General features: G+C 48.2%; 2 protein-coding genes and 1 long non-coding RNA gene across 3 annotated transcripts; all 3 read right to left on the bottom strand.

The window, feature by feature from the left end:
* Window positions 1-28,547: 28,547 nt before the first annotated feature.
* On the bottom strand, window positions 28,548-210,117 carry LOC140389154 (uncharacterized). Its single transcript, XM_072473313.1, has 25 exons — window positions 209,929-210,117; window positions 190,629-190,735; window positions 188,012-188,359; window positions 182,965-183,249; window positions 181,729-181,848; window positions 176,889-176,915; window positions 174,321-174,347; window positions 170,808-171,336; window positions 162,470-162,548; window positions 152,356-152,456; window positions 151,855-151,930; window positions 150,268-150,290; window positions 150,089-150,170; window positions 149,101-149,276; window positions 98,547-98,610; window positions 95,485-95,543; window positions 91,418-91,533; window positions 68,486-68,527; window positions 67,905-67,994; window positions 49,749-50,096; window positions 47,921-48,205; window positions 41,458-41,577; window positions 35,979-36,005; window positions 29,554-29,580; window positions 28,548-29,311 (listed from the first exon to the last, which is right to left on the bottom strand). Exons 2-25 carry the CDS (start codon window positions 190,717-190,719, stop codon window positions 28,779-28,781), a joined length of 3,675 nt encoding a protein of 1,224 aa, XP_072329414.1. The 5' UTR covers window positions 190,720-190,735; window positions 209,929-210,117; the 3' UTR covers window positions 28,548-28,778.
* Window positions 70,029-74,678, bottom strand: LOC140390496 (uncharacterized). The gene is made up of 2 exons (XR_011934656.1): window positions 74,224-74,678; window positions 70,029-70,191 (listed from the first exon to the last, which is right to left on the bottom strand). It is a non-coding gene; the product is annotated as an uncharacterized lncRNA (long non-coding RNA).
* LOC140390488 (zinc-binding protein A33-like) lies at window positions 115,178-144,060 on the bottom strand. Its single transcript, XM_072475655.1, has 5 exons — window positions 143,975-144,060; window positions 143,648-143,881; window positions 127,512-127,534; window positions 127,299-127,414; window positions 115,178-116,006 (listed from the first exon to the last, which is right to left on the bottom strand). The coding sequence occupies exons 1-5, from the start codon at window positions 144,011-144,013 to the stop codon at window positions 115,453-115,455; spliced, it is 966 nt and encodes a 321-aa protein (XP_072331756.1). The 5' UTR covers window positions 144,014-144,060; the 3' UTR covers window positions 115,178-115,452.
* Window positions 210,118-214,619: the final 4,502 nt, after the last annotated feature.

Below are 214,619 nucleotides of genomic sequence, written 5' to 3'. Positions count from 1 at the left end.
GCAGGGCACTCATCCCAAGGGTGGAGGGGACGGAGTATTCGACCATAGCCGTTTCGGACCATGCCCCGCACTGGGTGGAACTGGAGCTGGGAGAGGAGAGGGACCAACGCCCGCTGTGGCGGCTGGACGTGGGACTGCTGGCAGATGAGGTGGTGTGTGGGAAGGTGAGGGGGTGTATCGAAAAGTACTTGGAGGCCAACGACAACGGGGAGGTGCGAGTGGGGGTGGTATGGGAGGCATTGAAGGCGGTGATCAGGGGAGAGCTAATCTCCATAAGGGCTCATAGGGAGAAGACAGAGGGCATGGAAAGGGAGAGGTTAGTGGGGGAGATTTTGTGAGTGGACAGGAGATACGCAGAGGCCCCGGAGGAAAGATTACTTGGGGAAAGGCGACGGCTCCAGACGGAGTTTGACCTGTTGACCACGGGGAAGGCGGAGGTACAGTGGAGGAAGGCGCAGGGGGCGACCTACGAGTACGGGGAAAAGGCTAGTCGGATACTGGCACACCAGTTCCGAAAGAGGACGGCAGCGAGGGAAATAGGGGGAATCAATGATGGAAGGGGAGCCACGGTTCTGAGTGCAACGAAAATAAACAAGGTATTCAAGGCCTTCTATGAAGAGCTGTACAGATCCCAGCCCCCAGGGGGGGAAGAGGGGATGAGCCGATTTCTAGACCAACTGAGGTTCCCGAGGGTGGACGAGCAAGAGGTGGCTGGTTTGGGGCCACCAATTGGGTTGGAGGAGCTGAGTAAGGGTTTGGGGAGTATGCAGGCGGGGAAGGCCCCGGAGCCGAACGGGTTCCCGGTGGAGTTCCATAGAAAGTATATGGACCTGTTGGCCCCGCTACTAGTGAGAACCTTTAACGAGGCAAGAGAGGAGGGGACCCTGCCCCTGACAATGTCGGAGGCGACAATTTCCTTAATTCTAAAGCGAGACAAGGATCCACTTCAATGTGGATCGTACAGGCCGATTTCGCTCCTCAATGTGGACGCTAAGTTATTGGCAAAAGTGCTGGCCACGAGGATTGAGGACTGTGTCCCGGGAGTGATTCATGAGGACCAGACGGGATTCGGAAATGGCAGGCAATTAAATACTAATGTGCGGCGGCTCTTAAACGTGATAATGATGCCATCGGAGGAGGGAGAGGCAGAGATAGTGGCAGCTATGGACGCGGAGAAGGCCTTTGACCGAGTAGAGTGGGAGTACCTCTGGGAGGTGTTGCGTAGGTTTGGGTTTGGGGGAGGGTTAAGCTCCTTGACAGCGCCCCGGTGGCGAGTGTGGTGACGAGCCGGCGGAGGTCGGAGTACTTTCGGCTGTACCAAGGAACGAGGCAGGGGTGCCCCCTGTCCCCCCTGTTGTTCGCATTGGCGATCGAACCCTTGGCCATATCACTGAGGGAGTCTAATAAATGAAGGGGGGTGGTCCGAGGGGGAGAAGAGCATCGGGTGTCGCTATATGCGGATGACCTGCTGCTGTACGTGGCGGACCCAATGGAGTGGATGGTGGAGGTTATGCAGACTCTGAAGGAATTTGGGGAGTTCTCGGGCTATAGGCTCAATGTAGGGAAGAGTGAGCTCTTTGTATTACAGGCAGGGGACCAAGAAAGAGGGATAGGGGACCTACCGCTGAGGAGGGCGGCGGGGAGTTTTCGGTATCTGGGGATCCAGATAGCCAGGAGTTGGGGGGCCCTACACAAATTGAATCTGACGAGGTTGGCCAAATGGAGGTGGACTTCAAAAGATGGGACATGTTACCGCTCTCGCTGGCGGGTAGAGTGCAGTCGGTCAAAATGGTGGTCCCTCCGAGGTTTTTGTTTGTGTTTCAGTGCCTTCCCATCGTGATCACCAAGGGCTTTTTCAAGAGAGTAGGTATGAGTATTATGGGGTTTGTGTGGGCGAATAAGACCCCCAGGGTAAGGAGAGGGTTCCTGGAACGCAATCAGGACCAAGGAGGGTTGGCTTTGCCAAACCTAGGGAGCTACTACTGGGCAGCAAATGTGGCGATGATCCGCAAGTGGGTTATGGAGGGAGAGGGGGCGGCATGGAAGAGGATGGAGATGGCGTCCTGAAAAGGAAAGAGCCTGGGGGCATTGGTGACGGCACCGCTGCCGCTCTCGCCGACAAAGTATACCATGAGCCCGGTGGTGGCGGCAACGTTAAGGATCTAGGACCAGTGGAGACGGCACAGGGGTGCAGTGGGAGCCTCGGTGTGGTCCCCGATCAGGGGCAACCACCGGTTTGTCCCGGGGAAGATGGACGGGGGGTTCCAGGGCTGGCCTCGGGCGGGGATTAGAAAAATGGGGGACCTGTTCATTGACGGGACATTTGCGAGCCTAGGGGCACTGGAGGAGAAGTTTGAGTTACCCCCGGGATATGCATTTAGATATATGCAGGTGAGGGCTTTTGTGAGGCGACAGGTGAGGGAAATCCCGTTACTCCCGGCACAAGAAATTCAAGACAGGGTGATCTCCGGTGTATGGGCCGGGGAGGGCAAGGTTTCGGCAATACACCAAGAGTTGAAAGAAGAGGGGGAAGCGCTAGTGGAAGAGTTAAAGAGTAAATGGTAGGAGGAGCTGGGGGAGGAGATCGAGGAAGGTCTGTGGGCTGATGCCCTAGGTAGGGTTAATTCCTCCTCCTCGTGTGCCAGGCTCAGCCTGATACAATTTAAGGTGGTCCACAGAGCGCACTTGACGGGGCGAGGTTGAGTAGGTTCTTTGGGGTAGAGGACAGATGTGGAAGGTGTTCAGGGAGTCCGGCGAACCATGTCCATATGTTTTGGTCATGCCCGGCACTGGAGGGGTTCTGGAGAGGAGTGGCGGGAGCAATATCCCAGCTGGTGAAAGTCCGGGTCAAGCCAAGCTGGGGGCTAGCAATATTTGGAGTAGTGGATGAGCCGGGAGTGCAGGAGGCGATCGGCCGGCATTCTGGCCTTTGCGTCCCTGGTAGCCCGGCAAAGGATCTTGCTATCGTGGAAGGAGGCGAAGCCCCCCAGCGTGGAGGCCTGGATAAATGATATGGCAGGGTTTATCAAGTTAGAGAGGATAAAGTTTGCCTTGAGAGGGTCTGCGCAGGGGTTCTACAGGCGGTGGCAACCGTTCCTAGACTATCTCGTGGAGCGTTAGAGGAAGGTCGGTCAGCAGCAGCAACCCTGGGGGGGGGGGGGGGTGCGCGCGCGGGGGGGGGGGGAACGAGAGATTGTTTGAGAGGATGGATGAGCAGGAGATAACATGGAGGGTGGGGGAAACTGGCACGTGTGGGCGAGAGCCAGTGTATAAAGCTATGTAAATATACCATTTTGCCATGTATGTATATTGCTCGGTGCGATTTTGTGGTTTTTTTTGTTATGGCGGGTGGGGGGGGGGGGCGGTTATTGTTTGTAAGGGGAATAAATTGTGTTGTTAAAATACTTTAATAAATATATATTTTTTTAAAAAAGATAATGGTGGGGGGACTTTAATATGGTTCTGGATCCAAGGTTGGATCGGTCAAGTCTGAGGTCAGGGAGAGTGTCAGTGTAGCGAAAGAGCTGAAGAGGTTTATGGAGAACATGGGGACGGGGGCGGGTGGAGGGGCCGTTGGATCCGTGGAGGTTTGATAGGCCGAGGGTGAAGGAATTTTCGTTTTTCTCCCATGTGCTCAGGGTGTACTCCCAAATCGACTTTTTCGCGCTGGCTAGGATGTTGTTGGCAGGGGTGGTCGGTTTGGAGTACTCGGCAATTTTGTTGGACCATGCACCGCACTGAATGGACTTGTGGGTAAACAGGGGAGGTAAACTGCCCGCAGTAGAGGTTGGATGTGGGGCTCCTGTCGAATGAAGAGGACAGCTCCACATATCAGCGAAATGTGGAGCTGAATGACACGGGGGAGGTTTCAGCGACCATGTTGTGGGAGGCACTGAAGGCAGTGGTGAGGGGAGAGTTTATCGCAATACAGGCACACAGGGAGAAGGTGGAGATAGAGAGGCTATTGGAGGAGATATGGGAGGTATTCGGAAGCCCCGGAGGCGGGGCCACATATGACTGTGGCCTGGATGAGCAGGTTTTTTGAAGGGGTAGAGGATAGATATGAGCGGTGCGCGGGTAGGCCCGTGAATCATGTCCATATGTTCTGGACGTGTCCAAAGCTTGGGTGTTCTGGCAGGGGCTTGCCGACGTTATGTCAGAGGTTCTGAAAGTAATGGTGGTCCCGAGTCCCGAGGTGGCGATTTTTGGTGTGTCAGAAGACGCGGGAGTCCAGGGGGGTCGAGAGAGACCGATGTCTGGTAGCCCGGAGACGGATCTTGTTGAATGGAGGGACTGGAGGGGGGTGGGGGCAAAGTCGGGGGGGTGGGAGAGTGGCCTGGCAGGGTTTCTCAGGCTAGAGAAAATAAAGTTTGCCTTGAGGGGCTCAATGGAAGGTTTTGCCCGGAGGTGGTAGCCGTTTATCGACGTCTTTGGAAATAATTAAGTTGTCAGCAGTGGGGTGAGGGGGGTTAAAAGGGGGAGGCAGGGACAGCTGGGTAAGGTGGGGGCAGATCGGTGGGGTATTTTCTGTTGTGCTGGTTATGTACAGCCATGTTTGCTGATTTGGGTTTGTGCTTCTGTCCATTGTGTTAAAATTTAAAATATAAATGCCTCAATAAAATATTTTGCAACAAAACCCCAAAGTAAATGAAAAGATCTGAAGAACCATGTGTAATGTAAAACATGTATGATTCACTATAAGCCTAATATATACTCCTGTCTTGGTAATTTCACCCCATCCAGCCTGCTCACAGTAATCTTTCATTATCAGCAAAATGAACAAAACTGCAACGCGGATTTTGTCCCATGTTCACAAGATAATTATGGATGATAAACGCTATGCAGCTCAGCTCAGCTCATCCATCCAGAATGACATCTTCACGTATATATTACGAGTCAGCCATTTGGCCCCACGAGCCTACTCCTCCATTTGATAACATTGCCGGCACTACACCAGTGATGACAACTGTCATGGGAATGTCACGTTAAGAAATGTTTGTCTTCTCAAGTGGCTGCAGTGATGTCATTGTGTGGGTGGAGCTGGGCTCTGGCTCTGCTTTTTACTTTCGTTTTGAGCTGGGAGCTGTTTGTGGTTTCGGTTTTCAGTTGGGGAGCTGCAATCAAACCAAGAAGGTGTATTTTGGTCTCTCTCCCTCTGCATGCGAAAGAATGTCTCCAGATCACTTGATAATTTCAAAGTTATACCTGTTTCTGTAAGGAATGCAAACCTACTGTTTTTGTCGGGAGAAAGGGTGATTGGCTTCTGGATGTTGTTAGGAAAGTTACTAAGGGTTACCTATAGACTGCTGTATCTTTGGGAGATGTATTTGTGTTGGTAGTAGATCAGATGTTTACTGTGTGTTTATAAAATGTGAACTGGATTCATAGAATAAACATTGTTTTGTTTAAAAATACTTGAAGATCTCTGTTGCATAACACCTGGAAGTGGGCCCTTGTGCTCCTCATAACTAAAATCTATTAAAAGTTGTAGGTCACGTGAACTCCATGATACACTTTGATGTTCTCTAAACCCTGGCACATTATAAATTGGGGGCTCGTGGGGTAAAAGTCTATATTTCGTGATTGGGTTGGCTTAGTGAACTTAAAGACAGTAAGGGTTGAGCATATTTGTGTTTGCTTTTCAGGTGTGGTATTCCAGTTTAAGTAGGGAAGGTGTTGTGGACAATTACTCTTTCAGTGGCTCAGATGTTTTTGGAGGTGGAGAAGGTCACACGCAGGACCTTACGAATAGAGACTACAAAAAGGCTTTTAGATTTGGCAGAAACATTGCAGTTCACATTACCTGACAACATATGAAAAGAAGAGGTACTTACGGAGGTAGCTGAGCATTTAAAATTGCCTGAGATACAGTCCGACTCATTAGAAATGGTAAAAATTCAGTCACAGATTAAGCAACTTGAGCATGAAAAAGAATTAAAGCAGCTTGAATACAAAATGAGGGAAAAAGAAACGGAGAGAGAAGAAAGAAAAAAAAAAAAGAACAGCCTGGGCAGAACAACAAGAAAGAGAAAAGGAGGTACAGATCAGGGAAAAAGAGAGTTAGGACTTCAGAAAATGGCCATGAAACATGACAATCAGTTAAAATTGTCAGATGTAAAGGGAAACATACAGTTTGAGGATAGTAATGAGAAAGAGCGTCATAGTCAAAGGCTTGGTGGGGATCTATTTAAATATGTACAAGCATTGCCAAGGTTGGATGAGAAGGACGTATAAGCCTTTTTAAATTTCATTTGCAAATGGAGCTAAACAAATGAAATGGCCACAGGACATGTGGGTATTACTGATTCAAACAAAGCTGGTAGGTAGGGCTAATGAAGTGTTTGCATCAGTATCAGAGGAGGTATCTGGGATGTATGAGGAGGTGAAAAAGTCCATCTTAGGTGCTTATGAACTTGTGCCTGAAGCCCACAGACAAAGGTGTAGAAATTTAAGGATAGTACATGGTCAAACATCTATGGAGTTTGAAAGGATCAAACAGAGTAATTTTGCTAGGTGGGTAAGGGCATTGAAAATAGACCAAAAGTATGAAAAATAGACCAAAAGTATGAAGCTCTGAGAGAAATTATACTTTTGGAGGAGTTTAAAAATTCAATTCCTGATGTAGTGAGAACTCATGTGGAAGAGCAGAGGGTTAAAACTGTGAGGTTAGCAGCAGAAATGGCAGATGATTATGAATTAGTTCATAAATCTAAGTTTGGTTTCCAACAACAGTTTCAGCCTGTGAGGGATAGAAACTGGGGGAAAGAGAAATACTCAAGTGGTCGAGGTAAAGGAGATCTGATGGGAGATAATAAGGAGAGTATACCTCAGATTAAAAAGGAAATCCAGGACTTCCGGGTGCGGCGATGACCAGCTGAGTCGCACGTTTCGGCAGCTCCCTGTGAAACGGACTTTTGGGCTCTTGATAGGAGCCCCAACAGCAATTTTGACGGCTAAAAACACTGTGCGGTAAACCAGAAGGGAATCCCCCCTGGATACGGATGGAAAAAGGAGGAGAGAGTGGCTAGATTGCAGTGGATCCTTTAGAACAGCGGCAAGGAAGGCAAGCAAAAACCAAGATGGCGTCGGAAGGTGGCAGTTTAACATGGGGCCCTGAACAACAAGAGTTCTTGAAATGCTGTGTGGAAGAGATCAAAAAGGAAATGAAGAAAGAGCTGTTGGCCCCGATACTACAGGCGATCGAAGGGCTAAAGGAGGAACAAAAGACCCAGGAGCGGGAGCTTCGGGTCGTGAAGGCAAAGGCAGCCGAGAATGAGGACGATAGACAGGGCCTGGTGGTGAAGACGGAGACGCAGGAGGCACATCAGAAACGATGTGTGGAAAGGTTGGAGGCACTGGAAAACAACGCAAGGAGGAACAACCTGAGGATTCTTGGTCTTCCTGAAGGTGTGGAGGGAGCGGACGTCGGGGCATATGTGAGCACGATGCTGCACTCGTTAATGGGAGCGGAGGCCCCGGCGGGTCCGTTGGAGGTGGAGGGAGCATACCGAGTGATGGCGCGAGGACCGAGAGCAGGAGAAATTCCCAGAGCCATAGTGGTGAGATTCCTCCGTTTTAAGGATAGAGAAATGGTCCTTAGATGGGCGAAGAAAACTCGGAGCAGTAAATGGGAGAACGCGGTGATCCGCGTTTATCAAGACTGGAGTGCAGAGGTGGCGAGAAGGAGGGCGAGCTTTAATTGGGCCAAGGCGGTGCTTCATAAAAAGAAGATAAAATTTGGAATGCTGCAACCGGCAAGACTGTGGGTCACATATCGAGGGAGGCACCACTACTTTGAGACGGCGGATGAAGCGTGGACTTTTATTGTGGAAGAAAAACTGGAATGAGCGGGTTATTAAAAAGAACGTTCGAACAAAGTGGTGGGGCGAATGTGGGGGGCAAAGAGGGGTTTTATGTACTAATCCTGCGATGTGGTAACTTTTCTCTCTCCCACAGGTGGTGATGGGGGGAGGAGGGGAGGTGGAGGAGATGGGGCGTTGGCCATTGGGGGCGGGGCCAAGGGAGAAGCGCGGGCTTGGTTCCCGCGCTATGATAAGCATGGCGGGAATAGAGAAGCAGGAAGGAGGGGGCGTCGCACGGTGCGAGCCGAGGTCACGGGGGGAAGCCGAGGTCAGCCAGAGTTTGCTGACTTCTGGGAGCAACATGGGGGGAGTAATTACGCTAGCGGGGGATCTAGCGGGGGGGTGGGAGGGGGGAATTACTGGGTTGCTGCTGCTGGGGAGAGGGGGGAGCTGGTATGGGAGAGGATGGGCGGGGGGGCACCGCCTGGGGGAGATACAGCTGCGTGGGAACCGGGTGAGGAGCTGGAAAAAGGTGATGGCTAATCGACAAGGGGGGGTAGGAAGCCCCCCAACTCGGCTGATCACGTGGAACGTGAGAGGGCAGAACGGGCCGATAAAGAGGGCACGGGTACTCGCACACCTTAAGAAACTTAAGGCAGATGTGGTTATGTTACAGGAAACGCACCTGAAACTGATAGACCAGGTTAGGCTACGCAAAGGATGGGTGGGGCAGGTGTTCCATTCGGGGCTAGATGCGAAAAACAGGGGGGCGGCTATATTAGTGGGGAAGCGGGTAATGTTCGAGGCAAAGACTATAGTGGCGGATAACGGGGGCAGATACGTGATGGTGAGTGGCAAACTACAGGGGGAGACGGTGGTTTTGGTAAACGTATATGCCCCGAACTGGGATGATGCCAATTTTATGAGGCGGATGCTAGGACGCATTCCGGACCTAGAGATGGGAAAGCTGATAATGGGGGGAGATTTTAATACGGTGTTGGAACCAGGGCTGGACAGGTCGAAGTCCAGGACTGGAAGGAGGCCGGCAGCAGCCAAGGTACTTAAAGATTTTATGGAGCAGATGGGAGGTGTAGACCCGTGGAGATTTAGCAGACCTAGGAGTAAGGAGTTCTCGTTTTTCTCCTATGCCCATAAAGTCTACTCGCGAATAGACTTTTTTGTGCTGGGTAGGGCATTGATCCCGAAGGTGAGGGGAACGGAGTATACGGCTATAGCCATTTCGGATCACGCTCCACACTGGGTGGACTTGGAGATAGGGGAGGAAACAGGAGGGCGCCCACCCTGGAGAATGGACATGGGACTAATGGCAGATGAGGGGGTGTGTCTAATGGTGAGGGGGTGCATTGAAAAGTACTTGGAACTCAATGATAATGGGGAGGTCCAGGTGGGAGTGGTCTGGGAGGCGTTGAAGGCGGTGGTTAGAGGGGAGCTGATATCAATAAGGGCACATAAAGGGAAGCAGGAGAGTAAGGAACGGGAGCGGTTGCTGCAAGAACTTTTGAGGGTGGACAGACAATATGCGGAAGCACCAGAGGAGGGACTGTACAGGGAAAGGCAAAGGCTACATGTAGAATTTGACTTGCTGACTACAGGCACTGCAGAGGCACAATGGAGGAAGGCACAGGGTGTACAGTACGAATATGGGGAGAAGGCGAGCAGGTTGCTGGCACACCAATTGAGGAAAAGGGGAGCAGCGAGGGAAATAGGAGGAGTGAGGGATGAGGAAGGAGCGATGGAGCGGGGAGCGGAGAGAGTGAATGGAGTGTTCAAGACATTTTATAAAAAATTATATGAAGCTCAACCCCCGGATGGGAGGGAGAGAATGATGGGCTTCTTGGATCGGCTGGAATTTCCCAAGGTGGAAGAGCAGGAAAGGGTGGGACTGGGAGCACAGATCGAGGTAGAAGAAGTGGTGAAAGGAATTAGGAGCATGCAGGCGGGAAAGGCCCCGGGACCGGATGGATTCCCAGTCGAATTCTATAGAAAATATGTGGACTTGCTCGCCCCGGTACTGACGAGGACCTTTAATGAGGTAAAGGAAAGGGGACAACTGCCCCTGACTCTGTCTGAAGCAACGATATCGCTTCTCTTGAAGAAGGAAAAGGACCCGCTACAATGCGGGTCCTATAGACCTATTTCCCTCCTAAATGTAGATGCCAAGGTCCTGGCCAAGGTAATGGCAATGAGAATAGAGGAATGTGTCCCGGGGGTGGTCCACGAGGACCAAACTGGGTTTGTGAAGGGGAGACAACTGAACACAAATATACGGAGGTTGTTAGGGGTAATGATGATGGCCCCACCAGAGGGAGAAACGGAGATAGTAGTGGCGGTGGATGCCGAGAAAGCATTTGATAGAGTGGAGTGGGATTATTTGTGGGAGGTGTTGAGGAGATTTGGTTTTGGAGAGGGGTATGTTAGATGGGTGCAGCTATTGTATAGGGCCCCAGTGGCGAGTGTGGTCACGAATGGACGGGGATCTGCATATTTTCGGCTCCATAGAGGGACAAGGCAGGGATGCCCTCTGTCCCCATTATTGTTTGCACTGGCGATTGAGCCCCTGGCGATAGCGTTGAGGGGTTCCAAGAAGTGGAGGGGAGTACTTAGGGGAGGAGAAGAGCACCGGGTATCTTTGTATGCGGACGATTTGCTACTATACGTGGCGGACCCGGCGGAGGGGATGCCAGAAATAATGCGGATACTTGGGGAGTTTGGGGATTTTTCAGGGTATAAATTGAACATGGGGAAAAGTGAGTTGTTTGTGGTGCATCCAGGGGAGCAGAGTAGAGAAATAGAGGACCTACCGTTGAGGAAGGTAACAAGGGACTTTCGTTACCTGGGGATCCAGATAGCTAAGAATTGGGGCACATTGCATAGGTTAAATTTAACGCGGTTGGTGGAACTGATGGAGGAGGATTTCAAGAGATGGGATATGGTACCTGTCAATGGCAGGGAGGGTGCAGGCGGTTAAGATGGTGGTCCTCCCGAGATTCCTCTTTGTGTTTCAGTGCCTCCCGGTGGTGATCATGAAGGCTTTTTTTAAAAGGATTGAAAAGAGCATCATGGGTTTTGTATGGGCCGGGAAGACCCCGAGAGTGAGGAAGGGATTCTTACAGCGTAGCAGGGATAGGGGGGGGCTGGCACTACCGAGCCTAAGTGAGTATTATTGGGCCGCTAATATTTCAATGGTGAGTAAGTGGATGGGAGAGGAGGAGGGAGCGGCGTGGAAGAGATTAGAGAGGGCGTCCTGTAGGGGGACTAGCCTACAGGCTATGGTGACAGCCCCATTGCCGTTCTCACCGAGGAACTACACCACAAGCCCGGTGGTGGTGGCTACACTGAAGATTTGGGGACAGTGGAGACGGCATAGGGGAAAGACTGGAGCCTTGGGGGGGTCCCCGATAAGAAACAACCATAGGTTTGCCCCGGGGGGAATGGATGGGGGATATGGAATGTGGCAAAGAGCAGGAATAACGCAACTGAAAGATCTGTTTGTGGATGGGAAGTTCGCGAGTCTGGGAGCGCTGACCGAGAAATATGGGTTGCCCCAAGGGAATGCATTCAGGTATATGCAACTGAGGGCTTTTGCGAGGCAACAGGTGAGGGAATTCCCGCATCTCCCGACACAAGAGGTGCAGGACAGAGTGATCTCAAAGACATGGGTGGGGGATGGTAAGGTGTCAGATATATATAGGGAAATGAGGGACGAAGGGGAGACTATGGTAGATGAACTAAAAGGGAAATGGGAAGAAGAGCTGGGGGAGGAGATCGAGGAGGGGCTGTGGGCAGATACCCTAAGCAGGGTAAACTCGTCGTCCTCGTGTGCCAGGCTAAGCCTGATTCAGTTTAAGGTATTACACAGGGCACATATGACTGGAGCACGGCTCAGTAAATTTTTTGGGGTGGAGGATAGGTGTCGAGGTGCTCGAGAAGCCCAGCGAATCATACCCATATGTTTTGGTCATGCCCGGCACTACAGGGGTTTTGGATGGGGGTGACAAAGGTGCTTTCAAAAGTAGTAGGAGTCTGGGTCGAACCAAGCTGGGGGTTGGCTATATTTGGGGTTGCACAAGAGCCGGGAGTGCAGGAGGCGAGAGAGGCCGATGTTTTGGCCTTTGCGTCCCTAGTAGCCCGGCGCAGGATATTGCTAATGTGGAAAGAAGCCAAGCCCCCGGGGGTGGAGACCTGGATAAATGACATGGCGGGGTTTATAAAGCTAGAGCAATCCGCTCTAAGTTCGTCCTAAGGGGGTCGGCTCAAGGGTTCACCAGGCGGTGGCAACCGTTCGTCGAATACCTCGCAGAAAGATAGACGGAATGGGAAAAAGAAGGCAGCAGCAGCAGCAGCCCAGGATCGGGGGGGGGGGGGGGGGGGGGGGGGGCGGTGGGGGGGGGGAGGAACCAGAAGGACTCTCAGGGTTGTTAATATATACTGTATAGTATGTATAGGTCATTGCTACAGATAATTATATATTGGACTGTTAAATTATATTTTTGGAGAGTGTTACTTGTGACAAGGCAGTTGCCAATTAGGGCTAGTTTTCATTTTTGTTATTTATTATTTATTCATTTTTTGTTTATAAAATAGGTCATTGTTATTTGTGTTGTTATAATATTGTGTAAAGGATGCACAATGTACTGTGTTGGTTGACCAAAAATTTTCAATAAAATATTTAATTAAAAAAAAGGAAATCCAGGAGGGTGGAAGAGAAATTAAAAGTTTCAAATGTTCTCACTGTAATAAACTAGGCCATGTAAAGTCACAATGAAAATTAAAATGAAATGAAAATTGTTTATTGTCACAAGTAGGCTTCAATGAAGTTACTGTGAAAAGCTCTAGTCGCCATATTCTGGCGCCTGTTCGGGAGGCTGGTACGGGAATTGAACCGTGCTGCTGGCCTGCCTTAGTCGCACTACAGATATTTAGATTCACACCCATTTATAAACACCCATTTCTTAAAGGTACTCTCACTACAGATATTTATATACACCCCCATTGATAAACACCCATTTCTTAAAGGTACTCTCACGTGACAACAGTCATGTTCATATAAATGAACAGAAAGTTAATTATCATTGCTCATCAAATAAAAAACGAATTTCTTCTCACTGCTGACGAGCAAATATTGGTCAAAACCTTTTTTATATTCACTCATGGCATGCAGGTGTCACTGGCCAGGCCAGCATTATTACCCATCCCTAATTGAATATATAAACATAAGAACAAGGAGCAGGATTGGGCAATTTAACCCCTCGTGCCTGCTCCGTTATTCAATACGATCATGGCTGATCTCATCTCAGCCTCATCTCCAACTTCCTGCCCGCTCCCCATAACCCTTCATCCCTCGAACTAATTATCTCCTCCTTCAGTTTGTTTTGTGTTCTGGCGTCCTCTGCACTCTGGGATTGAGAATTGTATAGATTCCCAACCCTTTGGAAGGGATTCTGAGCCACGTGTTTTCTCGGTGGCGGGAGGCGGTACGCTGTTTGCTGGCCATGGGATTCTCTGTTCCCGGAGCTTGTCAATAGGAATTCCCATTGGAGCCACCCCATACTGCTGAAGGGACCAGAGGATCCGGCCTTTGAATTAAGTTATTCCTCCTCATTTCTGTTTTAAATATGCCACCTCTTAGCCTAAAATGATGGCTTCTCGTCCTAGAATGTCCAACAAGGAGAAACATCCACTCTATAGCTATCCTGTTTGTGGTGTTGGGTGCTCTGGTGCACAGATGAGCCAACACAGTTGTATGTGGTACAACTCTATTTTATTATAACTCTTATAATACAGTTCGTTCTGGATACTCTGCACGTGCTGTCTCCCTGAGTGTGTTTGGCAATAGATGTGTCCTGGTTCTCCTCTGCAGCTAATACTGACCACCAGGGGTCGTGTCTGTGCTTTTATATCTTTCTGTCATTGGTTGTGGTGTTGTGTGTTCTGATTTGTCTGTTGGTGTGTCTATCATGATGTGTGTGTTTGAATATCATGACATCCCCCCTTTTTACAAAGACAAGTGCCTACGTGGTTATAAATATAATTGTGTCGTGAGTGCATCTAAGAGTGTGCGTTTGTGTTGTGTACAGCGTGTGTTTGTGACGTAACTATTTACATGGGGCGATGTCGGGTGCGTCACACTAACAAGGTTGTACCATAACAAAACTTGGATGCGAGAGAAAAAAAAAAACTTGAACATTGGTCCGGTCAGACGATATCTGGAACAATAAACAACAACAGGTTATAATACAGAAGTGTTTGACTTTTTGAACGTATTAACAGCGTTATAAGTCCAGTCTAATGGGTGACCGCCTCAAGAATGGGCTGGTCCTCAAGCCGGTTCAGCTGTGGAGATTTGGGGTCACACTGGTTCACCTTGGACTGTTGGAGGTGATGCTGTTGCCGAAGTCTCTACTTTACCATTTGTTGTACTTCGTGCAGTGCTTGGTTTTTTCATTCGTGCAAATATAACATTCAACATCTTTGTTAGTGGTGCCCTGGCTGTGGTTTGGTTCTGGTGGCGATGGAAGGGGCATGATCCGTGGCATCTCCACGAAGTCATCCTTGGGAACCAGTGGAGGATCCGGCGTGTGCGTACGGTGCAGTTGCGAGCGTGGAAGGCGGCACAAAGCCCGCTAATTTCGCCTACGCACCAATCCATCCGCCCTGCATGCCAGGCACAAGGTGGAGTCTGTTTTCTTTTTATGTTTGTGGTGGACGGCATCTTGTAGCCGATGGGTCGTTGCCATCGAAGTAGCACCATCACTAATATCATGCAAGGCGATGACTGTGCCAGATGTGGAAGTTGGCCAAGACCGTGTACGCTGGTTCCGGCCACCTGCTGTGCCGGAAGGGCGACTCCGCAGAGAAACGTCGAAGCATGTCGCCTTGGAGAGAGAATTGTTGCTCGCATCAACGTCTGGCGATGGCGCGAGTTGGTGTGTCCATCTTGGACCGCCGGTGCTGGTTGCCACTGCCGACCCAGTGGGACTGCCACGCGATCCATTCCCTGTCGCCGTGGCATCTGCCGTCACCCTGAGCGTGCCATCACCGAGGCCGCGACACCGCCCGTCCGGAGCAAGGTCTGGCGTGCGCAAATCAGAGTCGGCGCTTGGCTGCTCCCCATCTGGAGTCCGGTCTGCCTTCCGTCGATGCCCCCTGTCCGGAGTCCCAACAGGTTCACTGGAGGCAGCCGAGATTCCCTGAAGCTGCACTTCTGGAGTCGGAACATGCAGGAATGCACCAACCAGTGGAGAGGCTCGAGCCATCGAGGGTGGAAGCGGTGCGCCGCCACCGCAGTCGTCAGTGGTCCCACCGTGATCGTTGAGTGCCTCGGTACGCACTAGGCGAGGTCTGTCACCTTGCACCTTTTGCATGGGAAGTGGGATGCTGTCGTCACTCGTCTCACATCCCGTGGATAGATCGTCATTAGCAGCTTGCTGTTCACTAGGGTTGGGTAAATTGTCAGAGTTTTCATCTGGTGGTGCACACCATGTCGGTGGACTGTCATTGTCTTGCCATTGTCCTTCATTTGGGCTTTTCTTCTTTGGAACTTTAAATCTTCCCCCAGACATTGCAGAACCTTGTTTATTACCCCCAAATTCTCCCATATGTATGGTCTCGAATATAGGATCCACTGTTTCTATCGACATTGTACCATTTTCCAAAGAACATTCCGTTTCACTTTTCTTCTCAGGTACCTCATATGTAACTTTGTTTAATGTACATGCCTTCATGGTCTCTGGGTCTGATTTTGCTGGGACTGGCATGGTCACAGTCTCTCTTTTACTGTTCTCAATTGCCCACATTATACTCCCCATACATAACTGCTTAATCACTGGGGTTAGTGTGGTACAATGGATAATCGGGTCGACCTTATCTGCATCTTCACCATTAGTGGAAAGCACACTTGGTTCACTTGAAACTGCTGTGGGTTTTAAATTCGTTATCTGGCTACTCGATGTCGGTGTCCTCAGGATTCTTGCTCCAATGTTCTGCTCAATAATCAGTGGAGTGTGTATAGGTTCAATGCAATTAATGTTCCCCTCCAGGTTTGAAGAGTCATTACTGACTAACTGCTGGTCTCCGAAGTTGGGATTTTGCGGCATTGTGTTGAAGGGAGACATTTGTCCCTGCTGTAGATATGATTCAGGTTGTGTTATTTCCATTACCTGAGGATCAATGTCTTGTCCATTTTTTCGATCCGTACTAAAACACTGGCAATTCTCAGTCTGCTCCTTGCAAGTTAAACAGTCAATTAATTTCGTTAGCAAATCCTCAGCATCCTTCTGTGGCCGTGCAGCATTATTAATCTCTGTTCGGCTACAATGATCCTGAAGGTCAGCGCATAAACCTTTTTTCTTCGGGCTTGGACGAGGCGATTCCTTTGGCTTGTCTTCAGTTGGGCTTGAACAGTCTTCAGCGCTGTGCCCTTTATTGTAGCATGAGAGACCGTCATGGTCATGCTGCTGTGTAGTGGAGCATGGTAGGCTGTTATAGCCTTCTTGCTGTTCACGGGAGCATGGCAGACTTGCATCGTCTGCCGCTGGTTGGTCAGGAGAGGTTGCTAGACCCTCATGGTCTTGTTCCTGCAAGGACTGCGCTCTGGAGTCTTGCGTTCCTTCCATCGTGGAGTCCGTCCACGAGCTCTCTGTGGAGGCTTGTGACACTGGAGTCACTTCTTGTTCGTGCAAGGACTGCGCTCTGGAGTCTTGCGTTGCTTCTATCGTGGAGGCTGTCCACGAGCTCTCTGTGGAGGCTTGTGACACTGGAGTCACTTCTTGTTCGTGCAAGGACTGCGCTCTGGAGTCTTGCGTTGCTTCTATCGTGGAGGCTGTCCACGAGCTCTCTGTGGAGGCTTGTGACACTGGAGTCACTTCTTGTCCGTGCAAGGACTGCGCTCTGGAGTCTTGCATTTCTGCAATTGTGGAGTCTGTCCACGAGCTTGCTGTGGAAGCTTGTGACACTGGAGTCACTTCTGGTTCATGCGAGGACTGCACTCTGGAGTCTTGCATGTCTTCTTTCATAGAGTCGGGAACGTTGAGCGGGACGTGGACCACGCTCTGTGTGGCAGCAGGGCACTCTCCGTGTGCTTGCACCGCTCCCTGTCTGTTAATGTCAGGCTGCAGCATCATCCGGTACTGATAAGTTGGAACGTCATATCTGCTGGATTGAAGATCCTCAAATCCGAAAAATGAATCCGCATCTGCGTCGGATTCAATGTGGGGGCCGCCAATGTGCAACACGAAAGGTTCGTCCGAGTCATAGTCATATAGGACCACGGAGCTATCATTGGGCTCGCGAGGTCCGGAAACACTGTAAAAATCGTCATCGAAGTATTCAAGGTCGGAATCATCGGCTTGTGCGTAGGTAACTGCTTGTCGGAGGGTTCTTCGGAGGTTAAATTCATCTCCTGGGTCAATTTGCGGCACTGTGCTGTCATTCCAGGTGAAGGAAGGTTGTTTTACAGCTTTAACAGATTTTTGTTTTTTTGATTTGGGACGTTTCCCTTTTAAATTGGATTTGGGACATTTCCCTTTTAAATTGGTGCAGTCTGGGGCCTCTGACATCCTGACGCTCGGTATGTAGCACGTAGGAAGCGACTGCGCATGCTCAGATCGCTGTTCCTTTACCGATGGCCGTTTTCTTGACTGCGCATGCGCAGCATCTCGCGCATGCGCAAACGAAACTTCCGGTTCTGCGCACTTCTCGCGCAACTGTGCTAGCGTTATACCTTTAGCAAGATGGCCGCCGACCTCGACCCAGCCTTTTCTCAGGCCCGGGATTTCGGGCTCCGGGATCCCAGCCACGAGGTGAGTACTGCAGCTTTTCTTACCTTTAAGTCCCCATTGGATTGCGTATTCTTCACAGTACTTGGAGAATTTGCCCAGGACTGCCTGGTAATCGTGCCTTTGCTGCCTCCTGAAGAACCTGAACCTTCTGAACATTGCTCTTGCCCTTGCACCGGCGACGGTGAGGAGAAATTCAATTTTTTCCTTATCATCCAGGTCCTTGAGTTCAGCTGCCGCCAGGAACAATTCGAAATTTTGCCGGAATCGCCGCCAGTTTTCGTGGAGGTCGCCGTCGCACTGGAGCGCCTGCGGAACCGGGAGCTCGTACATCATGCCTGGGCACTGCTGGTTGTCTCTGTACACTGAGGTATGCCGGCAGGTATCGATCCACTCCTGTACCATGTGGTGTTGGGTGCTCTGGTGCACAGATGAGCCAACACAGTTGTATGTGGTACAACTCTATTTTATTATAACTCTTATAATACAGTTCGTTCTGGATACTCTGCACGTGCTGTCTCCCTGAGTGTGTTTGGCAATAGATGTGTCCTGGTTCTCCTCTGCAGCTAATACTGACCACCAGGGGTCGTGTCTGTGCTTTTATATCTTTCTGTCATTGGTTGTGGTGTTGTGTGTTCTGATTTGTCTGTTGGTGTGTCTATCATGATGTGTGTGTTTGAATATCATGACACTGTTAATATCTTTTATCATCTTATGGAGACCACGAAGGATCCCACATTTAGTAGTTAAAGGAAATAAAGTTTTATTACAATAACTATAATTTACATAGCACAAAAGATTCCAGCCGGGTCTCTCCCGTCGGTACCAAAACTGGCCGACTTTATACAGAAGATAACTACACATCGTTTAGGATTCCCCACCTCTTTTTAACAGGGGAGCTCGTATTCAACAAGGCTCCCGGGGAGTTTAATCATTGCCACCTCGTAAATCCCGTGCGGGTTATTATCCCAAAGTCCTCCCCCTCGCAAAGTCAGAAGAATCCTCCGACGACCACAGAGATGGAGAAAGTAACTGAAGAATTAAAAAAGCATTGAAATGGACAGTGCAGATCAACAATTCAGACAGGACTTCCGGGTGCGGCGATGACCAGCTAAGTCGCACGTTTCGGCAGCTCCCGGTGGAACGGACTTTTGGGCTCTTAATAAGAGCCCCAACGGCAATTTTAACGGCTAGAAGCACTGTGCGGTAAACCAGAAGGGAATCCCCCCTGGAAACGGATGGAAAAAGGAGAGGGAAGTGGCCAGATTGCAGTGGATCCTTTGGAGCAGCGGCAAGGAAGAACCAAGATGGCGACGGAAGATGGCAGTTTAACATGGGGCCCTGAACAACAAGAGTTTTTGAAATGTTGCGTGGAAGAACTTAAAAAGGAAATGAAGAAAGAGCTGTTGGCCCCGATATTACAGGCGATCGAAGGGCTAAAGGATGAGCAAAAGACCCAGGAGCGGGAGCTTCGGGTCGTGAAGGCAAAGGCTGCTGAGAACGAGGACGATATACAGGGCCTGGTGGTGAAGACGGAGATGCACGAGGCACACCATAAACGATGTGTGGAAAGACTGGAGGTGCTGGAGAATAACGCGAGGAGGAATAATTTAAGGATTCTTGGTCTTCCTGAAGGTGCAGAAGGAGCGGACGTCGGGGCATATGTGAGCACGATGCTGCACTCGTTAATGGGAGCGGAGGCCCCGGCGGGTCCGCTGGAGGTGGAGGGAGCATACCGAGTGATGGCGCGAGGACCAAGAGCAGGAGAAATTCCTAGAGCCATAGTGGTGAGATTCCTCCGTTTTAAGGACAAAGAGATGGTCCTTAGATGGGCAAAGAAAACTCGGAGCAGTAGGTGGGAGAACGCGGTGATCTGCATATATCAAGACTGGAGTGCGGAGGTGGCGAGAAGGAGGGCGAGCTTTAATCGGGCCAAGGTGGTGCTTCACAAAAAGAAGATAAAATTTGGAATGCTGCAACCGGCAAGACTGTGGGTCACATATCAAGGGAGGCACCACTACTTTGAGACGGCGGATGAGGCGTGGACTTTTATTGTGGAAGAAAAACTGGAATAAGCGGGTTATTAAAAAAGAACGTTTGAAACAAAGTGGTGGGGCGAGTATGGGGGGGCGAAGAGGGGGGAAAAAGGGGGGGAAAGATGAGTTTTATGTTATTAATCCTGCGATGCGGTAACTTTTCTTTCTTCCACAGGTGGTGGTGGAGGGAGGAAGGGAGGTGGAGGAGATGGGGCGTTAGCCATGGGGGGCGGGGCCAAAAGGGAAGCGCGGGCTTTGTTCCCGCGCTATGATAATCATGGCGGGAATAGGGAAGCAGGAAGGAGGGGGCGTCGCACGGTGCGAGCCGATGTCACGGGGGAAGCCGAGGTCGGCGAGAGTTTGCTGACTTCTGGGAGCAACATGGGGGGTGTAACTACGCTAGTGGGGGATCGAGCGGGGGGGGGGGGGAGGGGAGGGGGGAGTTACTGGGTTGCTGCTGCTGGGGAGAGGGGGGAGCCGGAATGGGGTGGGGTGGGCGGGGGGGCACCGCCTGGGGGGGACACAGCTGCGTGGGAACCGGGTGAGGAGCTGGAAAAAGGGGATGGCTAATCGACAAGGGGGGGGGGTAAAAAGCCCCCCAACCCGGTTGATCACGTGGAATGTGAGAGGGCTGAACGGGCCGATAAAGAGGGCACGAGTACTCGCACACCTTATGAAACTTAAGGCAGACGTGGTTATGTTACAAGAGACGCACTTGAAACTTATAGACCAGGTTAGACTACGCAAAGGATGGGTGGGGCAGGTGTTTCATTCGGGGCTAGATGCGAAAAACAGGGGGGTGGCTATACTAGTGGGGAAGCGGGTTATGTTTGAGGCAAAGACCATAGTGGCGGATAGCGGGGGCAGATACGTGATGGTGAGTGGCAAATTACAGGGGGAGGCGGTGGTCTTGGTGAATGTATATGCCCCGAACTGGGATGATGCCAATTTTATGAGGCGCATGCTAGGACGCATCCCGGACCTAGAGGTGGGAAAGTTGGTATTGGGGGGAGATTTTAATACGGTGCTGGAGCCAGGGCCGGACAGGTCGAAGTCCAGGACTGGTAGGAGGCCGGCTGCAGCCAAGGTGCTTAAAGATTTTATGGAGCAGATGGGAGGAGTAGACCCCTGGAGATTTAGCAGACCTAGGAGTAAGGAGTTTTCGTTTTTCTCCTATGTCCACAAAGTTTATTCGCGAATAGACTTTTTTGTTTTGGGAAGGGCGTTGATCCCGAAGGTGAGGGGGACGGAGTATACGGCTATAGCCATTTCGGATCACGCTCCACATTGGGTAGACTTGGAGATAGGGGAGGAAACAGAAGGGCGTCCACCCTGGAGAATGGACATGGGTCTAATGGCAGACGATGGGGTGTGTCTAAGGGTGAGGGGGTGCATTGAAAAATACTTGGAACTCTATGATAACGGGGAGGTCCAGGTGGGAGTGGTCTGGGAGGCGCTGAAGGCAGTGGTTAGAGGGGAGCTGATATCAATAAGGGCACATAAAGGAAAGCAGGAGAGTAGGGAACGGGAGCGGTTGCTGCAAGAACTTCTGAGGGTGGACAGGCAATATGCGGAGGCACCGGAGGAGGGGCTGTACAGGGAAAGGCAAAGGTTACACGTAGAATTTGACTTGCTGACAACGGGTACTGCAGAAGCACAGTGGAGGAAGGCACAGGGTGTACAGTATGAGTATGGGGAGAAGGCGAGCAGGTTGCTGGCCCATCAATTGAGGAAAAGGGGAGCAGTGAGGGAAATAGGGGGAGTGAGGGATGAGGAAGGAGAGATAGAGCGGGGAGCGGAGAGAGTGAATGGAGTGTTCAAGGCATTCTATAAATGATTATACGAAGCTCGGCCCCCAGATGGGAAGGAGAGAATGATGTGCTTCCTGGACCGGCTGGAATTTCCTAAGGTGGAGGAGCAGGAGAGGGTGGGACTGGGAGCACAGATCGAGATAGAGGAAGTAGTGAAAGGAATTAGGAGTATGCAGGCGGGGAAGGCTCCGGGACCGGATGGATTTCCAGTCGAATTTTATAGGAAATATGTGGACTTGCTTGCCCCGATACTGATGAGAACCTTTAATGAGGCGAAGGAAAGGGGACAGCTGCCCCCGACTATGTCGGAGGCAACGATATCGCTTCTCCTAAAGAAGGAAAAAGACCCGCTGCAATACGGGTCCTATAGACCTATTTCCCTCCTAAATGTAGACGCTAAGATTCTGGCCAAGGTAATGGCAATGAGGATAGAGGATTGTGTCCCGGGGGTGGTCCATGAGGACCAAACTGGGTTTGTGAAGGGGAGACAGCTGAATACGAATATACGGAGGCTGCTAGGGCTAATGATGATGCCCCCACCAGAGGGGGAAGCGGAGATAGTGGTGGCGATGGATGCCGAGAAAGCATTTGATAGAGTGGAGTGGGATTATTTGTGGGAGGTGTTGAGGAGATTTGGCTTTGGAGATGAGTATATTAGATGGGTACAGCTGCTGTATAGGACCCCGATGGCGAGCGTGGTCACGAATGGACGGGGGTCTGCGTATTTTCAGCTCCATAGAGGGACGAGGCAGGGATGTCCTCTGTCCCCATTATTGTTTGCACTGGCGATTGAGCCCCTGGCAATAGCATTGAGGGGTTCCAGGAAGTGGAGGGGAGTACTCAGGGGAGGAGAGGAACACCGGGTATCTCTGTATGCGGATGATTTGTTGTTATATGTAGCGGACCCGGCGGAGGAGATGCCAGAGATAATGCGGACACTTCGGGAGTTTGGAGAATTCTCAGGATATAAACTGAACAGGGGAAAAGTGAGTTGTTTGTGGTGCATCCAGGGGAGCAGAGCAGAGAAATAGAGGACTTACCGCTGAGGAAGGTAACAAGGGACTTTCGCTACTTGGGGATCCAGATAGCCAAGAATAGGGGTACATTGCATAGGTTAAACTTAACGCGGTTGGTGGAACAGATGGAGGAGGACTTCAAGAGATGGGACATGGTATCCCTGTCACTGGCAGGGAGGGTACAAGCGGTTAAAATGGTGGTCCTCCCGAGATTCCTCTTTGTGTTTCAGTGCCTCCCGGTGGTGATCACGAAGGCTTTTTTCAAAAGGATTGAGAAGAGTATCATGAGTTTTGTGTGGGCCGGGAAGACCCCGAGAGTGAGGAAGGGATTTTTGCAGCGTAGTAGGGATAGGGGGGGGGCTGGCGCTACCGAGCCTGAGTGAGTACTACTGGGCCGCCAACATCTCAATGGTATGTAAGTGGATGGGAGAAGAGGAGGGAGCGGCGTGGAAGAGATTGGAGAAGGCGTCCTGTAGGGGGACTTGCCTACAAGCCATGGTTACGGCGCCGTTGCCGTTCTCACCGAAGAAATACACCACAAGCCCGGTGGTGGTGGCTACTCTGAAAATTTGGGGGCAATGGAGACGGCATAGGGGAAAGACGGGAGCCTCGGTGTGGTCCCCGATAAGAAATAATCATAGGTTTGCTCCGGGGAGAATGGATGGGGGATTTGGAACATGGCAAAGAGCAGGAGTAACACAATTGAGAGATCTGTTTGTAGATGGGACGTTTGCAAGTCTGGGAGCGCTGACCGAAAAATATGGGTTGCCCCAAGGGAATGCATTCCAGTATATGCAACTGAGGGCTTTTGCGAGGCAACAGGTGAGGGAATTCCCGCAGCTCCCGACGCAGGAGGTGCAGGACAGAGTGATCTCAAAGACATGGGTGGGGGACGGTAAGGTGTCAGACATATATAGGGAGATGAGAGAGGAGGGGGAGATTATGGTAGACGAGCTGAAAGGGAAATGGGAAGAAGAGCTGGGGGAGGAGATTGAGGAGGGGCTGAGGGCTGATGCCCTAAGTAGGGTAAACTCATCGTCCTCGTGTGCCAGGCTAAGCCTGATACAATTTAAGGTGTTACACAGGGCGCATATGACTGGAACACGGCTTAGCAAATTTTTTGGAGTAGAGGATATGTGTGCGAGATGCTCGAAAAGCCCAGTGAATCACACCCACATGTTCTGGTCATGTCCGGTACTACAGGGGTTTTGGGTGGGGGTGACAAAGGTGCTTTCGAAGGTAGTGGGGGTCCAGGTCGAACCAAGCTGGGGGTTGGCTATATTTGGGGTTGCAGAAGAGCCGGGAGTGCAGGAGGCGAGAGAGGCTGATGTTTTGGCCTTTGCGTCCCTAGTAGCCCGGCGCAGGATACTGTTGATGTGGAAGGAAGCCAAGCCCCCGGGGGTGGAGACCTGGATAAATGACATGGCAGGGTTTATAAAGCTGGAACGGATTAAGTTCATCCTAAGGGGATCGGCTCAAGGGTTCACCAGGCGGTGGCAACCGTTCGTCGAATACCTCACAGAAAGATAGAGGGAATGGAAAAGAAGAAGACAGCAGCAGCAACCCGGGGGGTGGGGGGTGGGGGGGGGGGGGGCGGGGCGGGGGGGGGGGGGAGAGGAACCAGAGGGATTCTCAGGGATGTTAATATATAAGTATAATATGTATAGGTTGTTGTTATAGATAATTGTATATTGGACTGTTAAAACATATTTTTGGAGAATATTTATCTGGGACAAGGCAGTTGCCATTTAGTTTTGTTTTTGTTTATATATTATTTATTTCTTGTTTATAAAACTGGCCATTGTTATTTATATTGTTATATTACTGTGTAAAGGATACACAATGTACTGTGATGGTTGGCCAAAAAGTTTCAATAAAATATTTTTTTTAAAAAACAATTCAGACAGAGGAAGAAGCTGAGATTATGTGCCGGAACAAGATTACTGAAATGGTCACGCAAATGGAAAAACAGGAAGTCTGTACAGAAAAGTTCCATGCAAGACTATATTTGGAACTGTACACAGTTAAAACCTTACAATAAAAGTGTTTGTTTAATAAACACAAGTCTCATGTTCTCATCAATGAGCAATCACCACTGCAACAATAAAAATCCCATATTAAGTATATATTATGACGGTGTCATAATATGAAACCTTTGTAGTAGATCCCTGAAATTATTGTCTCTGAGACTGGACTCCAGTCGAACCCAATAGACATGGAGAGACGGATCACTTATAAACGTGGATCACTTGAGTAGAGAGACCCTCCAGTGGTCATTGTTGCCATCCAGAACTGTTTTCAAACGTGCAAACACGTTATTGACAAATTCAAAGGTGCAAGACAATGCTTAGAATGCGAGTATTTGCAGGTAATTAAGTCTTTACAGATCCAGAGATAGGGGTAACCCCAGGTCAAAGAGGTGTGAATTGTGTCAAGCCAGGACAGTTGGCAGGATTTCGCAGGCCAGGTGGTGGGGGATGAATGTAATGCGACATAAATCCCAGGTCCCGGTTGAGGCCACACTCATGTGTGCGGAACTTGCATCTTTGAATTTGTCTAAATATATGTTTCTGGAACCTACCTCTTCATTCACCTGAGGAAGGAGCAGCGCTCCGAAAGCTAGTGTTTGAAACAAACCTGTTGGACTTTAGCCTGGTGTTGTAAGACTTCTTACTGTATATTTTCTGTAAAGTGTAGATAGATATACTCATTGCTATTTCAAAATTCAAAACTGCACCTGGACATGGCCGAACCAAACACTTCACATGATTAATCACATGTCTGTCTGTGAGCCCTGGACAAAAGAAACCACATTGCAGTTGTAGGGAAACTAACACCTCGTTATCCTTGAGGAGCCACTAATATTAAATAAAGTTGCCATAATCCCAGATTACCACAGGCTGCTTTCCCCTTTGAGACAAAGAGCTTTAACCTGAGGATCACCACACCTCAAGCGTGAGGCAAGGTTGAGAAAATGGGGCATTCATGATTACCCCCAGCCGGTACTGGAATTGAACCCACGCTGCTGGCCTCACTCTGCATCACAAACTTGCAGTCCAGCCAACTGAGCTAAATCGCTCAGTCTGCTATTTACTACCTGGCGAGCAGCCTCACAGAACAAGAGCTCAATCTTCATTTATACTTTTTGCTGGAAATTCTTTACCAAAACTTGTTCATTTCTGTGTGTCAATCTCATTGTGTGAAGTCAATACTACTGGAAAAGCAAATTATGCAGCATTGGTTTTCAACCTGCCAACTTCCATGAAGGAATACCTCATTGGACTTTGATTCAGGACTCTGGAACACACATGAATCAATATTTGTCTGTGGTCTCTTTGTATAAAATGTTCTTTTCCTTATTACTCTTGCACTGAATGAATGTGAGGAAGTAACCCTCCTTCCCACGTTTTGAGTGTGTGCAAATAAACTAACCTTTTGACTTCATCCTATATTGAATTTGTTGTGGTGCTATTAAGTAAAAATTGGATCGTCACAAAAACCAATGGATTGGGAAATGGACCATCGCTTATAAAGAGGGAAGCAAACAAAGTGCCTTTCTGTTGACGGATGGTGGTGAGGAGAAATTAGTGCTCTCAGCAACAAGTGCGATGTTAGACGGTCAACATATCACTTCTTTAGATTGTGGAAGAGGCAATCACAGGGCCCTCAAAGCCATTTGGATGAACGTGGCGAAGATTGTGTTTAAAACTACGCTGCAGCAGTTTTATATTGCCATAATATCCTAATCTATACAACTAAATCATTACCCGCAGGAGTTAATGTACCAGAGAAGATGTCGGTCACCAATCATATTATGAAAGAGGTCAATCGTATTATGAAAGGGAGCCCATCAGAATTAATAAATGCAGACACTATATACGCCCCAATAAATGAATGACGGAGCAGACTCGAAGGGCCGAATGGCCTCCTCCTGCTCCTATTTTCTATGTGTCCAAGTCAACCTCTTCTATCCGCACAAACACACCTCTTTGTGACATTTGACTCTAATCGCAAGACACTGACAAATTTTTTTCCTACATAGACGACAATTTGGGTTTCATCCGACACATTTTGAGGACAGGGGTATTAAACCTTGACCTTTTGAATACAGGAAATTAAAGCAGATTGTTGGTTTTTAACAACTTCCAGTGCCTTGCAGGTGGGAATTGTGATGGGCACTGACTCATGCTTCAGTTGTTGGGAACATCTGGATCAAACAGTTGTCCAAACAATTTGGTTCCGTTTTCAAGGTGACTTCGACCAATCAATGCTCGTTAGAGCTGGAAGCGGCATTGGACCCATTGCAGGAGTCGGCAGGAGCGCATTCCAGCAACTCCACCAGATGGCGCCGAGCAGCCATCATCCTGAAAAGTCCAGCCTATGTATTTCTCATCAGTAATGTATGTTATTAAATACCTGAGGACGATTCTCATTTTTGGAGCACAACTTGTAACCTATTTATATTTTTAATACGAATGAATGGGGGAATGAGGAGATCAGGCTAAGATGGAGTTGTGTCAACTGGTCAAATCTCCTGAGGAATATTACCAGAATATCAAACAACACGAGAATACTATTGTACAAAAGGCAATCAATCTGAAATTAAAAAACACTTTCTCTCTCCAGAGATAACGCCAGACTTGCTGAACCGTCGTGACTGGAAGAGACCATAGAACAAAAGACGAGAAAATGTAAGAGCAGCCCATCGAGTCTGTTCTGTCATTCAAAGAGACCATGGTTGATCTGATATAATCCTCAACTCCACTTTCCCACCTTATCGCCATGACCCTTGATTTCCTTACTGATTAAAATTCTGTCTATCTCAGCCTTGAACATACTTGACACAGGCTCTACAGCTCTCTGCGGTAAAAAATTCCATAGATTCACGACCCTCTGAGAGAAGAAATTTCTCATCTCTGTCTTAAATGGGTGACCTCCTTACTCTGAGATGATGTCCTCTGGTCCGAGACTCTCCCACAAGGGAAACATCCTCTCAGCATCTACCCTGTCAAACCCCCTGAGAATCTTATATGTCTCAATAAGGTCGCCTCTCATTCTTCTAACCTCCAATGAGTACAGGCCCAATCTACTCAATTTCTCCTCATGATAAAATCCCTCTATACCTGAGATCAACCCAGTCTACGTTCTCTGGACCGCCTCCAATGCCTGTATATCTTTGCTTCGATCAGGAGTGGGGATTGGGGCAAGATGTGCAGAAACATGAATCTAGTTCAGATTTCCAGCATTCCTAGTATGTTGTTTTTTGACCATTTTCACTTTTCCTGCAACTGCTGAACTCTCATTGATATTTGCTACAAATATGGGCTTCATTTCCACTGCAGCCGGTCTTGGCCCACTTGTACAGCTGGCATTATGGAGCAGCAGTTTTACTGGAGATAATGTGGTTTTCTGATGGGCGATTTCCACCCCCCACACCTACACCTTCCGGTCACAATGGTTCAGACTGTGAGCGTGTCCCCTGCCCCACTTCAAAATATCCAGCAGAGCCATGTCTCGTGTAAAATGCCGGCCCTCCTGTGATGAAAGGGTGCAGAATTGGATGCAAGGCCATTTCAGTGTAAAAGGATGAGGTGGTGTGTGTGTGTGGGGGGGGGGGGGGGAGCTGGATTATATACACTGTCATTGAAAGGATGGACATTCAGTTAGATGGATTGCAGCATTGCACAACCGGGTCTGGAGGGAATGGCATTTGTCGGGTTACAAGTTGGGTATGGAACAATGTCAGGCGTTACCTTTGCAGGAATCAATGATGCTGTCGCATGTTGAAACTCTGTTACTTGCATTTTCCTCGTTCAGATCATCTATGTAGTTGAAATAGAACTGCTTACGATCAAAGTAAAAACTTTCAAATATGAAAATTCAATTATGCTAAGACTCCATGGAAATGCAGACATTGTTCCCTTTCTATATCTAGATTTCCCTCTCAGGCTTTCATGTTGTGGGAGCAGAGTGAGACATGGAAACACAGAAGAATTCCCAGCTCCAGACTGCGAAATAGGTGAAGAGATGGAGGATGGGGTTTGATTGCCTGAAGCAGGGAATAAATGAAGGATGGAGAGACGCAAGATTTTAATTACTTTTTATTTTTAATCCTCTGACATTTCTATTTGCCATGTTTTTATTTACAGTCTGTCTGTGATTTTACAATTTGGAAATTAAATGACACATTTCGTGACAAGTTGTCAATGGTGGTTTCTAACCTGCAACCTCTGACCTCTGCTCCTGACCTGAGCTAATCATGGGTCAAGTCATTGTGCTGTCTGGGATGATGTGACCATCTGAGGCCCCGCCTCTTTTATAGATCTGGCTCAGAACTGGAGCAGATTCTCAGCAACCTATTTTCACCCCAAGTTTCAAAAAAAGGATAAAGTTTCTCGGTGAACTTATTCCCAGTGAAGGTGTAGAGACGGGACTTGGTATCCACACTGAAAAATGAAATTGTTCCAGACTCATAATTCAGGTAAACTCCCACCTTCCCGGGAATCTGACTGATATAGATAGTGGATCGAGGAAAGTAGTTTACATAAATCAGTTTCTCAATCCGCCCGATGGTCCAGAATCCGGTGTCCAGATTCAGTCTGACCCATCCCTTCCTCTCCACAGACTCTGCAGCTACTCCCAGGTTCCAGAACTGATTCCCCGTCACCTCCACCTCCCAGTAATGTCTCCCCGATGTGAATCCCTCTGATCCCAGCGCACAGGACCAATAGGTGAACTTCTTCCCGGTGTCAGGGAGACCCCTCCCAGTCTGTGTCCGTCTCAAACTCTTCAGATCTTCAGACACCTCGAGCCAGGGATTCGCTGTTTCCACATCCAGGGTCACAGAGACTGGGGGAAAGAGCGGAGAATTAGAGCGATCCACGCCAGTTGGGGTATCTGCTACAATCATTGACAATATCCATAAAATCTCTTCAGAGCGTGGGGGGGTGTGGGGGTGTGGGGGGGGGGGAATCATCTAAATCAGGTGAACATTTTTGGCATTAACACTGAATTATTCAGGAACTGTACTTCTATTTCTGTCATAAATTAGGACACGGTTTTATTGAATTGTATCATGGTTCCGTACTTACCATAATCTATCTTCACTTCATCATAACCTGCAAGGAACAAAGAATATTTCACATTTCAACATTTCTTGCTGACTCAGTTAAACTACAAACTGCATCCTCACAGATTAGTGCAAAGAAAATCCCCAACACGGTGGCACAGCGGTTAGCACCCGGGCAGGGTTCAATTCCCGGCTTGGGGGTCACGGTCTGTGCGGAGTCTGCATGTTCTCCCCGTATCTGTGTGCGTTTCCTCCGGGCGCTCCGGTTTCCTCCCACAAGTCCCGAAAGACGTGCTTGTTAGGTGAATTGGACATTCTGATTCTCCCTCTGTGTACCCGAACAGGCGCCGGAGTGTGGCGACTAGGGGATTGTCACAGTATCTTCATTGCAGTGTTAATGGAAGCCTACTTGGGACACTAGTGAAGATTATTATTGCATGCGTGCTGGTTATAATCCAGTGAGTAATAACATGGATCAAATGCTTTTCCCCACTCTCCAAGCTTCCAGAGTCAACACGGAGTTGAAAAATTTCAACCTCCACCCCCATTTTTTGAATAATTGCTCTGTTATTTGACTTAAGCCTCCTTAGAAACATCTTTTATTTCTTTACTTGCCCTATTACTATCTTCTTTTTGTAATCTCTTGAGCTGTCCACACCCTACACCCCCACTTCTGTAATTACCCCACCTCTCCCCCCCCCCCCTCCCTGTGACTGAAAATGCTGAAAACCTGTTAGATCTCAAAGACCTTTTCTCCTCAGTTTCACTCGTTAAGATTTTCCAGCCAAAAGAGTTTTCCACGAAAATGGCAAAAGTGTCATGTTCTGACTAAAAATAATGTGGTTTTCTCCAGAATCACAGCGGGGTTTTCTCAACAGATCTTCTAACAAAAATGAGGAGGCGTGGTTTGTGCTGTCACTAGGCCAGGAAGGGGCCTGAGAGAGCGGGCAAGCCCAGCTCCAGAGATTGGGATGCTATCTTTAAAGGGCACTCTAATCTCAAGGCTAAATTAAAGGCCCTCCACCCAGACATCCGGGGACCACTCCAGGCATCGCACCCACCCCCCCCCCCCCCCGCCCCCACAGACATCCGAGCCTCTGCCAAATGGATATCCGGCCCCGGGGGTCACCCTAACCCTCGCAGGTAGAGGAAAACTATTCCCCCCCCCCCCACACCACACCCCCCCCACACACACACCAAGCATTAGGGGGACTCCACCCCCCCACGTCCGCCAGCATCTGGGCACCACCCCATCACACTCTCCGTGCCAATTCCAAGTGTCTCCCACAGATCCCCCCAAGGGTCCGACCCAGCACAGCCAACTTGGCACTGCCCAGCCATGTCCCTGATCTCCCGGGGTCTAGACTCACCTACGCGCCCCTTGCATGGTCATCACGACTTGTTTTTAGTTTTGAAAACCGGTCGTGATCGCGCTGCATGATGTCACACCGGCGGGGGGGGCAGCATTCAATGGAACCGTATGATATGGTGTTGAGCCTTTTAATCATATTTAAATAGATTTAAACCCAGGGAAATCAGGTTCATGCCCCGATCACCAGCAGGGGGTGGAGAAGATCTCAATCCACGATCTCGCCGGCATAAATTCCGTTATGGCCCTCTCGTGTGATTTAACGGCCATGAAGGGATTTTCCCCCGAGGCAAACAGACCGGCTAGATCTCACCCTTTAACTTTGAGTTTGGGCGGCACATAGCACAGTGATTAGCACTGCAGCCTACAGCGTTCGAATCCCAGCCCTGGGTCAGTGTCCGTGTGGAGTTTGCACATTCTCCCCGTGTCTGCGTGGGTTTCACCCCGACAACCCAAAGATGTGCAAGTTAAGTGGATTGGCCACACTAAATTGCCCCTTAATTGGAGAAAAAAATAATTGGGTACGCTAAATTTAAAAAACCTTTGCTTCTCTCGGATACTGCCGGAACAGCTCAAAATGTTTTCTCTTTTGAATCATTAAATATTGCGTTTGAATTTATCGGGTTGATTATTTTGAGACCGTGAAAGACTGAGCTGCAGATTGAGAACTAAACTAAGCTACTTTACGCAATCACCCCACGATTACTACATTGTAACTCCAAAAACTAGGAGTTGAAAACCAGACAGCTCAAACCAACCATAATGCTGCGGCCATTTCCAGCTGGAATTGAACTGCAACCTTCTTATTCAGCCGATGTAAATCAGAGACCCAATATGGTTCCTAAATCTCTTATTCAGCCGATGTAAATTAGAGACCCAATATGGTTCCTATATCTCTTATTCAGCCGATGTAAATCAGAGACCCAATATGGTTCCTAAATCTCTTATTCAGCCGATGTAAATCAGAGACCCAATATGGTTCCTAAATCTCTTATTCAGCCGATGTAAATCAGAGACCCAATATGGTTCCTAAATCTCTTATTCAGCCGATGTAAATGAGAGACCCAATATGGTTCCTATATCTCTTATTCAGCCGATGTAAATCAGAGACCCAATATGATTCCTATATCTCTTATTCAGCCGATGTAAATCAGAGACCCAATATGGTTCCTATATCTCTTATTCAGCCGATGTAAATCAGAGACTCAATATGGTTCCTATATCTCTTATTCAGCCGATGTAAATCAGAGACCCAATATGGTTCCTATATCTCTTATTCAGCCGATGTAAATCAGAGACACAATATGGTTCCTAAATCTCTTATTCAGCCGATGTAAATCAGAGACCCAATATGGTTCCTATATCTCTTATTCAGCCGATGTAAATCAGAGACCCAATATGGTTCCTAAATCTCTTATTCAGCCGATGTAAATGAGAGACCCAATATGGTTCCTAAATCTCTTATACAGCCAATGTAAATCAGAGACCCAATATGGTTCCTATATCTCTTATTCAGCCGATGTAAATGAGAGACCCAATATGATTCCTATATCTCTTATTCAGCCGATGTAAATCAGAGACCCAATATGATTCCTAAATCTCTTATTCAGCCGATGTAAATGAGAGACCCAATATGGTTCCTAAATCTCTTATTCAGCCGATGTAAATGAGAGACCCAATATGGTTCCTAAATCTCTTATTCAGCCGATGTAAATCAGAGACCCAATATGGTTCCTATATCTCTTATTCAGCCGATGTAAATGAGAGACCCAATATGGTTCCTAAATCTCTTATTCAGCCGATGTAAATCAGAGACCCAATATGGTTCCTATATCTCTTATTCAGCCGATGTAAATGAGAGACCCAATATGATTCCTATATCTCTTATTCAGCCGATGTAAATCAGAGACCCAATATGGTTCCTAAATCTCTTATTCAGCCGATGTAAATCAGAGACCCAATATGGTTCCTATATCTCTTATTCAGCCGATGTAAATCAGAGACCCAATATGGTTCCTAAATCTCTTATTCAGCCGATGTAAATCAGAGACCCAATATGGTTCCTATATCTCTTATTCAGCCGATGTAAATCAGAGACCCAATATGGTTCCGAAATCTCTTATTCAGCCGATGTAAATCAGAGACCCAATATGGTTCCTATATCTCTTATTCAGCCGATGTAAATGAGAGACCCAATATGGTTCCTAAATCTCTAATTCAGCCGATGTAAATCAGAGACCCAATATGGTTCCTAAATCTCTTATTCAGCCGATGTAAATCAGAGACCCAATATGGTTCCTATATCTCTTATTCAGCCGATGTAAATCAGAGACCCAATATGGTTCCTATATCTCTTATTCAGCCGATGTAAATCAGAGACCCAATATGGTTCCTATATCTCTTATTCAGCCGATGTAAATGAGAGACCCAATATGGTTCCTAAATCTCTTATTCAGCCGATGTAAATCAGAGACCCAATATGGTTCCTAAATCTCTTATTCAGCCGATGTAAATCAGAGACCCAATATGGTTCCTAATCTCTTATTCAGCCGATGTAAATCAGAGACCCAATATGGTTCCTATATCTCTTATTCAGCCGATGTAAATCAGAGACCCAATATGGCTCCTATATCTCTTATTCAGCCGATGTAAATCAGAGACCCAATATGGTTCCTATATCTCTTATTCAGCCAATGTAAATGAGAGACCCAATATGGTTCCTAAATCTCTTATTCAGCCGATGTGTAGAGGGTGCCATCTCCGCTACTCCACTACTGGGCCGATATCTGGGGTTTGAATATCTGTGTGTGTCTCTCTCCAGCTGGCACTGAAACTTCAGAGGCCAGGGGATGTCGCACTGGGACACTTCCACTGAAGAGAGCACTGATTCAAGCCTGCCGTTTATTCCTAACCGACAGCCTGAGACTTATATCACACAGATCTCCAGACCCCTACCAATACCCAGGTGATTCTCTCTCTTGCCGGTGGTGCAACAGCCACCCGGTTCCTACTCCACTAGAGTAGCTTTCCCAAGAGAGAGAATAGGACACTGCTGTTTATTCCCTAACCAGCAGTCTGTCCTGAGTGAATCGCTCAAGATGACCCTCGATTCCTGAACCCGGAATTAAGGTGAGGAGTATTTTAACAATGACTTGGTCAGAGGTCGCTGGTGAAAGATTGAAGAATTTAAACGACTCCAATTGTCATCAAATCAAGGTTTATTGTAAAACCCAGGTCAAAATCATCAACAGAAGAAACACAATACAATCTTATACTCTAATATACACTATGTCTATTCAAAGGTAATATAGCGGACACAACGAAAATTCTTATGCTTACACAGGTTTTAGCAATATCACAGGCACAAAACAAGTTCCCTTCCCCAAAGCCTCAACCACTATTAAAATCAAGGGAGTTTCGTAAGCTGCTGCGGAGTACTTACGGTCACAGGCTGCAGAGGTCAAGTCAGGGGTGCAGAGGTCGAGCCACGAACGAACAGGCCCTACTCGAAAACACAGCCCCTTTTATATAGTTATACCTGGCTTTGTTCTGTGATCGGCCAGCCCCTTTTGCATTGAAAAGGTAGGTTTTTAAAGTTCCCGCTGGCCCCGCCCCCTTTGGGCCGGTCAGAGCTGTATGTTTCCGGGGTATTCCTTGCAGGTCCGCTTCTTCCAGCTAGGCAGACCTGCGCGATTTGAATTTGGCGCTGGCTCCGCCCCCTTCTTTCAGTGAGTTTCTGCCGGCAGCTTCTGTCAAGCTTGGAGTACCTCCCCCAGGTCCGCCTCCAACTTGGTTTTCCTGCCGGTAGCTTCTGTCAAGCTTGGAGTACCTCCCCTAGGTCCGCCTCCAACTTGGTTTTTTCAGACCTGCGCGATTTGAATTTGGCGCTGGCTCCGCCCCCCTTCTCCCAGTGAGTTTCTGCCGGTAGCTCCTGTCAAGATTGGAGTACCTCCCCCAGGTCCGCCTCCAGCTTGGCTTTTCTCTACCGCTGATTTTCTAGGGGCTTTTCCAGCGCAATATGCTGGACTCAGACAGTCTGATTTCTAGTTTTAATGAGGTTAGGCTCTTCTGTGGAGAATTTCAGTGTCTTCCAGCTGCTCCGGAGATGGCTGCTATTCTCACCTCGCTATGTTGATGGGGTGCTAATTGGATTCTGCTCTGGTGGAGGCCAGGTCATTTACATTTGCATGGGGCTATGACCATCCCATTGTCCTGCTTGCATGCAAGCCTCCTGTGTATTCCCGTGCCCCTTTGTCTGTGTCTTGATGTTATCTTGTTGTCTGGCTCCTTCTTCCTTGTAGCTCCTAGGGGGGTGTTTGTAAATGTTTATGTATTTATGCCCTTACTCAGCTCAGCGGGCCAAGCCTGCTGGGAAAACTGGTTCTGTTCCCTTGGCTGGAAAGTCGGTTTACAGTCTCTGAGTTTTTATTCTTGGGCAGTTCCAAAAAGGCCGAATTGCCCGAAAACCTTACAGATGTAAATCAGAGACCCAATATGGTTCCTATATCTCTTATTCAGCCGATGTAAATCAGAGACCCAATATGGTTCCTATATCTCTTATTCAGCCGATGTAAATCAGAGACCCAATATGGTTCCTATATCTCTTATTCAGCCGATGTAAATCAGAGACCCAATATGATTCCTATATCTCTTATTCAGCCGATGTAAATCAGAGACCCAATATGGTTCCTATATCTCTTATTCAGCCGATGTAAATGAGAGACCCAATATGGTTCCTATATCTCTTATTCAGCCGATGTAAATCAGAGACCCAATATGGTTCCTAAATCTCTTATAGAGCCGATGTAAATCAGAGACCCAATATGGTTCCTAAATCTCTGATTCAGCCGATGTAAATCAGAGACCCAATATGGTTCCTATATCTCTTATTCAGCCGATGTAAATCAGAGACCCAATATGGTTCCTATATCTCTTATTCAGCCGATGTAAATCAGAGACCCAATATGGTTCCTATATCTCTTATTCAGCCGATGTAAATCAGAGACCCAATATGGTTCCTATATCTCTTATTCAGCCGATGTAAATCAGAGACCCAATATGGTTCCTATATCTCTTACCTTCCAAAGTGCAAAACCGTTGTAGTTCTGAAAGTCAAGGACACAGGAATATATTAGTGACAGATTATACAGTTACTGTTCCACACTGCACCGCAATACTGGATACACAAACTGAGCACAATTCCTATCTAAATACAAAATTAAACTCATTACAGATTAACAATGAAAGTGTGATAATATTAAGAAATCGTTTTAATATTCTAACACTCTGGAGACTTGATAGAATTTACAAATGTTTTTTCACCTTTCACTTAATTCTCTAGTGATGACATAATGAGCTGAATCCCAGTAACGCTCACGGCCTGTTCAGCTATTGACATTACCTAATGCACCATTCAAATTAGGCTGTATATTCATTGGATGGGAGTTCCCACGTCCCCATGTCGTGTTATTCGGCGCCTGAGGCAGCTTGCCTTTGGCTGCCTGCGGGATCATCCAGTCCCGGCAGTATCTGTGGTCTTTTCAGAGTCTCGGCAGTTCCACCACCGAGGAACCTACAACAGGGTAGGGGGAGGGTCACCATCGGCAGGAATTCAAGATCCCATTGGTGGCAAGTGTCATAAGAACATAAGAACGAGGAACAGGAGTAGGCCACCTGGCCCCTCAAGCCTGCTCTGCCATTTAATGAGATCATGGCTGATCTTTGTGGACTCAGCTCCACTCTCCGGCCCGGACACCATATCCCCGAATCCCTTAATCCCTTAATCATGATATGCAGACATGCACATAATGAGGTACAGACAGGCAGCTAATGAACACAGAGAACAGGACATAACCAATCAGCAGGCAGAACACTTGGGGGTGGTTTCCCACTATAAAAGGCACAAAGCACTCACACTATGCCTCTTTCCACTGGGGACATCTACAGAGTAGTCAGGTGTATATATCACATAACACTTACAGCTCCTGGCTAAGAGCTAGTCTGGTTCAGTCAGACAGAGTAATCACACTTAGGTTAGCAGAGAGTCGAACTCACAGAGAACTGAGCTAACTGTGTGATAGTAAAATAAATCAAATTGAACTAACTTCAAGGTCTGGAGTATATTTCAGTTATAGCTGCATCCCGTTGCAGTCCGTGTTATCTCAGTGTGCTTAACACGACATGGTACCAGAAGTCTGCTATCCCTAGGTGGTTTACCTCAATCTGTTCTGTGACGACCAACAAACGACCAGCAAATGTATCCCGGCACCATGGAGAAAATCCCACCCACAGTTTTGAGCTTTTTAACACTCCCTTCCATTCAACATTTATTACCAAGACATAACTATTTTAATCTTATCAATTCACGGGTCCTCGGTACATCCAGTATCAATCACTGGTCAGGCCACCTCTAACTGATTCCTTGCATCCCTCTCCACTCAAATCCCCTTCTTACTCCATTTCCTCCTTGTGTCCAGCCCTCTCCTCATGGCACCTCCAAATTCTAGATCTCCAGGCTTTTCCCTCCCATTCACCGTGACTTTGTTCAACTACCAAGCGGCTCAGTCATATCCCTATCTCAACTTCTGATGCCCATGTCCTCAGCAAGTTAAGGAATCCTGAAATAGCCTCTCTCGCCATCAAACTGTCTCCTGAAACCTTTCTGCTCTTCCGCTTGCACGGTCAACAAATGAACAATGTGGGGGTGGGGAGGGGGGGGGGGGCAGCAAATAAGCCATTTGAGGAATTCCCGCTGGAGATACTCTGGATAGAAACTAAAACTATTCCCGTAAGGAGGAAAGATTGAGGCTGGGATTTTCCTGCCCCTCCCCCACGTCCTGTTTTTCAGTGGCAGAGGAAGCGCACCATTGGCCGCTGGTGGGATCTCCCAGCCCTGCTGAGTTCTATGGCATTTTGTATGGCTCACCCACCCCGCCCAGGAACCCAAGTGGGAGGACGCCTTTGGCAAAGCCGGAATATCCTGCCAGAGGGAAGAACTGCAAAATCCCACCCTGGGTGTCCAATTGTTGAGCTCCCTAAGGGCAAGGGAAGTTGCGGTTGCAGTAAAATGGGAAAAGAGGTTTATGATAAATGTAATGAAAATGAAAATGGCTTATTGTCACAAGTAGGCTTCAAATGAAGTTACTGTCAAAAGCCCCTAGTCGCCACATTCCGGCACCTGTTCGGGGAGGCTGGTACGGGAATTGAACCGTGCTGCTGGCCTGCCTTGGTCTGCTTTCAAAGCCAGCAATTTAGCCCTGTGCTAAACCAGCCCCTGATTATGTAGAACATAATCAAACACCAGGGGGCATACAGGGAATTCAGGGATAGATTGAAGAAAACATATGAGATGGACAAATGGAGTGTGTGTGAGAAAACAGTGAGTAACATAACTCAAAAATCTTGATGAAACATAAAAAGTAAAATGATAGTTCACTGTACGATCTCTTATTTATCTTTGAAATAAGAGTCACAGGTCTGGTTGATTGAAGGTGTTCAAAAAATACAACTTAATTTGCTGTTCATTCACCTTGATTGCCTTACTTTTGTAAGGGCCACGAAGAATCCAGCACGAGTTTTAAGGATACAAAGTAATAACATTTATTTACTATAACATATATACATAACAGTAGCAGTAACTTCCCTTGCTACATACTCCTTCCTGCTGGTTCCTGAACTGGCCAGCTTTATTTATACTAGGAGTTTCTCTGCCCCCCTCATTGGGGAAGCTCATACTCCCACAGGATTGTGGGATTGTCATTAGTCCCCAGCTAATGGTACGTAGGCAGGTTATAACACTTACATCAAAACATAATAAAGAGAGTTAAACGGAAACATAAGAAAATATTAGAAAACCAATGGATGGTTCAGAATTTCTTAAGAGCATAGATTCAGAACAAAAACTTTAATCATGAAGCCTTATTTCTAAAGAAATTCTTATCAATGGTTTAATCCCCCTTTCACTCTCATCGGTTTCTAATTCTCAGCTGAGATTTCCTGATTTATTCAAACAACTGTCTATCACTTAGAACAAGATTTGTTATCCAGGCATTGGTCATAACTTAAAATTCATTAATGTCCATCAAATTAATTAAATGTCTACGTGCACCCACCACATATGCCATTCCTGCAAAGATACGGTCGGCATGGTAGCACAGTGGTTAGCACTGTTGCTTCACAGCTCCAGGGACGCAGGTTCGATTCCCGGCTCGGGTCACTGTCTGTACAGAGTCTGCACGTTCTCCCAGTGTCTGCGTGGGTTTCCTCCGGGTGCTCTGGTTTCCTCCCAGGTGAGGTGGATTGGCCATGCTAAATTGTCCCGGTAAAGGGCCTCGGTAACTGAAGGCACAGCCGCCAATGCCACAGTGACTAAAATCAGGAATGTTCATGAGATCTCAGAGGGTTGTGGGACTGGAGAAGATTTGAGATGAGGAAGGGGTGAGGCCAGATAGGGATCTGACAACAAAAATAAGCCTATCAAGTTTATTGGGTTGCTTAACCAGGAACCGTTATAGGCGAGGACACGGGTGAAGCATAATGATATTTCCTGCGAGTTAAGACACAGGCAGCAGAGTTTTCGATGACCTCAAGTTTAGAGGGTAGAATGTGGGAGACCAGTGAGGAAGTGCTTTGGGATTGCCAATTCTAGTAGTAACTGTGGTGAATGTATTGTACCAATAATTCACCAGTGTATTTGTATCTGTGCTGTTGCCCTTGTGGGCTTCTCCTATGGGCCATTGCATGGCATTATCCATAGGGGAACATTTTGGGGCATGTATGGGCTCCGCCCATGGCTCCTTCCCTTGAACAGAGGTATAATGAGCAGTCAACCTGTAGGCGGTTCTCAGTATTGGTTCAGTCGCAGGCAGGCACTGTTCTAAGTTGATTAAAGTCACGGTTTACTTCTACTCATGTCTCGAGTGAATTGATGGTCGCATCAATAACCAAGGGCATCGCTGAAACATGGTTGCTAATGGTGAACCAAATAAAGTCAGCGACGCTCAAGTGGCCGTAAATGCACGAGCACAGGTGTCCGAGGATTATGGGGCCGGAGATGAGAGGTCATGTGGTGATAACATTAATGATTCCTTCTCTTCACCGGTGGTGTCGGGGCATTGTCACTGGACTAGTAATCCAGTGACCCAGAGTAATGCTCTGGACATCCAGGTTCGAATCTCACCACAGCAGATGGTGGAATTAGAATTCAATAAAAATCTGGAATTAAAAGTCTAATGATGACCATGACATCATTGTTGTAAAAGTCTATCTGGTGCATGGATATCCTTTAGAGAAGGAAATCTGCCATCTTCCAGGAAAGGTGCCCAACTCCCCCCACCCCCTCCACCCCTCACCCAAGTAAATAGGTACCCAGCTCCTTCGGTGCCCGAATCTTCCTCAGTAAACAGCGCCCGAATCTACCCCACTGTGGTCTCAGCATCTGTCCTTCCTCTGATTTGTCGTGTCGTTTGTCTGACATCCAGCTCTGGATTAGCAGAAATTTTCACCAAATATATATTGATAGTGAAACCACTGTCCTTCTTTATCTTTTTACCTGGAGGTGCATTTTCATACCAGGGAATGGTAAATATTGAACTGGGCTCCTTCTCTTGATCACTGTACAGTTACTCGAGCAGAATTGTGTGTTTGAATGACAGATGGAAGCCAGGTCAGGTTTGGCTGTAAAAGGGCCACCAAGCCCAACAGATCGATTCCTCCATTCAATCCCAGGCTTTAATAGACTCCCGTTCCCTTTCATTGAGAATTTACTTGATTCCACAATGTTGACCAACAGTTCAAGTTAATGATAAGGTCTCTTTAAATTATGCCATGATTGCATTTGTCAGTTAAGCTTCCCTGTATTCCAACATTTCCTTGTCTATTTCTATGTGCTCATTGTTTTGTTCCTCTACACGAAGATCTTCTCCCTTCCCTAGGTAACCTAGAATTAAGCCAAGAAATGTCATTATTTGAGTATCATAGAATTTACAGTGCAGAAGGAGGCCATTTGGCCCATCGAGTCTGCACCGGCTCTTGGAAAGAGCACCCTACCCAAGCCCACCCCCCAGTAACCCCACCCAGCACTAAGGGCAATTTTGGACACTAAAGACTATTTAGCATGGCCAATCCACCTAACCCACACATCTTTGGACTGTGGGAGGAAGCCGGAGCATCCGGAGGAAACCCACGCACACACGGGGCGAACGTGCAGATCCACACAGACAGTGACCCAAGCCGGGAATCGAACCTGGGACCCTGGAGCTGTGAAGCAATTGTGCTAACCACAATGCTACCGTGCTGCCCTGTAGCAGCATACAAAGTAGCAGCATAATGATTAAATTCTCCTTGTGCATACTAAAATAAAGTTCCACTTTCTCACCATCTTTTTCTAATCCAGCCTAAGGTTTAGATGATGAAATTCATCCTATAATTCCAATTCAAATGTTACTTTGTGACTACGGTTGCAATCTGCAGTCACTTTGCTATTCACATTCACTGATGTCATGTTTTATAGATCTATTTATCGTAACAATGTATTTGCACTATTATTTGCACTCTTACCTTCAATTTTTTTATCTTCTTTTCTGTGCATCATTACATCGACAGCAACACTTGTAATCACGAGGCCTGCAACCACCCAGAAAATGATCAGCCAGATGTTGACTTTAGGGAAGAACTCATCTAAGGCAAGAGAAAAGAATTAGTACCTGGCTGGCATTGTTTGACATGGTACATGGCGGCACGGTAGCACAATGGTTAGTACTGTTGCTTCACAGCTACAGGGTCCCAGGTTCGATTCCCGGCTTGGGACACTGTCTATGCGGAGTTTGCACGTTCTCCCCGTGTGTGCGTGGGTTTCCTCCGGGTGCTCCGGTTTCCTCCCACAGTTCAATGATCTGCAGGTTAGGTGGATTGGCCATGGTAAATTGCCCTTGATGTCCAAAAAGTTTAGGTGGCGTAAGGGCATAGGGTGGAGGTGTGGGTTTAAGTGGGGTGCTCTTTCCAAGGGCTGGTGCAGACTCGATGGGCTGAATGGCCTCCTTCAGCACTGTAAATTCTATGATTCAATCACTGAGCTCTTTCTCCTCATTTTAAGACTAAGACTAATCTCAGGTAGTGACCCCGATCCAAATTATATTAGTAACTTTCTTTTGAAAAATAAAGAGATCCCAGTTGCTCACTAAAAGAATGAAGTTGCAAGATTACACAGTTAAAACAGAAGGAAGTTTACTAGACAAGAGTTAATCAAAGCAAACATTAAATGCTGTCTTAGTTAATCATTGATGTTCTTAAATCCAGAGTCAATATTATTTAAAGGTGATAACAGGCAAATTGCATTCAATTATAAATTACTAATTACACATTAAATGCAGATTTAACTTATATCGTACAATTTGGCCCACAGTCTACTCATCACAGTGGTCAATCTCAGTCACGAGCTCTGTCTTCCTTATGTCAGTTCCTCTTCTACCAGGAGCTAACTTGATTCCTGGTCGATGGCGCAGCACAACCGAATAGAGTTCCATGGCGATCTTCTTCAAAAGAATAACACGTCTTGCAGAACCTGTTTAACGAGGTCTGGATGGCATGGATCCACCAATGCTATCTTCAAGTCACAGAAACAGCTGTAGCAATGGTTTTGTTTATTCTTAGATTCTGGATCGAGGCTCTGCCTTCCTCAGCTTGCCGGAGTTGCCCCACTGGACTTGTCAACTTCTACACTCTCTCTCTGCTCAGGTTCCTCAGATGTCTTCATTGGTGGAAGTCAAAAGTTCAAAGGTTAAAGGGGACACTTGGAGATAATGCTGTTCCTCTGTGCCTGTCGCCTTTGCTGATGGAGGTCACGGTTTGGTCAGGATGCAACAATGGTGGACGGAGGAGGTGCTGAATCTGGAAAGTAGGGCGGTGATCTAATAGGCTTCTTTGCCCTGAATGTTACTGAGCTTTGCGCGTTAGGGCAACTGCACCCAACCAGGCTTGGAGCCAGCATTACATCATCATAGGAGCAGAAGTAGGCCATTCAGCCCATCGAGTCTGCTTCACCATTCAATGAGATCATTACTGATCTGACAATCCTCAACGTCACTTTCCTGCCGTATCCCCATAAGCCTTGATTTCCTTACTGATTAAAAATCTATCTCAGCCTTGAACATGCCTAATGACCCAGCCTCCTCAGCTCTCTGCTGTAAAGAATTCCACAGATTCACTACCTTGTGAGAGAAGAAATTCATAGAATCCCCTTGGTGCCGAAGGAGGCAATTTGGCCCATCGAGTCTGCACCGATCCTCTGAAAGAGCATCCTGCCGAACCTCACTTCCCCGTAACCCACCTAACATTTGAACTAAGGGACAACTTAGGGGGACCAATCCACCTAACCTGCACATTTTGGTCTGTGGGAGGAAACTGGAGGAAACCCACACAGACAGTGTGCAAACCTCCACACAGTCACCCAAGGAAGGAATCAAACCCGGGTCCTTGGCACTGTGAGGCAGCAGTGCTAACCACCGTGCCATCGTGCCTCCTCATCTCTGTCTTAAATGGCGACCCCTTACTCTGACATTATGCCCTCTGGTCCTAGACTCTCCCACAAGGGAAATAACCTCCTGTCTTGTGCCTTGTAGTTGATAGAAAGACGAGGGAATCAGGAGCTTTGCCACTTGCTACACTCATAGAATTTACAGCGCAAAAGGAGGCCATTCGGCCCATCGACTCTACACCGGCTCTTGGAAAGAGCACTCCCACTCTGTTCCCGTAACCCAATCCAACCTTTTTGGACACTAAGAGCAATTTATCATGGCCAAATCCACCTAACCTGCACATCTTTGGACTGTGGGAGGAAACCTGAGCACCCGGAGGAAACCCACGCAGTCACGGGGAGAAAGTGCATACTCCACACAGACAGTGACCCAAGCCGGGAATCGAACCTGGGACCCTGGAGCTGTGAAGCAACTGTGCTAACCACTGTACTACCGTGCCGCCCCCCCCCCCCCCCCCCCCCCCCTCCCGTGCTGCAGAATACCCAGCCTCTGAGCTGCTGTCATCGCCACTACAGTTGTGTGGCTGGTCTTGGTGCATTTCTGATTTAATGGTGACTCAATCGAAGCACTGATACTGGAGCATTGGTGATGTCAAGTGAAGTGTACAGTTCATTCTTGTTGGAGTTTGTCATTATTTGGCAGTTAAGTAGCAAAGCAAGAATCGCACTACATCAAGCTTAGAGCACTAGCTGCAAGCAGCATGGACTGCCTCATTATCAAAAGAAATGCAAATTGGAGAAGAGAACGACAATTAGCAAATAGCCCTTCTTCAGCTTCATGACGATGGGAAGATCACTAATGAAGCAGGTAAAAAAATTTAAACCCAAGACCTTGCCGTGAGGAACTCCAGCAGTGATGTTCTGGGGTTGAGATATTGATCTCTCACAACCACAATGATCCTCCTTTCGTCAGCGATGACTCCAGCCCAATAGAGATTCTCTCTGATCTCCATTGATCTAAGTTTTACTCGGGTCGCTTGGAGCCAGTCAGATAAATGCAACCCTTTACATCATGGACAGTCATTCCCATTTCATCTCTGGAATTCAGGATGTGGATCCATGCTTAAGCTCTGGAGAAACAAATACTGAGCACCAATAAGCCGGCTATTGGTGATTGAGTGAACCTTGATGACAATAGTTGGGGAGGGGGGGGGGGGGATGTAAATCAGTGAGCAGTTTCCTTGCTCACATTTGACCTGTAACCATGAGGCTTTCATTGGGACCCGCGTCAATTTTGTGAGTTCTCAATGCCATTCCCACCTGACTATCTATCACTGCGGCCGTATCTCTGATAATCTGGGGCAGGATATACCCAGGGTACAGTAATGGAGGAGTCACGCTGACTGAAACATGTGTAGTATGATTGCATCAGGCTGTTGCTTAACTGGTCTTTGGGACAGCACTCCCCGCCATGGCCAAATCCCAGATGTTAGTGAGGAGGATCTTGCAGAGTCAACGGCTGATGTGAAATTTATTGCTCTCAGTCCCGCTTGCAAATGAGAAATCCATGCAGCTTGTTTCTCCTTTTCTTTTCCAACAGATTTGTGTGATTGAGCAGCATTTTAGGACACTTTAGAGGACAATTAAATGTCAGCTTCATTGGTGTAGCTATCCGTACCCTAGTCTGTGATAGGTGTCCTAGGAGTCAATCACAGACTGGGGAGGGTACAGATAGTAGGCCAATCACAGGCTATACAGGGCACGGATGGCAGGCCAATCACAGGCTGAACTGGGTACTCAGATGGCACACCCAGCCCAAAGGGTATGCAGTTGGGGCCTCCGATCCTCCTGGAGACCCCCACAATTGCCGTTCCATCTCAGACACAGAATTTACAAAGAAGGAGGCCATTCGGCCCATCGAGTCTGCACCGGCCCTTGAAAGGAGCACCCTAGCTAAGACCACACCTTCAGCCTATCCCCACACTTCCACCCTATCCCTGCAACCCCACCATTACCTTTTTTTTTTGGACACTAAGGGCAATTTAGCATGGCCAATTCACCTATCCCTGCACGTCTTTGGACTGTGGGAGGAAACCGGAACACCCGTAGGAAACCCACACAGACGCAGGGAGAACACGCAGACTCCGCACAGACAGTGACCCAGGCCTGGAATGGAACCCGAGACCCTGGCTCTGTGAAGCCACTATGCTACCTTGCTGCCCTGTACAAACAGCACTCACCCGAGGTCTCTGAGGTGAAGGGATAGAATCCCAAAGCTTCAGGTATCTCAGGAATCTTCACATTAGAGTAAGGCTTACTGCCTCGCTCGAATATGAAGATTTGCGAAAAACGGATCCTGCCCACTGTGGATAATGTCTCGCGAGATTGCGTTGACTCTCGGGAGGTGTTGTGAACCGGGTGGATCCCGGGAGCGGGGTCTCCTGGCTTTCACCGGCCACACTGCGCCGAGGTGAGATGCTTTTCTGGCGCAGCGCAGCCGGAAGTTTGCGTCCAAAGTGTTATGTGGTAAAATGTACAGTGGTCATTTTAAATTAAACATTAGCCATTTTAAATCAATCCGCAGCTAGCTCCAGCAAAGAGCCTTTTAGAATTCAAACGCGGCCATGTTTGAATACGCCCATCAGGGGACAAAAGCAAATTACTGCAGATGCTGGAATCTGAAACAAAAAAAAAGGACAATTTCAGCAGGTCTGACAGCATTTGCGGAGAGAAAAGGGAGCTAACGATTCGAGTCTGGGTGACGTTTTGTCAAAGCTTGGACAGAGTCATCAAGCGTCAAAATGTTAGTTCTCTTTTCTCCCCACAGATGCGGTCAGACCTGCTGAGATTGTCCAGCATTTTCTGTTTTTGACCTATCAAGAGACAATTGGCTCTATTCATATGGCTGAATAAATCAATCACCCATCAACAGATAATCCTCTATTCATGGATCGATTGTTTGAAATAGGCAAGGTTAAATACAAACAAGGCACCAGAAAATGAACCCCTGGGGTCCTGCTGGGTGGCCATTAGGAACGCCAATGGGTGGTGCTACTCCCACCCTGTGACCTCTTCGTTTTGGGGCCGGAGAACAATCTGGAAAGGCGCGGGAGGGGTATAAGAATCGAACCCCCGGACCTCCCAGCAGCGAAGACGCCATGCAGAGGTAATTGAGGTGACTGACCAGGGGCAGAAGGAAGCCAAGTGCCAGACCCACCTTCGCTTAAGAAGACGTCAAGGAAATCGAGACTCAGAGAATCAGACCCCCAACACGACGGAGCTCATTGGCACGGGTAGTAATATGAATCCTGGGTCTGTTATTAGTGGGATAATTTAAGGGTTAATTTAACTGGTGTACTGTTTGTTGAATAAAGTTCTTTCATTTATACACTTACATTGTTCTTTATTTGTCTTGTCTATAAAGATACCTGGGTAAAACGTTTGATTAATAAACTGTTCAAAGTGTCTGACGTTTTACAGACAACAGGGCCGAAATTCTCCGGAAATGGCGCGATGTCCGCCGACTGGCGCCCAAAACGGCGCCAATCAGACGGGCATCGCGCCGCCCCAAAGGTGCGGAATGCTCCGCATCTTTGGGGGCCGAGCCCCAACATTGAGGGGCTAGGCCGGCGCCGGAGGAATTTCCGCCCCGCCAGCTGGCGGAAACGGCCTTTGTTGCCCCGCCAGCTGGCGCGGAAATGACATCCCCGGGCGGCGCATGCGCGGGAGCGTCAGCGGCCGCTGACAGTTTCCCACGCATGCGCAGTGCAGGGAGTCTCTTCTGCCTCCACCATGGTGGAGACCGTGGCGGAGGCAGAAGGGAAAGAGTGCCCCCACGGCACAGGCCCGTCCGCAGATCGGTGGGCCCCGATCGCGGGCCAGGCCACCGTGGGGGCACCCCCCGGGGCCAGATCGCCCCGCGCCCCCCCCCCCCCCCAGGACCCCGGAGTCCGCCCACGCCGCCTTGTCCCGCCGTTCAAAAGGTGGTTTAATCCATGCCGGCGGGACAGGCAATTTATCGGCGGGACTTCGGCCCATCCGGGCCGGAGAATCGAGCGGGGGTGCCCGCCAACCGGCGCGGCCCGATTCCCGCTCCCGCCGAATATCCGGTACCGGAGACTTCGGCAACCGGCGGGGGCGGGATTCATGTCAGCTCCCGGCGATTCTCCAACCCGGCAGAGGTCGGAGAATGACGCCCCAGTTCTATTCTCCCCTTCCCACACTGTTGCTTCAGCAGTTTCCGGCCAACAGTGACATTCACCTGTATCCCAGGTAAACAATAATACTCAGCCATGTAAAACGTGAATGATCTTGCTCTGAATCTCTATCCAGCGATCACTGTTGCAATATGAACATGTGGACATTGGGTGAGGACACAATAGGCTCACCTGCAGCATCACAGATAGCACTAGCAAGCCAACCCTTTTGATTTAAATAGAAAAACCACCCCTTGGGTATGCTCCATATGGGAAACAGTGCCCGTGGATCCACATCCAGTCCGAGTTAATTCCCTCAGGAGAGGAGACCGGTTTCTAATTTTGCACCTACCTGATATCTGGACATGGGCCTCTCGTCTTTTCTTCGATAGCGGGTTTTCCATGAAACATGAAAACCTGTTTACCGAGTCACTTGTGACGTCAACATGACTCTGGACAGTAATAAGGCCTCTGGAGTCCTTTAGGAATTCACATTCAGACTGTGCGGTCACATCCTGTCCATTCCCATCCTCCCACCGTATCACTGGATCAGGATACCATCCATCTGATTTACACACAATACGAAGTCCGCCTTTATTGTTTTCCTCCAGCTGCATCCAAGGCCGGTGTCCAAAACCTGCAATTAGGATTTGATGGGATTCAAACTTTTATTTGTGCAAAACTCTTCTGCCACCACCGCCACTTGTGAACCTTGTTTCCCAGACAGGAGTCTGTCTGTGAATCGGATAATGTTTCCTGTTTCCAGCATTCACAATCACAATCATTCCTTCATCTTCATTCAATGCCTTCATCAATAACTGCCAAATTAATATCACCAGTTTCTGTTTATTTAACCGATCTGGTTCACTAATGTCCTTTCGGGAAGGAAATCTGCCTTCCTTACCTGGTCTGGCCTACATGTGACTCCAGATCCACAGCAAGGTGGCTGACTTTTAACTGCCCCCTGAAATGGCCTGGGGAGACACTCAATTCAAGGGCAATTAGAGGTGAGCAGCAAATACTGGTCAAGCCAGCAAAGCCCACATCCCATGAACAATTTTAAAGAAACGTCTCTCTCTTCCCTGCTTTGTCTGTACACCAGGTGATACAATCTTATTTCATAATAATAATATAATAATCGCTTATTGTCACAAGTAGGCTTCAATGAAGTTACTGTGAAAAGCCCCTAGTCACCACATTCCGGCGCCTGTTCGGGGAAGCCAGTACAGGAATTGAACCCGCGCTGCTGCCTGGTTCTGCATTACAAGCCAGCTATTTAGCCCAGTGTGCTAAACCAGACCCTGAACCTGAACCAGCATCTGAAGAATGGCATAAATTTTGAGCTTGAGTTATAGAAAGCAGTTGAAATTTTGAACAAAAATCTGGAACCTTCCTGTAAATTCTTCATGATTTTCATTTTCCAGTAATATGAAACTTGAAAATTGTCATTCACGATTTCAAAATGTTGCAACTTGACTATTGTGCCTCATATTCACCAAAATGATGAATTCTTAGTTTACAAAGCCATAAGTGGAGATGTCGGCGTTGGACTGGAGTGAGCACAGTAAGAACATCTTACAGCACCAGGTTAAAGTTGGACTATGTCATAGAATTTACAGTCAGAAGGAGGCCATTCGGCCCATCAAGTCTGCACCGGCTCTTGGAAAGAGCACCCTACCCAAGGTCAACACCTCCACCCTATGCCCATAACCCAGTAACCCCACCCAACACTAAGGGCAATTTTGGACACTAAGGGCAATTTAGCATGGCCAATCCACCTAACCTGCACATCTTTGGACTGTGGGAGGAAACCAGAGCACCCGGAGGAAACCCACGCACACACGGGGAGGATGTGCAGACTCCGCAAAGACAGTGACCCAAGCCGGAATCGAACCTGGGACCCTGGAGCTGTGAAGCAATTGTGCTATCCACAATGCTACCGTGCTGCCCTGGGGCTGGTTTAGCACAGTGGGCTAAATAGCTGGCTTGTAAAGCAGACCAGGGCCAGCAGCGCGTGTTCAATCCCTGTACCATCCTCCCCAAACAGGCTCCGGAATGTGGCGACTGGGGGCTTTTAACAGTAACTTCATTTGAAGCCTACTTGTGACAATAAGCGATTTTCATTTTCCATTCTTACTTAGTTTACAAAGACTTCTTAGTTTGCAATGAGATGGACAAACCTTCAACTTTCAGGTTTAATACTGCTTCAGCTTGGTATGTTTGCAAGTTAATGAAACAGGTGTAGTTTCCTTCATCTGATGTTTTTATTTTCTTCAGTTTGAGAGAGGCATTTCCATGGGGAAACTTATCTTTAAAAAGTTCCGTCCTCCCTTTGTAAGCTTTGCCCTGTGCGTCAGGTCGATCCTGTCCATTGCTGTTTAAATGTACTGGTGAAGCTGAGTCTGATTTAAACCATCGAATCTCCAGGTTATCCAGATGTTTAACTGGTACCAGTTGGCATTCTAAAACAACATCTTCACCCACAGTGACTATGATGGGCTCGTCAGGCACCTGAACATAGAATTTCTCTGTAAAATAGACAAACAACTTCACATTTAATCTTCAGGGAGATCATTTGAAAAGAACAGAAATAAAATTCTATTTTCAGTGTAAATAATTCCGTTAAAAGTCATTAAACTGGAAAATATGTTTACAGTTATGAAATAAAGTGCCGAAACATTAGAACAAACTCTAACTCTAACTATTCCCTCTTGCGTTCTTTAGAGAAATACTGGATCACTTAATCAATTTATATGGATGGAATTTTCTCATTTTTTTTCCTGAGTGACAACTCGGGTGGGAAAAGTGACGCGTAGCCTGCCGGCTGCACTACCAGCTTTCCCTGCTGAATTTTTTAACACTTCGGGAAAAAGGAATCCTGGAGGCAAGTCCCACGATGTCATGTTGGCAGGGTGGCCTCTGAATGTGCCTGCCCCACCTGCAACCTCGGCTCCATGCACCCATTGTAAAGGGAATAAAGATTTCATAAAGGAACAGCCCCACAGACACAGAAGCCAACCCATCCACCAGAGAACCCCCCCTCCCAAACCTCTGCGACAGAAACCCCCACTGTGCCCCCTGGCCAATCATCGGGCATTTTCCGTCAAGACAACCTGCTAATCATATTTAAATGAATTTAGTGGGGTTCCCACCACCGTCACATCACTGGTGGTGTGTGTGTGGGGAGGGGGGGGTCGGGCACAATCGAACAGGGAAATCCCACCAGCGGAAAAGTCATTTTGGGTCTTCCCCCCCCCCCCCAATTCATGCCCACAACAACGGAGACGGGGGAAGGAAATCCTGCCCCCTCACCCCCCATGAATATGTTGGGTGATAAAGGGTATTCTGATTGTTAATCTCAGAATTACACTTGGAAGAGTAGTGCAGTAGTGAAATGTTAGTTAAACATCCGTTAGGTTATTTTGATATTGTTATGGGCCAGGGTTTAGAGAATCCCAAGTGTATCATGGAGTTCACCTGACCCACAACTTTTACTAGATTGTGGTTATGGGGAGCACATGGGCCCACTTTACAGGTGTGATGCCACAGAGATCTACAATACTTTTAAATTAAAACAATGTTTATTTATGAAACCAGTTAACACTTTATAAACACATAGTAAACATCTTAACAACTATCAACACTAACCCCCCCACAGATACAAGATTCTATAAGTATACCTTAATCTTTCCTTATTAATATCCATAAGGCTAGCACGGTAGCCTTATGGATAGCACAATTGCTTCACAGCTCCAGGGTCCCAGGTTCGATTCCAGTTTGGGTCACTGTCTGTGCGGAGTCTGCACATCCTCCCCGTGTGTGCGTGGGTTTCCTCCGGGTGCTCCGGTTTCCTCCCACAGTCCAAAGATGTGCAGGTTAGGTGGATTGGCCATGATAAATTGCCCTTAGTGTCCAAAATTGCCCTTAGTGTTGGATGGGGTTACTGGGTTATGGGGATAGGGCGGCGGTGTTGACCTTGGGTAGGGTGCTCTTTCCAAAAGCCGGTGCAGACTCGATGGGCCGAATGGCCTCCTTCTGCACTGTAAATTCTATGATAATCTATGAAAGGCAAAAGACCCTTTTTAACACAGAGATCAGGTTTAAATTCACTGCTGAGAGCAGTCAGCACTTTGAAATCAGCCAATTGATCTGGAGACAGTCTTTAGTTTGCAGAGAGAGATCCTTATACAGCTCCTTGCTTTGCAGCTATCCAGCTCTCAAAACAAAACTAAACACACCCTGCAGCAAAGAGCCTAAAACAAAAGTAAAGCAGACAGCCCAGCTCCACCCACACTCTGACATCACTGATAAACACCCCGTTCTTAAAGATACATCCACTACAGGTATTTTTATGAACACCCATTTCTTAAACGCCCATTTCTTAAAGGTACTCTCACATGACAATATTAGAAGGAAGTGAAGGATCATTTAAACCTTAATTTTAGTAGGCCTTCCATGAGAAGCAACAGGAACCAGAGGGTCTGGGAGATTTCAGGGCACATGCCGCTGCTGAAAGATTTGTAGAGAGGGGGTGGAAAGGAACAAGCCACAATTTTCTCGCTGTCAACCCAACTCCAGCGATTTCAGGATAATTCAGCTCAGGAGGAAGAGTAGGCCATTCAGCCCCTCAAGCCTGCTCTACCATTCAATAAGATCATCATTGATCCGTTTGTTTTGAGTTCCATATCTCCAACTACCTCCAATCACCCTGCCCTCTGCTGTCTTCTGAGGCAGAGTTCCAAAGTTGCACAACCCGCACAGAAAACATTTTTTCCTCATCTCTGTCCCAAAAGGGCAACCACTAATTTTACAACACTGCCTCTGAGGACTCTGGTCTCACCCATAAGAGGAAACACCCTTTCAACATAACATTGAAATAATTGTGGCTGATGACACCGGCTGTGAAGCATTTCCCAGGGACAAGAAGCATACATTCAGCTCTATTCCTGGTATTCTGTAATGCAGCAGTTTTACCACAGGGTGGTGTTGTGCATCATAGAACATAGAACATAGAACATTACAGCGCAGTACAGGCCCTTCGGCCCTCGATGTTGCGCCGACCTGTGAAACCAATCGAAAGCCCATCTACACTATTCCCTTATCGTCCATATGTCTATCTAATGACCATTTGAATGTCCTTAGTGTTGGCGAGTCCACTACTGTTGCAGGCAGGGCATTCCACGCCCTGACTACTCTCTGAGTAAAGAACCTACCTCTGACATCTGTCTTATATCTATCTCCCCTCAATTTAAAGCTATGCCCCCTCGTGCTCGACATCACCATCCGAGGAAAAAGGCTCTCACTGTCCACCCTATCCAATCCTCTGATCATCTTGTATGCCTCAATTAAGTCACCTCTTAACCTTCTTCTCTCTAACGAAAACAGCCTCAAGTCCCTCAGCCTTTCCTCATAAGATCTTCCCTCCATACCAGGCAACATTCTGGTAAATCTCCTCTGCACCCTTTCCAATGCTTCCACATCCTTCCTATAATGCGGTGACCAGAATTGCACGCAATACTCCAAATACGGCCGCACCAGAGTTTTGTACAGCTGCAACATGACCTCATGGCTCCTAAACTCAATCCCTCTACCAATAAAAGCTAACGCACCATACGCCTTCTTAACAACCCTCTCAACCTGGGTGGCAACTTTCAGGGATCTATGTACATGGACACCGAGATGTCTCTGCTCATCCACACTGCCAAGAATCTTACCATTAGCCCAGTACTCAGTCTTCCTGTTATTCCTTCCAAAATGAATCACCTCACACTTTTCTGCATTAAACTCCATTTGCCACCTCTCAGCCCAGCGCTGCAGCTTATCTATGTCCCTCTGTAACTTGTAAAATCCTTCCGCACTGTCCACAACTCCACCGACTTTAGTGTCATCTGCAAATTTACTCACCCATCCTTCTACGCCCTCCTCCAGGTCATTTATAAAAATGACAAACAGCAGTGGCCCCAAAACAGATCCTTGTGGTACACCACTAGTAACTGGACTCCAGTCTGAACATTTCCCATCAACCACCACCCTTTGTCTTCTGCCAGCTAGCCAATTTCTGATCCAAACTGCTAAATCTCCCTGAATCCCATGCCTCCGTATTTTCTGCAGTAGCCTTCCATGGGGAACTTTATCAAACGCTTTACTGAAATCCATATACACCACATCAACTGCTTTACCCTCATCCACCTGTTTGGTCATCTTCGCAAAGAACTCAATAAGGTTTGTGAGACACGACCTACCCTTCACAAAACCGTGTGGACTATCTCTAATCAAATTATTCCTTTCCAGATGATTATACATCCTATCGCTTATAAACCTTTCCAAGATTTTTCCCACAACAGAAGTAAGGCTCACTGGTCTATAGTTACCGGGGTTATCTCTACTCCCCTTCTTGAACAAGGGGACAACATTTGCTGTCCTCCAGTCTTCTGGCACTATTCCTGTAGACAAAGATGACTTAAAGATCAAGCCAAAGGCTCAGCAATCTCCTCCCTAGCTTCCCAGAGAATCCTAGGATAAATCCCATCCGGCCCAGGTAACTTATCTATTTTCACACTTTCCAGAATTGCTAACACCTCCTCCTTATGAACCTCAAGCCCTTCTAGTCTAGTAGCCTGAATCTCAGTATTCTCCTCGACAACATTGTCTTTTTCCTGTGTGAATACTGATGAAAAATATTCATTTAGCACCTCTCCTATCTCCTCGGACTCCAAGCACAACTTCCCACTACTGTCCTTGACTGGCCCTACTCTTACCCTAATCATTCTTTTATTCCTGACATATCAATAGAAAGCTTTAGGGTTATCCTTGATCCTACCTGCCAAAGACTTCTCATGTCCCCTCCTGGCTCTTCTTAGCTCTCTCTTTAGATCCTTCCTAGCTAACTTGTAACTCTTGAGCGCCCTAACTGAACCTTCATGTCTCATCTTTACATAAGTCTCCTTTTTCCTCTTGACAAGTGTTTCGACTGCTTTAGTAAACCACGGTTCCCTCACTCGACCACTTCCTCCCTGCCTGACAGGTACATACTTATCAAGGACACGCAGTAGCTGTTCCTTGAACAAGCTCCACATTTCCATTGTGCCCATCCCCTGCAGTTTTCCTCTCCATCCGAGGTATCCTAAGTCTTGCCTCATCGCATCATAATTGCCTTTCCCCCAGATATAACTCTTGCCCTGCGGTATATACCTATCCCTTTCCATCACTAAAGTAAACATAATCGAATTGCGGTCACTATCACCAAAGTGCTCACCTACCTCCAAATCTAACACCTGTCCTGGTTCATTACCTAGTACCAAATCCAATATGGCCTCGCCTCTCGTTGGCCTATCTACATACTGTGTCAGGAAACCCTCCTGCACACATTGGACAAAACGGACCCATCTAATGTACTCGAACTATAGAGTTTCCAGTCAATATTTGGAAAGTTAAAGTCCCCCATAACAACTACCCAGTTGCTTTCGCTCCTATCCAGAATCATCTTTGCAATCCTCTCCTCTACATCTCTGGAACTTTTCAGAGGCCTATAGAAAACCCCTAACAGGGTGACCTCTCCATTCCTGTTTCTAACCTCAGCCCATATTACCTCAGTAGATGAGTCCTCATCAAACGTCCTTTCTGCCACCGTAATACTGTCCTTGACTAACAATGCTACCCCTCCCCCTCTTTTACCACCTTCCCTGAGCTTATTGAAATATCTAAATCCCGGCACCTGCATCAACCATTCCTGTCCCTGCTCTATCCATGTCTCCGAAATGGCCACAACATCGAAGTTCCAGGTACCAACCCATGCTGCAAGTTCACCCACCTTATTCCGGATGCTCCTGGCATTGAAGAAGACACACTTTAAACCACCTTCCTGCCTGCCGGTACACTCCTGCAACTTTGAAACCCTACTCGTGACCTCACTACTCTCAACCTCCTGTATACTGGAGCTACAATTCAGGTTCCCAAGCCCCTGCTGAACTAGTTTGAACCCTCCCGAAGAGCATTAGCAAATTTCCCCCCCCCAGAATATTGGTACCCCTCTGGTCCAGGTGCAGACCATCCCGTTTGTAGAGGTCCCACCGACCCCAGAATGAGCCACAATTATCCATAAATCTGAAACCCTCCCTCCTGCACCATCCCTGTAGCCACGTGTTCAACTCCTCTCTCTCCCTATTCCTCGTCTCGCTATCACGTGGCACGGGTAACAACCCAGAGATAATAACTCTGTTTGTCCTAGATCTAAGTTTCCACCCTAGCTCCCTGAATTCCTGCCTTACATCACCATCCCTTTTCCTACCTATGTTGTTGGTACCTATGTGGACCACGACTTGGGGCTGCTCCCCCTCCCCCTTAAGGATCCCGAAAACACGATCCGAGACATCACGCACCCTGGCACCTGGGAGGCAACACACCAACCGTGAGTCTCTCTCGTTCCCACAGAACCTCCTATCTATCCCCCTAACTATGGAGTCTCCAATGACTAATGCTCTACTCCTCTCCCCCCTTCCCTTCTGAGCAACTCTGTGCCAGAGACCTGAACCCCATGGCCTAACCCTGGTAGGTCCCCCCCCCAACAGTATCCAAAGTGGTATACTTGTTACTAAGGGGAACGGCCACAGGGGATCCCTGTACTGACTGCTTCCCCCCAGCCCTCTCACCGTCACCCATCTATCTTTATTCTTCGGAGTAACTACATCCCTGAAGCTTCTATCTATGACCAACTCTGCCTCCCGAATGATCCGAAGTTTATCCAGCTGCTGCTCCAGTTCCCTAACGTGGTTTCTGAGGAGCTGGAGATGGGTGCACTTCCCACAGATGAAATCAGCAGGGACACTGACGGCGTCCCTCACCTCAAACATTCTGCAGGAGGAACATTGCACGACCTGCCCTGTCATCCCCTCTAGATTAAAAAAAAAGTAAGAAAGAGCTTACCTGTTGTTCACTCCCCTTCTCAGCAAGCACTCACTCAGCAACCTCTGCGCCCCGCACGATAACACCAGAGGGAAAATAAATAAAAACTACTTACCAGTCACCAGCCAATCCCTTACCTGCAGGCTGTGACTTCACGGTTCAACTTTCCACTTCTACCTGCCCTCGAGCCTTCCTCTTGATCCTTACCAGCGGTTGGTTTTTTTTTTGGTTAGAGGAGGGGGTAGGGAGAGAAACACTGAAGAAGTGTTTCGGGTTTAAGTGTCACTTGACAAGAGCTCCTCCACAAACCACCTCCAAGTTAGGGTGAGCACACGGACGTATGCAAATTTCCCCTGCAACGGCCAATCAACAGCTCCGCTCTACTGCCCTCTGCTGGATGCTTGTCTTCACTTGAACAGCTAGGGTCTCTTGTTCAGGTACGCCTCCAAGTTAGGGTGAGCACGCGGACGTATGCAAATTTCCCCTGCAACGGCCAATCAACAGCTCCGCTCTACTGCCCTCAGCTGGATCCACTGCAGCTTGCTAGTTCACTGTGAAGAGGGACCCCAGTGTGCAAGTCTCTGCTGCACCACTTCATTGCCTCCTCATGGTGACTCATGACAACGAGTCTCGAAGCTGAATTGAGCGGATCTTTGAGGAACCTTGGACCCCGAGAGGTGATATGGATACCCACTGGTGCGTGGACATGCCCTGCTGTCCCACAGACAGGTCCCAGCCATGGGTATTATTTGCCTCAGATCAGGAGAGTCAATAACAATGACTCAAAAGGGGAGTTAGGAGGGCGAAAAGAGGGCATGAAATGTCACTGGCAAGCAGGGTCAAGGAAAATCCAAGGTCTTTAAACATATATAAGAGCAAGAGGGGAGCTAGGGAAAAAGTAGGCCAACTTAAGTAAAAGGGAGGGAAGATATGCATGGAGTCAGAGGAAATAGGTGAGATCCTTAATGAGTACTTTGCATCAGTATTCACCAAGGAGAGGGACATGACGGATATTGAGGCTAGGGGTGGGTGTGCGAATACTCTCAGACATGTCAGCATAATGAAGGAGGAAGTACTGGATATCTTAAAATGCATTAAGGTAGACAGGTCCCCTGGGTCGGATGGGATATATCCCAGGTTACTGTGGGAGGCAAGAGAGGCGAGGACCTTAACAGATATCTTTGCACATCTTTGACCACAACCAAGGTTCCAGAGGACTGGAGATTAGCCAATTCTGTCCCTTTGTTTAAGAAGGGAAGTAGGGATAATACAGGTAATTATAGACTGGTGAGCCTGACATTAGTGGTGGGTGTAGCGCACAATGACTTACGAGAGAGACGAATAGAGATGAAGTCGATGAGGCTTTATTAAGCGTGACTTGTTCCCCGCAGTTCAGCAACAGACTGGAGCGGCGGGGAGAAGCACGGGTTCTTATACTCCGCCTTCAGGGCGGAGCTAGGGGTCAACAGCCAACCAGGACCCGGGATCTGTCAGCCAATAGCATCACGGCTTCACAGTCCCACATGACCCCTAATACATACTACCACATTCACCCCTTGTTAAAAATGAACCCGGCGGGGTGGTGGTTCGCATGGTGGTAGGGGTTTACAAGGCTGGTCCTGGGAGGAAATATTTTGGGCATGTCATTACAATCTTAGCCCTACACTGGGCTATGTACAAGGTTTGTGAAACTATTTACAATATTCGTAAGAGAAAAAGAACATTTTCGTTACAGTCCAACAACATTCTTGGTGTCACACCGATGCCACGAGTCGAGCGGGCGGTCTGGTCTTCCTCGTCGATCGCCTCAGCCCCCGTGGTGGTGCAGGTGCTTGTTCCAGCGTTGTCGTCTCCGGGAGCGTTTCGGTGTCTGTTTCTGTTTCACTCCTGGTCGGACACGGGAGGAGGACCGATCCTCCCGGGAAGGGGGCGGTCGCGGGGTGCGCTGGTAGCACGGAGGGGATGATCGGTGTCGGGGGTGTGTGTGTGTTGCCGGCGGGCGCCAGGTCTCGCAGGGAGACAGTGTCCTGTCGGCCGTCGGGGTACGCCACGAAGGCGTACTGCGGGTTCGCGTGGAGGAGGTGAACCCTCTCGACCAACGGGTCCGACTTGTGCGCCCACACATGTTTCCGGAGCAAGATGGGTCCTGGGGCCGCCAGCCAGGTCGGCAGCGACGTTCCGGAGGAGGACTTCCTGGGGAAGACAAGGAGGCGCTCATGAGGCGTTTGATTAGTGGTGGTACACAGTCGCGACCGGATGGAGTGGAGAGCGTCCGGGAGGACTTCCTGCCACCGGGAAACTGGGAGATCCCTGGGAGATTCCAGACCGTGCCGTTTTCCCTCTCTACTTGCCCGTTCCCCCGGGGGTTGTAGCTGGTCGTCCTGCTCGAGGCTATACTATTGCTGAGGAGGAACTGGCGCAGCTCGTCACTCATGAAGGAGGACCCCCTGTCGCTATGGATATATGCGGGGCAACCGAACAGTGTGAATATGGTGCTAAGGGCTTTAATAACTGTGGCTGCTGTCATGTCGGGGCAGGGGATGGCGAAAGGGAAACGGGAGTACTCGTCCACCACGTTCAGAAAGTATGTGTTGCGGTCGGTGGAGGGGCGGGGCCCTTTGAAATCCAGACTGAGGCGTTCAAAGGGGCGGGAAGCCTTGATCAGGTGCGCTCTATCCGGCCTGAAAAAGTGCGGTTTGCACTCTGCGCAGATGTGGCAGTTCCTGGTGACTGTACGACCTCCTCCACAGAGTAGGGGAGGTTGCGGGACTTTATAAAATGGTAGAACCGAGTGACCCCCGGGTGACAGAGGTCCTCGTGGAGGGCTTGGAGACGGTCTATTTGTGCGTTGGCACATGTGCCGCGGGATAGGGCATCGGACGGCTCGTTCAGCTTTCCGGGACGGTACAAGATCTCGTAGTTGAAGGTGGAGAGCTCGATCCTCCACCTTAAGATCTTGTCATTTTTAATTTTGCCCCGCTGTGCATTATCGAACATGAAGGCTACCGACCGTTGGTCAGTGAGGAGGGTGAATCTCCTGCCGGCCAGGTAATGCCTCCAATGTCGCACAGCTTCCACTATGGCTTGGGCTTCCTTTTCCACTGAGGAGTGGCGGATTTCTGAGGCGTGGAGGGTTCGGGAGAGGAAGGCCACTGGTCTGCCCGCTTGGTTGAGGGTGGCCGCTAGAGCTACGTCGGAGGCGTCGCTCTCGACCTGGAAGGGGAGGGACTCGTCGATGGCGCGCATCGTGGCCTTTGCGATATCCGCTTTGATGCGGCTGAAGGCCTGGCAAGCCTCTGTCGACAGAGGGAAGGTCGTGGTCTGTATTAGCGGGCGGGCTTGTCTGCTTACGGGGGACCCACTGGGCGTAATATGAAAAGAACCCCAGGCAACGTTTCAGGGCTTTGGAGCAGTGGGGGAGGGGAAATTCCATGAGGGGGCGCATGCGTTCGGGGTCGGGGCCTATTATCCCATTGCGCACTACGTATACCAGAATGGCAAGCCGGTTTGTGCTAAAAACGCACTTGTCCTCGTTGTATGTGAGGTTCAAGGCTTTAGCGGTCTGGAGGAATTTTTGGAGGTTGGCGTCGTGGTCCTGCTGATCGTGGCCGCAGATGGTTACGTTGTAGAGATACGGGAACGTGGCCTGCAACCCGTGTTGGTCAACCATTCGGTCCATCTCCCGTTGGAAGACCGAGACCCCGTTCGTGACACCAAATGGGACCCTTAGGAAGTGGTATAGACGCCAATCTGCCTCGAAGGCTGTGTACTTGCGGTCACCTGGGTGGATGGGGAGCTGGTGGTAGGCGGACTTGAGGTCCACGGTGGAGAAAACCTTATATTGGGCAATCCGATTTACCATGTCGGATATGCGGGGGAGAGGGTACGCATCTAGCTGTGTGTACCTGTTGATGGTCTGGCTAGAGTCTATGACCATCCTTTGCTTCTCCCCGGTCTTTACTACTACCACCTGTGCTCTCCAGGTACTATTGCTGGCCTGGATTATGCCTTCCTTCAGCAACCGCTGGACTTCAGACCGAATAAATATCCGGTCCTGGGCGCTGTACCGTCTGCTCCTAGTGGCGACGGGTTTGCAATTCGGGGTGAGGTTTGCAAACAAGGATGGCGGTTCAACTTTGAGAGTTGCGAGGTCGCAGATAGTGAGTGGAGGTATTGGGCCGCCGAATTGGAATGTTGGGCTCTGCAGGTTGCACTGGAAATCTAATCCCAGTAATGTGGGCGCGCAGAGTTGGGGAAGGACGTCGAGCCTGTAGTTTTTAAACTCCCTCCCTTGCACCGTTAGGTTCATGATGCAGAACCCTTTGATCTCTACGGAGTGGGATCCTGCAGCTAGGGAAATCTTTTGCGCACTTGGACGGATGGTCAAAAAACAGCGTCTTACCGTGTCGGGGTGGATGAAGCTTTCGGTGCTCCCGGAGTCGATCAGGCATGATGTCTCGTGTCCGTTGATCAGCACCGTTGTTGTCGTCGTCTGGAGCGTCCGGGGCCATGATTGATCCAGCGTCACCGAGGCCAGTCGTGGTCGTAGTGTCTCAGCGTCTTCTTCGGAACCCGTGGAGCCGTCGATGCTGGGGTCCTTTGTTGTCATCCAAGAGGGCGGCGTCCATGAATCGCACGCGGCCGGGGTTGGACAAAATGGCCGCCCCCATGGATCGCACGTGGTCGGGCGTGGAAAAAATGGCCGCCCCCATGCATCGCACGTGGCTGGGGGGTCACAAGATGGTGGCGCCCATCCTCCCCTTGTGGTGGCCGGGACCCAAAATGGCGGCGCCCGCAGGTCGCACATGGGGCGCTGGGGGGGGGTTGGGGAGCGTTTGGGATGCGCTGGGCTCTTTCTTCTCCGGGGACTGCGGCGACCCCCCGGGACCGGCACACAGCCGCGAAATGGCCCTTTTTGCCGCAGCTCTTGCAAATAGCTGCGCGGGCCGGGCAGCGCTGCCGGGGGTGTTTCGCCTGCCCGCAGAAATAGCAGCGGGCCCCCCCCGGGATGATCTGGCGTCTTCACCGCGCAAGCCTGTGAGGGAGGGGGGGGTTTTTGTCGCGACGGGGGTCCACGGAGCCCAAGGGGCTGCCGCGCGGTCGGGGCCATAGGCGCGGGCGTTTTGCGAGGCCACATCTAGGGAAGCTGCAATGGCCCGTGCCTCTGAGAGTCCTAGCGACTCTTTTTCTAAAAGTCTTTGGCGGATTTGGGGAGCATTCATACCTGCCACAAACGCATCGTGAATTAACATGTCCGTGTGTTCAGTCGCGTTTACCGGTGGGCAGCTGCAGCCCTGTCCCAAAATTAGCAGCGCGGCGTAGAACTCCTCTAACGATTCTCCGGGACTTTGCCGTCTCGTTGCGAGTTGGTAGCGTGCGTAGACCTGGTTCACGGGGCGAACGTAGATGCTCTTCAGTGCTGCGAGCGTCGTCGGGAAATCCTCTGCGTCTTCTATGAGAGGGTAAATTTCCGGGCTTACCCTTGAGTGCAGGACCTGCAGTTTCTGGTCTTCTGTGATCCGGCCGGGGGCCGTTCGGAGGTAGCCTTCAAAACAAGCTTGCCAGTGTTTAAAAACTGCTGCCGAGTTCACTGCGTGGGGGCTGATCCGCAGGCATTCCGGGGCGATCCTGAGCTCCATAGTCCTTTAAGCACGCTTAATAAATTGTAGCGCACAATGACTTACGAGAGAGATGAATAGAGATGAAGTCGATGAGGCTTTATTAAGCGTGACTTGTTCCCCGCAGTTCAGCAACAGACTGGAGCGGCGGGGAGAAGCACGGGTTCTTATACTCCGCCTTCAGGTCGGAGCTAGGGGTCAACAGCCAACCAGGACCCGGGATCTGTCAGCCAATAGCATCACGGCTTCACAGTCCCACATGACCCCTAATACATACGACCACAGTGGGGAAGCTGTTAGAGAACATCCACAACACAAAGAGGGACAGGATTTATTCACATTTGGATGCAAATGGACTTGTTCGTGATAGGCAACATGATTTTGTGCAGGGAAGGTCTTGTCTTATCAACTTGATAAGAGTTTTATGAGGAGGTGGTAAAATTAATTGACAAGAGAAAGGCTGTGGATGCTGTCTACCTGGATTTTAATAAGGCGATTAGCAAAGTCCCTCATGGCAGACTGGTACAAATGGTAAAGTCCCATGAGATTCGGGGTGTGCTAACCAGATGGATAAAGAACTGGCTGGGCAACAGAAGACAGTAATAGTGGAAGTGAGTTTTTCAGAATGGAGATCTGTAACTAGTGGTGTTCCACAGGGGTCAGTGCTGGGACCACTGTTGTTTGTAATATATATGTAAATGATCTGGAGGACAATGTAGATGTTCTGATTGACAAGTTTGAGATGACACTAAGATAGGTGGAGTTGCAGATAGTGAAGGGGACTGTCAGAGAATATAGATAGATTGGCGAGTTGGGCAGAGAAATGGCAGGTGGAGTTCACTCCGGACAAATGTGATGCATTTTGTAAGATCAAATTCAGGTGTGAATTATGCAATAAATGGCAGAATCCTTAGGAGCATTGGCAGACAGAGGATCTGGGCGTTCAGGTCCGTAGTTCCATGAAAGTGGCAATGCAGGTGGATAAGGTGGTCAAGAAGACATATGGCCGGAGCATTGAGTGCAAGAGTGGCAGATGGTGTTACAGTTGGATAAAACTTTATGCAAAGGATGGTAATTACAGCTTCTGTTGAAGATTTCAGATTCTTGGAATATTGCGTGCAGTTCTGGTCGCCACATTACCAGAGGACGTGGATGCTTTGGAGAGAGTGCAAAGAAGGTTTACCAGGATTGTGCTTGGTCTGGAGTGGGTTAACTATGAAGATAGTTGAATAAACTCGGATTGTGTTCGTTGGAAAGACGGAGGCTGAGGGGAGACCTGATTGAGATCTACAAAACTACGAGAGGTATAGACAGGGTGAATAGTCAGAAGCTTTTTCCCAGAGTGGAAAACTCAATTACAAGAGGGCACAGGTTCACGGTGAGAGGGGGAAAGTTTAGGAGAGGTGTGCAGGCCAAGGTTTTCATGCAGAGGCTTGTGGCACAGTGGTTAGCACTGGGACTGCGGCGCTGAGGACCCGAGTTCGAATCACGGCCCTGGGTCACTGACCGTGTGGATTTGCACATTCTCCCCATGTCTGCGTGGGTTTCACCGCCACAACACAAAGATGTGCAGGTTAGGTGGATTGGCCACGCTAAATTGCCCCTTAATTGGAAAAAAATAATTGGGTACTCTAAATTTTTTAAAGAAAGTTCTTCACGCAGAGGTGGGTGGGTGCCACTGGAGGTGGGGAGACAGGCATGATAGCAACGTTTAAGATGTATCTTGAGAGACACATGAATGGCTGGAGAATTGAGGGATACAGAACGCTCGGGCAATAAGTAGTATATCTAAATAAGAAATCTGGATTGGCGCAGGCTTGGTTGGCTGAAGGGCCAGTTCCTGTGCTGTCATGGTCTTTGTTCTTTGAGTGGAATCCCACGGGCCACTATTGATCCCTTTAAGGAGTACTAGATTTTACCTTCCAGCAATCAAGTGGGTTCTAATCGTAGGGACCCTTGCCCTTGCTCAGGGTTCTGTTTATGGAGGATGCAGCCAGATAGCTGATTATTTGTCCTTCCTCTTACAGGTGAAGAGACAAACATAGGATGTAGCAGTTTACAAGTTATAAGCCAAACCTGATCGACAGAAGGCCTGGGGCCACAGGTAAGCTCTGACGGTGAGAATGATCATATTCTACTGGCAAGTCATTGGCTGCCTCAAGCTGGACAGCCCCCAGTCAATAAGGTATCTACTATGTCCACCTTCCTGTATGGGTGCGTGAGGATTTGAGATCCTGACAAGCAGGTGGTAGACGAGTAAATGAGAAATAAAATGTGAGGATTCTTTACCTTAGAAGGTGGAATGTTAGTACTCGGGCACACATGGGGACCTGCAGCCCAAGGTGGTATCAATCAACTATGAGCTACACAAGTTCAGCATTGACATTGTTCCTCTTCGAGAGACTAGAAGGGCAGAGATTCATACTTTCAACTGATGGGCGGCACAGTGGCAAGCACTGCTGCCTCACAGCTCCAGGGTCCCAGGATCAATTCCGGCCTCGGGTGACTGGCTGTGTGAAGTTTGCATATTCTCCCCACATCTGCGTGGGTTTCCTCCGGGTGCTCGGATTTCTTCCACAGTCCAAAGATGTGCAGATTAGGTGAATTGGCCATGCTAAATTACCCCTTAGTTTAAAAAAAAAAGGTTAGGTGGGGTTATTGGGTTAAGGGGATAGGGTGGAGGCGTATGGTGCTCTTTTCAAGGGCCAGTGCAGACCTGATGGGCCGAATGGCCTCCTTTGGCACTGTAAATTCTATGATTCTATGTGACAAAACTGCAGCTGACTACCGTGAGCATGAGGAATGAACTGTCAACAAACAATCTGACACAGATAATAGGGGATAGGGTGCTGTAACTTCTGAACACCTCATATCTCTTCATCTCTTATCAGAAAGGGATTCTGTTACCATCATCCATGCTTATGCACCAAATTGTATGCCAATATCAAAGGCCAGGGTTTTCTGGTCTCTCCACAGGTGGGCCCACCGAGGGGGATGTGACAAGTTAACCAATTGTCCATTGACTCACGGATGGTCCGGAGGATCCTGGGGTCGGAGAATCCTGGCTGAAGATGTCTTCTACAATACTCGAAATAATATTCCAGAACATCTGCAGCAAGTATTTCTTAAATGCTTTTAGCGATATGAGTTTCACTGGCAGAGTCTACATTTGTCCCTAATTGTTCCTTGAACGGAATGATCTGCTTGGCCATTTCAGGCAGTCGATTGTCAACCATATGGCTGTGAATCTCACGTAGGCCGTAGGCCCTTATATCCTGCTACACTATTCAATAATATCATGGCTGATGTGTTTGTATTGAGTTCTACATAGCCCTGAAAATCTTTGATTTCCTTGCCAAACAAGAATCTATCGACCTCCGCCTCAAACATATTCAATGACCTGCCCCCCACCGGCTTCTGAGGCAGAGGGTTCCAAAGTCATATAAACCTCAGAAAAAAATCCTCCTTATCTCTGTCCTAAAAGGCTGACCCCTAATTTTAAGAGCCGCCCCCACCCCCCCCTCCCCACCCCCCGAGCACAGTGGCACTATGGTTAGCACTGCTGCCTCAACAGTGTCAGAAAGCAGGGTTCAATTCCAGCCTTGGGTGATTGTCTGTGTGGAGTATGCATATTTTCCCCATGTCTGCGTGGGTTTCCTCCGGGTGCTCTGGTTTCCTCCCAGAGTCCAAAGATGAGCAGGCTAAGTGGATTGGCCATGCTGAATTGCCCCATAGAGTACAAATTAAGTGCAGTTTAGGTGGGGTTGTGGGTATAGGGCATGGGAGTCGGCCCAAGTAGGGTTCTCTTTCAGAGGGTTGGTGCAGACCCGATGGGCCGAATGGCCTTCTTCTGCACTACAGAAATTCTATGATTCTAGTTCTGGACAAGAGGAAACATCCTTTCCATTTCCACCTTGTCAAAACCGTTTAGGATCTTGTTATGGGAGAGGCATTTTCAGAACCCCAAAATGTATCATGGAGTTCAACCAACCTCCCCCTTTAATGTATTGTTATTTTTCCGAGCACACGGCTTGTTCTCCAGGTGTGGGATTACAATTACGGACACATGGGTTTTTAAACACAAAACAATATTTATTCCATGAACTCAACTTAACCTTTAAAATAAACATTGGATCATTTAACACCCATTGGATCATTTATTTCAAAGATAACCCCGAAAATATTACAACACTAAATAATCCTTCAGTTATTCCTTTCAACATCCAAGAGACTTAACACCTTTAAACAGAAACACATCAGGTTAAAGACTTTACTATTATGAGTTTAAATCACCCAAATGATCCAGAGATAGTCTTTCGTGGCAGAGATCACAGCAGATCCAGCTCACTGCAAACACAGACACACCCCAAGCTCTTTTCCTCAAAACTGAAACTCAAAACAGCAAAATGGCTGATCTAAAACCCAGCTCCACCCACATTCTGACATCACTGCATTTCTTAAAGGTACATTGCTTAAACATCCATTTCTTAAAGGCACTCTCATATGACAATCTTACATACTTCAATCAAGTCACCCCTCACTCTTCTGTGCTCCAGTGGAAACAAGCCCAGCCTGTTCAATCTTTTCTTAAAAGACAACCCGCTCATTTCACGTCTCAATCTAGTACGCCGCCTCCAAACTATTTCTAATAAATTTACATCCTTCCTTAATTAACGAGACTAAAATTGCACACAGCATTCAAGATGTGGACTCACCAATGCCCTGGATAACTGAAGCATGACAGCCTTACTATTTTGTTTAATTCCTCTTGTAAAAAAGGATAGTGTTCCATTAGTTATGACTGAAATGGAGAATTAGGAGTACAGGAACATACAAACATATAACCAAGGAGCAGCCCCATTCAACCCCTCGAGCAGCCCCATTCAACCCCTCGAGCAGCCCCATTCAACCCCTCGAGCAGCCCCATTCAGCCCCTCGAGCAGCCCCATTCAGCCCCTCGAGCAGCCCCATTCAGCCCCTCGAGCAGCCCCATTCAGCCCCTCGAGCAGCCCCATTCAGCCCCTCGAGCAGCCCCATTCAGCCCCTCGAGCAGCCCCATTCAGCCCCTCGAGCAGCCCCATTCAGCCCCTCGAGCAGCCCCATTCAACCTGCTCTGCCAATTAATTAGATCAAGGCCGATCTGATCATAACCTCAAATCTGCCTGCCCCCTAAAGCCTGTCACCATCTTGCAAACAAAAAACCTATCCACCTCCCTCTCTTAATAATATTCAAAGACTCAGCTTCCACCACCTTTTTAGGACGAGAGTTCCAAAGATTCATGACCCTGAGTGAAAAAAAACATAGATTGGCTTTTGCTTCTGAAGTAATAGAATTGCAACAATTGTGAGAGGAAATTATGGAAATATGCAAGAACAGAAAGTGATGAAAATACAGAGGAGATCAATCAGAATGAATGAAGAGAAAGGATAAGTTCTGGTTTTTTTGTGTAGTGTGCACCCTTTGTCCTGGCCTTTACTGGAACTTACTCTACAAGATGCCAGTGAATGTAAAATGAAACAGGTTACATGGTGACATCAAGATGAACTTGATGATTGGCCATGATCATAATGAATGGTGGAGCAGGCTCGGAGGGCCGAATGGCCTCCTCCTGCTTCTATTTTCTATGTAAATATTCCTGGAGAGAGAACAGATTAAGATGCAGAAGATGAAGGATAGGTGAGTTTCCTCCACAATCTCATTATTTGGGCCTTGATTTCCAGTTTGTGAAAACTCACACATGAGCTAAGCAGGTGAAGCTATTGCTTCAAAAAAATTAAGAATTCCAGTCAGATTACATTGATGGTTCCATAACTTACCCAACATTACATTATGAAGACCAAGTAGGAAGAATATACTGAAGCATCTTCCTTTCATCACTGGGAGGGAAATGATTGAAGTTTTTTCACCTGAAAAATATTCCCAGATGTATTTCTTAATGAAACATATCTACAACACTGGGATTAAGTGTGTTAACTTTCTTTCCATTCCATTCCCTGATGTTTTAATTGTGGCTTGATCCATTTGAAATTCATCAATTACTATTTCTTGTCAAAGCAATGAAGTATAGAATTCCAGCCAAACACATTGAGTGTTTGGACAACATTATCTCACAGCATTATTTCAGGGCTTGAATATTTTACTTGCGAGTTCTCCATGTTCTTAGTTGTAGCCCTGATAACAAGTTGGTGAAGCAACAATCCTTCCTTACTCGGTATAGATTTATTCAGAGTGAAATATTACAGGCATTTAAATCCTGACTCAACCACACCCCAATGTCAGTAAGCATCTCTTTGTACTTGTCAATCAAATAATCAAGTAAACAAATTAACAAATGGTGGCATTTTCATTTCATTGTAAAAGGGGGAAAGAAACGCAACTTTTAAAATTAGAATCTCACCGAGTGCTCGTGTAACCATCCAATGTTCTCCAGCTGTACATACTTAACCTCAATTGATATAATTAACATTCTTAGGTGAACTCATTTTTATTCTATCGTTAGTCACCTTACAAGCTTCCCTATTTTTAAAAAGGGAAAACAAGCCAAACATTCCTCAGTGAAGGAATTTTCACAAATGTTACAGATAATCACTGATCACGAATTATTGTAAAAGCAAAATACTGCAGATGCTGAAATAAAGAAAAAGATCTGGGAAAAAGCAGCAGGGAGTGGAGAACATTGTGAAATCAGCATCGTGTTACACAACAGGGAAAAGTCTGATACATAGGGAGGGATTCTCTGCTTCGCCAGCAGTGCACGCACGCCTGCGGATTTCCCAATGGCGTGGCGGTTGCCACATTGGGAAAACCCATTGGCCGGGACGGAGGATCCCCCTCAGGTTTCCTAACGGCTTGACAGGGTAAGTGCTGAGAGGATGTTTCCCCTCAAGGGAGAGTCTAGGACCAGAGGGCATAGTCGCAGAAGGGGGTGCCGATTTAAAACTGAGATGAGGAGGAATTTCTCCTCTAAGAGAGTTGTCACAGAGAGCTATGCGGGCAGAGTTCTTGAGTATATTTAAGGCTGAGACAGATAGATTCTTGATCAGTCAGGGAATCAAGGGTTACGGGGAAAGGGCAGGAAAGTGGACATGAGGAATGTTGAATGAGCCATGTTCCTATTGAATGGCAGTGCAAGCTAGAGGGGCCGAACGGCCTACTCCTGTTCCTATTTCTTATGCTCATGGTTATCAGATCTCTGGGTTCGAAACAAATGATAAGAACTTATTCTGTCCTTCATGAGATATTGCTGCAAATTCACTTGGAGCACAGCGCAGACGGGTCACTTCATTGTAAGGATATTGTTGCCATTCACAGAGGATAGCATAGCACGGTAGCCTTGTGGATAGCACAATTGCTTCGCAGCTCCAGGGTCTCAGGTTCGATTCCGGCTTGGGGTACTGTCTGTGCGGAGTCTGCACATCCTCCCCGTGTGTGCGTGGGTTTCCTCCGGGTGCTCCGGTTTCCTCCCACAGTCCAAAGATGTGCAGGTTAGGTGGATTGGCCATGATAAATTGCCCTTAGTGTCCAAAATCACCCTTAATGTTGGTTGGGTGGGGTTACTGGGTTATTGGGATGGGGTGGAGGTGTTGACCTTGGTGAGGTGCTCTTTCCAAGAACCGGTGCAGACTCAATGGGCCAAATGGCCTCCTTCTGCACTGTAAATTCTATGATAATCAACAACCATGATTCCAGGCATCAGGAATTTACACTGAGGCAGGGTTGAAAGAGCTGGAGGTGTTCCCTTGCCAAATGGAGAGACTGGTAGGTGGTTTAATTTAACACAAAATTGATTAAATTTCATCCAGGTGGCAATCCTGCGGTAGTAAAAGGTTTAAGAATTAAGAGGCAAATAGGTATTAGAAAGTTAGGAAGTTAATTTGTAACTTTTCACTTAAAAATTAACAAAAGTACTTGAAAACACGAGGAGCAGGATTAGGTTACATACCTCCTCAGGCTTTTCTTTGCATTCAAGGGATTCAAGGGATGTGGGCACGACTGTCTACAGCAGCATTTAGTGTCTATCTCTAATTGTCCTCGAGATGGTGCTGGTGGTGAGATGCCTTCTTGAACTGCTGCAGTCCATGTGGTGTAGGTATACACACAATGCTGTTAGGGAGAGAATTTCAGCATTTGAACCAACAAGAGTGAAGAAGTAAGACCATTAGTCGTAGGAGCATTAAGTTGGCCATTCAGCCCATCGAGTCTGCTCTGCCATTCAATGAGATTATGGCTGATCTGGTGTGATATTCCTCAACTCCATTTTCTCACCTTATCCCCATAAACCTTGATTCCCTGACTGATTAAAAATCTGTCTATCTCAGCCTTGAACATACCCAACGGCCCAGCCTCTCTGCAGTACAGAATTCCACAGATTCACTACCCTCTGAAAGAAGAAATTCCTCCTCAACCTTGTCTTAAATGGGCGACCCCTTACACTGAGATTATGCCCACTGGTCCTAGCCTGTCCCACAAGAGGAAACAATCTCTCAGCATCTACCCTGTCAAACCCCCTGAGAATCGTCTATGTCTCAATAATGCTGCCTCTCATTCTTCTGAACTCCAATGAGTACAGGCCCAATCTACTCAACCTTCATACGAAATTCCTCCCTACCCACAATCAACCTAGCGAACCTTCTCTGGACTGCCTCCAATGCTGCTATATCTAAATTGAATAGTTTTAGCAAGACTTCCCTATTTTTATGCTCCAATTGGTGATATATTTCCAAGTCTGGGTGGTGTGTGACCGAGAGGGGATCTTGCTCCTATCTGCCTAATGCCTTTAGGTAGCAGAGGTCACAGGTGCTATCAAAAGAGCCTTGGTTAGCTGCTGCAGTGCACCTTCTAGATCAAACTCTGCTGTCATTGTGCTCCAATTGTGGAGGGAGTGAATATTAAGCTGGTGGGTAGGTTTATTACCATCAAACCTGATCCTCTAATTCAAAATCACTTTCCCATCGCCATCCCAAAATCGTTTGAATCTCGGAACGTTCCAAAAATCTTTGAATCACAGTCTTGAATCTATTCATTGACTGAACATCGACAGCGCGCTGGATCGAGAATTCCAAAGATTCACAACCTTCCTGAATGAAGGATTTCCTCTACCTCAGTCTGAAATGATGATCCTGTGACTGTGACCTCTATTTCGAGACTCTACAGCTGGGGAAACAGCCTTCCATGAACTCAATGAGATTGCCTTTCATTCTCCTAACCTGCAGAGGGTACAAGCCCATCTCACTCAATCACTATTAATAGGGAAATCTTATCTCAGGAATCAATCTATCGAACTTCAAATTCATTCCAAGTATATCCTTCCTTAGGTGCAGGGACCAAACTCTACACAGTATTCAAGATGTGGCCTCTCCAGATTGCGTTGAGTATTCTATACACTAATTTATTCATTCACCAGATAAGAGTGTGGCTGCTAAGTCCAGCATTTATTGCTCATTTTTGATTTATCTTGAGACAGTGATGGTGGTGAATGATTGTTTTGCTTGGCCATTTTGGAGGACAGTTGAGACTTAACATTGCTGTGGGACTGGAATATAGACCAAAAAAGGTTGGCGGTTTCTTTCTCTAAAGGAAATTACTTAACAGATGATATGTTTTAATAATGACAATCCATTATTTACAGTCACCATTACTGTTATGAGCCTTTTATTCCACATTAATTAAATAACTGAATTTGATATGACAACAGGCGTGGAGGAATTTGAACTCAAATCTCAACCACTGAATTACTTGTTCCGTAACATCGGGGGAGCTGTAATCTACAAGGCTACGATTCAGGTACTGAAAAGTGGCTAGTTTCATTTTTTTCTCCTTTTGGCCGGTGCGGACATGATGGGTGAATGGCCACTTCCTGCACCGTAGCTTTTTGATGGTTCTATGCATTGTTTTCCTTTCTAATTGCTTTATTTAAGTTACTGTGTTTCTGCCACCAAGTCTCTCCCCGCCCCCCCGACCTCCTGAACACTTAGTTCATAGAATCCCTACAGTGCAGAAGGCCATTCGGCCCATTAAGTCTCCACCGACCCTCAAAAAAAGCAGCCCAACCCAGGCCCAATCCCCCTCCCTATCCTTGTAACCCCACCTAGGGACAATTTAGCCAGGCCATTCCACCTAACCTGCACATCTTTGGACTGTGGGAGGAAACCGAAGCACCGGAGGAAACCCACACAGACACGGGAAGAAAGTGCAAATTCCACACAGACAGTCGCCCGAGGTCAGAACCCTGGCACTGTGAGGCAGCATTGCTAACCACTGTGCCACTGAGTCGCCCCTTTCGAACGTTGGGGGGTGATCCATCCGGTCCAGGTGCTGTTGCTTATCGCGCCACTGTCCCAGCCTTTGCCCTTGGTCTCGTACTGATCTAATATTGTTGCAGCGAGTACAGATGCTCCACCCCATCAACAATGAATCCAATTTAATATTGACCCAACAGGTTTATCCAGTCATCCTACGGACCTGAACAGTCAAAAGTTTGATGTCTGCCTATTAATGCGAGTGAACTGCTCTCAGTTGGGTCAGGGACTATAATACACTGCCCCATTTTAGAAGGAGAAATATTATGGCATACATTCTTGAGCATTATACTGTAAGTGCACAGGCTAGGGACAAGATCAGGTCTGGTCGAGGAGTATGCCACCATTCAGAGTCAGACATTAATAATGGGCATTTGAGTGAGAAAAGGACAATATTAATTCTTAATTGTTTAGGAAGCAAGATTAGTGAGAGGAAGATAGAACTGTGTTCCCAAACATACGATCACCATGAAACTATGTTGTTACTACAGAGAAGGTGGATGTGGTGGTGTAGCACTCTCAATAGACTAGTAATTCAGAGACCCAGATGAAATTTGAATTCAATAAAAGTCTGGAATTGAAAGTCTGATGATGAACATGAAACCCTCAGCGATTGTCATAATCTGGTCCTTTAGGGAAGGAAATCTGCCGTCCTTACCTGGCTTGGCCTACAGGTGACTCCAGACCCTCTTAACTGCCCTCTGAATGTCACTCAGCTGAAGGCCGATTAGTGATGGATAGTAAAAATACTGGCTCAGCCAGTGATGCCCACATCCCATGACAGTAAAGCAACACCACCATCCTTCTCTGCAGTAACAACATGGTTTTATGGTGATGGTGTATTTGGGAACACGCAGTTTTGTCTTCCTCTCACTAATCTTTCTTCCTAAATAATTAATGCTGTCCTTTTCTCACTCAAATGTCCACATCCCATGAATGAATTAAAATTTACAGCAGAGCACATCCACACAAGCCTCCAAACTCAAACTCTAACCCACCCTTTTTGCTTCATCTCACCCTGTCACCATTTATTCCTTTCTGTTTCATGTAACTATCTAGCTTGCTCTTAAATGCATTTATGATTTTGCCTCAATCATTCCATCGGGTAAAAAAATTCCACATTCTAACTTCTAACCAGTCTCTGGATAAAGAATGTTTTCCTAAATTCCTTACTGAGCTTATAAATTACTATTTTATATATCTCCCCTCCCCCGCCCCACTACTGGATTCTCCTCTATCATGTCAAATCCCATCACAATTGTAAAGACCTCCACCAAGCCCATTCAGTCTTATTGCCAACAGACAATGCCTCCAGTTTGTTCGGGTTCTGACTGACGGGGATACAACTACTCTGGATCAAACAGGGCAATGAGAGTAGGGGACACTTTAGGAGAATTGGGAGAGGATTTCTGTGGAAAATTCTGTCTAATTCCAGACGCTGCAAATCTATCCACGGATGTGTGTCAACAGAAAATTTCACTTCTTTCTGGACTCAATCCAAATCTAAACCCACACAGCCCAGCAACAGGGAATTCCACACATTACTGAGCTGGAAAGTTCCTGATGCAAACATGTAAATCCCAGTACTGGTTCAGGAAGGAGAGAATGGAGAAGGATTCACATCTCATGGCCCCTACAGAATCCCCGTTGCTTCTTCCCATTATCCTGAACTCAGCACAAAAACTGACCTCTTTCCTTCTCCGCCTCCCTCTCGGGAGCCGACAGGTGGGACACGGCAGCGGCTTTAACACTCATCGGTTCCCGGTGAAAGATCCGAAAGTGAACCCTTTAACCCAGTGATTCCCATTCAACTCTGTGAGGCGAAATAGCCACTTGCCTGTTCAACACTTTGAGCAGCCGTTCTCCGTCTCCCTGGGAGAGCTCCTTACTCAGAACTTCCTGACGGGCACTTGCCCCGGCTCACTTTGGGTGAGTTTGGAGCTGGGCGGGACTGAGTGAAGTGAGGAAATCCGGGGACCTGATCCTCTCAAATCCTCTTTTCTTACGAAACTATAAGCAGACATACCAAAAGAAAAACTGAACAATCATACAAGGACACTAGGAAACCAACTAATGCAAAAAAATGAAACTGGTGAATTGAAATAATGTCATTTGCTTTATCCACCAGTCCTGCAGTGCCCAGTGCTCTCAGTTCAATCTGAGGACACTGTCCCCGGGGTCACCTGGAAGGGAAACATCAATTGGAGTGACTACATTCGCAGGCCAAAACCAGGAGCTGTAGAGAAACACCAGGCTCCAAGTTCTCTTCTTCACAGAACACACCCATTTTTGTTAACATAACGTGTCTCTCTTTCGAGGACATTTCATTAAACATACCTATAAAAAATATAATTACCAGGGCAACTGGCCATTTGGTGTTCCCTGGGTGGAAAGATGATGTAAACGGTTCCAGTTTGAATAGTTGAGGAGAACATGGACAACCTCACAAAGCGGGCAAGGGAAGTACAACAGTTTTTTTCCCCCAATCACTTTCAGTGTACATAAATTAGTTCCAGGAAAATAAATATAAATGGTGCAATATTATAACTGACTTGGTGGCATCTGTATTTGGAACATAAATTTTTCCTCAATCAATGTCTGTCTTTGGAATGTAAATACTTCCTCCGTCAACATCTGTATTTGGAATATAAAACCCTTCCTCACAATCAACACCTGTATTTGGAATGTAAATACTTCCTCACCATCAACATCTGTATTTGGAATGTAAATACTTCCTCCTCATCTACATCTGTATTTGGAATGTAAATACTTCCTCATCATCAACATCTGTATTTGGAATGTAAATACTTCCTCATCATCAACATCTGTATTTGGAATGTAAACCCTTCCTCGCCATCAACATCTGGATTTGGAATGTAAATACTTCCTCATCATCAACATCTGTATTTGGAATGTAAATACTTCCTCATCATCAACATCTGTATTTGGAATGTAAATACATCCTCATCACCAACATCTGTATTTGGAATGTAAATACTTCCTCATCGTCAACATCTGTATTTGGAATGTAAATACTTCCTCATCATCAACATCTGTATTTGGAATGTAAATACTTCCTCATCATCAACATCGGTATTTGGAATGTAAATACTTCCTCATCATCAACATCTGTATTTGGAATGTAAATACTTCCTCGCCATCAACATCTGTATTTGGAATGTAATTACTTCCTCATCATCAACATCTGTATTTGGAATGTAAATACTTCTTCGCCATCAACATCTGTATTTGGAATGTAATTACTTCCTCATCATCAACACCTGTACTTGGAATACAAACCCTTCCTCTCACCAAAATCTGGATTTGGGAATGTAAATCTTTCCTCACTGTCAACATCTGTATTTGGAATATAAAACCCTTCCTCACCATCAACCTCCAGATTTGGAATGTAAACCCGTCCTCGCCATCAACATCTGTATTTGGGATGTAAACTCTTCATCAGGAGTGAAAGAGAAATGAGGACAGGATGGATTAGGAAGAGGGGAAAGAGTCAAAACTGAACACTGTGGATGCTGAAAATTAGTAATAAAACCAAAACAAAACCCAGCACTGCTGAGTCAGCATTTTCACAATGAGAAACCGTGTCAATGGGCAGAGCATTTCCAGCTAATTGTTGCGGCGGATAGATTCTGCACTGTCTCCCCAACTGGTCAAATGGAGAGAAATTGTGGCAGGTTTTGCGTTTGTGAGCTAATTGGTTACGCAGAGGCAAGTATCTCGCTCAATCACGTGGCGGATCAGCAACTGATTTGTCTACCTCACTGTTATCTAAGAGTTTCAATGGCCCGGGTGCAATATTTATTCATTTATTTATTAATTTTGAAAAAAATTCCAATTAAGGGGCAATTTAGCATGGCCAATCTACCTACCCTGCACATCTTTGGATTGTGGGGGTGAGACCCATGCAGACACGCGGAGAATGTGCAAACTCCAATGGACAGTTACCCAGGGCCGGGATCAAACCTGGGGTCTCGGCGCCGTGAGGCAGCAGTGCTAAGCAATGTGACACCGTGCCGCCCTCAGGTGCCATATTTAAATGCCGCCCGAGCGTCCAGACTTCACTCTCTCCAGCTTCAGGAGACCTTTAGAGGTGGCTGGCTACAAAAAAGCGAAGGTTGCATCTCACTCCTACCACAATGTGCTCCAGGTTTTGTGCAGAGCTGTTCAGCAGAACACCTCACTGCCACGTCACAGCAGTCAGAAGCAGGGTTAGCCCAGGTCTGCTGGACTCTCGGGGCTCCTGGAGATCGGGCACCCGCTCAGTCCAAGTCAGATGATTGCTGATTCAATGCTGGAGATCCAACAACAGGAGGCAGATCATCAGACAGAGATTCGGCAATCACTCAGCAACTGGAGAGAAGGATGGAGGTGCCCGTTCGCGCTCTGTATGATGTTGTGGCTCAGATATACCAGCACCTTGAGGTCATCATAGAGATCTTAGTCCAGCAAGTCTTGCCAGATCTGCACTCGGTCCTGGTCTCCATGATCACAGACATTTCTGGAATCCATCCATGGCTAGGTGATGGGGGGTGGGCACTTTAACCTTCCCTTAGGTGCTCCTTCTCCTCAAGGAACCATGACAGGACCCTCAGTCAGCCATAGGAAGGAAGAGCATCAGTCATTCACCAGGGGTCCTCCCTCTCAGGATACCCCAAGGATGTCCAGCTACTCAGAACAGCCTCTGCCTGTGACTACGTCCACTCCAGCTGCTCAGGTCAAAGAGGGTGCACTTGCCCCTGAGCAGGTGACCCTTTAGTCAGGCCGTCGGGCCACCAGAGGACGTCTGTCACAGTCATCACAGACATCAGAACATAGCAGTCAGCAGGCTGCCTCTAACTCTGCTCTGGATGTCAGGGATGTACCCAGGTGTAGTAGTACGGTGAGGAATATGAAGAAATATTGAACTCACATTTGCGTCACGAGTGAGCAACCACTAAAAATATTATGTTTCAGTTTATGTTGGCATGGACAGCTTGGTCAACTGAAGGCATGGTGATTGTGTACACGTGATACTCTTATTTGGAGGTTTAGCCATCCTCCCAATCAGCGATTGTCTCTCTCTTTCCGAGACTCACATTTGTGTGGTGTCAACCTCACTGAAGATCGTTCCGGCACACTCGTGCGACATCATGGAGGTGTGTTACAATCTTTACTGGAAGTGTGTGCTTTATGCACTTGTAAACCTTTATACCCTAACGACACACCGTTGTGTGAGGGCAGCTCAGCAGCCTTGAGGGATTAGCTGTCGTCTATCAGTGGTAGTGTCAAAGGGCAAGAACTGGGCGGGAGGAGGCTATCCCCAGCCATATCCTCATCTCATTGGCCGTTGTCATTTCTCATTAGTGTGGCGACAACTGCATTGAGCAAATGTTGTAGCCTTCTCGCTGGTGTGTCGACTTTCACTTCCCAGACTGAGCATATGCAGCACCCATCACTGACCTGGTGAGCCATGAAGCTATCTCCGGATATCATTGCTTTCATGACAATATTTAAGTCCCAATCAAGCTATGCAACATCATCTGATAACTTAAAATGGATCAGTGAAAAAATTGACTGTTCCATTGAGCCGCTTCTAAAACTTCTTCAAAACATGTTACTGTAAAATTCTACTCAAGTCTAAATTCTGAACTTCCTGTCCATGTGACTAGCTGGACATGTCTTTGAATGCAATGGAGTGGCATTAATAGACAGGAAGAATGTGTCCATCTCCCCTTGACTTCACTTTACCCCTGGAATCTGGTGGCAATTAAAGTGGCATTGGCATGTCTCCCAAATCATACTTCCACAATGGTGTTATCTCATGAAGGCTGACCCTCAGCTCCCTCTTCAGTCCTCCCTTCATATTCTGAGGAACTCTCACCCCATCCATTTCTCCCTCTGGCAAGGCACCACCCTTTTGCAGCACGAGGTTGTGAAGGGCGCAACACACACCATTGATGCAGGACACCCTCTTTGCAGTGCCCAACCTGAGTGTTCAAAACAGCAGAAGCACATCTACACATGCCAATGCTCTGCTCGATTAGGGACCATGTGGATCTGTGAGCTGCATTGTACCTCTCCCCTGAAGCACTCTGAGGCTGACACAGAAGAACAAAGAACAAGAAGAACAAAGAAAATTACAGCACAGGAACAGGCCCTTCGACCCTCCCAGCCTGCGCCGATCCAGATCCTTTATCTAAACCTGTCTTCTATTTTCCAAGGATCTACTTCCCCCCCGCCCGTTCATATATCTGTCTAGATGCATCTTAAATGACGCTATCGTGCCCCCTCTACCACCTCCGTTGGCAAAGCGTTCCAGGCACCCACCACCCTCTGCGTAAAAAACTTTCCACGCACATCTCCCTTAAACGTTCCCCCTCTCACCTTGAAATCGTGACCCCTTGTAATTGACACCCCCACTCTTGGAAAAAGCTTGTTGCTATCCACCCTGTCCATACCTCTCATAATTTTGTAGACCTCAATCAGGTTCCCCCCTTAACCTCCGTCTTTCCAACGAAAACAATCCTAATCTACTCAACCTTTCTTCATAGCTAGCACCCTCCATACCAGCCAACATCCTGGTGAATCTCCTCTGCACCCTCTCTAAAGCATCCACATCCTTCTGGTAATGTGGCGACCAGAACTGCACGCAGTATTCCAAATGTGGCCTAACCAAAGTCCTATACAACTGTAACATGACCTGCTGACTCTTGTACTCAATACCCCGTCCGATGAAGGCAAGCATGCTGTATGTCTTCTTGACCACTCTATCGACCTGCGTTGCCACTTTCAGGGTACAATGGGCCTGAACTCCCAGATCTCTCTGTACATCAATTTTCCCCAGGACTCTTCCATTGACCGTATTGTCCGCTCTTGAATCAGATCTTCCAAAATGCATCACCTCGCATTTACCTGGATTGAACTCCATCTGCCATTTCTCTGCCCAACTCTCCAATGTATCTCTATTTTGCTGTATTCTCTGACAGTCCTCCTCGCTATCTGCAACTCCACCAAACTTAGTATCATCTGCAAACTTGCTAATCAGACCACCTATACATTCGTCCAGATCATTTATGTATATCACAAACAACAGTGGTCCGAGCACAGATCCCTGTGGAACACCACTAATCACCTTTCTCCATTTTGAGACACGCACTTCCACCACTACTCTCTGTCTCCTGTTGCCCAGCCAGTTCTTTATCCATCTAGCTGGTAGACATGTCCTCAAACAACAATCAAGTGTCGGCACTCTGGCCCTTTGAAAATCTCAGGCACCTGGAAGTGACTCAGAATGCATGAGTCATGATATCTCCCAGGATACCTGGCACACACAGCATTATATGCTTCCATTGATCAGACACATTGGTTGAAGATTGATGCAGTGGAACCCTTTATAGTTGATTAACTCCCATGGCATGCTGCCTTGGAACCCTCAAAGCTGCTGCACTCTCGAGAAGCCGTAGATAGCTTCAAACCAATTGAATCCTACAGCCTGGCTATATTCATCAAGTGAAAATCTCACAGAGTGATTTACTTTCTTGTAGATTACATCGGCGACCTCCTTGATGCTATATGTGCGGTGGGCTGTGAAACATCGCACAAATTCTCTGAGAGGCCCTGAAATGATCCACAGAGGAAATTGAGGGGAGTGTGGTGACCTTCGATGCCACTGGCAGGAGGTAGGGTCCAGAGGAGGTTCACAAGAATGATCCCTGGGGTGAAGAGCTTGTCGTATGAGGAACGGTTGAGGACTCTGGGTCTGTACTCGTTGGAGTTTAGAAAGATGAGGGGTGATCTTATTGAAACTTACAGGATACTGCAAGGCATGGATAGAGTGGATGTGGAGAGGACGTTTCGACTAGTAGGAAAAACTAGAACCAGAGGACACAGCCTCAGACTAAAGGGATGATCCTTTAAAACAGAGATGAGGAGGAATTTCTTCAGCCAGATGGTGGTGAATCTGTGGAATTTACTCCCTGGGTTTGGCAGGGAGTGAATGAAGGAAGGAGAGACACAAGATATTTAATTTACTTTTTATTTTCTGACATTTCTCTTTGTATTGTTTTTATTTACAGTCTGTTTGGGATATTGAATGTATAATTTAGAAATTAAATAACAGATTTAGTGACAACCTGTTGTCAATGATGGTTTATAACCCCCAACCCCTGACCTCTGCCTCTGACCCTAATCACGAGGTCAAGTCATTGTGACATCAGGGATGATGTGACCAGCCTGAGGGTCCACCGCTTTTCCTGACTCGGAGCAGATTCGAGTCCACTTCTTTTCATCGCAAGTTTCAAAGAAAGGATACACTTTTCCGGCAAATTTGTTCCCAGTGAAGGTGTGGAGATGGGACTTGGTGTCCACGTTGTAAAATGAAACTGTCCCAGACTCATAACTGAGATAAACTCCCACCTTCCAGGGATCTGACCAACAGGGAGAGGACATACAGGTGAGCTGTTTGTATTAAACTGATCCATACAGCGTCCAATAGTCCAGAATCCAGTCTCCGGGCTCACTTGGCCAACTCTCTCCCTGTCCACGGACTCTGCAGCTACTCCCAGACTCCAGTACCGATTCACTGCTACCTCCCAGTAATGCCTCCCCGATGTGAATCCCTCTGACCTGAGTACACATGGCCTGTCTGTAAACCTGTTCCCACTGTCTTGGAGACTTCTCTGGGTCCGGGTTCGGGTCAATCTCAAACTCTTCAAATCCTCAGACACCTCGAGCCAGGGATGTGCCATTCCCTCATCCAGCGTTACAGGGACTGGGAGAAAAAGCAGAAAATTAGAGAGACTCACTGGGGATCGGGGAAAGATTCACTGGGAATCCGGGGGAGACTCACTGGGGATCGGGGGGAGAGACTCACTGGGGATTGGGGAAGAGACTCACTGGGGATCGGGGAGAAACTCACTGGGGATCGGGGAAAGATTCACTGGGAATCGGGGGGAGAGACTCACTGGGGATCGGGGAGAGACTCACTGGGGATCGGGGAGAAACCCACTGGGGATCGGGGAAAGATTCACTGGGAATCGGGGGGAGAGACTCACTGGGGATCGTGGAGAGACTCACTGGGGATCGGGGGGAGAGACTCACTGGGGATCGGGGGAGAGGCTCACAGGGGATCGGGGGGAGAGACTCACTGGGGATCGGGGGAGAGGCTCACTGGGGATCGGGGGGAGAGACTCACTGGGGATCGGGGAGAGACTTACTGGGGATCGGGGGGAGAGACTCACTGGGGATCAGGGAGAGACTCACTGGGGATCGGGGGGGAGAGACTCACTGGGGATCGGGGGGAGGGACTCACTGAGGATCGGGGAGTGACTCACCTGGGTTGAGGACAGAGTCACGGGATGGGGGACAGAGTCACTGGGGATCGGGGGGTGAGACTAGCTGGGGATCGGGGAGAGATTCTCTGGGGATCGGGGGAGAGACTCACTGGGGATCGGGGAGAGACTCACTGGGGATCGGGGGGAGAGACTCACTGGGGATCGAGTGGAGAGATTCACTGGAGATCGAGGGGAGACTCAGTGGGGATCGGGGAGAGACTCACTCAGGATCGGAGGGTGGGACTCACTGGAGATCGGGGAGTGATCACTGGGGTTGAGGACAGAGTCACGGGATGGGAACAGAGTCACTGGGGATCGGGGGGTGAGACTCACTGGGGATCAGGGAGAGAGTCACTGGGGATCGGGGGAGAGACTCACTGGGGATCGGGGAGAGACTCACTGGGGATTGGGGGAGACTCACTGGGGATCGGGGGGGAGAGACTCACTGGGGACCGAGGGAAGAGACTCACTGGGGATCGGGGGGAGAGACTCACTGGTGATCGGGGGGAGACTCACTGGTGATCGGGGGGAGACTCACTGGGGATCGGGGGGTGAGACTCACTGGGGATCGGGGAGAGAGTCACTGGGGATCGGGGGAGAGACTCACTGGGGATCGGGGAGAGACTCACTGGGGATTGGGGGAGACTCACTGGGGATCGGGAGAGAGACTCACTGGGGATCGGGGGAGACACTCACTGGGGATCGGGGGGAGACTCACTGGGGATCGGGGGAGGAGAGACTCACTGGGGATCGAGGGGAGAGACTCACTGGGGATCGGGGGGAGAGACTCACTGGTGATCGGGGAGAGACTCACTGGTGATCGGGGGGAGACTCACTGGGGATGGGGGAGAGACTCACTGGGGATCGGGGAGAGACTCACTGGGGATCGGGGGGAGACTCATTGGGGATCGGGGAGAGACTCACTGGGGATCGGGGGGGGGAGACTCACTGGGGATCGGAGAGAGACTCACTGGGGATCGGGGAGAGACTCACTGGGGATCGGGGGGTGACTCACTGGGGATCGGGGGAGAGACTCACTGGGGATCGGTGGGAGACTCACTGTGGATCGGGTAGCCTCACTGGGGATCGAGGAGAGACTCACTGGGGATCGGGGCGAGACTCACTGGGGATCGGGGCGAGACTCACTGGGGATCGGTGAGAGACTCACTGGGGATCGGGGGGAAAGACTCATTGGGGATCGGGGAGAGACTCACTGGGGATCAGGGGAGAGACTCACTGGGGATCGGGGGGAGAGACTCACTGGGGATCGGGGAGAGACTCACTGGGGATCGGGGGGGTGACTCACTGGGGATGGGGGGAGAGACTCACTGGGGATCGGTGGGAGACTCACTGTGGATCGGGGAGCCTCACTGGGGATCGGGGGGAGACTCACTGGGGATCGGGGGGAGACTCACTGGGGATCGGTGAGAGACTCACTGGGGATCGGGGGGAGAGACTCATTGGGGATCGGGGAGAGACTCACTGGGGATCAGGGGAGAGACTCACTGGGGATCGGGGGGAGAGACTCACTGGGGGTCGGGGAGAGACTCACTGGGGATCGGGGGGAGACTCACTGGGGATCGGGGGGAGAGACTCACTGGGACTCGGGGGGAGAGACTCACTGGGAATCGCGGGGACAGACTCACTGGGGATCGGGGGAGAGACTCCCTTGGAATCGCGGGGACAGACTCACTGGGGAGCGGGGAGAGACTCACTGGGAATCGCGGGGACAGACTCACTGGGGATCGGGGAGAGACTCACTGGGAATCGGGGGGAGAGACTCACTGGGGATCGGGGGAGACTCACTGGGGAACGGGGGGAGAGACTCACTGGGGATCGGGGAGAGACTCACTGGGGATCGGGGGAGATACTCACTGGGGATCGGGGGAGATACTCACTGGGGATCGGGGGAGATACTCACTGGGTATCGTGCAGAGACTCACTGGGGATCGGGGAGAGACTCACTGGGGATCGGGGGAGAGACTCACTGGGGATCGGGGGAGAGACTCACTGGGGATCGGGGGAGATACTCACTGGGTATCGTGCAGAGACTCACTGAGGATCGGGGGGAGGCTCACTGGGGATCGGGGGGAGATACTCACTGGGTATCGTGCAGAGACTCACTGGGGATTGGGGGGAGACTCACTGGGGATCGGGGGAGAGACTCACTGGGGATCGGGGGAGATACTCACTGGGGATCGGGGGGAGACTCACTGGGGATCGGGGGGAGACTCACTGGGGATCGGTGAGAGACTCACTGGGGATCGGGGGGAGAGACTAATTGGGGATCGGGGAGAGACTCACTGGGGATCAGGGGAGAGACTCACTGGGGATCGGGGGGAGAGACTCACTGGGGGTCGGGGAGAGACTCACTGGGGATCGGGGGGAGACTCACTGGGGATCGGGGGGAGAGGCTCACTGGTAATCGGGGGGGAGAGACTCACTGGGAATCGCGGGGACAGACTCACTGGGGATCGGGGGGAGAGACTCCCTTGGAATCGCGGGGACAGACTCACTGGGGAGCGGGGAGAGACTCACTGGGAATCGCGGGGACAGACTCACTGGGGATCGGGGAGAGACTCACTGGGAATCGGGGGGAGAGACTCACTGGGGATCGGGGGAGACTCACTGGGGAACGGGGGGAGAGAATCACTGGGGATCGGGGGAGAGACTCACTGGGGATCGGGGGAGATACTCACTGGGGATCGGGGGAGATACTCACTGGGTATCGTGCAGAGACTCACTGGGGATCGGGGGGAGACTCACTGGGGATCGGGGAGAGATACTCACTGGGGATCGGGGGGAGATACTCACTGGGTATCGTGCAGAGACTCACTGGGGATCGGGGGAGAGACTCACTGGGGATCGGGGGAGAGACTCACTGGGGATCGGGGGAGAGACTCACTGGGGATCGGGGGAGATACTCACTGGGTATCGTGCAGAGACTCACTGGGGATTGGGGGGAGACTCACTGGGGATCGGGGGAGAGACTCACTGGGGATCGGGGGAGATACTCACTGGGGATCGGGGGGAGACTCACTGGGGATCGGGGGAGAGACTCACTGGAGATCGGGGGAGAGACTCACTGGGGATTGTGCAGAGACTCACTGGGGATCAGGGGGAGACTCACTGGGGATCGGGGGGAGACTCACTGGGGATCGGGGAGAGACTCAGTGGGGATTGGGGGAGATTCACTGGTGATCGGGGAGAGACTCACTGGGAATCGGGGGGAGAGACTCACTGGGGATCGGGGGGAGACTCACTGGGGATCGGGGAGAGAGTCACTGGGGATCGGGGGAGAGTCTCACTGGGAATCGGGGGGGAGAGACTCACTGGGGTTCGGGGGAGAGACTCACTGGGAATCGGGGGGAGAGACTCACTGGTGATCGGGGGAGAGACTCACTGAGGATCGGGGGAGAGACTCATTGGGGATCGGGGGAGAAACTCACTGGGGATCGGGGGGAGACTCACTTGGGATCGGGGGGGAGAGACTCACTGGGGATCGAGGGGAGAGACTCACTGGGGATCGGGGGGAGAGACTCACTGGTGATCGGGGGGAAACTCACTGGGGATCGGGGAGAGACTGACTGGAGATCGGGTAGAGACTCACTGGAGATCGGGGAGTGATCACTGGGGTTGAGGACAGAGTCACGGGATGGGGGACAGAGTCACTGGGGATCGTGGGGTGAGACTCACTGGGGATCGGGGAGAGACTCACTGGGGATCGGGGGAGAGACTCACTGGGGATCGGGGAGAGACTCACTGGGGATCGGGGGAGACTCACTGGGGATCGGGGGGAGAGACTCACTGGTGATCGAGGGGAGACTCACTGGGGATCGGGGTGAGACTCACTGGGGATTGGGGGGAGACTCACTGGGGATCGGGGAGAGACTCACTGGGGATCGGGGGGGAGACTCACTGGGGATTGGGGGGAGACTCACTGGGGATCGGGGGAGAGACTCACTGGGGATCGGGGGAGATACTCACTGGGGATCGGGGGGAGACTCACTGGGGATCGGGGGAGAGACTCACTGGAGATCGGGGGAGAGACTCACTGGGGATTGTGCAGAGACTCACTGGGGATCGGGGGGAGACTCACTGGGGATCGGGGGGAGACTCACTGGGGATCGGGGAGAGACTCAGTGGGGATTGGGGGAGACTCACTGGTGATCGGGGAGAGACTCACTGGGGATCGGGGGGAGAGACTCACTGGGGATCGGGGGGAGACTCACTGGGGATCGGGGAGAGAGTCACTGGGGATCGGGGGAGAGTCTCACTGGGAATCGGGGGGGAGAGACTCACTGGGGTTCGGGGGAGAGACTCACTGGGAATCGGGGGGAGAGACTCACTGGTGATCGGGGGAGAGACTCACTGAGGATCGGGGGAGAGACTCATTGGGGATCGGGGGAGAAACTCACTGGGGATCGGGGGGAGACTCACTTGGGATTGGGGGGAGAGACTCACTGGGGATCGAGGGGAGAGACTCACTGGGGATCGGGGGGAGAGACTCACTGGTGATCGGGGGGAGACTCACTGGGGATCGGGGAGAGACTGACTGGAGATCGGGTAGAGACTCACTGGAGATCGGGGAGTGATCACTGGGGTTGAGGACAGAGTCACGGGATGGGGGACAGAGTCACTGGGGATCGTGGGGTGAGACTCACTGGGGATCGGGGAGAGACTCACTGGTGATCGGGGGAGAGACTCACTGGGGATCGGGGAGAGACTCACTGGGGATCGGGGGAGACTCACTGGGGATCGGGGGGAGAGACTCACTGGTGATCGAGGGGAGACTCACTGGGGATCGGGGTGAGACTCACTGGGGATTGTGGGGAGACTCACTGGGGATCGGGGAGAGACTCAATGGGGATCGGGGGGGAGACTCACTGTGGATCGGGGAGACACACTGGTGATCGGGGGGAGACTCAAAGAACAAACAAAGAACAAAGAAATGTACAGCACAGGAACAGGCCCTTCGGCCCTCCAAGCCCGTGCCGACCATACTGCCCGACTAAACTACAATCTTCTACACTTCCTGGGTCCATATCCTTCTATTCCCATCCTATTCATATATTTGTCAAGATGCCCCTTAAATGTCCCTATCGTCCCTGCCTCCACTACCTCCTCCGGTAGTGAGCTCCAGGCACCCACTACCCTCTGCGTAAAAAACTTGCCTCGTACATCTACTCTAAACTTTGCCCCTCTCACCTTAAACCTATGCCCCCTAGTAATTGACCCCTTTACCCTGGGGAAAAGCCTCTGACTATCCACTCTGTCTATGCCCCTCATAATTTTGTATACCTCTATCAGGTCGCCCCTCAACCTCCTTCGTTCCAGTGAGAACAAACCGAGTTTATTCAATCGCTCCTCATAGCTTATGCCCTCCATACCAGGCAACATTCTGGTAAATCTCTTCTGCACCCTCTCTAAAGCCTCCACATCCTTCTGGTAGTGTGGCGACCAGAATTGAACACTATACTCCAAGTCCCCATCACTGGGGATGGGGGAGAGACTCACTGGGGATCGGGGGGAGACTCACTGGGTATCGGTGAGAGACTCACTGGGGATCGGGGGGAGAGACTCACTGGGGATCGGGGGGAGAGACTCACTGGGGATCGGGGAGAGACTCACTGGGGATCGGGGGGAGACTCACTGGGGATCGGGGGGAGAGACTCACTGGGGATCGGGGGGAGAGACTCACTGGGAATCGCGGGGACAGACTCACGGGGATCGGGGAGAGACTCACTGGGAATCGCGGGGAGAGACTCACTGGGGATCGGGGAGACGCACTGGGGATCGGGGGGAGAGACTCACTGGGGATCGGGGGGAGAGACTCACTGGGAATCGCGGGGACAGACTCACTGGGGAGCAGGAGTGACTCACTGGGAATCGGGGGGAGAGACTCACTGGGGATCGGGGGAGACTCACTGGGGATCGGGGGGAGAGTTTCACAGGGGATCGGGGGAGAGACTCACTGGGGATCAGGGGAGATACTCACTGGGGATCGTGCAGAGACTCACTGGGGATCGGGGGAGACACACTGGGGATCGGGGAGAGACTCACTGGGGATCGGGGGGAGAGACTCACTGGGGATCAGGGGGGAGACTCACTGGGGATCGAGGAGAGAGTCACTGGGGATTGGGGAGAGACTCACTTGGGATCGGGGGAGAGTCTCACTGGGAATCGGGGGGGAGAGACTCACTGGGGATCGAGGGGAGAGACTCACTGAGGATCGGGGGAGAGACTCACTGGGGATCGGGGGGAGAGACACACTGGGGTTCGGGGAGAGAGACACTGGGGATTGGGGGGAGAGACTCACAGGGGATCTGGGGAGAAACTCACTGGGGATCGGAGGGGAGACTCACTGGGGATCGGGGGAGAGACTCACTGGGGATCGGGGGGAGAGACTCACTGGGGATCGGGGAGAGACACACTGGGGATCGGGGGGGAGACTCACTGGGGATCGGGGGAGAGACTCACTGGGGTTCGGGGAGAGACACACTGGGGATCGGGGGGAGAGACTCACTGGTGATCGGGGGAGAAACACACTGGGGATCGGGTGGGAGACTCACTGGGGATCTGGGGAGAGACTCACTGGGGATCGGGGGAGGGACTCACTGGGAATCGGGGGGGAGACTCACTGGGGATCGGGGGAGAGACTCACTGGGGATCGGGGGGGGACTCACTGGGTATCGGGGAGACTCACTCGGGATCGGAGGAGACTCACTGGGGATCGGGGAGAGACTCACTGGGGATCGGGGGAGACTCACTGGAGATCGGGGGGAGAGACTCACTGGGGTTCGTGGGGGAGAGACTCACTGGGGATCGGGGGGAGAGACTCACTGGGGATCGGGGGAGACTCACTGGAGATCGGGGGGAGAGACTCACTGGGGTTCGTGGGGGAGAGACTCACTGGGGATCGGGGGAGACTCACTGGGGATCAGGGGGCGACTCACTGGGGATCGTGGGGAGAGACTCACTGGGGATCGGGGGGAGAGACTCACTGGGGTTCGGGGGAAGAGACTCACTGGGGATTGGGGGAGAGACTCACTGGGGATCGGAGGGGGAGACTCACTGGTGTTCGGGGGAGAGACTCACTGGGGATCGGGGGAGACTCACTGGGTTTCGGGGGGGAGAGACTCACTGGGGATCGTGGGGAGAGACTCACTGAGGATCGGGGGAGAGACTCACTGGGGATCGGGGGGAGAGACACACTGGGGTTCGGGGAGAGAGACACTGGGGATTGGGGGGAGAGACTCACTGGGGATCGGGGAGAGACTCACTGGGGATCTGGGGAGAAACTCACTGGGGATCGGGGGGGAGACTCACTGGGGATCGGGGGAGAGACTCACTGGGGATCGGGGGGAGAGACTCACTGGGGTTTGGGGAGAGACACACTGGGGATCGGGAGGGAGACTCACTGGGGATCGGGGGAGAGACTCACTGGGGTTCGGGGAGAGACACACTGGGAATCGGGGGGGAGAGACTCACTGGTGATCGGGGGGAGAAACACACTGGGGATCGGGGGAGAGACTCACTGGGGATCGGGGGAGGGACTCACTGGGGTTCGGGGAGAGACTCACTGGGGATCGGGGGAGAGACTCACTGGGGATCGGGGGAGAGACTCACTGGGAATCGGGGGGGAGACTCACTGGGGATCGGGGGAGAGACTCACTGGGGATCGGGGGGAGACTCACTGGGTATCGGGGAGACTCACTCGGGATCGGAGGAGACTCACTGGGGATCGGGGAGAGACTCACTGGGGATCGGGGGAGACTCACTGGGGATCGGGGGGAGAGACTCACTGGGGTTCGTGGGGGAGAGACTCACTGGGGATCGGGGGAGACTCACTGGGGATCAGGGGGAGACTCACTGGGGATCGTGGGGAGAGACTCACTGGGGATCGGGGGGAGAGACTCACTGGGGTTCGGGGGGAGAGACTCACTGGGGATTGGGGGAGAGACTCACTGGGGATCGGAGGGGGAGACTCACTGGTGTTCAGGGGAGAGACTCACTGGGGATCGGGGGAGACTCACTGGGGATCGGGGGGGAGAGACTCACTGGGGATCGTGGGGAGAGACTCACTGGGGATCGGAGGAGAGACTCTCTGGGGGTCAATTTAAAGGCTAGACACACTCGGGGTGTCTTGCTGGTGATGGCGGAACATTTTCCTCCTAATTTCACCATTTCTGATTTGGGTTCCTGTTCTCCTACATGTAACTCAGCCATCCACAGTGGAGAAAATAAGAATCTGACAACAGCAGAAAACACTGGGACTTCCAGTGTCTCCACTGGGTGGCACGGTGGCACAGAGATTAGCACTGTTGCCTCAGAGCACCAGGGACCCAGGTTCAATTCCGACCCCAGGTGACTGCCTGTGTGGAGTTAGTACGTTCTCCCTGTGTCTGCGTGGGTTTCCTCCGGGTGCTCTGTTTTCCTCCCACTGTCCAAACATGTGCAGGTTAGGTGGACTGGCCATGATAAGTTGCCCTTAGTGTCCAGAAATTAAGTTGGGGTCACGGAGATCGGGTGGGGGCCTGACTCTAGGTGGGGTGTTCTTTCAGAGAGTCAGTGCAGATTTGATAGGCCTAATGGCCTCCTTCTATACTGTGGGAATTCTATGATTCTACAGAGGGAGGGCACAGCTTCTGCAAATATCAAACATTACACTCACCCTCCTCAGCACTGGGCAACTCTCTGTGGATAGAGATAAGAAAATGAACAAAAACCGGAAATGGGGGCTCAGTTTAAAACTAAATATCGTCCCATCATCGGCCTTGGTCATGGACATGCGTCTGGGACACAAGGTGGAGATGTATCAGGAGGATGAGGATTGTAGAGGAGGAAAGGTTCAGCTGGGGATGGCGGAGTTTCCACTTGCTGAAGTTTGTAAAGTATCGATGGGTTCTGGAGACAGAGCTTCATCTGAGAGTTCCTGGGCGCGATTCTCCGACCTCCCGCCGGGTCGGAGAATCGCCGGGGGCTGGCGTGAATCTCGCCCCCGCTGTGTCCCAAATTCTCCGCTACCAGAGAGTCGGCGGGGGCGGCAATCGCGCCGCGCCGGTCGGCGGGCTCCCCCTGGCGATTCTCCGGCCCGGAGATTGAACCACCTACCTTACTGGCGGGAGCAGACGGCGCGGGCAGGCTCCGGGGTCCTGGGGGGGGGGGGCACGGAGTGATCTGGCCCCGGGGGGGTGCCCCCACGGTGGCTTGGCCCACGATCGGGGCCAACCGATTGGCGGGCGGGCCTGTGCCATGGGGGCACTCTTTTTCTTCCGCCTTCGCCATGGTTTTCACTATGGCGGAGGCGGAAGAGACCCCCTCCACTGTGCATGTGCGGGGATGCCGTGAGTGGCCGTTGACGCTCCCGCGCATGCGCCGCCCGGCGAAGTCCTTTCGGCGCCAGCTGGCCCGACGCCGGAGTGGTTCCCGCCACTCCATCCCGCCGGATTCCCCCGCCGGGTAGGGGAGAATCCCGATCCCTGTATTGGGGATGTTTAGGGAGCTGACAGTTTCAGCTGATACGTTGATGGTGACGGTGTTTGGAAGATGGCCTTTGTGAATGAATTATTATTTTCATTCACTGCTGCTTGTAACTGTGTTGGTTTGTGTCCAATTAGCACATGAAGATATTCTAATTGATATCTGTGCATAACTATCAGATTAAACGCAGGAAACAGGAACGGAAAGAAGTCTTACCAGGTTTAATAGCATCCAGCAACTCTATCCACACTGAGTACTGGAAAGGACCGGTGAATTTTTCGATGTAGATCTCACCATTTGCTAGTGACAGTTCATTTATATCGTTACTAATCCTAAAATGGATAATGTGAGAGCAGAGAAATAGGAGCATTGGGAGGCCGCATGGCAACTCGTATCACCTCGTATTAAGTTGATCTTTTCTCTACACCCTCGCAATGACTGTAACATTACATTCTGCAGTCTCTCCTTCCTTCCCTATGTACGGTATGCATTGTTTGTACAGCATGCAAGAAACAGTACTTTTCACTGTATACTAATACATGTGACAATAATAAATCAAATCAAATCAAATCAACTTGTCTGCTCCACCATTCAATAAGATTCTCGCTGACCTTTGACCTCCGTCTCACTGATGTTCGTGATTCCCATCACACTTGTCTCTCCCAGAGTCCGCATTTCTGCCGACCTGAACTGTGCATAAACTTAACAATTGAGCAGGCTCAACTTTCGTGGCTCCAGGAATCCAAATGTTCCCAATATGCTGAGTGAAGAAATTCCTCGTCATCTCAGTCTTAAATAAGAAATACTTTATCCTGAGACTAACCAAACCCGTTCCAGAATTCGGAGCCAGTGGAATCAACTTTTGAGGGTCTAAATTCTCAAGGCCCCTTTGGAATAACAAAAGTTTAAACGGGATCATCTCTCAATCTTCTGGGCCGGGATTCTCCCCTACCCGGCGGGGCGGGGGGTTCCCGGCGGGATGGAGTGGCGGGAACCACTCCGGCGTCGGGCCGCCCCTAAAGGTGCGGAATTCTCCACACCTTTAGGGGCCAAGCCCTCACCTTGAGGGGCTAGGCCTGCGCCGGAGTGATTTCCGCCCCGCCGGCTGGCGGGAAAGGCCTTTGGCGCGACGCCAGCCGGCGCCGAAAGGACTTCGCCGGGCGACGCATGCGCGGGAGCACCAGCGGACGCTCACGGCATCCCCGTGCATGCGCAGTGGAGGGGGTCTCTTCCGTCTCCGCCATAGTGGAGACCATGGCGAAGGCGGAAGAAAATGAGTGCCCCCACGGCAGAGGCCCGCCCGCCGATCAGTGGGCCCCGATCGTGGGCCAGGCCACCGTGGGGGGACCCCCCGGGGCCAGATCGCCGTGCACCCCCCAGGACCCCGGAGCCCACCCGCGCCGTCTGCTCCCGCCGGTACGGTAGGTGGTTCAATCCACGCCGGCTGGCGGGCCGGAGAATCGCCGGGGGAGTCCGCCGACCGGAGCGCCGCGATGCCCGCCCCCGCCGATTCTCTGATGGCGGAGAATTCGGGACACGGCGGGCGCGGGTTTCACGCCAGCCCCCGGCGATTCTCCGACCCGGCGGGGGGTCGGAGAATCGCGCCCCTGAAGTCTGGATAAGCCCAATCTACGAACTCTCTCACCTTGGATAACACTGTCACTACACAGATAGAATTTACAGTACAGAAGGAGATCATTCGGCCCATCGAGTCTGCACCGGCCCTTGGTAAGAGCACCCTACCCAAGCCCACACCCCCACCTTCCCCGCAACCCAGTAATCCCCCACAACCTTTATTTTTTGGACACTAAGAGCAATTTAGCATTGCAATCCACCTAACCTGCACATCTTTGGACTGTTGGAGGAAACCGGAGCACCCGGAGGAAACCCACGCACACAGGGGGAGAACGTGCAGACTCTGCAGACAGTGACCCAAGCTGGGAATCGAACCTGGGAGCCTGGCGCTGTGAAGCAACTATGTTAACCAGTATGCTACCGTGCTGGCCCAGGATTCATTCCAGGAATCAACCTACTGAACTTGCCTCCATGGCAAGTTTATCCTTCATGATGAAAAAGCCTCAAGCTATGCTCAGTATTCAGGAGTGGTCTCACCTGAACTCCATAAAATTGAAGTAAACCCCCCTTGCTCTTGCCCTCCAGTCCCTTGCGATAAAAGCCAATATTCAATTTGTTTTCCTAATTGCTTGCTGTAGCTGAATGCTAACTGTCTGCATTTTATGTACTCAAGTCCCTGTAAACATCAGCATTTAAAAGTTCCCCACCATATATTAAAATATTCTGCTTTCTATTTTTCTATCAAAGTTAATAATATTTCATTTCTACACATTATACTCCACTATACACTTATCCATTATACACTTATAGCCCACTCACCTAACCGGTTTATTTCCCTTTGCAGCCTTTTTGTGTCCTCATCACAGTCTGTCTTAGCTAACTTTGCATGGCTAGCAGACCTAAATATTGCTAGATATCTGGATTATTCTCAGTCCTTTCACCTCAGTCATTGATATAGATGGGGCCACACCCTATCTGCAAATCTTGACATCATTTGCATTCAACTGAGTTTGTTTTAACTCATTTGGCATCAATTGTGCTCAAAAGTATTTATTTAGCTATCAATTAACTTCAGTTATGCTCACACATTTAGCCATCCTTTGACATCAATTGTGTTCAAAAGCAATCATTTATCTCTCATTTGACATTGCAGTAACATAACTGACAGCAATGTCACCATTCGCCCCAAACTGCCACGCTCAAATATTTGCAATTAGCAACATTACTTAAACATTTGGACACCTCATAGACAATGGAAGTACAGAGGAAGAATTTGGAGACTGGAGGAAGGGGATAAAGAGTTTGGAGACTGCAGGGAGGGGTGTATAGAGTCTGGTGAATGGAGGGAGAGAGGGGGAAGAGTTTGGAGACTGGAGGGGCAGAGTTTAGAACCTTTGATTGAGATGAGAGAGAGTGTCCAGAGTCTGCGATTGTCGGGCTCGGAGTGCGGGGGTGAGGGGGGGGGGAGGGTGGCGGGGGGCAGTGGGTTGGGTGGGTAAGGCAGGGTGCATGTGGAAAGAATAAATGGCTTCAGAACTGATGGGGATCCGGTGGTGCTCTCAAGCATGTACTGTATAGTGGAAAGAGTTTTGGGACTTAATTGAAAAGCTGAATAAATTCAGATATTATTGAAATTATTAATTTCTTTCTATGTTTAATGTAGATTATTGAGTGTATTGGATAGCTTTGCATGCAATGGATAAGGTTTAGCTCGTTGGATAGCTTTTAGCATGTCATATAGCTTTGAATATATTGGATAGCTTTGAGTATGCTGGAAAGCTTTGCGCATGCTCGATAGCTTTGAGGACATAGGGTAGCTTTGAGCACATTAAATAGCTTTGAGTACATTGGATTATTTTGAGAGTATGAGATAGCTTTGAGCATACTAACTATCTTTGAGTGTGCTGGATACCTTTGAGCTTATTGGAAGTTTTGAGTCCACTGTATAGCTTTGAGCACATTGGATAGCTTTGAATGTATTGGATTATTCTGCATGCGTTGGATTACTCTGCATGTAATAAGTAACTTTGAGTGCATTGTATAGCACATTAGATAGCTTTGAGTGCATTGGATTATTCTGAGCATATTAGATAGCTTTGAGCATAATGATATCTTTGAGCACACTGGATACCTTTGAGCATATTGGATAGCTTTGAATGCATTGTATAACGTTGAGCACATTGGATAGCTTTAAATGCATTGGGTTACTCTGAACATATTAGATAGCTTTGAGTGCACTGGATATCTTTCAGCATATTGGATAGCTTTGAATGAATTGTATAGCTTTGAGGTCACTAGATAGCTTTGAGCATGCTGGGTTGCTTTGAGTGCACCAGGTAGCTTTGAGTTGCAGGATAGCAACATTATGAGTGCTTACCTAGTCAAAATAGCTTTTGAAAGTAAAATATATTTCATTTGTTGGTTTCCCTTCATCTACCCTGTTAGTTGCTTCCTCCTAAAACTCCAATAACCGTAACAAACATTTTTATAACAGCATGATGACTCCACCTAATCATATGGTGCTTTTCTCAGTGTCTTGGAAACAGCTCCTCAATAAGAAATTCTAGCATGTCACTGATGATGTCAGGCTAATTGGCCTGTAGATGCTTGGCCTCTCTCTCACTCCCCCTCTGAATAATGATGTTGCATTTGCTGCTGCTCAAAGTGACTTTAAATCGACCAAAAACAATTCTCTGTGTTATTTTAACCAATTTGTTAGACTTTCAGTAAAGTTCGCATCTTGCCTCCTCTTCCGAGATGCTTCCACCTGAAATAAACAAAACACAAATCTGAGTTGACAGAGATGACTGTCTATATCCAGAAACAGAAATGACACTCACATTGTTACAAGCTGCTAAGAATTGACAATTCCTATTGCTGCAGACAAGGAATGATAGAATCATAGAATCCCTGCAGTGCAGAAGGAGGCCATTCGGCCCAGCGAGTCTGGACAGGCCCGCTGAAAGAGCATCCCACCAAGGCTACCCCCCACCCCTATCCCCACAACCATATAACCCCACCTAACCTTTGGATAATGATGGGCAATTTAGCATGGGAAATCCTCTTAACCTGCAAATTACCCCTTTGTGTCCAAAATGTCAGATGGGGTTACGGGGATATGGTGAGGGCGTGTACCAGGGTGGAGTGCTCTTTCAGAGGGTCGGTGCAGACTCGATAGCCCAAATGGCCTCCTTCTGCTCTATAGGGAGTCTATGCCAATGAAATATCTAGGCCCAGTCAGCAAGGTCCATGATCTGTGAAAGAGTAAAATAAAAGGCATTCCAAATAATACTTCACAAAATGTGCTTCGGTAATTGTTGCAATTGCTATGATTTCCTTTGCGTTTGTATAAAATGACTATTTTTATATCCTGGATATGTTGAGGCACAAACCTTTATTTACAGTAAGTTTTTTTAAAATATTTTTTTATTCTACATTTTCACATTTTCCTTCAAACATTTACACCCCACCCACAAACAGTAAATGGTAACAAATACAAAATCAATCCCCTTAACAATACCAATGATCCCATCCTCCCACCACCCCTAACAACGGCCCACCTGTCAATATATGCATCCAGTAAACCAAACCCTCCCACGGTGGAAACAAAAAACAAAGGAGAAAAAGAAAAAGGAGTCCGGGACCGCCCATGGTCACCATTGACCTATAGAGTCCACTCCCCCTCCCCCCCTACACTCAACGCCATCCAGCCTCTGAAAGAGTACCGTACATGATACCCAAGAGTTGTACACCCCCCCCCCCCCCCCGCCCCCCCCCCCCCAAGTCTCCAGCTCCTCCCGTCCACTGCCTCTTGTAAAACTCCTCCTCCCAACCTCGGTTCCTTCCCCCCCAACTTTCCACCCCGGCTAGACCACTCGGACCCTTTCTGCCAGGCTCCGATGGCCGCAGCCCCTCCCCCCACCTCACTCACGTTCACTGGCCGGCTTAAACCGGCCAGCGTGGAGGCCCCTGCCCAGGTCCCTTTCCCCCTTGCCCGGCCCCAGGAAAGCCCAGAGATCCCCTTTTAGCACACAAACCCCGCATAGCCACCTACACCCCAAAGAGCCCTCATTTCGAGTGGAAGTCCCATCCCTTCCCTTGTCCAAATATATACCACATTGCTCCTTTAGCCTCTACACCCGCGCGCAGTGATACAAAAAAAGAAGAAAATACAGTCATGAGGTTACATCGGCACATGGCCATTTCTCAATTTGTCAGTTCTGCCACAGTCCTTCTGCCTTCGCAAACTCCTCCGCTGCTTCCGCCGTTCCAAAATAAAAGTCCCTGAGCTTATAAGTCACCCTCAGCTTTATTTACAGTAAGTTCATGGAAGTGCTGGGCAAATAGTGTGGAGACCCTGAGTTCCCAAAGCACCAGGATCTATGTTTTGACATTGTTAGCAATGTCCAAAGGAAAAGATAAAACAGCTTGGCATCAGCTCTACTGAAGGAATTGCTGGAAAGCTGCCTGATAGTTGACAGGGTACAGCGCACGGGTCTCCACGCTGAATTTCCGGTCAGAGTTTTCTGACAGGGTTTACTTCTTCTGTCTGGAGACACCCATAAGGCAGTGAGGGTGTGGTCCGTGGGCCCTAGTGCATAACCCCACTCCTGAGACCTGTATGCCACGGATCTGGGGGTCAGACCTCCCCTGAGAACCTGTAGTTTAGCCTGGGCCCACGAAGAACCGGCACTACTTGGGGCTTGCTAATGAAGAGGCTATGTCATAGAATTTTACAGCCCCATCGGCCCAGCTGGTCCATGCCGCCCAGTTTCTATCACTTAGCTCGTCCCACTTGCCTGCATATGGCCCATATCCCTCTATACCCACCCTGCCCATGTAACTGTCTTTAATGTGCTGGCAGGCGAGACTGACACACTCACCTGGTAATAGTTATACTGCGAGCCAGCAGTGAGAGCTGGAATCAAGAAGGGACAAGCAAACAAACCACTACTTACCACCCAGTGACTAGGTTAACACACTTGGCACATCTCATCAGTGGAAGACACTTAATAACAATTAATTGCGAGGTAAGTGTGAACATCGCGATGAATCATTTCCTGGGATTTTGCAGCGATATCCAGGATTCTCTAGATACTTTGGGAGAATGAATAGTTTGGCACCAATAGGAGACCCACCCAGAATTGACAAAACAATCGGAACGTTTAAATCAGTTTCACATCATTGTGAAATGGCTGCGTTTCCTTCGAGCTTCTCAACTGTCATGTTGTGAATGCACATCTTCACTGAAATACACTCGCTCACCTTGAGGAATGTCACTCTGTCTGTTTGCTTCAGCTGCTTCTGCAATTCTGAAAGTTTCTCCTCAATAGATTTTAAATTCTCCTGGAGTTCTCAAAGATTTTTCTGCATTGTATTTAGAATTTGTTCCTCGTCCTCCCCGAGGTCTCGGATTAGACGCTGCTCTTTCTCGGTGAGAATCTGGTGCCTTTCTGTGAACTCGGGTGTGATGTGGCTCTGCAGGCTGACCGACTGCTCCTGCAAATTGAAAAGTTAAAACATTCCGCATTAAAATCAAAACAAAACTAATCAAATTTCACAAATCTACAGGGAGGCTTTACCCTAATTTGGGAAATCTTCCTTTTCTGTTTCTGCTCCAATTCTAGAACCGTCAATTTCTTCTCGGTGAGAGAATCCAGGGAAGATTTCACCCCATCCTGGAATTGAGAGAAGGAAAAACAGAAAATAAAAGTGTTAGACCCTGAAAATGTGATCAGATAATCAGGGGATCAAATCTGTTCCCTTTTACCTTGTAGATTTCAACAGCTTCTTTAATCGGGATGAAGCTGTGCTCTCTGTGTTCCCGCGAATCTCTACAAATCACACAGATCAATTTCTTGTCAGTTTCACAAAACAGCTTCAGTTCTTCCTGATGTTCCTCACAGTGAAGTTTACTTTCCTTCTCTTTCCCATTCAGCTTTAATTTTCGAGCTTTCTCAGCCAGGTTCACTAAGATCCGATTGGCCCTGAGGTTTCCTTCTGTCAATTTCATTCTACATTCCGGGCAGGAGTTTGTTTCCCTCTTTTCCCAACACTGAGTGATACAGGAGCGGCAGAAGTTGTGTCCACAGCCCAGTGAAACCGGATCAGTGAAGAAATCAAGACAAATGGGACAAATTGCCTCCTCGGCTAAACTCTGGATTTGCTGCCTGGAAGCCATTTCTATATTCCACACTTCCTGGTTCAAAGCACTTTCAGTTTCAAACAACTTTGCTGCCGAATTTAACAATTTCACGGCGAGAAATTGCAAAACTCAGTTGTACAGAAGGTCCTGGTATCAACCACAAACGGCTAGTTTGCAGATACAGCACACGATTAGGAAATGTAAATGGAATGTTGTTGTTTGCTGCAAGGGGAATACAATATAAAAGTAGGAACGTTTTGTATTGGGCCTTGATGAGACCACACCTGGATACTGTGTACAGTTTAGTCTCCTTATTTGAAAAAATCCCTGTTCAGAGAAGATTCTCAACTGTATCCCTGGATAAGGAATATATGAGGAAATGTTGGGCCTATAGTTCTTTTGGTGTTATGAAGAATGTGAATTTTCAAAATTGAATATGGTGGATGTGGGCACCTTAATTACCTTTGAATTGACCTTATGAGGCCATTTTGAGGGCAGTTAACATGACTGTCGATCTGGAGTCACCTGTAGACCAGGATGGCAGAGCAGTGAGCCAGATGGGTATTTACAACAATGGTTCCATAGCCATGATGAGACTTTTATTTCCGAGTTCAAATTTCGCCATCTGCCAGGTGGGATCCGAATGCATTACCCTGGGTCTCTGGATTACTAACCCACTGACAATACCACTAACGGCACCAGAGTCCCAGGTGACCATAGGCTGCTTTCCCCTTTGAGGGGGGAGAGCTGACTGGTGGTGATTTAACCCGAGGATCACCACACCTCAGGCGAGGGACAAGGTTGAGAAGGGGGGACCTTCATGAATGACCTCAGCCGGTCAGGGAATTGAACCCGTGCTGCTGGCCTTGCTCTGCATCACAAACCAGCTGTCCAGCCAACTGAGCTAAACCGGCCCCGGGACAATACCACTACGCCATCACCACCACCTCCCATTATATTGAAATGTATAGTTGATAGGGTAGATTCCAGAAGGATGCTTCTACTTGTAGGGTAAGACAGTAACCAGGGGAAACACACAGTTTTTAAAAATGAGGTCCCTTCCCCCTTTTAGCACAGAGATGAGGAGAATTGTTTTCCCAGAGGGTTGTTAGTAAGTGGAATGTTCTTGCCCAGATAGGGGTGGATCATTGAATTTATTTAAGGCAGAGTTAGACAAATTTTATTTTATAAATTTCAAGTACCTAATTCATTTCTTCCAATTAAGGGGCAATTTAGTGTGGCCAATCCATCTAACCTGCACATCTTTTGGGTTGTGGAGGTGAAACCCACGCAGACACGGGGAGAATGTGCAAACTCCACACGGACAGTGACCCAGAATTGAACCTGGGACCTCGGCGCCGTGAGGCAGCAGGGCTAACCCACTGCGCCACCGTGCTGCCCACTGTTAGACAAATATTTAATAGATAAGGGTGTGGGTTATGTTGTGGGGGGGGGAGGGCGGATCAGCCATGTACTTATTGAGCAGCATTGCAGGCATACAAGACCTATTCCTGCCTCTATGTCATGTTGCTAACTTTTCGGTTGGTTCAATTGCTCTGTTTTATTACCTTTGCTCTCGAGTCGCCAGGTATCTTTATGATACCGCCACGAGGTTCAAGTCCAAGTAATGATCAATAACTCAATACACCGATTAGTAAGATTCAAATCAAACCACATTTATTATACACAGTAATCGCTACTCATGCACAAATTCTACGTCTAAGCCACTTCTACAACTAACAGGCCTATACTTAACTTCGGACTGGCCCACCAGGTCAGGGGAACAAATGGCCTTTCGTTCAGGTTCTGAGTCTGCGGGATTCGAAGTTGGTACGGATTGGTAGCTAGGAGCGCCTATTTCATAGCGAGCGTTGAATTAAGACTTACGGGCTTTCGGCGGTCACTGCACCAGTCACGGTCAAGGTTGGTTCGCGTTGCTGGGTGACCCGGGCAGGAAGAAGAGAGCAAGTCGAACTGGGGGCTTCACTTTATAGTCCCCAGGGGCTTCCCGCCTTTCGGGGCGGACCCTGTACCTGGTTCTAGGTGATTGGATTTCGTTCCAATTGCTTGGTTCGATTTCTCCAATACTGGAGCGGTTCCCTGATCGATGGGCGGTCTTGAGGTGTTCGTTAACCTCTTTTGTGTTGGCTCCTGCTGGCGCCGGGGAGTCTGGCTTAGTTTTGTGTGTCCCAAATGTTGCTATTGTTCCTGGGGATTGCTCATTAGTATGTAGATGGCTGCTACATTATTATGCTGATGGTCGCTGGTATCGATGTTGTCTGGGCTTCTGCAGAGTTAAATACACAGCAAACCTGCACCTGCTGGTTTCTGCCTGTGTTGGCTGAATTTCCCTTCAGCCTTTGCCGTTCGCCATTTTAAATCGGGAGTTGGCCAACTTAGGTGGCTACAGTCCCTGTGCTCGAACACTTCACTTCTATATTCCTCTCGTGATTTTATGCAATACTCGAGGAATTATCCATACCACTTTTACACAAAATATCATAAACAGGCTCTAGGATGGACAGGAACCCAGGCAGGGAGAGTGGGGGTCCCAGGAGGGTTAGTAGTGGGAGTGGGTGAAAAGGGTAAAAGGGGGAAGGTGGGGTTTTAGACTTGTGGGTGACTGGAATCCCGCTTCCCTCCTTCATATACTTTTGTCTCAAAGCAGCTGTGGCCACCTCTTCAGATGTTTAACGGAGACACAAACGAAACAAATAGCACATCCTCACCTGTCCCTCTAAACCCACAATGATGAGCCTCTCATTGATCAATTTGGTAAACCCTCTTTTGGACCTTCTCATACAACTTGTTATGGTGGCACGGTAGCACAATGGTTAGCACTTCTGCTTCACAGCGCCAGGGTCCCAGGTTCGATTCCCGGCTTGGGTCACTGTGCAGAGTCTGCATGTTCTCCCTGTGTCTGCGTGGGTTTCCTCCGGGCGTTCCGGTTTCCTCCCACAAGTCCCGAAAGACGTACTGTTAGGTGAATTGGACACTCTGAATTCTCCCTCTGTGTACCCAAACAGGCGTCGGAATGTGGCGACTCGGGGATTTTCACAGTAACTTCATTGCAGTGTTAATGTAAGTCTACTTGTGACTCTTATAAAGATTATTATTAATGGGGTCTTTTGTCCATATCACCCAAAAGTTCCTATATTTCCCTTTAAACGTTCAGGGTGAATTGGTGTGCGGGGTCCTATGCAGGTTGTCATACACAATCTGATCATTCAGCGAATGGATACTCTTACTGTTTGAAGGGGTTAAATGTACGGGTTTTTCAAACATTGTACTTAACATCAAAGAAGCATGGTAATCCAGCAACACCTAGATGACTATTTTGTTTTTGCATTGCTGTGAAGCCAAATTTTAAAACGTGTGTGCTGTACAAGCCGGTTAAAATGCTCTTCATCGTGATCATTTAAACAGCCTTCATACAACACCTCAGAGAGCTGAGAACAGACCCTCCATTGATATTATGAGTGAGGTTTCCAGGTTGTTTTTAATTATTAAAGTGTTTAACAATCTGTCCTGCTGTTTGGATTGGAGTGCTGCCGTGTAATAAAGTCAGAATTGAGCGAAGTAAAGGGTGTCCACAAAGGATGTCTAAGGAAAATCTGCTGCATCTTCTGGCCAAATAAGGACTGGAATTCTCTGGCTGTTGGGATTCTCTTTGCCCGCCGGCAGCGCACCCCAGTCCACGGGTTTCCCAGCAACATGGGGTGGCTCAACCCATTGACAAGCAGTGGGAAGAGAGAATCCCGCCGCTAGAGATCGGCGCGCCGCCAAGTACATGCGGCTGGGGGACCAGAGAATCCAGCCCAAGATCTCCAACTTAAACTTGCATGGAAGTGGACACCACCAGGGAAGAAAATGAAATGAAAATGGCTTATTGTCACAAGTAGTCTTCAAATGAAGTTACTGTGAAAAGCCCCTAGTCGCCACATTCCGGTGCCTGTTCGGGGAGGCTGGTACGGGAAAGCCAGGCAGGACAAAGACAACGTGGAGTCGAAATGTGATGAGTGAGCTGAGCGAGATGGGACTCTCATGGGGAGAACCGGCCGCGCTCCCTAATCCCAGTGTGCCCACTACCACTATGGTCTTGTTATAACCTGCCTGCTTACCACTAGCTGGGGACTAATGACAATCCCACAATCCTTTGGGAGTTTGAGCTTCCCCAATTGGGGTGGGGGGGGGGGGGGGGGGGGGAGAAATCATTAGCAGTTTCCCTGATAAATAGAGCTGGGCAGTTTGGAACCAGCTAGAGAGAGGAGTGAGCAGCAAGGGAGTTGCTGCTGCTGTTGCTATATATATATATATATATATATATGTTATTGTAAATAAATGTTATTTCTTTCTATCCTTCAACTCGTGCTGGATTCTTCATGGCCCTCACAAAAGGTCTCTATTGTTAAACCCAGGAATCTCTAATTCCCGTTTAACAACTTTCTCAAGCTCCCCTGCCCCGCCACCCGCAACTGAATTTATTTCTTAAATGCTTGAGTTTGATTAATTCACGTGGAGTTGTTATGAGAGGGTGAATATTCTTGTGAAGAACATGTTCCTTTCAGTTGAAGACGGTGCATTCCGAGGGTAGAAGATTCAAGTGAAACTTCTGTGCTTTCTGAAAGTTTGGCTTTATACATTTCAAGTTCAATGTGGCTTCATTTTGACTGAAGTTTCTATCATTCCAATGCTAAAATGTCCAATCTCCCTAAATAAGGCTAAAAGACGCCTAATGAGGATTACAAAGCTGGCTTTTTTCAAGGACTTTTTTAAAACTTAGAAACAAGTCTGAAACTGACTGACTCCTCCCCACCCTGTGGGTTTCTCACAGGGCAGAAGTAACAAACTCCTTTTTCCTGCTCACATACCCCCAGGTCTCTCGGTTCCTGCCCTTTCAGAATTGTTCCTTTTGTTTTATGTTGTCTCTCCTCGTTCTTCCCACAGAAACGTATCACTTTACACTTTGCTGCAAACCTATTTGCTACTTGTCCTCTCATTCATCCTTTCTGTCTACGTCCTCATGACATCTGTCACTATCCTCCTCACAGTTCACAATAATTTCCCCTGCACACCCAACTCCAGGTCAGAGGGTCAAGACTGCCCCCCCCTCCCCCAAAAGTGTGCCATGAAAAAAGATTCAAAATGATTCAAAATTCATGTAATTAAATTTAAACTAATTTCTGGGAAAGAGCCTCACAGGCATGGTTTAGAGTTTTGATGTTGGTTAGGCCCATGCAAAAACCCTGGGAGAAGCGAGAGGGGCAGGGAGTGGTGAATAAAAAAACAGGAGAGAGGACATGGAGAAGTTAAAAACGAAGTGCCCACGAAGGAAAGAGCGCAGAGAGGTACACCATGACAAATAAATGGTCAGGAACTACGAGGTCATTAATAAAGATGCAGAAAAGCCCTAATATCATTGCGAGCGAACACCACTGCATCGCTTCCTCCTGGCTGTAAAAGAACCATCAAAATAACACTCTGCTCCCTGTAAGTCAGCCAACTTTGTATCCACCCGACTTTCCTTGTTTTTCACCCATGGCTTCAACTTTGCTGGCAAAGGCATGATGTCACTTTGTCAAGTGTATTTTGGAAGTCTTTACACACCACATCAACCTCATTCCCCTCATCAATCCTTTATGATATAGCATCAAAAAAAACAATTCATTTAGTTAACCGTGATATCTAAGGTACAAGATGCTCACTTCGCACAATCTGAATATTATGTGTCGACGGTGCGACATCCGGACAAAACACTAAGATACTAGTGAATACGGTGGATGGAAGTTCAGGGACATTGCTTTTTTTTAATGTATTTTATTACAAACATGTAGCAAAACAGGTTCCATCAAATAAACACCCCAGGAAACATACTTCCCAACAATCAACTAAACAGTCTGTACAGATGTTCCCCTTTTTTCACCCCACCCTCCCCATGACGAACAGCCCCTCAAACACGCTCACAAACATCCCCCACCTTTCCTCAAACCCCCCTGAAGAGCCCCTTAACTCATACTTTAGCTTCTCTAACCACAGGAAGTCGTACAGGTCACCCAACCAAGCCGCTATCCCCGGTGGCGATTCCGACTGCCACTCCAGCAAAATCCGCCGCCGTGCAATCAGAGAGGCGAAGGCCAAGACATCGGCCTTCCTCCTCTCCATGAGCTCCGGCTTCTCTGAAACCCCAAATATCGCCACCAAAGGGTCCGGTTCCACTTCCTCCTCCACTCTCCTGGCTAAGACCGCGAACACTCCCGCCCAGAATCTTCCCACTTTTTTGCAACCCCAAGTCATGTGCGCTTGATTCACTGGTCCCCGCCCACACCTCTCAAGCGACATTGCTTTTAGCAGCGTGATGCAGATCTTACTTCAGACAATATACGAGAGAAGGTTTAAAGTTTTGCTGCATCATTCTGGCAGATAACCATCACCCTGCCTTGTAGCATCAATATCACTGATAAGAGAATTATTTGGATATTCTGTTACCTCCTTCCTGATTGGTCACAATAAAATACCACAATCCAACAAATAGCATCGTTAAAGAAAACTCTCCATTGAGATTTGAATGTAATTAACGACACTTCATTCAGGAACTTTCTGGCAACTCAAACTCCTCCTCTAGTTCCTCCAAACTCGAGAACCCTCCTCAATAAAAAGATCTCCCAATCTCTTGGTCCCTGCCCACTGCCACCTCCTGGAGCCCCCGTCCAGCACCCCCCGCGGAGCGAACCGGTGGTTGTCACAGATTGGTGACCAGACCATCGCCCCCCCTTACAGTCCCATGTGTTGCCTCCACTATCCCCACACCCTCAGGGCTACCATTACCACCGGGCTTGTGGAGTACCGAGCCGACGAGAACGGCAGAGGTGCCGTTAACAAAGCCTCCAGACTCGTGCTCTTACAAGATACCGCCTCTACCCACTCCCACACCGACCCTTCGCCCACTACCCACTTCCTATCCATCTATATGTTAGCCGCCCAGTAATAGTTGATAACATTCAGAAGGGCCAGCCCTCCCCCTCCCTGCGCCTCCGCTCAAGTAGGGCCTTCTTCACCATGGCTTTCCTGGCCCAAATAAAAACTGGGATTGCCACATTCAGCTTCTGAAAAAAACGCCTTAGGGATGAAAATTGGGAGACTCTGAAAACAAACAGCAATCTCGGGAGGACTGTCATTTTCACAGTCTGTACCCTCCCCGCCAATGACAGTGGGAGCACGCCCCATCTTCGGAAGTCCTCTTTCATCTGCTCTGTCAACCTGCTCAAATTTAATTTGTGAAGCTGACCCAGTCCCTTGCCACTTGAATCCCCAGATACCTAAAACTCCCTCCCACCACCTTGAACGACATCTTCCTCAATCTCCTCTCCTGCCCCCTTGTCTGGATCACAAAAACCTCGCTCTTGCCCATATCCAATTTATAACCTGAGAACCGGCCAAATACCTCCAGTATCCCCATAATTCCTGCAATCCCCCCCCCAACGGGTGTGTTATATAAAGGAGCAAATCGTCCGCATAGAGCGAGACCCTGTGTTCCACCGCCCCCCCACCCCCCCCCCACCCCCCCCCCCCCCTCTCTCTCTATCCCCAGCCAAATGTTTGATGCTCTCAGCGCCATTGCCAAAGGCTCTATGGCCAGGACAAACAGTAGTGGGGAGAGTGTACACCCCGGACTCGTCCCCCAACAGATTAAAATATCCCGATCGCACCAAATTCGTCCTTACATTTGCCACCGGTGCCCGATATAGCAATCGGACCCAATCCACAAATCCTTGTCCAAACCCAAACCTTCCCAGGACCTCCCTCAGATATTTCCACTTCACCCGATCAAAGGCCTTTTCTGCATCCATGGCAACCACCACCTTGACCTCCGCTAACAGTCCCACACCCACCCTCCATTGCGGGCACTGGGCCTTTCCTTTGCTAACTTGCAAGTCCACCCAGTGCAGGCCGTGGTCTGACACCACCATTGCTGAATATTCAGCATCTACCACCTCTGCCAGCAGCGTTTTGTCACAAAGAACTCTATCCGGGAATACACCTTACGCACATGGGAGTAGAATGAAAAACTCCGTACTCCTCGGCCTCCCGAATCTACATGGAACGGCCCATCCCCATGCGCTCCATGAACCCCTGGAGCTCCTTAGCCATTATTGATACCTTCCCAGACCTAAAACTTGACCAGTCCAGACTTGGATCAAGGACCGTATTGAAATCTCCCCCCATAATCAGTCGATGTGAATCTAAGTCCGGAATCTTCCCCAGTACCCGTTTCATAAATTCCATGCCATCCCAGTTCGGGCATATATATTCAACAACACCACGGCCATTTCCCTCCAGTTTCCCACTAGCCATAACATATCTACCCCCCCGGGTCCGCTTCAATATTCCCTGCCACGAATGCCACCCGCTTATTAACCAAAATCATCACCCCCCTCATTTTGAAGTCCAACCACGAATGGAACAATTGCCCAACCCATCCCTTCCTTAGCCTAATCTGGTCCCCCACCTTCAAATGTGGCTCGTGCAGCATGGCCACATATGCCTTCAGTTGCCTCAAGTGCGCGAACATCCAGGCCCTTTTGACTGGCCCATTCAGTCCCCGAACGTTCCACGTGACTAGTCTGGTCAGGGAGCACCCGCTCCCCCCCCCACCCCTGCCGATCAACCATACCTTCGCCTGGGCCAGTCTTCGGCCCATGCCGCAACTCTCCTGGCCCGCCCTCGGGCAACTACTGTCATCTACCCTCCTCCTCCTCCACTTTGAAAGTCCCCTCCCGTCAGCAGTACTTATCCAGGAACCGATGCAACCGTATCACCATCGCTCTCGTTGGCTCGCCACCCCTGGGGCTTGCGCACCAGCGCCCTGTGGGCCCGACCCATCTCCAATGGCCGATCAAACGCATCTTCCCCAAGCAGCTTCGCCAGCATCCTCCCGACGTATGCATCAACATCCGTTCCTTCACTCCCCTCCGGCAGGCCCACAATCCGGATGTTCTGCCTGCGAGATCGGTTCTCTGGGTCCTCTATTTTCTCCAGCAGTCGCTTCTGCTGGTCTCGCATCAGCCCAATCTCTGCTGCCATCGAGGTGGACTGTTCCTCCTGCTCCCCCGCCAGCTCCTCCAACCTCTGGATCGCTTGACCCTGGGCCTCCAGTCTCGTCTCTACACGGTCAACCACTGCCTTGATCGAGTCCATCGCACGGGCCAGGTCCTCCAAACTTTCCTCCCGCTGTAGGGTGAACGTCACATTCAAGAAGCTCACCAACTGGTCCATTGACCACTGAGCCGGCAGGGACCGGACCCTGCCCATCAGCCATCTCCACATGCGTTGCCACTGTGGTAATACCAGGTATTGCAGTACCTGAGAGGTGGATGACCATTGGCTAGACCTAGGAGTCTACCATTGGCTAACGTACGTAGCTCCGCCCTGAGCTGCCAAATATGCGACCACTCACTCCATGGCTGCCACCGGAAGTCCATTCAGGAACTTTCAACGATTGGTACCACTGATAGGATTCAGTGAAAATGGTCAGCATTAATAAATCAGACTTTGGGACATTCTAGATGTGTTTCAGGAGACCCTCCTTTCTTTCGTGGTCTATTGTATGTTTTAGCTCACTTGGCTGGACAGCGGGTTCGTGATGCAGAGCAAGGCCAGCGGCGCAGGGTTCAATTCCTGTACCGGCTGAGGTTATTCATGAAGACCCCCCCCCCTCCCCCACCGTCGCCTTCTCAACCTTGCCCCTCGCCTGAGGTGTGGTGATCCTCAGGTTAAATCACCACCAGTCAGCTCTCCCCCTCAAAGGGGAAAGCAGCCTATGGTCATCCGGGACTGTGGCGACTTTACCTTTACTTTACCTGACTGTGAGTTTAAATGTAAAAAGTGTTGTGTTTGGTCCTTTGTACTTCATGAAGGAACTCACCAAACACTTTGACTTGTCCAAACAATAATCTTTTATTGAGTCTCGTGTGGTAAGATAGCAATCTGATATAGAGCACGCTATCATGGAGTCTGCTAACTACTCCTCTGGAACTTGCACTTGGCACTGACCATTCATATGTGTGTCTTATTACCCTCTCAATCCTCTTCCCGGGATTGCCGGATGTGTCTCCCTTTATCTCCGAGTCGCAGGTCACATGACCTTGGTCTAGAGACCGCATGGTGTGGCTGTACCGCCACCTGCTGATTGGAGGTTGCACACCATCCAACTATGATACAGCCCACAGGCATATCACCACGAAAAGTTGTTGTTTTGGTAGTTTTAAACACAGTTCCTTCCATTCCATCTGCCAGGAGCACTTTTAAAATCCCAACGTCTCAAACTATTTTCTCCCACATAGTTTTAACTGTCGATTTGGTCTTTTCACCCAGCCTGACAATGCAGATAGTTTGAGATGTTCACCTTCTGCTCTATGCTTAAATAGTTTACATTTCTTTCACCATCTGGCCCATAGATTATGTTCCGTTATCACTGTGACTCATAGCAGATTCCCCAACCCCGAGAACCTGTTGCACAGGATTGAGCACGCCAGCATTGCTTAAATAAACATACAGTATGTCTTTATATTAAAGAATGAAAAAAATAGCAGGACAAAGGAGTTAGTTACTTTCTCACGGTGAGAGACCCGCGGGGTGGGGGTGGAGTCAGCCAGCACAAGAACAGTTTCAGACTTGCTTTTAAATCAATAAAAATAACTCCTTAAAAAAAAATTAAGCCAACTTCTCATGAAGCCAAAACACTCAATCATTTAAGAAATAAAAAAGAGAAAATGCTGGAAATATGGTGCATCAGTAAGGCACTGGGGGCCATCAACAACGCAGAATTGTTCAACCTCAATCTACAACCTCATGGTCTGGTATCCCTTCTGGCATTACCATCACGCCAGAGGTTAATCTTGGTTCAATGAAGAGTACAGGCCAGGAGCAGTATCTGGCACACACAAAAATTAAATGTCAGCCTCGTAAAGCTACAGCACAGGACTAGCTGCATGTCAGACAGCAGAAGGAGTGTGAGATAGGCCCAGCGAAGTGATAACATAACCAACTACAGATCCTCCTTAAACTTTCCCAGCATCTTCTTCTCCTTAAACTTATTGTGCGAGGATTCCTCTGCCTTTCTGATATGTACAGGAGGCAAAGTACGTGTCCTGCCAATCTCTCTCGCCTCTCCATCGCAATGTCCCACAGGTACAAAGAACAAAGAACAAAGAACAAAGAAATGTACAGCACAGGAACAGGCCCTTCGGCCCTCCAAGCCCGTGCCGACCATGCTGCCCGACTAAACTACAATCTTCTACACTTCCTGGGTCCGTATCCCTCTATTCCCATCCTATTCATGTATTTGTCAAGATGCCCCTTAAATGTCACTATCGTCCCTGCTTCCACCACCTCCTCCGGTAGCGAGTTCCAGGCACCCACTACCCTCTGCGTAAAAAACTTGCCTTGTACATCTACTCTAAACCTTGCCCCTCTCACCTTAAACCTATGCCCCCGAGTAATTGACCCCTCTACCCTGGGGAAAAGCCTCTGACTATCCACTTTGTCTATGCCCCTCATAATTTTGTAGACCTCTATCAGGTCGCCCCTCAACCTCCTTCGTTCCAGTGAGAACAAACCGAGTTTATTCAACCGCTCCTCATAGATAATGCCCTCCATACCAGGCAACATTCTGGTAAATCTCTTCTGCACCCTCTCTGAAGCCTCCACATCCTTCTGGTAGTGTGGCAACCAGAATTGAACACTATACTCCAGGTGTGGCCTAACTAAGGTTCTATACAGCTGCAACATGACTTGCCAATTCTTATACTCAATGCCCCGGCCAATGAAGGCAAGCATGCCGTATGCCTTCTTGACTACCTCCTCCACCTGTGTTGCCCCTTTCAATGACCTGTGGACCTGTACTCCTAGATCTCTTTGACTTTCAATACTCTTGAGGGTTCTACCATTCACTGTATATTCCCTACCTGTATTAGACCTTCCAAAATGCATTACCTCACATTTGTCCGGATTAAACTCCATCTGCCATCTCTCCGCCCACATCTCCAAACAATCTAAATCCTGCTGTATCCTCCGACAGTCCTCATCGCTATCCGCAATTACACCAACCTTTGTGTCGTCTGCAAACTTACTAATCAGACCAGTTACATTTTCCTCCAAATCATTTATATATACTACAAAGAGCAAATGTCCCAGCACTGATCCCTGTGGAACACCACTGGTCACAGCCCTCCAATGAGAAAAGCATCCTTCCATTGCTACTCTCTGCCTTCTATGGCCTAGCCAGTTCTGTATCCACCTTGCCAGCTCACCCCTGATCCCGTGTGACTTCACGTTTTGTACTAGTCTACCATGAGGGACCTTGTCAAAGGCCTTACTGAAGTCCATATAGACAACATCCACTGCGCTACCTGCATCAATCATCTTAGTGACCTCCTCGAAAAACTCTATCAAGTTAGTGAGACACGACCTTCCCTTCACAAAACCGTGCTGCCTCTCACTAATACATCCATTTGCTTCCAAATGGGAGTAGATCCTGTCTCGAAGAATTCTCTCCAGTAATTTCCCTACCACTGAAGTAAGGCTCACCGGCCTGTAGTTCCCGGAATTATCCTTGCTACCCTTCTTAAACAGAGGAACAACATTGGCTATTCTCCAGTCCTCCGGGACATCCCCTGAAGACAGCGAGGATCCAAAGATTTCTGTCAAGGCCTCAGCAATTTCCTCTCCAGCATCCTTCAGTATTCTGGGGTAGATCCCATCAGGCCCTGGGGACTTATCTACCTTAATATTTTTTAAGACACCCAACACCTCGTCTTTTTGGATCTCAATGTGACCCAGGCTATCTACACACCCTTCTCCAGACTCAACATCTACCAATTTCTTCTCTTTGGTGAATACTGATGCAAAGTATTCATTTAGTACCTCACCCATTTCCTCTGGCTCCACACATAGATTCCCTTGCCTATCCTTCAGTGGGCCAACCCTTTCCCTGGCTACCCTCTTGCTTTTTATGTACGTGTAAAAAGCCTTGGGATTTTCCTTAACCCTATTTGCCAATGACTTTTCGTGACCCCTTCTAGCCCTCCTGACTCCTTGCTTAAGTTCCTTCCTACTTTCCTTATATTCCACGCAGGCTTCGTCTGTTCCCAGCCTCTTAGCCCTGACAAATGCCTCCTTTTTCTTTTTGACGTGGCCTACAATATCTCTCGTCATCCAAGGTTCCCGAAAATTGCCGTATTTATCCTTCTTCCTCACAGGAACATGCCGGTCCTGAATTCCTTTCAACTGCCACTTGAAAGCCTCCCACATGTCAGATGTTGATTTGCCCTCAAACATCCGCCCCCAATCTATGTTCTTCAGTTCCCGCCTAATATTGTTATAATTAGCCTTCCCCCAATTTAGCACATTCATCCTAGGACCACTCTTATCCTTGTCCACCAGTACTTTAAAACCTACTGAATTGTGGTCACTGTTACCAAAATGCTCCCCTACTGAAACATCTACCACCTGGCCAGGCTCATTCCCCAATACCAGGTCCAGTACCGCCCCTTCCCTAGTTGGACTGTCTACATATTGTTTTAAGAAGCCCTCCTGGATGCTCCTTACAAACTCCGCCCCGTCTAAGTACTTCTTAACGGTTCTCTGTAGTTGATGATATTTCACCACGTGATGCCCAGGGATAAGCCTGGGAACGACAGACCAGTGAGGCTTACGTCTGCAGTGGGTAAATGGTTAGAATGTATTCTGAGGGACAGGGTCTATAGGCATTTAGACAAGCAAGGGCTAATTAGGGAAAATCAGCATGTCTCACCAATTTGATTGAGTTTTTTGAAGGGGTAACCAAGAAGGTAGATGAGGGCAGTGTGGTCGACGTTGTCTACATGGACTTTAGCAAGGCCTTTGACAAGGTACCGCATGGTAGGTTGTTGCAAAAGATTAAATCTCATGGAATCCAGGGTGAGGTAGCCAATTGGATACAAAATTGGCTTGGCGACAGAAGCCAAAAGGTGGTTGTGGAGGGTTGTTTTTCAAACTGGAGGCCTCTGACCAGCGGTGTGCCTCAGGGATCGGTGCTGGGTTCACTGTTATTTGTTATTTATATTAATGATTTGGATGAGAATTTAGGAGACATGGTTCGTAAATTTGCAGATGACTCCAAGATTGGTGTCCTAGTGGATAATGAAGAAAACCAAAAAAGATTGCAACGGGATCTTGATCAATTGGGCCAGTGGGCCGATGAATGGCAGATGGAGTTTAATTTAGATGAATGTGAAATGATGCATTTTGGTAGATCGAATCAGTGCAGGACCTACTCAGTTAATGGGAGGGAGTTGGGGAGAGTCACAGAACAAAGAGATCTAGAAGTACAGGTTCATAGCTCCTTGAAGGTGGAGTCGCAGGTGGACAGGGTGGTGAAGAAGGCATTCAGCATGCGAGGTTTTATTGGTCAGAATATTGAATGCAGGAGTTGGGACGTCTTGCTGAAGTTGAACAAGACATTAGTAAGACCACACATGGAATACTGTGTTCAGTTCTGGTCACCCGATTATAGGAAGGATATTGGAAAACTAGAAAGAGTGCAGAAGAGATTTACGAGGGTGCTACCAGGACTTGATGGTCTGAGTTATAAGGAGAGGCTGGATAGGCTGGGACCTTTTTCCCTGGAGCAGAGGAGGCTTAGGGGTGATCTTATAGAGGTCTATAAAATAATGAGGAGCACAGATAAGGTAGATAGTCGACATCTTTTCCCTTAGGTAGAGGAGTCTAGAACTAGAGGACATAGGTTTGAGGTGAGAGGGGAGAGATACAAAAGAGACCAGAAGGGTAATTTCTACACACAGAGGGTGGTGAACATCTGGAACGAGCTGCCAGAGGCAGTGGTAGAGGCGGGTACAATTGTGAGCTTTAAAAAGCAGTGAGACAGTTACATGGGCAGGGTGGGTATAGAGGGATATGGGCCAAATGCGGGCAAGTGGGCCTAGCTTAGTGATAGAAACTGGGTGGCCTGGACCAGCTGGGCCGAAGGGCCTGATCCATGCTGTAAACAGCTATGACTCTATGACCTTTGCTGTTCCCTTCCATGTGCATTGGTATAGATTACAGTTAATATTGCAATGGACTACGATGTGTGGCTTTATGGCTGTGTTGATGGTATTGAGCATTCAATTTGTGTGAAGCCACCGGAGGACGATGGGGCTTGCCGATTATCGTGTGATGATCAATAATCTGCGTGGGTGATAGTGCCGATGTCCTCAATGCCGTGTAGCCTGATGGTCATAGAAGGCTCTTGCTGCCATTCACTGGTTTGTTGCATGGTTTCTCTCAGATTTAAAAAAATTCCAATTAAGCAGCAATTTAGCGTTGCCAATCCACCTACATTTCACATCTTTGGGTTGTGGGAATATGCAAACTCCACACGGACAGTGACCCGGAGCCGGGATTGAACCCTGGTCCTCGGCGCCGTGAGGAAGCAGTGCTAACCACTGCGCTACTGTGCCCCCCCCCTCCCCAGTTTTCTCTCAGATGATGCGTAGGCCAAACTTGCCACCGCCCACCATGACTCGGAATGCACGCTTATTGTCGGCTGAAAAAGTGATGTCGTCTGCGGACATCCGAGTCCATTTGCAGACGTCATCACATTGTGGAATTTCCCGATAGGGACTCGATGTGTGACAGGAGCTTGCAAGTGGAAATCCCTGGCTCATGTTTATGTTCCCATGTTCAACTATTCAAAGTGAAAGGATCACACTGGAGGGCAGAGCAGAGATGCTCAGTAAAGCAGTTACTTAATTATTATCTCAGGTCAGACACAGCAATGTTCCTAAAATGTATTTTCTCTCTTTTATTTCTGACCCTATCTCTTTCAGTTGTGAAGAAAGGTCCTGCCTGAATTGTCTGATCAGTGAGTATTTGAGCATTTTGTGTTTTTCGTATTCCTTGCCAGTACCAGGTATTCAGCAGCAGGTGGCGATACTGCGCTGTGAACCTTTACTGATCTTTGTGCAGCTCGCCAGCACCATCCTCTGGCTAACATTGGCACTACAATGGACTGCAAGGGAAACTTCAATATTTTCACTGTGATCACCAGTCACAAAACAGACGCTGGAGTCAAGTGATGGAGCAGAATGAGAAATGGAAACACAGGAAATCAAAGCTCCAGACTGGGAAACAGGTGAAGGGATGGAGGCTGGGACTGAGGAGTTTGACTGAATGAAACAGGGAGTAAATGAAAGAAGAGTCAAAACATATTTGATTAATTTTTTTATTTTAATCCTCTGATATTTCTATTGTGTTGTTTTTACTTACAGTCTGATTTGCATTTTACAATTTGGAAATTAAATGATACATTTATTGACAACCGGTTATCAATGGTGGTTTCTCTGTCGCTTCTGTCGCCTAAGATGTGCAGGTTAGGTGGATTGGTCATGCTAAAGTTGCCCTTTAGTGACCCAAGATGTGAAGTTAGGTGGGATTGCAGGGGAGTGGGCCTAAGTAGAGTGCACTTTCAGAGGGTCGGTGCAGACTCAGTGGGTCAAATGGCCTCCTTCCCCAGATCTGGATCAGAACCGGAGCAGATTCTCAGCCAATTGTTTTCAACCCAAGTTTCAAAGAAAGGATAAAGTTTCTCAGTGAATTTATTCCTAGTGAAGGTGTGGAGATGGGACTTGGTGTCCACGTTGTAAAATGAAACAGTCCCAGACTCATAACTGAGATAAACTCCCACCTTCCCGGGGATCTGGCCGACAGGGAGAGGGGATCGAGGAGAGGAGTTTATATAAAACTGTTTTCCAACTCTTCCAATGGTCCAGAATCCGGTCTCTGGGCACAGGCGAACCGCCTTCTTCCTCTCCACAGACTCTGTGGCTACTCCCAGACTCCAGTACAGATTTTCCACCACCTCCACCTCCCAGTAATGTCTCCCTGATGTAAATGCCTCTGATCCCAACACACAGGGGCACAGGTACTCTGTCAAGATGTTCCCAGTGTCAGAGAGATTCCTCTCGGTCCCGTTACATCTCAAACTTTTCAGATGCTCAGACATCTCAAGCCAAGGATTCGCTGTTTCCACATCCAGGGTCACAGAGACTGGGAAAGAAAGCAGAGGATTAGAGAGACTCACTACAGATCATGGTCAGTGCGGGAGAGACGTGCTGTGAATGGCAGGAGAGGGCATGGAGAAAATATCTGAAGATTGTGATCCTCTCCTTGATTCAAATACCACCCCACCCTGCTCAGCCCTGTGGGGATTATGTGTGAACAGAAATAATAAAATTCACAACAACTGGAGTTGGAGCCTGAACAAAAAGTTAAATATTGTTCCTAGTTTAATTTACAAACTATTGGGCAGGCAGTGACAGAGTGATATTCTCACTGGACTAGTAATGCAAAGACCCAGGGTAATGCTCTGGGGATCTTGGTTCGAATCCCACCAGGGCACATAGTGAAATAAGTATTCAATAACAATTTGGAATTAAATGTCTAATGATGACCATGAAACCATTGTCGTAAAAACACATTTAGAGAAGGAAATCTGCCACCCTTAGCTGGTCTGGCCTACATGTTACTCCAGATCCGCAGTAATGTGGTTGCCTCGCAAAAGCCATTCAGTTCCAGCGTAATTAGAGATGGGCAATAAATGGTGACCAACCAGCAGTGCCCACAGAACAAATTTTAAAATGGCATGAAAATTACCCATAAACTGCTCCACAGATATTTTACAGAAACATATCCCATGAAAGAATTTTTAAAAATAACACTGGGATTGGGTGACATGGTGTCAACAGCACAGGGTCCATGCCTCGTTCCGATGGGATGGATTTGGGACCTACCTCCCTGCCCGGCCCATGGTGGAGGTCGCAGTATTGTGGGTCGGAACAGCCTTTGAGCAGAGAATTGAAGAAGGACCGAGATTTTTTAAAATAAATAATGATGGAAACGTGCGTTCAAGTGAAGGGAGATGTGGGAAGTTTCAGAGGAAGGCCAAAGCAATCGTGCAGAGTCATGATAGCGGGAGTGTGACAGGAAGAGACAGAGGGCGGGATTCTCTGCAAGCGTTCGCCCGGCAACCGGAGAATCCAGCCCGAGGTCAATGGAGTTCTCTATTGTCCGCGGCCTGCCCGTGGCGTTCTTACAGTGGGCGGGGCGGGAGAACAGTCCAGAGTGTACAGATAAGAGAGCACCAGCAAATAAAGTCAGCAGAGGGAAAATGGCAAAAAAGACAAAATTAAAGACTCTTTATCTGATCACACAAAATGTTCATAACAAAATCGATCCACTGATGGTATAAATAGAAATGTGATCACGATTAGAGAGACATGGCTACAAAGCGCCGATAGCTGTGATCTAAATATTCAAGGGTAGTTGATATTTTGGAGGAGCAGGAAGAAAGGAAAGGAAGTAGTTAGCTCTGAACATAAAGGATGAGATCAGTAGAGTAGTGAGAAATGATCTTTGTTCAGCCAATCATAACATAGAATTAGTTGGGTTGGAAAAAGAAGGCAATGGTAAATGAAAAAAGTCATTGGCAGGATGGTTTATTGTCCGTTGAAAGTAGCTACAGTTTAGGATAGAGTATAAATTGTCAAATAACGGCAGCTTGTGATAAAGGTACAGCAATAATTGTGGGAGATTTTCATCTTCAAATTGATTGGACAAATCAAATCGTCAAAGGTAGCCTGGAGCATGGGTTTGTGCTAGATTTGGGAACGTTTTTTGGAACAATGCTTCTGGAACCAACAATTGAACAGGCTATTTTAGATGTGGTCATGTTTATTTCGACAGGATTAATTAATAATCTCATAGGAACAAATTCTCTTTGGTAAGAGAATTCTTACCAAGAGAATAAATAATTTTATCTAATACCAATAATGCTATCATAACATGATAACATTTCATGTTCAGGTGAGAACTGTGAGCCTGAAACTAGAGTCTCAAATATAAATAAAGGCAATTACAAAGATATGAAGGCAGATCTTTAAAAATGTTATTTTTATTTTAAAAAATTAGCACAGCCAATCCACCTAACCTGCACCTCTTTGGACTATAGGAGGAAACCGGAGCATCCGGAGCAAACCCATGCAGACACGGGGGAGAACGTGCAGAGTCCGGACAGACAGTGACCCAGCGGGGAATCGAACCTGGGACCCTGGTGCTGAGAAGCCACTGTGCTAGCCACGTGCTACCATGCTGCCCATAAAGGGGAATAGATGCCAATGTGACTGAGACAGAAAGCAGAGGATAGTGATGAAGGTTGTTTTTCGGAGGAATGTATACAGGGATTGTCTGGTGAGGCGTAAACTAGGGTGGTAGAGAGAGCGTTAAAATAAAAAGTGGTGGGGGTTGTTGTTAGAGGGCACTTCCCGAGCAGAGGCACCTGCGTAATTAATATGTAACAAATACCAAATATGTTTCATATCTGTAGCAAGCATCAAGAAGCAAATGTATGCTCTCAGATTAAAACAACATACACAAAGCATGGTGGGACGTGGCCAACTGACTTGACCACTGTAGCGCACAAAGACTCCGTGAGACGAATAGAGTGAAGTCGATGAGGCTTTATTAAGCGTGTCTGTTCCCCCGCAGCTCGATAGTAGAATGGCCTGCGGGGGAAGACTCCGGCTTCTTATACTCCGCCTTCAGGGCGGAGCTAGAGGTCAACGGCCAACCAGGACCCGGGATCTGTCAGCCAATGACATTAGGGCTTCCAGTCCCGCCAGTGCTTGAAGGCTGCTGTCGCGTTCACTGCGTGGGGGCTGATCCTCAGGCATTCTGGAATGATCCTGAGCTCCATAGTCCTTTTTAGGCACGCTTAATAAATTGTAGCGCACAAAGACTCCGTGAGACGAATAGAGTGAAGTCGATGAGGCTTTATTAAGCGTGTCTGTTCCTCCGCAGCTCGATAGTAGAATGGCCTGCGGGGGAGGACTCCGGCTTCTTATACTCCGCCTTCAGGGCGGAGCTAGAGGTCAACAGCCAACCAGGACCCGGGATCTGTCAGCCAATGACATTAGGGCTTCCAGTCCCACATGACCCCTAATACATACTACCACAACCACATTCTTTGGAAAGGCAGATCCACACTGAATCAGCCAGAAACAGCCTGTTAAGTAGGAACATCCTATACCACCAGCCCCCAGGCTATCCTCATGAATACAGACTATGGAACCAGCCAACAACAAAGTTAAGGACAAATCGTTCAGCAGTTCGACGGGGTTAAGACAGGCAGTTGTCCACAAACAATGGAACCAATTAACAAAGTTAAGATAAGGAAGTCTCAAGCTTGTGAGGTATTGTAACGGCCCAGGACGGTTGCTAAGGCATCTGGGTAACATCGTTCAGAAACCTCTGCCTGTCCACGAGCTGATCATGCAGCCCCAGCATGTCAAATAAGTAATTTCATTGGATCTGTACGTAATCTTAAATCTGTCCGATTGGCTCGTGTCCAGTCCAGGTGGGCTGAATAGCTGTTTGAAAATGTACAAGTATTTATGATTTGCCTTTGTTCAGTGAAGGAGCGCATGGTGTATGATGCACGATCAATGACCACTAAAGCGAGGTTGTAGTCCAACTGAAGGCTTTAATAAGCTAGATGTTTCCCCCAGCAGCTCAGGTACAGAATGAAGGCTGCTGGGGCGGCATGGGCTCTTATACCCCGCCTAGCAGGGCGGAGCTACCATACAGCTTGACCAATAGGAAACATACAATTTCTATCAATGGTGTTCCAGCATTACCAGGTACCGTAATACCTCTACTACCACAGTGTACCCAGCGTTTTGCTTCCCGCCGGCTTAATTAATAAACAGATTGACTTTTGGAGCAGACTCGAGTATCGAGTGATTCTTTCGGATTCTTTCCTGCGAACAGGGTGGAGAAGAGATTCAGTGAGAGGAAGGGAAGCAATGAGGTAATTGAGCAGAGTAGCGATTTGGGTAATGATAAACAGAGTGTGTCAGGAAGGGACATAGAAGACAAATTTAACACTACACCAGCCGATAAGGTGAGTGATTGAAAAAGTATTGTAAAGAGAGTGGGCTGGATTCTCTGATTTTGAGGCTACGGTGAAACTCCCGGCGTTCCCGACATAAACAGCCGGAAAATTGCTGGGTCCATGGTCACACATGGGCACTGCAACGACCTGCAGCAGTCACGCCATACGACATGGCGCCGGCCGCGTGGACCTGGACGGCCAAATAGTATCCCCCTGGACCACCCCCCACCAGTCCCCCTTACCCTCGCCGAAGCCTCCCTTGCCAGCAACACAGCTCCCGCCTGACTGCGGCGGTGCTGGACACAGTCCACAGCCGCCACGCCAGGTTTACGAAAACTCAGACCATACGTGACCCTCGCAGCGTGAACACGGCCCATTGGGGGCGGAGCATCGGGGGAGGGCCTGAAAGTGATGCGCTGGGCACCATCGCAGCGGCGTGCAGTGTGCTCCTAGATTATGCCAATTTGGAGGAGGGGAGGGGGGTGGGTGGAGCATCCGAAAAACGGGACCGGCCCCGATTTGGTTGCAAACGGGGATTCTCCGCCTGATCGCTGAATTCGATTTTGGTGTCAGGCAATGGAGATTCCCACCCAAAAAGTTAAAGACTCTGAGGTGGATTTTTCAATACCCGACTTTGGTAGTGGGTTTTCCCATTCGGCTTAGAATGGAGCATCAGCCAGAAAATGGATTCGGCAAAGGTACAAATCCGGTTCCAATGCCCTGGATCTCTGCCCGGAGCTATATGCCCACGCTGGCAGCACCATGTAAAACCATGAGTTTAATCTGACCAAAGGGCTGGAAGCTCACATCTCCCCCTCCCCATGATGCTCTAGCCCACTCAGCCGGGACTCACGCGGGTGTGAATTGGTGCAAGTATTTATAGCAGGGCCCAGGCATCATGGCTGCTGAGGGGGAGCAAGGAGGTAAGCAAACCTTGGAAACTTTTCGGGCTTGCTGGTAGACGTTTGCCTGGACCTCAGGGAGCAGCGGGGAATAACCTGGTGGCGTGTGTGGACTGGGAGTGTCCCCCTCAGGATCGGGGTGCCCTGGCTGAGACCCCCATTGCTTATTATTTAAACCCACCCACTAGCTGCAACTTACAGGCTCCTGGCTGTTTAGACTGCTGACTGCTGGCGGGATCCTGCGAGTGCTCTGAAAGTTTCTGGTCATGTGGAAACCCACCAACCCTCCCATTGGGACACCCTCATATCCCAGCAGTATCATCAGTGGGATGGGCGTGCCCATGTTCAGTCACCTGCCCACCAGGAGATGGCGCTCCTCAGAAGCGCAGCCTCACAGCAGAGGTAGCAAGGAAATAGCAGAGCTCACCCCAAACAAAGGACACATGCATCGTGGCCACTGAAACCCTCGCTGGCACAAAGCCCCTCTCAGAGTAGAAGCCCATCCCTAAGAATCACAAGATGTCTCCAACCCCTGCCTGTCCACTGCACCCCTGATCCCTTCCATCCCACCCCTGGCCAGGAAATCTGACCAGCTCCCCGTCACAACCTGTATGTAAAGCCCAGGCTCCATACTGCAGCTAAGGTCCCAGCAACTGCAGGCATCCCTCGCTCACCCGCATCTGTAGGACCTGCCCACACACCAGGTTCTTAGCATGGCTTAGAATGGCTGCACAGTATGAACATCTCACCACACAATTGCCACCCTCCTGACAGGATGGCATGGCTCACCCAGTGAGGAGGTCCACAGAAGACAGGAAAGGGGCCTCAGAGCCTCTCGCTTACACCGGTTGTAGCAGCCACCAGTACCCCTGTTGGCAGGGACGGGTGAGGACAGAGGCCCCCCCCCCATCACAGTCTAGGTGTCAGTCACTGATTGGGACAGGGGTGCAGTGCTGACTACATCATCTCAAAGGGGTCAATGGAGGGTGGTGGGGGGGTAACATGTTGAGGGTGGCACAGCAGTACAACCCAGGGTGCCCACGTAACCTGGCGGCATTGGATGGTCAAGGGAATCTTCATCTTGCTAATATTCTCTGTCTCCCTCCCCCCTCCGATCACAGAGACATGGATTTCGGACTGCAGCCAGCAATGCTCAATGTGCCCAGGCGTCGGACTACATCATGTTCAACCTAGATTAAGACCACCAAGATGCCCGGGCAGCAGGAATTTCTGGTGGGGCACTCCAATACAGTCCCCAGAGGGTCTTGAGCATCATGGTGGCCTGTTGCATCCTTCATAATGTCACGCAGAGGAGCGACATGCTCGGGAAGGAGCAAGAACGGCAAGCCTCATCTGACGAGGATGGTCTCTGGGAAGTTCCTGGCGTGGAACCTGGCAATTCCTTCTCGCAATCCAAATTGTTTTTTGCGGGGGGGGATTGTGGGAGATGGTGAATGGTTAGAGCTCACTCACTGGGGATTCTGTAATACAAGGTGGGCTCACACTGGTGCCCCCCACTGCCCGGTTACTTCTCACGGAGGGTGTAACCATGCGGGGCATTGATCTGACATGGGTCTGGATGGGCCCGGCCATCCTGCAGGTGACACAGGTGACAACGAGTCACCCTGTTCTGCTAACTGCCCATGCAATGTGTTAGTGTCAGGTGGGGGAGATTCAGAAGGGCTGAGGAGGGAGGCGCCAGGATGCGTCCCATCACATCTTCCCCCCTCGGGGTGCTCACTGGCCCTTGACTACTCAATGGGATGGAGGGGAGGCCGAAGTGAGCTCTGGACACACCAATGTTACCACTGCCAGTTCTGAAGGCTCACCCTCACCATAACTGGTTTCGATGCCCTCAGCCATGGTACACTGAGGTTGGGTCACGTCCCTCTCTGATTGGCTAAGGTCAGTCAGCGGCCAGCCAATGCTCTCGATGCCCTCAGCCATGACCCTTTGTGAATGGGCCAAGCTCTGGAGAGCTGCAGAAATGTCCATCAGTGCCAGGCACATGTCTGCCTGTGACTGGGCTCCTATGTCCTGCCCCTCAGCCATGGACATGGTCAGTGTGCCCCTTGACTTCGACATCTTGTGTCAAGGCTCTGACATCTTGTCCCAGGCCTTCCAAAGTTAACGCCATCCTTTCCGTGTTGACCTGGGTGCCTCGCATTGTCAGCACCACATCCTGCACCTGAAGGGGACTGGACTCCTCCAGCTGTACTTGCAGTCACTGGAAAGCTCCTGATATCCCCTCCCGTAAATTATGGCTCTGCCTCTGCACCAGTGATGGAATCATCTTTTTCAGAAACGCAACATCTGTCTGGGCGACAGCTGTTTCCTGGGATCGGGCAGCCCTCCGATCGTCCGCTCCCTCGGGAGTCCTTGATTCCACCAGATGTACTGCAGCTTGTGTGCGGTGCTCACCAGAGGGTGGCCCAGGAGCCTGATCACTAACATCACCCACCGAAGTGATAGTCTCTGCGGGTGGTGCAGGTGGCAGCAGTGGCGAGACATTGGCATCTTCCCCAGAGTTGTACTTTGAGGTGTTCTGAGGGTCTGGATGGGGAGGCAGTGACTCCGGGTGGGCCGGCCTCGTCTGACAGCGATTCTGCAAGACAAAACACATGGGGTGAGATCTTGGGAAGGACCAGTCTGTTGGAGAAGAGTGGTTCACTTACTATCGGACTCCCACTTCCTCGTTGCATGCCGAACTCCACTACTATCCTCTCCTCGGCCTCCCCCATGAGTTACTGGGACCTTTCCTCATAGGGGATATCAACCTGAATGTCTGGAGTGCTGCCTCCTGTCCTCTGGCATCCTGGTAATTATAGGCCACTTTATCCTTGGGGGACACAGAAAGAACATAACAAGGTGGTGGGAAACAACATTTATAGGAGATTTGTAACTGGCCAATGAGGACATTCGCGGAGGGTGGGTTGTAAGGGCAGGTGGGATATTGTTGGCAGAGAATTGGGGGGCAGATGTGAGGAGTAAGGGACAGTAATGAACAAGACCTGGGATGTGTTGGCTGTGAGTGCTGCCAGCCTCACCAAGAGGACTGGGACGCAATGCCATAGGAAGATGAACAACCTCCTTCCAGCAGCTTGAGTGAGTAACCACCTCTGTGCCCCTGCACTCAAGCTGCTGGAAGGAGGTTGTTCATCTTCCTATGGCATTGCGTCCCAGTCCTCTTGGTGAGGCTGGCAGCACTCACAGCCAACACATCCCAGGTCTTGTTCAGTACGGTGGGTACGAGTCCCTGTCCCACTCTGGGCTCCTCTCTCCAGCATTCTGTTGACCTCTGACTTCAGGAACCTTGGTGCTGGTCTTTTAGCTGCCATCTTCTTGGCTGGAATGAGTCTGTGCTGAGTGGAGCGTTTAAAGCTGCTCCAGCGTCTCAGGCTCTGAATACCATCCAGCGAATCTGGGAATTGTTGGGCTCCGAGTGTGGGTAGGGCTCCGAGTGTGGGCTGCTTGTGGGCTGCGTGCTGGTCCATTTGTATGACCTGAATGTCTCCTGGCCAGCACTCCTGGCAATAGCGCATAGCTCCCTCAATTCTACACCGGAGGCAGCACATAGTCTCCAGAATGGAGAAGGCCCATCAATTTGAATAAAGGGACTTCACTGACTTTATGCTGACAGTAAAGTCACCATAGTCCCAGATGGCCACAGGCTGCTTTCTCCTTTGAGGGGGAGAGCTGACTGGTTTAACCTGAGGGTCACCACACCTCAGCCAGTGCGGGAATTGAACCGCACTGCTGGGCCTTGCTCTGCATCACGAACCAGCTGTATAGCCAACTGAGCTAAACTGGCCCCCTGTATCTGAATATGTGCAGTATCTGTAACAAAGCAGAAGAATTGTTATCCCAGGTAGAAATAAACACGTGCGATCTGATAGCCATTACAGAGACATGGTTGCAAGGTGACCAAATCTTGGGCCTGAATAATTAAATGTGTTGACATTTTAAGAAGACAGGAAGATAAGTGTAATAACTCCAGGAAGGCAACCTCACTTATGCCTCAGGCTGCCCACCAGACTGAGTGCCAGAAACCTAGCTATTGCTTTGCCCCTTTACTCAACGAATGTTCAGAAACCTCACACCAATTGAGCAGTTCCGTGCCTGAACTACTGAAAGTCTCCACCACCTCTCAACATCCGGCAAAATGTAAAGAGGAGTCAACCAATCAGAGCCCAAAGTTGTTCTGTATTGCTTGCTGATAGGCTCAACAAAATTAAAATTCCCAGTTGCTCCATCTTCATCACAATGGTTTGAAGTTTCGATACCTGTACCTCTGAATTGTCTTTTTTCCACAGGGATGCTCCCCACCAATGGTTATCATGTCCATTTTGACCTTGGTGCTGGACATGAGTCTGGTACACAAGGTGGCAATGTCATAGAATCATAGAATTCCTACAGTACAGAAGGAGGCCATTCGGCCCATTGAGTCTGCACCGACCCTTTGAAAGAGCACCCTACCTAGGCTAAGCCCACTCCCTCACTTTATCCCCATAACCCCATCTAATCTGTACATCCCTGTACAGCAAGGGGACAATTGATCATGGCCAATCCACCTAACCTGCACATCTTTGGACTGTGGGAGGAAACCGGAGCACCCGGAGGAAACCCACGCACACACGGGGAGAACGTGCAGACTCCACACAGACAGTGACCCAAGGCTGGAATTGAACCTTCGTCCCTGATGCTATGATGCAGCAGTGCTAATAACTGTGTCACTGTGCCGTCCACATGTATCAGGAGGATGAGAATTCTGGAAGAGGGAATGATCAGTTGGAAATGTGGGGATTTCCACTTGTGGAATTTTGCAAAGTATCAATGGGTTCTGGCTGCAGTGCATCATCTGAGAAATCCCATATTGGTGATGTTTCCATGGATACATAGATACATAGAAGATAGGAGCAGGAGGAGGCCATTAATCAAGATCATGGCTGATCATCCAACTCAATAGACTAATCCTGCTTTCTCCCCATAGCCTTTGATCCCATTTGCCCCAAGTGCTATACCTAGCACTGAGTCAGCTTTGGAAGCTGACATCTAAGATGACCAGTTGAAGGAGCTGCTTTTTGGAAGTTAGATTCAGTGTATAAATAAGACTTTAATTCCAATCAGGAATATTCTTAGACACATTATTTTGTAACTAAATACTCAATACTGGGCGGTTTTGAATATCTCCTCTATTGAGAGCTTGCTGGCTGGGTTGGCGGTATATTATCAAGTGAGAGTGTGGTCGGAGGAGCTACCTCGCACCTCCATCACAACTGTGTCCATGATGGGAAGGCTCATGGTCAACCTTCCCACATCATCCATTGAGGCCCTTAAGTTGGCTCCCTGGAACTCTCCAGGAACTGGGCATTGGGAAGAAGGCACCCGCTTACCCCCAACCCCTAGCCTTGCTGCTGACACCTCCTCTGCCTACCAACCCTCACTTCCCAAAAGGAAAAAAGCCATAAAACAGGGGAATAGGAATACTGATCTCAACAGGTCTTGGATACTTTGAAATCGAACATCAGTAAAACGGGGAAATAAGAATACTAATCCAAACAGTTTTTTCCCTTCTGGGCTGGGGTTTGGGTCCATTCTGGATCCTACGCCTCACAAGAACACAATATCACAAGAATTAGAACCCGGAGTGAGCCACCGGGCCCTTCAAGCCTGCCCCGCCATTCAATGCGATTGTGGCTGATCTACGCCGGCCTCAACACCTTTTCTGTGTCATTTCCCCTTGCGCTCTATTCCTCGATCTATCAAATATTTATCCACCTCCACTTTAAATACTTCGAATGATCCAGCCTCCACCACACTCCGGGGCAGAGAATTCCAGAGAATCACCACCCTCTGCGGGAAGAAATTTCTATGCACCTCAGTTTTCAATGACCCGCCCTTTATCTTGTAGCTCTGTCCCCTTGATCGAGATTCTCCCACAAGAAAACATCTCACCATCCACCCTGTCCAGCCCCCGCAGGATCTTCTATGTTTGAATAAGATCACCACTCACACTTCTAAACTGCAAGGAATACAGACCCAGACTATTTAGTCTGACTTGATAGCACAACCCTCCCATCCCAGGAATTAGCCCAGTGTATCTCCTCTGGACTGCTGCCAATGTTACTGTATCCTTTTTTAGTTAAGGGGACCAAACTTGTACGCAGTATTCCAGGTGAGGATGGGTGTCATACCTGATGCGGTTCCCCTTCAGTGAATATGGCAGCATTTGATTGGTCAGCAATTGGTGTTTTGTGATTTCATCCCAGGATTTCAGGTTTAGGATCCCAGGAAGGTCCACTTCAACACTGCAAAGTGCCTGAGTGATACTTGATGCATTGGACCTTCCAGCATGGGGCTGTCACCAGCTCTTCAGCCATCAGGCAGGAACACCGTCACCTCCATTAAACACTCTCTTTGACATTTGCATGTATAACAATTCAACCCGTAAGATATAAATCAGAATAAAGCAGCTTATCTGAGTTTTACCAGGGTTAACGGTATCCAGTATTTCCCTCCACACTGGGAACGGTAAAGTGCCGTTGAATTTTCCGATCGACAGGACACCATCTGCTCGTGACAGACTATTAGCCTCATCGCTAATCCTGTAAATATTAAAGAGTTGATTATAAATTGACCACAAACACTTTGCTGAGTAATTTTACCAACTTGCCCTGAGTTTCAGTAAAGTTCATGTCCTACCTCCTCTTCCGAGATGCTTCCTCCTGAAATAAACAAAACACAAATCTGAGTTGACAGAGACGGACTGTCTATATCCAGAAAGCAGAAATGACCCTCACATTGTTACAAGCTGCTGAGAATTGTCAATTCCCATTGCTGCAGACATGGAATAGAAAGAGGATGTTCCACAAAGGATATTGAAGCACAGGAGAAAGTATCAAAAATATCCACAAAAACAGAAAGTGTTCTGCCAATAGCAAAAATTGATCAGTTTTATCCAGAAAAGAGAAATCCTAATGGAGCTGAAATGGTGGCTTTGTGGTGTCCTCACTGAACTAGTCATCCAGCGGCCCAGGGCAATGCACTGGGGACCTGGATTCGAATCCCAGTTAAATTTGGAATTCAAGGTCTAATGATGCCTGTGAAGTGATTGTCAGAATGTTCCATCTGGAAATCTGCCATCCTTACCTGTTCTGGTCTACATGTGATTCCAGATGCACAATGTTTGTCAGATTTCTCTTTTTACCATGACAACCCTATGTAAGGATTCATAATGTTGTTACAGAGTCTGGGAAAGAAGGAGTCTGAACTCCATGTGACCCTCTCATATCAAGAACCCACCGACCTTGATTGGCTCAGCTTTAGCTTGGTCAGTTGCCCCTAAGCCGTCAGTTAAGGGACAACATTTGAAGCAAGCCATTGTCTTAAGTTTAAGGCAATTTGCTGAAATTCATGAAATTAACACTTACAACATTATTGACCAATTAGCCATTTCCAGCAACATTGATGAGCTTGTGTGACAACAACCTTTAGGTTTAACACAAGGAACAGGAATCATGGGGTGGGGTGGGGGAATGGACCTGGGTCAAGTGCTTTCGGAGGGTTCGTGTAGACTCGATGGGACGAATGGCTTCCGTCTGCAATGCAGGAATTCTATGGATTCCATGGTCTAACACTCACTAAATCCACCTTCCTGTCTTACCTCCATTACCCTTAATTGTCCTACTTATTGATCTCAGTCTTGAAAGTATTCAAGGACTCGGCCTCCACAGCTTCCTGGGGTAAAGAGTTCCAGAGATTCTGCAGCTTAAAGTTGCCGATGTACACAGGGGAAACCTTGAAGATTTTGGGTACAAAGGTGAGGCCAGCATTGTATCAACAACAGGCTGCCCAGTTACCCGCATTCGACAGGGAGGACAACGGGGCCAAGCCTTTTTGGGCGAGATTGGCTGCCTCAGATCAAGGTAGCTGGTTAGAACTTTTGAGGATATCGGATGGCATTTTTCAGGAGGTCTCGTGCAACTATAAAGATGTGTTTCAGAACAAGTTCAACCCCATTCGAATGTGCCAGGTGGCCAGGGTGTCCTCGTACGCCAGTCACTGAAGGTAAGTATGCAGGTGCAGCAGGCAGAAAAGATGACAAATGGTATGTTGGCCTTCATAGCGAGAGGGTTTGAGTTGCGCAGGTCAAAGAGACACAGCCTGAGTGAGTAAGACACATCCAGAGTGGGAATTTGAAACTTGGTAATTTGGTGCAGTGAGGTAACCAGGAAAGTTTCGGGAGCCGTTCGGAGGAGGAGGAGCAGTCTCTGTGTGAGTATAAAAACCTACTTTAACCCGGGGATCGCGGCCTAGTTTCGGGAGCCGTTCGGAGGAGGAGGAGCAGTCTCTGTGTGAGTATAAAAACCTACTTTAACCTGGGGATCGCGGCCTAGTTTCGGGAGCCATTCAGAGGAGGAGGAGCAGTCTCTGTGTTAGTATAAAAACCTACTTTAACTGGGGGATCACGGCCTAGTTTCGGGAGCCGTCCGTAGGAGGAGGAGCAGTCTCTGTGTGAGTATAAAAACCTACTTTAAACCGGGGATCGCGGCCTAGTTTCGGGAGACGTTCGTAGGAGGAGGAGCAGTCTCTGTGTGAGTATAAAAACCTACTTTAAACTGGGGATCGCGGCCTAGTTTCGGGAGCCGTTCAAAGGAGGAGGAGCAGTCTCTGTGTGAGTATAAAAACCTACTTTAACTCGGGGATCGCGGCCTGGTTTCGGGAGCCGTTCGTAGGAGGAGGAGCAGTCTCTGTGTGAGTATAAAAACCTAACGGTAACTTCCTGGTTTCCACTTTTTTTTTCAAAAGTGACGTCAGAGGGAAGCTGTGATCTGATTGGTTGATAGCAAATCTGCCCCAAATTTTTTTAAAAACACAGCTAAACTCGTAAACTTAAATTAAACTAATTAATTAATTAGAGATGGCTGGTCAGGTGATGTGCTTGAGCTGCTTGATGTGGGAGCTGGCAGATCCCATTGCAAGCTGCAGTGACCACATCTGCAGTAAGTGTTGGCTGCTCGAAGAACTCTGGCTCAGAGTTGATGAGCTGGAGTCTGAGCTTCAAACACTGAGGCACATCCGGGAGGGGGAGACTTACCTGGACACTGTGTTTCAGGAGGCAGCCACACCTGTCAGAGTAAGTAGTTTAAATCCTGCCAGTGTCCAGGGACAGCAGGGTGTGACTGCAAGTCAGGCAGGTAAGAGAACCAGCAGTCAGGAACTCAGGAGCCTCAGCTCTTTATCTTGTCCAACAGGTACGAGGCACTTGCTCCCTGTGTGAATGGCGAACAGGGCTGCAGGAAGGATGAGTCAGCTGACCAAGGCACCATGGTTCAGCAGGCCATTCAAGGGGAGGGAGTAAATAGGCAAGTTGTAGTTGTAGGGGATTCTATTATCAGGGGGATAAATAGTATCCTTTGTGAGCAGGATAAAGAGTCCCGCATGGTATGTTGCCTGCCCGGTGCTAGGGTACGAGACATCTCTGACCGGCTTGAAAGGATACTGGAGAGGGAGGGGGAGGATCCAGTTGTTGTGGTCCATGTCGGTACCAACAACATAGGCAAGTCTAGGAAAGAGGACCTGTTTAGAGATTATAAAGAGCTAGGATTCAAATTAAAAAACAGGTCCTCAAGGGTCATAATCTTCGGATTACTGCCCGAGCCACGTGCAAATTGGCATAGGGAGGCAAGAATAAGGGAAGTTAACACGTGGCTGAAAGAGTGGTGTGGGAAAGAGGGGTTCCTTTTCATGGGACGCTGGCATCAGTTTTGGGACAGGGGGGACCTATACCGTCGGGATGGTCTCCACCTGAACCGAGCTGGGACCAGTGTTCTGGCGAAAAGAGTAAATAGGGTGATCAATAGGACTTTAAACTAGAGATGGGGGGGAATGGAAAGTCAGGGAACCAAGAGGTTAAGTAATCAGTGGGAAGCGTAGCTGCTTAGGAATACAAAAAAGCACAAAAAGACAGAACTCAGGAGAGGTTACGATAGTCCCCATCCCACAGAATATGACACAGTGTATGGAAAGACTCAGTAACCAAGGTCCACCACACTAAGAAAACAAAAAGGGACGGTCAATAGAGAATTAAAGGTGCTATATTTAAATGCGCGCAGTGTACGGAACAAGGTAGATGAGCTTGTGGCCCAGATTGTGACTGGCAGGTATGATGTGGTAGGCATCACAGAGACGTGGTTGCAGGGGGTCAGGACTGGCATTTAAACATCCAGGGATTCACAACCTATCGAAAAGACAGAGAGGTGGGCAGAGGGGGCGGGGTTGCCTTTTTAATTAGGAATGAAATTAAATCAATAGCACTAAACGACATGGGGTCGGATGATGTGGAGTCTGTGTGGGTAGAGTTGAGGAACCACAAAGGCAAAAAAACCATAATGGGAGTTATGTACAGGCCTCCTAACAGTGGTCAGGACCAGGGGCACAAGATGCACCACAAAATAGAAAGTGCATGTCAGAAAGGCAAGGTCACAGTGATCATGGGGGACTTCAATATGCAGGTGGACTGGGTAAATAATGTTGCCAGTGGACCCAAAGAAAGGGAATTCATTGAATGTTTACAGGAGGGCTTTTTGGAACAGCCTGTGATGGAGCCCACGAGGGAACAGGCCATTCTGGACTTAGTGTTATGTTATGAGCCAGACTTGATAAAAGATCTTAAAGTAAGGGAACACTTAGGAAGCAGTGATTATAATATGGCAAAGTTCAGTCTGCAATTTGAAAGAAAGAAGGTAGAATCAGATGTAAAGGTGTTACAGTTAAATAAAGGTAACTACAGGGGCATGAGGGAGGAACTGACGAAAATCGACTGGGAGCAGAGCCTAATGGGAAAGACAGTAGAACAGCAATGGCAGGAGTTTCTGGGAGTAATTGAGGACACAGTACAGAGGTTCATCTGAAAGAAAAGAAAGGTTATCAGAGGGGGGGATTAGGCAGCCATGGCTGACAAAGGAAGTCAGGGAATGCATCAAAGCAAAAGAGAAAGCCTATAATGTGGCAAAGAGTAGTGGGAAGTCAGAAGATTGGGAAGGCTACAAAAACAAACAGAGGATAACAAAGAGAGAAATAAGGAAAGAGAGAATCAAATATGAAGGTAGGCTAGCCAGTAACATTAGGAATGATAGTAAAAGTTTCTTTAAATACATTTTTAAAAAACGGGAGGCAAAAGTAGACATTGGGCCGCTCCAAAATGACGCTGGTAGTCTAGTGATGGGAGACAAGGAAATAGCTGAGGAACTAAATAAGTACTTTGCGTCAGTCTTCACAGGAGAAGACATGAGTAATATCCCAACATTTCAGGAGAGTCAGGGGTCAGGGTTGAATATGGTAGCTATCACAAAGGAGAAAGTGTTAGAGAAACTAAGAGGTCTAAAAATTGATAAGTCTCCGGGCCCAGATGGGCTACATCCTCGAGTTCTAAAGGAAATAGCTGAAGAAATAGTGGAGGTGTTAGTTATGATCTTTCAACAGTCACTGGAGTCAGGGAAAGTCCCAGAGGATTGAAAAATCACTGTTGTAACCCCCTGTTCAAGAAGGGACCAAGAAAAAAAGATGGATAAGTATAGGCCAATTAGCCTAACCTTGGTTGTTGGCAAGATTTTAGAATCCATCGTTAAGGATGAGATTTCTAAATTCTTGGAAGTGCAGGGTCGGTTTAGGACAAGTCAGCATGGATTTAGTAAGGCAAGGTCGTGCCTGACAAACGTGTTAGAGTTCTTTGAAGAGATAACAAATAGGTTAGACCAAGGAGAGACAATGGATGTTATCTATCTTGACTTCCAAAAGGCCTTTGATAAGGTGCCTCACGGGAGACTGCTGAATAAAATAAGGGCCCATGGTATTCGAGGCAAGGTACTAACATGGATTGACGATTGGCTGTCAGGCAGAAGGCAGAGAGTTGGGATAAAAAGTTCTTTTTCGGAATGGCAACCGGTGACAAGTGGTGTCCCGCAGGGTTCAGTGTTGGGGCCACAGCTGTTCTCTTTATATATTAACGATCTAGATGACGGGACTGGGGGCATTCTGGCTAAGTTTGCCGATGACACAAAGACAGGTGGAGGGGCAGGTAGTATTGAGGAGGTGGGGAGGCTGCAGAAAGATTTAGACAGTTTAGGAGCGTGGTCCAAGAAATGGCTGATGAAATTCAACGCGGGCAAGTGCGAGGTCTTGCACTTTGGAAAAAAGAATAGAGGCATGGACTATTTTCTAAACGGTGACAAAATTCATAATGCTGAAGTGCAAAGGGACTTGGGAGTCCTAGCCCAGGATTCTCTAAAGGTAAACTTGCAGGTTGAGTCTGTAATTAAGAAAGCAAATGCAATGTTGTCATTTATCTCAAGTGGCTTGGAATATAAAAGCAGGGATGTACTTCTGAAGCTTTATAAAGCATTAGTTAGGCCCCATTTAGAATACTGTGAGCAATTTTGGGCCCCACACCTCAGGAAGGACATACTGGCACTGGAGCGGGTCCAGCGGAGATTCACACGGATGATCCCAGGAATGGTAGGCCTAACATACGATGAACGTCTGAGGATCCTGGGATTATATTCATTGAAGTTTAGGAGGTTGAGGGGAGATCTAATAGAAACTTACAAGATAATGAATGGCTTAGATAGGGTGGATGTAGGGAAGTTGTTTCCATTAGCAGGGGAGACTAGGACCCGGGGGCATAGCCTTAGAATAAAAGGGGGTCACTTTAGAACAGAGATGAGGAGAACTTTCTTCAGCCAGAGAGTGGTGGGTCTGTGGAATTCATTGCCACAGAGGGCGGTGGAGGCCGGGACGTTGAGTGTCTTTAAGACAGAAGTTGATAAATTCTTGATTTCTCGAGGAATTAAGGGCTATGGAGAGAAAGCGGGTAAATGGAGTTGAAATCAGCCATGATTGAATGGTGGAGTGGACTCGATGGGCCGAATGGCCTTACTTCCACTCCTATGTCTTATGGTCTTATGGAGTATAGGAATAGTAATGTTTTACTGCAATTATACAGGGCCTTGGTGAGGCCACACCTGGAGCATTGTGTGCAGTTTTGATCTCCTTATCTGAGGAAGGATGTACTTGCTGTAGAGGGAGCGCAGCGAAGGTTTACCAGACTGATTCCTGGGATGGCAGGACTGACCTTTGAAGAGAAATTAAGTTGGTTAGGATTTTAATTGCCAGAATTCAGAAGAATGAGGGGGGATCTTTTATTTTTAATAATCTTTATTGCACAAGTAAGGTTATATTAGCACTGCAATGAAGCTACCGTTAAAAGCTCCTAGTCGCCAATTCTGGCGCCTGTACAGGTACACGGAGAGAGAATTCAGAATATCCATATTACCTAACAGCACGTCTTTCGGGACTTGTGGGAGGAAACCGGAGCACCCGGAGGAAACCCACACAGACACGGGGAGAACGTGCAGACTCCGCACAGACAGTGACCCAAGCCGATAATCGAACCTGGGACCCTGGCGCTGTGAAGCCACAATGTTAACCACTGTGCTCTCTCATAGAAACATATAAAATTCTAACAGGACTAAATAGGATAGATGCAGGAAGTATGTTCCCGATGGTGTGGGTGTCCAGAACCAGAGGTCACAGTCTCAGGATATTTAGACCTTTTAGGACTGAGATTAGGAGACATTTCTCCACAGGATGCAGTTGAGCATGTTGTATGTTTTCAAGAAGCAGTTAGATATAGCTCTTTGGGTGAAGGGGATCAAAGAATATGACGGGGAAGGCGGGATCAGGCTATTGAGTCATATGATCAGCCATGATCATCATGAATACTGGAGCATGCTTGAATGAACTAATCCTGCTCCTAACTTTCAAATTTATATGAGTTAGTGAAGTTGTCATAGTGTCAGATGACCATCGGCTGCTTTCCACTTTGAAGAGGAAAGCTGACTGGTGGTATAACCTGAGGATCACCACACCTCATTGCAAGTGGCAAGGTTGAGAAGGCGAGGCCTTCTTGAATGACCTCAGCCGTTATAGGAATTGAACCCGTGCTGCTGGCCTCCCTCTGCATCATGAACCAGCTAACCAGCCAACTGAGCTAAACCGGCTTAACACACTTTGAAGAATTGGGGATCATAAAACCATTTTCTGAGTGGGCAGCCCCTATCATCCCTACCTTAAAACCAGAACGCTGTCAGGATCTGCAGTGACTACAAGCTTACGATTAACCAAACGCCCCAGCTTAACATACGATTCCTCGTATAGAAGATCTGTATGCAAAGTTGGGAACCACATGGGTACAAATCCTGACTTAAGACACGCTTATTTACAATTGAAACTGGATGAGGATTCCAGGAAGTATGCTACCATCAATATTCACAAATACCTTTCGGTATCTATTCTGCTTGTGCAATATTTCAATGCACAATGGAAAATCTGTCCAGGGTATCCTGAAGATTATGCTACACTACAAAGATGTCTTGGTGACAAGAATGTCACACAAGGAGCACATGGCCAACTTAGAAGAAGTTCTAAGGTGGTTCAGAGACACTGGCATCAGATTAAAAAGAGAGAAATGTACAATCCAAGCCAGCGAGATCACATACTTAGGATTTAGGGTGCACTCAGAAGGCCTGTACCAACTGGAGCAGAAGGTGAGGGCCATCAGAGAGGACCCTGTGCCAATGAATGTCAAAGAACTGAAATCGTTTTCGGGCATGGTAAATTTCTACAGTCATAGAACATAGAACATAGAACAGTACTGCACAGAACAGGCCCTTCGGCCCTCGATGTTGTGCCGAGCATTGTCCAAAACCAAAATCAAGCTATCCCACTCCCTGTCATTCATGTGCTCCATGTGCCTATCCAATAACCGCTTGAAAGTTCCTAAAGTGTCCGACTCCACTATCACAGCAGGCAGTCCATTCCGCACCCTAACCACTCTCTGAGTAAAGAACCACCCTGAATCTTATAGTTATACTCCCTTGTAACAGCTACATCCACCCGAGGAAATAGTCTCTGAACGTCCACTCTATCTATCCCCCTCGTTATCTTATAAACCTCTATTAAGTCGCCTCTCATCCTCCTCCGCTCCAAAGAGAAAAGCCCTAGCTCCCTCAACCTTTCCTCATAAGACCTATCCTGCAAACCATGCAGCATCCTGGTAAATCTCCTTTGCACCCTTTCCAATGCTTCCACATCCTTCCTATAATGAGGTGACCAGAACTGCACACAATACTCCAAATGTGGTCGCACCAGGGTCATGTATAGTTGCAGCATAACCCCGCGGTTCCTAAACTCAAGCCCCCTGTTAATAAACGCTGACACACTATAAGCCTTCTTCACTGCTCTATCCACTTGAGTGGCAACCTTCAGAGATCTGTGGACTTGAACTCCAAGATCTCTCTGTTCCCCCACATTCCTCAGAATCCTGCCTTTGACCCTGTAATCCACATTCAAATTGTTTCTACCAAAATGAATCACAACGCACTTATCAGGGTTAAACTCCATCTGCCATTTCTCGGCCCAGCTCTGCATCCTATCAATGTCTCTTTGCAGCCTACAACAGCCCTCCATCTCATCCACTACTCCACCAATCTTGGTGTCATCAGCAAATTTACTGACCCACCCTTCAGCCCCCTCCTCCAAGTCATTGATAAAAATTACAAATAACAGAGGACCCAGCACTGATCCCTGTGGTACACCGCTGGTAACTGGGCTCCAGTCTGAAAATTTTCCATCCACCACCACCCTCTGTCTTCTATGTGATAGCCAGTTACTTATCCAATTGGCCAAATTGCCCTCTATCCCACACCTCCTTACTTTCTTCATGAGCCGACCATGGGGAACCTTATCAAATGCCTTACTAAAATCCATGTATACGACATCAACTGCTCTACCTTCATCTATGCACTTAGTTGCCTCCTCAAAGAATTCAATCAAATTTGTGAGGCAAGGCCTACCCTTCACGAATCCTTGTTGACTATCCCAGATTAAACTGCATCTTTCCAACTGGTCATAAATCCTATCCTTCAGGACCTTTTCCATTATCATATGGACCACCGAAGTAAGACTAACTGGCCTATAATTACCAGGGTCATTCCTATTCCCTTTCTTGAACAGAGGAACAACATTCGCCACTCTCCAGTCCTCTGGCACTATCCCCGTGGACAGCAAGGACCCAAAGATCAAAGCCAAATGCTCTGCAATCTCATCCCTTGCCTCCCAAAGAATCCTTGGATATATCCCATCTGGCCCAGGAGACTTGTCGACCCTCCGGTTTTTCAAAATTGCTAATACATCCTTCCTCAGAACATCTACCTCCTCCAGCCTACCCACCTGAATCACATTCTCATCCTCAAAAACATGGCCCCTCTCCTTTGTGAACACTGAAGAAAAGTATTCATTCAACGCCTCTCCTATTTCTTCTGACTCCATGCACAAGTTCCCACTACTGTCCTTGACCTGCCCTACCCTCACCCTGGTCATTCTTTTATTTCTCACATAAGAGTAAAAAGCCTTGGGGTTTTCCTTGATCTGACCTGCCAAGGACTTCTCATGCCCCCTCCTAGCTCTCCTAAGCCCTTTTTTCAGCTCAGTCCTTGCTACCTTGTAGCCCTCAAGCGACCCTACTGAACCTTGTTTTCTCATCCTTACATACTCTTCCTTTTTCCTCTTGACAAGACATTCAACCTCTTTTGTGAACATGGTTCCATACACGGCCATTTCCTCCCTGCCTGACAGGAACATGCCTATCAAGGACACACAGTATTTGTTCCTTGAACAAACTCCACTTTTCATTTGTGCCTTTCCCTGACAGTTTCTGTTCCCATCTTATGCTCCCTAATTCTTGCCTAATCGCATCATAATTACCCCTCCCCCAATTATAAACCTTGCCCTGCCGTATGGCCCTATCCCTCTCCCAAGTTCATTCCCAATTTGGCAAATACGCTGGTACAACTACACCTCCTTTCAAAGAAGCACCAACACTGGCATTGGAAAGACCCACAAGAACAGGCTTTCCTCCAAGTCAAACAGGCCCTACAGTCATCCAGCTTGTTGGCCCATTTCAATCCAAGCAAACAAATCATCTTGACCTGCGACACTTTGCCTTATGGGATAGATGTGGTTCTGTCCCATAGAAGGGAAGGTGGCTCAGACAGGCCCATCACCTCACAAACTTTCACCAATGCAGAATGAAAGTATGGACAAATTGAAAAAGAAGGCCTCACTGTGATTTATGGTGTCAACAAATTCCATCAGTCCATGTACGGCCGCAGTTTCGCCATTACTACAGACCGCAAACCACTGCTGGGGCTCCTTGGTGAGGACAAACCAATTTCTCCTGTTACTCTGACCAGGACACAGAGATGGGCTTTGTTACTGGCAGCCTATTACCATGTTTTCCAGCATCGGTCGGGGACCCAGATCTCCAACACCAAAGCCCGGAGTCGGCTCCCGCTCCCTCGGTCTGACACCGCCAACTGTACCACAAGAGATTGTCCTAGCATCAAATTTTATGGACATCCTGCCGGTCTCATTGACCCACATTAGGAACTGGACTCAACGCGACACAATCTTCTCGGAAAGTCAAACGAGTGGTTCTAACCGGATGGAAACTCAACAATTCAGATCAGGCCTTCCCTCAACAGAAAAGATGAATTCAGTTGTGAGGATGGAGTTTAGGTCTGGGGTACAACCACAACAAGAGAGCCTCTGCTGCAAGAATGGCACAGTGCACACCCTGGCCAAACTACAATGAAACTGTTGGTCAGGAGCTACATGTGGTGGCTGGGTATTGATGAGGTTATTGAGAATCTGGTTCACCCATGTGACCTCTGACAGTCACAGCAAACCTTACTGCCTGCGGCCTACCTGCATCCATGGGAATGGCCTGGCCATCCGTGGACAAGGTACACGTTGATTTTGCACCCATTTTCCTGGGAAGTCACTAGTTGACGCCCACTCCAAGTGGCTGGCTGCCAAGACGACAACCTGAGCGACCACCACTGAAACCCTGCGTCACATCTTTGCCCTCCCACACCTTCCCGAGGTATTGGTATTTGAAAATGGCTTTTATGGGGGAGAAATGACAGCCCTTCGTCAAAACTAACAGCATCAACCACATTCGAACAGCCCATTACCACCAGCCTCGAATGGATTAGCAGAAAGAGTGGCAGAAACATTTAAATCTGCAATGAAGAAACAACATCATAGACTGACACACTTCCTCCTCTCATACAATACAACCCCCCCCCACATCAGAGTTATTAATACAATACAACCCCCCACATCAGAGTTATTAATGGGTAGTCACATCATAGACTGCTACACTCCCTCCTCTCATACAATACAACCCCCCCACATCAGAGTTATTAATACAATACAACCCCCCCACATCAGAGTTATTAATACAATACAACCCCCCCACATCAGAGTTATTAATACAATACAACCCCCCCACATCAGAGTTATTAATACAATACAACCCCCCACATCAGAGTTATTAATACAATACAACCCCCCACATCAGAGTTATTAATACAATACAACCCCCCCACATCAGAGTTATTAATGGGTCATCACCTTCAGACTCGCTTAGACCTTGTTCTCCCCAATTTAGTGAGTTGGGTGGAGCTGTGGCTAACCTCCCAAAGGAAGCAGCATGATTTGGTGAAAGGCAGCAGATTGTTTAAAGCTGGTGACTAGTCTTTGTAAGAAACGTTGCATCTGGTCCACTGTGGCTACCTGGCAAAATTGGGGCAAAATCTGGCCTTGTCTCATACCTGGTGGACTTACAGGGTGGACAGGTGCGGAAGCACGTAAGGAGAGGCCACAACCCCAACGACTGAACAGATGGATACAGCAGGCATCATCAACGCTCCCGGGGTGGAGCCTGAATCAAAGGAACTAGGGAGTTCAGAAGATGCCCTACCGGCTACCCCTGAGGAAACTGAAGAGGGCCCCACCTCCCTCCAAGTACTGGTCGAGTCCTTGAAGCAATCTCATGCTGTTGACAAAGACACAACCTCACTGGTGGAGAGAGGAACCGGTCAGGGACTGAGGCGGTCCACTAGGCCTAAGGCATCCCCTGACGGACTACTTCTATGACGGACTTGTTTGGACCGCCCCTTTTTTATGTCTCGGCCTTTATTGTACAAAGTTAACTGTAAATGACCTGTCGTGTAGGATATGTTACTGAGGGACATAAGGGGGAGGGATGAGGTGGTGTGGCCCCTTTAAGCTCCAACCTTTGCGAGACATGTGACGGGCTCGGGGCCTGTCGTGTGTGAGCGTCTGAATCCTGACCAATAGAGAAAAAGAATGGGACCATGGGAGCAGAGGCCCGGGTAGTGTGGACCCAGGAGTCGTAGAGTGAAGACCTGTTGAGATATCTCTGTGCCAGAATATAGTTAACCTTTCCGCTTTTTGATAAATTTAGAGTATCCAAGGGCATCACAGTGGCGCAGTGGTTAGCACTGCAACCTCACGGCGCCGAGGTCCCAGGTTCGATCCCAGCTCTGGGTCACTGTCCGTGTGGAGTTTGCACATTCTCCCCGTGTTTGCGTGGATTTCGCCCCACAACCCTAAAATGTGCAGGCTAGGTGGATTGGCCACGCTAAATTGCCGCTTAATTGGAAAAAATGGATTGGGTACTCTAAATTAAAAAAAAAAAATTAGAGTATCCAAAAATCTTTTCCAATTAAGGGGCAATTTAACATGGCCAATCCACCTACCCTGCACATCTTTTGGGTTGTGGGGGTGAGACCCATGCAGACAAGGGGAGAATGTGCAAACTCCACATGGACAGTGACCCAGGGCTGGGAAACCTTTCCGCTGTTGTCAATAATTCCCTTTTGTTACACCAGAAGTCTCCTGACACCACACCACATGTCCATGGTTTTAGCTATGTCAAACTCAAATAGTTCAAAGGGATAACTTGGGATCCAGTGATAAGGCAGCATGCAACTGAATTATATCAAGTCAAAATTCATCAGTTCCTTTTTAGAACTTACGGATGCCATCCTGAACTCTTCATTGAACCAGATTCATAGTTGATCCCCCAACTTAATGGCAATAGTCGAGTTTTTAATATTTTTATGGGAAGCGAGCGTCGCTGGCTAGATCAGCATTTGTTTCACATCCAATTGCCCCTTGAGAAGGCAGTTGTGTACTGGCTTCTCGAACCGCTGCTATCCGTGAGGTGTAGGTACACTCCATGTGCTGCTAGGGAAAGAATTCCAGGATTTGGACCCGGGGGCACTGATGGAACAGCCGATATATTTCCAAATCTGGGTGGTGAGTGACTTGGAGGGGAACCTCCACATGATGGGGTTCTCAGGTATCTGCTGTTCATGTCCTTCTAGATGGGGGTGGTCGTGGGTTTGGAAGGTACTGCCTGAGGAACCATGTGAGTTCCTGCCGTGAACCTCGCAGATGGAACACGCTGCTGCGTCAATGGTGGAGGATTTGAATGTTTGTGGAAGGAGGAACAAACAAGCAGGCTGGTTTATCCTGGGTGGTGGTCAGCTTCTTGAGTGTTGCAGGAGCTGCACTCATCCAGGCAAGTGGAGAATATTCCATCACACTCCTGACTTTTGCCTTGTAGGTAGTCGACAGGCTTTGGGGAATCAGGAAATGAGTTATGCGCTGCGTGATCCCTAGCCTCTGACCTGCTCTTGTAGCCACGGTATTTATATGGCTAGTCTAGTTGAGTTTCTGGTCAATGGTAATCCCCAAGATGTTGATAATGGGGATTCAGTGATGGTAATGTCATTGAATGTCAATGGCTGATGGTTTGATTCTATCTTGTAGGAGATGGTCATTACCTGGCACTTGTGTGGTGCGAATGTAACTTGCCACTTGTCAGCCAAAGCCTGCATATTGTCCAGGTCTTACTGCATTTGGTCATGGACTGCTTCATTATCTGAGGAGTCGTGAATGGTGCTGAACATTGTGCAATCATCTGCAAACATCCCCATAGAATCATAGAATCTACAGTGCAGGTGGAGGCCATTCGGCCCATCGAGTCTTCACCGGCTCTTGGAAAGAGCACCCTACCAAAGTTCACACCTTGTAACCCCGTAACCTAAGGGCAATTTATCCCCTTATCCCCGTAACCCAGTAATCCAACCTAACCTAAGGGTAATTTAGAATGGCCAATCCACCTAACCTGCACATCGTTGGACTGTGGAAGGAAACCGGAGCACCCGGAGGAAACCCAGGCAGACACAGGGAGAATGTGCAGACTCCACACAGACAGTGACCCAAGCCAGGAATTGAACCTGGGACCCTGGAGCTGTGAAGCAACTGTGCTAACCACTGTGCTACCATGCCTCCCACTTCTGACCTTATGATGGAAGGCAGGTCATTTTTGAAGCAGCTGAAGATGGTTAGGCCTAGGACACTACCTTGAGGAACTCCTGATGTGGAGATGCCGGCGTTGGACTGGGGTGAGCACAGTAAGAAGTCTTACAACACCAGGTTAAAGTCCAACAGGTTTGTTTCGATGTCCGCTCCGAAAGCTAGTGACATCGAAACAAACCTGTTGGACTTTAACCTGGTGTTGTAAGACTTCTTATTGAGGAACTCCTGCAGTGATGTCCCATGAGATGACTGACCTACAATCACCACAACTATCTTCCTTTGTGCCAGGTATAATTCCAACCAGTGGAGAGCTTTCCCACTGATTCCCATTGACTCCAGTTTGGGTGGGCTCTTTGATACCATACACAATCAAATGCTGCCTTGATGTCAAGGGCAGTTCCTGTCACCTCACCTCTGGCATTCAACGCTTTTGTCCATGTTTGAACCAAGGCTGTAATGAGGCCAGGAGCTGAATGATCCTGGCGGAACCCAACCTGAGCATCCGTGAGCAGGTTGTTGCTGAGTAAGTGCTGCTTGATAGCTCTGTTGATGATTCCTTCCAACACTTTACTGATGATTGAGAGTAGACTAATAGGGTGGTAATTGGCTGGGTTGGATTTGTCCTGCTTTGTGTGTACAGGACACACCTGGGTAATTTTCCACATTGCTGGGTAGATGCCAGTGTTGTAGCTGTACTAGAACAGCTTGGCTAGGGGCACGGCAAGTTCTGTAGCACAAGTCCTCAGTACAATTTCCGTAAAATGGCCTCTTTCTGCACTGTAGGGAATCTATGGATTCTGTGGAAGAGTGCAAATCCCGTCTGCCAAGTGCTGCTTGCCAATCAGATGTTGGGAACTCATCATCCCTCAACAGCATCACAGGGGCCGAAAGAGAAAGTGCTGGAAAATCTCAGCAGGTCTGGCAGCATCGGTAGGGAGAGAAAAGGGCTAACGTTTCGAGTCCGATGACTTTTTGTCAAAACACTTTTCTCTCCCTACAGATGATGCCAGACCAGCTGAGATTTTCGTTTCAGATTCCAGCATCCGCAGTAATTTGCTTGTAGCCCCACAGGGGAGCCGGTCGGTGGCAGTTGTTGGTAATGCACCCTCCAGAGGCCCAAGATGTGCAGAAGTATCAGGTGACAGGTTAATGATGGAGGCGGGGATTTGCATGCTGGAGGTCAGAGGGAAGGGGTGGTGTGAGGGAGGCAGGGTGAGAGTTGACCAGGCTCTCAGTACACCCGCACCCAGAAGGAAAAAACAGTAAAAAGGGGGAAATAGGCATACTGGTCCAAACTGTTTCTTCCCTCAGGGCATCTCCCTCCCCATACTTTGCCAGGCCGGAAGGAGTTAAACTGAACACGCTGAAGTGAAAGTTATCAATGTATTCAAGGGGAAAGTAGATTAACACAAGAGGGAGAAAGAAATGGAACAATATTTTGACACGATGGGAGGAGGCTCATGTGGATCATGTTGTGACTGTGAACTTTCACTGAACTAAACTGAAATATAATCCCTCACCTTCAGAAATCTCACTCCGTCTTTTTGTTCCAACTGTTTTTCCAACTTTAAGAGTTTCTCCTGAATAGAATTTAAATTCTCCTGAATTTCACAAAGATTTTCCTCCATCGGTTTTAGAATTTTTTCCTCTTCTTCCCTGAGATCTCGGATGAAACGCTGCTCTTTCTCAGTGAGAATCTGGTGCATTTTAGTGAACTCGGATGTGATGTGGCTCTGCAGACTGACCGACTGTTTCTACAAGAAGAAACATTAAAAATAATATGTTTCTGTAATAAACACAACAAAACAATGAATTAAATTTGGAAGCTCAGCACAGGGAGACTTTACCCTAATTTGGGAAATCTTCTGTTTCTGCTGCTGCTCCATTTCGAGAACCGTCAATTTCTTCTCTGTGAGAGAATCAAAGGAAGATTTCACTCTACCCTGGAATTGGGAGAGAAAATAAAAAAATTAAAATGTTAGACCCTGAAAATGTGATCAGATAATCAGGGGATCAAATCTGTTCCCTTTTACCTTGTAGATTTCAACAGCCTCTACAATCGGCAGAAAGTTGTGAGATTTGTGTTCCCGCGAATCTCTGCAAATCAGACAGATCAATTTCTTGTCAGTTTCACAAAACAGCTCCAGTTCTTCCTGATGTTCCTCACAGTGAAGTTTCAGATCCAGCTTTAATTTCCGAGCTTTCTCAGCCAGATTCACTAAGACCCAACTTCTCCTCATGTTTCTTTCTGGAAACTCCTGTCTACATTCCGGGCAGGAGTTTGTTTCCCTCTTTTCCCAACACTGGGCGATACAGGAGCGGCAGAAGTTGTGTCCACACTCAAGTGAAACCGGATCAGTGAAGAAATCGAGACAAATGGGACAAATTGCCTCCTCGGTCAAATTCTGAACCTGCTGTCTGAGAGCCATATTCACACTCAACACGTCATAATTCAGTTTCAGTTTCAATGTTCCTGTGCTGCCGATGATAACATTCGATTCAGTAATCGCCTCGTGAGATTCACTGCAATATCTGGGGAACTATTGTTGTTTGCTGCTCTAGGTCCCTGTTGTGTGTTGTTTTTTCTGTTCTGTACGTCACAAAAGAACGGAGGCTTCTAAGGATGAATATTTTCTGTTTATTATTAATTTAGAAACAGACAAAATAGGAGTAGGCCATTCAGCCCTTCAATCCTGCTCCACCATTCAATATCATCAGGGCTAATCCTCAAGGCCATACTTAAAAAAAAAAATCATGCATGGGATGTTTGATGTCGCTGTCTGGGCCAACATTTCTTGCCCATCTTTAATTGCCCTTCTGCTGAATGACTTGTTCGGCCAATTAAGAGGGCATTTCAAGAGTCAACCACAATGCTGTGGATCTGGAGTCACGTGTAGACCAAACCAGGTAAGGACAGGAGATTTCAGAGTCATGGAGTCATAGAGGTCTACAGCACTAAAGGATATTAGTGAACCAGATGGGTTTTCTGACAATCGACAATGGTTTTATGGTCAGCATTGGAGTTTTAATTTCAGATTTTTACTGAATTCAAATTTCACCACCTGCCATGGTGGAATACGACCCCGGGTCCCCAGAGCATTAGCCTGCTTTTCCAGATTAATAGCCAGTACAAATGCTGCCACGCTCTCCCCATACCCCTAATGCCGTTAGGCTCCAGAAATCTATTTCTTTCCTAAATATACTCAGTGACTTGGCCTCCACAGCCTTCTGTGGTAGAAAATTCCACAGGTTCACCATCCTTTGAGTGAAGACATTTCTCTTCATCTCAGTCCCAAATGGTCTACTCCATATCCTGAGACTGTGACCCCTTGTTCTCGACCCCTCCAGCCCCAGCCAGAGGAAACAACATCTCTGCATCCAGTCTGTCCAGCCCTGTCCGAATTTTATACGTTTCATTTAGATCCTCCCTCATTCTTCTAAACTCTTGAAGACAAGCCCTGTTGACTCAATCTCTCTTCATACGACATCCTGCCATCTCTGGAAGCAATCTGATCAACCTTCACTGCACTCGCTCTATGGCAAGTATATCCTTTCTTCGATAAGGAGATAAAAACTGCACACAATGCTCCAGGTGTGGTCTCACCATGGCCCTATATAATGACAGTAAGATATCCTTGCTCCTGTACTCAAATCCTCAATGAATGGCAACATACCACTTGCCTACCTAACTGCTTGCTGCACCTGCATGCTTTCTTTCAATCACCTGTGTACATGGACACCCAGATTCCATTGTACATCAACATTTCACCATCTATCACTATTTAAACAATACTGTCATTCTGTTTTACCTACCGTGGTGTATACTTCACATTTGGCCACGTTTTATTGCATCTTCCATGCATTTGCCCACTCTCAACTTTTCAAAGGCACCTTGAAACTCTTAACATCCTCCTCACCACTCACATCCCCACCTAATTTTGGGTTGTCAGCAAACTTGGAAATATTGGGCGCAATTTACCAGCCTCGTTGCGCCCGACTTGCTATAAAGGGAGTGATCTGCTTACCACCCACCAACTTCCTTTTGTTTGTTTAAAACTATTATATTCCTAACTTTTTCATTTCTGATGATAGATCATTGGTCTGAAATGTGAAAGTCCTTCCCACAGATGCTGCCTGGACTGCTGAACATTTCCAGATTATATTTTTATTTTTATTTTGAATTTCCAGCAACTACAAGATTTTACTTTTGGAGATTCATGCTCTGGCTGTGGGGAAGGCGGTGGTGCAGTGATATTATCTATCACTAGCCTCATCATCCAGAGACCCAGAGTTGCTCTCTGGGGAGCAAGGTTCAAGCCCCACCACCACAGATGATGAAATTTGAATTCTATTTTTAGAAAATCTGATGTTGACCATGACACCATTGTCGATTGTCATAAAAACCCAATGGCCTGCCAAGCCATTCTGTTCAAGGACAATGATGGGTGGGGCAATTAACGCAGGCCTAATCAGCAACTCTCACATTCATGAATTAAAAAATGTAACTAATAAGAACAAAACAAAGAACAGCACAGGAACAGGCCCTTCCACCCTCCAAGCCTGCGCCGATCATGTGTCCTATCTAGACCAACTGCCTGTATCCTTCCATACCCCATCTGTTCATGTGTCTAGATAAGTCTTAAAGGTTGCTGACGTATCTGCCTCAACCACTTAAATTAGTAGTGCATTCCAGGCCACCACCACCTTCTGTATAAAAAAACTCCCCCCGCACATCTCCACTGAACCTATCCCCCCTCACCTTGAACTTGTACTCCCTTGTAATCGTCATTTCCGCCCTCGGAAAAAGCCTCCAACTGTTCACCCTATCTATTACCCCTCATAATTTTAGAAACTTCTATCTGGTCGCCCCTCAGCCTCTGTCTCTCAAGGGAGAACAATCCCAGTGTATTCAATCTCTCTTCATAGCTAATACCCTTCATATCAGGCCACATCCTGGTAAACCTTTTCTGCACTCTTTCCAAAGCCTCCACGTCCTTTTAGGGTGTAGTGACCAGAATTGGACACCGTATTCCGAATGTGGCCTAACCAACGTTCTATATAACTGTAACATAATTTGCAAACTTTTATACTCGATGCCCCGTCCAATGAAGGCAAGAATGCCATCTGCTTTCTTTACCACCATGTCCACCTGTACTGCCACTTTTAAGGATCTGTGGACCTGCACTCATATTTCCACTTCCGATAAATTACAAGGCTGGCTCTTCCCATTGAAACCACTACATCATGTGCTGGAGAAAGCTCCTCAGGCACCCTTAACCTACAGACAGTTACACTAATACAAATGTGCAGAAAGGACATCACATTTTCCCATTAAAATTAATGAACACTTCTGAACACTGACTAGAATATATTTGGTAGATGGTGTGAAACATTGAGTTCAATGTTTTCTTGAGATAATTGAGAAAATTGGCTTTGGTAACATTTTGCAGAGGAGACTTATCAGGATGTTGCCTGATCTGGAGGGTGTCAGCTATGCGGAGTTGCTGAATCGACACAGATTGTTTTCATTAGAACGACGGAGGTTGAGGGGTCATGAGAGGCATGGATAGAGTGGATGGGCAGGCACCAGGGGGCTGGTTTAGCACAGGGCTAAAGAGCTGGCTTTTAAAGCAGAGCAAGGCAGGCCAGCAGCATGGTTCAATTCCCGTACCAGCCTCCCCGAACAGGCGCCGGAATGTGGCGACTCGGGGCTTTTCACAGTAACTTCATTTGAAGCCTATTGTGACAATAAACGATTTTCATTTTTTTCATTTCATTTAATGTCCGTGAGGCAAAGTTTAGAGGAGATGTGCGAGGCAGTTTTTTTTACACAGAGGGTGGTGAGTGCCTGGAACGCGTTGCCAGGGGAGGTTGTGGAATCAGATACATTAACGGCCTCCAAAAAGCATCTTGACAAATACATGGATAGGATGGATATAGAGGGGTACGGCACTAGGAAGTGCTGAGAGTTTTGGCCAATGGTGGTATCATGACCGGTACAGGCATGGAGGGCCGAAGGGCCTGTTCCTGTGCTATATTGTTCCTCATTCTTTGGATTGCAATCCAGGTCCACAGTGAACACCAGCTGACTCCATCCCCCTCAGCACTCCTCCTCCCTCAAAAGGCAGACAAAGCCTCATTCCCAGGCTTCCTATCCTAACCTTGGTCATGGAGATGGTCATGGTCACACAAGTTGGAGATGTACCAGGAGTCTGAGTATTGTAGAGGAGGAAAGGTTCAAGTGGGATAGGCACTCGGGTTGGCACTTGCCGAAGTTTGAAAAATATCGATGGGTCCTGGAGACAGATACTGATCTGCATTAGAGTTCCTGTAGTGATGACGTTTAGGAATCTGACAGTTTCATCTGACCAGTTGAAGGCAATCATTTTTAGAAGGTGAATTTGGTACATAAATAGGACTTACTTCCTTTGAGAGACATTTATCGCTACCTTCCTTTGTAACTGAGTGCTTGTAAATACTGGGTGAAATGTGATGGCCTCTCCTCTGGCAGGTTTGGTGGCTGAGCAGGCATTTGGTCAGGGAGGGGGGAGAAGTGGGGTGTTGGGACCCTACCACCTTCCTGCCTCCACCCTGATAAATCCATGGGGGTGACTGCCTGTGGATGTTTTTCCAAGAATCTGTCAATTGAGGCACTTAAATGGGCAAATAACAACCGCTGGCTTCAGCCCAGCAAGTGGAAGAGGGGGTAACGGGGTGGGGGGGGGGGGGGGGTGGAGGGGGAAAGGGGGGGTTCACCATGTGGGGAGCAGAACAAGCAAACCATGCATAGTTGCTTGAGTGCTCCGAGGGAACGATCACATTCTCAAAGACACTCACTGATATTGGATCCAGGCATCGGGAAGAGGGTTGGGTATGTGAGGGGGCCTGCGAAGACCCATTTCCTGCCCTTGCTGCCGCCGTGCCCTTTCCCTGTGACATCTACCTGACAAACTCCACTCCTGTCTTCACTCACCTGGGTCCACCATTGTCTGGATCTCCTTCCAGCAGCAGCCAGCACCACCCTGGTAACGCAACCAATGGTGGCCCAGCAGCTCTTGGCAGGTGGGTCTTCCGTCTCGAGGTCTTCAATCCAGGGGCAGACCTGCTGCTGTCAACTGCTTGGGTGGCTGTTGCTTCAACAGGCCTTCCCTAAAAGATGCATCACGGAACTTACACTGGCTCTCCAGCTGACGGCCGTGACCAAGCCGCCGCCATTAAACAGCACTCATCAAGTGGCTGGGGGTGCAGGTAGGTGAGCAGGTGGTGAAGATCAAGGAGAGCTGGGAGGGGAGATCAATTGGGGAGTATGGAGTGAGGCACTGAGTGGGGTAAATGGGACCTCCTCTTGTGCAAGGATGAGCCTGATACAGTTTAAGGTGGTGCACCGGGCGCATATGACTCGGGTGAGAATGAGTGGGTTGATTCAGGGCGTAGCGGGCGGGGGCCAGCGAATCACACGCACATGTTTTGGGGATGCGAGAAATTGGAAAGATTCTGGGTGGTGTGTTCGCGGTCTTAGCCCGGATAGTGGAGGAAGAGGTGGACGATATTTGGCGTTTCAGAGAAGCCGGAGCTCATGGAGAGGAAGAAGGCCAATGTCTCTGATTGCATGGCGCCGAATTTTGCTGGCGTGGCAGTCGGCAGCGCCACTGGGGGTAGCAGCTTGGTTGGGTGACCTGTACGATTTCCTGCGGTTAGAGAAGATAAAGTATGAGTTAAGGGGCTCAGCAGGGGTGTTTGAGAAAAGGTGGGGAATGTTTGTGACCGTGTTGGAGGAGCTGTTCGGCGCAGGGGGGGAGTTATGTTTCCCGGGATGTTTATTTGCTGTAACCTGTTTTGATACATGTTTGTCATAAAATACATTCAGAAAAAAATGAGAGCACACATTCACTTTGATATTTGTATGTACAATTCAAATGATGCCATATATGGCTCAGGTTAAGGGAACTTATGAGTTTTACCAGAGTTAATGACATCCAGCATTTCTCTCCACACTGGAATCGGTAAAGGGCCAGTGACAGCTCATTATCCAGGTCGTTAAACCTGTAAATATTAAAGAGTTGATTATAAATTGACCAGAAACATTTTGCTGAGTAATTTTACCAACTTGCACTAGGTTTCAGTAAAGTTCGTGTCCTACCTCCTCTTCCGAGATATTTCCTCCTGAAATAAGTAAAACACAAATTGAGTTGACGGAGAAGGACTGTCCATATCCAGAAAGCAGAAATGACTCTCACATTGGCATGATTTATGGTGGGGGGAAGAAACAGAGTCCCGTTTTGGGTGTATTTTGCGGGCTGTTTCTCATCAGTACAGGAAGAGATCGGGACCCCATTTTTAAATACCACCCGATCTCGCAACCCTTTCATTGCAGCCTACGGACAACCCTCCCCACACCCCATGCCCCCACTCCCAATGACCAAACTTACAGCCTCGAGCACCCTCACCCCACCTCATAAGGGCAGGGCAACCCCAGCACGGGTAACTTGCCAGCTGGGCACTTTTTAAAAAAAAATTTAGAGTACCCAATTCATTTTTCCAATTAAGAGGCGGGTCCAATCCACCTACCCTGCACATCTTTGGGTTGTGGGGGCGAAACCCACACAAACACGGGGAGAATATGTAAACTCGACACGGACAGTGACCCAGAGTCGGGATCGAACCTGGGACCTCAGCGCCATGAGGCAGCAGTGCTACTCACTGCGCCACCATGCTGCCCAGGGGGGCTTCCTACTATAAAACACATGAGGCATCAGCACTCTGTCTCTTTCCACTGGTGACAACTGTAGTGACAGTCAGGGTGTATATATTAGTTAGCACCTTCTACACGTGGCTCAGGGCTCGCCTGGTCAAGTTAGTTAGAGTTAGCATACTTAGAATAGTAGAGTGTCAACCCACAGCAAGCTATGTGCCTTGTTACAGAAGTTCAATAAATCGCATTGAACCAACGTCTAAGTTTGGTGTCTGCTTTCCAGTCTTACTGCATCCAGTTGCAGTCAGTGTTACCCCAAGGTCAATAACATGACATGGACCCCACACCTGATACCATGTTGTGTTATTGATCCTCTAAGTATGCTAATTCTAACTAACTCGACCAGGCTAGCCCTGAGCCACGTGTAGAAGGTGCTGCTAGTAGGAAGCCCCCCTCTAGTGTTCTGTCTAGTGATTGGTTGTGTTCTGTCCTGTGTGTTGATTGGCTAACCTGGGTGTCTTATCACTGCCTGTCTTTACCTCATGAAGTGTGTGAGTGCATATTATGACAGGTCTCAGTTGGTACTTCCAGCCCCTCTTACTGTGTCCCTTAGTCTCACACTGAGTATCTTAAAGGAGTTGCCACCAGCATACCCAAACAGCATTTGTTTTTTTGTCTCCACTCAGTGGCAGAGGAATGAAGCCCTCAGGGGGACAATTCATGCCCACCTGGTGGTGGATAAACCAACTGTACCCAAATTAACCAGGGCAGAGGCGGTAAGGTAGCAGGGTGCCCACCCAGCAACCTCCCACCCGACTAAACATCGCCCTGCCACAAAACCCAGAAGAGGGTATTCAACTACACCCATTGAGGTGAAAGGTACAGATACATTTAAGGAGAAGCTGGAGAAATAAATAAAGGAGAAAGGAACAGAAGGATATATTGACAGGGAAATGAAGTAGGATGGGAGGAGGCTCGTGAGGATCATGTTGTGACTGAACATCCACTGAACTAAACTGAAATATCATCCCTCACCTTCAGAAATCTCACTCTGTCTTTTTGTTCCAACTGGTTCTCCAACTTGGAGAGTTTCCCCTGAAGCGAACTTCTTCTGAATTTCACAAAGGTTTTCCTTCATTGGTTTGAGAACTTGTTCCACTTCTCCCTTGATTTCTCGGATTAAACGCTGCTCTTTCTCAGTGAGAATCTGGTGCATTTTAGTGAACTCGGATGTGATGTGGCTCTGCAGACTGCTCGACTGTTTCTATCAGAAGAAACATTAAAAATAATGAGAGGGATTCTACCATTCCCCAGACTTGGTGGCGCACCATTCGCTGGTAGACGGATTCTGTCTTCCCGCTGCTGGTGAATGGGATTTCCCATTGAAACCGCCCATGCCGGGGAGAAACTCATGGGCAGGGGAGCACCGCCAGTGGGAAAAGAGAATCCCAACATCTGGAGAATTCCAGCCAATATCTGTCTGTCATAGCAACAACAAAATAATAAATTACGTTTCTAAAATCAGCTCAGAGATACTCTCCCCTAATTTGGGAAATCTTCTGTTTCTGCTGCGTCTCCATTTGTAGAACTGCCGATTTCTTCTCTGTGACAGAATCTAAGGAAGATTTAACCCCATCCTGGGATTGGGAGAGAAAATCAGAAAATAAAAGTGTTAGACCTGAAAATGTGATCAGATAATCAGGGGATCCAATCTGTTCCCTTTTACCTTGTAGATTTCAACAGCTTTCTGAATCGGGATGAAGCGGTGTTCTCTGTGTTCCCGCGAATCTACACAATTCACACAGATCAATTTCTTGTCAGTTTCACAAAACAGCTTCAGTTCTTCCTAATGTTCCTGACAGTGAAGTTTACTTTCCTTCTCTTTCCCATTCAGCTTTAATTGTCAAGCTTTCTCAGCCAGACTCGCTAAGGCCCGATTTATTCTGAGGTTTCTTCCCTGAAACTTTTGGCTGCACTCTGGACATTGTATATCCTTCTTTTCCCAATACTGGTTGATACAGAAGTGACAAAAGTTATGTCCACACTGCATTATAACCGGGTCGGTGAAGAAACCAAGACAAACGGAGCAAATCTTATCTTCAGTCCAACTCTCCTCCTGCGAACTGGAAGCCATGTTCACACTCAGCACTTCCTGATTCAAACCACTTTGAAGTTCAATGTACCTGCTCTGTTACTGAACACATTCAGTGCAGTAATTCCAGTGTGATATTCACTGCAATCCTCAAGGAATTATTGTTATTTGCTGCTCTCGATTCCACACTTTGAGAGCTGGAGATAAAACCCAGAGTGGGAGAAGAGGGTCCGATCGGTAATAATTGAAGCCAAGCGATGAGAGTGTAAGTCTGCTTTGAAGATGGGTGGGGAGAGGATGGGAGGATGTGGGGTTTTCCTGTAAGTGACTGCCAGCTTGCTGCTCTACTTTATAAACAGTACATGTATCTCAAAGCAACTGTGATGAGAAATGAAGTATAGAGAGGTACTTAAAGTTGTAGGAGACACAAACAGAAACACTTGCAGAGTGCATCCTCACCAGTTCCTTTAAATCCACCATGGTGGTCCTCTCAGTGATCAATTTGGTGAACCCCCTGTTGGAATTGCTCATCTAAAACCCCGGTAAGGGGCCATTCGAATGTGGTCGATGCCATTAGTTTTGAAGTGCCTCCCCTGTAAAAGCTGTGCTATTATCATTTTTTAAAATGTATTTGTGGGACGTGGGCATCGCAGGCCGGGACAGCATTTATTGCCCATCCCTAATTGCCCCTTGAGGATCTGGAGTCACATGTAGGCCAGGCCAGGTGAGGACAGCAGATTTCTAGGTTTATGACAATCGACAATGGTTTCATGGTCATCATTAGATATTTAATTCCAGATTTTTATTGAATTCAAATTTCACCATCTGCAGTGGGGGGATTTGAACCTGGATCCCCAGAGCAGTACCCTGGGTCTCTGGTTTAGTAGTCCAGTGGCGATACCACGACATCATTGCCTCCTCATGGATTAGATACCAATACCTTACTAAGGCCATGAATGGAGAAGATGCAACGCAGAGTTTCAATGGTGGCTGCTGAGGTTGTCGTTCCCAATCCCTGGACATCCAGCCACTTGGAGTAGGCACCAACAAGTGGGAGTTGGTTAGCTCAGTTAACTTGCTGACTGGCTTGTGTTGTGGAGTGATGCTGACATCATGGGTTCAATTCCTGTACCGGCCTTCTCAACCAGCCCCACCTTCTCAACCTTGTCCCTTGCCTGAGGTGTAATGACCCTCAGGTTAAATCACCACCAGTCAGTTCTTAAAGGGGGAGGGGAACCTTTGGTAGTGTAGTAACCTTTAGAGCATCAGACTCTGGGCGTTAATTTAGAGGGCCAGTTTAGCTCAGTTGGTTGGACAGCTGAGTAAGGCCAATAATTCTCGCAGAAAAATGATGGGACAAGGAGTGCTCACTAATGTTCCCTTGTGGTCATTGATGTTCCCGTGTCTCTTTGGGCCACATTTGGGTGTACAGTCACCCTGGGTAGAGGGTGAACAGACTTCAGCACTGCAGTGCAGGTAAACCAGTCCAGAGATTCGCCATCAATGAAAACAAAAGTCTTCACTTCAAACCGTTTATGATGTGTCGGGAACCTCAGGCCAGAAAACATATCCACTGGTTATAGAAGAGTCTGAGAGTCATCACCCTCGTAGGGGCACCCATCCATCAGTAGGCTCCATTGCACCACATGGTCTGGGGCATTGATGGGGGTTGCCCAGCAGTCATGCAGCCTCAGGATAACCATTGGGTCAGCTGAGGTTATTCATGAAACCTCCACTTTCTCAATCGTGTCCCTCACCTGAGGTGTGGTGACCTTCAGATTAAATTACCACTAGTTAGCTCTCCCCCTCAATGGGGAAAGCAGCCTATGGTCATCTGGGACTATGGCGACTTTAAGATCATTCAGATGCTCTTACTGTTGAGGGGGTTAAATGTATAGGTTTTTCAAACAATGTGCATAACACCTTTGTACCTGGGTAAGCCAGTAACTCCATAGGACAGGATGACTCTCTTGCTTTTACATTGCTGTAAATTCAAAATTAATTCATCTGGCGTTTAAAATGTGTACCCGACACAATCCTAATATGTTTTTATTTCTTTATTTTTTAAACCCTTGACTACTTATGCAGTCTTCATACAATATCTCAGAGAGCTCAGAAAAGATTATTTATTGATATTTTAGGCTATCGCAATTTTCAAAGCAGTTACTGTTTGAGTAGAAATCAAAACCACCTCCACCTAGAAGGACAAGGACAGCAGATACCTGGGATCACCCCCATCTGGAGGTTCCCATCCAAGTCACTCTCCATCCTGATTGGGAAATATATTGGCCATTCCTTCACTGTCGCCGGTCAAAATCCTGGAGCTCCCTCCCTAACAGCACAGTGGGTGTACCTACACCTCAGGGACTGCAGCGGGCTTCAAGAAGGCAGCTCAGCACCCCCTTGTCAAGGGGCACTTAAGGAGGAATAATAAATTCTGGCCTAGTCAGCAAAACCACCCACATCCCATTAATTAATTTAAAAAATGATTTAACAATGTTTACATCAATTATAATTTTTAAAAATCGATATGCAAAAAGGTGACAATATGGACTGTGACATTCTTCTTCGGCGATCACTCGCTAATGAGTATGATTGTCCACGTAATAAACTCAGTGTTACTGGTCATGGGTTCTGTGGGTCCTTGCGTGGCTGATGAACCCGATCCGAGAGCCGCATCTTCAACCCCACACTTAGCAGGTGTTTCCGTGAGGTGGGATCGGACGTTGGACTCGCGATCGCGGATATTTCTTTCTCACGTTCTTTTTCAGGGTCTCCTCTTGCCATTGGGTGTTCTTGAAGAATTGTGTCCCTTCCACCAGGAGGTTCCTCCAAGTTGGTTTCATCTGAGCAAGGGTCTCCCAGGCATTGACATTGATGTTGCATTTGTTGAGGAAGTCATCAGGGTGTCTTTGAAGTGCTTCCTCTGCCCTCCTCCTGTTTGGAAACCTTCCTTGAGATGGGCAAAGAGGTTTTGCTTTGGCAGTCGGGACTCTGACACCTTAATCACATTGGCAGCCAGCAGAGTTGGTTTTGGATGATTGTGGCCTCGATGCTGGTGTACTTGACTCTTCAAGGTCACTGATGCTAGTAGGACTGTCCTCCCAGGTAATCTCACACGGCGTTGATATTACCGCTCCAGAGCCTTGAGGTGGAATCTGTATGTAATCCATGTTTCTGAGCCATATAGAAGAGTTGTGAGGATGACCACCTTGTACAGTATCAGTATCAGTACTTGGTGTCAGTATCAATGTCACGGTTGTCAAAGATTCCCGTCCTTAGGCATCCGCAGTAGGCATTCACAGACTGGATACAAAGGTGGATGTCCACATCGATCTCCGCCTCAGAGATATTCTAAACCACAGTGTGTCTTAACCTGTATTCGGTGGACAAATGACTATGAGTCTCAGTTTATAAAACAGAACAATATTTATTCACGCGCCCACAATGGTTATGGTTATTCAATCACAATGGTTATGGTTATTCAATCACACAGTCCCAATCAAAGGTTACACTATACACCAATAGTTCCAAGATCTTAACTTAACTTGGTAGTGACCGACAAGTGCGAGGCCGATACAGGCCTGTTATTTGTGGTTCCGGTCTTGTAGTCCCTATTAGTTGGTTATCAATCTGGTTCTCTTCTGGCTCTTTCTACAGTTAGGAGAGTTTCTCCATTGATCCTGATGGAGGGAGAGGCCGGATCCTGCTCTGGGGTGGGTTGGTAAATGACTTGAGTCTTCTTGAGATTGCGGCTGAGACTGAGGGCGGGATTCTCCAGCCACACCCGACCGCCTGAGGTCAATGGACGGTCCGCACCCAACCCGTGGCAATCATGCCGCGGGCGGGGCAGAAGAATCCAGCGCCGATTCTTTGGTAAGCTTCCGTGAAGGTGTCAGGCATATCTAGGATGATTCCATTCTGATTGAGTGGAGATGGCGATGTCATCCGCATACTGAAACTCCCATTCAACAAGTGGGAGAAAAAAAGTGTGATCCAACATTGAGAGCAGGGTTGGAAATGGCCCCGTTTATCTGTCCATAGAGAGCAAAGCAAATCCGAATACCATACAGCTAATTGTTACAAAAAAACAGTTTTCTGACAATGATTTCATATAAACACCTACATACTTTGCAAAAATGAATGGAGACCCATCAGTAATATCACATGCACAGTGAGATAATTGCAGACATTTACCCAAAGGCACAAAGAGAGGCATCGTGTGTATCTGAGCTGATCTCCTGCAGTCAAGGCTGAGGCTGGAGCAAGTCTCCCATCCACCATCACAGTCAGATGATGGATCTCCAGATCGACCTCCGCCTCCGAGGAGAGGTGGCTCCCCAGGTATGGGAACTTTTCCACATTTAAGAGGGTTTCTACGTTGATCCTGATGGAGGGAGAGACCGGATCTGACAATAATTGACCTGGAGGAATCACTGAAGCAGAGAATGGTCACAGCACAGATCATGTCAGTTCAGTCCATTGGGTCCAGTAGAAGAAACTCTGATGGGCCCACTCCTCACCCTTTCTCTGCAACACTTCCAATTTTTCTACTTAGCTGCTCGTCCAATTCTCTTTTGAAAGTGTGGTGGCTCGAGTCAACACTGAGGAGGCTTCTTATATAACAAAAGGGGATTGTTGGCAACAGCAATAAGGTTAACTATGTATAGGCACAAAGGTCTCTCTAACTGGTCTTTACTCTATGCCTACTGGGTTCACACTGTCCCTGTTCTCAGGCCTCTGTTCTTTTCCCCATTAGTTGGGGTTCACGCACCTCAACCGGTCACGTGGTCCATGAAAGATTGGCCTTAAAGGGGCCAGGCTACTACATCCCTGCCCCTTAAGTCCCTCAGCAACATATGTATACCAGAAGTCGTTTACAGTTAACTGTTTACAAGAAAGGCTGAGACATAAAAAAGGGGCAGTCCAGAACAGTCCTTCATCGGGTTACTCTGTCAGGGGACACTTTAGGCCAAGTGGACTGCCTCAGTCCCCTGACCAGTTCCTCAACCAGTGAGGTTGTGCCTTTGTCAACGGCAGGAGGTTTCTTCGAGGACTCGGCCAGTAGTTCAAGGGTGTCCCTCTCTCCAGTTCCCCCAGGGGCAGGGTTTCTTCTGAATTCCCCAGAGTCATAGAATCATAGAATTTACAATGCAGATGGAGGCCATTCGGCCCATCGAGTCTGCACCACTCTTGGAAAGAGCACCCTACCCAAGCCCACACCCGCACCCTATCCCCATAACCCAGTAACCCCACCCAACACTAAGGACAATTTTGGACACTAAGGGCAATTTATCATGGCCAATCCACCTAATCCGCACATCTTTGGACTGTGGGAAGAAATCGGACCACCCGGAGGAAACCCGCATACATGGGGAGAATGTGCAGACTCCGCACAGAACGTGGCCCAAGCCAGGAATCGAACCTGGGGCCCTGGAGCTGTTCTCTCGGTTCAGGCTCCATCCCGGGAGCATCGGTGAAGCCTGCTGTATCCACCTGTTCAGTCATTGTTGTTGTGGCCTCTCTGCTCCTTCCAAGCTCCATGAGCTTCCGCACCCGTCTACCCTATAAGTCCATCAGGTATGAGACAAGACAGATTTTTCCCCAATTTTGCCAGGTAGCCACAGTGGGCCAGATGCAAAGTTTCTTACAAAGATTAGTCACCAGCTTTAAGCGATGTGCTGCCTTTCACCAAATTGTGCTGCTTCTTTTGGGAGCCTAGCCACACCTCCATCCGCCCCGCCAGATTGGGGAGAACAAGGTCTAAGCGAGTCTGAAGGTGATAGGCCATTAATATCTCTGATGTGGGGGTTCATATTGTATGAAAGGAGGAAGTGTGACAGTCTATCAGATTGGCTCTTTCTTGCAAATGTTTGTACCGTTCTTTCTGCTAATCCATCCGAGGCCGGTGGTAAGGGGCCGTTCGAATGTGGTGGATGCCATTAATTTTGATGAAGTGCTGAAGTTCCTTCCCTGTAAAAGCTGTGCCATTATCAGAAAACCAGGGAAGGCCTTGAATGGAGAAGATGCAACATAGAGATTCAATGGTGGTTGCTGAGGTTGTCATCCCCATATCCTGGACATCCTGCCTCTTGGCGTGGGCGTCAGTTCGTATCAGGAACAATCTTCCCAGGAAAGGATCCACAAAATCAACATGTAACTTGTCCACGGACGGCCAGGTCATTCCCATGGATGCAGGTAAGCCGCAGGCGGTAAGGTTTGCTGTGACTGACAGAGGTCACACGGTTAAACCAGATTCTCAATAACCTCATCAATACCCAGCCACCACATGTAGCTCCTGACCAACAGTTTCATTGTAGTTTGGCCAGGGTGTGCACTGTGCCATTCCTGCAGCAGAGGCTCTCTTGTTGTGGTTGTACCCCAGACCTAAACTCCATCCTCACAACTGAATTCATCTTTTCTGATGAGGTAAGGCCTGATCTGAATTGTTGAAGTTGCCATCCGGTTAGAGCCATTCGCTTGACTTTCGATGACTTTCGCTGAGACCAGCAGAGTATCCAGAAAGCTTAATGCCACAATCAACTTTGGGGGGTGTTGTTTTTAAAAAAAACATTTTATTAAGGCATTTATGATTTTATAACTATAAACTATACAAAGGCAAATGTAAACATAGTTCAGTGCGTAACACATCCCTCCATCTCTCACTATTCCCGCCTGCTCTGAACACAAAATAGTCTAACACCCCAACAACCCCCCCCCCACCCCCCACCCCCATCCGCCCCTTATTGACTCCGCTGACTTTGGGGGGGGGGGGGGGGGGGTGTTGTTAATAGTGAGAAGGACAGTCTTAGGCTACAGACTGATATTGGTCAGCTGGTAAATCAGGCAGATGAAATTTAATCTTAACAAGTGTGAAGTGTTACATTTTGGGAGTCTAATAAGAGTAGGATATACAGAGTGAACGGTTGATCCTTCGGGAGTATTGAGGAACAAAGGGAACTTGGTTTACAAGTTCATGGTTTCCTGAAGGTGGCAGCACAGGTATACAGGGTGGTGAAGAAGGCATACCGAATGCTTTCCTTCATTAGCCGGGGAATAGAATATAGGAGCAGGGAGGCCTTGGTACAACTTCATAGAACATAGGTTAGGTCACAGGTGGAATATTGTGTACAGCTCTGGTTGCCACACCATCGGAAGGATGTGATTGTACTGGAGGGGGTGCAGAGGAGATTCACCAGGATGTTGCCTGGGATGGAAAGTTTCAGCTATGAGAAGAGACTGGATAGGCTGGGTTTGTTTTCCCTGGAGCAGAGGCTGAGGGGTAATCTGATCGAGGTATACAAAATTATGAGAGGCGTAGATAGGGTAGGTCATAAGAACCTCTTTTCCATGGCAGAGGTGCAAAGACCAGAGGGCATAGGTTTAAGGTGAGGAGTAAGTGCTTTAGACGGGACCTGAGGAATATTTTTTTACCCAGAGGGTGGTAGAAATAACGAACGTGCTGCCTGAGAAGATGGTGGAGGCAGTTGCTCTCACAACATTTAAGAAGCATCTAACGAACACTTAAATCACCATGGCAGAGTAGGCTATGGACCAAGTGCTGGTAAACGGGATTAGAATAGATTGGTATTTGATGGCCAGCATAGATATGGTGGGCAGAAGGGCCTGTTTCTAGTCTGAGCGACTCTATGACAGTCGCTGGTGGTACAGGTGGCGGTGTCAGACTTTGGGGGAGCGGGACCCGGACTCTGGGCTTTATTGTTGGAGAACTGAGTCCCCGGATGATGCTGGAAAACATAGTTATAGGCTGCCAATAACAAAGCCCATCTCTGTGTCCTGGCCAAAGCAACAGGAGGAATTTTCTTTTCCTCACAGAGGAGCCCTCGCAGTGGTTTGTAATCTGTTATAATAGTGGAACTGTGGCCTTCTTTTTCAATTAGTGTATTTTGCGTCTGTGAGAGGTCGAGAGGTGAAGATGATGGGCCTGTCTGAGCCGTTCTCCATTCTATGGGACAGATCTGCACCGATCCACTTGATTACCCCTGAATTAGGTCAAGCTCATTCGGAGTCACATTCTTATGATTGCACAAGACTTCCTGAAAAAATGGCATCTGATATCCTGAAAGTTCCTAGCCAGTTTCGCTTTATCTGACGCAGCCAATCTTGCTCCATGAGGCTTAGCCATTGTCCTTCCACTGGGCAGCCTGTTGCTGACACAACACTGGTGTCATCGCTGTACCCAAAATCTTCAGGATCTACCCGATATACTTCGGCAACTTAGTTGTGTTACTAAGGCTCGAATATTGGACTGCTCCTCAGAGGCATTTGAAGGTTTGTTCTCCCACCTCCGTGGCCAACACACCTGGGTTGACCTCCATGCTTAATGGTGAGCCAAAAAAGACTATTTTTATTGGCGCTGCTTTGCTTACTTTTACCACATTCAGCCATTAAATTTCTGATTCCTCTCGGGATTATTCACCACTTTATTCACTGGAGGTGTGTGTTTTTTTTAAAAACGGGGTGCACCGTGTCTGGCGCAACAACATGTTTGAACATGGCCTTTCCTGTTGCGTCTAAAACAGATGAAATCCCTACAGTGACACATTTCTTGGAGGTGATCTCCCCTGTTTCTACAACGTTCGTCAAAATCCTCGCTGTTTTGCTTCCTTGCTTCTGACTGTGATCCTTCTCCTGGGACCTCTCCAGTACCTGTCAGTTTGGGTGCATGCTTTGCAGCCATTTCACTCCACTGTTGATTTGCCTCACCTTCCTGCACACACTGTAGCTCCGAAGGGCCTTTCTCAGCTATTTTCTGACTTGGGCTATTTCAATTGCCTTGTCTCGGCCAGCAATTTCCTTTGCACGTTCAAATTGTTGGTGCCACATATCAGGCAGTAGTAGAACTTTCCCCGTCTTTGATGACCAGATCCCCCACCCTCCTCCAATGTCTGGATTCCCCCTGTGCCTGTATACCCCCATTCCCCACTGCTTCACTGTCTTCAGTCTCACCCGGCCTTAGTCAGGAAGGTCGGACAAGACGAGCGCTTTCCAATTCACTCACTGGTAAGTCGCTACGGAATGACAATCCACCATTAAAAAAAAAAAATTTAAAGTACCCAATTCTTTTTTTCCAACTAAAGGGCAATTTAGTATGGCCAATCCACCTACCCTGCACGTCTTTGTGTTGTGGGGTTGAGACCCACGTAGACCACGGGGAGAATGTGCAAACTCCACACGGACATTGACCCAGGCCCAGGATCGAACCCGGGTCCTCGGCTCATGAGGCAGCAGTGCCAGCCAGTGCTGTCCCTGACAATCCACTGTTGATTGCCTCTGAGGAAGTTAAGGATAGGATGCAAATGGTGAAGCAGCTGGACCAAGCATCTTGATACCTGGGAATGGAGTGGAAAGAGGTTCGAGGGGAATCATTTTTCACCACAGAGTGAGAGCCAGATGTTCCTCATGACCATAAGTGCAGGAAGAGGAAAGAAGCATCAATCACACAAAGATCTGGATGTCCCAGCAGAGTCAGAGTGTATTCCAGCAGATGCAAGAAGCACACAGCAGAGACCATTATTATCCCAGCAGAATCCTCACCTCAGAGAACAAGACATACCCAACACAGGCATGAGGATAAAGTGAAACACAGCTGCTCTCTTCTTCAAGGTCACAGAGACTGGAAGAAAAAGGTGGGAATTAGCAAGATTTGCTGGTGATAGAATAGGGATTGGGAGAGATACCTGTTGGGGATCAGGAGCAGAGACTCGCTGGGGAAACCACCCAGGGATCGGGGGATAGAATCAATGGAGAACACGGAAATTGAGGAGAAACCAGCTGTGGATCAAGAGATCACTTGAGGAGATTGGGAGAGAGATTCATGGGGATTAAGGGGAAGGAAGGAGATTCACTGGGAATTGGAGGGGAGGAGAGAGACTCATAGAATATACAGTGCAGAAGGAGGCCATTCAACCCATCGAGTCGGCACCAGCCCTTACAAAGAGCACCCTACTGAAGCCCACGTATCTACACTATTCCCATAACCCCCACTTAAAACTTTTTGGACACTAAGGGCAATTTGGCATGGCCAATCCACCTAACCCGTACATCTTTGGACTGTGGGAGGAAACCGGAGCACCCGGAGGAAACCCATGCAGAACCGGGGTTGGAACTTGCAGACTCCGCACAGACTGTGACCCAAGCCAGGATCGAATCTGGGACCCTGGAGCTGTGAAGCAACTGTGCTAACCACTGTGCTACCGTGCTGCCAAGTGTAAGGATGGGAGAAGGAGAGAGACTCACTGGGGTCTGGTGGCAAAATGTGTGTAGATTGTCTAGGGGGGTCAATGAGGGGGATGTTAGAGACCCTGGGGGAAGACCCACTGGAGTTTGAATTTGCTGTAGTTATTTGGGTAATAAAGTTGCAACAGTTTCAAAGGAATCCACCTGTGTGGTTTCTTGTTGGTTTCAATAGGACAGAGTGCCTTTAAGCAACATAATAATTTTATCAGAATCTTTATTATTGTCACCAGTAGACATTAACACTGCAATGAAGTTACTGTGAAAAGCCTCTAGTTGCCACACTCTGGCGCCTGTTCGGGTACACAGAGGGAGAATTCTGAATGTCTAAATTACCTAACAGCATGTCCTTTGGGACTTGTGGGAGGAAACGGGAGCACCCGTAGGAAACCCACGCAGACACAGGGAGAACATGCAGACTCCGCACAGACAGTGACTCAAGCCGGGAATCGAACCTGACCCTGTAAAGCAACTGTGCTAACCACTGTGCGACCATGCATCTCACTGTGAAATATTCAGTGTATGGTAAATGTATTTAATCATATGGGGTTACAGTCAGTGAGAAAGCCTGATTTAAATCTTCGGGCCCACGGAGATGGAGGGCCACGCATGTGGCCCACTCATTAGCATAGGTTGCTCATCACTATGTTAGAATTTTTGGAGGATGTTAGAATAGATAAGGGGGAGCCAGTGGATGTGGTGTATCTGGATTTTCAGAAGGCTTTCGATAAATGAGCTAGTAAGCAAAACAAGTGTATGTGGGACTTGGGGTAATGTACTGTCATGGATTGAGAATTATTGTTTTTTGAAATTTTATTGGCATTTTCAATTTTAAGCACATTTGCATTTTATGTTTAATATGTAGAGTGTGTGAGGTTCTTGAATATACATCTTGTTATCCTCTATTTTGGTCTGCTTTCCTCCCCCCAACTTTCCCTTCTCCCCCCTGTCTCCCTCCCCCCCTTTGGTATCCTCCCTCTTCATTCAGGATATGCTATCCCCTGGCTTCTGCTCTTGCCTTTCCCCCCTTTCTTTCCTTTCTGTTGTGTCTGCCTTGTGGGTTGTGGGGTATTGTGCCCTCTCCCTCTGTGGTGTTCCCTTCATTTCCCCCAGGTTCCTTCCTCTCTTCCTCCCCCAGAGTAGTGTATTCCTGCCTGTTTTCGTTCGTCTCCTATATATTTTTTCCCTCGAGTTACCGTTGGCTTCGATCAGGTCTTGGAACAGGCCGACAAATTGCTCCCGTGCTTTGAGAAAACCTTCCTCCGACCTACGGATGGTGTATTTGATCTTCTCCAGGTGGGGAAATTCCACCAGGTCTGCCAGCCAGTCTGCAGCTGTGGGTGGTACTGCTGATCGCCAGGCGAGCAGGATTTTCTGCCGTACGATTAGGGAAGTGAAAGCAAGAGCGTTGGCCCTCTTCCCCTTGTGTAGCTCTGGCTGTTCAGATATCCCGAAGATTGCCACTTTTGGGCAGAGAACTATTTAATGGACAGAAAACAGAGAGTAGGAATGAACAGGCCATTCTCAGTTGCTTGGCGGAGGGGTATCACAAGGGTCAATCATTGAACCCAGCTATTCACAATCTGTATCAATGATTTGGATGTGGGGACCAAATGTAATTGGCATTTCAATCAAATCTTCTCTGTTTGGAAGGCAGATTTGCACTCAGCACTCCAGAATAAAACCACTTCCTGAATAAAACCGCTTCCTATTTCAACGATACTCCGCTTTCATGAACGCTGACATTTACGACAATTCTCAAGAAATTATTGCAATTTGCTGCTCTAGGTCCCATGCCCTTTTAGTCGTGGAGGCAAATTCACAGCAATAAAAATAATCAACAGGGTTAGGGGACGATTAGGGAATATTTGAATGTAGGAACGGAGAGTGAAGGTCCCTGGTGAGCGATTAGTTAGAGGGAGAATCAGACAAGGTGGGGGTTTAAGTCTTAAGAGTGAGAGTCTGCTGCTCTCTCATCTCAAAGCAAGTCATGCGGCCACAGCTCCATTTGAATTAGGAGCCGCTCAAGCCTGCTCCACTATTCAGTAAGGTCATGGCTGATCTTATTGCAACTTCAATCCACATTCCTGCCTACCCCTGATAACCTTTCACCCCCTTGTTAACCACATTTCTATCTGGGTCGGTCTTAAAAATATTCAAAAATTCTGGGGGCGATTCTCCTATATGGAGGCCAAGTGTTCGCGCCATCGTGAACGCCGTTGCGTTTCACAACGGCGCAAACAGGGCCCGGGCACGACCTATTCTGGCCCCCATAGGGCCTTTTGAGGAAGAGTTCCAGAGACTCACTCCCCTCAGAGAAAAAATTATTTTACCTTTGTTTTGAATGAATGACCCCTTTATTTTTAAACAGTGACTCCCAGTGCTGGAATCTCCGACAAGGGGAAACATCCTTTCCCCTCAGGGTCTTAAAGATTTCGATCACGTCACCTTTCTCTTCTAAACTCCAGTGGATACAAACCTAAACTCTCCAACCATCCCTCACAACACATCCCTGGTATTAAATCCAGTAAACCTTCTCTGAACTGTTTCTCATGCATTTAATCTTTCCTTAAATAGGAATAGAATATGAACATGTGTTTACCTTTGTGGGGAGCTGAAAAACTATTGCAGAGCCTCTCTTAACACATTCCTTTAAATCCACAATGCTGATGATCCTTTCAATGATCATTTTGGTAGATAGTGGAGGCAGCATATGGGGTTGGAGGGGGCGTCGGGGTGGGCACCGCTATGTGGTCATCACCGGTTCACTCCGGGGAGGTTGGATAGGGAATCTGGAGGTGGCAGCGGGCAGGGATCGAGAGATTTGGAGATCCCGGGCTTCCCAAGCTTGGGAAAAATGAAAAATGAAGGAGTTTGAGTTGCCAGGTGGGACTGGGTTCCGGTATCTGCAAGTGAGGTAATTTGTGCAGAGGCAAGTTTCGACCTTCCCACTCCGGCCGCCCAGGGGCTACAGGATAAGGTGGTGTCAAGAACAGGAGCAGGAGAGGGGAAGGTTTCAGAGATCTACAAGGAACTGATGGAGTGGGAGGGAGCCCCAATAGGGGAGGTGAAGAGAAAGTGGGAAGCTCATGGCACCGAGTTCCCAGGTTCGATACCGGCTCTGGGTCACTGTTCGTGTGGAGTTTGAACATTCTCCCAGTGTTTGCGTGGGTTTTGCCCCCACAACCCAAAGTGCAGGGTAGGTGGATTGGCCATGCTAAATTGCCCCTGAATTGGGTACTCTAAATTAAAAAAGAGAAAGTGGGAAGAGTTGGGTGGGGAATTGGAGGCCGGATTATGGGAGGACACCCTGAGGCGTGTCAATGAATCCTCGTAGTGTGCCAGGCTCAGCATGATACAATCTAAGGTGGTCCACAGGGCAGACATGACGGTGGCCCGGATGAGAAGGTTCTTCGAGGGGGTGGAGGATAGGTGTGAGCACTATGCGGGGGCCCTGAGAAGCATGTCCATATGTTTTGGGCATGTGCGAGGCTGAAGGGTTTCTGGCAGGGGTTTTCTGACTTCATGTCAGAAGTTTTAAAGGTGAGGGTGGTGCCGGGCCCAGAGGTGGCGATCTTTGGTCTGTCGGAAGACCCGGGAGCCCAGGGGGTGAGAGAGGCCAATGTCTTGGCCTCTGCCTCCCTGGTGGCCTGGAGGCTGATCATACTAGGATGGAGGGACTCGGAACACCCAAAGTCGGGGGGGGGGGGGGGGGGTATGAGTTAGTGACATGGCAGGATTTCTCACACTCGAGAAAATTAAATTCTCCTTGAGGGGTTTGCTGCAGGGGCTTTCCAGAGGTGGCAGCCGTTCATCGAATTCTTCGATAATTAAGCTGTCAGTGGGGGGTGGGGGGGGGGGGGTAAGGGCAGGCGGACCTGTGGAAAGGGGACGGTGGTCCTGTTTCTGTAGGCCATGTTGTCTAGGGTTTGTTGCTGGGGGGGGGGGGAGGGGGGGGGGGTTTGGTTGGTTATATTGCCAGCCACTGGAACCATTCTGTCCATAGCCAGCCACTGAAACCATTCATTCACTTTCAATGGGACATTTATTCAGATCACCCACGAGCCATCCATTCACATAGGTTGCACCTTTGGAAGACTACTATTGAGGTAGCCAAATGTACATGTTTGCAGAGCGATGGGGGTACCTACGACATAGAAGGGTAAGACAGTAAACATATCAACAGGATGGTTCTTTATCTTTTGCCTTGCTGTGAAGCAGACGTGAATTCATTCGGCTTTTTAAATATTGGTGGGAGATATTAGCCCTCATGTGATATCTCTCTATTCCCTTTCAAAACCCTGATTCCTTAAGCATCCTTCACTCAAATCATAGATTCTTTATTGATCCATTGAATTCAATTAACAGTCTTCAAGGTTACTTTTAATAGAAAACAATTAGTTTGCAACATTTACATCTGTTATAGTCAACAATATTGGCATGTAAAAAGGAGACAATTCAGTAAATGGAAGTGAACAATGTGATGGAACACTGAGAACAATGGGTGGGATTTCCCCATTGGCAGCACCACTCGTCACCGGGACACCTGTGCGCCGGGATGGGATCGGAATGTCCCATCGACATGAACAGCAGTAAATCCAGCCCACAGATTCCACCCCACCCAATCCCACTGCGAAACCCGCGGCGGCGTCAGCGGGACTGGAAGATCCTGCCAGCATGGGCAGCCGGTTAATTCTGGCCAATGATTTGGAATCCTTGCAGTTTATGAAAACAGCAAAGCAAATTGAAAACACAAGCTTCATAGATTAATCAGGAAATGTCATTTATAATATGGTATGAAAACAAAACCCATGGATGCTAAATCTGAAATAGAAAAGGTATTTAAGGCATAAAGTGCCCCAGGTTCTGATAAAAAGTTAAACATGAAAAACATTGATCACTTGTATTTTAGAATCATAGAGTGTGATTTAATGGCCACACTGCAGCAGAAACGTAGTTCGCTGCGGCACAGCATGGCCAATAAAAGCCAGGAGATCCCACTCCCTGGATCTACACGGTTCACGTTCGAACTCGCGAGATGTTGCAATGTGAATCCCTCCCACTTTTTAGCAAATCTTCATAATAAAGCAATACAGCTAGTCTCACTTTAATGTGCATATTCCTGAGTTACCTTAGACATGGGGTCAATCTCCCTCATCTCAGAGACCTTGAGCGAGTGCCATTCATTCAGAACGCCTCATCACCAGAACTGTCAAACAAGCACCAAGACCTAGCTTGGCTGGTGGTGAGAAGGGCCCTCCCCGTCAGATTCTTCATGTACACCCGAAGGCTCAGCGCCATTGCACGCTGCCCTTGGAGTGGCTGCGGGGGAGATGAGATGGTCACCCACCTCCTTGTGGAATGTGCCTTTGCAAAGAAGGTCTGGAGAGAGATGCAGTGGTATTTGTCAAGGTTCATCCCGAGCAGCTCTGTGACACAGGACACTGTGCTCTACGGACTGTTTCCAGGGGGGGACACCAAGACAAACATCAACTGCTGCTGGAAGGTCATCAACTCGGTGAAAGATGCTCTTTGGTCTGCCCGAAACTTGCTGATCTTCCAGTGCAAAGAATTGTCCTCGACCGAGTGTTGCAGACTGGCACATGCCAAGGTCCAGGACTACGTGCTGAGGGACGCACTCAAGCTTGGGGCAGCTGCCGCCAAGGCGCAATGGGGAAAGGCCACTGTGTAAGGTCTACCAGCAAATGTACACGAGGGGAGGGTAACAGTGTAAAACCCCTCGGTCTGGGTCATCAACACTCCAATGTACAAAAGTATTGAAAGAAACACGACGATGTAAATACTTACGAAAGAATTGTAAAGTAAACAGGGAAATGTGTGGAATGTCATCCCAATTGAATGTCAGAAAGTCAAGTGAATATGTAACTTTGATTGAAATGTACAGTCACAACAATTCAAAATGTTCTGTATTGTTTATTAGAGATTTTATGAATAAAGTATGTTTTTTGAGAAAAAAAAAACTGGTCTCCAGCAACAGGACAAGAAATGGCACTTGTGGAGGTCTCCCAGTGGATCGGAGACACTGAGTGCATGCCCTCCCCTCCCTTAGAGCCTCCTTAAATTTACTCACTGTTCCTGCAACCACCACACTCTGGGGTAGTGAATTCCACAGATTCTCAACCCTTTGGGAGAAGTAGTTTCTCCTCAAATCGGTTTTAAATTTGCTACCTCTTATTCTAGATTATGACCTCTTGTTTTAGAATGCCTCACAAGAGGAAGCATCTGCTCCACGTCTACTTTTTCCATACCTTTTAGAATCCTGTATACTTCGATTTGATCTCCCCTCATTCTTCTAAACTCGAGAGAGCAGAGGCCTGAACGGTTTAATCTCTCTTCGTACGACAAACCCCTCATCTCTGGAATCAGTCTAGTGAACCTCCTCTGCACTGCCTCCAATGCCACTATATCTTTCCTCGAATAAGGGAACCAAAACTATGCACAATACTCCAGGTGCGGTTTTACCAATGTCTTGAATAGTTACAACAACACTTCCCTACCTTTATACTCGATTCCTTTTGCTATAAATGCCAACATTCCATTTGCTTTCCCTATTATCTGCTGTATCTGGATGCTGGTTTTCTGTGACTCATGCACAAGGACACCCAGATCCCTCTGCATCGGAACTCCCCAAACTCTCTCCCCATTTAGATAATAAGTTGCCTTTCCTTTTTTCAACCAAAATGCATGACCTCACGATTATCCACGTTAAACTCCTTCTGCCACATTTTGGCAATCTCCTAACCTATCTACATCCATTTGTAAGATTCTTACTTCCTCATTGCAACTTACTGTCCCACCTATTTTTGTGTCCTCTGCAGAATCTGTGGGATTAACTACAACAGAAAGTTGGTGAGGCCAAAATGTTGTGTAATTTCAAGAAGGAATTAGATATAGCTCTTGGGGCTGAAGGGATTGAGGGATATGGGGGAAGGCGGGATCAGGGTATTGAACTTAATGATGAGCCATGATCTTAATGAATGGCGGAGCAGACTCGAAGGGCTGAATGGCCTCCTCCTAATTCTATTTTCTTTGTTTCTATGATTATCATCCCTTTGACTGAGAGGGTTGCAAAGGAGTATGGCAGGGAATCAAATCAGAAAGCTTTTGATTGTTTTTTATATTTTGTCACAGGCTGTGGTGTCGTTGGCTAGGTCAGCGTTTCTATTGCCCTTCTCTTATTGTTCTCGAAGGTGGTGGTGAGCTGCCTTCTTGAAGTAGATATGGTGCAATAAATATGTTGTGGGTACACCCATGGTGTAATTAGGAAGAGAGTTTCAGGCTTTTGACCCAGCAACAGTTAAGAAACGGCGACATACTTCCAAATCAGGACATTGAGGTGGAACTTCCAGGTGGTGGTATTCTCATGTATCTGCTGCACTTGTCCTTCCAGATGGTCGTGGGTTTGGAAGGTGCTGCCGGAGGAGCCTTGGTGAGTTGCTGCAGTGCATCAGTTCTGCCCTTCATCTCACAGACCTGAGATTCAAATCTACTCAAATTAATGACACTTATTATAGTGCAGAGCATGTAACGCGTGTCAATGTGTCTGTTTTGCATCCCCGACACATGTCCAATTTTATCACCATTTTATGAGGTTGCAGATTTGCAATACTTTGGATGCTAGAAACGTTTACCTGACCTGGGACAGATTTTAAGACACGCATTTTCCCCAGTATGTAATAACGGGTAAAGTTTATCTTCAAATTTTTCCACAGAGAAAGTATAGAGATGACACTTTGAATTTGCATTATAAAATGAAACTTTTCCAGAATTGTAATTGAGGTAAACACCAACCCTCTTGGGGAAGTTACTGGGAGGAAGGTCGGATGGGATGGAGGTGTTCACTACCAGCAGATTTTCCTTCCACCCAATGGTCCAGAATCCATTCTCAGGTTTCAGCTCGATCAGTCCCTTCCTACTATCTGAATCCGCAGCGACTCCCACACTCCAGTTGCCATTCCCAGTCACCTCCACATCCCAGTAATGTCTCCCCTCTGTGAATCCCTTTGATCCCAGCACACAAGGATGGTCAGAAAATCTCCTCTCGGTTTCAGGGAGACTGTTACTGATTCCAGTCCATCTGACACTCTTCTTATCATCAGACAACTTAAGTTTTAGATGAGCAGTTTCCTCATCCAAGATCAGGGACGCTGCGAGGGGAAAGGGCAGAATTAGAGAGATTCCCTCAAGGTTGCAGACAGGTTAATTCAAATTTAGACATAAATAAATCCATTAAACACCTTTTATTTTCCCTGAATTAATCGAAAATGTTGATCTCAATCCCAGAGACCAGAAATTTTCAATGCTTTCACCGAGTCCAGGGTTCCCAGCAAATTTACAATTTTTGGAGGTACCAAAGGAGATTGTCCCAAAACGAATAAATAAATATCCAAGAACTATGAAACATGCTCCACATGATGTCTCATACTCCACTCAGTCACAGGGAGCAGTGTGGTTAAAGTCACTGTCACCCAGAGTCACAGAGGAATACTGGTTAAAGTCACTGTCACCCAGAGTCACAGGGGAACAGTGCTTAAAATCAGTGTCACCCGGAGTCACAGGGGAGCAGTGATTAAAGTCACTGTCACCCAGAGTCACAGGGAAACAGTCTTTAAAGTCACTGTCACCCAGAGTCACAGGGGAACAGTCTTTAAAGTCACTGTCACCCAGAGTCACAGGGGAACAGTGTTTAAAGTCACTGTCACCCAGAGTCACAGGGAAACAGTCTTTAAAGTCACTGTCACCCAGAGTCACAGGGGAACAGTCTTTAAAGTCACTGTCACCCAGAGTCACAGGGAAACAGTCTTTAAAGTCACTGTCACCCAGAGTCACAGAGGAACAGTCTTTAAAGTCACTGTCACCCAGAGTCACAGGGGAACAGTGTTTAAAGTCACTGTCACCCAGAGTCACAGAGGAACAGTGTTTAAAGTCAATGTCACCCAGAGTCACAGGGGAACAGTGATTGAAGTCACTGTCACCCAGAATCACAGGGGAACAGTGTTTAAAGTCACTACCACCCAGAGTCACAGGAGAACAGTTGCTGATGCAGCACAGGACGAAGAATGTTTTAATGTCACTCCACACAGTGCCACTGGAGGTAGCGCAGTTGAAGTATCACTCCACACAGTGGCACTGGAAGTAGGGTAGTTGAAGTGTCACTCCACAGTATCACTGGAGGTAGGGTAGTTGAAGTGTCACTCCACACAGTGTCACTGGAGGTAGGGTAGTTGAAGTGTCACTCCACACAGTGTCACTGGAGGTAGGGTAGTTGAAGTGTCACTCCACACAGTGTCACTGGAGGTAGCGTAGTTGAAGTGTCACTCCACAGTGTCACTGGAGGTAGCGCAGTTGAAGAGTCACTCCACACAGTGCCACTGGAGGTAGCGCAGTTGAAGTGTCACTTCACACAGCGTCACTGTAGGTAGCGCAGTTGAAGTGTCACTCCACACAGTGTCACTGGAGGTAGGGCAGTTGAAGTGTCACGCCACACAGTGTCACTGGAGGTAGCGCAGTTGAAGTGTCACTCCACACAGTGTCACTGGAGGTAGCGCAGTTGAAGTGTCACTCCACACAGTGTCACTGGAGGTAGCGCAGTTGAAGTGTCACTCCACACAGTGTCACTGGAGGTAGCGCAGTTGAAGTGTCACTCCACACAGTGTCACTGGAGGTCGGGCGTTGAAGTGTCACTCCACACAGTGTCACTGGAGGTAGGGCAGTTGAAGTGTCACTCCACACAGTGTCACTGGAGGTAGGGCAGTTGAAGTGTCACTCCACACAGTGTCACTGGAGGTAGGGCAGTTGAAGTGTCACTCCACACAGTGTCACTGGAGGTAGGGCAGTTGAAGTGTCACTCCACACAGTGTCACTGGAGGTCGGGCAGTTGAAGTGTCACTCCACACAGTGTCACTGGAGGTCGGGCAGTTGAAGTGTCACTCCACACAGTGTCACTGGAGGTAGCGCAGTTGAAGTGTCACTCCACACAGTGTCACTGGAGGTAGCGCAGTTGAAGTGTCACTCCACACAGTGTCACTGGAGGTCGGGCGTTGAAGTGTCACTCCACACAGTGTCACTGGAGGTAGGGCAGTTGAAGTGTCACTCCACACAGTGTCACTGGAGGTAGGGCAGTTGAAGTGTCACTCCACACAGTGTCACTGGAGGTAGGGCAGTTGAAGTGTCACTCCACACAGTGTCACTGGAGGTAGGGCAGTTGAAGTGTCACTCCACACAGTGTCACTGGAGGTCGGGCAGTTGAAGTGTCACTCCACACAGTGTCACTGGAGGTCGGGCAGTTGAAGTGTCACTCCACACAGTGTCACTGGAGGTAGCGCAGTTGAAGTGTCACTCCACACAGTGTCACTGGAGGTAGTGCAGTTGAAGTGTCACTCTACACAGTGTCACTGGAGGTCGGGCAGTTGAAGTGTCACTCCACACAGTGTCACTGGAGGTAGGGTAGTTGAAGTGTCACTCCACACAGTGCCACTGGAGGTAGTGCAGTTGAAGTGTCACTCCACACAGTGTCACTGGAGGTAGCGCAGTTGAAGTGTCACTCCACACAGTGTCACTGGAGGTAGGGTAGTTGAAGTGTCACTCCACACAGTGTCACTGTAGGTAGCGCAGTTGAAGTGTCACTCCACACAGTGTCACTGGAGGTAGTGCAGTTGAAGTGTCACTCTACACAGTGTCACTGGAGGTAGTGCAGTTGAAGTGTCACTCCACAGTGTCACTGGAGGTAGCGCAGTTGAAGCATCACTCCACACAGTGTCACTGGAGGTAGGGTAGTTGAAGTGTCACTCCACACAGTGCCACTGGAGGTAGTGCAGTTGAAGTGTCACTCTACACAGTGTCACTGGTGGTAGGGCAGTTGAAGTGTCACTCCACACAGTGTCACTGGAGGTCGGGCAGTTGAAGTGTCACTCCACAGTGTCACTGGAGGTAGGGTAGTTGAAGTGTCACTCCACACAGTGCCACTGGAGGTAGTGCAGTTGAAGTGTCACTCCACACAGTGTCACTGGAGGTAGTGCAGTTGAAGTGTCACTCCACACAGTTCCTGTGAAATGACTTTGGATATTTTACTATATTAAAGGCACTCTATAAGTGCAAGTTAGTGTTGTTTTCTAAGCAGGTTTATACTTACGATAATCGATTTTCTGCTCATTATAACCTGCAAATATTAAAAACAACATGTTTACACATTGCATTTCCCTGATTGACAATCAAGTAAAACATTCCAAACTCACTGTTGCAAATTAAAGAATGAAAAATATTTGCCTTTTACCAGTCTGCACTGGACTGCATAACAAGTGCCCAGGAAGTTCAGATTTCCGTGAGGTAATTGCCCCACAACAGGAACCATCCAAAGTCGCAAAGTTTGAATAGTTCCAAATGTCTTGCAATAATAAGTATCGGGAAAATGTCAAAAGAATTAAAACTATGTTTAACCTTTGGTAACTGCAGTTCTGACACCACACCCGATCCTCACAGGATATTCCCTGATTCCTGACCCTCTGCTTTGCTGCACTCGACTGAGAGGATTCCCGGGCAGCTGCACTGCAACTTTCTCACTCCCCCTGAGTCCGAAGGTCGGTTGAGAAAGGTGCGGCTGCATTTCAGGATAAAGAACTAGGAGCGGAAGTTACAGCTTATTGAGTTCCAGAGGAACCAATGACCCCATGTATAGCAACAGGAAAGCTGCCTAAAGTTACTCACAGTCCCCATCACAGTGAGCCATGTTTTCAGTTGATGTGTCATCTGCAACTTTCGATAATTGACCACTGGTCCCCAATTTGGATAATCCCTCTCTGCACCGATCTCATCCAAAAGAAAAATCTGCGAACTTGTTTCCACTACTGTCAGCCACTTCCTATTCACGTTGGCACACTCAGTTTTAAATCGCACTTACGGCAAGGTGTCACAATGGTTAACACTGATGCCTCAGAGGACACAAGTTCAATGCCCAAGTTGAATGTGTGGAGATTCTATAATCTCCCTATGTCTGCATGGGTTTCCTCCCACAGTCTAAAGATGTACAGGTTAGGTGGATTGGCCATGCCAAATTACCCCTTAGTGTCCAAAAGATGTGCAGGTTATGTGGGGCGACAGGGATAGGGTGGGGGAGTGGACCGAGGTAGGGTGTTCTTTCATAATGTTGGTGCAGACTTGATGGACCGAATGGCCTCCTTCTGCACTGTAGGGATTCTAATTCTATGGTCACCTTAACTTGATCAACATGTCTTGGGCAGTATGGTGGTGTAGTGGTTAGCACTGCTGCCTCACAAGTGCTGAGGACCCGGGTTAGATCCTGGCCCTCAGTCACTGTCTGTGTGGAGTTTGCACATTTTCCCTGTGTCTGCGTGGGTCTCACACAACCCAAAGAAATGCAGGGTAGGTGGAATGGTCACGCTAAACTGCCCCTTAATTTGAATTTTAAAAAAAAAACTTAGATCAACAAGCCTCCAGTGCAGCTCTGCGTACATGCCATTCTTTCCTCAAAGAACCCTTAAATTTGTCAAGCGCAACTCACCCTTTATAAATTCATGTGAGTAAATCTTGATTATCCCAAATCTTTTTTGGTATTAATTTTATCCTATCTGATGGACTCAAGAAGCTTATTTGCTCCTGGTGTTAGGCTTGCTGTCTGTAGTTACCGGATATATTTCTTTTAATCATTTTGAACCAAGCATTTAGCATCACCTCACTCAGTACGCCCTCCTCCTGCCCACAATTCTCCAGCATAGAAAACCTCCACATCCATGGGTGCCTGAAAGAATGCAGTCAGAGCCACTAATATTTCCATAGAATTCCTGCAGTGCAGAAGCAGTCGATTCAGCCCATCGAGTTTGCACCAACCCTCTGAAAGAGCACCTTTTCTCTGTAACCCCACCTAACCAGGTCACTTGGGTCACTGTCTGTGCAGAGCCTGTACGTTCTCCCAGTGTCTGCGTGGGTTTCCTCCGGGTGCTCCGGTTTCCTCCCACAAGTCCCAAAAGAGGTGCTTGTTAGGTGAATTGGACATTCTGAATTCTCCCTCTGTGTACTCGAACAGGCGCCGGAATGTGGTGACTAGGGGATTTTCACAGTAACTTCATTGCAGTGTTAATGTAAGCCTACTTGTGACACTAATAATAATTATTATTAACCTACACATCTTTGGACACTAAGGGGCAATTTAACATGGCCAATCCACCTAACCTGTGCATCTTTGGATAAGAGGCAATTTAACATGGTCAATCCATCCAACCTGCACTTTAAAAAAAAAAAAATTATTTAGAGTACCCAATTCATTTTTTCTAAATTAGGAGGCAATTTATCGTGGCCAATCCACCTGTCCTGCAAAGCTTAGGACTGTGAGGGTGAAATCCATTCAAATATGGGGAGAATGTGCAAACTCCACACAGACAGTGACCCAGAGCCGGGATCGAATCTGGGACCTCGATGCCGTGAGGCAGCAGTGCTAACCACCAACCTGCACATCTATTGACTGTGAGAGAAAATCTGAGCACCCGGAGGAAACCCACGCAGACACATCTGTTAATATTCTCAGATGCAAGCCATCAGAATACAGTGATTTTACACACTTTAATTCTATCATTTGCTAGCTGAAAATATATGGAAGTAAAACAGCTGATCTTCAAAATCGAAAAACGGAGCCAACTGATTCAGTCACCGCAAATGTGGGCTCGGAAATTATGAGGCGATAGCTTACCTTCTAAAATGCAAAACAGTTGCAGTTCTGAAAGTCAAGAACACAGGAATCTGTTAGTGTGAGATTCTGCAGCTACTGCCTCATCCACTAAAGGAATACCGGGCACACATTTAGCATTTAATACAATTCCCATCCTATAAATGGAATAAATCTTAAAGACAATCGACTGAAACTGAACAAATACATTCCTTTTTGAAATTCTGCCCCTCTTGAGTTTAAAATCTTGACCGAAGAAAGAACTTGCATTTGTTTAGCCTCTTTCACCTCCGGTCGTCCAAATTGCTTTACAACCATTGAATTACTGAAAATGGCAGCCATTTTCAGCACACTAAGTTCCTACAAACAAAAATTAAATCATCAGGTTTTGTTTAAATAATGCTGATTGTGGGATAAATGGCAGTCAGAAATCCAGGGAGAACGCCCCCACTTTTCTCTAAATAATGGGTGTGGGGTCTTTTGTATACACCAGAGGGGGCAGGTATTGACTTGGTTTAATGTTTCATGCCAATGATGTCACCTTCAATAGTGCGGCACTCTCAGTACTGTGCTGAATTATGGGCCGAGGTTTATGTCTCAAGTAGGAATTGAACTGATGACCTTCTCTAGAGTTTATACATTTCACCTCCGTCCAATGTTCTAGTGATGGTGATGGGCTCAGCACATGTCTCATTATCCGTTAATCAGAGTGTCACTATGGTATGATGCACGATCAATGACCACTAAAGCGAGGTTGTGGTCCAACTGAAGGCTTTAATAAGCTAGATGTTTCCCCAGCAGCTCAGGTACAGAATGAGGGCTGCCTGGACGGCACGGGTTCTTATACCCCACCTATCAGGGCGGAGCTATTATACACTCTAGCCAATAGCAAGCATATAGGTTCTACCAATGGTGCTTCAGCCTCTCGGGTACCGTAATACCTATAATACCACATGGTAAAATTCAGATCAAATTTGGGTAGTGTTAAGATAATAGGCTGCATTCTGGCAATATTGAATTGAATTTCTGAATCCAGATTAATGAGAGGTGAACAGGATATCATCGACATACACTATTACAATAGCTCACACACTTGGAAGCATATGGTAGATTAGTTCTGTGTTCGATTTAGTTACTGCACAGCACTATTTTTACTGTATACTGTTACTTATGAGGGGACCAATCTGTGCAACCTGAAGCAGCTCATACGTCTCAAATTCTGACAATGCTTCTGGCCAAACTTTCTAATCTCCTGCTTCATAGTCCACTGTCTGTTCCCTTATATATGTCGATTTGGAGGAAAGGCCATATCAACGTGAAGTGTTGTAGCAAGTCCGTTATGGCCCTTTATTTATTCATGAAACATGGGCTTCGCAGGCTGGGCCAGCATTTATTGCCCATCCCTAATTGCCCTTGAGGGGTCAGCTAAGAGTCAACCATGTTATATCTGTGGGAGGTATTGTAGCGGTTTGGATTTGGGCAGGGTTTCATTGACTGGGTCAGGCTGCTGTACCAGGTTCCCGTGGCGAGCATACGGACGAACAGGTCAACATCGGACTATTTCAGGCTGCACCGGGGGACGAGACAGGGATGCCCCCTCTCCCCACTGCTGTTTGGCTGGCCATAGAGCCGCTGGCAATTGCGTTGAGAGCCTCAAGGGGCTGGTCTGGGGGGGGGGGAACACAGTCTCACTATACGCAAAAGACCTGCTCCTATATGTTTCAGACCCACTAGAAGGGATGGAAGAAACTATGAGGATTCTGATGGAATTTGGGTTATAAATTGAACATGGGGAAAAGTGAGATGTTTGTGATCCAGGCAAGGGGGCAGGAGAGGCGATTGGGGGAGCTGCCGTTTAGGTTGGTAGGGGGAAGCTTTCGGTACCTAGGCATCCAGGTGGCGTGGGAATGGGAACAGCTACACAAAAGTTAAATCTGGCCGGACTAGTAGACCAAATTAAGGAAGATTTCCGAAGGTGGGACGTGCTCCCGTTGTCACTAGCTGGGAGGATGCAGACAGTGAAAATGACGGTCCTCCCGAGATTCCCGTTTATGTTTCACGGTCTCCCCATCTTTATTCCGCGGTCCTTTTTTTAAATGGGTTTATAAGGTGATCACTGGCTTTGTTTGGGCGGGTAAGACCCTGCGAGTAAAAAAGGGGATGTTGGAGCAGAGCCGAGGGGGGGGGGGGGGGGGGGCAAGCTGGCGCAGCCGAACTTTAGTAGTTATTATTGGATGGCGAATATAGCCATGATTAGGAAGTGGGTGGTGGGGGAGGGGGAGTCAATGTGAGAACGAGTGGAGGCGGCATCTAGTTTGGGAGCATTGGTAACGGCACCTCTGCCGTTCCCGCCGGCACGGTACTCCACCAGCCCCGTGGTGGTAGCGGTCCTGAGAGTCTGGGGGCAATGGAGGAGACATGTGGGAGCGGAGTGAGCATCAGTCTGGTCTCCAATCTGCAATAATCACCGGTTTGCCCCGAGGAGGCTGGATGGAGGGTTTCGGAGATGGCAGAGAGCAGGGATTGTGAGGATGGGAGATATGTTTATTGAGGGGAGCTTTTCTAGCCTGAAGGAGCTGGTGGAGAAATTTGAATTGACGAGAGGGAATGAGTTTAGGTACCTACAGGCGCAGGACTTCCTACGCAGGCAGGTCTCAACCTTCCCAGTCCTACCGCCAAGGGGGATACAGGACAGGCTAGTATCCAGAATGTGGGTGGGAGAAGGGAGGGTTTCTGACATTTACAAGGAACCCATGGGGTCAGAGGAGACGCAAACCGAAGAGTTGAAACGCAAATGGGAAGAGGAGTTAGGAGGAGAGCTAGAGGATGGTCTCTGGGCGGACGCGTTGAGTAGAGTCAACGCGTGTGCAACATGTGCCAGGCTCAACCTGATACAGTTTAAGGTCGTTCACCGGCCCCACGACAGTGGCCCGAATGAGCAGGTTCTTTGGGGTAGAAGATAGGTGCGCAAGGTGTGCGAGGGCCAGCGAACTATGTCCATATGTTCTGGGCATGCCCGAAGTTTAGGGGAGTTTGGCAGGGGTTTGTGGATGTCATATCCAAGGTGTTGAAAACTTGGGTGGCACCGAGTCCAGAAGTGGCGATTTTCGGAGTGTCGGAAGACCCGGGAATCCAGGAGAAAGTGGCAGACGTTCTGGCCTTTGCTTCCCTGTAGCTCGGAGACGGATGCTATTAGCTTGGAGGGACTCAAAGCCCCTGAAGTTGGAGACCTGGCTAACTGACATGGCTAGCTTTCTCTGTTTGGAGAAAATCAAGTTTGCCTTGAGAGGGTCCATGTCAGGGTTCATCCGGAGGTGGCAGCCGTTCGTCGACTTCTTTGGGGGAAAATTAACCGTCAGCAGAAGGGGGGTGTTGGGGTTTTGTTTAGTTTAGAGCAGGGTGTTAGTAAAGGTGGGACCTATGAGGGATGAAGACAGCTTTTGCACTATGTTGTACATAGTTTCTTCTGTTGTTGTTATAAACCATAAATACCTCAATAAAATGTTTATTAAAAGAAAGTCAACCACATTGCTGCAGGTCTGGAGTCACATGGAGGCCAGACCAGGTAAGGACAGCAGATTTCCTTCCCTAAAATATATTAGTGAACCAGATGGGCTTTTACGACAATCAACAATGTTTTCATAGCTATCATTAGACGTATAATTCGATTTTCACCACCTGCAATGGTAGGATTTGACCTAGAGCACTATTCTGGGTCTCTGGTTTACTAGTCCAGTGACAATATCATTATGCCACCACCTCCCCGCGTTGTTGATAAACAGTTATTAATGACATTCCCAAAGAAGGAATTCACAACATAAAATTATAAAAAAACTCCGCAGATCAGGCTGTAGCTGTGCAGAGAGAGATTTAACGGGTAGAATTTTCCAGACCTTTGACGACACAAAGCTTGGTGGAGTTGCGGATAGTGGAGGGGGTTGTCAGAGGGTGCAACAGGATATAGATTGGTTGGAGATTTGGGCGCAGAAATAGCAGATGGAAATTAATCCAGACAAATGTGAGATCATGCATTTTGGAAGATCTAATACAGGTGGGAATTATACAGTAAATGGCAGAACCCATAGGAGTATTGACAGGCAGAGAGATTTGGGCGTAAATGTCCATGGATCACTGAGGATGTTAGCTATGAGGAGAGGTTGGATAAACTGATTGTTTTCACTGGAACGACGGAGGTCGAGGGGAAACCTGATAAAACCTTACAAAATTATGCGTGGCATGTAGAGTGGATAGTCGGATGCTGTATCCCATGGTGGAAAAATCAGTTACTGGGGGGAAACGTTGGCCATGATTTTCCAGCCCAGGCATGGTGCATCCCGCCACGGTGAGCCAACTAAAAGTCCATTGACTTCAGCGGGACTGGAACCTCCTGTCTTTGGAAGAACAAAGAACAATACAGCACAGGGACAGGCCCTTCGGCCCTCCAAGCCTGTGCCGATCATGATGCCCGTCTAAACTAAAACCTTCTGCACTTCCGGGGCCTGTATCCCTCTATTCCCACCCTATTCTAATGTATTTGTCAAGATGCCTTTTAAACACCGCTTTCGTACCTGCTTCCACCACCTCCCCCGGCAGCGAGTTCCAGGCACCCACCCTCTGTATATAAAAAAAAACTTGCCTCCTAGATCTCCTCTAAATGTCCCCCGGCGATGTCCACATTCCATGAAAGATACCATCTGCCTGACATTGAATTATATTGAAGGCAATGTAACTTAATGGTAGATCAGTGCGATATCACTAGTTTCACATCTGTGCCCACGTCCAATATCACTCCAAATTATGGTGCTTATGTAGCATTTGTACAGTTTTTACTGGAATAATGTTGAACTATTACTTATGATCCTACCGTTAATCTTTATACGTTTTCTTCTGTGGAATATTATTTCGAGAGCAATGACGGTAATCACAAGGCCTACGAACACCCAGAAAATTACCAGCCATATATTAACCTTGGGGAAGAATGCTTCTGTGAAGTGAAACAGAAACAGAATCAATGTCTGATCAGAAATATGAACCTTAGGGCCCCAAATTAGATTGGGGTCATCTGCATCATTGGACCCATTTCTAACTGCTGGCTCAAAGTGCCTATAAAGTCATTGGAGGTTAGAACATTTACTTAACCTGTGGCAGCATTGGCTCAACATAGTCACCGGGTTTATGGATTTGCACTTTATTAAAGAGCACAGATCAATGATTGGGGTCGGGGAAAGTCGGAGTCACATAATTCCTAAATATAGTGTGCAAACTAGTTCAGGGATATAACAATGGAAATTAGAAGCTTGCCAATTGACAGCGTTCAACCTTAAGCACCACATATTGATGAAGGTACGTCAAGCATTGGCCCCAATACAATTACAACTGGGCAAGACAAGGAAGGCTAACAAAGGCAATCAAACTGCGCAGCAGAGGAGGAGCTCGTGCTTTCCATGGCTGCCTAACCTGCAGCACGAACGGCGGCAGTGTGGCACAGCAGTTAACACTGCTGCCTCACAGTACCAAGGACCCGAGTTCGATTCCAGCCTTGGGTGACTGTGTGGAGTTAGCACATTCACCCATTGTCTGCGTGGGTTTCCTCCTCCAGGTACTCCCGTTTCCTCCACGGTCCAAAAATGGATCGGTTAGGTGGATTGGCCATGCTAAATTGCCCCTTAGGTGTCCAGGGATGTGAAGTTTAGGTTACAGGGATAGGGCAGGGTGGGAGTAGATCTCGGTGGAGCGCTCTTTCAGAGGGTTGGTGCAAACCCGATGGGCCAAATAGCCTCCTTCTGCACTGCAGGGATTCTACGATTACAGGTTGCATTTCTCATCTCTGAAGGTCACAGCCACGGCAACAATAGGAGATTTTAAAAAGTCAATCTTTCCGGTGTCAGACCATTAGCCTGTGACCTCTGCTGGATCAGGTGCATGGATGTGAGAAGCTGACAGAACTGTGCTCAGCTGGTGGTATGTCAATTTTAGACTTTGGTCCCCATATGGAATCGGGAGGACAAACCAGGGGAAGACTGGTATCCAGTGAGACAGCACCGTCAGGACAGGAGTGAACACATTTGTGGAATGAAACCACAAAAGGCTTCTCACATACCTGGTATCTGTAGGTAGGCCTTTTCCTCTTTGCTCAATAGATCGTTTTTCATAAGACAGGAGAACATGTTCACAGAATCGCTCGTTACATCAATTTGAGTCGAGATGGTGAAAAGGCCACGGGAGTCTTTCTGATTTGTTGTCACGGGTTGTGCCGTCATTGATTGCTCCTTCCCATCCAGCCAATGGACACGCGGCTCAGGGTACCATCCGTCTGATTTACACAAAAGACGGACACTTTGACTATTGCTTCCCTCCAGGTGAATCCAAGGCTGTTGTCCAATGCCTGAAAGTAGATGTCAATTATCAATACAATGCAAACTATACGTGATCAATGAAAATGATTTTCCTAATGTTTATTGTGACAACGCAACATTAATTGTAGACCATTAAATACGATCAGCATGATGAACTGGGCTCCTCTAGCAAAAGATTAGAACTCAGTAATACGGTGCTCCTTTTTTTATGGTCATAGATCACAAGACCATAAGGAATACAAGCAGGAGGAGGCCATTCAGCCCTTTGAGTCTGCTCCGCCATTTAATAAGATCATGGCTGATCATAGAATCCCCATAGTGAAGGAGGCCATTCGGCCCATTGAGTTTGCACTGACCCGCTGAAAGAGCACACTACCATAAGACCATAAGACATAGGAGCGGAATTAGGCCACTCGGCCCATCGAGTCTGCTCCGTCTTTCAATCATGGCTGATATTTTACTCATCCCCATTCTCCTTCCTTTTCCCCATATCCCTTGATCCCTTTAGTAATCAAGAACCTATCTTTCTCTGTCTTAAAGACACTCAGTGATTTGGCCTCCACAGCCTCCTGCGGCAAAGAGTTCCATAGATTCATCACTCTCTGGCTGAAGAAATTCCTCACTCTCTGGCTGAAGAAATTCCTCATCATCTCTGTTGTAAAGGATCATCATTTTAATCTGAGATTGTGCCCTCTGGTTCTTGATTTTTCTACTAGTGGAAACATCTTCTTCACATCCACTCTATCCAGACCTCGCAGTATCCTGTAAGTTTCAATAAGATCCCCCCCTCATCCTTCTAAACCCCAATGAGTACAGACCCAAAGTCCTCAACCGTTCCTCATACGACAAGCCTAGGCCCAATCTCCCACCTTATCCCCATAATCCTATCTAGGGCAATTTATCATGGCCAATCCACGTAACCTGCACATCTTTGGACTGTGGAAGGAAACCGGAGTACCTGGAGGAAACCCACGCAGACACGGGAAGAATGTGCAAAGTCTATACAGACCAATACTCACTAAATCCCCTTTCCTGCCTTCTCTCCATAATCCTTAATTATCAACTGACTAAAACCATATCGATCTCAGCCTCAAAACTGTTCAAGGACTCGGACTCCACAGCTTCCTGGGGTAAAGAATTCCAAAGATTCACCACGCTTTGAGATAAGAAATACCTCCTCAAATCAGTCTCAAATGAGCTCCCCCTTATTCTGCAACAATGCCCTCTGGTCCTACACTCTCCCATGAGTGGAACCATCCTCCCAACATTTACCCTGTCTAACCCCCTAAGAATCTTATATGTTTGAATCATATTACCTCTCATTCTTCTTAACTCCAAGGACTACAGATCCAACCTGTTTAAATCTTTCCTCATATGGCAGTCCCTCCATACCTGGAATTATCCTCGTAAACCTCCTCTTAAATAAGGGGGGTAAAACAGTACACAGTATTCCAAATGTGGCCTCGCTAGTACATTGTACAGTTGCAGCAATGCCTCTTTACTTTTATGCAACATCCCCCTAAAGGTGACAAAAAGATGTAAAGTCCAAGAATTTGTTTTTTCTATTGTTTGTGATTTATAATTAGACAGCAGGAAACATTTTGATGATTATGAAGTCATACGGACTTGAAACAGGATTGACCCGGCCCAAGTGTTTCTCGCCCGCGCGCCATTTGCTGGCGCCAAGTCTATCTTCCTGCCAATTGTCAATGGGATTTCCCATTGTAACTACCCCACGCTGCCCCGAAAGCCCCGGATGGGGGTGCGCTGCTGGCAGAAAATGGAATCGCAACTACCGGAGAATTCCGGCCAAACACTGTTTCTTTCTCCATAGAGCCGCCAGACCCAAGCGTGTTGGGTTTTGTCAGCATTTTCTGTTTTTATTACTGATGATTCGCAACTGTTTTATGTGAGACTGGAGGTCAGTACAAATACTAGCTTTCAATCTTCCTTACTGGATCCTCTTCCCGGTCTAAAAGCACCTTCCCTTGAGGGGAAAACCCAGCTCTTAAATACAAGCTTCAGTCAACATCACCTTCTCTCAATTCACTCCAATACAAGGCCTGGGGCCAGATTCTCCGCTTGGGAGACTATGTTCTCCTGCCGGAGGTATATCACACTTGCTCTGCGCTGGCGCTTGGACTGGCGCCCAGGAGCGATGCACTCACCATTGCTGTGCCATTTTATGCATGGTGGGAGCTCGAGGGATTCCGTTCCAAATCTCATGATCGAGAAGCTAATTTGAATGGTTCACCCAATACCGAGGTCCGGTGCCGTGGCACTGCAGTGCTACCATTGCACAACCGTGCTGCCCTAGGGGGCGGGCCTGTATTTCTAACATAGTGGTCAGCACCCTACAGTTGACAAATAATGAACTCATGCAATCATTACAACTGTTCTGGGAGTCTTCAGATCTTTCAATCAAGTTGAAGAACACTTGTTTCCAGAACATGATCACTTCCTGTCCCTGCCACTTCCCTTTCATATATGAAACTCACATTCCCACTTCTCTCACCTTCAGACTTGATTTCTCTTGGTAGTCTCCTCATTGGTGCAGCAATTCTGCATAAATGCCAACTGGCCCCAAAACTCTGTTGTCCATATCCCATCATGCAATGGAGCACAGCTGTCAAACACTTGCCCACCCTCACTGGTTCCCCACCCTACATGCATTCAATTTAGAATCCTTTTCACTGCTTTCAAATACACCCAGGGCTCATGTACCCACTTATTTCTGCAGCATCTTCCAGTTCTACTATGCCTTTCAGTCTTCTCTGCATCTTTCCAAACACAGTCCTAGGGCGGGATTCTCCAGGAACCGGCAGGGCGGGCCGGAGTGGTTCGTGCAGCGCCAACCGGCACCAAAGGGCCTCAGCCGGCTGGCATGGGTTCGCATATGCACAGGAGCCACAGCGTATTCTGGCGCATATGCAGAACCGCTGGAGTGTTTCCTGCGCATGCGCAGGGGGTTTCTTCTCCGCGCCGGCCATCACGGCTTTACACAGGCCAGCGCGGAGGGAAAGAGTGTCCCCACGGCACAGGCCCACCCGCATATCGGTGGGCCCCGATTGCGGGCCAGGCTACCGTGGGGCCAGGCCACCGTGGCCCCCCACCCCCCAGTGCCGGATCTCCCCCCCCCCCCCCCCCCCCCCGAGGACTCCGCAGGCCGTCCTCAAAGCCAGGTCCCGCCGGTATGGACCTGGTCTAATTCCCGCCGGCGGGACTGGCCGAAAACGGGCGGCCGCTCAGCCTATCAGGGTCCGGAGAATCGCCGGAGGGGGGGGCACTGTCAACAGCCCCCGACCGGCGCAGTGCGAACCCCGCCCCGCCCAAAAAACGGCGGCGGAGAGTTCGGCAGCCGCCGTCGGAGCGGCGGGGCGGAATTCACGCCGCCCCCAGCGATTCTCCGACCCAACGGGTGGGGTCGGAGAATCCCGCCCCTATTCTCCACAATTTACTAACTACACCCCATTGCCTCCTTTCCTCTGCCACTTTAAACCTGGTACCCTTTTCTAAACCTGTGCAAATGCACTGTTTCAACTTAAGACACTTCTTTGTTTTTTAAAATAATTTTTATTAAAGTTTTCACAAAATATCAACAACTAAATGTAAAAGGAACCCAATAGAATTAAATACCAAACAAAACAAAACAACCCAGTGCCCCCCCTCCCCCCCTATACATAAATAATAAATTAACACCCGCCAAAACACATAGCAAACATATACACCCCCTCAGATCCCCCAGTATAGACAAACAAAAATAAAAAATTCCTCCAGCGCTGGGCATGCCCAGAACATATGGGTGTGATTTGCTGGGCTCCCTGAGCACCTAACACACCTGTCCTCACCCCCAAAAAAATGACTCAACCTTGTCCCAGTCACGTGTGCCCTGTGCAGCACCTTAAACTGTATGAGGCTGAGCCTCACGCACGAAGAGGAAGAGTTCACCCTCCCTAGGGCATCTGCCCATGTCCCCTCCTTGACCTCCTCCCCCAACTCCTCCTCCCACTTACCTTACAGCTCCTCCACCGAGGCCTCCTCCTCCTCCTGCATCACCTGGTATGTTGCCGAGATCCTCCCCTCTCCAACCCACACCCCCGAGAGCACCCTGTCCTGTACCGTGCATGGCGGCAGCAGCGGGAATTCCATCACTTTCCGTCTGTCAAACGCCCTTATCTGTAGATACCTAAAGGTGTTTCCCGGGGGGAGCCCATACTTCTCCTCCAACTCACCCAGGCTTGCGAACTTCCCATCCACAAACAGGTCCCCCAACCTTCTTATCCCTGCCCTGTGCCACCCCGAAGACCGTCCATCTATTCTCCCTGGGACAAACCGGTGGTTCCCCCGTATCGGTGTCCACACCGAGGCCCCCACTTCCCCCCTGTGCCGCCTCCATTGCCCCTAAATTGAGGGTAGCCGCCACCACCGGGCTCGTGGCATACCTCATTGGAGGGAGCGGCAGCGGCACCGTTGCCAGCGCCTCCAGACTCGTACCCTCACAAGACGCCCCCTCCAGCCTCTTCCATGCCGCCCCCTCCATCACCCACTTGCGCACCATCGTCGCATTGGCTGCCCAGTAGTACCCGCAGAGGTTGGGCAGCGCCGGCCCCCACCCCCATCCCTCAACTTAAGACACTTAAACATAATTCATTCCTAAATTATTTTGCTGTGCCGAAAACAAATAAAAAATACTGAAGAGTGTCAAACTGATGGTAAAAAATAATAATTTGAATGAACGGTAGCACATCTTTACAAAATCGCTCGCTTGAATATTGCGACAACATGACTAACCTCCGACCTTGAGATTTATCACGGCTTCCTCATAGTGTGTTTTGGAGTCAATAAAGCATGTGTAGTTCCCTTCATCAGATGCTTTTATCTTCTTCAGTTTGAGGGAGGCATTTCCATTGGGAAACTCATCCTTAAAAAGTTCTGTCCTCCCTTGATAAGCTCTGTCCTGCCCACTAGAAATGTCCTTTCCACCAGTGTATAAATGTACTGGTTTAGTATAGTCTGACTTAAACCATCGAACCTCCAGCCTGTCCAGAGGTGTATTGGATACTATATGGCACAGTAATACAGCATCTTCATCAACAACCGCAATGATGGGACGGTTTGCTCCAATTACATCAAACGTCTCTGATAAAATATAACGTTTCAAACAATGTTAGCAGTCATGCAACATCTTAAAATAAATTTTGCACTCAAACTTGTGCGCAAAACTGGGGTTGATTCAATTAAAAGTGATACACAGGGCGCACTTAACGAAGGCGAGGATGAGCCAACTGTTTTGAGGGGAGGATAGCTGCGAAAGGTGCGGGAGGGGCCCAGCTAATCATGTTCATATGTTCTGGTCCTGCCCGAAGATGGAGAAATTTTGGGGGTCGTTTTTTAGCATCATGTCAGAGGCCTTGCACATAGATTTGGAATCTGGTTCCCTGGAGGCTATATTCGGAGAGTCAGACCTGCCAGAGTTGCAGACGGGTGCGGGACAAATGTCTTAGCCTTCACCTCGTTGATTGCTTGCAGGCGGGTGCTATTGGGATGGAGGTCAGCTTCTCCCCCCCCGTGTCTCGGCGTGGCTGGGGGATCTAATGGAGTTCCTGTATTTGGAGAAGGTGACATTTGTTCTGAGAGGGGAAGATTTGTGGTTCCACGAGATATAGGGGGCTGGATTCTTGAATCTGGGGCTATGTCCCCACGCCGGCATGGGAACGGTGGCATGTTACGCTAGAAAAGACATGTCCCATAAGGCAGCAGAGCAGGTGGATACATTTGTTTAAAAGGCAGATGGTGTACTTGCCTTTATTTGCCAAGGCATAGAATTTAACAGCAGGGAGGTTATGATGCTGGAACTGTACAAAACGTTGGTTAGGCCACAGTTAGAGTATTGTGTGCAGTCTGGAATCCAAATTATATGAGGGATGTGATAGCATTGGAAAGGGTGCAGAGGAGATTTACCAGGGTGGTGCTTGGGCTGGGGAGTTTTACCAGTGAAGAGAGATTGGATTGACTGGGGTTGTTTTCCTTGGAGTACAGGAGACTGAAGAGGAACCATGATTGAGGTGTATAGAATTATGAGGGGCATAGATAGAGTAGACAGGAAGAAACCGTTCCCCTTGGTGGAGGGATCAATAACTAGGGGATATGGATTTAAGGTAACGGGCAGGTGGTTTATAGGGGATGTGAGGAAAAACTTTTTCATTCAGAGGGTGGTAGGAGTCTAGAACCCACTGCCTGAAAGGGTAGTGGAGACAGAGACCCTCATAACATTCAAGGAGTATTTTAATATGCACATGCGATGCCAGGGCATACAAGGCCAAGTGCTAGAAAATGTGATTTAAAACAAAAACATTGTTCATGGGACATGGGCGTTGCAGGCTGTGCCAGCATTTATTGCCCATCCCTAATTGCCCTTGAGGGGCAGTCAAGCACATTGCTGTGGGTCTGGAATCACATGTAGGCCAGACCAGGTAAGGATGACAGATTTTCTTCTTTAAAGGACATTAGTGAACCAGATGGGCTTTTACTACAATCGACAATGGTTTCATGTTCATCATTTAACTTTTAATTCCAGATTTCTATTGAATTCACATTTCGCCACCTGCAGTGGCGGGATTTGAACCTGGGACCCCAGATCATCACTCTGGGTTTGTGGCTTATTAGCCCAGTGAAAATACCACTAACCACCACCTCCCCATAAATAGGCAGTTCTGTTTTTGACCGGCACATACATGATGGGCTGAAGGGCCTTTTCTGTGCTATAGTCTTCCATGACTCTTTGACTATGGAATACAGTGAATAATTTTGGTTCCTTTATCTCAGGAAATATAGATGGCATTAGAGGCAGTCCATTAAGTTGATCACGAGTATGGATGGATTTCTTTTTAATGAGAAGTTGAGTATATTGGGCCTGTACTCATTGGAATTTTGAAAAATGGGAGGTGACCTTATCGAGACATATATGATTCTCAGGGGGGCTTCACAGGATAGATACTGAGAGGCTGTTTCACCTTGTGGGGGAGTCTCGGACCAGAGGGCATAATCTCAGAGTAAGGGGTCGTCTATTTAAGACAGAGGTGAGGAGGAATTTCTTCTCTTAGAGGGTAGTGAATCTGTGGAATTCTTTACCACAGAGGGCTGTAGAGGCTGGAGCATTAAGTATGTTCAAGGCTGAGATAGACAGATTTTTAATCAGTCAGGGAATCGAGGCTTAGGAGGACAAGGTGGGAAAGTGAAATTGAGGATTGCTATGATCTGATTGAATGGAGGAGCAGACTCGATGGGTCAAATAGCCTATTTTTACTCCAACATCTTTTGGTCTTATTGCCTATAGTTTCACTGATAAAGAAGGTCAAGCAAAAAGTGAGGCATCAGTAAGATTTACTGGAAAAACTCCATTCCTTACCTGTTACTGCAGTTCGAAGAATACAGAGTAGGAACAAAACGCTGAAGCATCTTCTTTTCATCTTTGCAAATATTTGATTGATTACCTCCATGAAAATCCTTATTAACCTTTTTGGAAAGAAAATCATTAAAAATATAAGTGGCCTTGAAATTAAGCTAGGGATGCTAATGTATAATTGCAGTTAATACTACTGTAATTCTGCCCTCCTTTTTTGCAGTGGTGCAATCACCTTAAGTTCAATGAGTCACAATTGTTAACAAGTCTTCCTCACAATAACTCACTGCTCATCTCACCTCCAATTGTCTCAGTAATATGGCTGCCACAGTGAGATGGTAAGTTAAACCATGTTCTAATCAGTTGCGAACACATATTTCTTTCAACATTCAACAGTAAGGTCATCTCGGTGTTAGCTCAGCAATTTTATCCTGTGACCATAGAGACAAAGAAGATTCAAAGTTTGATCCTTGGCCTGTTGAAGTAAGTAAATTTGCGTAGTCCCACATGACCATGGGCTGCTTTCCCCTTCGAGGGGGAGAGCTGACTGATGGTGATTTAACCTGAGGATCACCACACCTCAGGTAAGGGATAAGGATGAATAACCTCAGCCGGTAAGGGAATTGAACCCACACTGTTGACCTTGCTCTGCGTCACAAACTAGCTGTTCAGAAAACCAAATAGGAAACAACTGCTTGGAACAGTATTCATATTTCCTTGCTTTTACTGTTTTTTTAACTCGGTGTTGTCAACCCTCAGGCAGGATTATGGGCACATATATATATATATATATAGACAAAGTCTATATAGGGCAGCACGGTAGCATGGTGGTTAGCACAATTGCTTCACAGCTCCAGGGTTCTAGGTTCGATTCCCGGCTTGGGTCACTGTCTGTGTGGAGTCTGCACGTTCTCCCAGTGTGCGCGTGGGTTTCCTCCGGGTGTTCCGGTTTCCTCCCACAGTCCAAAGATGTGCAGGTTAGGTGGAATGGCCATGCTAAATTGCCCTTAGTGTCCAAAATTGCCCTTTGTGTTGGGTGGGGTTACGGGGATAGGGTGGAGGTGTGGGCTCAGGTAGGGTGCTCTTTCCAAGAGCCGGTGCAGACTCGATGGGCCGAATGGCCTCCTTCGGCACTGTAAATCCTATGAAATTCTATGAATGTCAAAGATGCAAGACGATACTTTGAATCCTAGCCTTTGCAGGTAATTAAGTCTTTACAGATCCAGAGAGAGGGATAATCACAGGTTAATGAGGTGCGAATTGTCTCATGCCAGGACAGTTGGTAGGATTTTGCAAACCCAGGCCAGATGGTGAAGGCTGAAGGTTGCCTTGGAGTACGCTTACCCGAAGATCAGATGCTGAATGCCCTTGACTGCTGAAGTGTTCCCCGATTGGAAGGGAAGGGAACATTCCTGCCTGACGATTGTTGCACTTCAGGACCCGCGACAACGTAGAATCACCGAGCAGAAACTTATAGCCAAGTTCCGCACACGAGTACGTCCTCAACCAGGACCTTGGATTCATGTCACGAATTCCGCAGGCTCACCACTCTCTGGGTGAAGAAATGTCTTCTCACCTCTGTCCTAAATGGTCTACCCCATATCCTCAGACTGTGACACCTGGGGCGTCATTCTCCGCCGGCGGGAGTCTCCGTTCTGCCGGCGCTCGGGGGTTTCCCGACGGCGTGGGGGTGCCCCACAATGGGAAACCCCATTGACCGGCCGGTGTTACGGAGACTCCCGCCGGCCGGTCGGCGCAGAAATGTGGCGGGGCGGGTAGGAGAATTTCGCCCCTGGTTCTGGACTCCCCCACCATTGGCAGCATCCTTGCTGCATTTACCCTATCAAAGTTCCATTATAATTTTATAGGTTTCTAGGAGATTCCCCCCCTCCTTCTTCCAAACTCCAGCAAACATAATTCTAACAGACTCAATCTCTCGTCATATGTCAGCCCCACCAATCCAGGAATCAAACTGGTAATCCTTCGCTGCACTCCCTCTAGAGCAAGAACATCCTTCTTCAGATAAGGAGACCAAAACTGCACACAATATTCAAGGTGTGGCCTCACTAAGGACCTGTGTAATTGCAGCAAGACATCCCTGCTCCTGTACTCAAATCCTCTTGCTATGAAGGACAAAATACCATTTGCCTTCTTTACCACGTGCTGTACCTACATGCTTACCTTCAGTGACTGGTTTACGAGGGCACCCAGGTTTCATTGCACATTCCCCTCTCCTAATTCATGGCCATTCAGATAATAATCCACCTACCTGTTTTTGCTACTGAAGTGCATTTATCCAAATTATACTGCACCTGTCATGCATTTACCCACTCATTCAACTTGTCCAAATTACCAATCCCCCTCACACCTCACCCTCCCACCCAACTTTGTGTCATCTGCAAATTTGGACATACTACATTTGGTTCCCTCATCTAAACCATAAATATATATTGTGAATAGCTGGGGTCCTAGCACCAATCCGTGCAGTACCCCACTAGTCACTGCCTGCCACTTGGAAAAAAGACCTGTTTGTTCTTACCAAAACAGTTTTCTATTGTCATGGATTTGCCTCGTAAGAGCAGTAACAAAAATTTAACAAGACATAATAGGACACGATATGTCCAGCAAACGGTGGAAATCTGACGAGCGACAGCAGTAGCCAGTATTCAAGCGGCAGAATGAGGTGCGTCTTTCAACGAGATTAGAGAAAATAGAATCAGGTGTGAATCACCTATTAGTAGAAACAGATTACCTGGGGGATTGGGAGATCGATGAGGCAGCCACGTGTTAATTTTTAGACTCACATTTGATGGGGGATGCCAGCAGCCTCCGAAGCAGAGAGTGGGTTTTACATCTAACAGCCTCTAAATCTTAGAGCTGCGGCAGTGCAGAAACCTTTGTAAAGGAAGCTTAAATATCATCGCTGGACCAGGGCAAGATGTTTCCCAGGCATGCTTATCATCCCTGTACTGTGTGGTAAATATAAACTGCCTTTATTTAATTTGGACGTTGTTTGGGGAAAAGAAGAAGTCTTAAGGAGTTCAGGGATCGCAGATACATTTTGGAACAAGGGGTACGTTCCACATACACTGTGTGTTTGTTTAGTGATTCATATACATAATTGTCATAGAGTAATGCAGTCCTGTTTCTGTGTATTTGTCTCTATCATTTAATAAATAGTCTTTAATAATTCTTACATGGTGACTGGACTTAATATTCTCACTGGGGTTTCCCTTGACTCTTCACACCATTCCAAAAACAAAACTATACACCCCCCATGAACCGGTGTTCCAAATTGGGATACTCTTGCAGATACCATCAGTGTGGTTCGTGACACTATGCATCTCAATACACGACCTGGGTATGGTCTTTGGGGTGAGATCAGAACCAGGGATTGGTTCTGACATTCACACACACACTTACTGTCAGGACTACATATATAAATAATGCCCATTTTGGTGATGAAATACTGCAGGGTGTCTACCCTATACTGTATAATTACATTACATCGAGGCAAAGTAGAAAATGGATGGCAAACGCCCCCCCAAAAAAATTACAAACGGTGAGAGGAAAACAGAACTGGGTGTTCAAATGGTCATACCTCGTTTAATTGTCATCATGGAATTTACAGTGCAGAAGGAGGTCATTCGGCCCATCGAGTCTGCACCGGCTCTTGGAAAGAGCACCCTATCAAGCCCACACCTCCACCCTATCCCCGCAACCCAGTAACCCCAGTTAACCTTTTTGGACACCAAGGGTAATTTAGCATGGCCAATCCACCTAACTCGCAAGTCTTTGGACTGTGGGAGGAAACCGGAGCACCCGGAGGAAACCCATGCAGACATGGGGAGAATGTGCAGATTCCACACAGACAGTGACCCAAGCCGGGAATCGAACTTGGGACCTGGAGCTGTGAAGCAACTGTGCTAACCACTATGCTACCGTCCTGCCCATACCTGGTTAAAATTGTCACACCTGGCTTTCCTCACTATCTCGGTCCCATAATCCTCTGAGAAAACAGCACAAAACTGTTATGCATTTATCTCTAGTCTTGGGAGATGCACTGAGCACTTCATTAAAATATTTGTGTGTTCTTAGAAGTGACATCACTATTACTTCAAGGTCGCTAACACAGGAAACTGCGAGAGTGAAGAAGCAGCATTTAGTGAACACACTCTGTAAATAAAGCCTCATTACTTTTTAACCCTCCGTGATCCCTAGCCTCCATTCCGCAATACACAACACAAAAACTGGCGACAAGGATCTCAAAAGACACGTGCTGGCCACCCGGGAGGAAAATAAGATTAGCGAAAAGTGGAAAATGAAGTCTTTGGAGAAAGATCTTTCATGTGCTCTGGAAAAAACGGGCGAGGTGGACGTGAGTAGCGATCTCTGCAGGGCAGTTGTAGACCTGGGGGTGTTTTTTTAAAAAGAGGCTGAGGTGCAGATTGTTGCTTTGTTTAACCGGGAAAAGCAAAAAGCTATTGAAAACTCGTTGCAGAGTGCGCATACAAGAAATCTGCAAGAGAAAGAAAATGGTGTGGGATTGGCACCGTGGGACACTCAGTGAAACTGTGGAGCAATGGATCTCCTATACTGAGGGTTTGGGCTATTTTGTGCAGGCAAACAAAATAGAAGATATCAGGGTTCCCACATTCCTGAGCATGATGTGGGGAGGGGGGAAAGCATTCAATCTCCTCAGAAGTTTAGGTATCATAGAAGCCGGCAACTGAGACATATGAAGAAACCAAAGAGATTCTGCAAGCATAGAATGGACCTGTCTTATACACTGTCCAGACCCGTAATGACGTCACTTGGAGGAGGTATGCAGACCAGTTATTGGTGGGGATAACTGATCCGCCGGAGAGAGAACCTGCTGTGAATCAGAGTTTAATTGTATAAAGTTCTGACCTGAACCTTCCTGAAACCGACAGATACTATTGAGGAAAGTAACGCCTCACCCTCAGACCAAGCACAGAGTCAACCTCTAGTTATAACGTCAACGTCAGTCAAACCAACCACTGAGGACATTTGTACAATGACAGAAACACTAGAGGTTCTGTAGAAGCCAAGTATTTCAAATACAACTAGTATAGGTAAAAGATAGCTGTTTAAGCATAAATGTTGAGCCCCAGTTTTTAATACCCATTTATACAGCATAATTCACTTTTACTGAAGTCTGTTGTTCTGGCAAATGCATATTTTCAAAGACAGTGTGACATTAAAACAGCAAGATAATTTGACACTGCTTGTGCTAATTGTCAAGGACAGGGACTGAATACACAGCAACATTGTTCACAATGCAGATAACAGCTGGGTCAGAAAAGCTGATGTTGCACATTGAAGATGGACGGCTTGCCATCAAATCAAATGTGTTTGAGTCTAACCCAAACCAATTAGGATTATATTGGGGTGTAATTAGATGACTTAAGACAGATATGAAAGTGTATAACTAAAAAGTTTATCCCCGCCATTTTAGGTTTTATTGTCTTTGAAAGTGTGTTGTCTGTAGTGTATTGTCTTTGGGGGTGTGTTGTGCTGTGTTGTCTTTCTGTTAGTTTAGTCAGTTTTGTCCTTTATAGTCTCCATTTTAGGTATTGTCTTTGGGGGTTCTGTCAGCTTGTCAGCCTAACAGTCTATGTCAGTGATGTTAGTCCACTTTTGAGTTTGAGTTTAGCTGAAGATTAGCTCTCTCTCTCTCTTCATGTTTCATTGCCAGACTTTGACCTTTAAAAAGTTACTTTCGAGCTGTCTGCCTAAGCAAAGAAAGGTAATGTCTGTAATTCTCTGAAAGCTTCGAATTGTCTACGAATTGCCTTTTAAATGACTTTCAAATTGTAATCAAGCGACTACAAATAAAACAATTCTTTTTGGCACCTGAGGAGTTTATACTGCAAATTTCTGCTGAGTTCCAGTATTCGCAAAGTGCTACTGATAACCGAATAGCAGAGATGATATAAATTCCTTCAACTATACACAGTCGAATAATACAAGGAATCGAACAACTTAACACAGTCTACAAATAGTACAAATCTTACAACTTGTCGTATTGCGCCAGGACTTGATTCATCAACTAAGCTTCCCCCAAACTTGGCGTGGTTCGACAGGTTAAGATCCCCATAAATTAAAGTTTCCTTTAGGTTCCAACTAGTGCAATGAAGTAGACATCAGGGGTTCACCATGAACTGTTCCGAGAATGATGACCTCCAAACCGTCCAATTTATTGATTATTCTTATTTGATTATTGTTCATGTTGCACTTGTTTAAATTTATTGGGAAATTTGATTTAAAGTGGGAGGAAATGTTATGCATTTATATTGAGTCTTAAAAGCTGCGCTCAGCAGTTTACCAAAATGTTTGTGTATTCATGGAAGTGACAGCACTATTACGTCAAGGTCGCTAGCGGGAAACTGTGAGAGTGAAGAAGCAGCCTGTAGTGAACACACCTTGTAAATAAAGCTCTGTTAGTTTTTAACCCTCCATAATGCCTCGCCTCCGTTCCGCAATGAACAACACTAGCTAATTCTGGCCTCTTGGGTATCCCCAATTATAATTATTCCACCTGGGGCAGTTGTGTCTTCAGTTGCCTTGGCCCCAGGCTCTGGAATACCCCCTCAATAGCTTTCCATCTCATTTTCCTCCTTTAAGAGCCCTTGAAATCTACCTCTCTAACCAAGCTTTTGGTCATTTGACTCAATATCTCCTTATGTCATACCTCGTGTCATACTTTATGATGCTCCTGTGAAGTGCTTTGATGTTAAAGGTGCAATATATATAATTTTTTTACATTAATTTACTGGATGTGGGCATCGCTGGCTGGGCTAGTATTTGTCACCCACACATATGTGCCCTTAAACGGAGTGGCTTGGAAGGCCATTTCAGAGTCAACCACATAGCTATGTATCTGGAGTCACATGTAGGCCAGACCAGGTAAGAACCATAGATTAAAAGCAAATTATTGAGGGTGCTGGAATCTGAAACAAAAACAGAATACTGGGCAATCTCAGCCCTGACAGCATCTGTGGAGAGAAAAGGGAGCTAACGTTTTAATCTGGATGACTCTTTGTCAAAGCTAGAGATTGGAAGGGATTTATACTGGGGGGGCGGTTGCGTGGAGCAGTGGGGCTGGATAGAGGGGCAGCGATAGGTGGAGATTGACAAAGATGTGTACAAAACGGCAGAAGGAATGTAAATGGTGGTGGTCATGGATAAGAAGGGTGCTGATAGTGGCGCATTAAGAGATCAGAACATGGGAATGGCAGAGCAGGGGTAAGCAATGTGTCAAATGGTAACTGGGAATGGGGAACAGATGGCTCAAGTGCAGTCAGTTTGGGGGTAGGGGAGAAAATGGGGAGGGAAAAACAGATCAATGGAAGAAATGAAAAAGAAGCGAAGGAGAGTGTTCACAGTCTGAAGTTGTTGAACTCAATGTTAAGTTTGGAAGGCTTATTGGAAGATGAGGTGCTGTTCCTCCAGTTTGTGCTGGGCTTCACTGGAACATTGCAGCAGGCTAAGGACGGGCATGTGGACATGAGAGCAATGGTCCTGCTTGTGAATGGACCAAAGATGTTCTGCAAAGCGGTCTCCCAGTCTGCGATTAGTCTCTCCAACGTAGAGTAGACCGCATTGGGAGCAGTGAATGCAATAGACCAGATTGAAGTAGGTGCACATGGAGCGCTGTCTCACCTGAAAAGAGTGTTTAGGCCCTTGGATGGTGATCACTGAAAGGGGCTACACAGGTGGAGAAGGTAGTCAAGAAGGCATACGGCATGCTTGCCTTCATTGGCCGGGGCATTGAGTATAAGAATTGGCAAGTCATGTTGCAGCTGTATAGAACCTTAGTTAGGCCACACTTGGAGTATAGTGTTCAATTCTGGTCGCCACACTACCAGAAGGATGTGGAGGCTTTAGAGAGGGTGCAGAAGAGATTTACCAGAATGTTGCCTGGTATGGAGGGCATAAGCTATGAGGAGCGATTGAATAAACTCTGTTTGTTCTCACTGGAACGAAGGAGGTTGAGGGGCGACCTGATAGAGGTATACAAAATTATGAGGGGCATAGACAGAGTGGATAGTCAGAGGCTTTTCCCCAGGGTAGAGGGGTCAATTACTAGGGGGCATAGGTTTAAGGTGAGAGGGGCAAAGTTTAGAGTAGATGTACGAGGCAAGTTTTTTACGCAGAGGGTAGTGGGTGCCTGGAACTCACTACCGGAGGAGGTAGTGGAGGCAGGGACGATAGGGACATTTAAGGGGCATCTTGACAAATATATGAATAGGATGGGAATAGAAGGATACGGACCCAGGAAGTGTAGAAGATTGTAGTTTAGTCGGGCAGTATGGTCGGCACGGGCTTGGAGGGCCGAAGGGCCTGTTCCTGTGCTGTACATTTCTTTGTTCTTTGTTCTTTGTTCTTTGTGATCAGAGAGGAGGTAAAGGTGTTACACTTTCTGCAATTGCCTGGGAAGGTGCCGGGGAAGAGGGTGAGGTGTTGGGGGTGATGGAGGAGCAGATCAGGCTATCCGGAGGGAATGGTCCCTGCGGAATGTTGACGGGGGATTGAACGGAAGATCTGTTTGGTGGTGGCATGCTGGAGCTGACGGAACTGGCAGAGGATGACACACCTTTGGTTGCGGGGAAACGAGACATGTTAGAGGCGAAATGTTTCAGTGAGAGGACAAGTTCAGCCAGACGGAGGAGAATGGTGGTGGATGGTGATTGTTTAAGCCTGTGTTTGAGGAAGGGGTGGAGAGCCCTCAGACATCCTGGTGGGGAATGGAGGTATAGAGGGATTAGACATCCGTGGTGAAGAGGAGGCAGTAAGGGCTTGGGAACCGGAAGTTGTTAATATGATGTAGGGCATCAGGGGAATCGCGGATGGAGGTAGAAAGGGACTGGACAAGAGGAGAGAGTATGGAGTCAAGATAGGAAGAAATTAGTTCAGTGGGGCAGGAACAGGCTGATGCGTTGGGCCTACTGGGACAGTCCGGTTTGTGGATTTTGGGGAGGAGGTAGAAGCGGGCTGTCTGGGGTTGGGAGATTATGAGGTTGGAAGCTGTGAAGGGAAGATCTCCAGAGGAGATGAGGTCAGCGACAGTCCTTGAAACAATCGTTTGATGCCTGCTGGTGGGGTCAGAGTCCGCGGGAGGTAGGAGGAAGTGTTTCAGAGTTGGCACTCAGCCTCTGCGAGGTAGAGGTCAGTACGACAGACAACAGCCCCATCCTTGTTGGCAGGTTTGATGACGAGGATTGGACCAGAGAGAGCAGAATGCAGCCAGTTCTGAAGGAGACAGGTTAGAGTGGGTGAGAGGAGCAGAGAAATTGAGACGATCAATGTCACGCCACAGTTCTCAATGAAAAGATCAAGAGCAGGTCAGTGGCTGAAGGGAGGGGTCCGGAGCAGGGTGGGTGGGTTGGACACCTGCCCGAAGAAGTGAGTAGAGAGATGAAGGAGGCGATAGACTTTCTTCCCTGAAGGACATTAGTGAACCAGATTGGTTTTTACAACTGACAATGGTTTCATGGCCACAATTAATTCCAGAATTATATTGAACTCAAATTCCACCATCTGACATGGTGGGATTTGTACCCAGGCATTCAGGGTATTACCCTGGGTTCCTAGATTACTAGTCCAGTAACAAGACCACTACACCACCACCTCCCCAAGTTGTTGTTGTTGTTTGCAAAGGCACGGTTCAGAAATGTCGGCAGCTGTGCGGCTCACTGATAGGGAGTGGTGGGCAGGGCGGGGTTTAATATTGTAAGGTCCAATGGGGTTCAGGAGCATCCAGAGGAGCCACAACGCCCAGAGGGCGACAAGGTGGCACAGTGGTTAGCACCCCTGCCTCACAGCGCCAAGGCCCTGGGTTCAATTCCAGCCTTTGTGACTGTGTGGAGTCTGCACGTTCTCCTCGTGGCTGCGTGGGTTTCCTCCAGGTGCTCTGGTTTGCTACCACAGTCCAAAGATATGCAGGTCAGGTGGGGTTACGGGAATAGTGCAGGGGAGTGGGCCTAGGTAGAATGCTCTTTCGGTGGGTCGGTGCAGACTCGATTGATGTAAAAAAAATCAGGAGAATGTCAAAAGAGAAAAGTTAAAAAAGTTGGTTAATAAGTAGGAAATTGGGCGGCATATTAACTCAGTTGTTAGCACTGTTGCCTCACGGCGCCGAGGTTCGATCCTGGCCTTGGGTCACTGTCCGTGTGGAGTTTGCACATTCTCCCCGTGTGCGTGGGTTTCACCCTCACAACCCAAAGATGTGCAGAGTAAGTGGATTGGCCACAGTAAATTGCCCCTTAATTGGGAAAATAAATAATTGGATACTCTAAATTTATTTTTTTAAATGTAAGAAATCAAGAGTTAAGTTAAATAGGTATTTTCAGCCAGGCTGGCCAGCACTATTGTTCCCCAGGAGTGATTGCTGTAAAGTGTAAAACAAAATAAATGGGCCACACAGGGATTAGCACTTCAGCCTCACAGCGACAGGAACATAAGAACTAGGAGCAGGATTAGGCCATCTGGCCCCTCGAGCCTGCTCCACCATTCAATGAGATCATGGCTGATCTTTTGTGGACTCAGCTCCACTTTCTGGCCCGCAAACCATAACCCTTAATCCATTTATTCTTCAAAAAACTATCTATCTTTATCTTAAAAACATTTAATGAAGGAGCCTCTACTTCACTGGGCAACTAATTCCATAGATTCACAACCCTTTGGATGAAGTTCCTCCTAAACTCAGTCCTAAATCTACTTCCCCTTATTTTGAGGCTATGCCCCCTAGTTCTGCTTTCACCCGCCAGTGGAAACAACCTGCCCGCATCTATCCTATCTATTCCCTTCATAATTTTTTTGTTTCTACAAGATCCCCCTTCATCCTTCTAAATTCCAACGAGTACAGTCCCAGTCTACTCAACCTCTCCTCGTAATCCAACCCCTTCAGCTCTGGGATTAACCTAGTGAATCTCCTCTGCACACCCTCCAGTGCCAGTATGTCCTTTCTCAAGTAAGGAGACCAAAACTGAACACAATACTCCAGGTGTGGCCTCACTAACACCTTATACAATTGCAGCATAACCTCCCTAGTCTTAAACTCCATCCCTGTAGCAATGAAGGACACAATTCCATTTACCTTCTTAAATCACCTGTTGCACCTGTAAACCAACTTTTTGCGACTCATGCACCAGCACACCCAGGTCTCTCTGCACAGCAGCATGTTTTAATATTTTATCATTTAAATAATAATCCCTTTTGCTGTTATTCCTACCAAAATGGATAACCTCACATTTGTCAACATTGTATTCCATCTGCCAGACCCTAGCCCATTCACTTAGCCTATCCAAATCCCTCTGCAGACTTCCAGTATCCTCTGCACTTTTTGCTTTACCACTCATCTTAGTGTCGTCTGCAAACTTGGACACATTGCCCTTGGACCCCAACTCCAAATCATCTATGTAAATTGTGAACAATTGTGGGCCCAACACTGATCCCTGAGGGACACCACTAGCTACTGATTGCCAACCAGAGAAACACCCATTAATCCCCACTCTTTGCTTTCTATTAATTAACCAATCCTCTATCCATGCTACTACTTTCCCCTTAATGCCATGCATCTTTATCTTATGCAGCAACCTTTTGTGTGGCACCTTGTCAAAGGCTTAGGTCAAAGGGACCCAGGGTCAATTCCCACATCGGGTCACTGTCTGTGTTGGGTTTGCACTTTCTCCCCGTGTCTGAGTGGATTTCCTCCAGGTGGTCCGGTTTCCTCCCACAAACCAAAGATGTGCAGGTTTGGTGGATTTTCCATGCTAAGTTGTCCCTTAGTGTCCAGGGATCTGCAGGTTGGGTGAGGTTAGGGGGATAGGACGGTTTGGTCAGGGGTGAACATGGGTAGAGTGCTCAGTCAAAAGGTCGGTGCAGAATCGATGGGCCAAATGGCCTCGTTCTGCACTGTAGGGATTCTATGAAATGGGCCGAATGGCCTTCTCCTGCATTATAGGAATTCTAAGGTTCTATGGTTAGAGTTGAAGGGAGGGTGGAACACTGTTAGGAAATGGGATCCATGAAACACGTACCCTGCCTTTCCTGCTTGAAGCTGGAGCAGAATAACCTGACAAGCCACTTAGAACCTCAAATGGTGCAAGGCCTTGCCCACACCTCCCCATAAAATTGCTGATGAATCGGTGTAGGTGCCGCTTTGGGAAGGCCACCAAGGGGATTTTACACGTCTCTCTCTGCCTGCAAACCCGCCAGCAGAGGACAGGAACCAATTCAATTTTACCAAATTTAAAAACAAATATTTCACGGTAGCATTGTGGATAGCACATTTGCTTCACAGCTCCAGGATCCCAGGTTCGATTCCTGGCTTGGGTCACTGTCTGTGCGGAGTCTGCACGTTCTCCCCGTGTCTGCGTGGATTTCTTCCGGGTGCTCCGATTTCCTCCACAGTCCAAAGATGTGCAGGTTAGGTGGATTGGCCATGATAAATTGCCCTTAGTGTCCAAAATTGCCCTCAGTGTTGGGTGGGGTTACTGGGTTATGGGGATAGGGTGGAGGTGGGGGCTCGGGTAGGGTGCTCTTTCAAAGAGCCGGTGCAGACTCGATGGGCCGAATGGCCCCCTTCTGCACTGTAAATTGTATGATTCTATGATATTTATAAATAAACATTAAATAAAACCACAACCAAGATAAAAAGATAACCAACAGACAGCAAACAGGAGATCGCAACATTACTCAATAAATAGCCAACAACCGAAGCCCACCCTCCCTACCATACCCCCACCCTCTCTGCCTCCACTTTTTCTTGTTAACCCTAAACCACCGCCTCCCCTCCACCTGCTGACTTAGCTGTCCTGGAAGAAGTCAATGAACAGTTTCCATCTCCGGGCGAACCCTTCCATCGACACCCCTCAAGGCAAAATTAATTTTCTCCAACTCGAAGGAAATCCACGAGGTCGCTCACTCATACCCCCGGCTTTGGAGGCTCCGCGTCCCTCCACCCCAACAGGATCCATCTCGGGCAACCAGAACGGTAAAGGCCAGAACGTCGACCTCTCTCGCCCCCTGGACTCCCGGGTCTTCCGAGACAACAAATACTGACAATTCTGGACTCGGCACCACATTCACCCTCAGTACCTCCGATATCACATCAACGATCCCCTGCCAAAATCCCTGCAATTTTGGGCAGGCCCAAAATAAGTGAACATGATTCATGAACCCTTCGCACACCGCCCACATCTATCCTCCACCCCTCAAAGAACCTCCCATTCTAGCCACCATCCTATGCGCTCTATGGGCGACCTTGAATTGAATGAGAGGCAGCCTGGCGCATGAAAAGCACCCATTTACCCTCCTCAAGGCTTCCTTCCATAACGCAGCCTCCAGCTCACCCCCAGCTCCTCCTCCACGTTCTCTGCCTTCTCTGAACCTCTATTCTCGACAGCATCTTGTCCTGCAACCCCGGGGATGAAATCAGGAAAGGACAGCATCGGTTTTCTCACGTAGTTCCGCACTTGTAAGTATCGGGATTTATTTCCGGTGGGCAACGCATACTCTTCCACCAGTCCTTCCAAATTTGGGAAGCTGCCCCCCCCATGAACACATCTTCAAACCGCTCAATCCGTGTCCACCGCCAACCCTGAAATCCCCCATCCAGCACCCCCGGAACAAACCTGTGATTCCCACAGATAGGAGCCCAAACCGAGGCCTCCTCAAGCCTCAAGTGCTGTCCGCGCCGTCCCCACACTCTTAGGGCCGCCACTCCTACCAGGCCTGTGGAGTACCTGGCCGGTGAGAACGGCAGAGGCGCTGTCAACAACCCTCCCAAAGGAGTACCCTTACACGAGTCCGCCTCCAACCGCTCCCATACCGACCCCTCCCCCACTACTCACTCCCTAACCATGGCTATATATGCCGCCCAATAATTTTTTTATTTTTAATTCATTTTTTTCCAATTAAGGGGCAATTTAGCGTGGCCAATTCACCTACCCTGCACATCTTTGGGTTGTGGGGGTGAAACCCACGCAAACACGGGGAGAATGTGCAAACTCCACGCGGACAGTGACCCAGAGCCAGGATCGAACCTGGGACCTCGGCGCCGTGAGGCAGCAGGGCTAACCCACTGCGCCACCGTGCTGCCACGCCGCCCAATAATAATTTATTGAATTTGGCAAGGCGAACCCACCTCCCACCACCCCCCCCCCCCCTTGCCCCAACTCCAACAGCGCCTTCTTTACTCAAGGGACCATCCCCGCCCACACAAATCCCAAAATCAACGTGTTAACCTTCTTCAAAAAGGCCTTGGGGCTAAAAATTAGGAGGTTGTGGAATGCAAACAACAACCTCGGGAAGACAGTCATCTTCATGGACTGCACCCGCTCTGCTAATGACAACGGAAGTACATCCTACCTTTTAAATTCTTCATTTGCTCCAGCAACCAAGCCAGATTCAACTTGTGTGATTGCTCCCACCCCCACACCACCGGAATGCCTAGATACCTGAAACTCGCCCCACTACCTTGAATGCCAGCTTGCCCAGCCTCCTCTCCTGTCCCGACGCCTGGAGTCCGGATCAGAAAGACCTCACTCTTTCCCATATTTAATTTATACCGTGAAAACTGGCCGGATTTCACCAAAATGTCCATAATACTTTCCAGCAGGTCCGATATATAGAACAGCAGGTCGTCTGCATATAGGGACACCCTATGCTCCATTCCCCACACACACACATCCTCTTTCCAACCCCAAGACGCTCTAAGCATCATTGTCACTGGCTCTATCGCCAAGGCGAAAAGCAATGGGGAGAGTGGGCAGCTATTTTACCAAATGATGTTAGCTAATGGAAATGTTGATTATTGGGTAAAACCATGCCACAAAAAGAAATAAGTTGCAATGGTCAAGAAGCAACAGAGGAATAGGATTTCCCACCAAGCATGTGCTGATCTAATTGCTGCCCTAAGCAGTGTTGCTGCCCTCTCTATTTCACTGGCTTCCCATCTCAGTATAAATTAAAGCAATCCATGAGCCTGAGGAAAATCGTCAACATTCCATTGCTTCACAACACCCCAGGCCTGGGGCACAACATTATGGCTCAATTAACATAACAAGACTAGCAGGTTTACAGAGGTATATAGAAGAACCAAGTTCAAATGACAAATTAGATTTTATAACAACGATACACATAAAGATAGCTCCTGACCTCTTTTGCGCCTCAATCCTTGTTCACCCACTGTTATTTGTTGCTCTTTGTCATCCCCCCATCACCTCTCTGCCACTGTTTATCATCCACTGGCTCTAATGTGTGCGCATTTTAACCCAAATAATATATTTTTAAAATAATCTTTATTGTCACAAGTACACTTACATTAACACTGCAATGAAGTTACTGTGAAAAGCCCCTCATCGCCACATTCCGGCACCTGTTCGGGTACACAGAGGGAGAATTCTGAATTCACCTAACAAGCACGTCTTTCAGGACTTGTGGGAGGAAACCGGAGCACCCGTAAGAAACCCACGCAGACATGGGGAGAACATGCAGACTCCGCATTGACAGTGACCCAAGCTGGGAATCGAACATGGGACCCTGGCACTGTGAAGCAACAGTGCTATCCACTGTGCTACCATCTTCCCTACATATCCACTTGTCCGTCCTGGGCATGTTGCAATGTCCAGTGAAGCCCAGGGTAAACTGGCGGAACAGCACCTCATCTTCCGATGATGCAATGTTACAGCCTTCCGGACTTAACATTGAGTTCAACAATTTCAGGCTGCAAACTCTCTCCTCTACCTTCACCCCATTTTTACTTCTATCAATTTATTTTCATTTCTTCCATCGATCTCTCACATTGTTCCCCCCCTTCCCCCACTCCACTTGGGCTATTGTTCCAGGTTGTCCTTTGTCCTTCCATTAGCATATTCTGATCTTTTAATGTGCCACTATCAGCACCCTTCTTTTAAAAAAAATAAATAATTTAGATTACCCAATTCAATTTGGTGTGGCCAATTCACCTACACTGCACATCTTTGGGTTGTGGGGGCGAAACCCACGCACACACGGGGAGAATGTGCAAAATCCACACGGACAGTGACCCAGAGCCGGGATCGAACCTGGGACCTTGGCGTCATGAGGCAGCAGTGCTACCACTGCGCCACCGTGCTGCCGTATCAGCACCCTTCATAACCATTATCCCTGCCATTTACATTCCCTTTGTCTTTCTGTCCATGACATCTTCGTCAATCTCTACGTATTGCTGGCACTTCATCCAACCCCACTACTCTACCCCCTCACAACAGTATAAATCTGACCTTATGTCCCGTTCTCTCCAGCTTTGAAGAAGAGTCAGACTCAAGACATTAGCTCCCTTCTCTCTCCACGATGCTGTCAGACCTGCTGAGATTGTCCAGTATTTTCTGTTATTGTTTCCGATTCCAGCAACTGCAGCAATGTGCTTTTATCCTTCAACCTGTCTACTTAACACTTTCCTCAGTGAGTAATGGAACTTTTTTCAAATTTAGCTTCAAATTTCGGGACATCTAGACCAGGCTTCTGCTCTGGATTACACGGGACTCTCTCTCTGCTGCATAGATTCAAACAGAGTTCCGCCCTTCCCCTGCCGTTCTACTCAAGCCCCTGGCCAGCAATTCACTCTCCTGGCCTGCAGTACATTTCTCTGCCACATCTGGACTTTATGGTGACCTCCAACTTCACCACTGCTTCTTTTCCCCTGCCCCACAATTGATCCTGCACACCTCTGGAATCTCCATTTCCATGGAAATTCTACCTTTCAAATAGCTGCCAGAATTCACTTGCCAGCCACACGCGTCTCTGAACTTGGGCAACGGTTTGTCCGGTGAATGCTCCACGCTGGCTCCAATCCTGTCCGGTTCATCACACCACAAGATCTCTGGGCTGGAATTCTCCAGTCATCGGGACCCCCCCCCCCCCCCCCCCTCCCCCTGCGGGTCTCCCAGCAGCTTCAATGGGAGTATACAAACCCAGCGCCAGAGAATGGCACGTCACCAAGAAACACATGACTGGGGGAACCATAGATCCCACCCCTGATCTTAACTCTGGATTCCCTCCATTCTCCATTGCCTCTTGCCCATTTACCCCCAGGCTATCCGTAACCTCATTGCTATGTAACCAGACCTGTGTAACTGAGTTTTCCTTGTGTCCATAAGTGAATGTTTTGGCTACTACCCTGGAGATGATCTCACTTTTTTTTTCCTTATTTTCTCTTTACGCCTCCTAGAGCCTGCACTGTTGCCGGGTCATCCTTGGTCCTGCCTCCACATAGATTTTGTGGGGCCATTCCAGGGAGCTCATTGTTGTTGATGCCCACGTAAAGTGGTTGGAGGTCAATATAACGCAAAGTGTAAGGCTCGAGCCACCATCGACTGCAGCAGACTTTTACCACGCGCGGGATGCCGGGGGTGCTGGTGTCAGTCAATAGGACAGCCTTTATGAGTATGGAATTTCGAGCGTTCATGACCGCAAAGAGCACGTGACACGTATGGACAGCTCATATCAACCAGCGTCGAGTGGATTAGAGGCGCATGTAGTCCACATATTCACAAGTGGAATGAGAAAGCAGACCTCGGGGTTTAGGGAGTCAAGACTGACACAATTCCTTTTTTGCGACCGGACAATGCTGCAAGCCATGACAGGGGTCATTCGGGCCAAATTGTTGATGGGCCGTCATCTTCGTACGTGTCTGAGTTTGGTTCTCCCAGGCATTGGCAGAAAAATCTGCCAGGGCCAAGATAGAGCCGAGGCTAATGCAAGCTGACGTACGTCTTTGTCCTGCTTCGAGGTAGGAGACCTGGTATATATCCGCAACTTTGGGGAATGCGCTGCATGGATCACGGGCACCGTGTTAGCCCAAACAGGACTAGTCTCTTATCGAATGCGGACACAGGGGCATGAATCAAATCAGCAGGTGATTACCTCCATGGGCACATTCCTGAGATGCCAGGTCAGATTCCGGAGGTTTCAGACCGAAACCGCCCTCAGCTCGAGTTACTGCCTCCGCCCCAGCTGCCACTGTTGGCCCTGGCCACACCTGCCATGGAGATGCCAGTTTTGGACATCGAGGATGCTGGGATTCTGGACAAGGTTCCCCTAAACTCCGACTGGCATGGAAGTATTGCCACCACTGGAACTTGTTGTGTCAGTGGCCACAGTTCAAACGGCCCTGCCAAGGCGCTCTGCGCAGAAACGGTGCTCCCCAGTTCAGCATAGGCCTCCGGGTGCCACGTGGAGGTCCTCCAATGGCTGTTCCTGGGTAAGATGACTAGGAGCTCCTTGCACCCACCCACGAACATGGACACATCGCCGAACTTGGAGGGGGGAGACCTCGTGGAGGTCACTGTATCAGGACTATCAGATTCCCTGTGACCTGCACAGAATAAAAGCTCCCCAATAACGAGGGGGGAGCTTCCCCTTGACAGGGGATAAGATTAAGAGTATAAAAACCCCGACCGAGGAGTGGAAATCTTGCATATCGTAAATAAACCTAGCCTACTTGCCTGGTCGATATGCGCTGCTTTAGCAGATTCTACAGTGACCATGGATCGGTGTCCCAAAAACCCATCTGGGTCACTAATATCCTTTACGGCAGGAAATCTGCCATCCTTACCTGGCCTGACCTACATGTGACTCCAGATTCATAACAACACAGTTGACTCAAAATGCCTACTTGGTTCAAGGGCAATTAGGGACAGGCAATAAATTCTCAACCAGCCAGCCACACTCACATTCCATGAATGAATAGGGAAAACATAAATAGGGTGGCACGGTAGCACAGTAGGGGGGCACGGTAACACAGTGGTTAGCACAGTTGCTTCACAACTCCAGGGTCCCCGGTTCATTCCCGGCTTGAGTCACTGTCTGTGCGGAGTTTGCACTTTCTCCCTGCGTCTGCATGGGTTTTACCGGGTGCTCCGGTTTCCTCCCACAGTCCAAAGATGTGCAGGTTTTCGTGGATTGGCCATGCTAAATTGCCCTTAGTGTCCAAAAAGGTTGGGTGGGGTTAGTGGGATAGGGTGGAGGTGTGGGTTTAGGTAGAGTGCTCTTTCCAAGGGCCGGTGCAGACTCGATGTGCCAAATGTCCTCCTTCTGCACTGTGAATTCTATAATTCTATGAAGTAACACTTTTTACAGACTTCGTCCTTGTTTCAGTTTCAGCCCCCAATACAAAGCCGGAAAGGTGGGACACGGCAGCCACTTTAACACTGGTGGAGATTCGAAAGTGAATCCTTGAACCCAGTGATTCCCACCCCAACTCCCTGGGAGGTGAAATATTCCTGAAGCCACTCACCTTGTTCAACACTTTGAGCAGCCGCTCCCCGGAGGAGCCTCCTTATCCAAAACTACCTGATGGGAACTTGTACCGACTCATTCTGAGTGTTTGGAATAACTGCAGAGGAACCGGCCCAGAGCCGCTCTCCTTAGCGGCGAGTTAATGGACACACAACAAGGAAAGAGCAGCCACCTCGAGAGAGAGAGAGAGAGGGCGGAGCGGGGGGAGCAACTTGAAACTATCTTCACAAAATAAATTGGGCGGCGCCCAGAAAGTGAAACTGTGCAAGCGATTGGTGGTTGAGAAATCGTTCATTGCAGCGGGTTATATGCAGTTGTAAAATCAACAGAAAGTTGAGAATTGACTTCATACAACAGCACTATGTTCAGTCCATGCAGTTAGACTTCCATCCACTCACACTGCCCTTCACAACCGTGCGATATCCTGAATTACTGCACAGCCTGAAAGTGTTGTGATGTAGGAAATACAATGTAAGTAATGACAGGCTCTCAGACAGCAGGGTTATTAATGAGTAGATACTCTTTTTTTGTCGTGTTGATTGAGGGATTGACCCAAGACATCAACGCCAACTTATGTTTATTGAGCATCTTTAATCAGACAATCCCTACAGTGCAGAAGGAGGACATTCGGCCCATTATGTCTGCACTGACCCTCTGAAAGAGCACCCTACCCAGGGTCAGGCTCCACCCTATTCTCTTAACCCAGTAACCTCACCTAACGTTTTGGACACTAAGGCCAATTTATCATGGCCAATCCACCTAACCTGCACATCTTTTGGACTGCGGGAGGAAAACGGAACACCCGGAGGAAACACACGCAGGCACGGGGAGAAAGTGCATCCTCCACACAGTCACCCAAGGCTGGAATTGAACCTGGGTCCCTGGCGCTGCAAGGCAGCAGTGCTAACCACTGCGCCACCATGCCACCCGATGTAACGAAATGTCCTAAGGTGCTTCAAAGGAACATTTCTGTAACAAAGTATGACTTTGAGCCCCGTGGAGAATATTGGGCAGAATTTTCCGGTCCTTCCAGCCGGTCTTCCGGTTCCACCTGTGGCTGGCAACACCCCCCCCCTCCCCCACCCACCCCCTGCGCAAAGGGAAAACCCTCTGCCACCAGGAAAATATTACTACATTTGGATCTTTGTGTTCAATTCAGTGTGGAGTCAGATTAAAACCACAATCTTCTGACCCCCAAATATTTGGGACTCCATTCACTCAGAGTTATAAATGTAACTAACTGTGTTTGCTTTTCATTATATTTTGCTGGTATGCTCTGCAGCTTTTGTAGCTGCTTGGTTTATCTGTAGCATCAAGTTACTTTGCTCACCAGTCAGAAACCGGGAAGTGCAAATTTATTGGGTGGGATTCTCCCAGCCCTGCGCCGGGCCGGAAAATCCCCGCGAATGGGCCACGCCGCCCCAACGCCAGCACGCGATTCTCTGCAGTGTGGAGAATCGGTGCCATAGGCGCTGGCGTGGTTGGCGCAGCGCCGGTTGCAGGCCGCTCTAAGCGGCCGGCCTGCCGATTCTCCGGCCCGAATGGGCAGAGCGGCCGTAAGAACGGAGTCGAGTCCTGCCGGTGCCATTCTAACCTGCTCTGGGCCGACGGGACCTCGGCGTGTAAGGGTCAGGTGGCGGCCTGTAGGGCGGGAGGGGGGGTCCGACCCCGGGGGGACCTCTGATGTGGCCTGACCCGCGATCGGGGCCCACCGATCGGTGGGCCAGCCTCTGTGGCTGGGGGCCTCCTTTCCTATGCGCCGGCCCCTGTAGCCCTGCGCCATGTTGCGTCGGGGCCAGCGCGTTGAAGGAAGCCACTGCGCATGCACGCGTTGGCACCGGCACCACTGCACATGTCCTCGTTGCCGCCGGCACAACTGCGCATGCACGCATCTCGCGGAGCACAGTCCGCGCCGGGATCTGCAGCTGGAGCGGCGCGATCCGCTCCAGTGCCATGCTGGCCCCCTGTAGGGGCCAAAATTAGTCATGGGAGTGGCCCGTTCACGCCGTCGTAAAACGCGACGATGTTTACGACGGCGTGGACACACTGCCGCGGGATGGGAGAATCCTGCCCACAATCTGCTGAACTGTAACCTTCTGCTATCACAGGAAACAAAATTGCCTTTAGCAGTTCTTGGGTACTTTTCACTGTTACTTTTTTATATGTTACATTGTGTGTTATTGTTAGCAGACAGTTGGAATTTTATTAAAGCTTCCGATTTAGGAAAACACAACTGTTCCACCAGTATTTGCAAAGCCAGTGTTTGGAGTGTAGGAAGCAGGGTGTGATGTCATTTCACTCACTGGGAGTAATTTTAACCAAACCCATTTGATCAAAATTGTCTTGTTTGGGTGGAATGCCAGTTTTAAAGTTTGTCTCAATTTATTGCCCAATTGAAGTCCACTTTCATCTGAAGGAATGAATACCAATGGGTGCCATGGTAGCATAGTGGTTAGCAGTGTTGCTTTACAGTGCCAGGGACCCAGGTTCGATTCCCGCCTTGGGTCACTGTCTGTTCAGTGTTTGCATGTTCTCCCGTGTCTCCATGGGTTTCCTCTGGGTGCTCGAATTTCCTCCCACAACCCAGGGTCCTAAAAGAGATAGCTGAGGAAATTGTGGAGGCATTGGTGATGATCTTTCAGGAATCACTGGAGGCAGGAAGACTGGAAAGTGGCTAATGTAACACCCCTGTTTAAAAAGGGAGGGAGGCAGAAGACTAGAAATTGTAGGCTTGTTAGCCTCACTTCGGTCATTGGTAAGATTTTAGAGTCTGTTATTAAAGATGAGATTGTGAAGAACTTGGAAGTGCATGGTAAAATAGGACTGAGTCAGCATGGCTTTGTCAAAGGGAGGTCTATTCTGACAAATCTGTTAGAGTTCTTTGATGAGGTAACAAGAAAGTTGGACAAAGGATAACCAGTGGATATGATTTATTTAGATTTCCAGAAGGCCTTTGACAAGTTGCCGCATAGGAGACTGTTAAATAAGTTGAAAGACCATGGTGTTCAGGGTAAGATCCTGGCTTGGATAGAGGACTGGCTGACTGGCAGAAGGCAGAGAGTGGGGATAAAGGGGTCTTTTTCAGGATGGCAGCCGGTGACTAGTGGTGTGCCTCAGGGGTCTGTGCTGGGACCACAACTTTTCACAATATACATTAATGATCTGGAAGAAGGAACTGAAGGCACTTGTTATGGGCCAGGGTTTAGATAATTCCAAAGTGTATCATGGAGTTCACCTGACCCACAACTTTTAATAGATTGTGGTATGGGGAGCACACGGCTCACTCTACAGGTATGGTACAGCAGAGATGGACCAGTGGGTTTTTGAAACAAAGCAATGTTTATTCTATTAACTCAAATTAACCTTTCTAAAATAAACAGTGAACATCAAATACACCCCCCCAAAGACTACAACACTAAGTAACCTGTATGCTGTCCTTTTAACATCCAAAAGACTTAACAAACCTTCAAACAGGAGCACATTAGGGTTTACATTCAAGACTGAAAACATTTATCATTCTTCTGAATTCACCAAATGATCCATGGATAGTCTTTGGATGGCAGAGATCACAGCAGTGCAGCTCACTTTTAACTTCAGATTCAGCTCACTGAAAAACACAGACAAACCCAAGCTCTTCTCAAAGTGAAACCAAAAAGCAGAAGTAGAGCTCAGCTCCACCCACACTCTGACATCACTCCAGCAACTTGAGCAGCTCCATTTCTTAAAGGTACATTTCTTAAACACCCATTTCTTAAAGGGTACTCTCACATGACACACTGTTGCTAAGTTTAACTGCTGACTGAACCTACACATTAGTTTAAGAGAATCGTGAACAAGGACTCCCAAGTCCCTTTGTGCTACTGTTGCTAAGTTTGCAGATGATATAAAGATCTGTGGAGGGACAGGTAGTATTGAGGAAGCAAGGGGGCTGCAGAAGGATTTGGACAAGCTAAGAGAGTGGGCAATGAAGTGGCAAAGGAAATACAATGTGGAAAAGTGTGAGGTTATGCACGTTGGAAGGAGGAGTTTAGGCATAGATGATTTTCTAAATGGGGAAATGCTTAGGAAATCAGAAGCACAAAGGGACTTGGGAGTCCCTGTTCACGATTCTCTTAAACTAATGTGTAGGTTCAGTCAGCAGTTAAGAAGGCAAATGCAATGTTAGCATTCATGTCAAGAGGGTTGGAATACAAGACCAGGGATGTACTTCTGAGGCTGTATAAGGCTCTGGTCAGACCCCATTTTGAGTATTGTGAGCAGTTTTGTGCCCCGTATCTAAGAATGATGTGCTGGCCTTGGAAAGGGTCCAGAGGAGGTTCACAAGAATGATCTCTGGAATGAAGAACTTGTCGTATGCGGAACGGTTGAGGACTCTGGGTCTGTACTCGTTGGAGTTTAGAAGGATGAGGGGGGGGAATCTTATTGAAACTTACAGGTTACTGCGAGGCCTGGATAGAGTAGACATGGAGAGGATATTTCCACTTGCAGGAAAAACTAGAACCAGAGGACACCATCTCAGACTAAAGGGACGATCCTTTAAAACTGAGGTGAGGAGGAATTTCTCAAGCCACAGGGTGGTAAATCTGTGGAACTCTTTACTGCAGAAGACTGTGGAGGCCATATCATTGAGTGTCTTTAAGACAGAGTTAGATTGGTTCTTTGATAAGGGGATCAGGGGTTATGGGGAGA

The sequence above is a fragment of the Scyliorhinus torazame genome, chromosome 14 (genome assembly GCF_047496885.1).
Source record: "Scyliorhinus torazame isolate Kashiwa2021f chromosome 14, sScyTor2.1, whole genome shotgun sequence".
NCBI lineage: Eukaryota > Metazoa > Chordata > Chondrichthyes > Carcharhiniformes > Scyliorhinidae > Scyliorhinus > Scyliorhinus torazame.
This window is presented reverse-complemented; position numbering and strand designations above follow the sequence as displayed.

Bases quoted from the DNA above. Each gene is read 5' to 3' on its own strand.
- LOC140390488 (XM_072475655.1), bottom strand. From the start codon at position 144,013: ATGGAGCAGCAGCAGAAACAGAAGATTTCCCAAATTAGG. The intron at 143,882-143,974 runs GTAAAGTCTCCC...TTCTTCTTGTAG, and splicing joins AGAAGATTTCCCAAATTAGG to AAACAGTCGGTCAGTCTGCA. The intron at 127,535-143,647 runs GTGAGGGATTAT...TGTTTATTTCAG, and splicing joins ACGGAGTGAGATTTCTGAAG to GAGGAAGCATCTCGGAAGAG.
- LOC140389154 (XM_072473313.1), bottom strand. From the start codon at position 190,719: ATGGAGGTAATCAATCAAATATTTGCAAAGATGAAAAGAAGATGCTTC. The intron at 150,291-151,854 runs GTGAGGGATGAT...TACTTATTTCAG, and splicing joins ACAGAGTGAGATTTCTGAAG to GAGGAAATATCTCGGAAGAG. The intron at 36,006-41,457 runs GTAAGAGTGCAA...CTTGACTTTCAG, and splicing joins AGAAGATAAAAAAATTGAAG to AACTACAACGGTTTTGCACT.